This window comes from Argiope bruennichi, chromosome 9 (assembly GCF_947563725.1).
Source record: "Argiope bruennichi chromosome 9, qqArgBrue1.1, whole genome shotgun sequence".
Lineage (NCBI taxonomy): Eukaryota > Metazoa > Arthropoda > Arachnida > Araneae > Araneidae > Argiope > Argiope bruennichi.
Window position 1 is genome coordinate 17,290,769 of NC_079159.1, and position 262,738 is coordinate 17,553,506.

The 262,738-nt window shown below is 29.4% G+C and overlaps 4 protein-coding genes across 6 annotated transcripts; 1 reads left to right on the top strand and 3 right to left on the bottom strand.

Moving 5' to 3' along the window:
- Nucleotides 1–94,916: 94,916 nt before the first annotated feature.
- Nucleotides 94,917–170,735, top strand: LOC129984835 (runt-related transcription factor 3-like). 2 transcript variants are annotated; one of them, XM_056094801.1, is made up of 5 exons: nucleotides 94,917–95,283; nucleotides 135,703–135,816; nucleotides 158,723–158,890; nucleotides 165,835–166,020; nucleotides 167,594–170,735. In XM_056094801.1, exons 1-5 carry the CDS (start codon nucleotides 94,956–94,958, stop codon nucleotides 168,310–168,312), a joined length of 1,515 nt encoding a protein of 504 aa, XP_055950776.1. In that variant the 5' UTR covers nucleotides 94,917–94,955; the 3' UTR covers nucleotides 168,313–170,735. The 2 variants fall into 2 exon arrangements, with proteins under 2 accessions (XP_055950776.1, XP_055950777.1); XM_056094802.1 differs by having other exon boundaries at nucleotides 135,703–135,807.
- Nucleotides 150,633–153,720, bottom strand: LOC129984834 (unextended protein-like). Its single transcript, XM_056094800.1, has one exon. The coding sequence runs from the start codon at nucleotides 153,530–153,532 to the stop codon at nucleotides 151,052–151,054; it is 2,481 nt and encodes an 826-aa protein (XP_055950775.1). The 5' UTR covers nucleotides 153,533–153,720; the 3' UTR covers nucleotides 150,633–151,051.
- A 9,812-nt stretch (nucleotides 170,736–180,547) lies between the features above and the next one.
- LOC129985110 (brefeldin A-inhibited guanine nucleotide-exchange protein 3-like) lies at nucleotides 180,548–228,968 on the bottom strand. Of its 2 annotated transcripts, none has more exons than XM_056095022.1 (35): nucleotides 228,425–228,968; nucleotides 227,548–227,599; nucleotides 224,498–224,579; nucleotides 223,592–223,726; nucleotides 223,020–223,208; nucleotides 222,181–222,211; nucleotides 221,603–221,684; nucleotides 221,407–221,514; nucleotides 219,883–220,047; nucleotides 219,125–219,257; nucleotides 216,390–216,490; nucleotides 215,091–215,275; nucleotides 213,099–213,877; nucleotides 211,976–212,243; nucleotides 210,746–210,927; nucleotides 205,761–205,923; nucleotides 204,236–204,343; nucleotides 203,036–203,254; nucleotides 200,437–200,683; nucleotides 199,689–199,832; nucleotides 199,426–199,581; nucleotides 198,307–198,553; nucleotides 196,971–197,150; nucleotides 196,529–196,796; nucleotides 195,783–195,945; nucleotides 194,697–194,841; nucleotides 194,143–194,335; nucleotides 193,643–193,813; nucleotides 191,891–192,020; nucleotides 190,854–191,082; nucleotides 188,451–188,587; nucleotides 187,513–187,673; nucleotides 185,201–185,488; nucleotides 182,855–183,396; nucleotides 180,548–181,043 (listed from the first exon to the last, which is right to left on the bottom strand). In XM_056095022.1, the coding sequence occupies exons 1-35, from the start codon at nucleotides 228,507–228,509 to the stop codon at nucleotides 180,813–180,815; spliced, it is 6,699 nt and encodes a 2,232-aa protein (XP_055950997.1). In that variant the 5' UTR covers nucleotides 228,510–228,968; the 3' UTR covers nucleotides 180,548–180,812. The 2 variants fall into 2 exon arrangements, with proteins under 2 accessions (XP_055950997.1, XP_055950996.1); XM_056095021.1 differs by having other exon boundaries at nucleotides 204,236–204,391.
- A 5,836-nt stretch (nucleotides 228,969–234,804) lies between these two features.
- LOC129984420 (threonylcarbamoyl-AMP synthase-like) lies at nucleotides 234,805–242,960 on the bottom strand. The gene is made up of 5 exons (XM_056094296.1): nucleotides 242,782–242,960; nucleotides 240,386–240,569; nucleotides 237,462–237,696; nucleotides 235,876–236,012; nucleotides 234,805–234,942 (listed from the first exon to the last, which is right to left on the bottom strand). The coding sequence occupies exons 1-5, from the start codon at nucleotides 242,852–242,854 to the stop codon at nucleotides 234,885–234,887; spliced, it is 687 nt and encodes a 228-aa protein (XP_055950271.1). The 5' UTR covers nucleotides 242,855–242,960; the 3' UTR covers nucleotides 234,805–234,884.
- Nucleotides 242,961–262,738: the final 19,778 nt, after the last annotated feature.

Below are 262,738 nucleotides of genomic sequence, written 5' to 3' on the forward strand. Positions count from 1 at the left end.
GGAGAGGGGGGTGGGTCGCTATCACTGTGGAGGAAGGATGGGGGGAAATTAGATCACCTCCAGGAAGGGGAAGCGTATTGATCCGACCAGAAAAAGATGAGAGGCGGGGGGCTGAAAAAGCAGTGGCTGACCCCACCGAGGGGTGGAATCTGGATTATCTGAGCAGGTGATATTAATGATGTCTTTAAGGCCCGGAAGCGTGGGCTGTGTTCGTCGGGAGATACTAGCAGGTTTCATGGCTGGACCCTCAATGCTCTTATCTATGTGCCTCGGAGTCTCATGGCGGTTGTTATACACGTAAGCTCCGTCGACTATTACTATGGTCGCCCTAACAAGCGTAATTGGGCAAATTGTAATCACGGATTTAATAAGGATGTGTGTTATATGGCACTGGATTTGCGTGAGCAGAGGGAGAACTTTGACGCAGGTGGTGAAATTCGCTCAGAGGAACAAAGGACAAAAATTGCTGGTGGTAGTGTCACAACGAAGCAGCGATCAGAAATGAATTCAGTGATAACGCGGAGAGTTATAATTCGAACAGAAGCGTCAATATAAATTGAACTATGTTTTTCCTTACTAAAAGAATTATTAACTTCATTGCAAAATATACATAAAAAGTGAGTACCAATTCACATATCGACTACCTCGTTAAAAAGCTGTATTGATGATAAATCGTGCCGGCGTCCGGGTATAGGGGTAGCTTGTCTTCCCCGTGATCTGGGTGTTCTATGTTCGAGTCCCGGTTCGGGCATGGTTGTTCTTCATCTGTGGTCTATCTGTGAGGTGTGTGAATGTGCCCCCCTGTAAAAAGGGGTTGTGCAAGCGAATGTGTGAGTTTCATCTTCATATGAGCTGGAAGTCAGACGTCTGCCCTCGGGTGCTGAGGGGTCTTACCCTCAGAAATTACCCACACCCTTTCCGTGGTAAAGCGGACACGACATCATCATGATATATCGTAATTTTATTATTATTATTATTATTTATTTGAAGCTATATAGTTTCTTTAATACAATTTAAATGTGTAATTTCCCTTTGTGATTTAGCCCTCATATCCAGCCCTTTTATAAAAAAAAATCTCTTAAAAAGAGTGGATCATCTCACTTATGGTTAAAGATTTCTTAATTAGAAAATATTTTGATTAATAAGACAAAGACTCTAATTTTTAACTTGTTAACTGTTTCGACCTCTTCGGAAAATGCGTATCTAAATTGTCACAAACATACATATAAATATTAATTATATTATATAAATATAATAATGATTAAACAATTATTAAATAAATATAATAACTATCATTGAATGAACTTGTCATAACGCAAAATGATGAAATTTTTCCACGAGGAGTGTATTCGCCATAAATAGTTAGCTAGTTAATGTAGTGTTCTGCGTGTATTCATAAATGCAATTAAGAGATACTTTCCTATTTAGCAATTCCTTTCTTGGGTTTTAATTTTTTAAATTTTTTATTATTACTTTTATTTTATTTATTTATTTATTTATTTACTTTTAGTTTCTCGTTTACAATGAGAAAGCATTTAAACTTTCAGAAATTCGGATCTTATTGCCTTTCTATGCTTCAGGAATCCAATATGTTGGAAAAATATACTTTTGAATTATGTATGAGTGCCCATCTATCCGTCCGTCTGTGCGAATGGTCAAAATAGAACATGTAAATTTAATTAAACATATAAATAAATTAATTCGATGCGTGTAAATATTTTGGGAATCAAATAGATAGAGAATACCAGAACAGTCAAACGGGTATCCTTCAGTTAATCAATTTTTCAACTTTAGCAAGATAAAATAATTTCAGATTTGGGAAAACCATTGTGGCAACGACAAAAGAAATAAGGTATAGAAACAGTAACATAGCACTAAAAGAAAATAATTAATTCTGACACTAAATTACAAAAATTAATACATAAATTAATTCCGACACTGGTCCAGCTCAGGTGTCGTCCTTGTCATCTAACTGCAATTCAAAATTACGAGGTTCGTCCCAAAATAGCCCTAGTGTTGCTTTACTACAGGGCATTAATATAACTAAACTAAACTAAACAGTTTGTGTGATCTTCCTGAAGTTGTCTTGCGCACTGTTTGATGAAGATATCATCATCCTTTCTTTCGCGCATAAAATTGAGTGAAAGCCACAAATGCTTGGGTTTTTATTTTCAGAATACCACATATGAGAATTTTGGGCTTCGAAGTATGGTAAAGGAAACGGAGTATGCATTTCGGATGCCTTTTTTTCCTACTGATTGAAACCCAAAATTTGATGTATAGCTACGGTCCGAATAACAAGATTCCATATCAAATTTCATTTATTTAAATGATTGAGTTTTTGAATCAACACGTTGCCTGTAGAAGTGCATACTGACAGAGGGTTAAGATCTTTTCAGATTTAATTCAAAATTCAATTAGGAACTACACTTTAAATGCTCAAACAGTGCACCAAATTTCATTTACGGAGCTTTTTAAGTTTTGTAGTTTTCAAGTTAAATGGATATTCGCACAGTTAGATAATATTCAGGATTTCATTCAAAAGTTGATAGAAACCTAAAAATTGGATTTAAAGGCAAGATAACACATTTCATTTACGATTTTTGAATTATCATATTGTCGGACATATAGACATAATTCTATAAAGTATAGTTCGGACTCGTTTGAAATGTAGTTTATATTGTAGTTTAATGTAGTTTGAAACTCGTTTGTAGTAGTTTTACTCGTAGTTAACTCGTTTGAAATGTAGTTTACAATTGAAATTAAAAGTGGGCAATGGATAACTGTATTTTCAACATACAATGTATTATATATTGGTTGTCAAGAAAGATGAGGAGTACTAGACTACTTTGACACCGATGCTATCTAATGTCTTTCTAACACTAAACACTTTCTAATGTCTTTCTAACACAAAACACTTTCTAATAAAAAAAGGTAAGGAATTTTCGTTAAGATTCGTCTTTGACGACCAACTGATTTGTCAAAGATGTTATTTACATTTAATTTCATTTGAATCCTGCAAATACTATTTCTTGTTCATGATTCCTCCGAACTGTCAAACATTAAAGATATGCTATTTTAATTATCACATGTTCTATCTATTGTGTACACGAATCTTTCTAATGGAAATCAATTCCATGACATCAAAATGCTATTAAAAATATAATTGTGTGATTCATCAGTCTTCGAAATTTAGAGGTATTGTAACTCCCCTTTTGAATTCATTTCGTAAATTACGCATATATTAAATAGAATTCCTCCCCTTTCGCTTTCAACAATTGAAGAAAATCGCATGATTAGATATTTAATAGGAAATTAAAAATGGCTTGAATTTCACGACGATAATGGTAGATATTAGGCAAAAAAAAGAAATTATAATTGACAAAATCAGGAAAAATGATATCATTTAAAAAACAACTGATATCAATTTTTAAAATGGTGTAAAATTCATTTTTGTGTAATATTTTTGGAAGTTATCGTGAAAATAACCAAAAATCAATTCAATTTTTAATTTATTAAAATTTTAAAACAATAATTCTACGTGTACATTTTATCGTTCTAAGTACATATATGCCAAATATAGTTGTTCCAAGTTAAACTGTCTGCCCTGTAGAACGCCAACACATGCATATTCATCTTTATTATTAGTAAAGATAGAGATTTTATCTTAGCCTGTGTTGTCGTCTAAGTCCTTGAGCAGTAAATAAAGCATTTTTGAAAATTTCACGAGCCCTTTATTGTTTGTTATATTTAAAGTAATGTTTTTTGTTATAATAAGTGAGATAGACATTCTGGAGAAAGTCTTTACTGATGAAAAATTGCATTCAAATGCTCCGTTCTAAGTATTTATTTCGAAAGATTTCCTGTACGGAAACAGCAGCATAAATTACAAAGAGCACCGACGCAAACAAGCTCTGAAATTTTCCCATAAACCAGAACGCTAACAAGACAGCAGGCCCTTTAATAATAATACTGCGCACTTCTCTCTTCATTTACAGAATGCAAGTTGGCATCATCGTTACGTTAAATCCTTATATAACGCCTAAAAATAATACTCTCCAGTAATTGGATAGCAATGGAGACGGAAACACCAATGATTACGTCGCAGCAGAAGGTTCGAATCTGTAACAGAAAAATAACGCTGAGCTTTTAACAAAAGCAAGAACGTTATCCTTTCAATTAAATTTAAGTATTGATAGACGTGAAAATCGGGAGAAGTCTCAAATAATTGGGGAAAGGGGGTATTACAATGCTGTGAAAACGTAATCCCTGCAATATTCACCAAGAATGGTTCAGGGTAAGAAGTTTCTCTAATCTTTTCTTGCGTTCCGACGAATAATAAATAATAAAAATGAAGAAATTCTGGAGACCGTTCCCCAGATGGTGAAAGGAATTGGTTATTATAAATTTGAGGAGCGTCTTTTGAGTTCTAAAATATTAAAGAACTGTTCTGTAGAGTGAAAATATAGCTTTTAGGAATTGAGAGGTTTTAAGCTTGAATCATATGTGACTCAACTTATTAAAATTGAATGTCTGAATTCTGTTCATGGAAATGAGCAGTGAAAATGTAAATAAATGCAATCGGAATGAAGTTGTATTTCTCGGAAATTTTCTTATGGGAACTTTATTTACATTTCCGATATTTATATTATTTCTAAAAAAAATATTTTTAAGAATGATAAATCAAGTTTATTTTAAATATTACGGCAAAGGCAAAGGAAATAATAGATACGAAGTGCAGATGGTAATTATGATGTACATTTTTTCTAACAGACTAAAGTGGCATTTATAAAAATGTGGATATTTGAGGCATTTTAATATTTAACTCGAACTAGCTGCATTCATTCACGAATTTTTACGATAATAATTTTAAATATTATTTTATAACAAGATTTATAATTGTTATCAATTAAGTTTATATATACGCGAAAATTTAAATATCTGGTTTTAAATTATTTTGCATGTTTTTTCTTAGTATCAAGCTATAAGTGCGATATATCTCAATACTGAAAATTATAAATCATAAAGTTTAGTTAAAAAAATTTATTATTTTTTAAGAACGCTAAATTAATTAATATCTTTTAAGAATGATAAACCAAGTTTAATTTCAAGAAAATGACAAAGGCAAGGAGACAATGCACACAAAGTGCAGATGGTAATTACGATGTAAATTTTCTTAACAGACTAAAGTGGCAGCATTTATTTGAAAAAAATATAGATATTTGAAGCATTAGTATTTAACTTGAACTAACTGCATTCATTCCTGAATTAGAATTCGACCGACAAATTCAGAGGGGTGATAGTAGGCATCAGGAGGATAACGAATCACCATACAACATGGGGTTCCAAACGACGTTTAGGGGGTGAAAATCGCAAAAATATAGAGAATCGGAGAACTGTTGGAAACTGTAAAAAATTAATAAAAAAAATAACAAATTCTGTTTCAACTACGATTTTTTTTTAAGTGAAAGAACATTCTTAAAAGTTTTTTGATGCTGATATCATGCGGATTGGATAATCTAGGGGGTCTTAAATGACTGAAAACGAAAAAGTAGTTTAGAACCCATATTTGCAAAAATATTAAAACTTGAAAATGTAAAAAATTCTATATTCTATAACTTGATATAAGCGTGTAGAGGGAGAACTGGAGAGTTTTTAAGATATTCAAGAAAAACTAAAATGGGAACCCGAAAACATCTCAGCTACATCAGTACCGATGTTGTTTCGCAGAGAGCGTTGTCAAATTCGAAAGACAGATTCAGAGCAAGGATAATAGGCCTTAAGTAGATGAAAAATCATCAGAAAACATAGGGTCGCAGGTAACGTTTATTCAGTGAAAATCACAAAAACTGACGTCGAAAAGACAATGAGTCTGACAAAGAGAACTGCCCTATGAATGCGAAGATTATAAACAAGGAAATCGAGAAGAAGCCTTCTCGTATGTAAATTTTTCATACGTTCGAGTGTTTCATAAGTTCATACTAAGAGACACCGACATTCGTTTTCATCGGAACCCAATAACAGATTTACGCTTCATTTCCTATCCCCTCCTCCTCCTTCAGTAAATATACTCATCTACAGTTGAAGTCAAATACTCTTTTTTTCTTTGGAGCAACAGAATATGTCCTCTTGTTTAAAATTTGTTTTAAAACAATTTATAATAAATATATTAAAAACAGTCTGTGTTTGATTGACAGATCGGGAATCAAAATGGTGGGGCAATGTTAGATATGAATGCATCTTTTGAAATTTCTACATGAAATTAATTATGAAAGCACTATGATTCACTGATCTATTGTATATATCTAACTGCAGGTAACCAATTTTTGACGGTAACTCAATTGACGGTTTGTCAATAACTTTTTGACTGCATAATTTCATGTAATAACGCAGACATTATATAATGAAAAGAAAAATCTTTTCTTTTTTTAATCTTACGCATGCGCACTTCGAAAGATTCTTCTTCTCTATGTTTATTTTCACACAAAAATATTCTTGTACAAGAAAAATGATAGAACTTGAACAATCAATATAAATGTTACGGTCAATGTGAATTATCGGTTATTATGAAATATTAACCGGTCATTATTAATAATAACCAAACCGTTTTGTATTAGTAATAACCAATTATTCACACTGACCGTAACATATACATTTTAAAAGCTGAATTACCATTACGCGAATTGCCAAATTTATAGGAGGATTTCTAGCTCAGGATTCGTCCTTCTCATCTGTTTGAAGTTCAAAATTTCGAGATCCGTTGGAAATAAGCTTAATACTGCTTCGAAATAAAGCGTAAATGTAATTAAAATTAAACGAAATTCAAAGTAATTTTTACACTATATCATTTGGTACCCAATATATATCCTTATTTTAATACATGTATCAGTGATAGATTTCATAAAAAGTTGGTATTCTATAGAAATCCAAACTACTCAAACCATCTTCCTCAAATTTTGCCGATAAATGCAGCTTTTAGTGAAGTTTTCGTTGAAATTTATTAAATAGTTCATCTTTAATTGTTAAAAACTATGTTTCCCTGCATAAAAAAGTTATTTTATCGTTGACTTTCTATTAAATGAACGAATGAAAGCATATATCTATCAACAATCCAAAAGATGAGAGAATTAATGGATGGGGATCAAGTCAATGGAGAAGGATATTCTGCAGGTCGTTTGCAGTGGATGTCTATACTATTCATAGCCTAAACACTGATTTCCAAACTTTTAATGATAAGTACAAATTTCCAAATGGTCGAGTGTTTTAAATGAAATTAAGAATTATATTTATGTAGCACCAGTCAATAAATATACTGCTGTAAGTCAACCAACTGACTCTCCGACCCGCCACGAAGGCACACGAATTTAAACACTAAGGCTGAATGACCGTACTGCCGCAACAGCAACACTGGCGGAAACTGTGGTTGAGTCCTACGGGCCATCACCGGCCACGGTACAACCCTCCCTGAAGGAAGTACGTCCCGTCATGGGAGGAGTCAGATCCCTCACCTATTTGTGTATCCTCCAGGGTGGCGAGATCCAACCACCATGCCGGAAGCCTCTCATCCTCATTTCGAGGTGCCCCCGGGGGGGATGTACTGCTGTAAACATTACAACATCTAATTTTTTAAATACACCCCAGGTTCTGTAAATCGTGATTAGCAAACTAACTTTGAACGCATTGTATTATATACAAAAAAATAACCTAATTATTTGCGATTAAAATTAATGAAGCAATGAAACTTTAAATATCGCTGTTTTAGACGGTATTAGATACCGAGGAAGCATTGCTAATCAGCATACGGCACTTCCTCGAGGCGGACATTGATTGACTCAAAAGAAGAAAATTTAACATTTGAAAATTCAATCAGATTTTTTGTTGTTGTTTTTGCTTTTTATAAATATTAGTATTCCAAGTAGGTTTTACTAAATATAATGGATAGGTTCAAAAACTGCATAAAAAGCTCGATTTTCATAATTTTTTATAAAAATATTTATTGACTCAAAAAATAAATAAATAATCTTTTACATCATTTCAAACATTTTCATTATTTTACTTCGAAGTAAACATATGTTTCTAATTGCATAAAAGTTAGCTGCGCCTACATTTAGAATGGACAGCGTATACATTAAAATTCATCAATATAACTCGCTGTACATTTGAGTTATGAGTTCACGCGCACACATTAACCCTTTCTAAGGCCATGGAAGTATGCTTCCCACCAAGTTTATCAATCTTTGAATGAAATTATGTTGATTGGCATAAGTTCTCACGAATTTTTCAATAAGACAATATCCTAAAAGCTTCAGTTTCTTATCTCACACAAAATGATGTGTCTTGATTTGTTACTTAATTATTAATTAACCAAATTAATTAATAAATCAAATTAAATTTATCTAATAAGCTAAACGAATTACTTCTATTAAAACGATTTCGATCCTAAAAATATTATAATATCGCATGACTAGAAAGAAATGGCCTTTTAAAGGGTTAAGTTATAAATTCACATGCGAAAGTACTAACAACTTCTGGTTTCTTCATCTAAAACTTGACACAAACTAAAAATCTGGTGTACAGCCCATTATTCCAAATGCCGCCTTTTTCTGTAATGGAATTCAAAACTATGCATAATTCAAAAAATTTATTTTTTAAACTTTGAAAAGATAAAACAAAAAAAAACTCTAACAAAGATTTAACAAAATTTTGACGTTATAACATTTTGTCTTGTAAACTTTGTAAAGAAAACAACAGTAATAGTTAACATTTTATTACTTATAAAAAATCGTTCAATAATCGTTTTCATTATAAAAGTAATCAAACTGGTTAAAGGTTTCTTAGTCTGCTTGCTTTTACTTTTACTTATAACATTTCAATACAATTTAAAGTCTTTACTAGAAGTGAATTAGCATTAAAAGCACTTAATCTTTTTAAAATACAATTAGTTTTTCAAATTTCTTACAATTCAATTTGAGTCTCCTTTGAAAATTGAATTTGTTTCCAGTTCACTTACAATGCAGTGTTTTCAACTGGAAAATAATGCCATCTAAACTACTTTTAAATGTGATTTTCTTTAATGAATAATTAGTATCGGTAAAAAAGCTACAAAAATAACTTTAGATTCGAAACAAAATAGACTTTTCGAATTTAACAAAGTAAGCAGTTTAAAGAAGTCATTTAAGGGGGGTTTTTTTAACATTTAACGTTAGAAATATTTTTTAAATTATTTTTTTAATTAAATCATAGTAATAAGTAATTTCTATAATAATCATCTTTGTATATTCTCTTGTATAAGTATACACTTGAAAAGCACTAAAATCATCAAAAATTATACATACGAGATTTTGATGAAACTCCACAACTGAAATTTTTTCTGAATCTGAAAAGAATATTTATTGAAATTACGTCTCAAAATGACTACAATTCAAAAAATGAAAAAAGATTTAAATTTTTTTTTTCAAATACTGTAACTTGATATTTTTGGATTAATTCACTCACCTTTATTTTGTTTTTAAAATTTATTTTAATTACAGCAACAATAAATGTATTCATAATAACTTAAAAATTGTATTTAATAGCCTCCTATCATGCGTTTATATAAATGCAGATAATAATAACAACGAAAAGTAATGTTATGAAATGTACTTAAAAATGTTTTGGAAAAATTATTAAAATTAGATAATAAGAAAATACATGGAAATAAAATTGTTGGCAATGAAAAACTAATTTTTTTAGTTTTGAAGGGATGTAAAAATAGTTTTGTTTAACATCACGATCAAAACTGTTGAAGAAAAACTTTAAAAATTTGATTAATTTTTAATTAAAAACTTGGAACAGATTAAAAAAACTCCGCCGCTAAGGACTACTATGCTAGAAATAACTAGTTGTAAAAATCTGTAACTCTAGTTTAGTTTAGTTACATTAACATCCCGTTTTAAAGCAGCACTAGGGTTATTTTGCGACGAACCTCACAATTTGGAACCACGGTAAGATGACGTGGACGACATCTCAGCTGGCAGCCCCTCTCCAAACTTTCACACCACACCAGTGGATATACGTTTGGCCCCGACGGATTTAAAGTGCCCCAGATCCGCTTACACGACGTGTCTTCGTTGGAATCGGATCTCGAACCTTAAGTCTTCCGGATCCGAAACAGAGACCTTACCACCTGGCGACCTCGACCTACAGCAGTTCTAGATACAACTGTAATTAATTATGCACAATTTTTCTTCATGTGTGTACCGAAAGCTTCTCATTCTCATACCTGAGGCCTCTCTCCAGTGGAACTCGTGCCTGCATTATAAGTAATATACTTTGGTGGAAATATTATACAATTTTAAAAAAAATACTGGCCCTACATTAGGCTATTCCTTCTCACTCCGGTTTGATTTGGTTTGGTTATATTAGCGTCCCGTTTGAAGCAACACTAGGGCTATTTTGGGGCGCATCTCGTCATTTTGAACCACGGTGAGATGACGAGGACGACACCGGAGCTGGCACCCCCCTCTCCACACACACCACACCAACGGGAGGACGTTTGGTCATGACGTATTTAACGTGCAACAGACCCCCTTACACGACGGTTTTTCGGTGGAATCGGGTCACGAACCTGAAACCCTCCGGTTCCGAAGCCGAGACCTTACCACCAGGCCACCGCGGCCCCCTTTTCACTTCGGTGTTACCCGCAAGATGAATGAGAATGTTAACTTTATGACCCGGAGAGAATTTCAGTGTCTTAAAATCCAGGGTCATTTTTTGTCTACGTAAGTAGAATTGAATCATACTTTCCATACTAGAGACTGTTCCCGAATGACTTTTCACCACTGGATTTCAGCTATGTGCCCCAAAACGTACGAGTCAGTGCTTTATCAAATTTGGCGAATTGTGGAGAGTCCGGGATTCTAACGTTAGTAGGAAAACAAATGATCGCAAGTCAATGTTAGTGGCCTTGGTTGCGGCGTTAACAGCAGACTTTGTTGGGTTTTTGAATCACAGTTTGCAATATCTATAAAGATAAATGTTTGTTTACGTGAATTTTTATTCAAATCTTATTTAATCAAATTTTTGTCCTATCATTGCAAAATTTTATGCATTTGCACTGTAAATTTTCCAAAGTGCTAAAGTTAATTGACATATTTCATTAAAAATTAATTTTCATGCAATATTTCCCGAAAATATTATCTCACAAAAAATGTTTCTTATACTATCTTAAATCTTGAAAAATTATCTGTTTGACTATATCAATTTCCTTTTCATATCAATTTTTCAACTTTAATATTCTTTAATTTAATTTAAAATGCAATTTTATAAGCAATTTTTTTATTTTATCATGTTAAATTAAAATTTATTTCATTATTCCATCGAAATCGTCCAATCTTGAGCTTTTGTTAATGCTAAAAATTAAGATTTTAAACAAATACTTTCTTTTGGGTATTAACTTCAATATATACAATTACTCAATATACAATTATACAATTAAACTTACAATTTTTCTTCCATTTTTATTTCTTTGTATATATTCTTTGTGCAATAATTTGTTCTGGGTAAATTCTATTGAACTGACATTTTTCATCCAAATCAAATAACAAGGTGAGGATTGAAATAATTGCATTACATACTAATAGTTTTATATTAATAGAAAACCAAAAGAGGCTGGTTTATTAAATTTAGAATTATTCTTATATAATTCTACTTATTTTGTGCAATAACACTTATTTCGCTATTAAACTGCGCTTTGATGCACCTCCACTAATCGGGCAATTGCATTCATTCAGCAGTCTAATTGGTGCAAAATCAAGTTCAATGACAGGATTATCTGTGGAACTCAAGTCAAAAGTCCTCTAATCCCATATCTTCATGAAATTTGAGGGTCTTCTGTATACAAATATCTGGATGCGAACACTCCCCATTTTTCAACAATACCATTAAAAACTCGAAGAAAGTCAGGAAAACTATTTCCAAAACCAATTCCTAACTCTTGACTGGGGCATGAACCGCTTCCTCCACATTCCCCGATATTTCGCCAAGCGCGTGAAAACCTACAAACTAACTTTCTCCAATCAAGAATTCTTCCGCCACTTTCAACCGATGCACAAAGAAAGCCAAAAAAGAAGAAAAAAGTGCTACAAGGAAGGAAGAAAAAAAAAAGTTGAGAGAGAGAGAAGGCACCTTCTCAATCCAGCGTAAACCTGAGATTCTACCATCAACTAAAACCAGCTTAAAAAGAGGGACTCCAAATGTTTATCCTTACTTTAACTTCTATAATAAATTCTCGTCACTCTCACAGAGTGGAGGCGAAAAAAAAAGTTGGCTTGGGAGGGTAGAAATTAGGAGGGGGGAGGGCGACTGTAGAATGGCATCAATAGCGCGCCTATTAGCAGCATTGATCCAAGGACCCGGTACGAGGAGCACTAACAAGAAGAATTAGAGAAGCTCTAGATATTTTCCGATGTTACTCAGCCAAGGGTGGTAATTTAAACTCGTATCAGAGTTTATCAAACAAGCCGGTCCCTTAGCTTTCTGCAGAGGGGCAGTGTAAGTGCTCGCTTCCTTATTTGCAGGGAGAGTGTGGAGAAGTCAAGTCCAGTTTGGCACAAGGTTGGGAAAATTCTCCCTTCAATTTTTCTCGCATATTTCTCTATAAAAAAGATTGCTTTCAGCGATTGATGCAAAATTATTTTGCCTTTGTGTTTTATCTGTTTCATATTTTTCAAATTCTGATTTATCAGTTTCACTGAGGGTGGGTACTTAAGACGTGGAGATGAGAAATTTCCGGTATGGTGGTTGGTTCTGACCACCCTGGTGGATAAATAAAAGACATGGAGTCAGCTATCCCCTTCCGATGATGGGACTTGATTCCTACGGATTGAGTTGTACTTTGGGCGGTGATGGCTCTTAGGACTCATTCTTAACCCCCCCCCCCGAACTGTCACAGCATCCGGTCATTCAGAATGATATGTGTGCCTTCAGTCGAATCGGCGTACCTATGTATAGTTACCATAAAACTTAAAATATGAGTAGACAGCAAAATGAATTTGTAACCAAAAGATATGTGTAAAGATAGTTACTTTTCGTCATAATCCCCATGAAACATTTGTCGTACTGGTAGGCCAAGTTTTCTATTTTCTTTTCGAAAAACGCTGTCATCAGTGATGTGAAATGAGCCATAACGTTTTTTTTTTTTTTTTTTTTTTTTTTTTGAAGCTTCTCATTAATCCAAATGTTCTTTGAGTTTTCTTTTAATGAAAGAATATGGAACAGGAATGTATAAATATTAATCTTCTGAAGTCCCACTTTTGGCATCCTAGTCGACCAGCTTGTTGCCTGAGAGTCCAGCATTCTCAGAACTTCAAGATTCGCAATTTGGAACCCCTTTGCCAATTCATAGAATAAGATCTTTTGAGACAAACTTGCTGTTTGCCTCCCTTCATAGAGAAAGAGACTTAGAGCCGAGTGATTTTCTTCGCTTCCCTGAACTGAAGAATTCGGAGACCAAAACTACCACACTGATTGGAAACTTTGAAGGAATATTAAGGGCCATCTCACAACACTGTTGGTAACTTTCCTCCAATTATGGACTGGAAAGAAATGTCCTACCAATGTGACAAATGCCTGAAACTTCAAGGCGATTACGTCAAACAGTAATCATATTTCTATATAACTTTTAGTAATAAATTCAGATAGTACTTCTAGATAGTATTTAGTAGTAATAAATTAATTAATTTCTCTGAACTGAAGAACTGATGGATCAAAGCTACCAGATTAATCGAGAATTTTGAAGGAATATTGATACCCTTCCCACATCATTGGTGGCAACGTTCATCCAGAAATGACTGGAAACATGGCATACCAATATGACAAATGAATAGATTTTCACAGCTATTATATCAAAAAGTAATCATATTGGCATCATAACTTTTGGTAATAAATTCATTTTGCTCTTTAATCTAGATTTCTTTATGCTCTGCTGGAACTGAAAAAAAAACTGGCCTTCTGTTAAGTAATTTCAATTTTTTTATGAAATAATTTTGGAAAATATCATTCTAAGATAAGTTTTTTTTTTCAGCTTCTTAAAGATTCAAAAATACTATCTAGTCAAAGATTCCAATTTCATTTTGCAGATATGTTTACTCTCTGATTAGCATAATTATTTAAAAGTCATTTTTATTTAAAACTACAATAATTTTCTGAGATATAAATAAACTAATTATTTTCGCTAACCATTCCGGTGACTATCTGTTAAATGATTGTACTTTGATTTTGACTTAATTAATTTTTTTTTCGACCCTCAAATTCTTAAAAAATACAATTTTACTTAAAATCATAATAACTGGCAGATAAATAATATAGTTTTTCATTCATGTGATAAGGTGTAATGTACATACAAGTAAATAAATAATTAAAATTGTATGAAATATGTTCCTATGGCTTTTCCTTTGTTACATAAATGTGATTTATGAAGTTCATCAAAAACTTTACGTAACTCTACAAATTTGCAATGAAACAGGGCATGCAAAAGTTCCTGTATCTTTTTATTAAGCTCTTCATTTACGATACTCATATACAGAAAATATATTTTTATTTAAGGAGAAGCAGGTGTGAAATTCGTCTCAACTAATAATAAAGTGGAGTTTGGTTTGGTTATATTAACGTCCCGTTTGAAGCAACACTAGGGCTATTTTGGGACGAACTTCGTAATTCAGAACCGCGGTCAGATGACGAGGACGACACCTGAGCTGGCACCCCCTCTCCACACCACACCACACCAGCGGGAGGACGTTTGGCATGACGGATTTAACATGCAACAGACCCCATTGCACGACGGTTCTTCGGTGGAATCGGGTCTCGAACCTGAAACCCTACGGCTCACAAGCTGAGACCTTACCACCAGGCCAATAATAAAGAGGAATGCCTGTGAGTGGGGTGTGTAAATATTTCTGTGTGTTAGCGTTAGACAGGAAAAACCGTTTAAATTACCAAATTTATACATATTTATTTTCGAAGGTAGAAATGGGCACCTCGGAGAATTTTGTAAAAATTTCAATTAATTAAGAAACAAGAGAAATTTCGGCTTTTCTCCGCGATGACTTCCAAAAATAAAACTCAAAAATTGTTTTTACATCGCCAAAAAAATGTCCAAGGTTTCTTTTGGTTTGGAAAATTATAAAATCAAAAATTACTGGACTATAAAAAAAAATTAAAAACAAACATTATATTTATGAAAGATTAATCATATAAATTAACATTTTTATAACATAGAAAGATTTTAACGTTTATCTGACAAAGCCCTATTTTTGTTTCCAACGAAATTATTAAAACAACAGAAATATTGAAATTTCTTCATTTTCTAAGAAATATCTTATTACACATCAGGAACTTGAAGACTTTTAAAAAATATTTTATTGATACATCTTCCGTGCTATATAGCTCCCGTATTAAGGCATAAATTATTTCATTGGTCTCTTATTTTTAGATATGCAAATAAAATGATTAAAATCTATTATAAAATTCGTGTCATGGAAAAATTCATTTTTATTGTAATAATAATTTAAAAGATTTTATTCATCTTTCATTTTCAGAGATGGATTCATGTAGTTAAAATTTATTACAGAATGTGTTTCACTAAACAATTGAGTATATTCATAAATATCAAACAAAAATATTTTAAATGTCCCAAATACATATATAGAAGAAATGAATGGCGGAATTTTTATACAGTATAAATTATCTTAAATATATTTTTACTACACATATAGTCAGTACTTGTTTATAGCATATAATATCATTTATCCTTTACTAAATTAAATATGTTCGGATCACATCAAGCAGTACAGCAGATAAAAATAACAAGGTGTAAATTCACATTATTTCAAACTTGGGAACGATAATCAAACAGTCAAAAACCTTCAAAACATTTACTGACGATTAATAAATCACATAAAGAAATGATGTTATAATGCATCACCTCATCCTTCTGTAATACCACATTAAAAACAACATATAATAATCAGCAATCCAAACAATCAAAGCTCTGAGCACAACAAACAGTACAACAGATAAAAATAACTAAGTGTAAATTGACATTATCTCAAACATGGAAAAGATAAACAAAAAGTCAAAAAATTTTCAAAGCGTTTACTGACGGTACTTAAATCGCATAAAGAAATGATGTTATAATGCATCACCCACATTAAAAACAACGTATAATAATTATCAACACAAACAATCAAAGCTCTGAGCACAGCAAACAGTACAGCAGATAAAAATAACTAAGTGTAAATTGACATTACCTCAAACATGGAAAAGATAAACAAAAAGTCAAAAAACCTTCAAAAAGTTTACTGAAGGTACTTAAATCGCATAAAGAAATGATGTTATAATGCCTCACCTACATTAAAAACAACGTATAATAATTATCAACCCAAACAATAAAAGCTCTGAGTACAGCAAACTGTACAGCAGATAAAAATAACTAAGTGTAAATTGACATTATCTCAAACATGGAAAAGATAAACAAAAAGTCAAAAAACCTTCAAAACGTTTACTGAAGGTACTTAAATCGCATAAAGAAATGATGTTATAATGCCTCACCTACATTAAAAACAACGTATAATAATTATCAACCCAAACAATCAAAGCTCTGAGTACAGCAAACAGTACAGCAGATAAAAATAACTAAGTGTAAATTGACATTATCTCAAACATGGAAAAGATAAACAAAAAGTCAAAAAACCTTCAAAACGTTTACTGAAGGTACTTAAATCGCATAAAGAAATGATGTTATAATGCCTCACCTACATTAAAAACAACGTATAATAATTATCAACCCAAACAATCAAAGCTCTGAGCACAACAAACAGTACAGTAGATAAAAATAACTAAGTGTAAATTGACATTACCTCAAACATGGAAAAGATAAACAAAAAGTCAAAAAACCTTCAAAACGTTTACTGAAGGTACTTAAATCGCATAAAGAAATGATGTTATAATGCCTCACCTACATTAAAAACAACGTATAATAATTATCAACCCAAACAATCAAAGCTCTGAGTACAGCAAACAGTACAGCAGATAAAAATAACTAAGTGTAAATTGACATTATCTCAAACATGGAAAAGATAAACAAAAAGTCAAAAAACCTTCAAAGCGTTTACTGACGCTTCTTAAATCGCATAAAGAAATGATGTTATAATGCATCACCCCATCCTTCTGTAATAACATATTAAAAACAACATATAATAATCAGCAATCGAAACAATCAAAGCTCTGAGCACAGCAAACAGTACAGGAGATAAAAATAACTAAGTGTAATTGACATTATCTCAAACATGGAAAAAATAAACAAAAAGTCAAAAAACCTTCAAAGCATTTACTGACGCTTCTTAAATCGCATAAAGAAATGATGTTATAATGCATCACCCCATCCTTCTGTAATAACACATTAAAAACAACATATAATAATCAGCAATCCAAACAATCAAAGCTCTGAGCGCAGCAAACAGTACAGCCGATAAAAATAACAAATTGTCAAACTTAGTAGAATGACATTATCTCAAATATGGAAAAAATAATCAAAAAGTCCAAAGTTGACGATTTTTAAATAGCGTAAAAGAAAAATGATTTTATGAGGTATCACTTCGTCCTTCTGTAATACCACATTAACAACATATAATAATCAACAACCCAAACAATCAAAGCTCTGAGCACAGCAAACAGTACAGCCGATAAAAATAACAAAGTGTCAATCTTAGTAGAATGACATTATCTCAAATATGGAAAAAATAATCAAAAAGTCCAAAGTTGGCGATTCTTAAATAGCGTAAAAGAAAAATGATTTTACGAGGTATCACTTCGTCCTTCTGTAATACCACATTAACAACAACATATAATAATCAACAACCCAAACAATCAAAGCTCTGAGCACAGCAAACAGTACAGCCGATAAAAATAACAAAGTGTCAATCTTAGTAGAATGACATTATCTCAAATATGGAAAAAATAATCAAAAAGTCCAAAGTTGGCGATTCTTAAATAGCGTAAAAGAAAAATGATTTTATGAGGTATCACTTCATCCTTCTGTAATACCACATTAACAACAACATATAATAATCAACAACCCAAACAATCAAAGCTCTGAGCACAGCAAACAGTACAGCCGATAAAAATAACAAAGTGTCAATCTTAGTAGAATGACATTATCTCAAATATGGAAAAAATAATCAAAAAGTCCAAAGTTGGCGATTCTTAAATAGCGTAAAAGAAAAATGATTTTATGAGGTATCACTTCATCCTTCTGTAATATCACATTAACAACAACATATAATAATCAACAACCCAAACAATCAAAGCTCTGAGCACAGCAAACAGTACAGCCGATAAAAATAACAAAGTGTCAATCTTAGTAGAATGACATTATCTCAAATATGGAAAAAATAATCAAAAAGTCCAAAGTTGGCGATTCTTAAATAGCGTAAAAGAAAAATGATTTTATGAGGTATCACTTCGTCCTTCTGTAATACCACATTAACAACATATAATAATCAACAACCCAAACAATCAAAGCTCTGAGCACAGCAAACAGTACAGCCGATAAAAATAACAAAGTGTCAATCTTAGTAGAATGACATTATCTCAAATATGGAAAAAATAATCAAAAAGTCCAAAGTTGGCGATTCTTAAATAGCGTAAAAGAAAAATGGTTTTATGAGGTATCACTTCATCCTTCTGTAATACCACATTAACAACAACATATAATAATCAACAACCCAAACAATCAAAGCTCTGAGCACAGCAAACAGTACAGCCGATAAAAATAACAAAGTGTCAATCTTAGTAGAATGACATTATCTCAAATATGGAAAAAATAATCAAAAAGTCCAAAGTTGGCGATTCTTAAATAGCGTAAAAGAAAAATGATTTTATGAGGTATCACTTCATCCTTCTGTAATACCACATTAACAACAACATATAATAATCAACAACCCAAACAATCAAAGCTCTGAGCACAGCAAACAGTACAGCCGATAAAAATAACAAAGTGTCAATCTTAGTAGAATGACATTATCTCAAATATGGAAAAAATAATCAAAAAGTCCAAAGTTGGCGATTCTTAAATAGCGTAAAAGAAAAATGATTTTATGAGGTATCACTTCATCCTTCTGTAATACCACATTAACAACAACATATAATAATCAACAACCCAAACAATCAAAGCTCTGAGCACAGCAAACAGTACAGCCGATAAAAATAACAAAGTGTCAATCTTAGTAGAATGACATTATCTCAAATATGGAAAAAATAATCAAAAAGTCCAAAGTTGGCGATTCTTAAATAGCGTAAAAGAAAAATGATTTTATGAGGTATCACTTCATCCTTCTGTAATACCACATTAACAACAACATATAATAATCAACAACCCAAACAATCAAAGCTCTGAGCACAGCAAACAGTACAGCCGATAAAAATAACAAAGTGTCAATCTTAGTAGAATGACATTATCTCAAATATGGAAAAAATAATCAAAAAGTCCAAAGTTGGCGATTCTTAAATAGCGTAAAAGAAAAATGATTTTATGAGGTATCACTTCGTCCTTCTGTAATACCACATTAACAACATATAATAATCAACAACCCAAACAATCAAAGCTCTGAGCACAGCAAACAGTACAGCCGATAAAAATAACAAAGTGTCAATCTTAGTAGAATGACATTATCTCAAATATGGAAAAAATAATCAAAAAGTCCAAAGTTGGCGATTCTTAAATAGCGTAAAAGAAAAATGATTTTATGAGGTATCACTTCATCCTTCTGTAATACCACATTAACAACAACATATAATAATCAACAACCCAAACAATCAAAGCTCTGAGCACAGCAAACAGTACAGCCGATAAAAATAACAAAGTGTCAATCTTAGTAGAATGACATTATCTCAAATATGGAAAAAATAATCAAAAAGTCCAAAGTTGGCGATTCTTAAATAGCGTAAAAGAAAAATGATTTTATGAGGTATCACTTCGTCCTTCTGTAATACCACATTAACAACATATAATAATCAACAACCCAAACAATCAAAGCTCTGAGCACAGCAAACAGTACAGCCGATAAAAATAACAAAGTGTCAATCTTAGTAGAATGACATTATCTCAAATATGGAAAAAATAATCAAAAAGTCCAAAGTTGGCGTTTCTTAAATAGCGTAAAAGAAAAATGATTTTATGAGGTATCACTTCATCCTTCTGTAATACCACATTAACAACAACATATAATAATCAACAACCCAAACAATCAAAGCTCTGAGCACAGCAAACAGTACAGCCGATAAAAATAACAAAGTGTCAATCTTAGTAGAATGACATTATCTCAAATATGGAAAAAATAATCAAAAAGTCCAAAGTTGGCGATTCTTAAATAGCGTAAAAGAAAAATGATTTTATGAGGTATCACTTCATCCTTCTGTAATACCACATTAACAACAACATATAATAATCAACAACCCAAACAATCAAAGCTCTGAGCACAGCAAACAGTACAGCCGATAAAAATAACAAAGTGTCAATCTTAGTAGAATGACATTATCTCAAATATGGAAAAAATAATCAAAAAGTCCAAAGTTGGCGATTCTTAAATAGCGTAAAAGAAAAATGATTTTATGAGGTATCACTTCATCCTTCTGTAATACCACATTAACAACAACATATAATAATCAACAACCCAAACAATCAAAGCTCTGAGCACAGCAAACAGTACAGCCGATAAAAATAACAAAGTGTCAATCTTAGTAGAATGACATTATCTCAAATATGGAAAAAATAATCAAAAAGTCCAAAGTTGGCGATTCTTAAATAGCGTAAAAGAAAAATGATTTTATGAGGTATCACTTCATCCTTCTGTAATACCACATTAACAACAACATATAATAATCAACAACCCAAACAATCAAAGCTCTGAGCACAGCAAACAGTACAGCCGATAAAAATAACAAAGTGTCAATCTTAGTAGAATGACATTATCTCAAATATGGAAAAAATAATCAAAAAGTCCAAAGTTGGCGATTCTTAAATAGCGTAAAAGAAAAATGATTTTATGAGGTATCACTTCGTCCTTCTGTAATACCACATTAACAACATATAATAATCAACAACCCAAACAATCAAAGCTCTGAGCACAGCAAACAGTACAGCCGATAAAAATAACAAAGTGTCAATCTTAGTAGAATGACATTATCTCAAATATGGAAAAAATAATCAAAAAGTCCAAAGTTGGCGATTCTTAAATAGCGTAAAAGAAAAATGATTTTATGAGGTATCACTTCATCCTTCTGTAATACCACATTAACAACAACATATAATAATCAACAACCCAAACAATCAAAGCTCTGAGCACAGCAAACAGTACAGCCGATAAAAATAACAAAGTGTCAATCTTAGTAGAATGACATTATCTCAAATATGGAAAAAATAATCAAAAAGTCCAAAGTTGGCGATTCTTAAATAGCGTAAAAGAAAAATGATTTTATGAGGTATCACTTCATCCTTCTGTAATACCACATTAACAACAACATATAATAATCAACAACCCAAACAATCAAAGCTCTGAGCACAGCAAACAGTACAGCCGATAAAAATAACAAAGTGTCAATCTTAGTAGAATGACATTATCTCAAATATGGAAAAAATAATCAAAAAGTCCAAAGTTGGCGATTCTTAAATAGCGTAAAAGAAAAATGATTTTATGAGGTATCACTTCATCCTTCTGTAATACCACATTAACAACAACATATAATAATCAACAACCCAAACAATCAAAGCTCTGAGCACAGCAAACAGTACAGCCGATAAAAATAACAAAGTGTCAATCTTAGTAGAATGACATTATCTCAAATATGGAAAAAATAATCAAAAAGTCCAAAGTTGGCGATTCTTAAATAGCGTAAAAGAAAAATGATTTTATGAGGTATCACTTCGTCCTTCTGTAATACCACATTAACAACATATAATAATCAACAACCCAAACAATCAAAGCTCTGAGCACAGCAAACAGTACAGCCGATAAAAATAACAAAGTGTCAATCTTAGAAGAATGACATTATCTCAAATATGGAAAAAATAATCAAAAAGTCCAAAGTTGGCGATTCTTAAATAGCGTAAAAGAAAAATGATTTTATGAGGTATCACTTCGTCCTTCTGTAATACCACATTAACAACAACATATAATAATCAACAACCCAAACAATCAAAGCTCTGAGCACAGCAAACAGTACAGCCGATAAAAATAACAAAGTGTCAATCTTAGTAGAATGACATTATCTCAAATATGGAAAAAATAATCAAAAAGTCCAAAGTTGGCGATTCTTAAATAGCGTAAAAGAAAAATGATTTTATGAGGTATCACTTCATCCTTCTGTAATACCACATTAACAACAACATATAATAATCAACAACCCAAACAATCAAAGCTCTGAGCACAGCAAACAGTACAGCCGATAAAAATAACAAAGTGTCAATCTTAGTAGAATGACATTATCTCAAATATGGAAAAAATAATCAAAAAGTCCAAAGTTGGCGATTCTTAAATAGCGTAAAAGAAAAATGATTTTATGAGGTATCACTTCGTCCTTCTGTAATACCACATTAACAACATATAATAATCAACAACCCAAACAATCAAAGCTCTGAGCACAGCAAACAGTACAGCCGATAAAAATAACAAAGTGTCAATCTTAGTAGAATGACATTATCTCAAATATGGAAAAAATAATCAAAAAGTCCAAAGTTGGCGATTCTTAAATAGCGTAAAAGAAAAATGATTTTATGAGGTATCACTTCGTCCTTCTGTAATACCACATTAACAACAACATATAATAATCACCAACCCAAACAATCAATGCTCTGAGCTCTCCTCTAAAACCGAATCAATCACCGCAAGCAAGGCGAATCCAATTAGAACAAAAAAAGAACTCAGATGATTTGAAGTGACTATCGTCTGACGTCTGGCACTTTTTATTCTTTTATTCTCATTTGGCTCATTTTTTTTTTTCCTGTACGTCTGTCTCTTCCTACCAGCTAGTTATTGCCTAGTGGTAGACCTGGGAGGTACACCTGTCTTCCGAAGACGATTCGAAAAAAAAAGAAAAAAGTTGGTGAAAGCCGCCAACTGCTCCAAAAGAATCGAGCTTAATACGTATCGGGTTGCTTTGTTAGCAGAAAGGCGAGAGCTCTGCTCATGCCAGTGACTGGTAAGGTGGAATTGGGAAGGGCCTACTTCGGCTTCTTGCTTCAGAAGCAGCTCTTCAGCGTCTTGCAGAGAGTAATTCGGAAAAGTAACTTGAAGTACAGAAAGATTCATATTGGATTTTTCTGGTATTCCGATACACTCTTGGAATTAGGAAACTTTTCCAAGAGACCTGGATTGGAGAACTTCCTTCGATGTAGATCAATTTGCACCGTTATTTTTGAGCTGGAAATCATCTGAGGAACTTTTTTTCGTTAACTTTAGATTCCTTGATGCAACAAGATATATTATTATATTCTTATACAAAAAAAATTTAAAAATAAAATTTATTGATAAGTTTATGTGCTAATGGCAAGTAAATAATCTTATATAAAATATCAGAATATATATGGATTATAACTTCTTTCTAGAGTTTGTTATATTACTAATTAAAAAATAAATTTATTAAAAAATAATTAATTTTATAATCTGTTTTATATAATGTGTGTATTAATTCTTTTATATAATGTGCGTAATATTATAATCTATGCTCTTTATAATCTAGTAGTTTTAAATTATTTTGTATATCTAATCAAAAGAATCAAAAATAATTTTAAAGAGTATGTCAAAAATAAACATTTTCAAATTAAGTTGAATTTTTGAAGATTTTTTAAAACTGAATTTTTAAAGTAATGCTTTCAAAAAATTCAGTTTTATGTTGAATGTTTCATATAAAAAACAAATGAAAATTATGGATTAAAATATATTTCCTGTAAATCTTATTTTTCAAAATAAACACTCCCATTTTATTTAGTATTAAAGGCCTTTTGAGCTGCTTCAATAGGAATATTGGTTTTATTTCATTTAAATTCAATCTTTTATGCATTACCAGATGCTCGTAATTCTCTAACAAAGTAATTTTAAATATCAAAATAGTATAAATATTAATGTCATGTTATTTAAATAACTTTTTCTGTTCTGTTATTGTGTGCAGGCTATTTAGTTCCAAGACATCACACCATAAAAAAGTAATTTACCAGATAATCTATCTTCTAAATTCAGGTCGTCTTCATTGGAGCTTTATTATCTTATTCTTCGTCTAAACTACAAAAATAATTGATTTAATTTTTTCTTAACTTTCAGAAGGAAAAAAATCACTTTACAAATTATTTAATGAAACTTGAAAACAGATTAAATTTTATTGCAACTATAAAATGCATTATTGAAAATTATATATTTAAAAAAAACAGAATTCAGAATGAAATTACATAGCTAGATTGTTATCATTAAAGACAGTTTCTGAATTTTAAAATAAGTAAAAATAATTTTCGTGGAATAATATTTTAGAAAATTTGTGTAGAAATATGTTATAGGGGCGTTAACTTTTTAATTTATTCAAATTTCAAAATCCTCTTCTCGTTGTACTTCCCATACTTAAAAATAGATTTATAGTTCTTGGTCAAAGAGTCTAATCTATAGATTTCCAACAAGCATACATTTTTCTTCATTACTAATAGATATTCTTCCAAGAAACAGATAAATTAAAAAGAATCTTTAGATTTATATTATTCTTTATTGTTTGTAGAAATAATTCCATGAAACGGTTAAACTGAAAACTAAAAAAATTAATCTATGTTTTGGTTTTCTATCTTGATTCCCCAAAAAGCAAAAAAAAGAACCAAAAGGATTTCGTGCTCTTAGTTCAAACATTATAATTTTATTATATTAAAAAGAATTCTATAGATATCGTCTGCACTTATATAACGTTATTTCAAATTCCCTTTTAAATAAATTTATGAATTCATAAAACCATATCAAAATGCTACAAAATTTGAAGCGTGATATTTGAGCGCAAAATTTGATCCATTATATTTAGAATAAAAGTATATGAGCAAGTCTTGAAAACTGAATAATGTTGAAAAATATATTTGCAAATTGTTTTGAACTAAAAGTTATATTATGAAAGCCGACTCCACAATTAAACTGACGTTTTGATATGAATGAGTGGTAGCAATCTGTTGCTTCAGATGTTGTATAGAAAACCTCAAAAAATTTATTTTAAATATTGCGAGGAAATGAAATTGATATTGATAAAAGTTTTTTTTTTAATTTCAAAGTAAAGTATAGTCTTCTTGCAGTAATACGTCATTTTGTTAAAGTGAAAAAAATGTAGAAACATGGATTAATTTTTAATTAATTAAAATTCTGTAAAACTCTTTCTTTTTGAACTTCTACTAACCAATAATTAACTAAGTCTCAAATTTTGTAACGTGAGATGGATTCTATACGTGAGATGGATGTTAAATTGACACGTCTCCTTATAGGACATACGCGCTTTACACAAAATTTTCCACAAACATCTCATATTTGGGGAAAATGCGCCTATGTGCAACAGCTGCCAAATTAATTTTACTATTCGGCATATCTTAATTGAATGCCCTGTCTTTAATTCATACCGTGCTCGTTTTTTTACCTTGTCTTCAACATTGCTGGACTTAGTGGGTGAAAGATACCACCCAAATATTTTTAAATTCTTAAGAGCTATTGGCTTTTTAACTTGTATATAGACTTTTTAATGATTCTTTTTGCTCTGAGCATTCCTTTTTGTGTATTTGTTCGTCTCATCATTATATCAAAATCTCATTATCAAAGTTTTTAAAATGTTAAAACTATTTTCACATCATTTTTTTTTTTGGAATTTTTCTTTATATGTCTGTGCTAATTAAATAAATGGGTGTTTATTAATAAATTTTATACTTTTACCATTTGATTGGCGCAGTATAGCCAAATATGGCTCTTGCGTCAGTAAAACACACAAAACTACAAACCCCAATTGAATATTTGAAAATAATTATTTATAGTTGTATTAATTATTTTATCTGTAACTATTAGTTATGTGTAATTTAATGTAATAAAATGTTAAAATGTTAAAACTATTTTCACATCATTTTTTTTGGAATTTTTCTTTATATGTCTGTGCTAATTAAATAAATGGGTGTTTTTTAATAAATTTTATACTTTTACCATTTGATTGGCGCAGTATAGCCAAATATGGCTCTTGCGTCAGTAAAACACACAAAACTACAAACCCCAATTGAATATTTTAAAATAATTATTTGTATTTATATTAATTATTTTATCTGTAACTATTAGTTATTTATAATTTAATGTAATAATAATCAGCTCGAATGCATGTCTTACCACCTTGCTCTGTTAGCATCTGCATCAAAGCATTTTGAAATCAAATAAGAAATTATATTTCAAATGAAAACTCGGGAAGTCCTTATTGCTTAACTTTCAGTCCCCAAAACACCGCCACCAGATAAAGATTAAACTCACACAGCGAGAAACCGACTTTCGTGTTCTCGAATATTTAACAATAATAACTTCAATATTGCAGAAAACTGTACGGAATGCCTGTCCCTTGAAAATTCAGCTCAAACCGAATCAAAACGTCTAGCAAATGACCATAATCTGAGACGATCCAACAAATACCGAGACAGAGAAATAAATTTTATATTCATCACAAGTGATTGCGGCTTAACGTTTCAAAGCCCAGAGAAATACGCAGTCATTAAAATTCGACCTTCCGCAGGTCCAGAATTTAAATATTTAATAAGCCTTGCATGCATTTCGCCGGTGCCACCGCTGCAACTGCGAATGAGACAGGGATGCTCAATATTTCGAAGCCCGAGCGTAGATGGATATATTTATACGGATTTTCCACTGCCCATCACCACAAAGCCCAAGCTCGTTACAAAACGAAGGGAGTGGTTCAACGAGAAACTGGCATAAGCTCGGCACTGTGTGAATTTGGAGATGAATTTTAGATGTGTAGGTGGTGAATTGTTTCTGATAGAATACCAGTTGTGATTGAGCTTCGTCACCTTGGCGTGGTTTTGTTCGTAGAGTTATTTGAGTATTTTGAACAATTGTAGCTGTATGCTTTTGGTACGTAATAAATGCTGCAATAATGCAAACTTTGATGAGAAATAATTGTTTATAAAAGTTCTTTTGAAACTGTAAAGGTCAGGATCCTTTAAAATCCACCAGTAATTACTTAACAGATTTGAAAATATGATCTCATTCCAGTAAGTGTAGACTTCATATAGCATCATCTCATCAACCAAACTATTAACTACAAAAGAAGCTCTTGTTTTTTCATTTAAATTATCAGAAATTAATAAACAGCTTCCAGATTAAAGTATAAACTCGTCTTTATGGATCTCATATAGCTTTAAAAAATCTAATCAACCAAACTGTCAGTTATAAATGAAGCTTTTTATTGGATCTGGATAACTCCAGGAACAAAACCAATATTTGTTGAGTTTAATTTTAATTAATTTTCTTTATAATCATAGTTTCCTCAAGAACATATTTTTAAACATCAAATTTCGAAAGATACTAAGCCTTTCTGTTTCAGTAGCCTTGTACCTGTTGTATTTGTCGTGTACATGACCTAGTGATGATGAAATTTGTTGTGGGATGATGAAAATTATCAGTTCTGCTTATCATTTAGAAATATGATCTCCTGTCTAATAAATTTAAATCTAATACAGCTTTGAATAATCTCAGGTGGTAAATTGTTTCTGCTAGAATACTAGTTGTGATTGAGATTCGTGACCTTAGCATGGTTTTGTTCGTAATCTGAATATTTTGAACTATTGTAGCTATATGCTTTTGGTGTGTAGCAAATGCTGCTATGAGTTAATATAATGGTTTGTAAAAAGTTCTTTTGAAAATGTAAAGGTGATGATGCTTCAAAAATTACTAGCAAATGGTTTACGTTTACCATATTTGGAAATATGATCTCTCATCTAATAATTTTATTCTAATACAGCTTAGAATCCTCTGAGGTGGCGAATTCTTTACGGTAGAATACTAGTTGTGATTGAGTTTTGTCACTTTAACGTGGTTTTGTTCGTAGAGTTATCCGAGTATTTCAAACAATTGTTGCTATCTGATTTTGGTGTGTAATAAATACTACAATGAAAAATAATGGTTTGTAAAAAATTCTTTTGAAAATGTAAAGGTCAGGATATTTCATGTATTGCCAGTTCTGTTTACCATATTTGAAAATATGATCTCCCTTCTAATAAGTTTAGGTCTAATACAGCTTAGAATCATCTCAGGTGGTGAATTGTTTCTGGTATTGTGATTGAGATTCGTCACCTTAGCGAGATTTTGTTCATGGAATTATTTGAGCATTTTGAATAAGTATAGCTATATGCTTTTGGTATGTAATAAATGCTGCTATGATAAATAATGATTTTTGAAAAATTCTTTGAAAAATGTGGAGATCAGAATCTTTCAAAAATCACCAGTAAAAAGTTTTTTTTTCTTACCAGATTTGAAAATAATATTTCATTCCAATAAGTTTAGGCATAATATAGCTTACCAAATATTAACTACAAAAGAAGAATTTTCATTTAAATTATCTTAAATTAATAAATAGCTTCCAGATTAAAATATAAAATATCGTTCTTATGGATTTCATATACCTTAAAAAATCTAATCAACCAACCGTCTTTATAAATGGTGTTCTTCATTAGCTTTGACGACTGCTGCGAATTCTTGGTAATCATAGTTTACTCAAAGCATATTTTTAAACATCAAATTCGGATAAGTAATAAAGCTGTGCTTTTTTAATAGTCTTGCACCTATTGTATTTGTTGTGTACATGATTTTTCATTAAAGGGTCAGGCCATATAACATAACACTTACATAAAAAGACATAAATCTTTAAGGAATATATATTCCTTTGGTCAGTCGCTTTCTTGTTTTTGGTGTAAAATATATACTTCATTCTGATACCAAAATGATTCAGCTCATTTTCTTAGTATTATACGAGTAGGTCCAACCACATGAAAAACAGAATGAAAAATAGATATAAAAATTTTAACATAATCTTACAGATGCAATATTTGAAATTTATAGGACTTGATTAAATGATTCCACAAAAAAATCATGAAATAAAACAAGGTAAAAGGTTCTTTGTAAGATTTCCAAAGCTCTTAAAAGAAATAAGAAACAAAATATTCAGTCATCAACTTGCAACAAGAAGTGCACACGATTTAAGACGAATGTAATTTAAATTTCATTTTCTGTACTAATAATATAGAAATGTGTGTGTGTGTGTGTGTGTGTGTGTGTGTGTGTGTGTGTGTGTGTGTGTGTGTGTGTGTGTGTGAGCGTGTGTGTGCGTATGCATGTGGGTGGATGGGGGGATGCGCCCGTAAAAATCACTGTTTGCTAAAACATGATTTTTACTCTAAAACCTATATCAATTTTTAGTTAATTAAAAATCTAATTAGAGTTTTCTGTAATGAACTTCAAAGTGCACATTCTGGAGAGTGTGCACTTTGAAATTCATTATGAAAAGTTTGGTAATTTTAAATCAAACGATGTGCCCTGTGGAGCGACAATAGGTACACACACATATAATAATCTTTCTTTTAATAGGCTAAAATATGAGATCTGTCATTACAGATTTCTCACAAATTGGAAACGCAAATCTAATCACTTGAAGTATAAATTACAAAATCTAATGATTCTTACGAAAATTTAATAAAACAATTTGATAGTGAAATAGCAAAAACGTCATAAGGTATTAATTTTGAATAATGGATACTAGCAACTTTTGACAATCATTTGGTTCTTCTAGAACAATGATAGTATTCAATTAAAGATCTAAGGCAAAACTTAATAATTCTCATAATTATCTAAAAGAATAATCTCATCATAATTATCTTATGAAATTATAAAAGATATTAAAGCTAAGTTATTTTAATTGTCTTAGACCTGTTATTTATATATATAGAATATCATCTCATAATTATATTTATGAAATTATAAAAGATATTAAAGCTAAATTATTTTAATTGTCTTAGACTTGTTATTAGTGTATATAAACCTGCTTAATGGAGTTGAATCCCATGAATCACAATATTATAAAAAAATTTAAGATTCTAGATAATATATCTTCAAATTTAGCATTATTCTTCACTATATTGTATTTGTACAGTTTTATTGTCCAAGTAAATTCGCATATTATAAGTTGAAACTTCCACCATATGCTTTTAATAACGGAGGAAAATCACATGATTAAATATTTGATAAAGTAATGAAAGTAGGATTTTTTTGTTTGTTTGTTTGCAATAACGAAATCATTGTTGAAAATTAGGCACAAAAAAAATATTTAATAAAATACCAAAATCTAGAAAAAATATATTCAACAATGAAATTGGTGAAGGATAATGGTTTCAATTTTAAAATAGTAAAAAATCATTTCACTATTCAATAATATTTTACTCAGTTATGGCTGTAAAACGCCAATGGCTCATTTAGTTTTTAATTAAAATTTTAAAAAATGCTCAGAGTTGAACTTTCTTATCCTTTAAAGTTTATCTGTGCTAAATATGGTATTTTTAGGCCTCTATCTGTCCTGTTATAGTCCTCTAGCTGTCTTGTTTCAATATGTCATTCATTCACAGGCGCGCGCACACACACTTCTTTATTATTAGTAGTGATAGAGATTTCTGATGAAATTTGTAAATATTCTAATGAAGATGTTTGGCAGTTAACTCCAATCAGTAATCAATTAACTGTGCTCAAATCTTTAAATTATTTTTAATCATATAAATATCATATTCAGGACTTTTCAAATTGACATAATGGTATGAAGTGTAATTTTTTTCAGTATTGTCAGTGAGTTGTACGAAGAAATCACAAAGAGAGTTTAATCAGATTTCTAAGTAGATCAGCATTTCACCATTTTTTTTCAAAGACAGATAGTTCAGATGTTTAGAAATCTTCTAAATCTAATAAAAATTAAGTAGTTTGTTAATGAAGCATTATCATGCTTTTTAAAAAAGAATTATTGTTTTCTCATTTACTGAAAAAAAGCGACGAATAATATTTTTTTTTCTTTGATTATTAATATCAAAAGATCAATTGAGATTTTTTGCCTCGATTATAAATTAGAGCTAAAAAAACTATTAATCTTCATAGTAGAATAACATGTTTTTCTATTTCTTTTATCAGTAATGAATTATTTCTATTATAATTTCTAAATCAAACAGATTTTGGTTAAGCTTTGGTAAATTTCCTATTAAGTTAGAGGTTCAATTAACAATGATTCCTGTTTGTTATTTCTGGTGTCAACAACCCTTCTCCTGAAAATCCTTGTAACATTTAATTAAGTGTCATTTAATATCCTTTGGCATAAACTTCTGACATAACATCCTCAGATAATACTAAATATAGGAATATTTTTGCAGCAATTACTTCATCTAACAAGAAATCCCATATATTATTTTTTGTCAGTATCTTTTTTTCAAAGAAAATATACCTTGTAGCAATAAATATCATGCATTAATACACATGACTGCATTTTTTCCAAACTTCTGTCAAAGCATAATCACCAGGTTACTAAAGATAAAAATAATTTTGTATTAATTGCCTCATTTAATAAGAAATCATATACACTGTTTCTTTTATCAATATTCCTTTTTTTAACGAAAACAAAACCTTGTAGCAATAAATAAGTGATCATTCAATTTTTACCAACTTCTGACATAAAACCTGGTAAGAAATTGGTTAGTTACTAAAGATTAGTATGGTTTCTAAATATAAATATTATATTAATGTACTATATTAATCAATTACATCTTAATATAGTGACATCTAGTTATTAAGTCTAGTTAATAATTCAGTTTTCTACATCTCTTTCTCAAAAGAAAAAAACAACTTGTGTCATTTAATAATGTGGTTAAGATTTATTACCAACTTCTGAATAGTGCCCTCAACTAATTAATAAATCTAACAATAATTTTGTACCAGTTACCAAGAAATGGATCAAAATTTTAATAAACCGAAAATCGATTATATACTATCACTTGGGAAGATAATAATTTTTAATAATTGAATCACAAAATAAAAACTAAATTCTTATAAGAACTTCTATTCGGTTGACATTTAATAACATTGGATTTGACATACATGTTTAAATAGAGTCACACTCAAAACTCTATCGCTACATTTGTAATTATATGGATAGATCCCCGGCTTTATTCAATTTCCAACAACGCTATAGCAATAGATAACAGTGAAGATAAATCATCCAGCTGACTTGCGCCACTAGCGCCAGCACCGCTTCTCTATTTACCCATGTGTCCGTTGGGAGAAGCCACCTCGCGATGGTGGTCAAAGCCTCTCGCTGACACTCTATTATAATATATGCAAAGGCCGAGTCTGTAGCTGAGGCGGTTTCTCAGTTCGCTTCAGTTTAATTAGACGATGGCATGCGGTCCTCCTGGGCTCTAACTAGCAGGGGCCCAAATTTCATGATCAATATGCAGCTAGAATGATCGGCTTCATTTGTGTCCCAATCAGCAAGGGAGGTGCCAGCAATCAAGAAACGCCGGACTGCCGGATACATACCGGATCTATATCTATATTGTCAGGGGATTTTAATACCCAACATCATATTTCTGCGAGGCTTATTGTCAGACGGTGGCGAGCCCCCGTGTTTACATTGTTGGTCGGTAAAGCGACTTTCAAAACCTCCACAGCGTCGGACCGGGCTGTTTAAAATCGGTCTTTTAAAGCGTCGATAAGCCAAGGATGTTTGAGCTCTTGTGGAGCGTTTAATGGAGCGAATTTAATGGCGACACCTCTTTGTTAAAAGTGCTGTTTGAGTTGGAGTCGGGTTGTTGACGGTTAAAACTGTGGGAATCGAGAAATTGTAGATTCCGGTGCCGTCTTTCAATTGATAATGCCTGTTTCAGATATTCGCTTTGGAACGAAGGGGCTCATATTTTAATTACAGTTCTGCTTCTATTGATTTCGAATCTTGTGCAATTTATAATTTAGCACGAATTTTTGAATATTCTTTAGAGACACATAACAATTTTGGGAAAAGATTTCATGTCTTTTTTTTTAAGTGAATTTATTTATCTTTATTTTTTTTTTTTCACTCCAAACCTGATTTTCAATTAGTTAAATAATTAGTATATATTTGACTGAAATGTTATATTTCAGCGTCATCTATCAATTGATAATGTCCATGTTTGGGTTTTCACTTTGTAATGAAAGGGGTCATATTTTAATTACAGTTGTGCTTCTATTGATTTCGAATCTTGTGAAATTTATAATTTAACACAAATTCTGAAGGTCTCTTTTAAGAGACAGAGTAACAATTTTTGGGAAAGATTTCATGTCTTTTTTTAATTGAATATATTTATCTTTATTTTTTCTGTCCAGGCCCGATTTTCAGTTAGTTAAATTATTAGTACATATATTTAATTGGAAAGGTCATTAGCGGCATCTGTCAGATGATAATGTTCATGTTTGGGTATTCACTTTGGAACGAAGGGGCTCATATTTTAATTAAAGCTGTGTTTCTATTGATTTCAAATCTTGTGAAATTTAGAATTTGATATAAATTTTCGAAGATTCGTAAGAGGCACATAACAATTTTGGAAATAGATTCTGTTTCCTTTTTAAGTGAATATATTTATACTTATTTCTTCCAATCTTGTATGGATTTTCAGTTGGTTAGATAATTAGAATATATTTAACTGTAATGTTATATATTCAGCAGCATCTGTCAGTTGATAATGTTCATGTTTGAGTATTCGCTTCGGAACGAAGGGAATCATATTTTACTGACACTTGCGCTGCTACTGGTTTTAGATTTTGTAAAATCTACAATTTAAATCAATTTTTGAAAATTTTTAACACTTTTAGGCAAGGATTCCTCGTCTCATCACGTGTATTTACTTATTTGATCTTACTTTTTTTCAATCTAGACTAGATTTTCAATTAGTTTGATAATTAATATATATTTAACTGAAATGGTATATTTCAATGGCATCTGTCAATTGATAATGTCTGTGCTTAGATGTTCATTTTGTACTAAGAGGCTCAAATTTTAATTACAGTTTCGCATTTATTGATTTCGGACCTTGTAAAATTTATAATTTAACACCAATATGTGGAGATTCTTAAGAGACACATAATAAATTTGGGCAAACATTCTGCATTTTATTACTGAGTTTATTCATTTATTTATCTATATTTTTTAAATATAATCCTTATTTTCAGTTATTTTGATAATTAGTATATATTTTTAACTGAAATGTTATATTTCAGAGGTATACGTCAATTGATAATGTCCATTTTGGATATTCGTTAGGAAAAATATTCATATTTAATATGCATGCATTCAGTTGATTTTATGTAGTTTTAAATCATGAAGAATATATTATTCTGGACGATACAGCACCTTTTTTAGGTCAGATATCCTCATTTATTCTCTGAAATTGATTATTTTTTTAACTTTATGCTATTTTTTCAATTCTGAATTTAAACAAATAATGTGATTAGAAAATACGCAACTGTAGCTGAAATTACAGATTTAAGTAGCGTCACTTTGGAAAGAAGTGTCTCATATTTTAATTACAGATATATCATATATATATTTCGTTTATTTATGGATTAAGTTCAATCCACATCTTAATACAAATTCTTAAATGTGCATAGGGAAAACATAACGATTTCGAATACAGACCACCTATAATGTGAGAATTATTTATAAATTTTATTTTAATTTCGCATGGGATTTGTGCTTTAGCTAATAAAGTACTAATAATATACATAATTAATGTATTTTAATGATAAATAAAGTTCTGAATATTAATTCTATGCATTATTTGATTCTGAAAAAATGTTTCATTGTTGACAAGATGAAGATTTAATACTTAAAATTTCAACTTTAATTTATAGAGTTATGGAAGAAGTAAATTATAATCTTAGGCAAATACTCTGCTTTTTTTCCCACAAATAGCTATTAAACCATTATTAATAATTAACATGTGTTTGGAAATTAGCAAAAGTACAACTTTATTTGAAAACAATAATCATATTGAATGATAATACTCATAATATCGTATATTGTTTAGAAATTCTAAGAGAGTTGGGTTTTAATGCTGTATTCATTTTTCAAATATGCTTTATAAGGCTTTATTCATTTTTCAAATATGCTTTATAAGGCTTTATTCATTTTTCAAATATGCTTTATAAGGCTTTATTCATTTTTCAAATATGCTTTATAAGACTTTATTCATTTTTCAAATATGCTTTATAATGCTTTATAAATTTTTCAAATATACTTTATAATGCTTTATTCATTTTTCAAATACGCTTTATTCATTTTTCAAATATGCTTTATTCATTTTTCAGATATTCTTTATTCATTTTTCAAATGTTTTAGGATGTAATTACTTTTGAAACCCATTTGGTATTCTGTGATTTAGTGTAGAAATTTTATGGTACATAAATTATTTAGAGCAAATATTCATTAATAAAGGTAATATTAATAAAAAAAACATTAATTATCAAATTAACAAAATTTATCTAATTATATATTTACCAATCAGTCATAAAGCATTTCACTGAATCTCTGCGTAAATAAATATGGTAATCATGGATAAAAAAATCAGTAAAATGTAAATATTAAATTACAAATTGAATCATTTTTTGGATCAGAACTGAGAAAAAAAAAAGTTTTTTTTTTTCACTGTTTTCAAAAACTTTCGATTCAAAAATTCAAATGTCCATGGATAAATCAATTACAACTGTATGCTAATCAGCACTCATAATTCATAAAACCATTCCATTCAATTTTATTTATATCATTGACAACAACTCAAAAAAATTTATCCCCATTCTTCTACGTTCCCAACAAGGCTTCGCAGCAAAAAAAAAACACCTTTTCAAAAAAGAAAAAAAAAATTCACGAAATATAACTCAATTATTCCGTAAGTTTCCTTCGAAATGTGCCATCTTCTATACAAATATCACCTGTTCCAAATGTCACTCGAGGTACTCCGCGAATGCATATTCAGTTAATTTCCACCAACTTGTTATGAATTCTTCAAGGCCTTTAACGTTGGAAAGACGTAAAGCCTGTCATTTACTTATAATGCAAAACTCATCGCTGGTCCATTGTTTGCAGTTCCCCTAAGAGGAGGGGGTTGGTGGATGGAAGAAGAAGAAAAAAACTTGCCATCCCCCGGCAATACCTTACCATTCAAGTTCTAAATATTTCGTTTTGACAAGCGAACACCCTTGGAGTGGTACATCTTCTTTTGGGTCTGTGTCTAATAAAGCGGGCTGCCGGAGTTGACAACCCTCCTCCTCGCTTGTTGCTGTAAGAGAGGCAATTCCACATGACCTGTCCAAAATGTCATTAATTCTTAAAGTGTGTCCCCGTTTTATCCTTTCTTCCAACCCCCTCTTTTGCAGGTTGTCAGGGAGAGAAACCGTTATTAATGGGGCATTGTGGCAACAACAAGCCCCGAGTTGTACTCTTTTCTACCGCTTGTTGAAGGTATCCGAGGTTAGGGTAGCGCAGAAAAGGATTTCGAAGACAAATGGAACAGTGTAATGACAATAAATAGGTTCCTTGAAATATAACACTATATGTCAAGATTATAGGAGCTGCTTTTTTTTATATATATATTTCAGCAGGCTGGGAAGTATTTTATCAGAATCTGCATTTTTTTAAAACTTAGATCATAATAATAGAAAATTACTACCTCGTACTTTCGAGCAACTAAAACATTTCATGGCTGTACTATTTAAATAATATTTAAGAACTGGTAACAGTAAGATATTGTATTGGGACAGTAACAAAAAAAACCATTGTAATAAAGAATACTGAAAATAAAACTGCTTAAAATTACTGCTTTATTAAAATTGCATAGAAATAAAAATGCTTAACGAAAGAAAATAATAATGGCACACACTTTTTACATCCTTATACAGTAACAAGCCGGATTGGTCTTCCCTAAATTTTCTCGCATAATATCTAATAAAGATCTTGCATGGCATAGGCGTAAAGTAGTTACGAACTATTAACCATTGGCGTAAATATATCATTTTCGCAGAATCTATCATATAATCCTTGACGAGTTTTTTGGTGCTTAATCCCTGGCATGCTGTTATAGTATCCGAAAATCAAATTTGTATTTTAGACATGTTTTTCCCAACCGATTGATACAAAAATCTAACCCAGAACTATAGTTGTAGTCACAAAATTCCATACTAAATTTGAAGATCGACGTACAGAAGTACAGATCGACAGATGGTCAATCCCTCAGTGGATTTGACTCAAAATTTGATAAGTGTCTTATAGATGTTAATTCTGTGCATCGAATTTTATATATACAACTCTCTTCGTTTTGTAATTATCATGTTAAATTATATTTGCTCGACAGACGGACTTCCTATGAACGGAGTTTGTTCAAAATTTGATAGAAATCTACAAATTTGATATAAAGGCCATATACCAAACTTCATCCATGTAGATCAAAGCATTTTTGAGTTATCTTTGTCACAAACAGACAAACAAACCGAGGGAAAATGCGTTTTTCGAACTCGTAGAGGTCTAAAAAGTCGAAATCTCGACGTTTTTTGACGTTTACTATACTTTCTCGGTATTACATTTACGAGAAAGTTAAAAATTGGAGAAAAGTGCACAGTAACAAAATGCAATAAATTAATTGGTAAAAATATTCTGCTGTTATAATAAATAAATATTTAACAAAACTGTATAGTAACAGAAACCTATATGTTGATAGTAAATAATTTATTGTCATAATTAATAAATATTATAATAGAAAATCATATTGTATTGTATTAATAATCTAATGTTCACTGCCTCAAAAACATTTCATCACAAGACTATATTACAATACACTGAATGATCAAACTAATCGTGCGTGACTCAATAGAAAATTTTACCCCGTTATAAATAATTATACACTTCTAACTAAAAAATTCTTTAAATAAAAGTACCAATTAATTAAATTAAATTATTAAGTTTTATGTTGTTTCAGTCAATATATGTACTGTTGAAAATCATACCAAAACTAATTTTTTTTATATATATATATTATCCTCAAGTCATATTAAACATACTGAAAAAAGTTGTTTTGGCATACTAATATTTTAAACAAGGAAAAATCCATTTTTCTACCTTCAAAACAAATTTAGTTATGAGCTTTGATTCTTATAATTTCTAAACAGTTATTTTAAAACATATCATGGCAATCCTGAGTTGTCTCCTAGAAATGCAAAAAGTTTAATAACTTCTAAAATCTATTTATCTTTTAAACAGTGACTGGAAAAACATTGTATATCGTATCAATTCTTAGAAATATTCAACAAATGTATTTTTTATATCTTTCGATCATCTTCTTCTTTATACAGTCTTAAAATCCTTGCATTTGTGTGCAGAATATACAGAGAAATCTGATACAAAAACATTATCATACTGAAATTTATAATATTTTATGATTTATTTATATATAAATTTCTGTAGACGACTCAGAATTATATCACGTGAATAAACGCAAACGATAATATTGAAAACGATTATTTTATTATATTTACTTTTTACTCTGTATAAAAGCATTGAAATTTTCTTTTCGATTATTTTTAACTTTATTATTATTTTCAACAATAAGATATTATTATCTTTAGAAATGGAACTACTTTTCAAAATTATATAGAATTCGATAATTTTTTCAGAGAGAACTAATGAGAATTTTATTAATTTTTACATATTCAGAGAGATAAATATTTAATTTAGTTAGAATAAAAAATATTATAATATTAATAACTATGCAATTGACAGAAAATATTAAATAATTATAATATTAATAACTATTGAAACCGAAAGGCTAACTTCAAATTTCCGCCAATAATTTTATCACGTGAAATGACTTACAGTCTTCCAAAGTGGCAACAGAAGCTCAAGGAAGTGTGAACCATGCCATTTTTCTCCAATCTCAGTTCCCCTCTGCTTGTCATAAGTCGAAGGTGTCTGGAATTATGAGATTTAATTATGAGACTGTTATGGGAAAGAACTTGTAAGAAAGTCTTTACTCTCTATTTGCAGCATTTTCATTTTGTTTGCTTTTATAAGTATTGTTAGTATATTTCAGAACTGAAATGAGAAGATTTTGAAATGCTTTTGATTCAGATTAATTTCTAACTTATTCTTTATACTGAAAAACTATGTATGAAATTGATATGTTTTATATTTATATCAGTTTTGAATATAATTTGTTGTAAATCACATTTATCTCTTCACCATAAGCACTAAATATTTAAATTCATCATCCATTCCATAGCATTTAGATTGACTACAACGAAAGAAAACATTTGTTTCTTGTGCTGATTTTACAAATATTTTGAAATTCTGCAATTCATTCTGAATAAATATGTTTTAAATGTAAAATAATAATAATTCTAATTGAAGGTCATTTTGTAATTTTTTTAAATCGATTCATTTTTCTGTTATTGCTTTATTGAATGTTTTTGTTGAGATAGTCAATAAAGCAATTACAATAAATGAGAGTTTTTATTACTGTATTTTTTGAGATACACAAAGTTTTTTTATTGATCGTAATTAAAAATTTCAATATTCTTGTAAAATACAACAAAGAAACAACGAATGAAAACGTTTACTCGCTGATTTTACGAAACATTTTGAAATATTGAAGTATGTTTGATTAAATATGTTTTAAGTGCGAAATAAGAATATCGACTTTGAAAGAATGCCATTTTGAAATTTTTTAATGCTGTGTCAATGTTACTTTCAGGGCAATTATAATTCATCTTACTGTTATTGCTTTATTGACTACTAGCCGCCTTTGGCGACCAGCCGGTTCACCAATCTTAATGTTCGTTTAAATTTTAATAATTAAATAGGTTGAACCGGAGTTTAACCCCCTTCTTCGCCAAGTTGCGATAACGCGCCAAAGCTGGCAATCTTTATTATGCACTATAATTGAACATCTGCTCCTTTGCTTTTGAACATTTCGCAAGGCCGTTGTTGGCGATTTTTAAAAATTGCGCAAAGCAGGGGGTTAACACCGGTCGTATCATTAAATATTTTACGCAATTCCAACTTTAATAGATTCTTCAGCAAAATATTTTAAAACTTCAAATTTTGATAGTCATAATATTATAAAGGCCTTCAGTCATAGCGTTATATGTATCTCTCTAATTTTCTGTTACCCCTCGTAGAAATTATGCTTTAAATTAAAGTGTAAATGATTAATCTGCAATTAATATAATAATATTTTTTACTGAAACAAAGCATTTTTTAAATAATATGATTACTGATAATAGAGTCACTGAGCGTTTAAACTTTATGGTCACTAAAGAATATCTTTCTTAATTTATGTAATATCTCAAGAATTTGTCAACAAAAATTTCTCGGATTCATCATGAACAGATCGATTTATTAACAATGTTTAATTTTAAATGCATCAAACACTAAGAAAATAAAACGAATCGTTTAAAATAATCGGTCTAAAACAGGTTTAAAAAAACTACTTAAAAAACGATGTACTTAAAACTATAAGCATATACAAAAATATATATAACTAACATAAATACAATTTAATTACAAAAGTACACAACTAACCTAAAAATAATTTAAATCATTGAAAACAGGTTAAAAAAAACTACTTAAAAAACGATGTACTTAAAACTATAAGCATATACAAAAAATGTATAACTAACATAAATACAATTTACTTACAAAAGCATGCAACTAACCTAAAAATAATTTAAATCATCCGTTGAAAGTGGTTGTCATGACAACAATCAGAACAATGCGCATGCGTGAATTTTCTTCGCCAGTTAGGTAACGAAAATGCGTGAATTTTTCTACGCCAGTTGGGGTAACGCTATGCAGATTATACATTTTTAATTTCTTTTATTCTGTGTTATTTTAATTCAAAAGTACTTCAGAATGAATTTGAAACATGGATTAATTAACAATGTTTAATTTTAAATCATAAAACTTTAAGAAAATAAACAGAATCGTTTGAAATAATCCGCCGAAAAAAGTTAACCCTAGCCTCATTACTGTTGGGAGAAAAAAAAACTGAAGTCTTACTCATTTGGCGGTGGGGAAAATGGAAGATTATTTTGGCGGAAAAGTTGGCGGTGGGGAAAATGGAAGATTTTTTTTGGCGGGAAAGTTAGTTTTTAATTAATAATTAAAATTTCAAAAGAAGGGACCCCATGTGCACATTCCCGACCTCTAAGGTATACATGTACCAAATTTGATAGCTGTATGTCAAATGACCTGGCCTGTAGAGCGCCAACACATACACACACACACACACACACACACACACACACACATTGAGCTTTATTATAAGTATAGATTATTACTGAAATAGACAATAAAACAAAAACAATAAACAACAGTCTTTATTACTGTTATTACTGAAATACACAAAAGTTTTACATTGATCGCATTGAATAACGTTAGTATAGTTTAATTATCTTGTAAAGTACAACAACGAAGGAAAACATTTGCTTCTCTTGATTATTTTACGAACTATTTTGAAATGTTGGAATTCAATCTGAATGTTTCAAGTGTGAAATAAAAATAATAACTCTAATAGAATGCTATTTCGTAATTTTTTAATACTATGTCAGCATTATTTTCAGAGCAATTATAATTCATTTTACTGTTATTGTTTTATTGACTGTTATTATTGAGATAACAGTCAATAAAGCAATAACAGAAAAATAAGTCTTTATTACTGAGATACACAAAAAAAATTTTATTGATCGTAATTAAAAACTGTAGTGTAATTTCAATAATCTTGTAAAATACAACAACGAATGAAAACGTTTGTTTTTCTTGCTTATTTTAAGAACTGTTTTGAAATGCTGTAATTCAATCCGAATAAATATGTTTTGACACTGAATTAAAATAATAAATCTAACAGAATGCCATTTTTGTAATTTTTTAATACTGCTTCAAAGTTCATTTCAGGGAAATTGTATTTCATTTTATTATTATTGCTTTATTGACTGTAGCTACTGAGATAACAGTTAATAAATCAATAGCAGTAAGTGACAATCCTAATTACTGTCATTATTGACACGTACAAAAGTTGTTTATTGATCGTAATTAAAAACTTTAATGTATTTCAATAATCTTGTAAAATACATCTTTTCAATAGCTTAATAATTTATAAATTTTTATCGTTTTTATCATAAAGTTGCAGGCTTGAATAGTATGAATCTTAAAATCAGGCACTTCTTGTTAATTTACTTATAAATCCACTGGGTATCCTACAACGAATGTGATGTCATATCCGAATCTATGACTACGGTAATTTATCTACCACATTCATTCAAATCATAGTATATCATCACTGAACGCTACTTTGGAAATTTTTATTATTTTTATCATCATCTCTGAGAAATAATTTGCATGTTAAGCGAAAATAATAATAATAATAAAAATAATAATAATTTCATCAAGGTGAAGATTAATTTTGAGAAATTATTTGTTTACCATTGATCGTGCACTTTTTTCTTCTACTCAAAATAAAAAATAATAATAATGTTAATGCTTTAATAAATATACTAGCACAAATCTTATTGTTAACTTTTATATACTATTTACTTCACAATATTCTAGTTATTCTATTATACATAATTTTTCGCTAGAATTTTTTAAATAATTATAAGTTAATCTGGATGAATTCTCATTAATAAACCTACAAAAAATGGATTGTTTCTAAAATTAAATAGAAACATATAATATTCTAAAATAATTTAAATTAACTACAATTTGAAGCTTCAATGTTTAAAATGATATAATAAACATAATTAATTGAATTGGACGAAAAAAATTGTGTTTAACTTTCGCTATTATTTAAAAAAATTGTGATTTGCACTATTAGAAATTTAAATTAAAATAAAAATCATTAAATAAAACCTAGAATTATTAAATTAGTTAGTCAAAAAAGGTGAAAATATTATGCAATTTTTGCTATAATTTGTTAAACATTGCACTTTCTGCAGTCAACATTTTATTACAATCACATTTACATTTACAAAAAGAACAAAACATATTAGCCTTATTCTTAAATGAAACATTCCCCTCTCATTAAATCCATCTAATTAGGAGAAAAATTCTAAAGCGTGTAGATTATTAAAAGCTCGCTTGCTTAGTCGAGGAAACACCATATTTTAAACACCACTGAAAATCAATTCCTCAAACCCATACTTATTGTTTGTATGCACATGCCGTTATAAGAGCCTCCAATGAAAGTTTGCCGCCGTTCTAATCGTTCTCTTAAAGTTAATTAGATTTCCGTTGAATGGGGATAGCTACTTAAGACTGGCTTGGGCGCCATTAAAAAATAAAATTAAATTAGAAAAGAAGTGAGAAAAAATTCAACTAAAAAAAAGTCCTCTTTCCACAGCCTTAAAGTCGAATGAAAGGAGTAAAAACCATTATCTATCCATCGTTCCACAGTAATTAGACCTTCTGCTAATAGATGATAAAACCCGGGTCTAGCAAAAATAAATTAACTAAAAGAAATCGCGTGGAGTGTTAAATACAGTGGCTTAATTTTTTCATCCGTCTGTTCTTAAAGATCTGTGTCGGGGATCTTTTTGTTTTGTTTTGGAATGAGTATTTTTTTATAACTGAAGTTAATTGCGGTAGAGAGTATTTAGTAGTCTGTAATTTATGCACTGGAAATCAGTGTTTTAATTTTTTTTTTTTTTTTTTGCAGATTTTTTTTTCGTCCTTTTGTTGAAAAAATCCTTTGGCCGATTGTTAATTTTTTTTCTTCTTCTTTTTTCTTTCTTTTTTTCCCCCATTTCTTACTATCTGCTTTTTAGTTACTGCACTGGGGTTTAAGTATTTAGTGAACAGGAGTAAAGTCGATTAATGCGACCCACAAATACAAAGTTAAAAAAATTATGAGAGAAAAAAGTTTTGGAGTGTGGAAAAAAAAAATATTTCTTTTTGTCTGAGACTTGAAAGATCTTTTTTATTATTAAAGTCTCGTAAAGAAAAATCTAAAAAAAGCTCAAGTTTTTAAAGTCGCCTGTTTATGACTTATACCTTGTCAACACATGATTGATTTAAGCACAAAAAATGAAAGATTTATTGCTAAGATTGGTAGCTAATGAACTGAAAAAGTGAAAGAGAGTCATATGACACTGTAACAAGATTTTGGGATTACAGCCTTTTATGATTTTTTTTAGCAAATGTTTTCGTCAGTTTCTTCAACCCTCAAGAGTTATGTTTTGTATTTTTTACTATCGAATTTTTGTATACCTTTCGTTTCAGATTTGTGCTATATGACTGATTCAATTAAGAATACGTGATATGTTGCTGATTATGCCTAAGTGTTGTATCGAATTATAGGATTTGTGAAGGATTTAATTTCATTCAACTTAGAGGCGATAATCAAGTCATAAATTTAATTAAAGATCTTTATATTTAAATGACCTAAAATAAAAAAAATATTTGTTTTCTCATATGTGCTTATTATCTAGAACATCACTTTTTTTTTTTTTCTTACACCTACGAAATGTTTGCATAGATAATATATGACTAATATAGTCATGGGCAAAATTGTTGATGGAAATGTTTGCATAGATAATATATGACTAATATAGTCATGGGCAAAATTGTTGATGGAAATGTTTGCATAGATAATATATGACTAATATAGTCATGGGCAAAATTGTTGATGGAAATGTTTGCATAGATAATATATGACTAATATAGTAATGGGCAAAATTGTTGATGGATCTTGACTTTTATTCCTCTCTAAAATGCAAAAATCATATTTTCATAATAAAACTTTTGTATTCATTGTTTGTTTTTTTCATGTTCATGTGCATGAATTCACATTAAGTGTTTAGAGTTAAATGGGTGAAATTTAGTATGTGTTCAAAATTGAAGATGGATTTCAAATTTTTAATTAATTATAGTGATGGAGAAAATGTTGATGAATATTAACTATTATACCTCTCTGAGATTGCAGAATCCCGTTTACAAACTCATATTTTTGTATTCGTTGTTTTGTTTCATGCTCATATTTATTAATTCATGGTAAGTGAAATACCCAAAGAGCTAGACGGGTGGAATTTGGTTTTAGTTCAAAATTGAAGAATGCTCTCAAATTTTTAATTAATTATGGTAATGGACAAAATGTTGATGGTTATTGACTTTTATGTCACTCTGAGATTGAAAAACCACAGTTTCAAAATCATGTTTATGTGTTCGTTATTTTGTCTCATGCCCATGTGCATCAATTCACATTCAGTAAAATTACCCGATGAGTCAGATGGGTGAAATTTGGAATTTGATCAAAATTGAAGATCGGTTTTTAATTTTTAATTAATCATAGCAATGGACAAAATGTTGATGGATATTGACTTTTATACCTCTCTGAGTTTGAAAAATCTCATTTTGAAAATCATGCTTTTGTCTATTTGTTGTTCTGTCTCATGCTCTTGTGTATGCATTTACAATAAGTGAAATTAACCAATGAGTTAGGTGGATGAAATTCAGTATGTGTTCAAAACTAAAGGTCGGTTTGAAATTTTGAACAAAATTCAGTCATAGAAATAGACGCTTATGCAAGAGAACGAAAGATTTTTTCTACTGTTAAATAAGCATAATTATAATTTGGTGGCAGAAGAAGGGAAGTGAAATGTAAAAAATAGCATCTCAGAAGAAAATATAAATCTATATTATTTCATGTGAAAAAGACATAATTCACATTTGAATTAGAATTTTCAGCATTCATTGAATAAACAATTTTGGCAAGTCACAAAAATTTCTTATTCTAAAAATAATTGTATTTTTAACTAAAACTTTCTTTGACTTTTTACTTCCTCGTAACCGAAGTATGCAGAAAATATTGATATTACAGGGAAAAAAAGTCGAACTTAATTTTGATATTTTGACGAATTTTCACTTTTAAGGTCTCAGTGAGTTCGAAAATCAAACTTTAGGTATTATGAGTCTGCCTGTGACTGCGCAAACACAAAAATGCTTTTAGCTAGACAGATGAAATTTGGTATATGAGCTTTAAGTCAAACGTGTAGACTTCTATCATATTTTAAACGAAATCCCTTCAAAAGAAGTTTGTCTTTATGGCTTTTCTAGAATTAGAGGACTACAAAATATAAAGAATAAAATAGATAACAGTTGGTACACAGGTTAGCAACAGAAATATAAATTCTTATCAAATTTTGAATCAAATGACTGTCGATCTATCGGACTGTATTTTCGCATGCCTATAAACACAATGGCTTGAAATCGGTGAATTTCTATGTGATCTAATAATTGCAACCTTAGTTTCAAATTTTGGCTTGGTCGGTCATAAAAAAGGCATTCTAAATACATATTCGCTAGATAAATTCAGAAAAAATTTTCGATCCACATCAAAAATCTATATTTCCTAACTATTCTTCGCTGTTGTCTTGCAAGACATTCGAAATCTTACTCAAAATCGGCAATTTTATCTGAGGAGGGGGGGGGGGGGGGTAAAATCTTTATTGGAGAGCAAACGAGAAAATTTCGGAGAGATAATTCACACTAATTTCTTTTTTTCCTACGTATATTCTGTTTCTACTGAATCACTTTTATTTACATGCGTCTTGCCTTTTCTGTTAAAAAAAAATCTATTTAAATTAAAAAGAAATATTAAAAGTTTTTCATTATTACAGAAATTTAAACTACCAAATAAATTTACTTTAAATTTTGTTCACAACTGCTACAAAACAGTTACAAAATTATACTAAATTTTTTGTGACAATTTATTAAACAACTATTTTTTTATTGACTGCAAATTATGTTACCATTTATCATGCTTAATACTGAGGAAACAAAATACAGATATGCAAGTTTGTTTAATAAACTAATTGTTAATGACTTAAACTAACTGTCTGTTTCATAAAATTGTATTCAAAATAATCAAAAAGTGAAAAAGAAAGATACTTTAATAAGATTTATTTTACTTTACTGATAAATACTTTTTAATTTGAAAATAATTCTAACGTTCCTTGTTTCTAAAAGAAATTTAAATTAAAAATGAAGATTTAAATTCTATATGGTTGCTTTTATATTCTAACCTCATGCACTTATTTATGTTGCTATTCATTTGGCAATCATCATATGTTGCTATTCATTTGGAAAGTTTTGAATTAACTCTTTAAAATTATCAACAACCTATGAAAAAAAAGTATCGATATTTATATCACGAAGCATGTAAAATACTACATATATATATGTAGCTTTCAACAATTGAATAAATATGCGATATCGCTACCTTTTTGTGTAAATGTTTGTTTCGCTATGAGCACTTCAAGTTATCTGAAAAATAGTGAATTGTAAAAGAAATTTTTATGAAGCTTTCGATGCAATTAGTTTAATAATTAATTTTCATTAGCAAAATAGGAAAAATATACATCATGGGGAACTCCGGGCATTTCTGTTACATTATATACGGTTCTTAAAATTTCTCTTATTTTCATGAGTGCTGTATTTATATAAATTAAAAATACAGCTTGCTGCGAATTGTACATCTTAAGTTTAGTTTGGCTATATTACACAAAAGCAAGAAACTAGTTCGAATTTTATTGCTATGATGTGAACCTTTGCTGAAATTTCTGCAATAAAAAAAAAAAAAAAAAACGCAAATTTTAGAAAGTGAAATTGCATGGCAATAAAATTAGCAACATTAAAAATGCAATTTTTGGGGGCTTTTGCAAACGGTTCAAAAATCATTCTTGTGCGGTAATATCATCTGAACTGATCGTGGAGGAATGCCTAAATTTCGAATCATTTTATTGCATTAAAATTTCAAAAAGTATCTTTAAAGTCCAGATTACTATTCTCCAAAGTATATTTGTATCTAATTTCCTAACTCGAGATCAAGTGTTCTGACCTATAGGGCGACAATATACACACACACAATCTCCTCGATTATTATTCGTGATAGAAGAGAAAAAAAAAGAGAGAGAAAGAGATGAAAAAAAAAAAAAGGACGAAGAAGAATTTACGTCAGCATCTATCAATATCTTCGCTGTTTGACTGTTACAAACGTTAGTTTAGTTATATTAACGTCAAGTTTTAAAGCAATACTACGGCTAGTTTGGGATGGATCTCGTAATTTTGTACCGTGGTCAGATGATGAGGGCGACACCTGAGCTGCCACCCCCTCTCCACACCAGTGGGAGGACGTTTGGCCCGGACGTTTAACGTGCACCAGACCCGCTTACACGATGGTTCTTCAGTGGAACCGGGTCTCGAACCTGAAAACCCTCCGGTTCCGAAGCCGAGACCTTACTACCAGGACCGAAATAGATTCTGCATCGTTGCTTATGGAATATTGTATTCTGCACTGAATGAAAGAAGCATATTGATTTCAAAAAAAGTTAAATCGCGATGTTCAGACGTAATCGGTATGAATCGACTGTTCATTATCTTTTAAGGTTAAAACTTTTAATTGACGTGACATAACAACATCTGTAGCATAACAAAATAAAATCTTATGAAGATCAGCATGAAACCATCTACTAATATCCCATTTGATAAATAAAGATACTACGCTTTCAAATGCTTGGATTACATTAAGAGACTACGAAATGACAGCCGGCGTCCTGGCATAGGGGTAGTGGATCTTCCCCATGATCTGGGTGTCCTGGGTTCAAGTCCCGGTTCGGGCTGTTCTTCATTTGTTCTATCTGTGAGATGTGTGAACGTGTCCCCCCCCCCTGTTAGAAGGGGTTGTGCGAGCGAATGTGATGCGTGAGTAGCTGAGACGTACTCTTGGCCCTAGTTGGCGCTACTAAAAAAACTAGAGACGCACCCTCGGCTTAAAATCGTTGACATTGTCAGCGAGCTTGTCCATGGTAAGGGTCATTAGAAGCAACAACGAAATGAACAGATTTCTAATATGGCTCATAGAAGCAGTCTGTACCTTAATGTTTTCAAAAAACTCACGAGAATAAGATTTTGTTTAAAACTCTCGGATGAGTCTCTGGTATAAGCTTAATATTAATATTAATTAAAAAAAATTTTTAAACAATTTTTTCTAATTAAAGTACTTTTAATAAGCGCCAATATATTTCTCTTTAATTCTACAAGCTTTTTACCTCTATTAACTTGTGATATCTTTGAATTAAGTAATGGTGGCTTTTATTGCTAAATATCATCCATCACCGATCGTTAAAAAAACCAGTGTAAGTTGTCTCCCCAGAACTTTCTCGCATACTCTAATAAACTTGTTTTGCCCGAGAACACCTTACATGATATTGGCTTACATTGGAAATATTAACTTTTGTCTTGAATTTAGCATTTTTACTGAATCTATGTGTCATTCTTGGCGAGTTATTTGGCAATTAATTTCTGGCATGCCTTATCAGATCCGAAAATAGAATCTTTGTTTTAGATAAGTTTTTCTCCACCGACTGAATAAAAAATGTGACACAAAATTTTACTTGTAGTCACAACATCCAAATTTGATATATCAGTGCGTTTTTGAATTATCGTGTTCACTTGTTTCTGAAAATACAGACCGACAGATGGTTAATGCATAGTTGAATTTAGCTCAAAATTTGACAGATGTCTACACTATTGATGTTAAACCTCAATATCAAATTTTATCTTTCTAGCTCTCATCGTTTTGTAATTATCGTGTTAACTTATATACAAGCAGACAAACAGACGAACTTCCTCTAACATATTGTACTAAAAATTTGATAGAAAATACCAAATTCAGTGCAAAGACCGTATAACAAATTTCAACCGTCTAACTCAAACAGTTTTTGAGTTATCATTGTCACAGACAGTCCGACGGACATTTTCCAAAAATACGTTTTTCGAACGAAGGGACATGGCGATTCTAAAACATGGAGTTTCGCCTAAATCTCGAGTTCGAATTTTCTGACGTTTATTATGCTGTAGTGAATTATGATGAGCGAGGACAGAACCTGCGACCTTGTAGTTCGCATCCCAGTAACATGACAACAATACAACAGCAATTGACCGCGGAGCGTAGCTGTTAACTGGATTATAAGCTTTCACCATAATGCTTCATCTGTACTACATATACGAGAAAGTAAAAAAGAGTTACTTTACTTTTATATGCTTCATACATATTACCAGTTTTATGAGATACCATAATACAAGTCTTTGAAACGTAGAGTATACATATACACATATTTAATAATAGCGTACAATTCGATAAGAGTTTAGAACATACAGATATTGTATTATTATATGGTAAAATGTTATAAATGCCCATGTCTTTATTCCTTCAGTATATATACATTAATATATTGATTAATTTTAATAAATGTAAGGAATCGAAATGGATTGAATTTTTAGTAAATTATCTTAAAAAGTCATTTATAAAAGCAATCTAAATCGAACGAGTCATTTTTTGGTCGGGAGTCAGCACTCAAAACCTATCGAATGGCTACATGACAGGGCGACATTAATGATTGGACTCCACCAAATTCTTCTGTAATTCCAACGTAATGACTTTTCTGAAACCCCATCAAAAAATGTATCGAAACTCCACCAGAAAAGGGCCAGTAATTGAGATTCGGTCTTCGAGTGTATTTCCGGTCCTAGAAAATCCCTCTCTTCGCAGGCGAGACGTTAATTTCCCTTTCAGTGTGAAACTACCTCATCAGGCAAAACTCTTCTCGCAAAACGATTCAAATCAAAACTCCTCATCAACTCCCTCTTTTCTTTTTTTTCATTTTACCTTTTTGCAACTTTTTTTTCCCCTCACTCTTGGCGCCTTAAACCTCAAATAGGCGCGTTAAGTGCTTAAGAGGCGCCTTACTTCGAAGAAGGGGGGAGGGCTCTTTTGTTTTTAATGACATTATTAACTCTTTCTTTCTACCCTCCCCTCCCTCCCACCAGTACGCCCTCGCCCTCTTGCAATCGGTACTTCCTTGAGCAATACCAGTTCTTCACTCTAAGATGACGCCAATCGAAAAATATCGCCAAACGCAGCGAATTTCGACACCAGAAGTTGAATGGCGGTTAAAAACTGCTTGAAAGAAATTAAATAATTGAGATTAGTTTTTTAAGTTTTACAACTTAAAAATGAAAGCTCTTTCATAAAGCAATGAACGATAGTAGTTATATTTAATACGATAATGCTTTTATTCTCGCACATTATTTCCATTGTTGTAATAGCGGATGGAGAGATTGTTGCGTACTTTGGATTTGGAGTAGTAAATTTGGCACTTAGTTATTTCTTAAGTAGTAGTTACTCACTATGAAAGATTTTTCAAACTTTAATTTGATTTTTAAATAATTGATAGCTAATAAAGCTTTTAATACTGCTCTATGACAAATACAGAAAACATATAATAGATAATAAATAACTTTTATATCACTTTAAAATACAAATATATATATATATATATATATATATATATTCTCAGTGATGCGAATTTAATTTTTATAGATTTTTTTCATTTAAATAAATTTTAAACGTAATTGGTGAAGTCAATGAGTATGGGGTTACATGGTAAATTAGGAAGTATGATAGTTTCTGTAAGTCAAAGTGATCTTTTGAGCAATCAGATATTCAAAGATGGAAGTCAAGATGTTGCCATGTACGGATGATAACACATGTGAGTATGGATACCAGACAACTCAATCAAATGCAAATGATGTGTGAATGTTGATGATAGATGATCAAATAGAGATAAATCATTCTTTCTCTTGACCTTGAAACAATCACTTGATATAGATATTCAAGTGTTAGCATATACTGATGATAAATATTGGCAACAAATAGCTTTATCAAATGAGGGTGATGTCTTCGAGATTTATAAAGTGGAGAAATTAGGTATCACTTGAAGTAGAAAGAAGGTGTTGCCACATATAGATGATAACACTTGTGAATATTGATATCAGATGGCTCTACCAAATGAGAATGTTGCGTGTTAAGGAATAATGGACGAACAATTGGAGATAAAGGATTTTTTTATTGGTTAAAGTGACCTTTAAACAATCAGGTAACATGTGAGGTAGAGATTTTCAGTGTTATTATATATAGATAATAAATATGGATACCAGATAGTTTTATTAATATAGATAATATGTTAGAGATTATGGATGAAAAAAACAGAGATGAGTAATTTTTATGATCATCAGTGAGACCTTATAGAAATTAGGCATAACCTGAGGTAGAAATGATGTCACCACAAATAAATGATAATGAACCTCCATTATCATCCATACAGTGAAAATAAATACCAGATAGCTCTATCAAGTAAAGACGCTATGTGATTGAAGATAATAAACGATCAATTGAAGAAAAATGATTTTTTTCTTGATAAAGTGACCGTGTAGTAATAAATTACATAAATACATTGTAGTAATAAATTACATAAATACATTGCAGTAATAAATTAAATAGATGTCACCACATATGGATGATAGCACTCTTAAATATAAATATCAAATAGTTTCTCAAATGGAAATAAGGAAATATAAAGCATTCTCCAGTTAAATTAAACTGATTTTTCTGGAAACCTGGATATACTTTTCCGATTCATTTTGAAGTTATTTTTATAACAAATTCGCCTGTTCTGTTTTTGGAGGAGATATGAAAGATAATTGAAATTTCTAGAGATATAACAATATTTTATATAATTAAGGCAAAATGGCAAATGATATCTTTTACGTATTTTACAATGTCAACATATGCATTTCTTATATGTGTGTGTGCCGTTATAAAAAAAGTAGAAACTGAATAGTTTGCATATTATTAACCGTTTAAAAGGCCATTTTTTTCTAGTCATATTATGTTAAAATATTTTTAGGCTTGAAATTGGAATAAGAAAAGGGATTCATTTAGCTTATTAGATAAATTTAATTTGATTAATTAATAATTAAGTAACAAATCAAGACACATCATTTTGTCTGAGATAAAGAACTGAAGCATCTAAGTTTCTGACTTACTAAAAAAATTTGTCAGAACTTATGCCAACCTACATAATTTCATACAAAGATTGGTAAATTTGGTGGAAAGCATACTTCCCACGGCTCTAGAAAGAGTTAACTGTAGGATATATCTTCAGTAGTAAGTCAGCCATCTAACTCTCCGACCCGCCACGAAGGCACACGGATTTAAACCATAAGAAACTGAATGACCGGACCGCCGCAACAGCAACATTGGCGGGAACTGTGGTTGAGTCCTAAGGGCCATCACCGAATACGGTACAACCCTCCCCAAAGGAAGTACGTCCCGTCATCGATGGGAGGAGTCAGATCCCCCACCTATTAGTGTACTCTTCAGGGTGGCGAGATCCAACCACCATGCCGGAAGTATCTCATCCTCATTTCGAGGTGCCCCCCGGGGGTTTATCTTCAGTAATATATAATATTCTACCTTAAATTGGGATGGTATTAGTTGGTTATTATAATGTCAACATCCGAGTTGAATTTTTAGCTGGAACTACAAATACAGTTCGCGATTGGTTATCTCTCTTTTTGTGTTCTGGTGCTTGGAAGATAGGGCAACTATCCAGCTGACCTAAATATCTTTTGATCGCACATCATAAATGTAAAGATCGTAATTGAATCAGTCTCCATATAGAACATTTATGTTATGTTTTGTCAACATAATGAAATCGTTATATTTGTAGATAATCTTAAGCATCACTAAAAAAAAATATTTTACTGCAACATTATTTATCTTAAAATCGTACTAAGAAAATAATTATCGAAAATCTTTTTTTAAAAAAAAAGTCTTGAGTAAAATATGCAAAAGACAATAGGAAGAAAATAATTATATGTTTATAGCTTGAGTTTTGATGAAAAGAAATTCAGAATAAAAATATCTTTTAATCCTTTAAACGATAAAAGTAAAAGAAGGACATATATAATAATTCCTAAAATATTTATATAGAATTCATTCTACAAAAGGTAACCTCATCAGATTTATCCCCGCCCTGCTTAAGTATCCGAGGGGAATAAAATGATCATCGCTGTCACAACACGACGGCGGGTCACACCCAGGCATCTTAGACTTGGAAACAAGACCACTTTACGAACTTTCTCATTCCTCTTCACAGTTCAGAGCAATTACAACGCCAGGGCTGTTATGTACCAGGACCTTGGAGATAGCCTTGATACCCAAGGCGGGTGCTCCTTTGAAACATCTCAATTTTACAACACGATGGCGGAAACTAATTTGGGGTCCTCGTGGCTTTAATAAAAAGTAATGCACTAATAGTTTTAATAAAATTATATTTAATCAGTTTTTCCCAATCCACTTTTTAAGCCAATGCGCAATCAACTTTTCGTCCTTAGCATTATTTATCCTTCCCCCCCCCCTTGCTCTAAAAAAGGCTTGTAAAATTCCCACCATACAGAAAAATTACATTCAATAATAACTTTTTTTAAAATTTTGCACAATTTCGTATGGATATTAAAATGAAAATTCCGATATGTTTAAAGGGCTCTTTATAACTATTATGAATTATTTTCGATGCTGTTGTTTTGAGAGATGCCATTATTCTATATTCACTGCTAAAACCAATATGTGAGGAGGGTAACTTTTGCTATAATATTTTATATTATTTTATATAAAAATATATAAAATAAATTGATTTTTGTAAATACATTTTTATAGTAATTTATTATCAATATGTTTTGAAGGTGAGAATTAAAATGATTGATATACTGATTTTACAAACAATAAATAAATAAATTGCAAAATGCATATGCTTAAAAAAGATTGAAAATAAAAACAAGAAAGGGAAATAACAAGAGATTTAAGAAAGCAGATAACCAGACTTAGTTATGCCAGAAATTATAATCGCTTGAATGTTTTTATTACAATAATTTCACTATTGAAATGTACACTAATACAATGTTATATCAAAATCTATCAAGGTGTTAAGGATTACACATAGAAAAACTTCCAACATAAGGCAGCCGAAATTTAGCAATCATATATTTATTCAGTATTCTTAACTTTTAAAAAGTTTTCTTTAAAAAAAAAAAAAACTTTTAATTTCGTTTCTACGTTCATTTTTTTAACGTTACTTTCATTCTTGAATATTTTATATTTTATTACTATTTTGATTTTTTTTAAATGTTATTTTCTAAAATTTTAAATTTTGATAAAATATTTGTACAAAAAAAACCTTCATAAACTAAATCTAACGCACAATTTTTTGTTCAAATTTATTACAATAATTTCTCAATAATATCTGCAATTCTTGAACTGAAGAATAAGTAATATGTTCGTTAAAAAAGATTTTACAATTGTTTTAATACTTTAAAATGTGAAATAAATCAAATTAAAAATTTTATTTTATTTTATTTTTTTAGTAAAATCCATTATTTAAGGAGGAGTAGATAGAACTTAGTTTAGAACTAGATAATATATTTCTTAAATTATCTGTGAGCCGTTGAATAAACCATTAGATAAACTTCTAAGAAGATTGTTTTATTATTATTATTATTTGATTTACACTTTTTTTAGATATAATGTAAATATACATTTACTTATTTGGAAGAAATATATATTTTATAAGATAATATATATTTCTTCCAATTTTGAAAACATTTTTGGTTTTTAAATTATATATTTGTGTTTCATGCGAGTTTTTTTTTCTATTCATTTTATGGAGAAATTCTTTCATTTCCATCTATTTTATAGAAATTTTATCAAGAAAGTATTTGTTCACATTTTTCAACGAATTCATCCGGTGCTTCGTCACGTATTTTAATTCAAATCTCCTTCTAGACGCTCTCTTTTACTTTGATATGCAGCTACGATCTTTAATTAGTCCTTAATGCCATCAAAACTCCGCCAAAGGTCTCGCGTCGCCAAAGCGGGCGATAAAACAGCCCGAACCCAGCGAATAGTTCAACCACAGCAGCCCAGTACTTACCATCCATCACCGTAGATAATTAGCATCCAAATGGCCTCTCCGCTTCACATTTTTCTCTCCCAACTTGATGACTATTTGAGGCTTCTAACATGCGCCCATTATTACACACAAGGTCTTAGTAGAAAAGCTTAAATTTCTCGCCTCTCCTACCCCAAATAAATTCTTCCCATTCCGCCCACCCCTCGCGCCACCTCCCTTTTTACCCGACTCCCAATTTTTATTTTTATTTCTCTCTCTCTCTCTTTCTCTCTATTCTCTCACTTTTTTTCTTTTATCTTTTTATTTTTATTCTCTCAATCTCTCTCAATGAATTCTTCTTTCAAATTTCCCTTGTAAAAGATCTCCTTTTTCGCTTTAAACGTTTCGTTGTTCATTTATACCGATCTCTATGATTAATAGACGGTGGAGATTGAGAAGTTAAAAGAGAGAACTCCTTAAAGATTAAAACATATGGCTTGCTCGAGACTTAACAAGTTTCCAAGATTTCATTTTGAGTGGTGGGTCCCCCTCTTTTCATTTTTTTCCCCTTCCAATCCTTCTCGGCGTTTTATTTACTTTTGTTTTCGTTTTCCCGTTTTCCGGCTGTCCCCCTTTTTCCGGCGAAAAGGATAAGCGATGCGTTATTGGGCTGACTTAATTAGGGGACAATAAGTCTTGAGGAATAGACAGCGTGCCCGGGCTACAATTAAAGACCCTCTAAGCGAAAGAAATGACTCTAGTTAATTTGGTTATTAGTCTCACACACGCCGTTTAAGTATAACTTTATTTTGCTTTGCCGTAGAGGAAATGCCGTTGTAAAAGAAGATACTTGAAAGTAATTTTCGCGTAGAATTTATTTGTATTAAATTTTTTTTCAGGTTTATGATTATATTTGACGAATCGATGTTGTGATTTTATCAAGCAAGAAGTGACTCTAGTTAATTTGGTTATTAGTCTCACACGTGCCGTTTAAATATAACTTTGTTTTTAACTTATATGTAGAAGAATAGCCTTTGTAAAAGAAGATACTTGAAAGTAATTTTCGCGTAGAATTTATTTGTATTAAATTTTTTTTCAGGTTTATGATTATATTTGACGAATCGATGTTGTGATTTTATCAAGCAAGAAATGACTCTAGTTAATTTGGTTATTAGTCTCACACGTGCCGTTTAAATATAACTTTGTTTTTAACTTATATGTAGAAGAATAGCCTTTGTAAAAGAAGATACTTGAAAGTAATTTTCGCGTAGAATTTATTTGTATTAAATTTTTTTTCAGGTTTATGATTATATTTGACGAATCGATGTTGTGATTTTATCAAGCAAGAAGTGACTCTAGTTAATTTGGTTATTAGTCTCACACGTGCCGTTTAAATATAACTTTGTTTTTAACTTATATGTAGAAGAATAGCCTTTGTAAAAGAAGATACTTGAAAGTAATTTTCGCGTAGAATTTATTTGTATTAAATTTTTTTTCAGGTTTATGATTATATTTGACGAATCGATGTTGTGATTTTATCAAGCAAGAAGTGACTCTAGTTAATTTGGTTATTAGTCTCACACGTGCCGTTTAAATATAACTTTGTTTTTAACTTATATGTAGAAGAATAGCCTTTGTAAAAGAAGATACTTGAAAGTAATTTTCGCGTAGAATTTATTTGTATTAAATTTTTTTTCAGGTTTATGATTATATTTGACGAATCGATGTTGTGATTTTATCAAGCAAGAAGTGACTCTAGTTAATTTGGTTATTAGTCTCACACGTGCCGTTTAAATATAACTTTGTTTTTAACTTATATGTAGAAGAATAGCCTTTGTAAAAGAAGATACTTGAAAGTAATTTTCGCGTAGAATTTATTTGTATTAAATTTTTTTTCAGGTTTATGATTATATTTGACGAATCGATGTTGTGATTTTATCAAGCAAGAAGTGACTCTAGTTAATTTGGTTATTAGTCTCACACGTGCCGTTTAAATATAACTTTGTTTTTAACTTATATGTAGAAGAATAGCCTTTGTAAAAGAAGATACTTGAAAGTAATTTTCGCGTAGAATTTATTTGTATTAAATTTTTTTTTAAGTTTATGATTATATTTGACAAATCGATGTTGTTATTTTGTCAAGCATTGAAACTGTTACAGTGAACGATAAGATGTGAAGGCTTTAGTCATACTTCTAGTTCACAAAATGCATAATCTTATAACTTTAAACGAGCAATTTGTATACATATGAGCCGCGGTGGTCTGGTGGTAAGGTCTCGGCTTCGGAACCGGAGGGTTTCAAGTTCGTCACCCGATTCCACCGAAGAACCGTCGTGTAAGGGGGTCTGTTGCACGTTAAATTCGTCATGACCAAACGTCCTTCCACTGGTGTGGCGTGGTGTGGAGAGAGGGGGTGCTAACTCAGGTGTCGTTCTCGTCATCTGACCACGGTTCAAAATGATGAGATCCGTCCCAAGATAGCCCTAGTGTTGATTTAAACGGGACGTTAATGTAACTTAACTCGTGTATATATGTAAATTTATCCCGGAAACGGCTCTAACGATTTGGATCAAGTTTTATATTTAGATAAGGATTTTCTTTTTTTAATTTATCTATATAGGTATATTTCTCAAAAAAATGCGATTTTACACAAAAGCACTTTTTTTATAACTAACTATTTGAGTCTTTTTCTATCTTCTCTCACGCTGACAATATCATATAGCCACATTTTGTAAATTTCCGGGGTACTTGCGTTATTGTCATAGGATGATAACTCACTGGTACTCAAAATTTTGTGAGATGGCGCTATAAGACATCCGAATACGAATATGTTAGGCTCATATACCATAACAGCAATGCAATTATTGTACTAAACAATTCGTTCTTGATTTTTTTTCCTTTAAATGATCAGTTCATATGTAAGTAAGATATAAAAATATTCATGTATAATCAGTATGTGATTCGTATCTAAATATTTATTCCGATAAAATATGACTTTACAAAAAAAAATATGTCGAGTGAAGCTTAGTTTTCCGAATACTATATATATATATATATATATATATATATATATATATATATATATATATATATATATATATATATATATATATATATATATATATATATATATATATATATATATATATATATATATATATATATATATATATATATATATATATATATGTATGTATGTATGTATGTAAGTATGTATGTAATGATATTTTAAACTCTTAATTTCAATTTAATTAATTTCCAAGCTTTTATCTTAATTTAGCCCATAGTAACTTCATTCTAAAATATTATCTTATTTCGTGATCCAATTCCACTGTCTCTACTTAATTAATTCAAGAGAAGCTTTGTTAAATTGCTGAATCAGCTAAAATCTAACTTTCCCACACTACGCGTGAAGAGATAACATACCGCTGATCAAGCAAATTCTTTTTTAAAATCTCCCTGTGTTTCCCCTACCTTGTCCACCAGTGTAATGAAAATCCCTATCGAAATCTCATAATACATTAGCACTGTAAAGAAGTATTTTCCTTATCAAAATCATAGGTTATATAAGACCAGGGATAAAATGTCCATGAGCTTTTTCCTCATTCCTTTCTGTGTCGTTCTGTGTGCTCGTCGCTTGTACATATGCTTGCTTCTTCAAAATGAAATAAAACGACGTCACGAAATTAAAAGTATCTTCACTGTCTTCAAACTGCATCATGCTTCACAACAAACAATGTTACACACACACACACACACACACACACACACACACACACACACACACACACACACACACACACATATATATATATATATATATATATATATATATATATATATATATATATATATATATATATATATATATATATATATATTAATGGACGCGGGAAGCATCAATATAGCTTGGCGTGATGCCTTTTTTGTAGAAGTTTGACCTGCTACTGGTATGTGCTTTCCCTTTTGTTTTAATGATTTTTTTTTGGTTTGTGAGTGATCTTTTATAGTTTGTGTTATGTTATTGCAATTTCGCTTAAATTGGGAATTATAATTTATTGTTTTATTTTTGTGAAAACTGGTTTTCACAGTTATAATTTATAATTTTATTTCTGTAAACACTCAATCTCAGGGGATTTTCGGGGGACGAGGGGTCAATATTCTTGGACGAAAGTCAGACCCTTCACAGAAAAAGTCCCCTGTCCCTGAGGATGAGCCTTGAGAAGGTCTTCAGGCCTGATTCTTTATAATAATAATTCATATAATAATATACTCATAAATATATATAATAATTATATATATATATATATATATATATATATATATATATATATATATATATATATATATATATATATATATATATATATATATATATATATATATATATATATATATATATATGTATGTATAGATAGATAGATATAGATATAGATATATTGTGGTTGTTTAATTTTTTGTTTGTTAGCTTGCTTTATTCACAAAGCACATTTATGCGTATAAACTATCTTTATTTTATAAATTAAAACGAGTAGTTGCACTTACAGTTTGAATTAATGGAGAGTGAATTTAAGAATAGAGAATTACGGAAGAAAATTTATTTGTAAAATAATAAATTGTATTTAAACTTTATTGAGTTTATAATTAAATTCAACAACTCAAAATTACAATTTTTGGTTACCATCATAGTTGCCAACAGTAGAAAAGCCGATATCAGAAGATTCTGCGCATATTACTAATTTATATAATCTAGGTGCTTTATAAGCATTGTTGTTGTTTCATATTTTACTTCTTATTTATTTTATAATGGAGAATTTGTTTTAGCAGAAACATATTTGCGTTTTGACACTCGTGAGTGTATGATTAAGTTCGATTGATAAGTGCTACAGTTTGGATTTTCTTGGGAACGGATGATACAAAATTAATAAACTTTCATTCAATATTATTTAAATTTATAAGTCAGTGCGATGGCAAAACGTTACGATTTTCGGTGGTATGGACAGACAACTACATAAAATTATGTAGAGAATCTCTGCTTAACTCTTATTAACGAAACTTGTTCTATGTACGTACATGTATCTTGTATTCAAATTTTCTGAAGTACATGGTATACTTTGATGAATAAAAAGAACTGTCCAATTCATTGCTGTGTAATATTTGTTAAGTATATTTTGTAACAATATATTTCATGGTTTTAGATACTAAATATGCCCAAACGCTTTACAACGGCGTTAAATACATATAATTTTGTGTGTCTGTATATGTTCTGCAGCTATGTAATTAATAATAATTTTTTAATGAATTAGAGGCAAGCTGAGCTTAAAATATTACCATGTTATATATCTTCAAACTAAAAATTCATTTTTTTTTTGCAATACTTTTTTAAAAAGTTATATATTGCTGATACCTTAATTTTACTTTAAATATATCTAAAATAATGCAAAACTAGCAAACTATTTTGTGCAATCAGTAAAGCAAATGAACATAAATGAATAAAAATTAATTTACAAAGTACGCAACAAATGTCTCATTAGATATATCATCTCATTACAAAAAGTATTTTCATAGTACGTGACCAATTTTATTACGTAGGTGTGAAAAATAATTTTTGTATACACATTTTGAATTTTTCATACATGTATGTAATATTTAATATAAAAGCAAATAAAACATTTTAATATAATTCAATGCATAAATTCCTTTTTTGCTTTGTTTGGAAAACATTTTTATTTTCTCGTATACCTAATATAGAGAAAATATAGTAATCGTCAAAAAATTCGAACTTGAAATCTCCCTCAGTAAGAAAAACACGTTTTCGGAAAATGTTTGTCTGTCTATGACAAAGATAACTCAAAAATGTTTTGAGCTAGACTGTTGAAATTTGGTCTTGGCATCAAATTTCCAGATTTCTATCAAATACTGAGTAAAATGTCTATCTATCCGGCTGTTCGAATATAAGTTAACACTATAACTACAAAACGAAGAGAGCTAGATAGATAAGATTAGGCGCACAGATTTAATACCTGTAATGTGACCAACAAAAATTCACCATTCATAATTTAAAGACGCATTTAGTATAAATATATCAAATTAGTCATGGTATTTTGTGATTACAAGTACAGTTTTGTTTCAAATCTTTTTCCCAAATGTGTCAGGAACACAAATTCGATTTTGGGATACTATTAACCGCATTCCAGAGATTAATTGCTAGAAACCATTCTAAAGGTGGAACTGTAGGTTCAATTAAAATACTAAATTCACACCAAAAGTTAATATTTCGTAACTTTTGTACGTCATTGTCATGCAAGGGGTTCTCTGGCATGACAAAAACAATCAAAGAATATGCGGAAAAGTTTTGGGAAGACCCCTCTCGCTGGTTTATTAACATCGTAAGTTTTTGAGTTATTCTCTATATGGGACATTTTTTATGCAGTCGTTATTTAACATTTAATTTTTTTTCATACTTGGTATCACAATATATTTTATATATTCATAAAGTTTCTAAATATTTTTTTTAATTATTTTCTTTTATGTGGTCTCTATCCACCGCTTAAAAATAGATTTGAGTGAAATAGAGGTTTTTATTTTATAACCAACAGATTTCATTCTTAACTGAAGTGCCTTGAAATTCTTTTATAACCTCTTCCTCTTCTTCAAACAATACAAAAAGCAACCCTTGTATTATTTAGAGGAGACATTCTCCTCTAGAATGTCCTCGCCATCCATTTGGCTAAGCCATCACCTGAAGGGATGATGGAAGGCCCATATGCCCTGGCAAATACCGAGCCGACCTTCACTATCGCACAATTAATTGTTTAATCCGTCGATTAAGCAACCCAAGACCGATTAATCCTGCCTATCAGATGGAGAGACAGCAGAGTCTGCTCCATCATCTATTCCGTAGGGTTTCCCGCTCTGTGGTGGTCGCGTATTCCATCCCGTCGTCAAATGTCATCTTAGAGTAATAGTGGTTGAATTTCGGCCTCCGCTGCATTCCAAATCCCTGAGTAGGGAAGACAGGAAAGGGAGCTCATGTTTAACAATATTAGGATCAACTCCTGCACAATAGGGCAGCGTTTCGAGTGAGTCTAAGGCTGAAAGGTTCTAGAGGCTTCGGATGGAGGGGTGTCTTAATGCAAAAATGGATTTGATGTGTCCTTGGGGTAGGGGTATTCCATTATTAGTTGATTATAAAATCTGTGATTAACTAAACTTGATATGAATTCCATCATTAGGATGGTGAACAGTAAGAGTTATATTAAAAATATTAGTAATATATTCAACCCCATGTTCTTTCATACGTGTATATTTATGATGCAGTATATAAAATCAAATTGTACATATGTCTTTTTGCATCTCTCACTCTCTCTTGTTGTGTGTGTGTTCTCTCTCTCTCTGTAAAGACATAGATAATAGTGGTGAGAGAGTATTTATGTGGGTCTTGTGCATGTCTCTCTCAATTTTTCTGTGAGTATATTTTTTATCTCTCTCTCTCTCTCTCTCTCTCTCTCTGTGTATGTGTGCGTTTATATGTTTGTGTATCTCTCCTTCAATGTGTATATGTATGTCTCTATCTTTCTGCATGTGTGTGTCTCCCTGTGTGTTTGTTAATTTCTCTTTCAATGAATTTGTGTATCTTTCTCTAACTTTCTATGTGTGTATGTGTATCTGAGCTCTTTCTCTTTCCTTTTCTATGTGTATGTGTCTGCTTGCCATTTTATTTGTATGAGTGTCTCTCTTTTTTCTCTCTATCTGAAGTATTCGTGTGTTTATCGGCTAGTGTCTTATGTATAGGTCGCTTTTTTCTCTCTAGGATGAGTATTTGTCTCTCGACCTGTGCGCCAGTGCATAGGCGAGCAGGCGAGCACGCGTCTCTCTCTCTCTCTCTCTCTCTCTCTCTCTCTCTCTCTCTCTCTCTCTCTCTCTGTGCGTGTGTGTGTGTGTGTGTGTGTGTGTGTGTGTGTGTGTGTGTGTGTGTGTGTGTGTGCGTGACAGATTAGGTTCGAATTTTTATAAGATTCAACATTTTAGTTATTAAAATAGTGTACTAAATTTTATCTATCTGATTCTTAACTTTTTATTGTTACACGAATTCAATAAATTCACTTTTATTCGAACAACCAGCCAGGCAGATTTCCTCTAAATGGCTTTCATTCAAAATCTGATAAAAATCAACAAAAATTTTGCTATTAATTCTATATGCCAAATTCCATCTGTTTAGATCAAAGAGTTTTTTATTATTATTATTATTTATCTTGTTCACAAATAGACAGACATCATGCCATAAATGTGTTTTTTGAACTTGAGAAGGTATAAAATGTGTAAATTCGTATTTTTGGCAGTTAAAATAGTCTCTCTAATATAATCGTTCTAGGAAAAGAACTGCAAAATTTCGTTTGCCATAAACTCATTTGCAAATTAGAATCGTGATAATAAAAATTTGTTGAGACTATACTTACCGAAATATCTTATCTTCTTTACCATCCGTCTTTATATACCATCCCATCTTTCTGTCTTTTAATAAGCTGAATTGCTCTTTCACACTTAAGCTTTATGAATAAATGCGAGAATACCGTGCCTCAAAACTCGGGTTAATTATTCGTGCACGAAATTGGAATGGAATCGTCCCTTTTATATGACTGGATGATCGTGAATTACCTTGCCCAGATTTCAGCAATGCGCTTTAGATTACCCTTAGATTTCAGGTATGTGCCGAAAACACCTGAGTCAGGACTTTGTTTAATGAGACAATTGGGGTGAATTCGGGATCACAGGGTTAAAGATTTCTGTGCAGGAATCGTATTCAATATAAAAAAAAAAAAAAAAAACTTAATTTAAAGTAAATTCTTTGCTTTCTGTTTAGAAAAGGATTTTCAGAAGGGAAACTATAAATAATGTTTAATACAAATGTAAACATTTAAATCGTTTTAATAAAGGATTTCCGAATTTTCGTGAACTTTTATTGTAACGAGAATCGGAGAACCAAGGATGTTTTTTTTTTCAATTTATATTCATTCTTTTGAATGAAATTCACAGCTACTTTTTAACTGCTATAAATTTTTTGAGCGGAAAATTTTCCTCGATTTAGAAAAAATTTTATTCGATATACAGAAAATGGTTTTTACTGGAAATCTAACTTTTCAAATTGATTCATCGAGACGCATAGAAGTTTAATATCTAAAATGTACTTTATAGCTGGTATAATTGTAAGTATTTTTTAAATAAAATAAAAACAGGGAAATCGAATCCTAAAACTTCAATATAGGGATATGAATTTCTTTTAATTTCTTTTAGAGATATTTGATTAAAAATATTAAAATTTTCGCTTCACTTCTATCAATATAACTCAATTAAAATAAATACAATTTTATATAAATGTAAAACAATCCTTTTATTTTATTTATTCAATAAATTTCACTTTTCCGCATTTGTCAATCCACGTAATTTAATATTTTTGATTTGGCGAACTGACTTTCACTTCTAAGGCACTTTTTTTATGAAACTTTTTGAAGCATTTAACCAAAAACTCTAAAATCTGCGCCTCACTTCCACAGATCCAATTCAACGAAAACGAATATCTTCCCAAATCATTTCCCCCAAATAATTTGAACCCTTTTTACTGTGTCCCTTCCATTACACAAGCGCCGTAAGATTTGAAGCAAAAAGAATAAAAGGGACAAGAAGAAGAAGAATCAAACCAACAACAACAGCAGCAGCAGCAAGTAAGTTGTGCCAAACAAGAACACATAAAAAGCCTTCATCTGAAAGACTTTTTATTTATTTTTGCCATCTGTTGTCGCCTTCCCCTTTTGATGTCGTAGAAGTTCGTGACAAACCACTACAAGAGCTTTGTCGGGAATGACGCGTGGCGTTTACTGCCCAAACTCCAGACCATCGTATTAAGGTCTTCCCAATAAGAAGAGGTGTTGGGACACCTTATTACAGCCGGACGTCGTAATTACTGCACTTCAGTGTTCCAGATCTCCGGTTGCGTCCCTCGCCCATCGCACATGTCTTAGGGAAGAACTTGTTAAGACCTCCTGTAAAATGCCTTTAGCTATCTGGCTCCAGATCTTGTTATTGAGATTCCCATTCTGGACCTGGTTAAAAGGAGTTAGCAATTTATGGTTTATTAGGAATATATTTGTTGATAATTCTATGAATGAAATTTAGTTTTATGAAGTTAAGGTAGGTGACTACGTTGAAAAATCGCTTTTTTTTTTTTTTAAAGGAAATATCGAATATTTATCATTCAGTTTTCTTATTTTCAAAGCAGTTTTCTTTATAAAACCACTTGAATTTTATTTTCCCATTATTTTATTTTATTATTATTATTTAATTAAATATTTTTAGTTTCTCAAAAATGGTCTTTATAAAATCATATGACTTTTGTTCTATGTTCCTACACAATGATTTTTTATTTGTTACACTGAACAGTTTTCTTTATGAAACCATTTTAATTTTGTTCTAAAGTCATATATATTATATTTTTATTGTATGTACTTAATTCCTAAAAAATTATTTTCATATAGCCCTTTGAATTTCGCTCTATGTCCTTATAAATTAATTTTTATTTCAATATTCTTAGTTTCTGAAAAAGTTTCTTTATAAAACCGTATAATTTTTGTTCTATGTTTAAACACAATAATTTTTAATTTCTATTGCTAAAAAGTTTTCTTTATGAAACCATTTGAATTTTATTCTAAAATCATCATCATACTCATTTTTATTAAATATTCTTTATTACTCATTTTTTTTTCATAAAACCCTTTGAATTTTCTTCTACGTTCATATATATTCATTTTTAATTCATTATTTTTAGTTTCTGAATTTTTTTTTATAAAAACGTATGAATTTTGTTCTATGTCCATACACAATAATTTTTTTATACAATGTTTTCAAACACTGAGCAGTTTTCTTTATGAAACCACTTAAATTCTTTTCTACGTTTATATATATTAATCTTTAGTTCAATATTCTTTATTACTGAAAAATTTTCTTTTAAAAGCCATTTGAATTTCCTTCTTCGTTCATATATTTATAGGTTCTGAAAAATGTTCTTTATAAAATCGTATAAATTTTTGTTCTATGTTCATGCGCAATAATTTTTCATTTATCATACTGAGTAGTTTCCTTTGTGAAACCACTTGAATTTTGTTCTATGCTCATACATATTAAATTTTTATTAAGTATTCTTAAATCCAGAGGAGTTTTTCCCCCCTTTGAATTTTGTTCTTTGTTCATTTATATTAATCTTTTATTCTACGAATATATATATCATATTTTTATTAAATATTCTTTATTTCTGAAAAATTTTCCTTCATAAAATTTTTTGAATTTTTTTTCTAAGCTCATATACATTAACTTTTTAATTCAATATTCTTAGTTTCTGAAAATGTATTTTTTCTAAAACCCTTAAATATTGCTCTATGTTCATACACAATAATTATTTATTCAATATTTTTTTATTACTGAATAGTTTTCCTTATGAAACCCTTTGAATTTTGTTCCATATTCATATATATTATATTTTTATTAAGTTTTCTTCCTTTCGGAAGAATTTCCTTTCAATCTAAATTATGTTATACGTTCATAAATATTTATCTTTAATTCAATATTTTTAGTTTCTAAAAAATTTTATTTTTAATACGGTAAGAAATTTATTCTATGTTCGTACACAATAATTTTTTTATTTATTACACTGAACAATTTTCTTCATAAAACCGCTTGAATTCTGTTCTATATTCATATATATTATATTTTAATTATGTATTCTTAATTCCTAAAGAGCTTTATTTTCCCTTTGAATTTTGTTTTGTGTTTATATATATTAATCTTTAATTCAATATTCTTAATTTCTAAATAGTTTTCTTTATAAAACCGCTGGAATTTTATTTTACGATCATATATATTATATTTTTATTAAAAAATCTTTATTCCTAAAAACTTTTCTTGATAAAACCTTTTGAATTTTGTTCTACATTCATATACATTAATTTTTAATTCAATATTTTTTGTTTTTGAAAAAAAGTCTTAGTAAAACTGTTTGAATTTTGTTCTATTTTCATGTAAAATTATTTTTTTATTATACTGAACAGTTTTCTTTATGAAACCACTTGAATTTTCTTATGTGTTCATATATATTACATTAAGTATTCTTAATTTCTGAAAAGTTTTCTTTCCCTTTGAATTTTGTTCTACATTCGTATATATTAATTTTTAATTTAATGTTCTTAGTTTCTAAATATTCTTTATAAAATCGTTTGGTATTTTGTTCTATACACAATAATTTTTTTTATTTAATATTCCTGATTTCTGGATAATTTTCTTTATAAATATATTTTGAATTTCGCTCAAAGTTCATATGCATTTATATATAATACTTGTTTCAATACATTCTTAATTCTTGGACGTTTTTTTGTTTGTTTTCTTCGCTTAGTGGAATGCAATGTTTGGATCCGGTCCTAAATTGTATTCAGCATCTTATTCTTTTTTTTAATTACAGAAATTAAAATCAGCCTGAATAAAAAACTCTCCTTCATACCGAATGTTTGAAGTCTGCAAATTAATTTTTTTTTCTTGGTTTTGAACTTTTGAATTGAGCTTGTATTAAGTATTCAAGCTACATGGTATTTTCCCCAGTCCGATTTTTTCAAAGTTTCGTACTTTTATTATTGTATTGTTTGTTTTGTTTGTATTTAAATGTTTCTATTTTTTCACTTTGTTTTTATTTTTGTATTTCTTTTGTGTTTTGCCGGGATTTTATATTATGATATTATTTTTTTTAAATTATCCTCCGATATTTTTAAAAACATTTTTGTCTTTTTCATAAAATTTTCTAATAAACTTTTGAGCATTTCCTTTTTCTTTCACTTGATAGCGAATTAATATCAAAATGGAAAAGCTGAGTCCCGATTAAGTTGCAGTTTATTATGATAGTTTATGGAAAATTATATGTTCTGTAAATTAAAAGATTAAAGATTTAATTGAGGAGTTATTTTGTCTTTCTTTCTTTTTTTTTTCACTTTTTATATTATTTCGTTTTGTAAATTGTATTTACTTTCATCTTTCAGTTTACCGATGTTCTGTTTGTTTGTTTGTTTGTGTGTGTGTGTGTGTGTGTGTGTGTGTGTGTGTGTGTGTGTGTGTGTGTGTGTGTGTGTGTGTGTGTGTGTGTGTGTGTGTGTGTGTGTGTGTGTGTGTGTGTGTGTGTGCGAAACTGATTGTGTTTGGTATACGCATTTGCATAATTTTGGGTTTTCAGTGTTCTTGCATTTCTGTCATATTTTGTAACACAAAAGAGTAGTCCAACCTTATGTAACCGATTTTTTTTTTATTTTACACAATTAAACTTTGACGCTAGTAGGCTACTGAAAACTAAGAAAAATTACCTCAGGGATTATGATTTATCATCCACTTCATGTTCACGACACTATTTACATATCCTTAAAGTTATAGTTACAGGGGGCATGGAATAGTATTAAGTGGTATGCTTCTTAGAGCAATACAGACCAAACTGTTTACCCTAAAGCTACCAAACTTGGTACATGTATAGTGTGGAGAGGGAAAATATACACCTTGGAGCTATTTTTTGAAATCTTCAATAAAAATTAGACAAAATTTTAAAGTTTTTTCTCTGTAAGTTCCGAAAATATTATAGTACAAAAAAAATTCTTATAATCTAAAATTTAAAAAAAAAACTATCATTTCAGTGATACCAATTTATTAACTGTATAAATATTTATTTGCTTTTAATCAGTTCTTTTTTTAAAAATATTTTAAGATTTTTTTATATAAACTTTTTAAATCTTTTTTTAAAAAATATTTTAAATATTTTTCAACAAAAATCAGAAGAATTCCGAACTAATGTTAAATGTTTTATAAACAATGATACAAAAAAAATTTAAAAATTCTGGAAGATACCAAAGTTGTTGATAAAAATCACTATTGTGATATTTTTATTTATTTATTTATTATTCTTTATTTTTTATTTATTTTCCGTTTTTCGAATTTATACCGTGTCCTTAACACAAATCATTATTGCCAAAGCAGATTTTGTGAAATCAAATGATACGTAAACTTGAATCTTTGAAGAATCTGTAAACTATTTAAATTCATATCTAAAATACTTTTAAGATGAACAAATAATGCCAAATTTTATATATTTTATGTTATTAATTATATTGCATTGCTAAAATGTAGCCATTTTTTTTATGAATTGTTCGGGGAACTGACGGGGAACAAGTAATATTCAAAAAGAAATTTTTTATGTCAATTCCTATTTAGGTCAACAAAAAAAAATTATTTTAGTTACTTTTTACTATTTATATATATCTTATATTATTTATGATATCTTATTATTTATATTATCTTATATATTAAAAAGAGAGATGCTTAGTAAAAGGAAAAAGCTGTGTAAGGCTTCTATGAATCCATAAACATTTGAAGTTAAAAATATCTTGTTGATGGACTCATTACGACCCAAGTTACATAAGCTCATAGTTAATCATTCGATTAAATATCTGATTAAAAAATAAAAACGTTTTGAATTTCATTGCCACAATAAAATATACTGTTAAAATTCATGTACTATGTTGAAATTTTTTAAAAAATTACATGGAAAATAATTGGCATTAAAGAGTTTATCTTAATTTCAAAACGCTCCCAAAATTATTTTTATGTGATAACATTTTCGAAGATTTCACAGAAAAACACCATAACCTCAATTAATCTTTTAATTAATTAAAATTACCAAAAATGGATCAAGGATGTACATTTTTACCTCCTAAAGTATATTTAAATCAAATTTGGCATTTTTAGGTAAAAAAAAAAAAAAAAAAAAAAAATGCTAACAAAAATTCTCTATTACTATAAAAATAGTAAACCAATCTCTCACGCATTTTATTTCATTTATTTATTCTTTAATCTCCATATTTTTGATAAACAATTTTTTTCTCTTTTTTTATCTCTAATAAAAGGAATTTAACTTAAACATTATCTGCTTCTACTCTTAAATATATTTCGTAATGCATCATTAAAATATAGAATTTCGAATCATTTTTTTTCTCACATTTACTCCCATATGAAATCAAAATTTAACTAAAATTAACCGATATAGATTAGTATTTATTTTTATCATAACTGCAAAAGAAAAAAAAATGTCAAAATGGAACATTAGAAAATGAGTGAAAATTTGAATTCTATCTTTACAAATGAATTCTGTTATTGTTCGTGTTTATAATGATGGAATTATGAAGTTCCATCTTTATAAACATGAAATTCAAAAAATGTTAAAGAAGTAAAGTTAAATCAGAGGTTCCCAAACTTTTTTTTCTCGTGGACCACTTTCAAAGTTTTACTATTTTCGGTAGACCCCCTGCTGCTACATTTCTACTGTATTCCCAAAATTCCTAAAAAATATCACCCTAAATTGGGGGTATTAAGAAGGAAAAAAAGTAGCACATTTTCTTGTGTCCTATTTATTAAAATAATACTTGTGGTTATACAAAATTATAAACATTTATTATTACAAACAATCAACAAAAAATCAACAATGAACTCTGAAATGTAAATCAACAATAAAAAATAGTCATACTTTTAATGAGACGGATGTACTTGATGAATTGACAGCAAATTATCAATATTTGGCTTCAGTTTTGTAAGAAGTAATCTCAAATCTCCCCGTTCTGTAATGTTCAATCTGCTCCTTTTTTTGTTAACAATTTGGTAACGGCACTAAAACTTCTTTCGACAAGATATAACGAGGGAAACGCTATCAAAAATTTTCGCTCAATTTCCCACAGCCCAGGATATTTTTCGGGGATTTCTGCCTGCAGCCAAAATGTTTGACAGCCTTTTTTTAAATTTACCTAGTGAATGATGCTACCTGCCTACGTTGATGGGTAAATCCAAGCCAAAATTTTTGTTTTTTATTATGAAAACCAGAAAATTTTTCGTGGACCCCCACTTGTGAACCCCCGTTTTCTTTTCACGTCTACGTGGACCCTCGTGTGGTCTGCTATAGAACCCTGGGGGTCCACCTGGACCACTTTGGGAACCTATGAGTTAAATATAAATTGGTAAAATGCTAAGTAAGAGAAGGTATTACTTCGTTACATAACGCAGTTTATTTTCTCACATCTTTTGCATTGCCCGATTCAAAATACAGAAATATGAGGGCTTCGCTTTTAAACATGATAGAGAGAATTTGTCACTTTCTCAAAATATAAAACACATAGGGTTGGTATCGATGGCAAGTAATTGAAACCATGAAATAATGAATCCCCATTGCATCATATTATGCATGTGTAGCGTATAAATTATGCATGCATCTCCATAAAGCAACAGCTGTCGTTTTCGCCATCTTACCATGGTATAAAATTACGTATTATGTTCCCAATAGTCTTCACGTAGCCTTCAAATGGAATTCCTTATCAAATTTCATCCAGTATTTTAGAATTACAACCATAAAAGATGTAAAGATATATTATCTACTATAGAGAGATAAGGATTAATCTATATTAGATACGACGACCAAAAGTTAAATAATAGATAGCATAGAAAAGTTAATAAATATTTTTTTATTTCTATGTGATTTTAAAATGTGATTAGAGTCAAAATAAACTTTTTACTTTGACTATTAAAAACATTAATGTTTCAGAGATCTTGACACTTTATTATTAATGTATTAATGCTTAAAATCAATTTGTGTGTGTGTGTGTGTGTGTGTGTGTGTGTGTGTGTGTGTGTGTGTGTGTGTGTGTGTGTGTGTGTGTGTCCGTGAGTGCGTGTGTGCGTGCGCGCTCGCGTGTGTATGTCTGTGTGTCCGTGCGTGCGTGTGCGTGTGCGTATGTGTGTGTCCGTGTGTGTGTGTGTGCGTGCGTGTGTGTGTGTATGTGAGTGAGTGTGTGTGCGAGTACAGGGTAGATCAGCAATAGGCATACACACATACAATACTCTTTATTTTAATAGAGATAAATATATAGCTTTCTGGCTAAAATATGAGATCTGTCCGTCTAAATCAATCAACTAAAAATCTAATCAATCAAACTATAAATTATTATTTATCCCCAATATCTGGTTGAATGGTTGCTTTCCTACAGAATTTTCAGGAAAGCTATTCCAAGCTTGTGGAATTTTTGGCTGAAAAACCGATATCTTATCCAACAACCAGCATGACTGCAAAGAAAAATTCTTTGCTGAGATGCATTGTGGTCTACCAATCATTAAACAAGGCACTGGTTAACAGCATCAGAAGATAGAACAACATAATAACTGGGATATGAGATTTTGGTAATAATACATTAAAGTCGAATTCTAAAGGCAGTCATAACTCATAATGCATATAAAACTATGAAAATCGTATTACTTGTAAATGATATCATATCTTTACTCGCTTGGTAGCTAAAAAGATATCCATGAGAAAATGCTATTTTTAAATTAAAAAACATTCATTAATAAAAGGGTAAGAATTAGATGCTGAATTACTTTTAAATTCATTAGGATAATTTTCAATACAATTTAACTCTGGCCTTATATTTTCAGTTTGAGTTTTTCAATTACTGTACTTTCGAGTCTATTAAATATCTATCACGAAAGCGAGCATGGCACATTTTAATTCTGGTTGATGTTGAATTCAACGATACAAGAATTGATAAAAGGGTGAGGAATTCCAATTTAAGGGTGTTGGTGGAGTTGCCAATCGTTTCATTTGATGTTTTCATTATCTCTAATTTTAGAATATTTCCATGGCATATTGTAGATCAAAAAGATTTCTGGATTTATGATTTTGAGTCAGATTTGGAATTTCACAATGCAAAGTAAATCGTATTGTAACTTTTTAATTTTTCATATGGGAAAAGAAATTATTATATTTGTCCAAAAATTGGAAATCGGGATTTTGATGGATAGCTTATGCTTTACACCTCTCTAATTGAATATAAATAATACAAAAATACATAATACAAAAATTCATAGTACAAAAATACATAATACAAAAATTCATAGTACAAAAATACATAATACAAAAATTCCTAGTACAAAAATACATAATACAAAAATTCATAGTACAAAATACATAATACAAAAATTCATAGTACAAAAATACATAATACAAAAATTCATAATACAAAAATACAATTTTTTTGTATTATGTCTCATTGTCGTTCTCTCTTCGGAAATGATAGATCAAAAATGCCACGAGCTATATTCATGAAATTTGACATACAGTTTTATGGTTAGAATTATCTATCAATATCAAATTTGGACCAAATTAATCACGGAGTTTCTTATTTGTCAATCTCTCGATTTGTGAATATATAGTTGTGATCATTCAAAAGTTAACAAGTTAGTTAGGAAAATTTTAATACCTAATTTTTACATCAAATTCATACAAACTTATGTCATTTTGAACTGAATTCATGAATGAGTTGATTGTTCGTAAATATGTGAAAAGTAAATTGAAAAGTATAATAGACTATATAAATAAAATTTATTATGTTGACATCACACCAAAATCGTAAACATTCATGGAATTTTAGATCCAATCGGCCAATGGAAAGATTTCTTAAGCGCACAATTGAATTTTTCAGAAAAATTATGAAATTAAACGCATTATGCTTTTGTAGAAAACCGAGGAGAATACTTTGCCTCTTTACATCATTCATTCCTTGATACATATCAAGATCATTTGTTAGCAAATGAAATGCACTCAAATGCTATATTAACATTTGAGGACATGGTTCACGAATTTTTCTCGCATACTCTCTCATAAATGTGTTATATTCCTTCCCTGTATAAAAAAAATGCGCAATTTGATTTGCAAAATGTCGTGAACATCAAGAGAGCTCACATTTTTATTTTCATGGTCTCGCTGATGAACGTTTCATGCTTTGTAACACAGTGAAGTCAGCCATCTGACTCTCCTACCCGCTACGAAGGTACACGGATTTAAACCATAAAAACTGAATGACCGGACCGCCGCAACAGCAACACTGTTTGGAACTGTGGTTGAGTCCTAAGGGCCATCGCCGGCCATGGTACAACCCTCTCCGAAGGGAGTACGTCCCTTCATCGATGGGAGGAGTCAGATCCCCCACCTATTTCTGTACCCTCCAGGGTGGCGAGATCCAACCACCATGCCGGAAACATCTCATCCTCATTCCGAGGTGCCCCCCGGGGGTTTTGTAGCACAGTGAAGAAAAACGAATATGCACTTTAAAACGTTGTGTGTGTGTGTGTGTTTTTTTCAATTGAAACCAAAATTTGAATTTTAAAAAACTTTCAGTTTTAGTAACAAGATCACATGTTAAATTTCATATACCTAAATCGTTATATTTTTTAGTCATCGCGTTTACATGAATGAGGGAACACAAACCGAAAGACAATCATTTCTACTGATTTAGTGGAAATTTCTATACAGATCATAATGATAAATCTATGTACCAAATTTTATCTGTCGATTTCTCTTTTGTAGTTATAATGTTCCCTTGTATTCAGACAGAGAAGCAAACAGACAAATTTGCTGTGTATGAATGTCGTTCAAAATAGCACAGAAATCTACAAATTTGACATAAAGGGTGCTTTCTAAATTTCATCCATCTAGATCAAAATATTTTTAAGTTATCGTGTTTATAGAAAGGCAGTCATAATTTTTTTAAAAAGAAATCTGTTTTTCGAAATCGCTTAGATCTGAAATTTGAAATTTCGTCAATATTTTCGGTTCAGATTTTTTGACGCTCTCTATACTTTCTTTTTGTATTCTGATGATGATTAGGTGTGTGTCAAAAGTGGTGTTACACCGATAAGGAGCTCATAATTATTTTTTTAAAAAAATAGAATTTGAACAGCATTTAAAGGACTAGCAATACAAAAAAAAAATCTTTCATACGCATGTGTATTAAATGCAAAGGAAGCTAAAGACAGCTAAAGAAAATAAATAAAAAAAGCAGAACAAAAAATAAAGGAGCAATCATAAAAAGAAAACGTGGTGTAGACACAGAAAAGCCTACATAATATTCCACACTAACAATACCATTTAAACAGAATTAGTAAATAACAAATTTTACCAAAGATGGACAATTTAAACTTAAAAAAACAGAAAAAGAAAGATAAGAATTTTAAAGAAAAGAGAAAGAATATTAATAATATAAGTTTCTTTTTGTGTATTTCTCACACGAGAAAATAACAGTATTTAAAAAAATGAAATGTTCTGCTCACGATAGGTAATATAATTTTTTGTTGTAGTTTTTCTTCATTCTCTAATTAATCTACGAATTCTTATAAGCTCGCATATGAAAAACTGGTTAAAACGCGTTTATTTCATTTTACAACAATTTTACACCATATTTGTTTTATCCAAAATCGCTATGAGCTGACACTCTTATTTTGAGCATTAATTCTGAGCCTCGCGTTTCTTCGAAATTCCAATGTATCTCTCTATATATAACGCTAACGTACGCGGCATAGAAATCAAGCGTATTACTAATTATCGAATGGCAACAGTCAAATATAAACAAAACATCAACAAATTTCAGACTGCTTCATTCATTGAACATTTTTACAGCTCTATTGATACAAATGCTCTGGAGCTGCAAGATATTATTAGATGTGTTCTGGGGATCGTTCGCAGTGTCATCAAAGAAGACATTCAATCAGAAGAAAGAATATATGAAAGAAAGCAAGAAATAGACTTAAAACAAAACTTTCAATCAAGCGAAAAAATAGGCTTAATGTTGTAAGTAATCAGATAAGTAATCGTAGTAATCACTAAGCACGTCAAAATCGTGTCAATAGTAAAAAAAAAAAAACTCTCTAAAAGTCTACAATTTTGGAAGTATTCTAGAAATGCTAAGAATTGGCTTTTAAAGTTGCAATAAAAAATTGCCACGATTATATTTGGCGAGAAATAGCAATTTGGCGCCCTTAGATTAATCTTAAGTCTAGCCGTAATCGTTATGATTTGTCTAGAAAATTGATCTTCATATCTTCCAAAAGAATTATCCTATAAAAATGTTTTTTGTATTAACTATAAAAAAAATACTTTTTTGTATATAAGTTTCATTTTTGTACAATTATTCATTTAATTTTAATATTTTTAATTCAATTTGATACATTATCTCAAACATTCTTTTAAAATGATATGATGGGTTTCAAACTTTCCATCAAAACATTCAAGCATGGGCTTTCGCCAATTATTCAATCCGTAGTAGGATTTTCACTTCCACTTTTATTTCGTAATACATACACTTTGTAATTTGCAGTAAACTGTTGTAATTGAATTCATGCGTTTAAGTCATATCAAATTACAAGGTGAAATGCTTTTTCAAAGATATGCATTTTATATTAATAACACCAGCCTGCAACAATTTCTTGTTTTAAAAGTAATAGTTGTTTTTTATGTATTTTCGCATGCTTATTTCAAAAATAATATCATTTTTTACGTATCACGAACAGTTTTTTTGAAAAGTAAATTTTTTAAATAAGTAAAATTACATGATTTTTTGAGATTTGGATAGGATAAATTAATAAAGTATGTATGTTTATTTGTTTAAATAAATTCTGAAAACCTCTTACTTCATTGAAATTAAATAATACATTTATATTGAATAAATACTTATAATTGTATTTAAAAAAAAACTTTTATTTTAAAATTCAAAACATTGATGGCAGTTGGATTTCACCGTGAAAAATGAAGTACCTGAAAAATTTAATAAAGCCGAATTAAATTACTTAATTCGTGATTTAGGTTTAACTAAAGAAAATGCAGAATTATTAGGCTTTCGGTTAAAAGAGAAAAATTTACTAACGATACATACGCCGTTTAGTTGGTACAGGAATCGAGAAAAGCAATTTTTATCATTTTTCAAATCTGATAACTTCTTGGTTTATTGTGCTGACATACCTGGTTTGTTACATGAATTAGAAGATAATATTCCTTATAATCCGAATGATTGGCGACTATTTATAGATTCCTCAAAGAGGAGTCTAAAAGCAATTTTATTTGCATAACGAATCTAAACTTGCATCAATTCCAGTTGCACATTCCGTTTTCATGAAAGAAACATATGAAAGTATGGAGATGCTTTTCACTAAAATAAAATACACTGAACACAAGTGGGCAATATGTGGTGACTTAAAGGTTATAGGTCTGCTTCTCGGGCAATAAAGTGGATTTACTAAATTTCCGTGCTTTATTTGTGAATGGGATAGCAGGGACAGAGAAAGTCATTGGATAAAAATGATATGGCCGAAGAGACAAGAATGGATTCCTGGTAAGAAGAATATTTTAAATGAATATTTAATAGATCCACAAAATATTTTATTGCCCCCACTTCACATAAAATTGGGACTCATAAAGCAGTTTGTGAAAGCTTTGGATAAAGGTGGAAAATGTTTTGAGTATCTTATATCGAAGTTCCCAAAATTGTCTAGCGCTAAAATTAAAGAAGGTGTATTTGATGGAACACAAATAAAGAAATTAGTTAAAGATTCCAATTTTAAACAATGTATGACAAATAGAGAGAAGCAGGCTTGGGTTGCATTTAAAGATGTCGTAGAAGGTTTTTTGGGAAATGAGAGAAAAGAAAATTACAAAGAACTTGTAACTGAGTTATTACGTACTTATCATCTTTTGGGGTGCAATATGAGCATTAAAATTCACTTCCTTCACTCACATTTGGAATACTTCCCAGACAATTTAGGAAAAATGAGTGACGAGCAAGGTGAAAGATTCCACCAGGATATAAAGGAGATGGAACGCAGATATCAAGGACGGTGGGATGTTAACATGATGGCCGATTACTGTTGGTCTTTAAAAAGAGACAGTGATGTGGACCATAAACGAAAAACCCGAAAAAGAAGCTTCTTGACTTCAAGAAAAACACAAAAGTTATCATAATATTGTAAATGAACTGCATTATTAGGTTCAGTTAATAGTAACTACAGTTGCAACTGTATGCATTATACTGCATTTTGTTAATTTTTTCATCGTCAGTTGTAAAAAATCCTTACGTGTTACTTTAGTTTGCATTTTGGAATGACATCGTCATTGCTGATATAAATCAAATAAAATTTTACAAACAAAAAATAACTTTTTTTTTTTTTTTTGCAGGCTGGTGTAATTAACAACCAAAAGGAACCAATAATCGAGGCTAACAAACTGGTCGCCAAAGGCAGCTAATTATTTTATAAAAAAATCTTTAAAATTCGCAAAGAATAAATTTCCGAAAACGTATACCTCCTATATACTATTTGCCAACAATTGCATTTTTTTCCCCATGAAACTCTTACAGCACTATACATCTGAAACTTGTACGTACCACCACTCCTACATCCAGCACTAAACCTTAACTTCACATTCTTTGATCCCAACCCATGTGGGAAAAAGAGGTTCCATCAGTGCAGCATCTGTGATCCAGCAGACACGGGGACTTTACTGCTGATTCGCATTGCGGAGAGACACCAAGTAGTAAAAGAGAGAGGCCCAGCTGGTCGGGTAGTTGGCCCAGAGGCCGTAAAAGCAAACGGCCTACCCTGCATCCTCACTTACGGCGCGGTTTTTACATCCCGGGATCGTAAGAGGCTGACGATTGGTTAGTTTAACGCGACACCCCTTGATAGGTTTATGGTATCATCCCAGAAAGGATGGGGTAATTTTATGTATCTTGTTTCCAACTGCCTTACTTAAGTTTGGTTAACGTTTATTGGAAGGAGAGGGGAGATTACTGCGAAGGGCTGCGGGCTTCATAACAGGGAAATATGGCAAGCTTGTTGATGTTTCGACTACTGTGGAGAAAGGGTGCAGCGGCCACTGGTTTATGACTTGTCGAGGCCAGGTCTTGAGATGAGTTCGCTTTTCGATTGATAGTGGTTACAGGAAATAAGGAAGCAGATGAAAGAAAAGAATAAACTTGAACTAAACTCTAACTGTAGTTGATTTATTTGATTTGTTATATGTGGATGTCTTTTTGCTTAGAGCCGGATTGAGCTCTCTAGAGGCCTTCGGTATATGTATATATATATATATATATATCAAAGGCCTCTAATATATAAACAACAAATATATATATATATATATATTTGATGACAGAGATTTATATTAATGTGGACCACAAAAGAATGATTGCATTTGTCTTTAAATTTTCTCTCTCTCTCTCTTTTTTCATGTTTTAGTCATTTTTCTTCCTTACTCAAGTTCACATTCGGTTTCTCACTTTTTTATTTTTTAAAATTTTTGTAGTCACAATTTTGTTTGTGTTTTCCCTTTCTCTTATTCTTTGAGCAGGGAACAAGATATTTTGTACATTGTTTTGTACAGGGTGATTGGTAAAATCCTTTTAAATTCAAAACAACTTCTTATATAGCCAGGGAAGTAACGTGTTCTTATAATAAAAAGAATATGCTGAATTTATTGAGAGAAGTTATTGCACCCCTAGCAGCGAAATAAGGAATTACAAAAGTAATTTTAAAAAATAAAAGAAAGTGACCAAAAAGTCCAGTTAGAAATATAATCATATATTTCTAACTGCTACTTTTATATATCATCACAGGAAAAATTTCAGGGAATTATCTATAAAACTGACGAAGATATTTGCAATTAAAATTGTGAAGTCACCGTGACTTAAAAAATGGTTAGTCCTAAATCGAAAAAAAATATTTTCCGTCCCTCCCCGACCCACTGATTACTTGTTTCAGATTATTAATAATAATAATAATAATTTTGTTGTTGTTTACTTTCTCCGTTACTTAAATTTCATTTTGCCGTTGCTTAACTTGGAAAGAACTGTATGATAATGCCGAAGAATATTTTTAAAATTCGAAAGAACCGTTTTTCAAGTCATGGAAAGTACATAAATTAATCACAAATATCTCAACTAATTTTATTGATAACTCTATAGAACTTTTCCCTGTGTTTTTATAGAGTATACATTTTACTAACTGGACTTTTTTGCCTATTTCCTTTATCTTAGATATTCCTTTTTGTAACTTTTTCATTTGGCCGTTAGGGGCGTTGTAACTTGTCTCAATAAATTCAGCATAATCACTTTACTAAAAGTACACGGTATTTCTACGGCTACACTTGACGCCTTTTTGAATTTAAAGGGCTTAAAACTTTACCGATCATTGTGTATATATATATATATATATAATAACTGCGCCACAATGGAACCCCAAAATCTAATATATATATGTAACATATTTTGATTGAAGTAGAATGCAGGTTCGAAACAGTGAAGAGACTTGGTATTTTTAATTTCGCTTTATTTTATTCCGAGTGGCAGGCATGATTATATACAAGAAAATGCAGCGCGGCACACACAGAAGTAAGAAAAGGGGGAAAAAAGACCAAACAGATGATCACCAGCCTTATTGATGATCACCAGACATTGGATTTCTAGCCAGGCGCCAATTCAATACACGTGTGACCTTTGACACCTTTTTAAGGGTAAAAGTATCACTCATTTAACACGTAGCACCTATGGCGCACCACCTTCACAAAGGGATCAATTTAACCGAAAGTGGAATTGGACCACGATACAAGAGAACACCCCAGAATAAAGTCACTATGGGCTAAACCAAGACAAAATCCTGGAAATCAATTAAATTGAAATTAGAATTAAAATATCATTACACACACACACACACACATATATAGATAGATAGAGAGAGAGAGAGAGAGAGAGAGAGAGAGAGAGAGAGATTGGTATATTAGATTTTGGGGGTCCAATGTGGCGCAGTTATTAGGAAGTTTCTTACTTTGCCTATTTGATAATCAGACCCTTTTTTGTCACTGTGTGATGGAAATGTGGTGTGATGGAAAATGGGTCATATATCATGAATTTGTGTGGTTGAATTCAATTTTCGATTCAGAGTTTTGAAAAGTTAATTACGGAATTCCTTCTTACTGTTGTTGATTTATTTGTTTAATATACTGTTTGATGTATGAAAAAAAAAACGCGTGGCATGCCTCCTGTTTTGATCCGAGATACTTATTTATTTTTACTTAATTTTGCAATTGAAAGTGTCTTAGAAAAGAAATTCTTATGTCTCTTATCCAAAATATCATAGCGTGGCAATAGTTTTAGGGTTGATTCGCCCTCGTCTGGTTTGATTGCATCAATCGTTGCACTCTTTGTATAATGCATCATGCAATTTGCATAAAAATACCACCCTTAAAACATAGCTATGTTAAAAAGACACCCAATGTTTCAAAATATGTTAAAGTCTTGATTAGAAATAAATTGAAAAATCTAATATTTAATTTTGCATAATCCCACGAAATGAGCATTTATGTTTTTAAGGCAGAACATTTGGCTTACAGCTACCAACTGTGTAATAAATAAACTTTGGCAAGCAGGAATATGCGCCTGGGAAATTTTCTTTTTATCCCACATAATTAAAAATTAAGTGAGAGATTTTAAAGTTTAGCCGCAATAAAATTGAAACATATTATTCTACGAAAAGCATTTCTACGCCATTTTGAAATTGAAAAATGGTCTTTGTAATTATACCAAGTTAATTTTCATGCGATTTTTATATGAATTTTGACAATATTTTAAAACATTTTTTAAATAATTTTTTTTTTTGAAATTTGTAAAATTTTGTATGATTATCATTCTTGAAACGAAATTCAAATTATTTGATTTTAAAATATTGAATAATTTTCCCCTATTATTAAAATTTAAAGGAGTAAGGTTATATTTATTACCCGCTCAGTTTACAAGAGGCATAAGAAAATAAAATTGCATTGCAGAGAAAAATAGAGTGAAATTCGAAGATAGATTTCCGGCAATTATATTTTAATGCTGCTATGATATCATGGAATTTGATTGAAATTCATTACAATTCCATTTGATTATGAAGTTCTAAATTATTCAGTTGAACTAAATAATATTTTTTTCACTATATCAGTTAAACCTCAAAATATTTTCTTGGAAAGTAACTAGTTTTCTATTAGACTTGCTTAAATTATATAGCATTTATTGCAAATAATTTAAAATTTTGTAAATTACAAATAATTGCAAATTTAAAATTAAAAGTTTACTTTTAATTTTTTAAATTAAAAGTAAACAAAACAGCTTATCGTTTTACTTTTTAAGAAAGAAAAATTACTTCCTAGTAACAAAATATTCGTCATTTTATATTTTTAACTATTCGCGTTTGCTGGTAGTTGCTTTGCCAGGATTAATGGCTGTAAAAAAAAATTCTTTTATATATTTTTTTATAACTTGCTCTTAAAGTTCTATTCAATTTTAAAATTTAAAATTTCATAGATATAATGCATGCCCTGCATTCTCCAAATTTTCTGTCCATATTTTTATATCCAATTATATCACAGGAAATAGCAGCAGTGATTAAAAATGGACGTTTTTAAAAAATTTTCGCCATCGCATAATTTTGAAGTTATAACTTATTCACCTATCTTAGTTAAATACAACAAAATTTCAAACATTTTATACTAAAGCCTACTCAACATAGGAAAATAAACCGAGTCATCATATCTTGATCAATTTCAAAAGAAAAATACCTATATGAAACACTTGCAAGAAGTATGAAAATGATTTGAAAATCACTTTAACATTGAGATATATAATTAATACGTTTAAAATTAATTCACTATTAAATACGCTTAAAATATATATTTTTAATTTTATTAAAATTCGACGAAAATGATATCAATTGAAAGTTTTTTTTTTTTTAATTTTAAGATGATATAAAAACGATTTTTCTGTCTGAAGTTATCAAAGAAAAACTCCAAAAATTTTGCTTTCATTTTAATTAATTAAAATTTCACAAAAAATTAAAGATTTGATTATCAACACCAGCCACCCAAAGTATGTGTCAAGCTTCAAAAAGCTGGCCAGTAAAGCTCCAACATACACAAGCAAATTTATCTTTATTGTAGTAGAAATAGAAATGTTGATACCATCTTTGCAATATCTACTCCTTTATTTTTTTTATTTATTTATTATTATTATTATTGTTTTCTAACGTCTCCTTTTCTGGAAAATAAATCTGGCAAATATGCGATTTTTTTTCTTTACTTTATCAGCCTTTTCTACAATCTTCTGAAGAGTCTATATTAATTAATTCAAAATATAAATTGCTCTGCTAATAGTTATATTTCTCTTTTTGTTAGGAGAAAAAAATTAATCATCTTAGCTTCACATCGCTGAAGTTTATTGATATTTGATGTAATTGTTTGAAAGCAATCAGCTTAAATACTTCTAATAAGGAATCATCAACAAACTTGTGACAATGTAATGTCAGGAATTTATTCATCTTCACGTCGATAGATATACATCGAAACAAATTTTCCATTCTGTTTCTTCACCATATAACTATTTATCTTTCTCAAGAAAAGCTCGCTAAGTAAGAAAATTTTTGACTTATCGTTTTTTACTTATTTATTTGATACTAGCCGCTTTTGGAAACCGATTGATCAACCGAGAATATTGGCTGTATTAAATATCCATTAAATCTCGCATGCATAACTTTATATTCTCTAATTCCCTTAACAAAGTATTTTTAAATAGCAAATTGTGACAGACATTGAAGGAGTGTTATTTTAATAACCTTACACCTGTTCTGTTTACTGTATACATGAACCATCTAAAAGGAGACATCTATGACATCACATGTCTAGGTAATCTATTTCAACCATAGTTGTCTTTTATGATAATGTAATTCAGGTTTTTCCGATTTCTGATGTGAGCTGGGCAGATAATTAGCAGAATTTATTATTTTTTGCTTTCAAAAGTAAAAGAAAATCACGTGATTATATATTTAAGGAAACAATGGAAACCGTTTAAATTTCAATTTAATAATGCAATTGATTATTGATAATTAAAATATTCCTTAAGAAATTGTCAAAATCCAGGGGAGAAATTTAATGGCACTTCAATTAATATTATTAAAAATACATTCAGTTAAAAAAAAATTTAAATGGTTTAAAAAATGAGTTTTGTACAGTAAAAATGCTGATTGTTATCAACTAATCTATTCAACCTTAGATTTATGATAATATAATTCTGATTTTTCAGATTCTTCATGTAAGCTGGACTGATAATTAGCAATATTTGTCTTCTTTAGCTTTCAACAGTAAAAGAAAATCATGTTATTAAATATTTGAAAACAACTTGAATTTCAACACAATAATAAAATCTATTATTGATAATTGTAAAAAAAAATTTAAAAATTGTCATAATCCAAGGGAAAATTTTAATGACACATCAATTAATGTTATTAAAAGGACAATTTTCTAAATATTAAAATGGTGTAAAAAATGAATCTCGTACAGTAAAAATTTTAGGAGTTATCGTGAAACAAAGCCAAAATCCGGCTTATTTTTATTTAATTAAAATCCTGAAATTTCAAAAAAATTAGCCTTCGGTTGGAAATTTTCTGAAATTCTATTCTCTGAAATATATTTATACTAAATTTGGTAGTTCTAGTTCAAGCAATTTGTCTTGTAGAGCGCCAATCTATACATAGTCAAATATTCTCCTTTTATTAGTAGTAAAGATTTTATTGCTACTGGACTTAGCGACTACTAAACTAGATAAAATCGTAAATGGAATAAATATGCGATATAACAATTTTAGTTTAAATTGAATTCGTAACAGATTTCGTTATATGTCGCAATATATTTTTTACAAATTGAAACATTAAAATAAATCCGTAATAAATAAAAGATTGCCTCCATTTCCAACCAAGTGTCCTCTTGTGAAGTATACTTAGCTGTACTGTTTGTTTGTTTGTTTCTTATGGCACTTGCCACTGACAAGCCCGCTGTTACGAAGACAGCGATTTAAGCCTGAGGGGAACGTCTCTTATTTTTTATAGCAGCGCCAACTAGGGCCAAGAGTACGACTTTGCCACTCACGCATCACTCATTCGCTTGCACAACCCCTTTTTACAGGAGGGCACATTCACACATCTCACAGATAGAACAACAGAAGAACAACCATGTCCAAACCGGGACTCGAACCCGGGACGCCCAGATCACGGGGAAGACGCGCTACCCCTATGCCAGGACGCCGGCAGCCGTACTGGTAATTTGAAAATATATTTCTTTATATATTGAAGATGACAACTGTCATTTAATGAAAATAGATTCCTAACTAATGTCACGTGATACAGATAAAAGACTGAAAGATATATTAATCCATCAAGAGAATATCTGTTCCTCACCTGGTATTGGTTGCAAGGAAATCCCATTGTGTGCGTTATCTTACAAGATGCTTTAAAATCAAGTCCCTGAAAACTGATATAACTTCAATAAATGTTTTGTAAAATTTTAGAGTAGATTTAAAATATTTATTGGTCGAAAAAATTATCCAAGTTAAAATGTCCTCTTTCAGTATTTCTTTTATAACAATAAAAAGAGGATATTTAATCCAATAAATCAAATCAATATTAAAAAAAATAAATGTCGAAATTCACTGATGATGTACTTCCTTATGATTTTACACATTTCTGATTGGAATACGAGTTATTTGTTTCTGCGCAACAATATAGAAAGGTTGATTCTGATCTTTTAGTTAATTCTTATAATGTTTGTAAAGCTCGAGTAAAATTACATCAAATATTTCAAACATCAACAAACATGAAATATTTTTAAACATTTTTTATTGTCCATAATATACTTGTTATATGTTAATTCATTCAGATAGAGTCCCCCCCCCTTACATGGTACAGAAACTATTCCAATAATTTTTTTATATATGTGTACTAAATATTGCAGATACTGTATCGCAAAATTAGTAAAATTTTATCTCCCTTGAGGAAAATTTTTTAATTCTACGTTACAAAGGATAAAGTGTTGATCCAGAAAAATGATTTCGTTTGTATATCGGATATTACAGATATTATGTTGCTAAATCAGTAAGATTATATTTCACCTGGGAAGAAGTCTTATTTTCCTTCACGGGTGGTACATATGTTGGTCCAGAAGATAATTCGGCCAGAGTAAAGTTTAAGGTACGGCGCCAAATTTCAATTTTTTCTTGGCGATAAATCGCCAAATATGGTAAACCCGGTGCTTGACCGGTGGCTATCTTATGGCAACCCTAAATTAGTATGTTCTGCAAGGGTCAGGGGTCTTTTCCACTTGTAACTCCGTTAGGGTCAGACGTTTGTTTTTTCTCCTCGAAAGGGTTAGTTTTTGAACACGTGCTTCTCGTGATGGGTGCTATAGCTAAAAAATTGCCTCGATTTCAAATCCAGAAACAATTCGATGACGATGCTGGTTTGTATGATCTTTCTTTTTTTTTTGGACTTACGAAAGGCTCCGAAACTGGATGTGATTAAATGGTGTATGAATGAGAAATTGATTGCTAATGAGTATGTGTGTTGTAAATGTGGGAAAAAGATGAATTTGGTTGAAAGGATTGATGCGAATGATGGATGGATTTGGGTTTGTCGTGATAGTATGCACTACATAAAAAGATCTGTGAGAAGATCTTTTTATGTAGAATTTGAATCGTTAAAAGGGTTAATTTTTTGTCTGTTTTATCATTTTTTATGTAAAAATTGCTTTATTTAGTCTTTTTAAGGATATTTTAATTATTCTGTGTCGGGGGGGTTGGGGGGGCTGGCCCCCCCATTAGAATCTTTAAAAGGGTTAATTTTTTGTCTGTTTTATCATTTTTTATGTAAAAATTGCTTTATTTAGTCTTTTTAAGAATATTTTAATTATTCTGTGTTGGGGGGGCTGGCCCCCCCATTAGATTCTTTAAAGGGTTAATTTTTTGTCTGTTTTATCATTTTTTATGTGAAAATTGCTTTATTTAGTCTTTTTAGGGATATTTTAATTATTCTGTGTCGGGGGGTTAGGGGGGGGGGCTGCCCCCCCATTAGAATCATTTTTTAAGTAAAAATAGCGCCATTTTGGAGCAATCTAAGATGGAGGACAATTGGCGAATTTTGTAGCATTTGGCGACATCTTGGCGCGGTTTGGCGAGGGTCCGTACCTTAAACTTTACTTTTACCGATAATTCCATTTGCTTACTGGGTGTTACCCATACCACACCCAATGAATCAGTTAAGATATATTTTCGCCTGTGTCCTGGCATAAGTGTAGTGCGTCCTCCCCGTGTTCTGGTCGTCCCGAGTTCGAGTCCCGATTGGTTGTTTTTCTTACGGGAGGTGTGTGAATGTGCTCCCCCCTTGTAAAAAGGGGTTGTGCAAGCGAATGTGAGGCATTAAGCTGCTAAGTTGTACTCTTGGCCCCAGTTGGCGCTAGTGAAAAAACAAGAGACGCTCACTCAGCTTAAATCGCTGACAGATATCTTCAGCGGGCTTGTAAAGTACCATAAGTCACAACACAACATATATATTTTCCTAGTGGAAGAAGTCTTGGTTTTCCCTTACATGTGGTAAATGTGCTGGTTAAGAAGAATTATTCCTTTGCATACTGCAAAATAAACGCCTAGTAAATCAGTTAATATATATTTACCCAGTGGAAAAAGTCAACTTTTGCTTACGGGTAGTATATATATTGGCCCAGAAGAATTATTTATTCTGCGTACTGGATGTTGCTGATACTATATTATTAAATCAGTAAGAATATATTTCAGAGGTATAAAAAGTCGTTTCACCAGTAGAAAATTTTCGTTTACGGAAGGTACATATGCTGGTTTAGAAGAATTATTCCCTTTTCATACTAGATTTTGCACATACCAAACCCAATCATTCCGTAAGATTATATTTCACTGGTGAAAAAAGTCTGGATTCTTCCTGACATGTGGTAGATATTCTGGACCAGAAGAATTATTATTCCTTTTGCATACTGCAAAGTAAATTCTCAGTAAATAGTTAAGATATACTTTTCATAGTGGAAGAAGTCTGGATTTTCTTACGGATAGTACATATACCGGCCTAGAAAAATTATTCATTTTGTGTATTGGATATTGCTGATATATATAACTAAATTAGTAAGTAAATTAGTATCACCAAATCACCAATAAAAGAAATCTTAATTTTCGTTTATGGATGGTACATGTGATGGTAATGTGATAATGGTAAATGCGCTGGTTAAGAAGAATTTTTCTCTTTGCATACTGGATGTTGCAAATACTGTACAACTAAATCCGTAAGATTATATTTCGATAGTAGAAGAAGTCATTTCCGTTTACGAATGGTAAATATGCTGGTTCAGAATTATTCCCTTTTCATACTGGATATTACATCCAGTAAATCTGTAAAGATATATTTTCTCAGTGGAAGAAGTCTTAACTGACGCTTACGGGTGGTATATATACTGGTCCAAAAGAATTATTCCCTCTGCATGTCTTGGATGTCGCTGATACTATACCACTAAATCAATAAAATTACACCGGCGAAAGAAGTCTTGAATTTTTTTCTTACCTGTGATAAAGATGTTTTTCCAGAAGAATCACTCCCTTTATGTACTTGATGTTGCAAGTGCTATACCTTTAAAAAAGTAAGATTATATTTCGCTAGTAGAAAAAATTTCGTTTACGTACGGTACATATGCTGGTTCAGAAAAATTGTTCCCTTTGCATACTGGATGTTGCAGATACAACATCCAGTAAATAAGTAAAATGTATTTTTCCAGTGGAAGAAGTCTTAAATTTAGCTTACGAATGGTACATATACTGTCCCAGAAGAATTATTCTCTCTGAGTACTGGATATTGCTGATACTATACCATTACATCAGCAAAATTATATTTCACTAGTAGAAAAATTTTAATTTTCGTTTACGGATAGTACATATGCTGGTTCAAAAGAATTATTCCCTTGGCATACTGGATGTTGCAGTAAATCATTTAAGGTATATTTTATATTAGTATAAAAGAATTATTCCCTTTACATACTGAATATTGTAAATGCGATATCATTAAATCAGTAAGATAATATTTCATTAGTAGAAGAAATCTTAATTTTCATTAACGGATGATACATATGCTGATTCATTGTTCCTTTTGCATATTGGATATTGCAGATACTATACCCAGTAAAACTGTTAAAATTTATTTTTCCAGTGGAAGAAATCTAACTTTCTGTACGAGTGGTACAGATACTCTACATTATGATACAGATTACATTATGTACAGATACTTTACATCTGCGCACTGGATGTTGCAGATATTATACCGTTAAATCAGTAAGATTATATTTCTCCGGATTCTGAAGATGTGCTAATCGTCATATGGCAGTTTTTATATCCCTACTTTAATGTATCAACTAATGTATGATGAATATATTTATTGATTAGTTGAAGAAGAAAAAATTATGCAACGCGTGTCAAAAGAGACCATAGATCTTTTCTTGCCACAATTTGAAACAAGTAAATATCGCTTTCCTGTTTCTTCGCCTGACTTCTGTTTTCAGGTGAGATTTTACAACTCCTTTGATCCCAAGACCAAACTGGTATCACGCAGAGTCGTTCATATATATTATAGAATATTAATTTCTCATTATTAAATATTGATTATCGCAATTAAACTAAGAAATAATAGTTTTCAAACGTTTCTTAGTGTACCAATATATTTAATGAAATAATTACTAATTTGAAATTAAATAAAAGTTGTGTCAAAAAAACTGACACTTCACTTTTCTTAGCCAAATGAATCTAATCTAGCTTCTTTCCCATAGTCAAAATAAAGAATAATTTATAACAATAAACCGATATTTATTCAAACTTTAGTATAAATTATAGCTTAATATAGCTTTCGCATGTTCGTGAAAAGTATATATATTCAATACTCTATCTAAAACAGATATAGGAAAAATGCAATTTAAAAAATAACAATGTAAAACATTTTTAAATTCTTCATTGTATAAATTAATTATTCAAAAATACTTCTATTAATTTGAAGAAATAGAAACAAATCCCCTATATTTATCACTTAGAAAACTGCACCGATATAGCTTTAAAATTTAATCAATACTTCGGAAGAAAGAGGGTGAGATGCTGAATTCTTTAGGATAAAGTTATATAGAAATCCTTCATTTTCGAGAAAAGTAAATTTCAAAATCTCAAATGAGAATCCTTTTTTTCGAAAAAAAATTATAAACAAGAAAATGGGAAGAAACGAAACGTTTTACGAAGCAATTTCGTCCCCTTCTGCGTCTAGAGCAACATCCCTACGAACTAACTCATCCATGACCGAAATCGAGCGCATCCAAAAAGGCGTTCTTTTCGCGCGCCAAGCCATCCCACGCGTGAAAACCGCCTTCTTTCCGCGGGAGGGCTTACGCGGAGGCCGCCGCGGAACAACTTTTCGGTGGCCCGCCCAACAGCACGGCCGACGGGCGGGGATACGGCCGTCACGTGGTGTCACGTGTCCGGCGCCGCATCTTCCACCACAACCACACCTGTGCTGGAGAGACGAGTTGCCGTATTTGGCTTTTATTCGCCCTTTCCTGAAATTTTAAGTACGAGTCCGGTTTCAATGTGTTACTATAAAGTTTTTTTCTCCTCCAGTTTTGATAGAAAAGAGATTCTCAAAAGCTAAATTCATGTTGTTGTTTTTTGGGGGGGTAAGAAACCATTTTTTTATGTTTAAAAATGAATTCTGTCTATTGATGAAAAAAATTGTTCAAAGATATTGGAGTTCAGGCATAAATTGAAAATTTTGCAAAAACTTTTCTAAAATGTTTTTTTTTCTCAAGTTTTTTATTTTCTATTTTGATTGAATACATCTTATCTGTAGCACAATATTTCATTGAATATTATAAATTCAACAATGAGTCTCCATATATGTTTTCAAAAATTGATCGCTTTGAACTGTTAATATTTTAAAAGTTATAAGTGATTAAAATTATTAATTCAGAACAAAGAAGAATACTTATTGGTTTAACGAAATGTTCATAAATTAATGTTAAAATACTTATTTTAGACGTTTTTGAAAAATTCAGCAATAAGCCGCATCAGAAATTTTTAGTGATTTAAAAGGAAGGAAAACATGACGAAACGACATTAATCATTTCCTTATCTTAAGTCTTTTATTGTAAAAATTATTTTTAAAAACAGATAAAAAAATACACATAGAATTAATGAATATTTAAAATTATTCATTTATTTCAAATTAATTAATAAAATACACCCAAATTAATCAATTTAAAAATTTTCATTCACTTTTCCTTGATAACTAGCACATGTTTTTATCGAGGCCACATCAAACCTGCCCACCCGAAATTAAATGCAAATGCATATTAGACAAATTATATGAGCTGCAAAGAATTAACACATAAATTATTGCTCCGTAATAGCTGAATATAATTTATCTAAGAGAAAAATGATATATCTTAACGACGTTGGCCTTATATAGTAGATTAAAATGATGAAATTTAGTTCATTTTCACCACAGTCGGAAAATCAGTCATGTAAAATCATCAGTCATCAGTACAATCGAAGAAACAGTCTTATTGACATCAGTTGTCCAATCCATCAATCCAAGAACAATTTGTTCAAAATTTATTTTGAAATTATATATGTTAACATCCTTTATCTTAACATTTTAATTGCTGATGTCCTTTGACTTGGTAATTTCTTTATCACCGTAAATTATTTTTCTAATTAAAAATTAGAAAAATAATTTCTAGCTAAAAAAACTTTCTAATTAAAAATAGAAAATTAAAAATTTCTAGCTAAACGAAATGTTTGCAGATCAATCCAAAAACGCTTGCAACGTTACGAATTCTGCATATAAGTACCGCTGTAATAACGTGCACTATTGAAAGGATATGGAAAAGAGTGAAAAAAATAATGCACCATTTTTAAGAATTTTAAATATGAGTCGGTGTGTAACTTCACAGTTTTTTATTGTTTAAAAAATTGTTCTTACACCCTGTGCATTCATTGTAATCTAACACATTACATTAATATTAGATAAATATAAACAAAATTATATTTAATTCTAAAACTTTAAAGGTATGCTTATTATTATTATTATTATATATATATATATATATATATATATATATATATATATATATATATAAAAGGTATGCTTTATATAAATATATAATATTTTTTTAATAAATAATATATATAAATTTATATATATATAAAAGGTCTGCTTTATATTTAATATTTTAAAAGAATTTTTCCCCAGGTTAATTTTTTAAAAATCACAACGCTATGCACACTTAAAAGAACTATGTTAATAATCCACAAATTTGTTTACTATAAAATAATTCAAAATTTTGATTTTGATTTTTTTGATTTTTGATTATTTATTTATTTATTTTCATTTCGATCTGTGTTATTAAATTCATTTTAAATCATACTTACTGATAATTTCCTGATTTGATTTATTTCATTGTTTTACAGTTTCAAAAGAATCAAATTTTATAATTCTTTCTCTTTTTTTTATGTTTCAGAGGGCGATAAAGAAAAACTCAAAATAACGACCAAACGCTCAAATAATCTTTGTTCGATTTTTAAGGCAGAAAAAAGATCATCATTTCAGAATCCAAACTTTTACCGTAACAGACGTTTTTAAAAAATCTGGGCATTTCTATTCTTAACTTTTTAATTTTTAGTAGTTTAGGTAAATAAAAAAAATAGTGATTCACCTACCATTTGGTTAATAAACCAATATCTATCAAAAAACAGACTACTTTGAAGTTACTTTAGGATTATTCATAGACTGTTCTGTAATTCTGAATTTCATCCATATGATATAGAAGACCCCTAAAACGACTTTTCTCAATAAAAGTTCACACCAGGAGAGAATAGAATTTCGGTGAAAACTGGTTTCGAACTCACCTCAAAATTATCAGATAGTCGTAATTGCTATGAGCGTAGAGTATAAGATGACTTAACAACCATATCATCGTGGCTTAAGTAGAGAATAAAAATAAAATAATCAACCTGTTCTAATATAAATATAAGTCAATTGAAATAAAAAAAAATTGATAAAAGGATAAAAAAAATGGCTATTTAACACAAATTTCAAAAAAAAAGTAATTTTAAAAAGCACAGTCAATATGGCATGGTAAATCGCATATGTATATGGCCTACAATTGAGAAATGGACATAGTCTATTTTAAAGGGGAAATCATTCATACGATTTTCTCACTTTTGTCCTGAGATTTAAATAAACTAAACTAATTGCTTTGAAAGAAAAGGTGTATTTTGATTAATCTTATCTTAAATAATTTAATTTCAGCTTCTAATAGAGTTTATTTCTTGAACTGCAGTTCTCAAATTTCTGCTAATGTTCAAGAACTTTTACAGTTCATTTTTAAGTCAGATTCTTAATACAAAAGAATTTTTAAAAAAATCTATGGAATAATTTTTTTCTTCAAAACATTCTATTAAAATTAATAAAATAATAATAATAATATTATTTTTGTTAATAACTTTCAATTGATTAACTTTCTCATAGTTTGTCTAATTAATTTTATTAATTTTTCCTGACGTAATTGTGCAACCACCAGTATAAAAAATTTTTGCCCTGTAGGAAAACACAAAAATTTCTTTCGAAAAAAAACTCGGTAAATTATTTTATGAAAATTAAATCGAATTAGATCAAGTTTTTTTCTTCCCATTTTTTTTTTTTAATTTTTGAGGAATTAAGGTTTTTCCCCCATTTTTTTCCATATTTTAACGAATCAAATTTTTTCTTTCCATTTTTTTTTAAATTTTAAATAAAGATAAAAATAAACATTAAAAAATAAATAAATATAATTATGTTTTAGATATTTTTCCTGCTCTTACTTACATCAATAAATCATCAATAATTTTTTTTTTTTTTTCAATAATCTGACAAACGAAAAGTAAATCTTCCTTCTACCTGAAACAACAGCAGCACCCTTCCCAAAGCCGAAACCTAAAATCTCCCCCACTTGGCGACCTGAGCACTAAAAAAACCCACCCCAAACAACCCATTCCGGCAACCCTTCGCGCAACAAGCCTCAATTGGCTGGCTCGGGCGGACAGAGAGCGGCACCAGCTACGGCAAGGGGCGCCGACGCGATCGGCCGCTAAAAGGCCACCCTTCTCCCGCATGCATGTGCCGACGCGTGTCGCCGCGATGACCGAGTTCGTGGACCGGGGACTCTGCGAAGTGCTCGGCGAGCACCCGGGGGAGCTGGTGCGGACCGCCGCTCCCAACATCCTCTGCACCGTACTGCCCGCCCACTGGAGGTCCAACAAGACCCTGCCGGTCGCTTTCAAAGTGGTCATCCTGGGAGAGGTGGTAGATGGGACTGCAGTGACCATCAGGGCCGGGAATGACGAGAATTATTGCGGCGAAATGCGGAATTCGACGGCCGTCGTCAAGAATCAGATTGCAAAGTTCAACGATCTCAGATTCGTAGGGAGAAGTGGAAGAGGTGAGTCAAAACAAAGTATCTTTTTTAAGTATTTGTTGAAATGTGCGCGCTTCTAATCCATTGCTGCCTTTTGTTTACCATGATACTTTTTTTAAATAAGTGGCTAGATGGAAATGGTGTTTATTTGCATACACTTAAATAATCATCCGTTTAAATTACGGTTTTCGTACATTAAATTTCGAATTTTTCATCATAGACATAAAGTTTTTAATCGCTTTCCGAGTAGAATGATTAATTAATTTAAATCAATTACTATCAAGAAATAAAACACTCAATGCCTGTGAAAACTTTTTAATATTCTTGACTGTTTTAAAAAACACAGCTGCTTTTATAAAATAATTCGCATCTTGATCAGGATGATCATGATTTATGATCAGGAAATAGAACACTCAATGCCCGTGAAAAGTTTTTAATACACCTTATTGTTTAAAAAACACAGCTGTTTTTATAGAATAATTCGCATCATGATCAGGAAGATCATGATTTATGATCAGGAAATAGAACACTCAATGAAAAGTTTTTAATGCACTTTATTGTTTAAAAAGCATAGCTGCTTTTATGGAATAATTCGCATATTTTTCTTTTGTCGATATATTCTCGTTCTATGACAGATGTCTCATAAATTATGTATCGGTTTAAAATCTGCTTTCAGCTATAAATAATTTTGCAATGGAACTTTCTTTATGTTTTGTTAATGCAATTTTATCCCTGATAATTCTTTGAAGTAGGTTATTTTATATCTCTGTCAGCAAATTTCTATTGAATATCCTTATGAAAAACGCAGTTTTAGCAAATCTTCCTATAAAACCTTACAAAAATCAAAACTAAATAAATTGTCTTAATCATTTAAAAAAATTTAAAGATTTGAACTGCTAAACCGAAACATCATAATATGATAATGCTTTTGACTTCATTCGTCTATCATTATTTTATTTTTGAAATTTTCTTAATTATGTAGCAGCCATAAAGCGCGCATACAAAAAAAAAAAAAAAAAGTGAATCTTTTATTATCCCAATGCGTGCGAGACAGTTTCATCAGTCTGAATTTGACAAGAAGCGTACGTAAAACTTACAATGTGCTAAAATAGTTTGACTGTTTTGTCAGATGAAACTTTTTTACTAATAAATCAATTTTATCTTTGAATAAAAATGCAAAAACTCTTATATTTTTTATACAAATTGCTATTTAATGTATCATTTCCTTATTTTCAAAGTTTTCGACAGTTTAATATTTACTATTCAAAGAAATTAAGGAAATGTAGGATTTTCCCCTATATATAAAAAGAAAATAAATAAAAAAACAACTTAACCTTTGATTGCTTAATTTTTTAAAATTACTATTTAAATGCGATATTTGCAAATAAGTTCAAATATTTTTCAATGAAAGGGAAATGATACTATATGGTACACGATAATAATATGATATAATAAAAATCTGTAATCGTAAAAATAAAACACTAAACTGCGAAAAACGTGGAATGCAACAAGCAAATGGACTGATTGCCAACCCGCGGAAATCGAGGGATACGCAGCTGTAAGGTTAAGAGTAATATTTATATCTTAATGTCATTGTATAATTCTCAGAAATATTAAGTTATATTTAAATGCTGAAGGTATATAATTTCACCCACCCCCCGTTTAAGTAGTACTAAGTATTACGAATTCTTGTATTGATTCAATTCTTGCTCATTAGCGATTCAGTTATCCTCCAACTTGCCACATTGTCTCAACAGGAAATATAATTTGACATCGATGCTTTCAAATTCATATAATAAAATTCCTTTTCTGCTATTAAAAGATCGTGAATTCGAAAAGTGATTCTGTGAAATATCACTGAAATGTATCTCCTTAAATTTATATATCTTTGAATTTGATGAAAAGGCTTTGAAATTCCTTTTCTGCTATTAAAAGATCGTGAATTCGAAAAGTGATTCTGTGAAAGATCGCTGAAATGAATTCGAAAAGTGATTCTGTGAAAGATCACTGAAATGTATCTCCTTAAATTTATATATCTTTGAATTTGGTGAAAAGGTTTTGAAATTCCCTTTCTACTATCAAAGGATCGTGAATTCGAAAAGTGATTCTGTGAAAGATCACTGAAATGTATCTCCTTAAATTTATATATCTTTGAATTTGGTGAAAAGGTTTTGAAATTCCTTTTCTGCTATTAAAAGATCGTGAATTCGAAAAGTGATTCTGTGAAAGATCACTGAAATGTATCTCCTTAAATTTATATATCTTTGAATTTGGTGAAAAGGCTTTGAAATTCCTTTTCTGCTATTAAAAGATCGTGAATTCGAAAAGTGATTCTGTGAAATATAACTGAAATGTATCTCCTTAAATTTATATATCTTTGAATTTGATGAAAAGGCTTTGAAATTCCTTTTCTGCTATTAAAAGATCGTGAATTCGAAAAGTGATTCTGTGAAAGATCACTGAAATGTATCTCCTTAAATTTATATATCTTTGAATTTGGTGAAAAGGTTTTGAAATTCCTTTTCTGCTATTAAAAGATCGTGAATTCGAAAGGTGATTCTGTGAAAGATCACTGAAATGTATCTCCTTAAATTTATATAACTTTGAATTTAGTCAAAAGGCTTTGAAATACGGAATAACATTAAAAAATTCGTGGTTTTGAATCTAGTATATAAAATACAGGATATTTAAGAGATAGCTAAATGTTTACAAATGACAAATCTAATTAAAGGAGCTTTAGCTTATAGGGTAAGATTCCAGAATTCACTGCAATATGTTTCAATCTCCTCTTTATCTTCGTTCCTTTGTAAGACATCATTGTGGAATATAAATTGAAACTACCGAGGGTGGTTTTCCCAAAACTTTCACGCATACTTTCCAAAAAAGGTTTTACCCCTTACCTCCCCCGCATCGGCGAATAATAATTAAGAAATTGAGATCTTTGGTATGAATCTAACGGTTTTACTGAATTTAACGTGCTAATATATTTTTTGTTCATTTGATCATTTGAGACCAAAATTGAACATCAAATTACAATTGTAGCCACAAGATCATATACCGAATTTCATTAAGTCATTATGTTTATAAGTTATAGCATTTACAAGCATGCGAAAGGGCAGAGTGATGAAGTTTAACCCTTTAACAGATTAGATTCAAAATTTTAAAAGAATCTATATTTTAGATGCTAAACATATGTACCAACTTTTATCTGTTTACTTCTTTAAGTTTCATAATTATCAAGATCAATTATCACTTAAATAGATAGATTTCATCTAATTGGATTTCTTTCAGAGTATGTTAGATATCTTCAATTTTAGGTTTAAATCCATATACCAAATTTCACTGGTCTAGCTCAAAACGTTTTTGGGTTATCATGTTCACAGACAAAGCGATCGAGAGGCACAATTCCAAAAAATGTATTTCCTGCATTCGAGACGTCTGAAACTTGGAGATGACATCAAAATCTCGTGTTCGAATTTTTTTCGACGATTTCAGTATTTTTACTATACTTTGTAAACGAAAAAATGAAAATGATATCAAAACTAATCATCAAGAATCTGAAAATAAATATTTCAATAATTTGTCTGGAGAAATTTGAATCAGCTATCCCCGAAAAAGACATTTTTAGTATTTCTTGTTTAATATGTAAAACACTTACCTGCATTCTATTCATCCAAGTTCTACGTGCATTGATTTTTGAAATCTTGAAGAAATTCTATGGTGTGTGATTTCCTTAGATAGTGCCTAACCTGTGTAGGATTTTGTCATTCACAATAAGCCTTATTGCATTTCGTTTTCATATTCTACTTTAAATCCCTCTAGAAATGAATCGTTACTTTTCACGGAGCTTTCATCAAATCTTCCAGCTGTGAAAATGATGGACTGGAAATCAATTGCAGCCACACGGATTTAACTAAAGAATAAGACTTTTTATTAAAGTTTTAAAATACGAATTATTTGGAGTTGCCACCGACATTTTATTTATTACTTCTGAAATAACCAATAGGCAAACCATTGATGGCAACTCTAACTTTAATAATTAATTCTATTTAACCCTTTAAAGGGCCATTTTTTTCTAGTCATATTATGTTAAAATATTTTTAGACGAAATTAGAATAATAAAAGGGATTTATTTAGCTTATTAGATAAATTTAATTTGATTAATTAATTAATTTGGTTAATTAATAATGAAGTAACAAATCAAGACACATCATTTTGTGTGAGATAAAGAACTGAAGCATCTAAGTTTCTGATTTACTAAAAAAATTTGTCAGAACTTATGCCAACCTACATAATTTCATACAAAGATTGATAAATTTGGTGGGAAACATATTTCCCACGGCCCTAGAAAGGGTTAATGTATCCACATATAATTAAATTTTAAAAAAATAATACTTCCTTTATATAATATGTAAAACTAAAATTTTCTAAAATTACTACGACATTCGCTTTGAGGAATTAACCAAATGCTTACAGGCGGTACAGATGTACCGGTAGTTTTTTACCCCTTGTAGACCATCTGTTATATGTAGATGCTGTATTATTAGCTCCTTTCGCATAGCTGTGGTGCGAAATCTAATCATTTTGAAAATTATCTTGCTTCTCTTCTCTGTTATATTTCAAAAGTTAGGAATAAAAGAGCCAAGTAGGAATTAGGGAAGTTAAAATGATGCCAAATCATTTCTTTCAGAAATTTGAAAAGGAGAAAATACTTTTCTTTTTCTTTACAAACATCTTAACGTTAACCAGAGAGATTGCCCTCCCCCAAAAGTTTCTAGCATACTCTCTAATAAATTTTTCACTCCAGAGGACGCCTTACATGGCATTGGCATACAGTTGTAACAAATTTTAGCTTTTGGCGTGAATTTAGTATTTTTACTGAATCTATGGTGTAATCCTTGGCGAGTTATTTGGCGATTAATCCCTGACATGCGGTTAATAGTATCCGAAAATCAAATATGAGTTTTAGATACATTTTTCCCCAACCGATTGAAAAAAAAAATTGTAGAACTGCAAATAATTAGTCATAAAATCCCATACCAAATTCCATATTTTTAAGATACTGCGATTTTGAATTTTCACGCTTAGTTATTTCTGAAAGTACAGACCGACAGACAGTCAGCTCTTCGTTGGATGTGATTCAAAATTTTATAGGTGTCTACTCTACAGATGTTGAATATGTGACCGAATTTTATCTATCTAGCTCTCTTCGTTTTCTAATTACGCTCTTAACTTATATTCGGACAGCCGGATTCAAAAATTGTAAAACCGAAAAGTGAATTGTAAAAAAATTCTGAAGATTGCCAATATTGTTATATTAAATAATTAGACTCTGGCAATAATAAGAATTTAAAGAATGTCCCAAAATTGACGCAAGATTTGAATTTGCCACCATTCGCGCAGTAAAGTGTTGGCAACCCTAGTAAAAAAACCATTTAACAGCTGATAGTTTAAGGTTAATAAAAATGCAGCACTACACGATAGAACAACGGAATGACGTAGGATTTGAATTTTTTTTTTAAATTGTTATATTTTTATTCAGTTATAAAGTACACAGCATAGGGTTATGTATGAATAGCACATAGGGTAAATGGACTCTCCGTCTTTTCTGGCACATGCGCACTCTGTCGAAATTTTCTATGGTCATTTGACATAAATGTGGCTGAATGGCATTGATGCAGCTTGGAATTTCTCCTTTAAGTGCAAGCGTGATTATGGGCTTGTTGGCATAGACATTTGACTTCAAATAAACATATAAATAGAAATCCAATGGTGTTAAATCACACAATCTTGGGAGCTAATTCTCAAATTTTCGAACTGTTGCCCGTCAGACTTTTATTATTTTTGGAATATTATCCAACACTGAAAACACGTTGTTCTATCGTGTACGCTCCATTTTTATTAACATTAACCTATTAGCTGTCAAATTGGTTTTTTATTAAGGTTGCCAACACTTTACTGCACGAATGGTGGCAAGCTCAAATCTTGTGTTCATTTTGGGACACTTTTCACATTTATGTTTATTAATTTCTTTCGAAACTTCAATTTATATTAATTTCATGTAACAGTCATTCTAATTGTTATAAATTTTTGAAACAACCTGTGCTATCATCAAAGTTTCAATTCATTTTTTAACATATTTCATTTATATTTTGAGACTGGGTGTTAATATTCTTCATCAACCCAAACTCAGAAAGGTTCCTTTAAATCACTGAACCAAAACTTTTAAAATTATTTTAATTTTAAAAGCCAGCGGGTACTATTTAAATGCGAAATTAAATAACTGTCCCAAAAAAATGGTCGCACCAACTGATCCGAATCATCCTTTCTTATAACAAGCTGTGACGCCTTGAGCCAGACAGTTGGTGTGTTAAGTTCTACAAAGGAAGCCGCCGCCGATTATTATAAAAGTCATACGTCACATTTTTGACAGGTTGTTCCACTTTTACCTTATTCTTAAAAGTATGGAATACCTTTTTTTGAACGAAGTGCCAAAAACCTTTACGTTAGAAAATTATTTTCTCCTGTCTTAATTGTTTTCTCCTCAATTTGTGAAAATAACAGAGAATTGCTGTGAAGGAAGTGATTAAAAGTGGTTTTCTTAAAGCTCTATTTTTTTTTTTTCGACTGAAGAATATTAAGAAAAGGACGTCAGAAGGCAAAATTTCACCTTATATCTAAATCCATCCCATACTTCCGATTCCATCGACCGCAAATTATAAATCCAATAGATTTCTAAAAATTGATCTTTTCAACTATGTTGTTCCCTTTCCTTGCACAAGCACGTAAAATGAAAATCGGCCATTTGAGTACCCCGTACTCGAATATCTCTTAACATATTTCAATTTTATTCTATTCTACATATGTTAAATCCAGTCTGCATTTAAAATGGCAGAGCTAGAGGAACTTTAAAGAGGCAAATAAACTTAAAACAATTAAACACCTAATCGACTATTGGCCTTGTTTGCCTAGTAGAAATCTTGACACAATTTTTATTAGATTAAGAATTGGCCTCTTAAAGCTCATGCATAAGCATTTGCTGTTGGGGGAACCCACAACCCGATGTACAGTATGCCAATGTCCTATGGCGATTCTTCATAATTTAATAGAATGTCCACAATTTAATAAACAATGCCTTCCCCCCTACATCAAATTAAAAGGCATTCTTCATAAAGCTCCCCATCCCCATCTCTTTTACCTTTTTTTTTAAATGATTGGCTTTCACTTTTTGATCTGATTCTTGAATAACTTTTAGATTGTATTTTACCATGCGCCATATTTTACTGGTTGACAAATCCTGGAAAATGACGAAATTTAGAAAAAAAATAATTTAATAAGATTAACTCTCACCATATGTTTAGGGCAGTTTAATCATAAATGGTTCTTTCGCCAATAAACTCCATCAATTCTGTTCGATTGTATTCTCTTAACATATTTTCTGCCATTGTTTGTAAATCGAAATTTCTGAAAGTTTTTACTTTTTCGCATGCTAAATATTCAAAGTATTTAATCATCAAAAACTTCAGAGGAGATTTTGACGAATCTGGGAGTTTCAGACCTCCCTGGGTCCGAAGCAGCAGGTTTGAAGTACTGTCTGTCTGTCAGTACGGTAACTCAAAAATGAAAGAATGGATGAAATTTGCCGTATGGTCTCTACACCAAATAAGTAGATTTTTGTTTAATTTTGAACGAAATCTATCAAGTGGAAGTCTAGCTGTTTGAATATGCATAATAACTACAAAACTAAGGGAGGTAGATAAAAAATTTTGCACAGATTTAACATCTAATGTGTAACGGATGATTTAAACAATCTGACATCTAATACGTAGATTTAACATCTAATGTGTAACAGATGATTTAAACAATCTGACATCTAATACGTAGATTTAACATCTAATGTGTAACAGATGATTTAAACAATCTAACATCTAATACGTAGATTTAACATCGAATGTGTAACAGATGATTTAAACAATCTAACATCTAATACGTAGATTTAACATCTAATGTGTAACAGATGATTTAAACAATCTAAGTGTAGATTTCACATCTAATGTGTAACAGAGGATTTAAACAATCTAAGTGTAGATTTAACATCTAATGTGTAACAGAGGATTTAAACAATCTAAGTGTAGATTTAACATCTAATGCGTAACAAATGATTTAAACAATCTAAGTGTAGATTTAACATCTAATGTGTAACAGATGATTTAAACAATCTAAGTGTAGATTTAACATCTAATGTGTAACAAATGATTTAAACAATCTAAGTGTAGATTTAACATCTAATGTGTAATAGAGGATTTAAACAATATAACATCTAATGTGTAACAGATGATTTAAACAATCTAACATCTAATGTGTAGATTTAACATCTAATGTGTAACAGATGATTTAAACAATCTGACATCTAATGTGTAGATTTAACATCGAATGTGTAACAGATGATTTAAACAATCTAACATCTAATGTGTAGATTTAACATCGAATGTGTAACAGATGATTTAAACAATCTAACATCTAATGTGTAGATTTAACATCGAATGTGTAACAGATGATTTAAACAATCTGACATCTAATGTGTAGATTTAACATCGAATGTGTAACAGATGATTTAAACAATCTAACATCTAATGTGTAGATTTAACATCGAATGTGTAACAGATGATTTAAACAATCTAACATCTAATGTGTAGATTTAACATCTAATGTGTAACAGATGATTTAAACAATCTAAGTGTAGATTTTACATCTAATGTGTAACAAATGATTTAAACAATCTAACATCTAATATGTAGATTTAACATCTAATGTGTAACAGATGATTTAAACAATCTAAGTGTAGATTTTACATCTAATGTGTAACAGATGATTTAAACAATCTAAGTGTAGATTTAACATCTAATGTGTAACAAATGATTTAAACAATCTAAGTGTAGATTTAACATCTAATGTGTAATAGATGATTTAAACAATATAACATCTAATGTGTAACAGATGATTTAAACAATCTAACATCTAATGTGTAGATTTAACATCTAATGTGTAACAGATGATTTAAACAATCTAACATCTAATGTGTAGATTTAACATCTAATGTGTAACAGATGATTTAAACAATCTAACATCTAATGTGTAGATTTAACAACTGATGTGTAACAGATGATTTAAACACTCTAACATCTAATGTGTAGATTTAACAACTGATGTGTAACAGATGATTTAAACACTCTAACATCTAATGTGTAGATTTAACATCGAATGTGTAGATCAGTACCAATTTGTAACCAAACTGATCATCGGCCAGACTGTTTTTCCATGCACATGCAAACGCAATAACTGAAAAACTCGATGACTGTAATCTAAGAAGTTTAGTATGTGATTTCCTGAATACAATTATAGTTCGGTGTCGAATTTTGACTTTAATCGGATGAGAAAAAAAGAGGCCCAAAATACACATTCAGTTCTCTAGCACTTTTTATTAAGCGCATCTTCGCAATTTACCAGCCAAAAAAAATCGCCAAAAAATCATGCGCTAATAAACTTATTCGTAATTATTATTTTCCAATAGTAAGCAATTTATAATATGCAAGTATATTTATCAGAGAATATGAAAAAAAGGCTCGGAGGAACTGCTGTCCTGGTTTATCCTCTATCTTGTACCAGGAGATTAAAATATCACTCGGAACAATTTTAATAAAAATAAAAATTATTTTTATTCGCTTTCATCAAAGTTAAGCACATAATACTATTTTACGCACGTCGATTATCTTCTGGAATCAGATCTTAAATCCACAACTGCCCAATCACGTGACCAAACTCTACCGTAAGGCCTTCAACGTCAGAGAATTACGAACAATAAAAGTCAAACATATAGAAGATGGTTATGGATTTTTAACAGCTAAGAAGTTGAAAGTTTCAAAACATTTTCATACAGAATTTGTTCATTATGGTGAAGCATTTTTTTTTATAATTTGAACCTTTGTTTAGTTTATAATGAAAGAGTTATAAAAGAGTTAAGAATTAAGGAATCTTAGTAATTAAGGAGCTATCAAAATTTCAGCGCAGTACCACTTTTTCTTTCAAGTTGGACTCATTTATAAACTTTTCCGAGATTTCCACCATCTTTGTAACATATTTCTTGACCATCTTTTGGGGTTCTATGGATTGTAATTCAATAAGTTATGCAGAAATTCATCGTAAGTCGTGTCTTAAGTACTATTGAAATAAGTAAATATCTTAAAAGAAATCTATCTAAAATCCAGTGCTAACTCAACAACTCTTTTCAACGGATTCTACCTTCAAACATACGCACGTTATAATTGCCATGAGAGATGAAATCGATCTTTTGAGTACCTCTTAACTGGGTGTCTCTTAATGTATTCTCATATGTCTAAATCAGAGTTTCTTATTTTTTTTATAAATTCACGACTTTATTTTAAGAGATGAGAACCTTTCGCGATCCCATTTACATTAAAAAAAATAAACTTTATTTTAAAAAAAATTGGAAAGTTAATAAAACTTCTCTCACATGACAAGTTTATTAGAGAATATGCGAGTAAGTTTTATGGAGACCGCTCCCACTGGTTTCCTCTTGCGATAGGATTTGAATTACAAGATTTTAATTCAGTGATACGATTTTAACGTGTTTTACCAATGGAAGATGAGAGACTTAGATGACCTGAAATAAGTGAGGAAAATGTCTCGTAAGAAATGAGAAGGAATTTAGTAACGCCTTTTTAACAATTATTTAGAAAAACATTAACGAACGCATTTGTAGTAGTATTATTAGAACAATATTCAATAGTTCTTTCGGTATCTTTTTTAGTCATCTTATCTCTTTTCGTTGAAAAATTTCTATCTCTTGTCTTTACGCGAAAATGTTTTTCCTACCTAAGTTATAGTAAAACTATCTTATATATATATATATATATATATATATATATATATATATATATATATATATATATATATATAAATTGATAATTGTTAGTATTAAATAAAAGTTTTCTTTGATCCCTGTTATTTAGTATAGGGTGCGGCAAAAAAAAAAAAAAAAAAAAAAAACCTTCGGACAAAGTTATTACATTATAGAATAGAAGTCAATTAATTTCTTTTTAATTTTTGTTCTCTTCTTTTTGTCTACCACTTCAATTATAATATATTTTATAATGTATCATTTAGTTTACATATTGTTTTTTTTTTTGGCTTTTTTACAATGCCAAGCAAAAGATATGCTATTTTAGAGTTGTTTAAGCAAGGAAAGCGACAGTATGCTCGACAGTTCATTTGCTTAATATGCCGTGGCAAACAATGTCTGAAGCTATCTATCATTTCAAAGAGCTTGGCAATGATGGTCAAAGTCCAGGAAGTGAACAAAAACATAACACTTTGAATAACCGTAAGGTTATCAAAAAGCGAGTTCAGTAAAATTCGAGGGTTTCCATGAGTAAGATCACTTGTGAACTGGGAATAAGGGACCGGTAGGAATATCAGAGCAAAGAATGGCAAAAACCGACATTAGACTAAAGCCTTACAATTTCCAAAAAAGTTCAGCTTCTCACTGAGAGAGATTTCTTTGCACTAATGAGAAGCTCTTTAACGTCCAAAAGGTCATAGCCCGTAGAACTGCAGAATCTAGTCTGTAGACTCTCCAAGCATTTCAGCAATTGTCGAACATCGCAAAAATCAAAGCCGGTCATGGTCTGGGACGGAATTTGCGCAAACGGAAAAACATCTGTAGTTCTTGTGGATGAGGGCGTTAAAATAAATCAAAAAGTGTACCAACAAGACATTCTTGAAGCCGTTGTATTTCCGTGGGCCAAAACGCACTTCGGCAATGTAAAGTGGGAGTTTCAACAAGACTCCGCACCAGCTCACAAGGCTGAAAAGACAGAAGAGTGGTGCAAGACGCATTTTTCTGACGTGGTATCATCTCGAGAATGGGCACAATGCCCGCCGAATCTCAATCTCCTGATTGCAGTGTATGGTCCATTTTGGAATCAGGGGCTTGCACTAAACGACATAGAAGTTTGGACTCTAAAGCAATGGCTTCGGTGGGATAGGCCCATTGCTGAAAAGTTCAATAAGCGTTTGCTCCTCTGCATCGCTGCAAAAGGTGGACACTTTGAAACAAATTACATTTATTTATTATGAAAAGTCTACTCTTATTATTATTTGTTATATTTTATTAATTTATTTATTTTTAATTAAGTTATATTAAAAATTGTTTGTCCGGCTTTTTCTGCCGCACCCTGTATATTTAAATACAATGTTTTAAGGTAAAATTAATTTCTTAAATTTGTTTATTTATTACTGAGAAATATTGACAAAAGCATTTGTTGTTAACTAATCCCATTTTGGAATTGGGATTTACAGTTTAAAAAGTTTTGTGCTAAATTATGAGTTCAAAAGAATCTTCACTGTTGCAAGAAAATAAAATTCAAAACCTCTCGAAATCTCTAAAAACTTTGTTTTTCCCATCTTGATTTAAAATTTAAACAAAAAGCTTTGAAGCTAGAGTTTTTTTTTGTTTTTTGTATTTATATTAATTGAGGTTTTGTATTTAGGTTAAAAGAAAGTCAATATTTTTTCCTTATTGATATAAAAATACGAAATCTCAAACCTCTAGAAACTGTTGTTCTAAAGGTTTATTTGTTTTTATACTCGTAGAGGATTTGAATTTAAAGCTTAAGAAAAACCATTATTATTATTTTTTATTTATTTATTTGCTAATTTTTTTTTTAATTTATGAAAATTTTGCTCTAGAGTCTTTCTTTATTTTTACTAATTGAGGTTTCGTATTTATGTTAGAAGAAATTCAATTCTTTCCCTTCCAGGATATAAAAATACAAAACCTCTGGAAATTCTAATTCATGAGGTTTTATTGTATTTGTACTCCAAAAGGCGTAATACTGAGAGAGAAATGTTAAAATATTTCCTTTCCCGATATATCATTTCAGACTTCATCACAAACCAGGGCGAGTGGTCTCCTTAAAACTTTCTTGCACACTCTATAATAAACTGGTCATGCCAGAGAACGCCTTTCATGACATTGGCGTACGATAGTTACGAAATATCAGCTTTTCACTTCAGCATTTTTACAAAATCTATCCTGTGATCCTTGATGAATTATTTGATGATAAACTGTAGTTAGTTTATCTCAATCTTTGACTAATATCTACATTATATATGTTAAATCCGTTGTTGTTGTTGTTTCTTATGGCATTTGCCACGGAAAAGCCCACTGTTCGAAGACAGCCGATTTAAGCCTAAGGGAGAGATCCTCTTGTTTTTATAGTAGAGCTATCTTGGGCCAAGAGTACGACTTGACTACTCACGCATCACTCATTCGCTTGCACAACCCCTTTTTACAGGAGAGCACATTCATCTCACAGATAGAACAGGGAGAACAACCATGCCCAAACCGGGACTCGACCCCGGGGAAGACGCGCTACCCCTATGCCAGGACGCCGGCATGTTAAATCCGTGTTCCGAATCTTATCTATCTAGATCTCTTCGTTTTGTAGTTATCGTATTAACTTATATTCGAACAGCATGACAGAAAGACTTCCTCTAAACAGATTTTACATAAAATATGAAATAAATCTGTAAATTTAATATAAAGACCGTATAGCAAATTTCAGCCGTCTAGTTTAAAGCGTGTTATACGAGAAAGTAAAAAGTGCGATTAGTTTTTGTACATCTTATGTGGTAATCAGTATCTTAAACGTCTTTGTAAAAATCCTTTTATATTTCACCGATGTTTTGTAATTATTGAGTCACATAAAGACATAAACGTTTCTTTTAGAATAATTTTATTGTTGTTGCAGAGATGATGACCGTATTTGAAATAAAGCTGCCTAATTTAAATTACGCAAACCATTGGATATTATCTTAGAAATACGACATTCATATATTCCTATCCTCCATTATTTTAACATTCTGTGTATTTTAGAGGTTATTTGAAAGGGTTATGAGAAAACTTCGGCCCCTCAGATCTCGTTCAGAGCGCAACAACTCTCTTATTGGTAAAAGTTTGACAGTTCATGACAGTAAAATCTTCGACCGGAGTAAAGAAAATACGATTGCTCTTTAAATTATAGATTACAATGAACAATGGAAATAACTGATTTCAATCCTGCCTCTCTTCTTTTTTTTCTTTCTTAAATTTTTGCTCTGAAATGTTGCTGACTTAACTGATGAAAGGTCGAAGTCTTTTTTTTCACACCGAAATTTCTTCCAGATTTCGAACGAGTTGATGTCTGCGGTTTTGAAGAGGTCAATTCGAGGTTAAGGAAATCAAGATATCAAAAATCATTTATTCTGGAAAATTCACTCTGCAGAAGTGGCAATAGAAAAATACAGTCATTTTTAAGAAATGAGTGTGCTGGTATACTCATTTCAAACAAAAAAATTGGATCATTTGAATTGAAAAATCTCGTTATATCTGCTGCAGACAAATTATTTTCTTCTTTTACTTAGATGTCCTAATGAATGCTAAGTCTTATTATGTGAATTTCAAAGTTATTTTTTTAGCATGATCATATTGTCATAACTATAGCATTCTTTATGAAAATTTTCAAAGCATCCTATAGGATAGATGTTGGATATTAAACTAACCAATTTGATTTGCATTTATTTTTTTTAGTTAGTCGTTAAGAAAAGTTTTTTTAAATTTAATTTGGATTCTTGATTAAATATTAATCATTTTTTTTCTTGAAACTTTGGAGCAAATTACTGCATTAAAGAAATTTTATTATACTTGAAAAATAAAAAATAAATATATAAAATCAGATTCTTGATGACATTGGTTTCATTTCAGTGCAATTTTTTTCTCTAATTTTTATAATAATTTTATATTTTTATAATTTTTGATTTGCAAATTTCACGAAGAAAAGTTTTTAAAAAATTAATTGATTTCTTAATTAAAAATTAATCAAATTTTTAAATTTTTCCCCTTAAGATTTTGGAGCAAATTATTGCGTGAAATCAATTTTATAAGACTTTAAACTTTTTTTAAAAAAACCTGGATTATTTCCACGCAATTGTTTCTTTAATTTTAGGATTTTTTTCAAAATATTTTAACTACATTTTACAGCATTGCTTTTCATTGTTCGAATAATTGTGTTTATACCCATGTTGATTGCGAAGATATTGAATACATTTTGTATGTATATTATCTTTAAGAGTAAAGAGTCTTATATTAAGAGTAAATTTTTTAAAAATTATTTCAAAATATCATAACTGAATCAATCCTACAATGTCATAAATACTGAGTCTACACTAAATAAATACTATGTCTTGAACTAGTTGCCCAAATTTCTTTTATTTTATTTTATTTTATTTATTTATTTTTGAACTTAACCCAAAAAGAGGAAAAGAGATTTTTCGGCTATAAAAATCATCTTTGTTCTCAAATTTGGAAACCCAATTTTAGAAATTTGTATTTTCAAAATAGAAATAAACTTTAATAAATGTACAAACTAAAAGTTTATTAAGCGGTTTTGTACAGCAATGTGCTACATTAGCGGTTTATTTTGCAAGTAATTACATTATGTTATCATATACAAAAGTGATCCCGAATTCATGATAACTGAGTTATTGTAGGATACTATAACAATCAGTTATCGCATAGGAATAAATGGCTGCAAGTGAAGTCTTTAGGAGATGTGTTGTCCTTGTCGGCATCCTTTGCGATGGATATATAAACAGGAAAATACTCTTATTGAGACTTTCTTTCTATATATTAGAAGATAACATATGATGCAATTTTTCATCGTCCGTACTGTTGATGAAGAAGCAGGAACGTCTCTTCCCACATTTAAACCCCTGGAAAGTAAGATTTTATTATTATTATTTTTTTTTTTCATTTTAAACTTTTTTCTGTAAGGCTAATGATACCATAAGATATTTCTTTCGATTTAAATTATAGGTAGATAAGGCATATTGCTTTTCTTGACCTATTGTATCGTTGATAAAGAAATTAAAAAGTGCCTCTTCCCCTGCAAATCATTCAAAAATAGGACAAGTTACCCCTTTTCGACCTCTTATGCGGGTGATGAAGCGACAAAAAATGCCCTTGACACTTCAAATCATTAAAAGATAAGACATATTGGCTATCACGATCACCTGAATGGTTGATGAAGAAATAGTGCCACCTTTCCTTCAAATCATTGAAAGATGCGACATATTGCCCTCCTGAACGATTCATCAAGTGGCAATAAAATCTGCTCCGCTCTTTCAAATATTTAAAAGGTTAACTAGTTACCCTTTTCGACTTCCTGTAAGGTTAATGAAGAGATTAAAAAAAAAAAATGTGCGCCTGTCCTTTCAAATCATTCAGGGATAAGATATGTTGCCCTTCTCGAACTCCTGAATGGTTGATGAAGAAATAGAAAATCTTCACTTCAAATCATTGAAAAATGTGACATATTGCCCCGGTGTATGCTTAATCCATTTATAACAGGGCAAAAAAAATCCCTCGTTGTTTAAAACCATTAAAAAATACGAGAAGTTGTTTTTTTCGACTTTCTGTACGTTGATGAAAAGACAAGAGATTATCCCTTGCACTTCAAATCAATAAAATATATGTCATGTTGTCTTTTTCGACCTCCTGTTCGGTGAACGAAGATATGGGAAAACGCTCTTTCCCATCTTCAAAATAAATGAAAAATTAGACCTGTCGTCTTGTTTGACCCCATTCTATGGCCTAATATCATTTACTTTCACACTAAAAAATTATCTACTTTTCATAGACAAAAAAGACAAGAAAGTAAAACTGCCACCAAAATGATTAATGAGCCCACAAATTAACTACGTGAAAGGCTTAGAATTGTACTCGTCAACGGTACGATAGTCATATCAACTACATGAAAGGATTAGAATTGTAGTCGTTCTGCGGAATAACAGTCATATCAAATGCAAGCAAGGATTAGAATTTCAGTCATTCAGAGGTACAACAGCCATGCCAATGCCACGAAAGGATTAAAATTGTAGTCGTTCAGCGGTACAATAATCATATCAACTGTATGAAAGGATTAGAATTGTAATCGTTCAATGGTACAATAGTCATTCCAATTACATGAAAGGGTTAGAATTGTAGTCGCTCAATGGTACATAACCATACAAACTGCATGGAAGGATTAGAATTGTAATCGTTCAATGGTACAATAGTCATTCCAATTACATGAAAGGGTTAGAATTGTAGTCGCTCAATGGTACATAACCATACAAACTGCATGGAAGGATTAGAAATGTAGTCGTTTAATGGTACAATAACCATACAAACTGCATGAAAGGATTAGAAATGTAGTCGTGCAGCAATGCAACAATCATACCAACTACACGAAAAGTTTAGAACTGTAGTCGTTCAGTGATACAATAGTCGTGCTAACTGCATGAAAATATTAGAATTATAATCGTTCAATGGTACATTAGTACTAACCAAAAATAGGGGGAGGGGGGATTTACCGGTTCATCATCTGTACACCCTTTAAACACAGATGCTTATATTTTAATGAAATGGATTTTGTATTATGATATATTATTAGGGAAGTATATAATTTAAATCATTATTATATTAAATACCGGTTCATTATTTAAATCCTGAAGTTTTTTCAAAAAAAAAAAAAACATGTCCCCATGTCAAATACGCGCGAAACTCTTTTAACACGAGGAAAATACGCCTCAGAAATGCGAATCTCTCCTATCGGTCACCGAATCAAGAAGGGAAGGAAGTCAAGGCCACGAACTGCGAATCCAGACTAATTCTGGTTACATAAGACGAAAAAACGTATCACCTGTGTCGATGCACGAGTCGCGACTAAACGGTTCGGCCATCTTTTCAATTTCCCGCGAAACCGAAACCTCATGTTTGTGGTCACGGAACTGCGCAGTTTGCGGTGAGTCTTTTCTTTTGTTTCCTCCCATCTCACCGCAGAAACCGCAGAGCGATTGTCAGAAGGCCTGGGCGTTCACTGAAAATACCGAATTACCATAAACACAGACTCGTTAACCACTGTCATTTCCGTTGCACTGTGAGAAAGCGCGCAGATTGAGAAGGCTGGGGCTTCTGAAGGAGCGGTTCGGTTTTTCTCGCAAGACGCTGCGTCTTGCGACGGAGGTATGCGAGGGGTAGTGCTCTCGGGTCTTCCTTTTGGGATCGATGTTTCAGCTCTCACCTTCTTAATTGTCATCTTCACTGTTCAACACGTCCATTGCTATGAATCATGCCTGTGATTTAAACCCCTATCTATAAGATGCTTACTTCTTTGGTTTTTTGGCTCAAGAGCCATAGATATGGCCATGCTGCGCCAGACTAGGTAAAATTCTTTCAAGTTAAAATTTCGAAATTCATTAGCGTAGGAAACAATGTAGTATAAAAAAAACACCAGTAGATAATGTTAAAAAAAAGAAAGGATGCCAGACTAAATATGTGAATAAAAACCAATTGATTTTAAGAAGGGTAAGAGGTTATCATGTGGAGTTTTTCCAAATAAAGTAGATAAAACAATATTATTAGTTTAAAAAAATGAAAACGCTGTATATAAAAATGTAGGGATTCAGAAGGTATATGTTGTACGGACGTAGCGCAGTTGCACCGAGAACGCATTGTCTTACTACTTTACTATCTCTTAATTGTAGTAGAGAAGAGAGTATTTAATTAGAGGGAAGGTGTGAATCACAGGCGATTCACGCGGTGAACAACGAAATAAAACAAGGAGATTTAACATGTTCATTGCCCAGCTGAAAATTGGAATTTTGTTTGATGAGAACTGGCATCACGCGATTTCGCATTATTGGCAATTAACGTGTTTCGAGTTATCATATTATTACTTTATCCTGTATTAGTCGCCTCAGGCTATCAGTTAGTTCGCTGCGAATATTTTTTATGTTTATTTTTATATAAATCGTTTGGACATAACTTCAAATCCATGATTCTGCCAAATTATTTGATATTAAAGCCGTATAATTTTAGTTGTCTTGTTTATTTTGTGTATTGGATATATGAACCGTTTTGATGGAGACAGTCCCATAACATCAAAGCGTTATTAAAAATGTAAATATCTGATTCATCTATCTTATAAATTTGGCATTCTTAAAAAAACCGTCTTGTAAATTATACAAATATTAACCAGATTCCTTCTTCCTTGGCTTTTAACAATGGAAAAAGATCACGTAATCATATAGTTGATGAAACCATGAAAACGGTTCTGAATTCTAAGATAACAAAGTAGTCTATTGCTGTAAATTTGGCAAAAAAAAAAAAAAAAAAATGAAATTTAGCAAAAGTTTGCAGTTGCTTTAATTAAAAAGACAATTTTATAAAATTTTGAAATAGTATAAAATTTATTTTTGTATAATTATATTTCCGTATCTTGTCACTAAGAAATACCAAAATTTAATTTAATTTTTAATTATATAATTCCTAATTAAAATTTCAAAAAAATCGCTCCTAGGTGCACATTCTAACCTTTCGAAGTATATATGTATCAAGTTTGATACTTATAAGACAAATGATCTGGCTTGTAAAGCGCCAACACATACACAATCATTTTTATTAGTAATATAGATATAAATTATTTGTTGTAGCAGTTGCATTACTCTTATCTTTTCTTTTGGATACTAGATGGCGATACCTGATTAGACCATCCCATATGTCATCCCATAGTGCATTGCGATTGTGATTAGAATGAGATGTGATGCTAAACTGTGAAGCCGCGCGCGTGAATGTCTTGTCTTTGTGTTTGTGCTTGTTTAGTGTGTGAATGTGATTATTAAAAGAGATGTTCCTAAAAACATTCGTCCTGTTGCTTCCTGCATGGATCATAATAATCTACATACCACCACGATGCATAATTAATTACTCTATATTATGTTCCGTCGCGAAACAAGGGAAGGTATACAAAAAAAAACAGCACTACAATTGTAAAAAAATTCAACCTTCGACCTAGTGACAAATCACCCGATTTAGAGCTCTTTGAATCAGAAAAACTATTGGTATGTATGTTTGTAAACAAAATAATGAAAAGAATGATTATTGAAATTTCATATGTGAGCTTTAAACCAAAATGTTTTAAAAACGTTCCTGTTTCAAATTTGGAATGAATTCCATCAAAATAAATTTTCTATGAGTGAAAATTCGTGTGTATGATTGAACACTGTAGTTCAATCAGCAGTAGTGGTCTCTCCGAAACTTTCCCGCTTACTCCCTGTCCGTTAAAGCCAAATTTTTGCAAAAAGAAAACAAAATGCAATCTTTGAGAAAGATCGTGAATTTCACGACTGCTGAGATTTTTATTTTCAGAGTCCCACGCATAAGCACTTTGTACTTTATAGGATACTGGAAACAAATCAAGTATATATTTTAGACACTTCCTTTCGGCCGACAAATTAAAAATTTCACTCAGAATTACAAATTTAGTAAAAGGATTTAATTTCATTTATCTAAGTGGTTGCATTTTGGGGTTATCGCACTTTCATGCACGGTAATGTACCGAAAAACAAACTGCCAAATTCAACTTGATGCGGAACTACGCTTTAGAGGCCAAAACTGTGTATCAAATTTTGCCCATCCAGCTTTATATGTTTGATACTTATCGTGCTCATTTGTACTACAATCATAGACAATTATCAAATTATGAAGTAAAATTTATGGATTAATTGGCTGTTAATCTGTCTGTCCGCATTTATGTGGCCATAATAACTCAAAAACGTAATGAGCAGGATGAGTGAATTTTAGTGTATGTTCTCCCAAGATGTCTTTGCTCCCAAGTTGTTGGTTTTTTTCTGTATAAAATAGAAATGATGTGACTGGAAAAAGGAATTCGCTGTTTACATTATTTACCTTTTTTCAATTTGCAACGCGCAAGCCTTAAAGACCTTCTATGAAATGCACTTTATTTTATATTTTCCATCCATTATAGCTGCATTTTTGAAATTTTGGAAAACAATATTTCTTGAGAAATAATCGCGTAGATTTAATAGACAAAGGCGCCATTCATAAGAAATTGCTCTGTAAACGTCACTCATCATCATACTGTTTTGGAAAACATTTTGATTCTTATTCTTTTCTGTTTCTGTTCTGTACTTTCAAGCATTTCATTTCCTCGTTTTGTGGTTTGTTGCCTTTTCTTGAATAAAATGACAACAAAACCATTTTTAAAAAAGACCTTGTGGTTTCAGACTCTTTGAATACAGCTGGAAGTTTTAATTTTAAATAAAGTATTCAATGATTAAATTTACTGAAAATTATGACGTACGGCAAATGGAATTGAAACTTATATACCGGAAGAAATTTCCACAATTAGTTGGGAAACTAAAAAACCGCCAGCCGAATAATCTGGTGGAAAATACTTTCTGTTACTTGGGAAATGTGTACTCTGATCCAGAAGCTAGGTATTCGTGTTTGAACTATCTAAAATGTTGAATTACTTTCATTCTCTCAAACAAGTTTGTGTTGTGGATCAAACAATTTATTTTATCAAATTTCCATATCATTCTGATAAAACAGAGATAGTATTGTCCTTTTCCTCAAAAGTGAGAATATATTGCTTCTAATCTATAATATTGTTTTTCTACGCAGCTGATTTCATGGTAAAAAAGAGAGGTTTGCAAATATTTTAATAGATGTTGAACGGATGCTAAGTCATCGGTTCCAACATTTGCGACAAACTTGGCGATCATTTAGCGAATAAACTGGAAATGCAAGAAATTTGGACTCTCTCAATTAGGAGCCGAGATTCCTAAGTTCTTCTAAAAAATTTTATATCCCGTTTGGAAAACAAACGTGAGAGGCTAAAACTAATCGATCAAGCGAATTGTTTCGTCGCAATATTCAAAAAATCAGTAAAAAATCATAAAAATCAAAAAGTCAATCAATATTTACCAATAAGAAATGAATAATTTTAATAAAATTATAAAGGGTGATCCGAGCAGTTTTAGGAATCAAATCACACAGACCAGTTTTAGGATCAAATCATACAGATTTGAAGGAACGCTAGCTGTTGTGTAGCAAATCGTGGACATCCTACAAGAATGTGCAAAACAGACATAGAACACTTGCACTTTGAACATACGAGTGCAAGTTAGCCTAGGAGCAGATGTTGGTGATTGTTCCAAGTATGACCAATTCTCAAACGTGTTAAGATTATGTCTAATTTTCTGCTTGGTTGTGAGGGCCAGAAATCTATTTTGGGCCTAATCTTATGAAATTTATTTTGTATCTGTGCATCCCAGTCATTTTGCCACCAGATATTGGGCCTGATTATATGAAGTTTATTTTGTATCTGTGCATCCCAATCATTCTGCCACCAGATATTGAGCCTGATTATAGGAAGTTTATTTTGTATATGTGCATCCCAATTATTTTACCACCAGAAATTGGACCTGGTTCTATGAATTTTATTTTGTATCTGCGCATTCCAATCATTTTGCCACCAGAAATTAGGCCTGATTGTATGAAGTTTATTTTGTATCTGTGAATCTCAGTTATTTTGCCACTTGAAATTGGGCCTGACTGTACGAAATTTTATTTTGTATCTGTAATCCCAATCATTTTGCCACCGGAAATTGGCCTGGTTGTATGAATTTTATTTCGTATCTGCGCATCCCAATCACTCTGCCACCAGAAATTGGGTCTGATTATCTGAAGTTTATTTTGTATCTATGCATCCCAATCATTCTGCCACCAGAAATTGGGCGTAATTGTATGAAATTTATTTTTTATCTGTGAATCCCAATCATTCTTCCACCAGAAATTGGACCTGATTATATGAAGTTTATTTTGTATCTGCGCATCCCAATCATTTTGATACCAGAATTATAATATCTGAGTTATATGCTTCTTTTAGATTCATTATATGGGTGCACATAAAGGTAATTTCCATAAAGATTTCTCTCAAATGCGCGACCATTTGAAATTATTCTGTCTTTCTAGCACTGTTGCGGACAGTAGCGATGACCATTGAAAAGGAGCACCTGAGAGAAAATCAATATCCCCCTTAATGGAAGATGAGAAGTAATGACTCACGAGCGAGCTTTTCTGACTTGCTAGTCAATATTCGTCTTATACATTGATAAATTTGGAAGAATCTTAAAACTTAGAAACGAAAAACAGGATGGCTCACCGAAAGATTTTCATTCTTTCTATCTGTCTAAAACTTAGTAGGAAAGAATATTACCAATAAGTATATAGGAAAGTTGAAAACCATTTAATAAACTACGATACTCTATATTCATATTACTTTGCATTTCAGTACAAATTTCTAAACCTCGGTCCTATTATTTCGGGATTGTTTGCGCTTTATTCCTTTGTCTTGTAAATATTGACCAGCATTTCTAAAACGTTTGCTAAGGATCCATTACTTGTCACTGATAATAAATCAAATATACTTACCTCAGCTATATTTTCCTAATAATATTTTTTTTAATTTAATAATCCTTATACTATCTGTAAATTGCAAATTATTTGATGAAAAAAGTCGTACAAAATACGCTTTTATAGATGATAAATAAGTTGGGAACTAGGTGTTACTTAAAAACAAGTTTTGTTTTTCAAAATTTTGTAAAGATTTTTCATTTATTAAAAGTTAGCAGAGCTTTTAATATCAACATAGAAATATTTTACGTTCGCAATTATTAATATGCTACCAAATAAAACTAGTTTTACGCTATTTAAATTTAAAAAATAATAGTTTTTAGTAATATCAATTATATTTTAATTATACCAAATATATAAGATTGAGATATTTTCATTGAATATTATAGTTTGAATGAAATGGTGGCCAATTTGTGGACACTTTCGGAAATTTTGGTTTTCTAAGTTTGTATGCTTATAAAAAATGTAACGTTTCACAAAATGCAATCTCTTACATATCATTTTAAAGAGAATTTAATGCTGATTTCAATACAAAAAGAAAAATTCAAATATTTGCAATACAAAAAAAATGAGTGGCAATAATTATCGACATACCTTAGATGCTGATGACTGCAGCGAGTTATCAGTACTTAGTAGGGTAGCCTTTATTTTTTATTACAGCTTCAATTTGATATTTCATTGAACTGACTAGAATTTTAAGCTCTTCCTTTGTTATTACAGGATGTCAGAAAACAATTATAGCCTCAATTAATTCTCTTTTATTTGACAAACGCTTCATATGTATAACAGTTTTCAAATGGTGCCGTAAGTTCTCAATAATTTTGAAGTCATGACTGTTTCCTGGCCATGATAACAATTCAATGCTCTTTGTACTGAAGCACTCTTTCGATATTTTTGCTATGTAGCAAGGAGCTGAATTCGGATAAAAAATAAATCTTGCGTTGTTGGGAAATAGACAACTGATAGGAGGTGTAAATTCTGACTCTAGAATAGTATCAATGTATTTTCTTGCATTTAGTGCCCCGTCGATAACATGAAGGAGACCAATATCGTCTACTGACATGCATGACCAAATCATAACACTAACTGAATTCTTCATAGTTCTTCGCCTATTCGATGTGCTACCTATTTTCACCATCACTACCGAATAATAATATGTTTGTTTCGTCACTCCGTATAACTAGTAATTACTAATCATCTGCTCAATTAATGCGTTCTTTTGACCACTGTAATCTTTTTATACGCTGCTTAAATTGAGATAAGGATTTTTTTCGGTCAATTCTACCTCTTAATCCAACATCTAATAATTTTCTCCTGATTGTTCTTGAACTGATATAAATACCAGCATCATTCAATTAACTTCTGATAGCCGCTGATGACATTCTTCTATCTTGGAGACATGGCCTTTATATTTTTCTGTCATCAACAGATGTGGTTCGCCTTTTCCAACCATTTCGTGCTTTGCTTTTTATTGAATTTGTCTCCTAATAGCGTAAACCAAATTTTCGGATTCCAGATGTAGTCACTGAACCACCCACCTGTCTTGCAATTTCAGCATAGGAAAGACCACATTCATGTATCACAATAATCTTAGTTCTCTTTCTAGGAGCTCAATATATTCTTTCATTTGATGTCATTGATTCTTAACTAAAATATTAGAAATATTTACAAAAACTTCAACTGTGTATTAAAAAATTTAACAAAACTTCTAACTTGCAATTTAATTACATAAAAAACAGTCACACTTTTATAGAAAAAGCACAATAATGACTTGTTCCAACACGATGTCAGTTTCTATTAACAGTTAATAACATTTGATTGGTTCCCTGAACAAGAACAGAGATTTTCCAGGAAAGTTAGAAATTACAATCCTCTTCATCACTTTGTTTGTTATTCAGATTAAAGTAAGAATAACTTTTTTTATATTGCAAATATTTGAATTTTACTTTTTGTATTTAAATCAGCATTGAATTCTCTTTAAAAAGATATGTAAGAACTTACATTTTGTGAAATGCAACATTTTCTATAAGCATAAAAGTTACAAAACATAACGATTTTCAAAAGTGTCCACAATTTTAGCCACCATTGTACGCTTAAAATGGATGTAATACATATCGATTTCATAAGACTGTCTTTCTTTAGAGTGTATTACGCGTATACTACGCTTATGCATAAATTTCTATTTTGATATCGTTCTACTTTTGGTGTGATACTAAAAACACACAGGATACTGAATAGAATCATAATGTGGTATTAAAAGTTACTTTGTTCTTTGATCTATCTTTCTCTCCTAAGAGGCTTAGAAACGCATTCGCCAGTCAATGCACGCCAAGTTATCACTAGGTATGGTTTACACTATGTACAAATGTATAAAATAATAAGAAAAATCAACAAATTGATGTTATACTTCATACTTCAAAAGCATAGACACTTTTTATTATTACTTTCTGAATCTTGAAATTAATCTGTCCAAATTTTTCTTTGAAGTAACGAAAGAATATCAGACTCGTTCAAATTAAAATTGAAATTACTCAGCATTACATTATTAGTCTTTCATTTAGGTATCTTTACATATATTACATTCCCATCCGTTCTAAATTTTTCCTTTTCACTAAATTTTCCTGTTCGTCAACACGCACACACACTTATTTCTTTATCAGCACACTTCCATCCGCACAACACACTGGAGTATTCCACATCAAAGTGGAAAAAAAGATTTTTTTAAAAAAAATCACATTCCATACAAAAAAATAAAAGAAAACTTGCAGCGATGAGGATGTTCAAAGAGGATACGCTTTAAATAAAATTCAAAGGAAAGAGAGAGAGAGAGAGAGAATAAAAAAAGAAAAAGAAACGAAAAAGTTGATGAAGACTTCTTGTGAACCAAGCGAAAAAAAAAAAGGATAAAAAAGAAAAAAACTGCTCCAGATAAAAAAAAAAATTGAATAAAACAAGAAATCTTACCGAATGGTTGAAACAGAGAGAGACAAAGGGTATAAAAGGAGTGTAGAAAAAGAATCAGGGAGGAGGGATCGAATCGAGGGGTGGGGAAGGTGACCAAAAGCGGTTTCTCTGGCTGTGACGGAATGTTGGCACCACTGATCCATGATCGCGATCTGTCACATTAGTTTGGTTAGCGATTTTTACCAACTTTTAGAAAACGGTGGAACGAAAAGTATGGGGGGAGCAGGGTAGGGAGGTACAAGTGGAAAAAAAGGGAATGGAAAAACGGGGGGTGAAAAAAGGAAATTCTGACGCATTAGGGTAGGACCTTTTGATGTGTGACCATGCATGCAAAAGCAGGATCTGTGGCTGGAAAATACGCTTCATTGCCCTGTATTCGCCCTCTCATCTCTCTTGCACCACTCATTCCTCTTAATTTTTTTATTTATTTATTTTTATCTATCGTCTTCCCTTTTTTTATTTGTCTCCCTTTTTTGCCCTCCCCCCGTCTCCCTTTCTTCAAATCCTTTTCCATATTATCTTTCTGTCTTCAGGAGACTGGTCATGGATGCATTCGCAGCTAACCGCTTTCCTTTTTCTCTATTCCATCGATAGAAGGTTCTTTCTTTTTCTTCCATTCTACACCCCCTTTGGTGCTTTTGTGACTCAAAATCTCATCTTGGTACCTCCGCCCCCCCTAAAGGTCTGAAAAACCTTAGGTTTTTAACGCTTTTAACTCTTTCGGCGTGAAATCAAAATAAATGATGAGTATCTGGCCACTGCATGTCTTTCCAAAGCCCAACCTTTTCAAGATTTTTTTTTCTATCTCTCTGGTACAAACTTGGTGATTGCAAAGTTTGCCAAACAATTGGAATATGTTTTTCTTTTTACTTCTTTTATCATCATTTGTACTTCAAAAGGTTTCTTTCTTTATTTATTTTTTAGATAAGGTATGTTTTAGATGATATTTATAGTTTTTGTTCAAGCATTCGGAACGTTTTTTTGGAAGACAAAAGGATAGCCTAGGTCTACATTCAGCAAGACACCAATGCTTGTTGAATAAATGTCAATCCTTTCTGAGACTTGAATGCTTTTATTTCTTCCTACACATGAGCCAGGGGGAATATACTTTTAAATGGATTCAATATTTGTAATCAAGACTTGGTATAATATGAGAAACAAAGTTCTTGGCTCATAATATATAGATATATTGTTAAATAGCTTTCTTAATTGCATTCATCGCAAACATCTGGTCACTGTATGTTTTTCCGAAATAAAGTCTTTTAGGGTTCCTTCTTTTTATTTATCTTTGAGAAAAAGGTAATGATGAAAAGTGTATGTATTGAGGAAATATTCTTAATTTCTCTTCTTTTAATATCGTGTTCTTTTTAAAAACATATCTTAGTGGAATATTTATAGAATTTTTTTTTATTCAATCATTTATTAAGAAAGTAAAAATTAAGAAACAGGAATAAAATGGGGTTGTTTTCCGTAAAATAGTCAGATAAAAAGAGTTTGCGGCAAATACATTGTTGTTCCTTATTTCATACATTTTTGTTCCGCTGGTCCTAGCTGCTTTTGACGACCAGCTGATATATCGAGAATGCCCATTTTGTTTAATTTAATTTAAATCTCTTGCGCATAACTTGGTCTCATGATTCTTTCAGCAAAAGAACGGGTTGACCTAATGAAATGATTCCCAGGTCATTATATTTCCATGCCATTATATGTCTAGGTAATCTATTTGTACTGTAATTTGACTTCGTGGTTCCTCCAGTAAGCAGCTCAGATAATTAGATGAATCTTCCTTTTTTTCTTTATCTTTCAACAATTTAAAGAAAATTACACTGTTAAATACCACTCAAGAAATGTTTTTGAAAAATTTGTCAAAATTCTGGGGGAAAATTGCATTGCAGTAAATTTGATATTCTAGTGGGACGGTCTTATTTCTCAATATAGTTAATATGATGTGCTTTTTAAACATAAATCAAATTTATTTCCCAAACGAAAGATATCGAGTTGCGAGTTAAATGATTGCATAATAATCCAGTTTTTCATTAAGTTCAATTTTTGGATATGCAATTCGGCTTAGAAAAGTTTTAAAATTCAAATAATCTGAAAAATTAATTAAAAGTAAATTAGAGTGATTTATGAATAATCTTTTCTTATATACATGTGGTAAATTAACTCCGCTAGAGGGCGCTCTGCATTCTTCCGGTGATAGCTAGCAGTCAGAGGGCACAGTTAAGAGTTCACGAGAGGAGAGACAGATGTCAGTCAAGAAGGGTACAACCGAAAATCAAAGACATGATCCTCTGAAAAAGGCCGAAACTGGAGTTCTTGCGTAGAAGAATTCATCTGCAAATGACCAATGTACCACGCGTAAGTGGGAAACATCCTTTGAACAACATCAACTGTCCATCTTCATGTAACATAAATTCCTTCTTCATCATTGAATTATCACTTGCAAAAATCCTTTGTTAATCAAGAAATAAAACGATTAAGCTCATCCAAGTGGGTTGATGCATCAAAACCCATCCCACCCACATATATTTGTATTAAGTGTTCGGCATAGTTATTAGTCCTTGGTTTAACAGATTCGGCACAGATATACTTAAGAAAATAAGAATATTCCCTTTGAAGCGACTTTAAAAATAAATTTTAATTAGTTAAAAATAAAAAGGAAGGGTACATATTTCCCACAATTATTTCCGAAAATATTACAGAACAAATTCTTTATAATTTAAAACGGTTGCGAATAGTCTCTTCGAAACTTTCTCACCCACTCTCAAATAAAAGTTTTGTCCCTCTTTTATTCATATGAAATTGTGGATTTTGGAATTGTAGGTAAGGCCGAGGATTGTGGAATTGTAGGTAAGACGGAGAATACTCTGGAGGACATTAACAAGCAATAGTTATGAAATATAATTTCTTAATGTGAATTTATCATTTTATATATATATATATATATATATATATATATACTAGCCGCATTTGGCGACCTGCCGGTTCGCTAATTTTAATGCTAGTTAAAATTTTAATAATTAAATATTTTATGTAACTCCTATTTTAATAGCTTCATCAAAATATTTTAAAACTTCAAATTTTGATAGTCATATAATTTACTCATAATATTATAAACGCCTTCAGTCATAACGTATCTCTCAAATTTTATGTCAGCTCCCGTAGAATTTATGCTTAAATTAAAATGGAAATGATTAAACTTCAGTTAATATAATAATATCTTTTACTAAAACAAAGCATTTTTTTTTTGTATAATATGATTACTGAAAACAGAGTCACTGAGCCTTTAAACTTTATGGGCACTAAAGAATATCTTTCTTAATTTATGTAATATCTCAAGAATTTTTCAACAAAAGTTTTTCAGATTCATCATGAGCAGATCGATTAACTAACAATGTTTAATTTTAAATGCATCAAACACTAAGAAAATAAACAGAATCGTTTAAAATAATCGGTTGAAAACAGGTTAAAAAACTACTTAAGAAAACGATGTAAAAACTATAAGCATGCAAAATATGTATAACTAACATAAATACAATTTAATTACAAAAGCATGCAACTAACCTAAAAATAATTTAAATCAAATCCGAATCCGTTGAAAATAGTTGTCAACAATCAGAAAACAATGAGCGTGCGTGAATTTTCAATGCCAGTTATGGTAATGCAAATGTGTGAATTTTCTACGCCAGTTGGGGTAATGCTATGCAGATTAGAATTTTTAATTTCCTTTATTCTGTTTTATTTTAATTCAAAAGTACTTCAGAATGAATATGAAAGATCGATTCATTAACAATGTTTAATTTTAAATGCATCAAACATTAAGAAAATAAAGATAATCATTTGAAATAATCGGTCGAAAACATGTTAAGCCTAACCTCATTAGCGTGGGGGAAAAAAAACTGACACCTTACTCAGTTGGCGTTAGGAAATGAAGATTTTTTTGGTGGGGAAGTTTGTTTTTAATTAATAATTAAAATTCTAATTAAAAATTCAAAAAAAGGGACCTTAGGTGCACATTCCCGACCTCCAAGGTATACACGTACCAAATTTGGTAGCTGTAAGTCAAACGGTCTGGCCTGTAGAGCGCCAACACACACATTGAGCTTTATATAAGTATAGATATATATAATAATAATATTTTAAACCAAATTAATTTCCAAAACTTTACCTTAATTTAGCCCATAGTAATTTTATTCTCTTATTTCCTGATCTCATTCCACTTTTAATTCAACTGAAGCTGTGTAAAAATTACTGCGCGCCATCAGTTGCCCTTGCCAAGGTGAACACGAGTATTCAATTGACACGTGGCTGGAAATCCCATGTTATATAAGACTAGTGATCATTTGTTTCGTCCCTTCCTTACTTCTTCTTTTGTTGTGCGCTGTGGCGGACGTGCCTTGTCCGCGTCTCTACTTGTAAATAAATTGCTTTCCCGGGATGCATTAAAATGAATTTTAAAATGTAAAATGTCTCTTCTATGTCTTCGAACCTGCACCTTTCATTATATATATATATATATATATATATATATATATATATATATATATATATATATATATATATATATATATATATATATATATATATATATATATATATATATATATATATATATATATATATATATATATATATATATATATATATATATATATATATATATATATATATATATATATATATAATGCATTGTTTTGTTTTGTTTCATTTCTGTAAAAAATAGTGTATCTCTTAGGCCTTAATTTAAGGGGATTTTCGGTTCACAAGGGGTTAATCCTGTTAGACTAAAGTCAGATTCCTCATAGAAAAGTCTCTTATTTTGAATTCCTGCGTGAGGGTGACCCTTGAGAAAGTCTTCAGGTCAGATTCTTATTTTATTTGGTTTAATTTTGATTCAATTTTTTCATTTTAACTTGGTTTTTATTACTTATTAATCTATATATATAAATACATTGTGTGTGTGTGTGTGTGTGTGTGTGTGTGTGTGTGTGTGTGTGTGTGTGTGTGTGTGTGTGTGTGTGTGTGTGTGTGTGTGTGTGTGTGTGTGTGTGTGTGTGTGTGTAATTTTTTTTAAACTTGCTTCTTTAATTTTTCAAACTGGCAAACAAAGTTTTGGAGCTCGACCGATTTAAATTGGTTAATGACTTAAATTTATTAAGATAATTTGTAAGAATTCAGAGAATGAATAATTTGGAATTCAAGTTGTAACTTTAGTTGGCGATAAATCGCCAAATGTGACAACCTTCTGCATTATTTTCTAATATCCCTAAGAGCGAAAAATGGATAATGATAAATGCCAATTTGTTGCCTACGCATTTTGAGGCTTCAACAATTTGTTGCCTACGCATTTTGAGGCTTCAACAATTTGTTGCCTACGCATTTTCAGACTTCAAAAACTTCAAACCAAAACAATAGTAAATGTAATAAGTAAAGGTATAAAGGTAAAATAATTTTTAATAATAAAAAACATAACATAATTTTTGATTAATTACATTTAATTGAATAAATGCAATTCCGTGACAATTCATTAATTATCATGGAACTTTCACTAAAACTTTCACGATATTTGTGATCAAAATTTGAAGATTTTCCCTTTCATTTATCTATATTTTACAATGGTTTTCGCTTTGCAGTTTACAAAGTTTTCGAATTTCAAACACAACTGATTTTGAATAATAAAATTGAATTCACATTTAATATTATGATAAAACGAAACTTTACAGATTCGTTTCAACTGCATCCAGTAATACAGCAATCCACTTTTCTTACAACTGAATCGATACTTTTTTTTTCTCTCTTTTTTCCCTTCATTTTAAATTCTTTTTCGGTCTGGTTCTTCATTCGGGAACCCTCCCCTCCTTTTCTGCGCTGTTAACTGAAAGTGTAAATGCTAAAAGCCTGTAATAGTAGTTTTTTAGCTTTCATCTACAAACAATGGTTCACATTTTCACAGACTTCTTTTTCATAAAAAAAAAAGTATCCTAAAAAATTATCACAAATGCGTGAAAATGATAAAAGCAATACAAGAAGTGAAAAAACGAGGGATCGTTTGTGCATTGATTTCATTCGTTTTTATAGGCTCAATAGAAATGATTTTTTATTAGATGGAGATGATCTTTTGACATGCTTATTTTTACGCTGAACATTCAAATATTTATTGAAAAAAAAATTGAAGTATTTTTCCCCATCAATAACCTAAACCTGATGTGAAATTAGTGATTCTAGTAATTATTCTATTGATAATCAAAAACTAAAATAAGAATTATGTAAGAGTTTTAATTCTAGCCATTTTTTTTATTGATAACATAAAATTAAAGTAAGAATTATGTTAGATTTTGAATGAATACCCACACACATATAAGGGTCTTTAGTTTAGTAATAATTTGTGTGATTTTTTAAAAATGTTTATTAAATTTGTTTTTAAATTAAAATCATTATCCCCCAATTATATTTCTCTATTTTAAAGTCACGGCAATTGAATTTTTATGATATTCGGTTCATATTGTTGTGAAATACGCATATGAAAATTTGAAAAACAATATTTTTTTTTTAAATACTCTAATTATTGAAGCATTCGAAACTGAGTAAATATAATTCATTCACCATAATAACAAAATTCAAATTCCCTTGTTTTACACAGTTATAATTATTTTCTATCAGCTATTGTTATCCTCATTCCCTGTTCAAATATTTGAACTTAAATTCTTATCCATCGATAATTGCTTAAGTATTAATTTTTCCAATTAAGATTATTTTTATCATAATTATTTATGAAAATCATGCATTGATATATCGATAATTGTATCAAAAATTAATTTCCTAATTAACAATCTCATCACTCACGTAGATTATATTCTTATTAATCAATACTGCAATAAGTTAGAAAATATTTATTATATCCTAATCTTTTTTTTTTTTTTTTTGCATATGATTGAAAATTAAGTTTTTTTACGCATTATTTTTATTGTTGCATTGCTTATTTTAACTACTCATTCTCGAACATTTTGCCCTTTTTCTTGCATTCAAATAATGAACTTTGGCCTCAAGTTCATATATATCTTTATTATATGTTTCAAGCATATTATCATGTATAGGAAAATTCAAAACAATTGTATCAATTACAAAAGGCTATAATTCCATTATAAACTGCTATAGGAAAAAAGGTGCAGAATACGATACAGAAAGAACTGTGAATTTCTCCTTTACATGCTTAATAATTGATTCAGCCCAACAAGATTCTGTGATTTGAAAAATGCCACTTTTTTTTAAAGTAAATCAATCACTCTAATCAGAAAAATAGCATTTGTTTTTTTCATCATTCACAAATTTTTCACAAATCAAAAAAGAAAGAAAAAAAAGCGTGATTTTAATAAAATCATTATAGCCTATTATCGAATAAAATACATTTATGTTAGTATTTAAAATTCATTTCTGAGTAAAATGGCAATAGGAAATGCATTTTCTTGATACAGAAAATTATTGTTATTATTTTTAGGATATAGAATATTTTTAAAAAAATTGTCTTACATTATAATTGAGAAGTTCTTGCTTCAATTCCTGTAGCTCATACAAAAATTTTTTTAAATATCATATAAAAATCTTGATTATTTCCCCGATTAAAATAAATTAAATATATTTTAAATGAAAAATTTATGATGAATTAAAAATGTTTACCATGTTATCAGTTCAAAAAATGGCTGCACAAAAAGGCCCTATTTCTTATGTGAATGGAATAGTAAGTTAAAAATAGCAAATTGGCAGCACGAGTCTAAAAAGATTTTTTATTCATTAATTGCATGAAAAATTTGATAATAAGACAATAAAAAATGCTAAATTAGACGTGCTAGTTAAATTCAAATACTGTAAATTATATTCTTGATGAATACAGAAAGAATGACTTTTAAGGAAAAATTAAATTCAGGATCAAAGAATGCGATTGAACAAAGTGCAGGCAAAGTATATCTTCTTTCCGTTCTTCTTTTCCATCTTCTTTCCAAAAAAACTTGAGTTGATGAGAAAATTTATTAAAACTTTGAATTAAAATGGTAATTGCTTTTGATATTTAATTGATATTTTAAACATTTATCGGATGGTAAAAGCAAAAGTGTGTCCGACATTTCAATATAAAATGATTAAAGAAGGTTAAAAGAAAATTAGGAAATAAATTAAACTAATCTTTTTAAAAAAAGCTTGAATTAGCTTGAACGACGCCGTTAAGAAATGTTTAGGCAATTATAAGGATCCTAATTATAAACGATATAAAAAATTAAAGAACTAAATTACAATAAAATCCTAAAATGACACTTTTTGTACTCTCAAATTAAGTATTTTGAAACTCCCCCTGTAAGAAAAAGGTGGGGAAATTTCACCAAGGTGTTAAATGCATGGTAAAATGATATCAAGGGTATTGGAATGTGAATATGATGACAGATTATTATTGTTGTTTAAAAACAGACTTTGAACCGGTTTCAAAATCTAAAGGACATAAGCATTTCGCTAAAGGAAAAAGTAAAATAAGTTTGAGTTCTTGAATAACTTTCCTAGTTGTCCCGACGGGACAACCATTTGCCATTGTCTTGTTGCAGTCACTTGGTTTTCCTAAAGTAGGCGTGACCTTCTATTGCCCGCAATAGTTGGCTTCGTGTGAACCCACCTTAAGATTTGAGAGATTTTGCTTAGTTTCATTTGAAATAAAACTCTAACAAAAAACTCCAACAAGTAGTAATTCTTAGCTAAAGAGCGGAAAGGTCCACAAGTTTTTGAAAAATTCTTATTAAGCCTCAGAATAGGATACTGTACTTCCTAAGATTCTCATTCCTAGCTATTCATATTCCTATTAGGTCTTCCCATACCGCCTCTAATTAGGATGGGGTTGAAATGTTATTATTCCACATCTATGTTAGATTATTCCTTAACTCTTAATACATTTTTCATGTGTTTCTTCAGAAAGTTATGTTCTCCCGCGTCAAACAAAATATTTTATCATGTGAGCACATGGTATTGTTTTGGTTTGAAGTTTTTGAAGCCTCAAAATGCGTAGGCAACAAATTGGCAATTCATCGCTTTTGAGGCATCCATTTTCGCTTTTAGGGTTATTAGAAAATAATGCAGAAGGTTATGACATTTGGCGATTTATCGCCAATTAAAGTTACAACTTGATTTCCAAATTATTCATTCTCTGAAATATTCATTCTTCTTACGAGTTGTTTTAATTAATTTAAGTCATTAACCAGTTTCATCCGGTTTGAAACACTCACGAGACTATCAGATTACGCATGCGTCAATATTTAGAAAAACGATGGATTTTTTTTTTTTTTTCACCTTAAAATCGGTCGAGCTTCAAAACTTTGTTTGCCAGCTAGAAAAGTAGAAAATGAAAGTTTAAAAAATTATATATATATATATATATATATATATATAGAGAGAGAGAGAGAGAGAGAGAGAGAGAGGGCGGGAGGAATAGAGACCGATAGAAAAGTCTCGTGATTGTTTCAAACCGGTTTAAAATGGTTAATGATTTAAATTAATTAAGACAAATAATGGCTTAAAAAATAATAATGTTCTCACATGATAACTTAAAATTTGCAATCGTAGATTTCATTTTTTTTCTTATTAATTTTATGAGAAATTTGATAACAAGGTAATAAAAATGAGAAGTTAGATGTGCTAATTCCGTTCGAAAATTGCAAAATCATTTTTTTATATAAATCTTGTATTGTTATGATATCAAAGATTGCATAATTACATTCATTTGAAATCAAATTTCCAACTTTCTTAATGCTACTAATACACATGAATCTTAAAAGATCACTATTGCAAGACTTCTTCCATTAAACTCATGGGAAGATATTAAGTGGCTTTTGACTCTGCTCCACCAATCACCCGTCTTTAATCACGAGAAATTGCCCCCGAATGGCTTTCGAACCAACTCTTTAAACAAATCGCCGTTTGAGGATGTCTGCTGTCTCTAGCGCGCTTTCACTACTATTTGTGTCCGAAATTTCCCCTCTTTCAAGATTCGCTCTTTGTTGTGTATCTTTTGTTTGGAACTTTCGCCTGGGGGGTTTCTGGTGAGATAATTTCTCAGCCTTCTCACCTTTTTTTTCTGTCTAATTTTATTAGGGATTGAATAAATCCTTTTTCTTCATTTGCAACGAAGGGGAAATTTGATGATTCGATTAACTAAAATATACTAGGTTGTGTCGAAGAAAGTCTTCAGAGAGGAGGAGGGGGGGGGGAATTAGGTAACCGAAATGTGTATATTTCATACAACAGATTCAGATTGAATGAAATTTTTAATGAAAAATTTTGTTTTATTTTGAACTAAGGTAAAGAAGTTCAATTATTATATTTAAAAATACAAAACTTCATTTCTATCCTTCCACTTTTATTCCCAGCAACATCGAGACACCCCGATTTACGGAAAACCGTACTACAAACTGCATCATTTGATTCAACTCTTTTACACCAAACCAGATAAATTTCTCCAGAAATAATTTTTTTTTTCTTCTTGACGTCCAACAACAGCATGTCTCAAACAGTAAGCTACAGCGATCTTACCGTGAAAATTCGAAACCTAGCCAGCCACTGTAGGGCAAGAAAAGTGAACGTATTCATGGGCAGGGAACTTCGTAAGGTCTCTAAACAGATGACTTAAGGTTCGAGGGGATTACGAATACGTTGTTTACTCTCTGAGAAGCTTATCTTTTCTTTTCCGTTACGATTCTTTGAAAGAAAAACGTTCGCGCACTGTTCCCATGTTTTGGCAAAAGTCGGGAGCGTTAGGTTATTATGGAAGGGTTTTTTTCTTCTTTCTTTTCTTGCTTTCTTTTAGGTTGTTGGCTGTCTTATTATCAGAGGGCTGAGCCGCAAACGGGACAGTAATTTCCCTATACATAGGAATGGAAGTAGGTTTATTTGTTAAAAACTCTTGAGGTGCTTTTTTTTTGGTCGGAAAATGAATTAGTTCAAAGGATTTTTTTTTTTCAAATAAAGAAAAATTGAATACCTGGTAATTTTCGTACAATTTGGTGTATTCGATTACCTGCATAGGAATAGAAGTAGGTTTATTTGTTAAAAACTCTTGAGGTGATATTTTTTATGGAAAAATGAATTAGCTCAACGGAATTTTTTTTTTTCAAATAAAGAAAAATTGAATACCTGGTAATTTTCGTACAATTTGGTGTATTCGATTACCTGCATAGGAATAGAAGTAGGTTTATTTGTTAAAAACTCTTGAGGTGATATTTTTTATGGAAAAATGAATTAGCTCAACGGAATTTTTTTTTTTTTTCAAATAAAGAAAAATTGAATACCTGGTAATTTTCGTACAATTTGGTGTATTCGATTACCTGCATAGGAATAGAAGTAGATTTATTTGTTAAAAACTCTTGAGGTGATATTTTTTATGGAAAAATGAATTAGTTCAACGGAATTTTTTTTTTTCAAATAAAGAAAAATTGAATACCTGGTAATTTTCGTACAATTTGGTGCATTCGATTACCTGCATAGGAATAGAAGTAGGTTTATTTGTTAAAAACTCTTGAGGTGATATTTTTTATGGAAAAATGAATTAGTTCAACGGAATTTTTTTTTTCAAATAAAGAAAAATTGAATACCTGGTAATTTTCGTACAAATTGGCCTATTCGATTACCTACATAGGAATATATGTAAGTTGGCAATTTTGGGACAATTTGGTCTATTCGAATGCCTAAGAAAAAAGTTTTGTTTTTGTTCTTACTTCTGTCAATATTTCTTACAATAGTATAGACACAAATAAATAATAGTTCGGGAATTCGTTCAAAATATTGTTACAGTTATTACAGTGGTTGATTTATCAATTTTGTTGTGGTTTTATGGTGTAAATTTTTGGCTAATGCTCTTCTCAACTAATTGATAGAAGCTTTGTATAAAAGCTACTTTTAAAAATATCATAAAAATTAGGATTTTGTTTATTCGTTGTGATATATGTTCTTTCTCTTGTGTAAAATATCAGATTTGCATTTTATAAATATTAAATAATATTAAATATTACTATTTACAAGAAATCCTGAAAAAAAAACCTATCTTAATTTTTGGAAATGATTTATAATATTTTTGAATTTATCAACGTTGCATCAATTTTTGAATTCTTAAATTTGTATTTTTGAATGTATTTTCAATTTTTGGTTTGGTTTTTGGCTTTGAAATTTACATTTCAATATTATAGTTATTTGTGAAAGCGTATACCAATCCCTATTCATGTTTCTTGCACGCATTTATGATATTTAAACTTTAACTCGCTAACTTGTTATTATAAAAAGAAAAATTTATCAAAACCCTCGGGTTCGATTGTTTTTCTTTATGTATTTAATATGTTTTGTGTTGATATAAATTATAAACCTGAAAAGAAGTCGAAGTAATTTCCTTTTTTAATTTCAATCATTGAATTGATTCTTTAAAAATCTCATTATTACTTTTGGTATGAACTAAAAAGCACGCCTGGTAGATGATTTTTCAGCCAAAATACTTCATTTGTCTTATTGTAAACATCATGGGAACTATAAGATTTATAATAAAACCAAACAGTGTACCTGTATATTATAAAATTGTAGTTATTAGCGTAAGATAGGGTTGGCATGGTACAGGTGGACAACACCAAAAATGGAGAAGATTGAAGAAAATTTAAAAGCAAAAGAATATTTTTATTACTTTCTGTGTTCAACCAATTTTTACATTTCATTACAAGACATTGAAAACATCAGTTATATTCAGGCATCACCTAACAAAAACTACTACTCCAATAGTATTCCATTATTATAAATATTCTTTAATGAATTCCCAACAATGTTGAACTACGTTTATCTCGCTAGTTAATTAAGATGATTGTGAGTCCTAAAGAATTTCCGGTCTCGAAAATGTTTGGATTTTATTTCAGTCAATATTTTTGACCACATATTTTAGTGTATTTTCTTATGTGAAGAGTGCAAAAATGTGCAGACGGAAACCCTCACGATTTTTTTTCTTCAATATTTTATTGCGTTTATCATAACACAAAGTTTGTAATCCAATTGCTAGGACAGCTTTTTAACCCTTAACTGGGGAGGTGCGGTCTACGAGACCGCATTTCATTTACACTCAAATTAAATTTTCTAACAAATGTATTAGTATGAAAAACTGCCAATATATTTTGAAGATATTTTTCTTGATATGTAGATATGTTTTAGAAATTTTTCAAAATAAATTATCATTGAAAAAGTAAATGCGTTGGAACATACATTTTCTTCTCAAATTACTTACAAATTACAATAAATAATATTCTTGAAAAAACATTTTACTTTTTACTTTTTAAATCATATTTATTTTTTGCAGTATATGAAGGTACATAGAAGACAATATAATGTAAAATTCAACAATTATATGAAAAATAAAAAGAAATTGAGAATGGGTAAAATTGGCCCTTTTTTTATCGGCTTGTGTGACTTTCATGGCTCGGTTTTCTAGGGCATTTTAAACATACAGGTTAAGAACTAGCATAAAAATCAACCTATAAATTCTGTATGTATATATCTTGGTATATTAATATATTTTATAAATTTTTCGAAATACATTATCACTAGAAAAATTAATTATGTTTAAACATACATATCAGAATCAGTTGAATGTGAACTTCCATCGAAAAACTCTTCTGTACAATTATCCTTATCACTAAAATCATTTTATGCTTCATTTAAAAGTGTCTGGAACGCTGCTTCATAATAGGATTAGTAAATTGGATGATATTTCGGGGCCCAAGTTTTAGCGTCATCTGCTAAGCCTTGTTTATCACTTGGACACTAACTGGGAGGTGCGGTCTTAGAGACCGCACCCAAAGAAATAACTGAATTATTTTAAAAAGCATCCGCTGAAATCGGTTGAAAAAGTGCACGTGTATTGAAGGTCATAAAACAGAAAGCTACAGAGTCAATCCATTCAATTGAGCTAAAAATAGAATAGGGGTGACCGAAAATCCATCGCTAGCGGTCTCACAGACCGCACATCCCCAGTTAAGGGTTAATTTCAACATGAAACAAATTTTCGTTATTAAAATTAATATTTTGCTATTTCTTTTTTACAGGAAAGAGCTTCACGTTGGTCATTACTGTGAGCTCCAATCCACCTCAAGTTGCCACATACAACAAAGCAATTAAAATCACAGTGGATGGACCAAGAGAACCTAGAAGTAAGAGCTGTAAGTTTTTATTCCCATTTACGAAATTTTAGTACAAAATAAATCTGTAGTTGGCCAATCTCTAATATCGCCAAATCTTTGCTTTCAAAAGAGCATCCTTTGATGAATTTGAGAAAATATAGTTTTCAATCAAAGTTATTTTAATATTTAATTCACTTTATTCAGTGGCACTGTAATTGCCAAGGCTCTAGGTTAGCACTGTATACAAAATTACAGGCGACCACGTCATTAATCTTTGTTGTAGTATTAATATCGACATGTTTATAGACTATAGGATTTCTTCATGATTGAACAATTTTCCATTTGTAATTTGTAATCACTTTCATGGTAAAGAAAATAGTTTTAAAGATAGCTTGATGAACCGAGCCAATGACCTCTGGCCTTGGCAACCATTTGGCGGTTTTGGGCATAAAATCGAAGTTTCCAGAAACTGTAAGAACTTTGATGACAGATCTATTAGGATTGAATTTTCTGTGATTTTTCTAGGAGCTTTTTTAAACTGTTATAAAAAATTAAAAAATCGAGTAGTTGAGCGAAGTCCCTCTTCTGCGAGTTCTATCAGAAAGTTTTGTGCTGTTACGTTTGTTTATTAATTATTTATTGAAAGTGCTGTTTTGTATACGTTTCGTCTGTGTTTTTCTCCGCATGTTCGTGTTTTCATAGAAAATAAAGCGCTATTATTTCTTACTGTTGAACTCTGTTCATCGTACGTCCATCGGATAGATTTTGAATTTTTTTCCTTTATAATATAGATTAACATTATACAAAATATCGATTATTATTGTCTAAATCAAAGTTCTGTCCACCATTAGATGCCTTAAGACTACACAAGAGAATATTTAACTGCCATCTATTATACACCAAATAACTTTTCATTGAATGTAAATTGCTAACTTCTGTTTTAATTATTAATTTTCCTCCAAAGTTGAAATAAATATTCATGAGAAGTTCTTTGTTATCGTTTTGTCATTAATTTATAACTGTTATTAAAGTAATCATGGTTATGTCTCTGACGCGATGAAACATTTCCATGACTGCATATCTTAAGCTATGTTTTTAACACTTTTTAACATGATGATAGATTGATCGGTTATCTGTATACTTAAAAATCAACACATACATTTAAAAATCATGCAAAACATTTTTAGAGCTGATTTTGACTTAGAGAATGCGGCGGGTAGTTACTTTTTGGAGGGTAAATATTCACTAAGTAAGGGGCTTCTCAATTTTTTAAATTTAATTTTAAATTAAAAATTACACAATTTTTTTAAAAAAATTCTCAATAAATTGAGAGCAAAGTATTGCATAAAAATTAATTTTTACATTACATTAAAATTCCAAATTAAATTTTCATTGACATCAATTTTATTTCCATACAATTTTTGTCTTTAATTTTAATAAATTAAAAAAACATTTTTAGAATGTTTCACTTTAATATTTTTCATTGTTTCAATAATTGCGATTACACACAGGTGGTGGTACAATGATATTAAATTCATTTTTTGCTAAACCTGATCATTTCTAAATGTCTTCATAAAAATAAATTTTAACAATTAAATAAAGTCCTAAATCTTAATCCTTCTTCGAGATTTTGGGCAAGATATTCGAATTTCCTTTTCTGTTTTTTAATAAATCAGCCCGGATATTAATATATGGGGAATAAGAATTCACAGTTTAGATATTTATTTTCAACTATCGGAATATTTTACAAACTTTCCCTGCCAGAAAACTCAATTTCTAAATTCATAAGTCATGAATATTAAGTAGAACTACGAAACTGGAGCATTTTTAATAACTAAATCAGAATATAGCCGAAAAACTTTTTAAATGATTGCTTCTCTACCTTGACAACATGAATCCAACGAAAACAAAACTCGCATTTAGTCACATTTTGTTGTGTTTTCGCTCTGCTGCCAAAACGCCCTTCTATAATTGAACGCAATGAATATTTGATGCGTATTCCCCAATGAACAAAACTCTGACTCTTTCCCCTTTTTTGTTTTTTATATGTCGGTTGGTATATTCATCTGGTGTGTATCTGACAACCGTTGAGGACAATTTGGCCAATCCGTGACCGATAGACCAACCTCCGCGCATATATATTCAATGAGTTTCATTGCAGTGTTTTGGTGAAGTATCTCTTTTCAACACGCGATTCGTTTTGTTTTCCCTGATCCAAAAATTGCAAAAATAAAGGTAAAGTGCATCCATATTGATAGTCGGAAACTAAAACTTATTGAGAAAGAGAAGAAAAGAAAAGGTCAAATAAAATAAAAGCGGTGTAAACAACAATAATAATAATTTCCATAATCGTTAACAAATCGACAGTACAGTAAAAAAATATTTAAATTATAATTACACATTATCTGTCTGTAATTAAATTTTATTTATATGAGCCGAATTATGTTTTAATAAGCACTAAATGACATTCTTCGTAAGACATTTTTTTTTTTTTTTTTTTTTTTTTACTTTCTTGTATATGTAGTGTAGAGAAAATACAGTAATCGTCAAAAAATTCGAATTCAAAATTTTGACGAATCTCCGAGTTTTAGACCACCCTGAGTTCCAAAAACATATTTTTGGAAAATGTCTGTGACTAAGGTAACTCAAAAGCTATTTGAACTAGAAGTTTGAAATTTGATATATATTCTTTACATCACATTTGCAGATTTCTATCAAATTTTGAGCAAAATCTATCCAGAGGAAATCTGTCTGTCCGGTTGTTCGAATATAAGTTAACACAATAATTACAAAACTAAGAGAGCTAGATGGATAAAATTTGGCACACATATTTAACATTTATAATGCAGACACCTCCCGAATTTTGCACCAAATCCAAGGAGAGCTTCACTGTCTGTATGTATGTACTTTCAGAAAAATATAAACGCTGTAACTCAAAAACGCAGTGACTTAAACATATCAAATTTGGTATTATTTTAAACATATAAAATTAAAAGTGCAGTTTCGTGTCAAATTTTTGTTTTAATTGGTGGTTAAAAACATGTCTAAACCACGAATTCCCTTTTTGGATATTATTAAAGGATGTAAGCTGTTAATCGCCAAAAAACTCGGCAAGGATGACACGATAGATTCTGTACAAATGCTAAATTCATGCCAAAAGTTAATATTTCGTAACTATTATACGCCAATTCCATGTAAAGAGTTCTCTGGAATGACAAGTTTATTGGAGAGTATACTAGAAAGTTTTGGGCAGATCACTCCCCCTGGTTTCGAATCTCCAAATGACTTTATAAAAAATATAACAGCAGGAAATAAATTGAGTTAACTGCCAAATATTTTGTAAGAACATTGTTACGTTTCAATATAATCATCCTGAAGATTCAAGCATTTGTCGGCTTCCTGGCCTAGAGGCAGTGAGTCTTCCCCGTGATATGGGCGTCCCGGGTTCGAGTCCTGGTTCGGGCTTCGGGCATGGTTGTTATGTGTTTGTGTCTCTGAGGTGTGTAACCCCCCCCCCCCCTGTAAATAGGCATTGTGCGAGCGAGTGTGTGAGTGTCATCTTCAAATGAGCTAGAAGTCAGACTTCTGCCCTCGGGTGCTTAGGGGTCTATACCTTCAGAGGCTACTGCACCCCCATTCCGTTGTAAAGTGGACACAACATCATCATCATTCAAGCATTTAGCATATAGGCAGACCAAGTTCTCGCTACCTTATTTGACATCATGATATGAGATGGACCTTAACTTCTCTTTGAACTTTCTCATTAATCTGGAATTTCTTTGAAGGAAAGAATATAGAAAAGAAATATCTAAACATTCATTCCACAAAGTCTTAAATTTGGTTTACTTGTCGGCCTGTTCGTTACCAGGTATCACAGTACCTTCCTTTTCTTTCGAACGACTTGACAGTTTTGTTAAACAAAATCTTCTATAGGGGCAGTCTTGCGAACTTACCTTCCACCTTAGTGGAGAATGCGGCTAGAGCCGAGTGATATTCATCTCTTCTTTGAGTAGAAGAGCTGGCTAGGATGCTGAAGACATAGCTCCAGACCAATAAGGAACTTCAAAGGAATGTTAAAGCTATCTCACATCGATGGTAGCAACTGTTTTCAAAGAGAGGATAGGAAATATATTTCACTGAAATGACAGGTGCTTGCATCCTTACAGAGATTTCGTCAAAAAGTGACAATGATTATACATATCGTTTGGTAATAAATTCATCTTGTTCTCTAGTATCGTCGGTTTTAAAGGTCCATTGGAGCTTGGGGGGAAAACGACAAAATATTAAATTTCATATTAAAAACGAAAATTATAACTTTTTGAATTTTATAATCCAATTAAATAAGTAGTATATCATTAATTACCAATGTGGTCCCTCGGTCCTTGAGATATATTATCATTTTGGGTAATTACTGGCTATAATTTGGAAATATAAAACTTTGTGTGCATGTAGTTTGCATACTATATTACATAATTTTGTAATACAGTCTGTAAACTGCTTGATAGAACTTACTGTACAATTCTACAAATATAATAAATATTTGTTTTTATTAACTTATAATACAATTCACAAATTTATATTTATTACATGCGGATTGGTATTCCACAAACAATTATAAAACAAATGCTTCCTTTTCTCACATTAAATCGAACATTATTTTTATCCTCGTGAGAATACTTTTTTTGTTTTTCTACATTTTTATGATCTGAGCATGAAATATGATAAAAAAATAGGAAATTGAAGAAAAAAAACAAATCATGCAAAATAATTTCCTTACAAGATTTATTTTGAACCATATTTAAATATTCTTTCTTGTTTTCTCATAGAAGCCTACCATCACGGTATTTTTTTTTTTTAAATTCTAGAGATCAGATAAATAGGAAAAGGTTCGAGGAATACTGGATTCTTAACCAGTACTCCAGTACGCCACCAATAATGCTCTGTTAAACAAGTAACTCAAAAGGCAAATTTAGTTACCGTCATATATCCATTCAATTTGTAATTTACATGTTTCAAAAACTGACTGCTGAAGTTTTAAATGAAATTGTGTCGCCATTTAAATTAAATTATAATTTAAAAGAAATTTTTAATGATTTTTTTTAAACATTTTCTAATAATCTGATCATTTTTATACTATTAGAAATGTATTGTGACAAATTTGTTGCAAGGTCACAAGGTTATTTCACAAACGTCCATTAGTCTCTACAGAAAATGGACGTTGGTTTGAATTAATTTAATTAACGATTAACGTTCACGATCCTCTTGAATTTATAAATCAGCTTTCGAGTTTGTAATTATAATAGAATATATTATATAGAATAGTTTTCAAGTAATCTGGCTGTACAAATGCGAATGTGAAAATATTTGAGTTCTGGCTGAATTTCAACATTCTAGTAATCTTTTATTGCAAATTTAGTAAATATTGTATTACTTTAAATCCCAAAATTCGTTGTAAGAAAGAGTACAAAATTCAACAAAAAGCAAATGGCGTCAGTGCGATTAATATCTGTATGAAATTCGAAACTCAAATAGTAAATCTATTCATTTATTCAAAAAGCAATTTTACCATCATTCATCCAATCAATTTTTTATTATATGTTTCAGAAAATGACAGTGAAGTCCTGAATAAAATTGTGTTATCATCTAAATTAAAACATAAGGAATTAAAAAAAAATTAACATTTTCTAGTAATCTGATCATTTTTATGCTGTTAGAAATATAGAGCGATAATTTGTTGCGAGGTAACTTTACGTCACAAATGTCTATAAGTCTCTATGGAAAATGGGCATTGGTTGAAATTGATTTAATTCATAGATTAACGTGTCTCTTTGGATTTTCAAATCAGCTTCCGAGTGCCGTAATTGTAAACCACTAGCAAACGATTAGAATAGTTCTGGAGTAATCCGGGCGAAGATTTTTGAATTTCGGCCAGATTCAACGTTCTAATAATCTTTTATTGCAAATTTAGAATTTATTGTAAATTTTGTATTACTTTAAATTCCAAAACTCGTTGTAAGAAAGAGAACAAAACTCTAAAAATAAAATCAAATAGCGCCAATTCGATTAATGTCTGTATAGAACTCGAAACTCAAATAGTAAGAGACTGCTGCAAACTTAGAACTTTCATGAGTGCAAAAAGATCTCGCTACCACAACAACACATCACTCATATTGGCAAAAATCGCCGTTCAACCCTCCCTTCCTTGACGGTACGTTTTTCAATCCCAACCGATGAGTTTTTTTGCATCTATGTTAGCTTTCCCCCTCCACCGTTCGGTCGCAAGCTGTTATCGTTCCCACGGTGACAGGTCCCCAAGAGGATACCTTCCGCGATCGTTCTATTATTTTCCCTTTGTTCGTGCCGACAAACCCATTCCTAGGGCAGCGTGCACAGCAGTAGGCGGGCTTGGCCTTTGCCAGACAATGACATAAATGCCCGGGAGCTTCGTCCGACTCTTCTGAATAAGTTAGTAGATTGATATGATTTTTTATTGTCTGTTTTCTGTTCGGAGAGGGGTGGTATTAATATGTCCGAACAGGTGCGCTTAAAATCCAGCGAAATAAAATATAAATTAGGTTTAGCTTAATGAAAGAGTTGGTTAAATGGTTCTGTTATGATGGATAGCAGTCGCGTGCGATTTTTGGAATAAATTTTATTATATGGTTGTTTTAAAATACGGATAATCGTAAGATGGTGATAAAATTCTAGAATTTAAGGAATTGCCTTTTGATTTAGAATAAAATATTTTGTTAGATTATGATGACCAGATGTAGGATGGATCAAATATGGATAATCGTAAAATGGTGATAAGATTTTAGAATTTAAAGAATTGTCTTTAGACTGAGAATAAAATATGTGGTTAGTTTACTGTGACTAGACTTCAGATGGACCAGACATACATATTCGTAAGATGGTGATAAAATTCTAGAATTTAAGGAATTGCCTTTTGATTTAGAATAAAATATTTTGTTAGATTATGATGACCAGATTTAGGATGGATCAGATATGGATAATCGTAAAATGGTGATAAGATTTTAGAATTTAAAGAATTGTCTTTTGACTGAGAATAAAATATGTGGTTAGTTTACGGTGACTAGACTTCAGATGGACCAGACATAGATATTCGTAAGATTTGATAAAATTCTAGAATTTAAAGAATTGTCTTTTGACTTAGAATAAAATATGTGGCTAGTTTATGGTGACTAGACTTCAGATAGACCAGACATAGATAATCGTAAGATGGTGATAAGATTCTAGAATTTAAGGAATTGCCTTTTGACGAAGAATTAAATATGTGGTTATTTTACGGTGACGGTGGTTAGTTTACGGTCAGATAGACCATACATGGATAATCATAAGATGGTGATAAGATTCTAGAATTTAAGGAATTGTCTTTTGACTTAGAATAAAATATGTGGTTAGTTTACGGTGACTAGACTTCTGATGGACCAGAATCATAATAAATCCTTATAATCATAAGATGATGATAAGATTTTAGAATTTAAGGAACTAACTTTTGATTTAGAATAAAATAAGTGGTTAGATTACGGTGACCAGATTTCGGATGGACCAGACGGATAATCGTAAGATGATGATAAAATTTTAGTAATGAATTTTGACTTCGAATAAAATATGTAACGGTGTCCAGACTTCAGAGATATCAAACATGGATAATAATAAGATGGTGATAATAATTTAGAATTTAAGGAATCATTTTTCGACATAGAATAAAATATGTGATTAGATTATAGTGATCAAGCTTGTCGGGTAGTTCCGAATTCCGATTGTTCGTCTACATTTAACCCGAATTGTTCTAAATTTTATTTATAAGCTGATATCGGATATAAAAATTAAAAATGCGATTTTTTTTTTTTTTTTTTTTTTTTTGAATAGATAAAAAGAACAATTTTACGCCTGAAACTTCTGCAATAAGAGTAAAGTGATTAGACATTTCAATATAGATTTTCGATTTTTTTATCTTGAATTGAAAGATTATTTGGGTTTGAGTAAAATGTCCAGAATTGTAGATAAAAAATAAAATTAAGCCTTTTTTTCAAGATTAAATATTCTTTATAGGTTGACCTAGACTCATATTTGAAGATGTAATTGGTAAAAAAGAAAAGAAAAAAGGATTTACTTGGAAGCAAAAGAAATGTTTTTTTTTTTAAGAAGATAGAAAAAAAATGAGAAAAAATTAGCTGAAAACGTAAATTAAAATTTCGTTAGTTTAAAATTAAACTTAAGAGAAAAAATCCTCGAATATTTGATTAGCTCTTAGTTTTTCACAAGTTTTTTTATTTGACTTCCAACTTTAATTAGGAAAGTTAAATATCTCTAAATTTAATTGAAGAAAAAAAGCAACGTTATCTTTTAAATATTCTTTTATTTATTTATTTGTTTCTTTATCTACTCTTTATTATGCTAATATCTTAACAATATGTTGTGGCTTCGGACACAGTTTGTTTTCTTTGTCTAATGTTATTTTTTTTAAAATATTACAAAAAATTACCCGAAAAATATCTTTATATTTTTTTTTTTAAAAATTAAAAAATTTAAAAAAATGGGCATTTAGATGGAGAAATGTTTCGTATTTATTAAAAAAGCCTCAATTTTTTTTCCATTTGAAAATTTTTAGAATAATTAAAAACACAAATTAATCGCGCACGACGCATCCTGTTGGTAATGGATTTTTATCAAATTCTATGAAAAGTTGATAAATCGGTTGTCTCAATAGCTTCTGTCATTCAATTTAATTATCAGCCCAAAAGTCACGTCATTCATGGATTACAAATTTAAATTTGATAAACAATTTGTATCATTGAAACAGCATAGAAACAAGAACTGCAATATCAATAACTTCAAATCATTCAGTATTTATTATTTTTTTTAATTGAAACTTCACCTACTGAATTAAAAAAAAAAAAAATGGAAATACATATGGCTTTTTTGTAATCATTTTTTAAAGTAAAGGGTTAATTTTTGGTTACATTGCATTGTTGTAAGGAAACTTCGGAGCTATTAACAATTATCTGAGCCCATTTGATAGAAGAATTGAAAACTTTTATACATTTTGTTTCCTCTTGAATTTATCTAGATTTTTACAAGCGTTCGATTTCTAGTGAGTGGCAAAGGAAAAATCATTCTAATAATGTTTGAAATTTTTTAGTTGTTACCATACACAGAGTACTATTAAAAACCAGAGGGAGAGGTCTTCTCGAAACTTTCTTGTATACTCTCCAAAACGGTCTACCCCCTATAAAAGTGTGGACCTTAGGTGATGACTTGAATGTCTTGGATGATATTAATGAACTATAGTGCGAAATGTGTCGCTAGCTTCATAAGCCAGTTAACAGTCCCTGGACAGAGGTGATCACTTTTGTCTAGTGGTTATGTCACGCGGCTATGGAGCTTAGCGTTGCAGGTTCGATCTTCGCTCAGGCAATTGCCGCAGAAATATAGATCTTTAGCAAAAATCTAGCATTCTTACTGAATCTATTCTGAGAATATGTATTTAGAGTCACTTTCTATCTAACGATTAGCACCGAACTAAAATTTTAGTAAAAGTTAATATATCAAATTTTGTTGATTAAAGTTGTTGAGTTTATGAATTAATGTGTTTACATTCTTACGAAAGTACAGACCGACAAAGGGCCAACTCTTCGATAGACTTGGTTCAAAATTCGATAAAAATCGATAGTTTAGATGCTAAACCAGTGTGCCGAATTTTATATATTTAACTATTTGCGTTTTGTAGTTATGTAGTTCACTGGCGTTTACATTCTTAGCATTTTTTAATTATCATATTTCTAGAATAGACAAATATAATTAAAATAATATGTTTTTCGAACTCGGAAAACTTTAAAACTTGGAGATTCGTCAAAATCTTGAATCCGAATTTGTTGTCCATTATAATTCTTTCTAAGTACTTCGTATACGAGAAAATAAAGATAATGCGTTTGAATGTTTTGCTTAAAAAGCGACGTCCTTAGAACACTTTATAAAAATATCCAATCATTCCTTATTTGAAATTTTATCCTTTTAATTTTATTTTAATGTCTCACAGGTTTCTGGAAATTTTTGTTAATTTTTTAACTTTAAAATATAATTTTTAAAAGCATCTGTGGAAATTAAACAAGTTTTTATTGCTTAAATTAAAGCTTCTATGCGATAATAATCATAAAATATAATTACAAAAATTTATTTTAATGACATTCTCAAAATAGTCTCTGAACATACCATAAAAAGTATTTTGTATATTTGAAGACTTTTATTATATTTTTATCTAAAGCAATTTCTCTTGTTTAATTTCTTATCTAAAGCAATTTCTAAAGTTTAATTTCTCTTGCTAGCTTAGATATAATTCTCTTCATGTAACTCTCGCTTGAAATTACAAGGTACGTCCCAAAGTAGCTTTCGTGTTGCTTAAAAATGAAATACAAAAATAATTAAACTATGCGCAAAGAAATAAAAAATATATGCCGCGTATACAGAGAGTTTTGGGGCATTCAACTAAACTATTTAATATCACGATCTTATTTTTTTTAAACCTCTATTGATTTAATAGATCAAAACATGACTGACATGAATCGGAGGAAAAAGATTATAAACTCAACCCTCCGATTTGCATTCGTAACCAATATGATCAAAAACGGTAGACAAAAGTATGGTGATTTCCTCGTCATCTTCCAGAGATGTAAACTATCCTCATCCCTCCATAAATTTCATTGGAGTCAAAGAGATTCCATTGTTATTTTTTTTTTTTTGTCTTTTATAAACAACATTGGAATTTATTTTGGATACACAATACATTCTGAAAATACATAATACTAAATATACTAAATGTTATAATAATAAATGTTGGAAAGATATTATGAGAAAAACCTAAACAATCTCTTGATGAATACTTACTTCGTTTATATATCATGGGATGGCACTTATGTTAATAAATAAAAATGAAGAATACAATATTGATTGCAATGCAAAATATGCAGAAATTAACTAATGCGACATATATTTTTTCAATCTCGGAGATGTGGAGTCAATGGCATCATAAATAGGAAAGAAAACTTTGAAAAAGAATAACTCGGTTATATGAATGTGTTCAAACTTGGACTTCTGCCAACGTACTGCTAAAAGTATTACTTGAAGGTACTGAGAATTGTGTTCAAGGAAAAAAAAAAAAAAAAGAGAGAGAGATAGTCAAGTCAGAGCTATTGAACAGCGCGAAGTCGTTATAACTCCCGTCTCCAGTTACGGTTAAAGTACCCGATCCAACTAAACGCTCTCGCCAACAAAAAATGCTAATTTCAAATTTATCATGAGCCTTTTGACTAATCTAGAGTAAAGTGGTATTACAGTGGTATTTTGTTCGAAACAGATTTTTATATGTTGGAACTATCCATAGATGAAAACGATATATAAATACACAAATTGAATCCGTCCAATAAAGTTAAAGAGAAAATGATTATGCATATAAATGAAGACAACTATTATTAAATGTATTAAATAGAATCATTATATCGTGTATCTGATCCATTTATGTCTAGTACTTTTTATTCTTTCTGTTTAAAGATAAACTCATTTATACTTAGAAATGAGGCTATAAATAAAGAATCCATAGAGAAATACATAAATTAGTATTTCGAATTACAGTTATAAATAAATGTTTCTTCTCATTTTGGAAACTCATAAATATACCTCTCGGTAACCTATTAATAATGTGGAAAACTTGTTTTTGATCTTTCCCCATTTTTGCTTCTCAGTCGTGGTACAAACATTTTCTTTGAAATCGGTTTTTAATTTCAATAATGTAAAATGTTTTTAATTGTGACACAGAAAAACAAATATTTTTATGAGAAACTTTGAGGTGATTCTTCATTTAACTTAAATACATACATATCTGAATTGTTTCCAGCTGAAATCTTGGAAAATAAATTTTTTAGAAGTTACCAGTTATTTATTCTCATATTTCTTTGTGGATTTTTTTTTATGTTTGACCTTGTCAATTTGTAGAAAGTCATGAATTGTTTTGGTGCCAACTGGGGAGAAAAATATTCAATTGTTGTTGTCGTAGTAGTGTAACTGCATGATGCTAATTTTGGCGAGTAGAAAAAAAATCATTTTGGTTCACGCACGAAGTTCGTTAGAGCAGAGTCTTGTTATTTGAGATGGATGCAATCGTCAAATAAAACAGCGGGTTAAAGCTTTAAAATAATATCCTTTTGGATATGCATTTTGGTACGAGCTGCTAAGAAAATACTCCTTTTTTTTTATTGTTACGAACTTTTTACACATAAAAAGAATTACTAAATTTTGATTATTTATTAATAGAAACGAAATTTTATTTTTTATATATTTATGTCAAGTATTAACTTGAGCTTTTTTGTTTTTGCTATTAAATACCATATATTTGAATCTTTGATTTCGTCAAACCGAACTTCTAATGTTTATTTGTCACGAGATCTATAAGGACCAATATTGTAAACAAAAACTGTTGCCAGACATTAAAAATAGAACTGAGAATTTAAGAAAAGTTAAATAGGGATTAAAAACATAAATTATTCGTGAAAATTGTTGAATAAATAAAAAAATCACTAATAAATTTATATTCGACAAAGTAGCTATTGAAAATTAAAGCACATTTTATTCATAGGTGATTGCAATATTATTTCTAAAAGTAGACATTAAAAGATAAACAATAATAAATCGCAATGCTATCTAAATATATTATGCAAAAAATTAATTAATTAAAACTCCATATTATTATTTATATCGTAACTGTTAAAATAATCAGCAATCACCACTGATATATAAATAAACAGAAAATGGTTTAGTTTTGTTATATTAACGTCCCGTTTTAAAGCAACACTAGGGCTATTTTAAAACGGACCTCGTGATTTTGAGCCCCCGGTCAGATGACAAGGACATCGCTAATCCGGCTAATTCGTAGCTAATTCGGAATGGAAAGTTATTTTCGTTTTTTCTATGGCTTCTTTAAATTTTTTCATGTACATGAGTACAAAATTTTTGTGTGGAACTTAGGTTCTTCCTAAGTTCATTTTGGATTTTCAAGAATTTAGTTGAACCAATAAAAAAATGCTGTTTAGTTTATCTTCTAATAAAGTCATATATCAACAGCAATTCTGAAAAAAAGTCATTATTAAATTAAATTTAAATAAATAAAATATTAAATAAACTAGTTATAATAAACTTTCCATACTTTTGCACAAATTTTTCTCATCACGGACAATTATAAAGTGTTTCAAGTTACACTCAAGCTTTATTGGCATTACATATTAAAACTGAACTAAAATACCAGTACTTAAAGTATACAAAATTAACTCTTTTTTTTGTCCGAGATAATATATATTACATATTTAATTATGCATATTTTAATTAAAAATTGAACAGAACATGCCGAGTTTCTTGAGTTTCTACATCGTACAATTAAAAATCCAAAGCCAGACTCCGTTGCCACTTGCTAGTGAGAATTTCAGAAATTTTATGTCTTCTATTTTTATTGCATGATATAATGACCGGTAGAAATTGTATAAGTCGATACAAGTTAGATTATTCGTATGAAATAAAAATCTCTTCATTTGGAATATTTATTTCTGGTATTTAAAGTTAATTTTTTTTAAATATGTCTATAACTTTTATATACATTTGACCAAATATTTATTTGGATGCAGTCATGCAAATGTTGTCATCTTGAAATGCCATTGATTAGGATGGAATGATTGATTCATTTAAATGTTAAATAAAGCCCATTTTAATTGCTGTATTATCGCTTTTAAATGAATAAAAGAGCGCCAACGAAATGTAAAGAAAGTTTTCAATTTACTTCTGATTTTCTGACGCAGTTTCTTATTGCCAAATTTAAATCAATTAGGAAAATGAAAAATAATGAAATATTTAATTTTAAATTTCGAAAGGAAGGGATTTGAATTATCTGTATTTAAGAAAAAAATATTGATTTTGCTAAAAACAGCATTTTACCCTTAAACATTAAATAAAATAAAAAATATTAAATTCACCGAAAAAATAATTAAAACATCACATTTTGTAAAGCAATTGAATGTATATCAATGTAAATTACACTAAAGATGGTATGCGAAATACATAACAATGTCGTTGATCGATAGTTGAGATTATTTCTCAACCACTTGTAATTGTGGTAAAAATTATAAGTTTTTTAAATCAACATTTTATATATGACAGTTGCCAAGTAATAAAAGTAAATAATTATTAAAAGCAAATTTTTACATTTATTATACATCTATTGCTTTGAAGAACTAAAAAACACGCAAGTAGAAAATGAAATTATTTGAATCTAAATAATTTCAGTAAACTAATTCTAGTGTACATATTTATTAATAACAACAATATACATATATATGTATGTATATGAATATGAGTATCAGGAAATTTCATGGAAATTTGTACTTCATTCTATTGCTACTTTAAATTGAAAATAAAAGCTTTTCATTCAAATTACAGTTATAATAGATACACCAATAAATGCATTGATTTTTGTTGCATAGATTTACTTTTGATTTCATGAGTTTTGTATTTGCAATATATTTATAAAAGTTCCAAAGCAGTTCAGATAAAAGTGTTCTTACTGATCGGATTTTATATATTAATATAGAATAAATTATATTTCAGAATTAAATATAAATATAACAAGAACAGTAAAAAGAAATTGCTTAAAATTTAATTTAAGTATGTTTTTAACGTTATTCAAAGTTTATAAGCTCTTAAAGTACTTAAACATTTCTTATTTAAATGTAGGTAATAATGAAATGTAAGTTACCGTGAGCAAACAAACATAAACATTATCACAGATTTGGTCAGATTCTTATGAGCAAAACTTATTGTAAATATATAAACGATAAATATATATATTTATATGATGATAATGGCACTAATTTAACAGTTTGCTAAATAAATTCTTACATTTACACAACAATTTACAAAACAACACTTATTTCATGAACACATTAGGACGACCGTTTTATATTTCATAATGCTTGATTATGAAATAAAACATCGAATATGGCATTTCTATTTCACTAGTTCTAAAGAACACACTTATTGCATGATATTTTGCAGTTTTTGGAGATTCTTTGGCCAAATATGTAGATCTATTTAAAGAAAAATATCTCAACAGAAATTCACAGGAATATATTTATCACACCATTCGGAATTTATGAGAACTACCCCTATACCTAACATTTGATTGACAGTATGCAATTTTGATACACATTACTCATTAGACAGATAAGTCTTCAGAAGTATCTTTTGAATTGGAACATTGTGAATTCCGACCTGACTCCGCTTTCGAAACTTCCCTAGAATCCGAATCCTGTTTTTGTTGTCTTTCTAATAAAGTAGCCGTTACAGCTGAGCGATATATAGCGAAATGCACTTTCATATAAACAGTTTCACCAGTTGCCACAACAGTATAATCAGGGATAAAAACTCTGTAAGGAGCACTCTCAGTACTGCTGCTAGAACCTTGCAGATCTTGTTCACTTGTATTCATGGTGATAACAGGTAATCCAAATGTTGCAAAAGGGCCAGCTTCGAACACTAAATTCTCTTTGCTCACTGTAACTAAGCAGCGACCTTCCAAGATAAGAATGAAATAATCTGCAGCTTTTCCAGCTTGAAACAGAATATTCGAAGGCTCATATCCCTCTTTTCCCACTTTGGATTTTAGAAACACATCTTGTGCCATGAGCTTCTTCAAAACACTTTCAGAGATGTATTGACTTTTGAAAGGATCAACTGAAGTTGAAAGATATTGATATGTCGCCAATGCTAGTTGAGGCGATATGGTGGTAAGTTTTTTGTCTCCGACGCCAAGCCTGGCGAAATCCGAAAAGTCTTGTCTGATTTGGGATTCTTTGCGTACGTGCTTTCTTCTGTTATCAGTAAGGACATCCGTTTCGTCAATAATCTCAGATTGTATGATTTCTTCAATCACATCTTCCAGGGTCACAATACCCAACAGCTCGTAAAATGGATCGCCGTCCTCTTCGTTGTTGACACGTCTAACAAGCGACAAGTGTGACCTCCCTTTCTTGAATTCATTCAGCATGACATCTAGAGTCGTATCTTCGAAAACAAAGTTCACTGGATGGTTGTAGAATTCACATAAAGTCCTCAGAGGCGTCTGAGTATCTGGATCAACGAATGCCAAATCTTTTATATTTAAGAGGGCCACAACATTGCTTCTGTCACCATCATACACAGGAATTCTGGAATAACCTTGCTTAATTATTTCGGATACGGTTTCAAAATCCAGGACTGAAGTGATAGGAACCATAAAGACATCGTTAATTTTTGTCATCACGTCAGCAACAGTCTTTTTAGTCAATTCTAGGGCACCTGATATGATGTCAACTTCTTCATTCTGCAAATCATTATCATCCTTTGTCAAGCGGATAAATTCCATTAATCGCTTTCTGTTATAAACAGTTCGAATCTCTGCTCCAAGCACAAAATCTAAAACTCTGCTGATAGGATATGAAAGAGGAAATGTCAGGATCATAAAGAGTTTCGTCACCCACAGTGTCTTAGCGCCTATTGCCAATCCATGGCGAGAACAAATTGCTTGTGGTATGATCTCACCGAAGATAACGATTCCAAATGTAGACAAAATAACAGCAATCATACCAGAAGTTAAATCATCGAGCAGGATTGTCAAGGTATTATTGACCAACACATTACCAAGAAGCAATGAACAAAGCAAGTAATTACTTCTTTTTCTCACAGGGTATATTTTCCTGGCATGTCTCTTTTCAGATTCAGTTCCACACTTTTCCAGAACCCGGAGTTCGGTACATTCCAGAGCCATAAGTCCAAGATTCAAACCACTAAACAGTCCTGATAATATGAGAAGAAAGAAAATGATAATCGACTGCAATTCTATTGGAAGGAATCGTCCAACAGATTTCAGTGACAGCCACGGTTCATTTCCTTGGTGAATCCATTGCGAAATCGTCTCTTTGGCATTCTTAAAGCACATATAATACAAATCACCATTAGTAGAAATGGGAAGCGAGAGGTCAATTTCTATTATTCTGTCTGACAGAACATCACTGGAAGATAGAGAAATTATTTTAATTAACGGCAAGTCATCGCACCTACTTCCTCTTGATTTTCCTATGGTGGTAAATGCAATTTCGGTTTCGTTCGAAAATTCCAATCCAAATAAGAGCATTCTCACTTTGGTGTTTGCTGGAAGTTCGATTATACCATCATCAGAAATGGAAGCACGATCATTGCTGACGCGAATGCCTATGAGAGCCGGACGTTTTTTACACGAGCTCACGACAACGTTCTCTTCCTCCTTCGAGATACGATCTTTTCTCGGTTTATGACGAATGCACACTTGATGAGGAGTATCAGATCCGTATAACGATTCATCGAAATTTATATCGATATTAGATCCACTAATATTGTAGTACAAATTTGCTTGAGTGGTTTTGAAATCATTATAACTCGTACCGAAGTGATTGCTCTCGGTATCCAGATCAATAAACACATGAAATTCAGGGTCAATATTCTGTAAGTTCACTGAGTACTTTTTAAAATCGTTTTCTGCCAGTCGATTCGAAATAACAGATTCGATTGTAGATAAGCTTCCAAAATTGGTATCTCCATTCACCATTATTTCATGAGAAAAGGATATAATTGGTAGCAAATTTAGAATTGAATATAAACACAGCGCTAAACGATGGCACATGTCAAAGCACACGATCAATAGGAGAGGAGAATTCTTCACTCAGCGCAGGAGAGTCGACTTCAAATCATCGATTTTTTTCGAATGTCAGGGTTTATCACAGATTTGTTTCTGATGAGAAGATGAGCAAATGTTTCTTTCTTAAAGCAGCAGTGTAAAGATATTTTAGGAGAGCAAGCAATAGCGTGATGCCTACGTTAAATTCTGCTGTTACAATGAAAGGCCAAAGATTCGATTTAGAAATCACTGCCGATAGATGGCACTACTATGCAGGCTTTGCGAGCGGATGCAGAGAGGAAGAGAAAAAAGGGAGGGGAGAAAGGTTCGATTTCTGAGGCGATGAAAAACGCTCTTATCAAAATCGTCCCATTCATCAAGTTTGTTGCTACACTTTCGCTTATTTATAAATATTTTTCTGTATGAGAGGGAAAAAGGTTCTTTTCAATTTGGCTGAGTTTTAAAAGCTCATTTTCTATATATATATAAGCTTATATTCTATATTTTTTTTAATTATTAATCCTTAATAAATCCTATTAATGTCAATGTGCGATACTATTCAAAAAATAGCGAAAGCTTATTTAACACAGATTTTAACATAACATTTTAAAATTAATTGCATTTATAATGCTACTTACTATTAAGTGTCAAACAATATTGGAATATTTATTTTTCTAACCAAAAGAATTATAGTTTAGATAAAGTAATTGGCCGAACAGCATTTGTATTCATATTGCCTGTGTTCTTATTGGTTACTATAAAAACTAATACGAATTAGATTATTCGATGGATCTTTATTTTATATTATTTCCAGATAATAGTTAAACTTCTGCACCTATTTTTTTTAATTCTTTTTTATTAATGTTTAGTTATTTTTCCCATAATGTTATATTTTTAAAGAAAGTAATTAATGGTGTTCATGAAATAATATGAAATTTTAATTACTTTTTATGAACTTTTTGAAGTTTTGTATTGACACTTCTTTAACTTAAATTTAAAGAAAATAATAAAAGCTTTAAATATTTCAGAATTGAAATTTGAATGTTAAAACACTTAAATGTACCTACAATTTCAAACTTTTTTTTATTTGATTAAAATTTAGAAGAAAATGGCCAACGCATGAAAAATTTGCATTTGCCATTTAATTATAATTACTTGGGTGAAAACTCCGTTAAATAATAAATGAAAAAAAATTGTTATAAATTCAAATTTATTCTATTTTGTGCCGATTCGCAAAGCAATATTTAAAGCTACATTTAAAAATATTTTTCATTGAATTCGAATCATAACTTGCATAATAATTTCATCTTAACATAATCTCAAGTCTATTTATAAGTTATAATTATATTTTTGAATAAAAATGTATACTTAATTTTTAATTAACAACTTAATTCTTCTCTAAATGATGACCACATAAAAATAAATAGGATTTCACAAAATATCTTATATTCTTCAAAATATGCCATACTTGAAAGAAATTTCCTGATGAAAAGATTTATCTTGAATAATTAATAAATTTCGTTGGCATTCCTCTTAATAAAATTTAATACTATGTTCATAGTTGCATTTGAGCACATTATTATTATTATTTGCAAATAAATATGTAAATTTATCGTTTGCTACATTGCAAATGAAATAAATTTTTTGAAAGAAACAAACCAAACGATAAATTAATATATTTATTGTTCTTTCATGAATAGAGTTTGTGTTCTTTAATTGATAAAGGAAATTCTTGTGATGTATGCTTGGTCAAAGTTTGCAACGTAAAAAATATTTCTTTTTGAGTATTTTATACAATCATAGTAATTCAAAAAATATATCGGATACCAAAAAAAAAAAGATAAAACTTAGTGGAAAAATAAACTTGCCAAGTTTTCTTTGTAAGATTCAACAAACAGTAACCAAAAAAAAGAGACAAAAAAATTTAGAAAAAAGAAATTCGACGAATAAAACGATTCTAACAAACATAGGGATAAAAAAAAAAAAAAAAAAAAAAAAAAAAAAAAAACGTCTGAAATAAAATTGATTGCATTTTCCAGACGAGGATATGGGACACCTGTGGCGTAGCAATTACTGGTGGCTAATTTCGTGTCTTGTTCCACTATTAAATGTGAGCCGCCTACTTTGTAGTGTCGAAGAATTTCCTTGATTTCGAACATTCTCCGCTTCTCTCTTTTGATTAGCTTTTGCGACCGACATCCTATTAACAAGATTTCTTCTTTTTATTTTATAGTTTTCTGTACGCAAAATAAACAAATAAAAGAAATTCATTCAAAAGTCTGGCTTTTTTCTTTAATCTAAAGTGAATATTCTATTTATATTACATAAATTTGCTATTATTAATTTTTTTAAACTTTGGTGGAACGCGAATCATTAAATGCCTTAGCTATGACGTTAGTGAGAAGTTATAACTTAGTTAAATTAAAATATTTTACTTAAATATTTGAATGACAAAAGTTTTTTGATAAGTTTCAATTTTCGCATTCCCTATCTTACAAATGTTAGCTTTCAGTTCTTTCTTTCTTTTTTTATTTTTTGTTTCCTCATTTGTTTGTTTAAATATAGAAAACTATAAGAAAAGATTGGAAAGAATCAACTCTTGCTTTGTTTTAATGATCGTTTGGCCTAATAAGAAGTAATAAAATAAAAATCTCTTTAGGAAAAGGTGAATTTTTACCTCCAAGAAAGAATTAAATTTCTGTACCTTTAAATTATAAAATACTCAAAGGAAAATGTAAGATCTTCCTGAATCAGAATAGATAGTAGAATAGAATACGTTAATCTACAATTTTATTTTAAATTTGAATTAAATTCGCATTAAAATCAAATTTTCTTAAATATCTATGACATCAATATATTGTATTTTATAAAGATTCCATCATAAAAAATTTCATCTCCTAAAAAAAAAAAGATATGTAAAAATGATTAAAATTCAATATTTTTACATTTCTGTATGTATTAAAGTTTGTCAGAAATTTTCTGAATAATCTGAACTCAGAAATTCTCTATATCTTCCATTTAAAATTTAAAGATATACAACTTTCGGAAATTAAATATTTGTTACATTAAATTTTTAGCTACCGTTTCATTTTTTAGATATATTATTATATTTTTATTTTCAATTTCATATATACGATGTACACAAAAAAAAATTATTATTATAATTAATATAATAGTCGTTCTCGAGATAGATCGAACACCCAATTTTGGTACATCTGTGTGTATGTGAATATATATATATATATATATATATATATATATATATATATATATATATATATATATAACTAAATAAATAAATATATAAATTTCTAATGTATATATATATATATATATATATATATATATATATATATATATATATATATATATATAACTAAATAAATAAATATATAAATTTCTAATGTATATATATATATATATATATATATATATATATATATATATATATATATATATATATATATATATATATATATATATATATATATATATATATATATATATATATATATATATATATATATATATATATATATATATATATATATATATATATGTTAGAAAAGAGTATTTTTCAAGAACATGTTCTAAATTGCACTATGAAACTGTAATTGCACCATAAAAGAATAAAATGTCGTACAAAGATTCTTTTAGTCTTTTAGCATATATATTGGCACTCGTACCAAAGAAAAAAATATATAATAATTTGTCTTGGCGCAACTAATCGTTGCCATAGTTAGAAATAAATTTTAAGGAATCGAAATAAAAAAATTAATTCATTTATGAAACTGATATTAGTGAACATATAACTTTTTTATGTGCTTTAAAATACTTTAAGAACCTGTTATCGTTTTAATTTATTTTCTAAACACTCATACATTAAAATTATTAAAAATAAATTTAATAAATAGTTCCAAATCTTATGGGGATATAGTTTGAGATAATTGCAGAGAATTTAGATTGGTGTCCATTAGGAACGTTTGATGACAAAACACAAAGATAAATTTTTTAAATTCCATTTCATTAGTGATAAAAATTTTTGAAGTATCTATAATAGAAAATCAAAGGAAGCAAATTCTCGGATTTAAAATGCATTAAAATGTTTTTAATATCTAAATAACAATCAATTACAATATTAAATTTCTTTTTGGTTCTACTCAAAATTTTCCTATTAGTAAACTATCATGGATACAAACAATATGAAGAGTCCGAAAGTTTTTGATTATGCCATTCTTTAACCTTTGGTGAATGATTATGGTATACACAGATCTTTCAAAATTTTATCATTGTCTTAATATCAAAAAAGTTTGCGTTCGATGCATTGAATGAACTTTCTGATTAGTTAAAAATTCCTATCTTAACCCTTTCTAAGGCCATGGGAAGTATGCTTCCCACAAAATTTATCAATCTTTGTATGAAATTATGTAGGTTGGCATCAGTTCTGACAAATTTTTTAGAAAGACAGAAACTTAAATGCTTCAGTCCTTTATCTCACACAAAATGATGTGTCTTGGTTTGTCACTTAATTATTAATTAACCAAATTAATTAATGAATCAAATTAAATTTATCTAATAAGCTAAATGAATCCCTTTTCTTATTCTAATTTCAAGCCTAAAAATATTTTAACATAATATGACTAGAAAAAAATGGCCCTTTAAAAGGTTAAACCTACCAATGGAAAATTCATATAATTGAAAAGCTTTGATAGGTGACATTCATATCAAATGAATGTAGCCACTTAAAAGAATCAAGCATAACTAAAAAAATTTTATATAAATAAATATATAATGAAAATAATCATTTTTCTTCTTAATTATCAGTCATGCATTTTTGTTATGTTTCTAAAACTCAAAAGACCAAACTATGGGCAGCGAACAATTCAAGTTGAATCCTTTGCATGATAAATTAAAACCAATGCATGTTTTCAGTTGGTAGCATCAATCAATTTCAATATTTTAAACTTTGAGATATAATAATTAGTTATTAATCAAAATATTTTCCAATTATTTTTATTTCAAGAATTTATTTTTATTTATTTTTTTTCCAATTATTTTATTATATTTATTTTTTTTCAATTATTTTTTTTCATTTTATTCATTTTATGTTTTTATTTATGCCAATCTAATCTTTAAAAAAATGACACATAAAAACCAAATAATTACAGAAATAAATCTTTTTATTTTCTCTTATAGGGCAACATCACCATCATCTCCGGGCTTTTGCCACTGCTTTTGGTCAACGGTCGCCCTTTTTCGACCCTCGCCTGGTGGACCCTCTGAGGGAGTGGGAACGATTTCGGAGGAAAACGGCAGAACAGTGGGCTCTGGATCTCCCTAGAAGAATTGGAGCCACACCTTCTGGTAAGTGAAAAAATTTACTTACATACCTCCATCACTTTTACCAAATCAGAAAATAATATTAAATACTGAAATCATATTAAAATACTGAGAGTCGCAGTGTTTGGATGTTGAGCCGGTGAGTTCCGTCCGGTGGCGGGAGGTTCAAAGGGACCTCTTTCTGGTGAAGTGCTTACGTTTTGAAAGGATCTTGTCGACTCAATAGTTATCCTCGTCGTCTTGCTTAGATCAAACTGCATAAAAAAGAGGAAGGGAAACCATAGGTACAGAATCGCTGATGCTCGAATCCATGGGGACACACCAACCAGCTTGGGATAAAGTATTTCCTTTCATGATAAATTATTCGACCCACCAGAGTTGAACCATATATTTAAATTTATTATTCCTAAATATAAACCTCATACATTCTCATTAAACTGATCTAAATTGTAGTTGATTCCTAGAAGTCAGATTTTCGTAACAACACGAAACGTAACTGAGAGCAGGAAAAGGTTCTTACGGTCTGATTTGTCACCATAATCATAATTCTCAACAAGTATACTTGTTGACTGTTCAATCAAATTTGTCGTGTAGATCTTTGGATCTTTTTTTATTTACGATTTATTTTTATGTAGGTGAGGAAACTTCCGTGTGTGTGGGGGGGGTGTCTATCTATGTGTGTGACTATTTGTCTGTATGGAGGGTCTGTGTGTGTCTATTTGTCTGTATGGAGGGTCTGTGTGTGTGTGTGTCTGTCTGTATGTTTGAGGGTCTCTGTGTGTGTGTGTGTTTGTGTGTGTGTGTGTGTGTATTTGTCTGTCTCTCTCTTTCTCTGTGTGTATGTTTGTCTGTCTGTCTCTCTCTCTTTCTCTGTGTGTATGTTTGTCTGTCTGTCTCTCTCTCTCTCTCTCTCTCTCTCTGTGTGTGTGTGTGTGTGCGTGTTTGTCTGTCTGTCTCTCTTTCTCTCTGTGTGTATGTTTGTCTGTCTCTCTCACACACTCACTCTCTCTGTCCCCTAAATGATTTTCTTCCAACGATGCTGAAGTGGTTACTCAGTAAGCAGTTTTGCAGTGAGCTGTAAATGTTCATGAACTACATATTTCCTTTTAAAAGATTTCATTTGAAGTTTGATAAAAAGAAAAACTACGAATTTGATATAAATATGACATAAATTTTCGCAAAAGAATCTATAGTCGACGGTTCTACAGTTACGGAATCGTTTATCTCATTACTTTTTTTAGGTCTCAAAATCTCGAATTTGAATTTTTTAGCGATTACGGTACTTTTTTTAGCATACTTCATACACGAGAAATATTGCCTGATATATTTGCAATATTGCTCAGTATTTTGAATGCCTGGAAATACCGTGAAGATACCTTAACAATATTGTTGGGTATTTTGTGCTGATTGTATTAACTGCTAGATATATTTTCCAGTCTTTTAAATTGAGAAGCAAATTAAAATTCTGTAAAATTGAAAGCAATCGTTTTCTTACATTTTTATGTCTCGCGTTCATTTCTATCTTCGTGTACATTTATGATAGAAAGTTTATGATTCCAGCTTTTAGTACTGCCATTGGAAGTACTTATTGATTGTTTAAAAACACACAATCAGTTTCTATAAACCAAATCCATTCTACTCAATCTAATCTCTTTATTGATCAGGAAAACCAAACCCCAACAAAACAAACTTAAATAAAGAATTCATCGTTGACTCTGTTATTTCCATTTGTTTCTATTCTCTCTTTTTCTGGATCATGAAACTAAGAAGAAAATCTGTAAGATTAAGAAATATCATCGTTCTGCATTTTTATGGCTTTCAATTTCATCATCAACACTGGAGACAATTTTCGATTGCAGTAACAAAATCATCAGATCAAATTTACCCTGTGTCATCTTTTTAATTATCTTACAAATCAAATCTCTACAAAACGGAAGTTAAACTGGAACCATCTCTGACGTCGTTGATTCGTCAATTATTTCTTATTTTTTCTTTTCATAAACATCTCAAACAGAAGCATCATCCATTTGAATTTTATTCCTATCACCAAAGACAATTTGCCGTTGTTCGGTACGATGATAGTTCCAAAAATTCTGAATTCTCAAACTCAGCAAAACGAAAGATTTAAATACGCCTTGAAATTCATACTTTTTCATATTTATAACAAATCTTTCAGACAAATTGAACAAAATTAAATGCACATTCTCTAACGATTTTTGTGTTTCCCAAATGCTTCCTTTCTCCCTCTTTGGTTTTGAGTGCATTTATGACAAAAACATCATCAATTTGATTCTTATCTTCATCATCATCACCATCATCATCATTGAAGACAATTTATGGCTATTCTTTCCAACGCCAACTCCCAACACTCTGCGCGTCTGAATTCCATAAAACAAAAGAGTTAAATCCATCCATCCAATCTACTGCACTTGGCGACTTCATTAAATTTATCCTAAACTCCACTAATTGTCCCATCATTACTATTTTTTTCCACGCACGTCAAACGATAAATATCGATTAAAATTAGGGAAAAAAAGTGGCAGCAGCAAGTCGACCATCACATGCGACTAATCGAGGCGAGAAGGCGAAGAAAGTTGTGGTTCGTGGGACCACAGCGGTGCTTTATCCTACTTAAAGGGCAGCCCCAGATAAAAATGACATGCCCCATACATCACGTGTGCCTAGGGGTCGACAACCACCCCCAAAGCTCAGGTCATTAGGAAATGAGGGCCTTTAAATCTCATTTCAGCTGTAATTAAGTTAAGTGATCGATAGTTTCAAATCGTATTGAAGCAATGAGACTTTACTTACTTTAAAGGGGGTTCGCTTTTAGTCTTCATCAATTTACATTTGCGTTCTCTTTTTGTTTCGTGCTGTTCGCTGATTTTCTTGCGACTTAATATGTATTAGCCTTATCTTTAGGGTTAGTTATTTTTTTTTCTGCCTCTTCCAACGTGCAAATGAATAGTTTTTAGTCTGATGAGTATCTCTCCATTTATTTTTGCGTGGAAGTGGCGGTGATTAAAAAAGGGGCGGCGGATTTGAAAACTGAGATAAGATGGGATTTAAGAAGGGCTTGGAAGGATTACTACCGAAATGTTACTTGTGGTGATAAGAAAAAAAATTGGTATTTTGTGGAAGATGAAACGTTTGAACGGTTTTTGCAAGCAGAAAGTCGAAGCATCAAGTTAAAAAAGAAATTCAAAGACTCAACTTGGTTTATCCAAAAGTTACTTAAACAGTGACTTAATTCAGAGAGAGAGAGAGCAATTCTTCAATTTTGTTTCCTTGTTTTTTTCTTACAAGTTCTTGAATGTATATGTATCTTTACATCTTTAACAAAAATCTGATTTTGACTTAAATTCTTTATGAAGCTATATGGTAACCACACGTCAAAAAACAAACAAAAAAAATTAAAAATTCAATACGTAAACAAGCGACTTGTGTCATTTCAGACACCAACAGCCTAATCACTATCCTTTTTACTATGAATATTCAACTAAGTTTGTGGTGTACGCTTTAATTTTGAAACGGTTCCTTATCATTTATGTAAACATTTATTATACTTAATAAAAGTTTTTTTTTTTTGAACAAATGATTTTTTTTTCATAACTTTCTTTCGAAAAAGACGTATACTTTTCATCTCAAGATAAAAAAAATCTTTTCACCGATATCTCTATAGATTATTTTTCTAAAAAAATAGATCGAATGCTTAAAAGTTTTCGGAACCTCTACTTTAAACTATGTATTATTAATCTTTTTATAAAATGAAGACTGTAGGTAGATGCGATTCCAAAATATCTTGCAAGTCTTAAATTGGCCATTTTAATATATACATTGATTTAAAAAAATCATTTTAAGAGTTAACCTGTTAATTTTTTATTATTATTATATCGAGAATATGTGAACTTGCCACATCAAAATATCTTGTTCTGTATTGCACAATACATTTCACTAAGCATAACGATTGCAACTGACATTATCCTTTTAACCATATCCTATTAGTCACAGTTAATGACTCGGAATATTATTTTAATAGATTCTTAGCTCCAAATTCTCCATTCACAGTATACCGAAATTAATAATTCAATAGTTTGAAATCAGGTCGAATAATAATTGTAATAGTTATTACTAGAAACGAACTAGATTTTAATCTAAATCCTCCCCACGGGTGCTTGTGAGCCAGACGAAAGCTCATTGGCCCAAGTTGTCCAGGGGGACTTGTTTACTGTTTTCGAACTTTTGAAACCCCTTCAAAAGTTCGGCATCACGATACGGGAGGAAGGATGACTGATTTCATGACGCTCACGTCCGGTCACGTGAACCTCTCAGTGCCGGAAACGATGAGGGTAGTGCTGCCATGGCAACGGGTGGATTCGGTGCTTTTGAAGTCCAGAATCAACTTGATGACCCTTTGTCAATAAATTTCAGTTTTGGTGTGACGAATTGAGGGGTACACTCTAGGGATTCCAACTTCCTTATTGATCTTTCAATAAAGTGGATTAGTATCTTCCCTTGCGCCACTGAAGTGCTCCCCTTACGGAATGGTTATTGATTTTTAGTAAATTTTCAAATTTGTTTTTAAAAAATATCATTGTCTTCCTTAATTCGTTTTCTAAGAAATATCTTTTGTTTAATTGAAGATTAAAATTTATTTAAAGAGGATAGTAGTAATTTTAATATTTTAGACCTAACTTTCACAAATTATTTTAATGCGCCTCTCGTTCTATTATTTATTCTAATGTTTGCGTTGATTGCGAGGAATTTAATTATTTGAAACAGATCATATGAAAATACCTTTTGTGCTACTTAAATGCATTTATCACTTTAAAGAGTGGCGTTTTACAGACTCAAATAGTCCCCCGGGGGGGGCACCTCGAAATGAGGATGAGATGCTTTCGGCATGGTGGTTGGATCTCGCCACCCTGGGGGGTACACTAATAGGTGGGGGATCTGGCTCCTCCCATCGATGACGGGACGTACTTCCTTCGGGGAGGATTGTACCGTGGCCGGTGACGCCCTTAGGACTCAACCGCAGTTCCCGCCAATGTTGCTGTTGCGGCGGTCCGATCATTCAGTTTTATGGTTTAAATCCGTGGGCCTTCGGGCGAGTCGGAGAGTTAGATGGTTGACTTACAGACTCATATATAAAGTGGGAATATTTAGCAACTGTCAAAAAACTCTACATTGATGTTTCAATAAACTTCCATTTTTAGATCTCCTAGACTGAAAAAAAAAAAAAAAAAAAAAAAAAAAACATATTTGTAATTACGTTTTTCTGTCGGGCAGTCAGTCCGCCGCTTTTGTGACCGCTATAACTCAGACAGACAATGAATTAATCAAATTAAATCTGATATGCGGTTTTGACATCCGAATCTTTGGTCTATACAAAAATTTGCTCTAGATCCATGAAAGGAGTCTATATATCTGTGCGTATAAACACAATATTTCAAAATCAGACTTCAAAAATTAAAATCCAACATTTATCAACTTTTTCTTGCAAATATATGTGATGAATTCTTGACATTTTTCTTCTCTCTTTTAATTAAAATCAGACGAAACAAAGCCTAAAGTCTAGAACTCGCCTTAGAATCCACGAAGTGCATTTGGAAACAATATTAATTTGCCTTGGTTTTGAGTAAACTTGACTTAAGAATATTCTTGTGTGTTTCACTTTTTCAAATTTAGAGTGATTCAACCCCTTCTAGGACCATCGAAAATGCATTTATCACCAAATTCATTAATCTTCGTTTGCAATTATGTAGGTTGGCATAAGTTCTGACTATTTTTCAATAAAACAAAAACATAGATGGTTGAGTTTCTTTTCTCATACAAAACTATGTGTCTTAACTTGTTTCGTAGTTATTAATCAATCAATTGCTAAATTAGTAGGTTAATTAATAAATTAAATTAAATTTATCTAATGAGCTAAATTAATCATTTTTCTTAATTTTGTCTCAATTCTAAAAATACTTTAATATACCATTACTAGAAAAAAATGGCCTATTAAAGGGTTAAAAAGTACGAAAAGGAAAAATAATACGGGAGGAAAACTTTTTAGACATATTTGTTTTTATAGTGTTGAATAAAAGATATCAACTTTTTTTTACTTTTTAATTTTAAGTGTAATCTCTCCAAACAGAATTTTGACTTATTTTTGTTAATGATGCAAAAATAAATTTGAATATGGGAAAAAAAAGAATCTAAAAGCTTATTCTAACCTTGGCCCAAAATCAGAGTGTATACATTAATTCTTCCAAACTTGATCGGAGCAATTTTTTAAAGACTCTTAAGAGATTTTAGCTAAGAAAGAAAAATGTAGCTTTCTTAAATTCTTAACAATTTTTAGCCTCTTGTTTAAGTGACTAGGCATTCCTTACTTCTGTTACGCCACTAAACTGAGCCAAGAGTAGATCGAACTCATTCTGAAATGGGATCAAAATGGGAATAATTGGTCCAATTGGTTAAAGGCCGCCTCTAATAATATCCTCTATCATTGCATACAAATCAAGCTTTGTTTGAGCAGATATAGATTCCGGACCCGTATGCATCATGTGATTAAATATGTACTGATGCAAAATTGTAAGTCATCTGCATTTAAAAAAAAAACAATTTATGAACGGAAAATAGATTCTCTAAGTCTGTAAATTATTGGAAGATATCTCTGACATAGAGATGAAAAGCTTTCGGTATGATGGTTGGCTTTCACCACCTTGGTTGGTACAGAAATGGCGTGGAGTCAGCTACCTGTACTACGATAGCAAGATGTATTTCCTACGGAAGGGGGTTGTCCTGAAGCCGGTGATGGCACCTCAGTTCCCGTCAATGCTATCTCAGCGCTCAGTCATTCAGATTTTTCCGTGGGCCTTCGGATGAATCGGAGTAACTGTCTATGGTATAATAGAAAAATGAAATTCATGTAATCTTGTTATGAAATATAAATGTCTAATCATGTATTTGTTTTTCAGATCTGTCGCAGACCTTCAATTTTGCGGCTGGTGATCATCCTCACTGGCTAACATATAACGCTCATTATTCACCTTACTTCACTTCAGCTGCTTTCCGTGGAGCCGGATTTGCCGGATACACCATAGACAGCGCCTTCACTGCAACCACTGCGTCCAGTCAAGATGCACACCTTTCCACTCTGACAGGTAAATCAAAGTATCTGTGAAAGATCCTTATAGAAATGTTATAAATGGATGTGCCGTGATATCTTTTTATATTAAATTGTACTTTAATATAAATAAATTTTAATATTTTCTTGTTATTTATAACAAAAAAAAAAACTCGATGACTCAATTTATTTAAATACGCAACTAAAATGAATAAAATGCATTGTACGAAATACATTTGTGTGAAATATGAAACAGTTGCCATAATCATCTAAATTCTGAATTTATGTAATGAACTTTCAACATCGTAGATACTTTAAATTATTTGAATTGGTGAGGCAAGAAAGTTGCTTACAGAAATTTCTCATTCCTCAGTTAATCCACAAAATGGCCAAAAAAGGAACACAAATCAACACAGAAATTTTATTTTCCTATTCCCACAAATTGCCCAACAGGATTATTACGAAAGTTTCACGATATAATGGGCATTCAGAATATCGGACAAAATGGAGATACCATACCATTTCCTGTTTTAATAGGACTTAAATAATTTATTTACAAACGGAAACATATAGTTAGAATTATGGCAATAAACAACAGATTTCTGTATTGTAAAGTTCGTTGGTTTTCCTTCCTTCTTTATCGGTGGAAACCTAACCTAACCTAACCTAAAAATCATCATTTTTAGGTTTAAAAAATCGTCTTTTATTTTTTATTTAAATTTTTTAACAATATTTTGGTGTTAACGACCGTGGGTATTCGAGTGTCTATTGTACTTCGCTCACTTAATCGCTAATTAATTTAACTGACTATTTGACATAGAAACCTCGGTACAATTCTTATCTGATTAAGAATTAGCAATACTCGAGTCAGGCATAAACATTTGCTTTAGAAAACTGCTCGTCGATCCATAGTAAATCAACACCTGATGTTGGTTCTCCATGTTCTAATAGAATATCCATATTTTAATAATCAACTCATTTGCTGCTTTCGTTTTCTATGTAATACTCTAAAGACATCCTTCAAAAAGTTTCCCATTTTCATCTCCCCCCCCAAAAAAAAATGATTATACGGTCTGATTTTTAAAGTCATAATTTTCCTGCAGTTAAAGTTTTTTTTTTTTTTCAAAGTGTGCAAGTTGCCTGGCCATAACGTATGATTTAATTTTTGAACAAGTTTTTAAACCAAACCTTATGTTTAATGCAGTTGAATCAAAAATGGTTATATGCCAGTGGACTTCACCAAATCAAATGAAATCAAACCATTTACTTATTATTAATTTTGATACTGTGCTATAAGGTTAAATTCATGACAAAAACATACGATAACAAATTTGATCCAGAATACATTTTTAGATAATCTGCATATTTTAAACGTTATTCTTGCTCCTATTTGAAACCTGGAAAATAAATATAATATCATAAATATATTATTTTATTAATTATATTTCTATCACTTTGCTGATTTTGATTTTGCTCCTGCAGAAGGATTATATCAATCGCAATGAGTGATCTGTTCTTTTTTCTATAATATTTTTTCAGTTCAAAAGTAGATATAAAAAAAACCATCTATCAATTTTATTTTATTTCTAAACGAAATGCATATCTTTCAGATCCCAATACATCTCCAGACTCTACACCAACCAATGGCACGAGCCAACTTCACCCATCTTCAGCATTCACGTTCAAGCCCTTCCTCGACAACTTAAGTCAAGCTAAGAGTGAGCTATCAGCGTGCCGACCGCTAAACAGCAGTCCATCTTCAGCTACTTCAGCGGCCACTTCAGAATCCAACCAAGGTCCTCTATCTGTCGAAACTGGAAAAATCCCAGTCTCCAACACATCTCTGTCAGTACCACGGACTAACATTCCAGTTCTACCAGGTGCTTCAACTTCAACAATATCAGTCAACCACGCTAGTTATCTGTTGGCTTCTCAGAGCTACTATGGCAGCAATGGCACGGCTGGGGGACCAGGTATGTACTTAGGACCAAGCATGGTACCTCCGTCTCTGCTGTACCCACAGCTGTACCAGCAAAGCCATCTACATCCATCCATTCATCTTCTTGGAAACGATGCCAGAAACTCGTATGACTTGGCAGCCGCGATGGCGGCTCAGCATGAAGAGGCTCAGCAGATAAGCAATACAGAATTGCTCAACAAAGAACTGCAATCGCCGTCTTCTGACGAGCCTCGCTCAGATGGCAGTGGCACGAATGGGCATGAATCACTGCCGAATGCGCGTGAAAGACTCGATGCCCTGCGTTTGAATGCATTGCCATCTCAACGGACAGCACAGAATGAAGTTGCGACAGTTTGGAGGCCTTACTGATATACACTTAATAAATTCTTAACGCGCGTTTACCCGGTGACTCATGCAGTGATTGTAAATCTTCTTTTTATCATCTGCTCAAATGTACCATCCTCATTATGGAATAGATAAAAGTAAAGCATTTCTGTTCGAAGCATTGGTGAGGATAAAAAATTTAACATTCTTATGAATGCCTTATTCCGGTGTTATGCATTTCAAAACATGGCAAAACGAATATTTCAGAAAAATCCTAAAATTAATGATAATGGAAATGGGGAATGATCTCTAATGTAAGTATATTTGAAAGATAATCGAATAATTATCCGGATCATAATTGATACACATTGGACATTTGATAGTGAATATAAAGTTATATTCTTATTGTATTGCATTCTTTTACCATTTATTAATTGTAAATGTAAAAGAGTGCAGTAAATGCTGATAATTCCTAAACACTCAATATCCATTTAAGCATAGTGAGATGGAAAAAAAAATGATATTTTTTATCGGATATTCCTTTCAATCTTATTTGAAATAGTTTTTCCCATTCCTGACATGCATATTAATAAGATCTGGCATTTTAAAGACCACTCACCTTTTCTCTACAATGCTTTGAACAGGCATGTTTTTATTCGAACCATATTTACATGTATATGAAACATTCCATGAAAAAAAATGCCAGCTACTTATTTTAATTAAGAAGTGCGGCATAATTGATTTCGGATACTGATTATTTTTATTTTCTATTCGGTTTATTTATAGAGTAAATCAGATTTAAAAATTGTAATCAATGTTCGGATCAAAATCTTGTAGATTTGGTTTTATTAGCAGAGAAGGTATCATTTTCATCTTAAGTAAAATATATCGAACTATAAAATAAGAGGAAAACTGATGTAATTAAACTCCGCGTTGTCTTACTTATTCTGTGACGTCACGATTTTTCTTCTTTCAAAGCTCGCAGTGAACTGGGCAAAAGTATTAACCGTACACCACTTGAACATTGATTGATTTTACAAAAATAACAACGAATTATTTCAATTTAATACATGTGCTTTGATTTTATAACTTGAACATTTTTAATTATAAACTTTTAGCTTTCAACAAAATCTATTTCCTTCTTAACGTTTCTATTGAGTTCAATAGGTTAATCATTAAAGATTAATGCATCCAGACATTGAAACATTATCCATCCATATTCAGCATACGACCTGTATATATCTGACTCAAGAAATAAATAGAAAAAGTAACGGTCCAAATCTTTACTTATTTACGGATATAGCTTACCGACTGTTAAATGACCTAAAATCATGAGTATTAATTCAAATTTTGTTCATTAAATATTTCGAAATTATTATGCTTAGACTTAAAATGCTACAATAAGTTAAACATGTGGGATATATGAGAATTTTATGATTAAAAACTATCATAAATTAAAAAGCCCAATTAAAGGCAACTATTCTAAAATTCTTGAAAAATTTCAATAAATTTTTCAAAATTTCTAACAATAATAAATAGTTTTCTTTCCTCCTTATTAAAAAGCAGCAAATCTCTCTTCCAAAATTAAATCAAAAAAATAATTTTCTTTTTTAAGAAAAATAAATAAATTAGATTTTAAATTTCATATTCTTATGTGAAGATTCGAAGAACTTACTCTACATGGTATTCCGTAGTTTACAAGCGTTGACATTCTCGACATCAAAATGTTTTTTTTTTTTTTTGAGACATGGAAAAAGAATTATTGAAATATAAAAATTCCTTTTATATACAGCTTTAATATGAACAGTTGTATGTAAATATTCGGAAATTTTCCAAAATCCGAATTTTTTTTTTCTCAAATTTAGTGCCAGTTTTCAGAATATTATTTGTAAAACGTTTTTAAATTTTTTTAAAAAGTTGTTAGCATAATCTTTACTCTGCCACTGAAAATTACTTTCTAAACTAGCAATGAAACAAAGCCTAGGCAGATCAGTTTTAAAGAAATATCGATTGCAAACAATGCCACTATGATAATTAAAAGTTATGTAAGATTAAAACCAATATGCAAACTGTAAAGTTCATTTTAACAAAGACATAATGTTTACTCTAGTGAATATTTGGTATATTAAAAGTAAATAATAAAAGGGAAGGTAAATTTAAAAATTAATTGTATTTTTGCATAATTTAAAATTTTTTATACCTAAAAGAACGCTAAAATTTATTTCACGCTAAATTTAAAATGAGTATGGTACATTTTTTTTTTCCTACGAAATGTAAAATTCCGGATATGAAATTATGTAAATATTGTACGAGAGCTAACATATATGTATATGTTTGAAACAAACCCAATGGAGAAATAAGTACTTCTGAGAAATAGTAATTATAATAAAATCAATATTTCTCTTATACGTACTTGCATATAAATATATACATTTTTTTTTTAATTCAGAAAAGATTGAAAAATTATATCATCCCTCTAAGAAATATACGAAAAGAAAAATTTTCAAAAACCACAACATTTTAATGGATAATTAATTTTTTTCATGCAATTGTTTACATTTTTGTAAAAAAAATTATCAAAATTTTAAGCTAGATTCTAATTAATCGTTTTTACTCATATCGTTTCTAGTTTGCTTACAAAAAGAGTTAAATTTAGAAACTAAGTATAAAAGTTTTTTTTTTTATATTTACATATTTTAATGAAAACTTTTTTTTTATTAAAAAATAAATTTTCTTTTTAAAAAATAAAAATTTGGAAATATTCAAAAGTGTTTACTTTTAAATCATTTTTTCTCCTTTTTTTAAAAAACGCTGAAGATATTAGGCTTAAAAATTAATTATAATTTAAATTATTTCTTTTTACTATTTAATAAAAAAATCTTTATTTATTTAAAATATTCAGGAAAAGTAATATCTAAACAGAATCTTTTAAGTTACTATCCTATTAATAAAGTATATATTAAAATAACAAATCTAATAATACAGTTAATTTGCAACATAATTAAACAAATCTTTCAATGAATATTCAAAGATAAAAAATATAATTTGGGACATCAAATGTTCATTCTATCATGTTGAAAACTACCTGTAAAAAATATTTCTGAAAACTCCAGCTGAAATCGGATTGAGATTTTATGCTTTTATTAATTTTACGAAACAACAATAAACAATAAAAAAAATCGTCTGCCAGATTCAGTATTAAGATTCGAAAACAAAATCGATGCAGTTCAAATTTCTTTTGGAAGATGATAAACTTTGAGATTAATACATTCATCATCAATTACGTTAAAATAATTTATTAACTGCTAATGAGAAATTGAAGACAAAATATGATAAAATTAATATGATTATATCTCTAAAGAAAATTCGAAGAATTTTTCGAATCTATATTTGTTTAATATTTATCTTTGTTTTGAGTTTATTTATTTTATATTATAATATAAGTGCAATAATTTTTGTCTGGTATATGCAAAGAAAACCAAAGATATTAAAACTTTTTATTGTATAAATAAATGTGTATGCACTTGTATATTTCATTGCTTAGATATCTACTGTAAAATATACATACTTTATTGAAGATTTTAATTGTAAATGTTCTTAAATTTTTTGTTCTTCATGCATAAAGTTATTTATAAAATATTTGAAAACTTGAAATGTGTCTTTATTTCTAAACTGAAGAGTATTTTTTCAACATTAAAAAATTTATTTCTATAGACAAATATAAAAATCCTTACTCTCCAATCTTCACACAGTTCTAAACTGAAGAGTATTTTTTCAACATTAAAAAATTTATTTCTATAGACAAATATAAAAATCCTTACTCTCCAATCTTCACACAGTTAAAATCAGTTAATAGAATGAACTGTATTTTCTTGGCAAGCAAACTAAATCCATTATATGTTTTGCTAAACTTACTTTCTCATGTAGGAAGTATAGAGAAAATACAGCAATCGTCAAAAGATTAGAAAAGATTCGAAAGCGATTCGTCAAAAGATTAGAATTCGAGATTAGATCTCCCTGAGTTCGAAAAACACATTTTTTTGGAAAATGTCTGTCTGCGACAAAGATAACTTAAAAACGTTTTGACCTAGAAAGTTGAAATTTGATATACGGTCTTTAAGCCAAATTTGCAGATGAATAAAATCTATTCAATGGTAGCCTGTCTGTCCGGCTGTTCGAATATAAGTTAACACGATAACTGCAAAACGAAGAGAGCTACATAGATACGATTCGGTACTCAGATTTAACATCTATAGCGTAGAGACTCAAATTTTCAACCAAACCCAAAAGTGAATTGACTGTCTGTCGGTCTGTACTTTCAGAAACAGGTAAACCCGATCATTCAAAAACGCAGTGACTTAAATATATCAAATTAAGTGCGGGATTTTGTGACTACCAGTGCAGTTTTGTATCAAATCTTTGTGTCAGTCGATTAAGAAAAACTTGTCTAAAGCGCAAATTCGATTTTCGGATACTATTAACCGCATGCCAAGAATTAAAAGAAAAAAAAATTACCAAGGATGATACGATAGATTTAGTATAAACGATAAATTCACGCCAAAGTTTAATATTTCGTAACCATTGTACGTCACTACTATGCAATGAGCTCTTTGGCATAACAAGCTTTTATAGAGTATGCGAGAAAGTTTTCGGGAGACCTCTCTCGCTGGTTGAAAATACATTTTGACTGTTTAAGGATGGACTTAGTAAATTTAATTTAAGCTGAGATGAAAACAACACATTAACCTATATCCAAACCCCACTTCCACAAACATCGAAGTGAAGGCATTAATTAATCTCATGATACTATATCTAGCGTGCACCAGGCCTATATACACGACAGATTTTCAACATCATGTCTCGATCCTCCATTCCTAAAGAATGTTTTCATTCTTCTTGTATTATTTTAAAAGCTATCCTTCATAAAGTGCTTTATCCTCATTTTTACTTTTAAAAAATATCTTACCTGAATATTGTTCTTTTTTATGTTTAGAAAATTCTATAGTTATTTTATTTAATGCAGATTAACAAATTGACTATTTGTAACATAGAACATGGCTATATAATCAAAAATGTTTTTTGCGACAGCAAATGCCCTATCAAATCAAACCAATTCGAAATTCTATCATTAATTTATCACTATCCGTTAACTATCCAAAAAAAAAAATTGACTAATACATAGCAACATGGGAAGAGAGACTATAGGGACCTAACCACTTAGGACAATGGTCAAAGAAGAATATGGATCCGACAGACTTAATGCTGTCACTTCTTTTTCCTTTTCTGAACATGAATATATCCTTGATTACAGATTGTCAACTAATAACAAGAATTTGTTGGAGCCATATAATCATTCTATGAATGAAGCGACTGCCTTAGTCTAAATTAGGAAGGCGATGAAACATGCTGCGACCTCCTGGCACTAGTTAATTCTATCACCAAAATAATCCTATCGTATTAAAATCAAAAGCAATTACTAAACTTAGTAACAGCCAATTAGTAATATGAGTGTTAACCATATAAATCAAATTTCTTACACAATTTTTCATACAGCTATTTATAAAACTCATTCGTTATTTTTATCGAAACCTTCGTTACAACGCTTTTTTAACAGCTCGTCGAATTTCCAGAGCTTTTTAATGACGAGCTAAAAAGCTAAGTGATAAAAAAAAAAGAAGAAATAATTAATAGATGGAATTTCTGTTCCATTTTTAGCTCAAAATTTTAAAAGGCAATGAAATTTAAGGATTCCATCGGTATTGCAATTTAAAATTGAATGAATTACGAAAAATGATATCAAATTCATATATACACTTAGATATATCGAAATTAAAAGAAGAGCCCAATATATGCTTCATAAAAACATTGATCGATTTCAGCTTACCCTTTCATACGAAAAAAATAGATTATTTAATGTTACTTAGTTCCATCAATCTTTTTTTAATCAGCTTTGGTTCTCAACAATTTTTTTTTGTCCAAAATGAAAAAGAAAAAAAACTCATCAAATTATTTCATACTGGCCTGAACTATTAGTATCCTGTCATACTCGGAAGAAAATAGTTTTCTGATGGATTGAAACAAGTAATTATATATATATATATACTGAACCAATTATATATAGCTGAGTTTGTGTTTCATATCACACTTCGCGTATCTCTAAAAATGATTACTAAATTCAATTCTGTCACGATAAATTTCAGTGACACAAATGCGAAAGGCAGACATTCGCTAACAATATCACAGAAAAAAGTAAACATTTACCATACCATTAAGTGAATGTGCGTCAATACATTTGTGGTTTCTTCCTTTAACTGACTTCTTGCATGCGCTGAAGTCCATACTTTTGAAGCCATCGATTGCAAAGATCATTTTCATGTAATGTCACATTAAATTATGGAACAGAATATAAAAATTAGACCATTAAAACAAGATGGCTTATGGCACGTCATAGATAACAGAACATATGTAAATTCGATTCAGCTTATATATATTTTATAAGATCCCGAAGATTTTAATGAAAGAACTTAAAATATTATAAAAACTTCTATAACATGAATGAAATAAATACACATTTGTACTTTCTCGTATGCGAATTCTACAAAGAGAAAGTAATGCAATTACCAAAGAATTCGAACTCGAAAGATTTGAAGGGAATCTTTACGTTTTAGAACTCTCCTAGTGTTAAAAAGGCATTTTTGGAATCATGTCTATTTATTTGTGAACGTGATGATTCAAAAGCACTTTAAACTAAATGGATGAAATTTGGTATATGGCCTTTTTGTAGATTTCTATCAAAATCAAACCAAATTTGTAGTTTTCTATCAAATTTTGAAAGAAATCCATTAGAAAAACAGTCTTTCTGCTCGGCTGTCCGGATATAAATTAACATAATAACTACAAAATGAAGAAAAATAGATGGATGAAATTTGGTGCACAGATTTAACATCTGAAATGTAGATATGTATCAGATTTGAAACCAAATCCGTTCAAGGAGTTGGCCGCCTGTCGGTCTGCACATTCGCAAGCATATTTATATATATATATGAGAAATTTGAAAAACGGAATGACTTAATTATATGCCATTTCGTATGCGATTTTATGACAGCAGTTACAGCTTATCATCATCGAATCTGAATTTAGATACAGTTGATTGCTTTTGTAATATAATTACTTAGCAAATGATTTTGCAGCTTTTAATTAGTTCCTATTGGTTACAAAGGATTCGTTAAAAACAATGTTATAGATGAAATTTTCTTCCAATTTTTTTACCTCAGAAATATATTAACATTAAGTTCAATTTTGCTGATTGTGATATTCTTATTGCCTTCACCTCACTCCAGCCGCATTTCTGGATAGGTGTAATCTCGGGGGAGGTTGGGAGTTGCTCTGGAACATCTTTGGGTTCTCCCGTAAAATGTCAAAAATGCTATTTAATAATAATTAGCTTCTGACAAACTAATAGCACATGTATCCAAAAAATTGATAAACACCAAAAATATAATTTTATTTTACAATTTGGCTTACATCACACATGCTTGAACTGAAAAATCTTGATTCGAAGGGGTAAAATGACTAGAATATTACTATAAAATTCAAAATAAAATACAATTGTTTAAAATAAGATATAACTATAATAGACATAAATGCAATATGAATTCAAACCCTCAAAATAGCATTCTATATGATATGGAATCCATCTATCTAAATGAAGCTCTTTCTTCATCATCACTAAAAAACATTTCAATACATTCGTTATAGCACTTTTTTTCACATTCAATACAAATGATTCTAAATAAAGCAAAGTTATATCAGAGATATTACAAAAATCAAGTGACTAGATTATATTTTTTAAAAAATCGTAAAAATTCAAAGAACAATTTTTAAAAATCTCACATTTATAATACAAATTCAATTAACATTAAATAAAATAAGATAAGAAAACAAGGAATTAATTATATAAAAACAAAATGGCACACACTTGACTCCACAATCAGTTCGAAAATTTCATATATGTCAACATGATTTAGTTTCACAATTTTAAGGCTTGACAATTCCAAACATTGTGTCTGGGAAATTTTCATTCAAGAACATGAATTTTCTTTGATAGAATTCTAATGACACCACAATTTAAAATATCGCTAATTAAAAAAAAAAACTATCTAAATTAAATACGAGGCAATTAAAACAGAATATGACAAAGATTTCCTTTTTTGGTGGAACCAATGTATTCCAAGGTTATCCAAAAATTATCTACATTTTTGACATAACTCTTCTTGCATTGTGCACACTGATTTCTGACCTCGGTGTTTTCTTGTTGTACTGTTATGATAATACTATAACAGTTCGAAAGAATCAAAATTATAAAAGTTTGATCCTAAATTCGCCATTCTTATTCTCTTTTACATGAAGAAATGAGAAAGTATTGTAATTGTCAAAAAATTCGAACTCAAAATTTTAACGAATCCCCACGTTTTAGATGAAAAACACAATTTTTGAAAAATGTCCATCTCTTTGTCTGTGACCACGATAACTTAAAAACGTTTTGAGCTGATCCGGATGAAATCCAGTACATGGTCTTTACGCAAAATTTACAGATTTCTACCACATTTTGAGTAGACTCTGTTCAGTCCGTCTGTCCGAATATACATTAACACGATAACTACAAAACTAAGGGAGCTACATAGATAAAATAGTATATAAATTTATCAATAAGCTAGGGCCCTGTCAAATGATGAGCCAAATCCAACACACTGTCTGTAAGTCTGTCGTTTCAGAAGCGTGTAAACGCGATAATTCAAACGCGCAATGACTTAAATATATCAAATTAAGTACGGGATTTTGTGACTACAAGTGTAGCTTTGAATCAAATGTTTGACCCGATCGTTAGAGAAAAACGTGTCTTAAACACAAATTTGATTTTCGTATACTATTAGCATGCCAAAAAAACTCGCCAAGGATCACATGATAGATTCAGCAAAGATGCTGATTCGCGCCAAAGGTTAATATTTCATAACTATTGTGCGCCAGTGCCATTGACATCCAAAAGTTTTCTGGGATGACAGTCTTATCAGAGAGTATATGAGAAAGTTTTAGAAAAACCATTCCTGATTGTGGAGTCTCTCCCCCACCCCCTTTTCTCCTTTTGTTACAGATATATCTATTAGAAGTTTGCCTCAAAGAGAAATGATGAGCAAAGATTCAATTCCTCTTCAGAAATTTATTGTCAGTTATTGTTGGGTTCATGTAACTCATTCTATATATCAAGGGTATCGCACTAGCTTGCTGAATTTTGTCTTCTGTAGCAGAGATAGATGGCTGTTTTGCATCCTCTTTGTGCATTACATTTATTTTGACCACTTTTAAACTTCTCGATCCTCCAAAACACAGTTTTACATAATCATTCATTCCCCCCCCCCTCCACCACCCCATTTTGCAATGACAGTATACGAAAAATTCTTGCATATTTGATATTCCAAATCCTTTGAACAGATGACTCTGATCTCTGCTCTTTAATGCAAACTTCTAATGAAGCAACAATGCTATATCTGCAACAGAGAGATGAAAAATGGAGGAATTCGGATTAAACATTCATAGCATTAACATCATGGTACAACAGTAAAATAAGCAATGATAGAAATTGGTGTGTTCTATATCAGAAAAGTTGTAATGAAAGTGCAGATAATTTTTGATTTACAGAACTTGATAAAATAAGTCCAGCCTGGAATTTGAATTTTTTTTTTATATATATAAATCAAAATTATTTTAAACCATAAAAAAAACTGCTACCATAGTTTAAAATAAAAATTACATTGGCAGAACTAGTTTTTCATAAATTTAACAAAATTTCTTATACCTAAAATCAGATTCATATATTTAATCTGATTCATGTAAAGTAAAAATCCACTATAAGAAGTTTTAAAAACATGCCTTCAGGCTTGTATGAATTTAATAACAGAAAACAATACCTTTAAAAGAATGAAAATGATATATAACAAAACTGCTAGAAATTGAACCCAGAATTAATAATAAATGGCTTAATATTTTCTAAACCTTATAAATAACTCAAATAATTTTTTAATCCAACCATTATTTCAAATGCGATCAATATTTCAAGTTACGATGCTTTGAGAGACTGTAATAACAAATTTCCTCTTTTTTGACGCCTACCTAATTAATAGAATTGGTTGTATCAACTATGCAACTTTTAATTCAGCAAACATTTTTTTATATGTCAATCTAAAGAAGAATTTGATAATGTATAAAACTTGCTAAATAGAAATTTTTAAAAAATAGAAATAAGCATTTTATACTTTTCAGACTCTAATTAAAATGTATTACATCAAGATACCCAATGACAAGTCTAATTATAACTGGAATTTCTTTAAATCATTGAACTTTGAAAATTGTCAGAGGTGAAATAGGTTAATAAAACTATTGTACACAATTAAAATAATTTCATATTTGGCACAAGTCAGCAAAGTGAATTAATATTATTGCTAAATGGTTTCACAAACTTTCATGTAGATTATTACAGATATGAATTATTAATAATTGTAACTATTACATTTAAAATTATTACCTGAAAGTATAGAAGCCTTAATGAAAAAAAATTTTCAAATGCATCAAAAGTTAATGTGCAAAAATTAATAAAAACTAAACAGCATTACAAGAAAAATGTTACTCTTTTAAATTGAGAATTATACCAAATATAGGAAAAGATAATAATAAAAATCAATAAATGTCAATAAAAAAATATACACCCCATCTATAAGGTAAAAAACAAATTCTAGTACAAATTTCTTTTTATCATTAAAAACATTAATTTGTTATGATGGCACATGAAAACAAAAAAAATATTACACAGTGCAAATTTCACATTATGTTATGTGTAAGCATTTTTTAAAAAAAGGATAGGAATTATAACAAATTAATATTTAATATATTAAAAAAAGATCGATATTTGGTATTATTTAATATATTGTATACAAACTAAAAAATTTTTGATTAAATCTTTTAAAAATAAAGAAATAAATGATTAAGTACTAAAATAAAGAAATAAACTGGCCAATCACTGAAGACTTTTAGCTTGAAAATTCTTTTCCCTTGGATTTTTGAAGTATTCAACATCTAAAGAAGTATGCCAGCAATTAAAAATCAAATCATAACCTACTTTATATATAAAACAAAATAATAATTAAAAAACATTCATCTGGCTGCCACAAGAACTCCTCTGAAACTATAAAAGTAGCAATATGAAATCTGTGTATGTAATTCTGGCGTCCATTTTTTAGTCGTGTCATTCTAAATTTTCTAAAATTAATAATACAGCAAAATATTTAATTAAATAATAAAATTAAGGGAAAATATGGCATTTCTGCTTAGTTTTTCGCTAATAATTTCAGAAATTATAATCATTAAAAAAGATTTACATATGATTTCAATAATAGCAAACAATTATATTTACGATGATATTAGTTTTAGTTCTATATAATGTTTTATCAAATTTTCATGCAATCATAATCTATGTATAAAATAATTCAAGATTGCAATGTTTCATTTGTACCAAAGGAGAAAAAGAAAAAAAAAATCCCAACTAACACAGGGGAAACATTTGTACTCAAAATTCTTTCTTCTACTTCTAGCAAGTATAATAGTTTTATAACAATCAATTGCACTTCATAGAGAGCAGAGAAAAAAAAAACCGAAAAATATAAAGCAGATTATCAGAATTAATTCCTATTTTTTTATTGTGTCTTAGGTTTTGAATTAAAATTTTAATGTTTTCCATTATATTTTTGAAGTGTGGTGAAGTACGATGAAGTAATATTTGTATTTCCTGTCTTTACAAATAGAGATTAAAAATATTGCACTAAGTCGTAAATTTGTGACAAAAAAAATTAATAGTGAGCAAAGAAAGAGTTTGAATCTATCTCAAGCAGAGTCAGGTAATAAAGCTAGTATAAGTAAGCAAAAAGTAAAAAAAAAAAAAAAAAAAAAAAAAAAAAGCAACTATTAATTAGTATATCCTAAATTCTAATTAAACTAGTGAAAATACTGCAATTCTAACTTTCAGATCTTTAATTTAAAAATAGCAACCACCAGTCCATAATATAAAAGAACTACATTTAAAATTTCATATTCGAGTTTTCATTTCATATATTTTTTTTGTGTGTATTCAGCAAGAAAAAATTGAATAATCTATACATAATACAATATTATTTTTTTAAAAATTATTGTAAAAACCTACAGAAATGACTAATATTGTAAAATACATGGCCCATCAAAATAACACTTTTGAAAGATAATACAAATTTAACTACGAAATACATACAGAATAATTTGCACATAATTTTTTTCATATATATTTGTACTTATAATAAAATATCATTTAGTGTAACATACAAATCTATATTAGATGATAATCTAAAGGAAACATCAAGAATATTTAATTTTCAAAAACTTTCTCTCAATCAAGCAATTTTTCAATTTGATGATGAATTCCAGGTATCCAGTTTATGAACACTTAAATGACTTAAGAGAAAATTTTACTTCACTGTTCTCGGGTCTACATAAAAATCACAGCACATAGCTAATCTTTGTAACCATTCTGATAATGCAATTCTAAGTTCACCATCAGTTGTGTAAGCCACCAAGAATTGCACACCAGGAAAGAAAACTGGTAGAAATGCTTTAAAATGGTCATCCGGGAGGGATTGGTGCAAGTCCAAAAAAGACTGTATAAGTTGCTTGAATACTTGTAGCTGTGCTTCACCATCCTGAAAGAAAAAAATAAATCTTTTGTGCCAAAACTGATAACATTTTAACATTTGCAAAATCATTTAACCAGTAAATATAAATGTGTTTGTAAATATATATATGTAACAAATTTTTAACATTAGCGTGGCCGACCAGAAGCAACTTTAGAGATTTTAAAACATATTTATCTCACAACGGGAGGCAGAATTTGCATTTAAAGAATAAGTGGCAAGAAATATGTTAGTCTACATCACGAACAAGAACAAAAAGAACACGAATAAAAGAACAAAAATTGGCAAAATTTTTCCTTCACTAATCTCTACTAAGAGATTTTGATACAGATTTGTTTTTATACATGTCATTTTAGGATAGGGAAAATTAGGTTTCTTTAAAAGAATGTGCTAAACATTAAAGATTTTTTATCCCTTCACTCTGAGCATGAGACCCTGTTGAATTTACAGTTTTCTAGAGCGCATATAGCATTAATTAAATAAAAAGGTAGGAATTGGATCAGGAAATAGGAGAACATTTTAGAATGAAGTTAATATGAGCTAAATTACAATGAAAATTTGGAAAATAATTGAATTAGATTAAGAGATATTATATATATCATATGCTTGTATATTTATTTGTGTAACAACTATTATTTGCAACTTTATTTACACAGTGGAAGCAGAATCAAATTTCTAACGTACTTTTATATCACTAAGACAATAAGTACATACAGTAAAATTTATCTCCAAACCTACTAATTAACAAAAGCCATTAACAGCTCAAACTGGCGGTATTGCAAAAGCTATGCTTGTTTCAGTACACTAATTAAAACAGCCCCAAATCCGGTCCTAATGTAAACTTATAATATTCAAATACAGTTTAATTTTAAACTAGTATCTGATATTTTATATCCTGAGATTCTATCCTTAAAGATGAAGTTAGTTTAATATCATGGGATTTTTTTGCTTGGTGCAACATAGCCATATATGGCCCTTGTGCCAATAAACATAACACAACCAACCAACCTTTCTACAGATCTATGATGCAAAGAAACATGCATCATTTGTTCATTTGAGATTCAGTTTACTATATAGGTTTCTACACATGGTCAATTTGCATTATCACTGACTAATGAACACTATTATAGTAAAATCGCAAATATTACTTTACAACTGCCAATATATCAGTTAAGGTGGTTTTGAATAAAATATAAAAATATTTCTTTATATTTTTTTTTTATCTCTGTATGCATAGATCTGGAACCATCAAAAAATTAGAAAAGAACAACAATTTAATATGTAATCTGCTAATCTTTAAGAAGATTTACATAATACGAACTTAGTTTCATATATCTTAATGTTTCCATCTCATGATGCTTTAAATAAATTCAAAAAGAATTATAAGTGAATTCATTCCGTCAAAATTCTTTTTTACAATTTTTGTCACAAAATAGTTATGGAATCTTATCTGGTCTGAGAAACCTTATTTTAAGTAATAAAAGTAAGCAAATGCTTGTTATAAAATGTTGATATTAAAATACTGACTGAAGTAATTTTTTTAATTTCTGAAGAATAGTTTTAAAATCTTTAAATTTAAAATTCACATTCTTGTCTTCAGCGCTTTTTCATTCTTTACATTACTTTTTATTGATCTCCTTAGATTACATTTAAATGATAATTAATATAAATTATTTCAACCAATTTATGTTTTCACCCAATTTCACACTACTCTTCTGTTCCTTTAAAAAAAAATGTAAATTTAGGGAAATACTCTAAATTAATCATTTTAAAGTTATTTTTAAAAAATAGAATCTTGTTAAAATACTCAAAATATTTACCTTCATTATGGAATTCCTTCTCTGATTAATAATATCTTCTGGCACTAAATCATCAGATGACTTTTGCTTGCTGCTAGAACTCAATTTCTTTGACACCCTTTCAGTCAGTTTAGAAGGCATCGAATGCTGATTTTTACGCTTCTTGTATTCAGAAATGAGTGAATTGATGGTGTTTTCTGTAGCTAAAGTATATATTTTATCTTTTGAATCTTCATTTTTCACATTAGGTAAATCCTCAGAATCTGAACTATCATAACATGGTTGTGATGATGACATTTCTAAGCTGCTCTCGTTTTGATGATTTTGCGATTCATTCTGTTTTGAAGGAAATAAGAAATCATTCATGTCATCAGCTGGAGCTGCTAGAAAGAAAATAGGCTGATCGCTCATTCGGTCAACTATATTAGGTAGGCCCTGTTTATCAATGGTATGCTCAGTGTATGTTTCACAGATGTCCTTGAACTTGTTTCGGAGCATTAAAAATTCATCAATATTTGAGTTGGCGGATGTAGATTCATTCCCGGATTTTTCCTCAAGATTTTCTAAAAATAATAATTGAAAAAAAATCAGTACATGCAAGACAAACTTCTTTAAAATAACTCACATATTCATTATAAGAATGCTCAAATAAACATTTATATGAATTCTAAATTAATATGTTTCTTGTCTGTCTGAAGATCATAATTTGAAATATTTTAAATAAACACTGGACCTTAAACTTTTTTAATATTCAAAATATTAACCCCACTCTAATTTTAACATTTCTTTTACGAAATTTAAGATCTTACAGACAATAAAAATATAACAATTCAGAATTATTGAAAAAACAATTTAATGAAAAATTCACAAAAAATAGCATAGTCTAAATGCAATACATGAAGCAAAGTAAAAAAATTATATTTAATTTGTTATCCATATTATGCATTCACATATATTCTACCATTTATGTTATGTGGTTGTATTGAATTGCCATTCTCCCAAATCAATAGGATTGGAGGTTGAGAGTCCTTTAAACTCAAGAACTCTACGAAACTTCTTGCACAATTTTGAAACTAAGCATGCTAATAATAAATTATTTTAAACGATAAATTTTTAAGTATTAATTCAAGAATAACATTTTCAAATAAATTATAAATTTTCATTAAAAGCAGGAATGATTTCATTGAAAAATTCAAATTCTGAAACAAGCATCAAAAGGTCATAAGAAATTTAAAGTTTTAATGACAGATATAATTACAAAGCACAGAACAGATAATTTTATCCAGTATGATTTGATCCCTAAATTAAATACGTGATTCAAAAGCTTGAGTGAAACTTGTCCGAAAAATAATTTTAAAAATATTAAAAACGTCTTTCATTACATTGAAATACAAAGAAAAAAAAACACAAGATTCTATAATTTTTATTTCACCTTCTATTTTATGTAAATCTAAAGTATAGAGCATCAAAAAAAAAAAAAAAAAATAGCACAAAGATTTGTTGCACAGCGTTTTTTCTTGTATGAATTTTAGGAATGTATAAACAAATATGATGGAAATATCTTTTACTTTCAATCAAAATCTGTGTACCATTCTTTTGCAACAAAGGCTCTTAATCATATTTCTACAATGTTGAACAAGAATACATGATTCATATTGCTGATGCTCAACATTTTATTGTTCTGTTGTTTAGAAGCAAAATAATAATGTAAGCTATCAATTTATTGTTTCTGGCTTATTTTCAATATTCAAAGGATCTTTATTTTATAGAGTAGTTTTTAACGTCAAAAACAAACAGCATCATCAGTTAAATTAATATTTCAAATGGAATAAAGGCTATATTTATATTTAAAAACTGGTCACAAAAAAGGATGATACCACAATTGATAACCCCAAACTTCCCTTATCCATCCGCAGAAGAAAATTAAGCCTAGCTAAGTTACACTATTACTGTAGAATTATGCCTGAAAGCAATAATCTTTTGTGTGCCAAAGTCAAAACTGAAAAATAAAGTTACACCAGTGATGGGCCGAAGAAGGGAAAAAACATTGTCTCAATAGACTAAAATCACCAAAATTGTATATAATTTAATATTAGGCATTATTTGATTTGACCCACTTAATTGTAATTATAAAACATTGAAATAGAATTTAATTTTGATTAAATAATTATTAAAGATGCACAATAATATACAAGACTATCAAGGTACCAAAAATATTCCAAATACATTGTTTGATTGAACTTAATAGAATTCTATTGCCTAATAAGTTGAATACATTTTGTAAGAAATTTTTTTTAATGGAGCAGTAAAACAAAAAAAATGTCAACATTAAGCAAGAAAATTAAAAGGAAAATTAACATCACTTACTTTTTGGTGATTCTGGTGAATCCTTCCCTTCATTCAATAAATTATTCTTTACAAATTCTAAACTTAAATCTGCAGATGACATACACAATTCAAATATCGTAACCATATGGATAGTCCAACTAACACCAGCCTGTTTATATAAATTAGCAGCAACGTTTGTTTGTGCTACTTTCTGGATGAGAAATTTCAGACCAGGCCTCACATCAAACTCGCAGGCTGTTTTGTAAGATTCCTCAAGGCATTTAAATAATATGCATAGTTGTTTGTTTGATAATCTTGAAAGAAATCCTATATATAAATGAAATTGAAACAGGTTAAAACTATTTATTTGATATATCTAAATCTTAAATTTGATATAAAAATAATACTAAATGATCAAAAAAATTCATAATGTATGCATAAAATATCTAGTATTGAACAAATTTATTAATTTCTTTTTGATGCTGAAACCAATCCATATTAATAATTATAACTTAAAACAATAATTTCAAACTGTTACAAAATAATAACCTAAAAAATTACTTAATAGTGAAGTTTACAAAATTCTATTTCCAAAAATTTATAATTTCTAAATATATTTTTGCTAATTTCATAAAAAAAATTATAAAAACAAAATATGAATACATATAACACTATTACACAAATGCAGAAAAACTGGCGTTTTAATGCAACAAATCATATGAAAAACATAGTAAATAATACAACTCTTGGTATTATCATTGAGTAAATTTCTACAGTTATATTACGTTTGAAATGAAGGAAACTATAAATAAAAAAAGTAATATTCTCATTTAAAAAATAATCCCCTTATTTAGCGGCAACAGTATATTTTTGTCCAATATATTAAAATATATACTAAATTATATATTGCAAATAACAAAAGGAAAAAGCATTTAATAAATAAATATATGTGACAAATGTCTATCATTTGAAAATAAAAAGATTTCATGAAATAATCATTCACAAGTAATAAATGAACATCATTCGTCATTGGTAAGTTATCATTTAAACATGAAAAACACAATAAATGATGGGATTTTTAAAAGCATCTTCATAAGAATGCATTATTTTTCAAGGACACAAAAATTATGAAAAACTGAATCTTTCCTATCCCTCCCCCCTTTATATAATCTATACTTATATATAAAGCTCAATGTGTGTGTGCGTGTGTGTTGAGTTGGAACTCTACAGAAAAGACCATTTGACCTCAAGCTACCAAATTTGGTATGTGTATACCTTGGAGGTCGGGAATGTGCACCTGGGGTCTCTTTTTTTGAAATTTTAATTATTAATTAAAAACTAACTTTCCCGCCAAAAAAATCCTTTCATTTTCCCCACCGCCAAATGAGTAAGGCTTCAGTTTTTTTTCCCAACAGCTAGGGCTAACATTTTTCGGTCGATTATTTCAAACAATTCTGTTTATTTTCTTAATGTTTTATGCATTTAAAATTAAACATTGTTAATTAATCGATATTTCAGATTCATTCTGAAGTACTTTTGAATTAAAATAAAACAGATTAAAGGAAATTAAAAATTTCTAATCTACATAGCGTTATCCCTACTGGCGAAGAAAAATTCACGCATTTGCGTTAATGTAACTGGCATTGAAAATTCACGCATGCGCATTGTATTCTGATTGTTTACATTTCAACAGAAGCGGACTCGATTTAAATTATTTTTAGGTTAGTTGTATGCTTTTGTAATTAAATTGTATTTAATGTTAGTTTAAGTTCATCGTTTTTTAAGTAATTTTTTAACCTGTTTTCGACTGATTATTTTAAAAGATTCTGTTTATTTTCTTAGTGTTTGATGCATTTAAAATTAAACATTGTTAATTAATATAGCTGCTCAAGATGAATCTGAAAAAATTTTGTTGACAAATTCTTGAGATATTACATAAATTAAGAAAGATATTCTTTAGTGCCCATAAGGTTTAAATACTCAGTGACTCTGTTTTCAGTAATCATATTACAAAAAAAAAAAACTTTGTTTCAGTAAAAAATATTATATTAATTGCAGATTAATCATTTCCACTTTAATTTAAAGCATAAATTCTACGGGAGCTAACAGAAATTAGCTAGGAGAAACGTTATGACTGAAGGCCTTTATAATATTCTGAGTGAATTGAAATTTGAAGTTTTAAAATATCTTAATGAAAAAGCTATTAAAGTAGGAATTACATAAAATAGTTAATTATTAAAATTTTAACGAGCATTAAGATTGGCGAACCGGCTGGTCGCCAAAGGCGGCTAGTTATGAAATAAAACAAAAATGTATTAATTTGCATTTTCAAATAGATAACCACATCTCACCTGGCTTCTTATTTCCATTTGAAGATGTTGAATTTTCTGAGGGTAACAATGTCATAAGAGTAGGAAGCATATATTTGGTCCCTTGAAGAAGTATGGAGCCCAGTGTTTGAAGAAGAATTTGGTGTGATAACAAACTTACTACAAGACTTCGAAATGGAACTCTGTAATAAAAAATTATAAATACAATAATAAAAATTTTCTATTTTCTTTGATATAATGATTTAAAACAACAATAAAAAGCAATGTACCTAATATGAATAATTTTTATCAAAAAAGAATCAATGTTCCATTACTTCAATATAGTGATAATAATAATAATAAAGGGGAGGAACTAGTTTATTGTCACTAAAAAAATGAATGAAAAACCCTAAAAAATGCAAAAGAAATGCAACTAAACCAGATTTTACTTATAAAAAGCAAAACTGTGATTATTCTTCTGTTAAAATTAATAAATTTCTATACATGATTTGAAATATTTATATGTGTATGATAAAACCCATAAGTATAGAATTATTTGAAAAGAATTCTTTAAAATTTTAAAAATGAAATTTAGTTCCTTAAAATTGCATAATTTGAATGTTTTCCAGAGAACAGAGAAACAATTTTTTAATTAAAATATAGGTTTCATTATTTTTTATATAATTTTATGAATTAAAGAATTTGCTAAATTAAAAATTTCAAGAATAAGTTTCATATTTAATGTGAATATCACAATAATGAATCTAAATACAATTCTTTATTTGATTTGATTGTTTTAAAAAAATATCAATTAAAATATTCCTGGCATTTTTCAATAATTTCAAAATAAATATTTGACCCTTTCAAAGATCTGGAGTTCTTTAAGTATCACTGTTTTAACAATATCAGAGAATAATAAATAGGAAATAAATAAATAAATATAATAAAAAATAAATAATCTTTTTAACATTCTAACTAACCGAAGAACTGATGTATCCGGATCATCTGGACCATGGTTTGGAGGAAAAAGTAAAAATGTAAAAGATCTTTCATCATCTTCCATACATGTAGATTTCAAGATAAGATTATTTTCTTGCTGACAATCAAGAAGAAAAACCTGTTTTTGGATAGAAAAAAAAAATGTCAACTATCATAAAAAGAATACTATTTACTTATATTTTTTTTCTTTCGATTTTTAAAAAAGCATGTTTGTTTAATTAGAATTTAATATCAAACTAAAGAATATGAAATTAGAAATACAATTTTTTTGGGGGATTCTGGAAATAAAAATTTTAATAATATGAGTTAAAATTAGGAATCATCAGAACTTTGAATATAACTACTGAAATTCAATGAGCATGTATAATGATAAAATAAAATCAATACCATATTTAAATACAAATTAAATAATAATAACAGTAAAAGTAAGTTAATGTTTTTTTTTATCATGTGGGAAAGTGATATTGTTTGGTTAGGTGATTTTGAATAATTGAAGGCAATGAATAATTAAAGCTCGAAATCACGTAGGCAAAGAATAAAGCATAAATGGCATTATTCATCACCATCTTTTAATCGTATTTATATATTTTTTCCTGCTTTTACCAGTATTGCCTTATTATTACATATGCTTCTTTAACAGCAGATGTGTTTTTAAAAAGTTCACATAGAACTATGACATCATAGCTGTTATTTTCATGGAATGTAATTTTTTTTGGAGGAAATTAAATAATTTAATTTTTATAATATGTTCAAAAAAACTTCACTCATGTTTAATAACAGTTTTGATAAAGGTATTTTCGCTTTTTCCCCAATGGGGAATATCACTTAATTCATTCTTAATTAAGAAACATTGAAGGATTTAACTCCTGTTCTAAAATTAATCCATTATAAAACTGTTTTATGATCTCAGAAATTAGAAAATAGCAGTTTGTGTTTACAAAAATATTGTTTTCATAAAAATTCTATATAAATTAATATGTTAAAAATTTATTGGTAAATAGTTTATTATTTGGAAATCGCATTGCGATGGAAACGCTCGTTATTCAGTTTCCAAATGTGGCATTTATTTTTGTGAGAACATGATGTTTTGGTTGGGGGGGGGGGGGGTTGAAGCTCAAAATCCCATAGGCAATGAATAAAGCATAAATAGCAATTTTCATTTTCAATTTTTTTCTTTGCTGGCAAAAAAGTTTGAGCTCTTGTCAATCTTGAAAGAAAAAAAAAAAGCATCATTTTTTAAAAAAGTTGATGCATGCGCATTAATATAATCACATGATCAAAAACAGAAATCACATAACTCATATTCTAACATAACTTGAAATTTGCGATAACAGATTTCAATTTTTTTGCTTTGTTATTTTATTGTTTTTATTTATTTATTTGTAAATGAATGGATTTAGACCACTGAGTATTCAAAAGAACATTCTTTGAAAATAAACGCTGATATGCTCCTCAGAGAAAAGTTAATAATAGACATTATCTTATTTTAGGAGTGAATAGAATATTTCAATATATTTGACAGTAAAAGATTAGTAATTTATAGTAAAACAGTCTTTATTCCTGGCTATGCAAGTAAATGTTTAAAAATTTTCATTAGAACAAATAAAACTGAAAATAATGGTTTGCACAAATCTAGAGAAAATGCACATTGAATAGTAATGGGAATTCCCCCCCCCTCAAACTGTGTGTAATAAGCATATTTACTTAATTTATTTACTTTTATACTTGATTTTTTTAAAATATACATGCTGTAATCTCTAAGCTAATGGAGTATATCTAAACCATTTTTCCTAATTCAAAAGCAACCATGTGTCTGATGGATTGGTATTTAATTTTTAGTTCCTTCATGAAAATTAGTGAGCCACTAATCAGTCAATGAATTAATATTTGATGTAAGACTGTTCTCCAACAAATAATCTCAGTTGATGGGACACAAATATCACTTGTACTTCTGTGATAATTGTCTAAGGATGTGTACAGCATGTTATTGGGGATCTTGTAACAAAAATATTTCAAAATGTGTGGCATATCTTTTCAACACAAGTGGTTAATTCTAACACGAATCTTGACTTAACAAAGAGTCCCTTGATATGTGGTTTATTTTTCTTACTATAATTTCCATACAGTCATTTTTTTTCTCGGATCACACATTATGACAACAGATCGAGAGTCTGCAAAAATTTGATCTCTTCCTAAGTTGTCTTTATCTCGCCAATAGCTTTGAATAATATCAAGCACCCAAGCAAACAAATCTATAAATCAATGCATTTTAAAATCATTACATTTCTTTATTTCTTTTATAAATATTAATGTAGGACAACAGAAATTATTTTAAATAACAAGCAGACAATTTTTTTTTCCTATTTCTATTTAATTATACTTACTTGATGAGCAAGTTGTCTTAATCTTTCAGATTCTTGTACAGTACAATCTCTTCTAGCAGCAACCTTCACTTCTCCTATATCACCATAAAAGTTATCTGATTCTATATGGAAGCAGACCATTAATTGCTTCACACTATATAAACTAACTCGGCATGCTCTTCTCAAATTGCAACAAACAATTTCCCACATTTCATCAGTCAGGCATTCTCCAGCTGTCACGACTGTATGTCTAAAAATGTATACATTAAAAACTATTTCATCTTTTAAATAATGTAACATATGCATCATAATATAACACAATACATCTATAAAAATTATTACACTTAAATATAAGTGGTTAAATTTAAAAAGCATGCATTATTTCAGAGATATGCATTTCATTTTATTCTAATTGTATAGAACTTTCATATTTTACATAGTGTTATGCATTATAATTGTGAATATAAATAAGATTATAATTGAAATTAAGCTAAATATGTTTCAAATCATCACAAAAAATATTTGATTGGTGACAACGTGAATAATAATGAATAACTATAAAGCAATTTTGCAGAACTAAAAAATTTCATTAAAAATGAAGAATAAAAGAATAATTTAGATATTTTTAAAAAAGAATTCTACTTTCATAGGAAAATTAAGTCATTTAACCAATTGTTAATGATGCTGATATGCTTATTTCTTCAAAAAGGTGAGAGTGAAATTTGGGCTTATTGTGGTAAACACTGTATATGTTCACTTCTATCCATTACTCTTAAACTGAAATATTAAACCAAAAGGGTAAAAAGATCCAAAAAATTTTCACTGAAAAATATATCTATTATAACTTAATGCAAATACCTTTTACAGAATTATTTTTTTAAAAAAATATTTATCCTTTATAAGTATGTGATTACTTTCATAAAAAATATTTGACATTTCAAAAATATATTTATTGAACATAATATTAAAAATTTCAATAATGAAATTAAAAGTCTAAAATTTTACTTAAAAATACATGAACGTATTTTATAAGAATGTAAGTAAAATTTAAGAGTTACCTTATACATGCACATCCAAGGCGGGATATGATTTCCATAGGCTGTGCAACACATTCTGTTAGCACCAAAAACAACTGTTCTAACATCAAATTGACACCAATCCCTCTGGACAGTTTGGAAGGTGAAGTATCTAAAGACAAAAAAAATATGATGAATTAAAAAAATATATATTACGTCATTTTCATAAATGGCAATACTTTCTTGGTATAAAGAGTTTAATTTGGTGTATCATCAAATTAGCAATGCAACAGAATCGTTGATGAAAGGGGCGGAAAGTAGTGAAGGTCTTCTTTAATTCTTTCATTATAAAAAACTGAATACGAGCCAAAAAATATGCACATGCAAAAAATTATCACTCTCATATCTTCAAAAACCATGCCTGGAATTCCTTTTATCTTTTAGATGGAGAAATGTTGGGATAAAATAGTATTTAAGTGGAACTTTCAATTTAGATTTTGATTTAGATATGGTTTCAATGAATGTAAATGTTTAATATATATATTTCTTATATTTATACACTTATTATAGACTACTTTTGAACAGATAATAGAATGGACGATTGAAAGAGCATTTAACTTTTCATCATTAGAATAATTTCAAAAGTTTTATTCATATTTAGATATTAAGAGGATTTATTTATTAATACTTTTAAATAAGAAATAGTTTATATCAGATATTAAATAAAAATACAATATTCAAAAATATTTAATTTCAAATGTTACATTTTTAAAAATAACCTATAAAAATTACTAAAAAGTATTCATGGAAGTTCTTTTTTTATTAATTCTGAAAATTTTTTGATATGTTATTTAAAAATATAAAACAAACAAGTAATATATAAAACAAAAATTTTTCCTACTTAGGTCAACAAATTTTTTTTATTTTAGTTACTTTTTATTAAATAATTACAAAATTGGTTACAAACTTGGTGACCAAAAAGAAATTACTGGACAAATTCAATTAATTAATTAATATTTGAAAAAAACTGTATTAACATCAAGTGTCATCCACTACAAGTTTTAAAAAAATGTATTGTTGTCCAAGAAACTTTTAGCAGAGTTAGTTCACAATGAATTGTCATAAAGGTGGCTCAGTTACGAGATCAGGTTTTTTTTTTAAGTAATTTATTAATCACAAAATAAAACATAGTCCAAACTATTCTTTGAAAGAAAAACAATAAGTTAAAAATATACTTTTCTAATATATTTTGTTAATGCAAAAACAACTCTGATCTCTCATGTGAGTCTCCTTTTTTCACAATTGCAACCTTTATGCATATTCCTTTCACTTGAATCATTGCCAATCGCAGATGATGAAACATGTGCAGATCAGGCTGATCTGCACATGATCACCCAAGATCATGGCAAGGAAAATTGAGAAGAAAAAAAAGAAGAAGAAGAAGAAGAAGAAAACACACAGAGAAACTATGCACCTTGGATCCAAAATTAAGTTTCATCTTAAATTTTACAAAAATATCCAACAATGTTTCATTATATTATAAAAGAAAATCGTATAAATCATTTACTCTGCTTTTGTTCATTTCAGATAATAATATCTACTTAACTATAAAGCCCTATGAGCTAATATATAATCCTACATAAAAATTTGCAGGTAAGCACCTCATCAAATATTAAATGTTTAAGCCGTATAAAAAAAATTCCTTACTATAACAAAAATATGCATGTTGTTTCTTCACAAATATACATTCATCAGCTATTAAATGTAACATACACAACATAAATATACAAATACCTGAAACATATTGAATGTAATCTACAACCAAATCTGTAGCTAAACCACAGCACTGTTTAAAATTTGTAGCAAAATTATCCCAGACTTGATAAAATTTGGTGGTTCTTCTTAGCCAATTCTGAAGCATAGGTAAAAGAAGGTGATTCACACAATAAATTCCAAATTCAGGACCTGAAATAAGCATATCGATAATATTAGCAAAATTTCATTTTAAAATTTTGTATTAAATATCCCTTAAAATATAATAAATAAAACTTATTTCTCTCTATAAAAATTCGTTGAAATAATATTATAAATATATAACAAAATAATACTATATCATTCAGTTAGCATCTCACTACTTATAATATAAAAACCATTATTGCTTATTCATTTCATAGAAATAATGCTATTACTCATTGGAGAACCAAAACCAGTGAAGGGAGAAAAAGAAATTGAGGAAGAATCTTTAATTAATTACTCAGATTATTTTTATTTCCACTATAAACAAAAAAAATTACCAGGGACCTCTTTAAGATTTCTTAGCATATTGAAGAGTGCTTCCATGGTTGCTGATTGATACTGTTTTGGGCATGTAGCTAAAGTGCCAGCTAATCCTTCCAGGAGTAAAAACCAAACATGAATTATTCCTGTATGTTTTTCAAGGCTTTGAAGTGTAACAGAAACATCATCGATTCTTGAAATATTATTTATCTGAAAATAAGATTAAAATTCTTTTTTAACAACATAATAACATATTTTATAAATATGTGTTCAAAGTAATAATTAAAAATATTACAAAAAGATTTAACTTCATAAAAAACAAATGTTCACTTCTAAGAAATTGATTTTGATCTTGCAATACAAATGAATGCAATTGTTAAATTAAAAGAAGGTCAGATGCTGGATATTTTAACTATTTTATTGAAATCTTCCAAGTCTGCAATGACAGATATTATAACAAAAATCCACTACAAGCTTTTTTTTTTTTTTTGCTGAAGAAATTTTTCCAAATTCATTCATTTTTCCCTTTATCAGTACTTAATTAATAGTCAATAAATAACTAAACTCTTACATCTTTTATCTCTTCAATATCTTCAATTCTTAAAGAAGACATTCTTCCAGAGTCACTAGAAACTGAATCAGGGTCTTCAAAATAAACTATCTGAATTCCTGGTATGACAGGATCAACAAGATCAGGAACAGAATACACTTGAATCCTATAAGAAGAAAGATTATCTCTCCAGTATATAAATAATAATCAAATTCTAAAAGACCCCAATCAGTATCAATTAGTTCAGTCATCAATTCATTTAAATAGAAAACTGACAACTGTATGATGAAACAGAGTTCAGATTTTTTTTTTATTTCCTGTTTTTATCATATTATAATCAAGTCATCTAGCATAAAACAATAAATTTTTAAAGAAAAACTATAGCTACTAGACCATGTTTTAAATCCTATTATGATTATTTGCAATAATTTACTATAGTTGTGTGAAAATTTTCCTGATTAACAACATAAAATATAAATACACAATGCCCTTTTATTTCCTTTATATAAGTATTTATTAAATATTTACCTTTTTAAAAATCACAAAATAGTTTAAAATGTGATATATTCAAAATTTTCATATATTAACTCTCTAATTGCGTGATTCTTTAAAATTTCTATTTAGATGCAATGTTTACAAATAAGTTCAAATATTTTTCAAATAAAGTGAACTGATACTATATGTTACACAATAATAATATAATATAATAAAAATCTATAATCGTAAAAATAAACACTAAATTGCGAAAACACTGGATGCAACAAAAAAATCGACTGATTGCCAACCCACGGAAATCATGAGATACGCAGCTGGAAAATAAAATTTAAGTAACAAATGCCATCTTTTAAATAAATTTATAAGAAACAAACAATATTTTTTAAAACGCTTTTTAATATGAAAGAATTTCTGTATTTATAAGTTAGATAACAGAAAGCTTATAATTATCAATTCCTTTTATTTCAAGTTAGAATTCTGAAGACTTCTAATAAAAATGAAAACATTTTGAAGAGCAAAAATACATATATCATCTTACTGAAAAGAAAACTGTAATTTACAAAAAGCTTTAAAATTCTGTAGACATGATTAAGCAGAAAAAATACAGCTTACCTATGAGCAGAGTTAAACACAGGACATGTAGGTATCTTGTACATAGTAGACAAAATATCAAAACACTTTTCTAGATATTTCAAAGCTGCTAAGCACATGTCTAGAGGCACTCTTGGTTTGTCCACAGAATCACAGGAGATATCAGATATGTCTTGAAGTTCAGCTATGAGGATATTATAATAAATTAATTCATGAATATAATTGGAATTTTTTTACATGGATAACATCTGATGAAGAAATCAATAAATTTATTATTATTACCAATATTTCATTAAATCCTCTTTTTATATTAAAAATGAACACTTTTTTTTTAAAGGACGTGCAGATTGTACTTCAATTTTCATAAACAGATGCTTGCTTATTAATTTATAACAAATACAAACAAATAAAACATTTACATGGCTTTAAATATTAATGACTTAATTTAATAATGCACAAACATTATATATTTTTTAATAAATTTTAAAACTTTTCTTTCAAAGTTTCTCTTAAATGAACAATATTTATTGTTATATAATTTAAATTCCAAACAAAAGAAATTTTTATTTTAAAAAATGAAAAAAAGACAAAATTCATTTTGCTGAAAATCAAAATAAAAAATTGAAAATATTTTTGTTTTAATAAAATCAAATTCTTTATCAAAAACACATATTTTTTTCCTTTTTTTGGGGGGAAAAACCTTAAAAAACGGTATTTTATGTTATATGCTTTTATCATTTAAAATAACAAGACAAAACATTACATACTAGGGCCTTTAACATGCTTCAGAAGACATAGAAGACAATCTACAGCTGCATAAGCAAATACAAAAACATTGTCTGTAGAGAGAAATGCTTCAAAAACATCAAGGACAACCCTCAAGTGATGCAAATGCTCTCGCTCCATATCAGTTTCAGCATAATGATTAGATATACTTGGTACTTGAACAGTTCGTAATGCTCCAAATAAAGGTCTCCAACCAGAATGAATTTCAGCAGTACAACCCTCAACAAATTCACATATTGAACTAACTATCTGTAGAAAAAAAAGTAAATATTATTTTACAATATTTATTTTTAAAGAATTTCATAAATGCAGTATTTTAAAATTTTGATACCAAAAATAATTTCAAAAAGATATTAAAATGGAAAGAAAGAAAAAAAATTAGAACTTTAATAAGATAGCAATAGTTAAAAGAAAATCACTTACCTGTTCTTGAACATCTATATCGCATAGTTCTAAACACAGGAGATTTTCAAATGGTTTAAAAAGTGCTTCATTAAAATGAAAATGTGGAAGCTCTGAATTTGATGATAGAAGTGCACTAACAATATCGTGAATTGTTGATACACCTTTCTTGGCTATTAGACTGTCTTTATGGCAGGCTGCCTTTAGAAACATAAAACACTCATGTCAGTTTAACTAACAAGCTATATTTTCATAAAAAACAAAATTCTTATTTCAATCACTTCAACCCAATACTTATCTTTTTATATCATATTTATAGGATTTTTTTTTTTTTCAAAAATAGTATCTTGAATTTTATTAACCAAAATAATCATATAATAAGCAATAAAATAAATGTTTCAATAAAAAATAAAAATGGTTTTACAATGAAATTTACATTTTATATTAGAATGAAGAATAATACAACATTAATTCGCTTTTATATTCCTGTCATTAAAGTTTTTTTTGTCATTTATAACACTTTTGATCCTGGCAGACATCTTTAATATTTTATATATATATATAATAAAACTTTTAGTAAATAAGCAGGAAAGGGTTTAACTTGAAATCACAACTTGATTTTTTTTTTTCATGGTGAATCAAAATGTTTATTTGTGGTTGCTTTGAAACAAAAAAAAAGTTTATTAAAATCATGTCCAGGAACTGATATTCTCCCCACAGCTAATCCAAAAACAAGAAAAAAAGTGTGTAAGAAGGCCATCAGAGCTAATATAGTTTCAATAGGGGAATTTGTCAATAGTTAGATGTCTAACATTTATTGAGCAACATAATTTTCATATGAATGTGAATGTTGACCCTGAATGTTGTTAAATTAAAATTAGACCCCGAGTAGCATGGGAAATCAGAACCCAACCTATTCTCTGCAACTCAGAAATTAAAGCAGTTTAAATTAAAGGAGTTAGGAAATAATTAATTTTAAAATTGTAGATAAATTGAATTGTTTACATATATATATTGATTATATTGTTAATTACAAACAATTGATTTTACATTATATGCATGCTAATACCCGATCACAAATCTTAAATATGACAATAAAAATAATATATTTGCTAACTTTGACAACAAATGATCACAACTGACATTACATTTTTGCTATTAAAGTTAAAACAAACTGTTCCTCAATGACAAGCATTAAACTGTATTTACAATACTGATACATGAATTAAAATTTCAAATTTTTATTGGAATGAAAATCAATTGTTTAATAAAAAATAATTATTCATACATATAAATTATTGGTAGATGACAATGAAAGTTCAGCAAATGACATTAATAAGTGATTTTAAATACAAACCTCAACAAAATGTGGAGCAACAACACTCCATGCCTTCATGACATGTATCAGTGGTCTTCCTCCTCTAGCACATCGCAACATGACATCACCCAAATGATAAAGAAGCAAGTTGGTACCATGACTATTGGTACATGAAAATCGAGTGTAACTCTGTGTAAAGAGTTGTGTCTGACTGGCAGCACATAACTCAACCAGGAAAGTTATTAAGGCATGGAGATTCAATCTACTGGCAGCTTCTTCAAATAACCTATTTTAAGGATTACAAAGGTTATGCCTCAGAAATATATTTCAATACAAAATGCATATAATTATGCATAAAAATATCAAGGATATTAAAAATTAATAATTAAATTGTATATAACCAATTTTTAAGTAATTATTATTTGTTTTATAAAAAAGTATGGACTGTAACTGACTGGATTGAAACTGTATTTCAGTTTGAAAAATCCTCCAATATTTAATGACGATAGATTTTACTAAAATGTACAAATTGAGAATGTTCTAAAAAATTCTCTGATCTTTAGCTAAAAAAATCAGCTGTAAAGATATCAAGCTTTGAAAATATCATATTTTGCCTTTATTTTAACATTTCGTTAGTTGTGCCTTATCTGACAGATACACAATTACTTCCTTTTTCAATAAGTAGATGCTGTATCAGAGAAAAATTTTTTATTTTTATTAATATTATCTCCTTAAAGGGTTTTTTTTTTTTTTTTTTTTTGAAAAAAAACTTGTTGCATTTTTTGTTGGGTCTACTTTAAATTGTGTTTATATGCCTATGTTATTTTATTACTATGCTATATTATTTACTAATGTTAGCAATATATACAAATACAGAGCAACCCCATGTGTTTGGCAAAAAAAAAAATGAATAATAGAATGTTAAAAGCGATTCTTCACAGTCCAACTTAAGGAATTTCAAATTGCATAGAAAGGAAGAAAAAGATATATTTAGTCAGGAAAAGTATTATGTAAAAAATATATTTAAAAGTACGTATTTAAAAGTAAAAGTCAGAAAAGTATTATTATTATTAAGTATTAAAAGTATAATTACAGTAAGCAAGTAATTTTGATACTGTAATAAAGAATTAAAAAAAAAAGGAGTAATAATTACTTTACCTGTCTAGTTGCTGAGAAAGAACTTCAATAGAATTTAGTAGTTGATGATCCTTAATTACATCAGACGTGTTTGCAAAGTTATGATTTTCTTTTATAATTTCTTTGATTTCAAGTTTTGGAGGAACGGTGGAACCAGGCATTGATAAATATTCATAACTAACAAAAAATAATGTAAGAAATTAGACTTATATATATGAGAAATATCATGACTTGAGATTTTAGCACTTTCTCTTTAGTTCTGATAAAGGTATAACACTTCATACCTATCAGAATCCAATGACGTCAGGTGGGATTCACTATAGGTAGATTGATTTTGAGTATGATGAGCAGAGCGAGAAGTAACAGATTGAGTATTACCATGCCCGCTGAAATACATATTTTCTAGTTGCAAAACAAACAAGCAGCATCTATAATTAAAAAGTTTGCTATTATCTTACTAAGTATGCTTATTTACATAATATATATATGAGGAATTTCTAAAAAAATATCAATATTTTTCATTTCAAGCAAGTCAAAATACATTCTTATATTAACTATATATATTATTTACATATGTATGTAAAGTATATAATTTTTTATTAATTTTTGAAAATTGTTAACACTTCTTATAACCTATATCACTAAGCTACATCATCATCACTTATATTCACAAAAATATGCCAAGAAGTATAATTATTTAAAAGCAATCATAACAAACCATGTCATTAAAAAATATTTATAAATTAAATATAGAAAATTTTTTGAAATCAAAATAATAAAAATTTATATATTTTTTTTCTAATTTATATCTTTTCTTTATCAAAAAATTCTGGTAAGTTAACATTTAAAATTTTCATTATCTGCTGAAACAATAAAATAATAAATGATAAGAAAATTTTTGGATTAAAAAAGTGATTAGATAGATAGCCAATAATAAAATGATAGTCACTGCATTTAAACTATATATAATCAATAAATTATAAATGCCTCTTTTCTTCAACTATATTTAAGGAAAACTAGTATATTACTTACTGAAAAACATATTTCCAACAATCTGGACTGTGACTACCTAATTCAAGACCTTTGCTCAATATAACATCCATACTTAAGATCTGTGAAGCATGCAAACGTAAAGCCTTGCTACGTCCAGAAAGTAGAGATTTCTTGAAATTTCGATTTTCAAACTTAGCAGGTATTTGTGGGAAGATGGCATCCTCAGAGAGAGGACATGATGCTCCAGCAAGCTGGGCAAATACAGCACTGCAGCAAGATTGGAGACCTTTGAGAAAATACATATAAACTATTTTCAAAACTTCACTTTTACACAAGGCATAAAATTCATATTAAACTCTGAATTTAAAAAAAAATGAATAAACAACTGAATGAAACTAAACAAATGCAACTATATTAAATATGTAGTTGCAGTACAGAAGGCAATTATTTAGAAAACCATTTCTTTAAAGGCAATATTCCGTAGCTAAATTGTTTGTTACAATTCATTTATTTAGTTAAAACTTCACAATAATTCCATTCATACATACTTAAGACTACTTTATTTCGTAAAGGGAATAAAAAATTACTGCTTTATTTCATAAATATAATAATAATTTATATTTATTTATAAAAAATTATAAATAAACAAGATTTTGGAATGAATATGAAGACATACAGCTTAAATCAGAAATTACTATTTTTAACTTTGAAATAAAAAACGGCAATGCAATAGATCAGAAATTGTTGTTCCAGAATTTTGAATCAGTTTACAAAGTTGATCAAGTTGAGAATGTGAAAAAATATAGTAACTACATTTTGGGAGGTCCTGATAAATAATAATAATGAGATTCAGACATCTAGTTCATAATATCATAACATGATAATGTTTTAGGCTTGATTTGTCCTCATCTAATTTTATTTCTCAATTTATTCATTATTATACAGCAACAATAATGTTAATAAAAACAAATGTACTTAATATCTTAGTAAAATATATAATTATACATGCAGTAATTAACGCAATGAAAAGTATTGTTGTGAAACATACTTGAGAATATTCTTAAAAAATTTTTTTATATAAAATTCATATGGAAATAAAACTGGAATCTCTAAAAAACGTATTTTTCAAACCTTAAAGTGGTGGGAAAACTAGTAATTAAAAAATAAAACTGGTTATAAAACTAATTCAAAATTTAGTTAAAATTATAAAAAATACTCTCTAAATAGACACATAAAAAATAGCAATGTACAATATTTGGTAATTCTATGGCCAATAGTTTACCACATAGAGCATTTTGAATTATTTTTTTCCTTGTTTAAGCTGTGTGAAGCAATTTAAAAATAATATGCAAGTCTTAAAACAGTATTGTATTAAAATATTCATAACATAAACATATTTTCTTTGGTTTCTATGATTGTTATAATAACTAACATTCTGCTCTTTTATAGGCCCTATAATATTAGCATTTTTTCAAGTAAAAAGATGTGAAAAGCTGTTATAAAAATTCAGAAATAAATTATGCAGCTTACAAAAAGGTTATGTATACAACTATCATAATTTTACTTCAGAAATTCTTTATGGATGTATAAATGATCACACTTCTCAATTTCAATTTTTTTCAGTTACTTGTTCATTTTCATCTGTTCAGAAGGTAAGAAAGTTGCAGTTTATAGTAATCTTTCAAGCTAACTACTGTCATCAGCTCATCTCTCCAGTCGTAACAGATGACAGTAAAAAGCAACTATACAAATTTTACACATAGCATCAATTCATCCTAAATGTCTTATGCAAGATATTCATAATTTCGATTATTTATCGTTTACACATAAAAATCCTTCATAAAAGTATTAATTATCTAATTTGCTAGTTAGTAAGTCAATCACTATAACAAACAGTGTAATGGTCTCTCCAAAACTATCTCGCATACTCTCTAATCAAGGTAAACTTGGGTCTTAGATGCATTTTTTTACCCAACCAATTGAAAACAAAATTTGACTACAAGAACTACAATTGAAATTTTAAAAAATCAAGTATCAGATTTGATAAATTGAAGTCATTGCTTTTTTTTCCTCCCTCATTTACATGTTTCTGAAAGTTAAGATTGACAGACATTAAACCTGTATTTGGATTTGGCTCAAAATTTAATAAACATCTACAATATGAATGCTCAATCTATGTACCAAATTTTATCCATCTAGCTCTCAATGTTTTGTAGTTATCATGTTAACTTATATTCAAACAAATGGTCAGACTCTCTGTGATGGAATTTTGATCAAAATTTGATCATCAGGCCATATATAGAATTTCATGTATTCATGCTTGAAGTATTTTTGAGTTATCATGTTTACAAACAGACAGACTGACACATTCACTCACTCACTGACAGACAGACATAATCTATAATGTGTTTCTTGAACTTAAGGAGACATAAAATGTAGAGATTTGTCAAAATCCGTAGTTTTAATTTTTTGACGATTACAATATTTTCTCTAGATTTCATATACAAGAAAGTAAAAAAGAAACTGGATTAATATTTTAATGATGTTCTAATACAATTTTTACCAGAATAAAGCACATAAAAAATAAAGATATTCAACACACTATGAATATAATATTTCTTGCACATATGTTAATTACCTAAATTATTGCAAAGTTTGGCAGCTCTTTGTAATCCATCCAAACTTTCTGCAATAGCATCTTTTGTTTTCCTATGCTCTTCTTTTGCCCCTTCTGTTCCCAGTAAAAATCCAACAGTACTTGATATACCACATGAATTTGTTCCATTAAGTAAAACTGATAAAACTTCCAGAACTGTATCCCAGCAACATGTTAAAATTCTACGACTGAACTTTCTGCCTGTTCAAATAAATGAATACAATTAGAATACTTTATTAAAAAAAAACAATACAAGTAATCAAAAAAGCAAAGCCTAATAAAAAAAATAAGAGGATAAATTTCAAAAAGCATATAAATTCTGATCCTATAATTTTATGACTTGCATACAGTAGAACTTCACTTAATGAATATAATTCATTCCCGATTCTTACTCATAATGCAAAACATTCCCAAAGAGGAAGAATAAAATTCTTAAGTCATGCCTATTTAACAATTTTTTTCTTAATTATAATTTTAAAATTTGAAACCTTTTTCAATTCCTAATTAATGCACCTTAATTTACAAGTTCCTTTTTTTTTTTTTCAATATTTACAAAAGTTAATGTGATGAACACAATTTTTATTATTCTAGAAATACCAAATAACTTTCAAATCTCGCATAATTCTAATTACTCTTATGAACTCTTCATAAATATATTATTAATACCCTTTGTTTACTAATATATATACATCTCATAACACAGCAAATGTTTCAGAAAATAAAATTAATTAGTCAAGTTAAAACTTAAAAAAAAAGAGAAATAATTTTTTTAATTACATATGGACAACATCACTCAAAAATTGCAGAAAATATTTATATGTTTGGATAATAACTCTTAAGATGGAAAATCATTGCTTGAAATGCAAAAACAATTTTTAAAAAAAGATTAATAAACATTTTCAAAAATAATATATGTATATTGAAATGCCATTTTCATTAAAAAATATTTTAATTGCATTTTTTTCCTGCTAAGACAAAAAAAAAAATATTTATAAAAATTAATGAAATTTTAAAATTAATAAATCTATATCTAAGGAAAATAGTTGCTTGCAAATCTATATATAAAAAAGCAAACTTAATTTATTTTTAAAGAAATAAACATTGCATATTTTTTTACCATTTCCCCATGGTTTTTAAGAAAATGTATGCTCTTAAACAAACTAGCTATTTTTTTATACTTACCAGCTTCAATATTAGGAGAGCTCTGATTATTAATAACAGCTTTCTCCAGTCGACGAAAATCTGCTAATTGTTGAGCACCAGGTAAGGAATTTCCTAAGCCATCTACATCTGAAAGATTGTTATGTTGACACCAATCATCAATACCAAGGAGTAAACCTATCATGCAAGCAAAAGAAAACAAAAAGACAAAGCAAACTAAGCAAAAGAAAAATCAAAATGCCATCACAAGCAAATAAAACAAAAAAAATAGAAGATAATAAAAATAAATAAAAAAATTTGATTCATGCTTAAAATGAAAATTAAACAATAAAATTAAAAATAAATTGTTGCATGCATGCATAAGTCATAGCAAAATGCAACAAGAATTGAATATGGAAAAATGCATCAACTTTGCCACTAAAAAAAATTATTACTAAGATATTAACTCGAACAGCAAGAAAAATTTAAGCATACATATGATTAGATAAAACAATTTTAGTTCCTTCAAAAAAAAAAAAAAATGTACCTATACATGCTTTTTCATGCATAAGATTCAGTAAAACAAGCAACAATTATAAAGGCACTAAATAAATATAATATTTCAGCATAAATTACAATACTTTATAAGCCTCTGAAAATTTATAAACATTTACAATAATTTCATAAAATAAATCAAAAATGTTTTTAATATTAATAAATTCTTTGTACAATTTAATTCTTTCAGAAGGAAAATTTAAATATAATTTAGATATAATTTAAATATGATTTATAACATCTAAAATCTTCAAACTGCAAATTTTGATAAGAAAATTCTAATTAAAAATAATCTTCCATAAATTTTGTCTTTTTCAACATAATTAATTAACAGAAATGAAAAAGAATGTAAACAGTTATCTTAATGAAAGTTAAAATTTATCCATTTAATTTTTTTTTTATTATGAAAACATAAAAATAAAAAAGAATACAAATTAAGGAAAGTAATGAAAATAATATTTCTATTTGTCTTAAATTTGTTATCTGTAATTTTTTAAAGGTAATTGCTTTAAATAAATGTTGTCCAAATAAAATATGATATAAATTCTCATTTTAATAAACAGTAAATTGCTTTTACATCTCTTCGGAATTGACGATTGCAATTTTGACATGAACATAAATAATTATAATATAATACTACATAATTAGTAACAGAGTAGTGAAATTTAGCATGCATTTGGATATATCAAATATATATTTTTTTCAACAAAATTATAGAATCTTCTTGGTATAAAATAACAGAGATGAACAAAGCAGCTGTTTTAGAGATTTCTACTGCATCATTGAAACCGAAGAATTTAAAGAATAAAATATATAGCACTTTAAAAATTCTGTTATTGCACACAAATTTTGATCTTTGAAAATAAATTTTTATACTAATATCTAATTCCTGGAGAGAATAAAAGAAAACAAATATATTAATATAGAATTAATAGTTACTAAGATAATTCTACTCTATTAATATTCTTATAGACATTTAAAAAAAAAAATAAGGCAATCATAAGGCAAGTACCAGATAATAAATTGATAAGAGCATAGTTTTCAAGTGAATTAGGCTTATAGCCAGCTTCTTCTAACAAATTTATTGCCAAAATTTGCTGATATAACTCAGCAAGCCAAGTAGCTGACAGATACACAAGAACACCACTTCCATGAACTTCTTCAATAAATTGTTGCTGCAATCAAACAAACAAAAAAGATTTCATATGAGTTTTAACTAAATTAGTGATAATAAACATTGCAAATAATCTTATGACATATTTAATTTAATTATGAAATCCTTTTTTTCCTTCATTAGCATAATTAATAAAAAAAAAGAACTTTCACCAGGGCTGCTTCTTAAATCTGGAAAAAAAAAATCTCTGCTTTTCTTGTACATATATTCAAGATACAAGGAAATGCTCCTATAGTACTCACATGCCAGTTGTAATGCAATATGATTTTAAGAAGTGGAAAAAGCAATTAACATTCACATAAAATAATTTAAAATTATTTGAAATAATAGCATATTAAAAGAAGGTTTATATTTATATACAAAAAAAAAATTCCCTTTATTTATTATCCAGAATTTAGCAAACCAAAATTTATATAATAAGGGAGGGGGGGGGATATATTACTTCTCATGCTCCTTAACTGTAAGACACACAAAATTAAGGACTCAAGTGAAATAAAATACAAAACAATTTTGTTATTATGATACAAATCATTTAATGATTACTCAATAAAAAAACATTACAAAGCAAGATTACTTTTTTATTTATTAATTTTTGTTAAATTATGTATTTGGGCATACATTTCTGCAACTTTTGCAGATTTTTTTCAGTCATCAATTTCATAGAGATCATCCTTAACAAATTATGTACGATATTTTTGTACGGTCTGGCGTACACTTTTTTTAGCAATTTCACTTTCAGAGAACATGTGTGAAAATATTTCCGACATCTTTGCATCATTAAAGGATTAATGTGAAGCAACAAGTTTTAAAGCCTATCAATATTCAGCTTTAAATTCTCGTTCTTAAACTAAAAAAGTTTGAAATCGGGCGGACATTCAATTTGACGTTTTCAGATTTGACATGTCATCTTTTCCTGCATTCCTTTTATCCAATCTTAATTATGACTCTTTGGAACTGGCAGGCAAGTCTTGCATGTTTTCCTTTTTTGGCAAGACTAGTAAGTGCCTGTTTTCCCATATTACTTATAGGGCCGGCCATCCGGGAGGGTGCGGCGGATGCTATGCACCGGAGCCCGCGAATGAGGGGCCCCCACCGTGATCAAGAATTAAAATAGCGTTTACACATACTGAAAGTATACAAATTTGTTTACACGTGGCTGGCTGAGTGTCAAATGACGCCGTTATTAAGCAACGATTACAGTGAATTTATAAAAAAGGGGAAAAGTTCATTTATGAATAAGGAAATCCCCTTCAGACATGTTAAAACAGAGCAGCGAAACTTCTGTGCATAAGAGGCGCCAAGAAGTTGAGGATGAAGCTGGTTCAAATGGACTTGTAAATCATCAGCTATCTACTTTTTTCTACATTATATAATATTTTTATGTGTGCATCTGTGTATGTTTGTTTCTATTAAGTCAAATAAAAAGTAAAACGAAGATAAATTAAACGATCAACACCTCAATTTTACAGTATATATTATAGTCCAATACAAGTATGGAAAATAATATTAATATAAGGTAAGCAAATTTACAGTCACTTGCCTCACCTACTATGTATTATAGTGTATTATAGTATACCATATAGTAATTTGATAATTCTTTCTATAAACTGCTTAATACTGTTAGATATAACCATGTCCATGCCAAGGAAATATCCCTCTGGGTGTCAAAAAAGAAAAAATCTAAACTGCAAGAAGTCACAAGTAGATCTGTTTTCTTGACTAGGAAGTAATTCTGGCAATGAAATTGCTTCGACTTCAGAAGTTGCAATTCAAAATTCAAGTGGGAAAGAAAGTTCCGCGCAAAATACACAGTTTTGCAATTAAATATTGAAACGGCGAAATTTGTTGAAGAACCATGTGTTTACAAAAATATGACCGAATCAGAAAATAATGATGAAAATGACAATAACAAATATGATCAATAGAATATAAATGATCCTGGATTATGGCCAAGTATCATAACCGATAAATTTAGAATGTTTTGTGTTAAAATCGGACTTGTACAATACCAAGGAGTTTCTGCTAAAAATGTGGAAGGTAGGTCATTTTCCACTACATACTACTTTTAAAAAAGGCCAATTAGTGAAAAACAACTTCGCAGCTAGTTAATTTATTCAAAAACACGAGACTCTGTATTTTGTTTTTATTGTGTATCTACTGTTTTCCAAAAGATGAGGAAATGATTATAAGTAGCTATAGTAAATGGAGAAAGCTGTAAATTGTAATTCAAGATCATGAGCTTTCTAGTTGTCATTTTAATTTGTTAAGTGCTTGGAAATAATTACTAAAATGACTAAATTTGCATTTGATTATTGATAAAACAATCAAGAAAATCGCATGACACAAATTATTATTTCAAAGAATTGTAGATGTGATTCTATTTTTAGCGTGTAATAATCTTCCATTTCGTGGAACTACAGTACAAAGCATTCATGTACTGTAGTATTCTAATGAATTGTACTCCTGATATTTCCCCTAAGGAACACACTTCAATCATTATTATGTATGTAAATTTGAAAGAGAAAAAAACTATAAATGAGTCATTTATAGGGAGGGTTCAGTGAAGTAACTGATGTGATGGGAGGATTAGCAAAATCTATATTGGAAAGATTAAGTGAGCATGATTTAGATGTTATGAATTGTAAACGGCAAGCATACGACAATAATAGCAACATGAAATAAAAATATAAAGGTGTGCAATCTAGAAAACTTTCTCAAAATCTGTATGCAATTTATGTGCCTTGCCTATCACATTCCTTTAATTTATTAATTTGTGATGCCGCTTCTGGCAGTATATATTGTAAAAAAAAATTGGGGGATATTGCAACACTTATATTGCTTATTTTCTATATCTACAAAAAGATGGGAAATTCTACAAAAGCATTTAAATATTAATTTTAAATCATTATGTGACACTCACTGGGAAGTCAAAATAGATTTAGTTCAAGCAGTGTATACACAGTTTGAACAAACTTGTAATGTCCTAGAAAAATTTAAGTAACAATAATACAGCAGTATCAAAAGCTAAAAGTTTATTGGATGTAATCCAAGTAATGCCATTTATTTTATGCTTAATAGTATGGTTTGCAATATTGTCCAAAATTAACACTATCAATAAACTATTTCAAGCAAAGATAATTGTTCTTGACTCGACTTTCAATTTAGTCAATAAAATTAAAACTGAAATCCAAACTTTAAGAACAAAATTCAACACATGTATAGACGAAGCAAAAGAACTAACACGTAATTTGAACATTTCAAAACATTTCCCAGAAAAACGAATTCGAAAAAGGAAAAGATTATATCCCGAATTAGCAGAAGATAAAGTTTAAAAAAAACGGTAGAGGAATTTAGGTGTTACTTTTTTAACACTGTAATAGATACTGTTATCTTATATTTGGTAATATAAGATAGCTACCAAATATTATTTCTGATTTCAAATTAATCATATACATAAAAACTTTAGAAAAACACAAATTAGAGAAATCTTCCAAAAACTTTGTGAAGTTTTATAAAAAAGATGTAGCGAAAATCTAATCTGGGAAATTTGTTTGCTACAGTATTTGATTTTGAATGAAAGAGATGTAAATAATGCACAAGATGTATTGCAATACATTCTAAATAATAATTATAATGATTTATTATTTCTAAATGTATTAACTGTGTTACAACTTTTTTTTAACATTGCCAGTTACTATAGCAAATGTTGAGAGCTCTTTCAGCAAAGTAAAATTAATAAAGAATTATTTTCAGTCAAAATTGTGTTCAGAATGTTTAAATATACTTGCTATATTGAATGTCATTAAAAAAAATGGAAAAAAATTGTAATTTTTCTGAGGTAATTAATGTATTAGCAAAACAAAATCATGCATTAAATAGACATGCAAATAATATATGTTCAGGTTTGTGTGTATGTGTATATATATATATTGCTTCACAAAAAAAATTAGGGCCCCAAGTGGCTTTTTCACCCAGAACCCTTTATAGAGAAGGCCGGCCCTGATTACTTAGCCTTATTAACTTCTTATAAAATGAGCAGTATGCAAGAAAGGGATTTTGCAGAACTTCTTGAATCCAACCAGCAAAATCAGGTTTGATTTTTTTTTAATCCTTCTAGAAAATGGATTTTGAGCAGCTCATGCTATAATAAAAATTCTCTAATATAAAAAAGTTCAAACCATTCAATAAATTCAAGTATGGTAGATTAAACACCACCACGCTGCTTCCGCAGATTGAATGTTCCCGGCTGAGAAACGTATTCTGTTCTTTCGCAGAATTATATAAATCTCGAGCATTTCATTAGCTGCAATTCGGGAATCTCAAGAAAAAAGAGCAACTGTCTAGCAAATCGGAACTAAACTGATATATACAGTAAAAAGAGGGAGAGAATAGAAAAGATTCGATTTCTCACATTACACAATCACGAATGGTATAGTTTCTTTTTTGGAAGCGATGACTACGATCTTGTATTCTTGCAATCTTTAGAGATTGGCATAGTTTGGATGGGGGGGGGGGAATCAAGAATTAAAATTCTCTGTTACTATGGGAATTTTCAAATTTCCCTGCATTTTCCAGGTTTTTTTAGACGATTTTTAAATTCTGTTTTCCCAGTTCTCCCAGAGGTGTGGTAAACCTGAAGCAAATAATAAATATTTAAATAAAACAACAACAAAAAATCGTTTTAACATTTTTTGATGATAACAGTTATTTAAAAATTTTAACCCTAATATTTTAGTATAAAATACCTTTGTTTATAATTTTAGATTAAATTTCTCAATTAAATACAATAAATTAACCTAAAAAAACAATAGCATAAGACTTACTTCAGTCAAAGGTACTTGACCAGAGAACTCCTTATAATAGTCATTGCGGATGAGTTTAAGATTTAATAAAAGTGCAGAATACAATGCCAAATAGATGCCATCAGCATTTAATATTGTTATGTGAGAAGAAAATTCTTTTTCATCAGAACTGTCTTTAATAGATTGTTGTGACTGCCACAAACCTAAAATAAATAGATAAATTTAAGTAAACTTAATTTAAATTAAATTATAATCTACTGGTATTCTTAAAAAGAAAAAAAAAGGGCGACAATAATTCATTCTCCATTTTATATGAGTAGAAGGGAAATTCATGATGTTATACTTTCTAGAATATCTCAGGAGAAACAAAATCAAAAGAGCCATTTTTATTATTATTATTATTATTATTTGAGCAGATATAGGTACATCCATTTTCTCTCATATGTTCCAAATTAATGTTGTGATAGTTTCATGTTATTAAAAATGTGATATTTAAACACAGGTAAATTCATAAGGCAAACTAATTTTTAAAAAGATGTTTCAAAACTATGGTCCAACATGGAGACAAATAGCACAAAATCCTTTTCTTGGAATTAAAATTGATTAAATTACTTCTTAAAACTATTTCTAAGAAAGAAGAGCTAATGCCAAGAAGTTGCATTAAAATTAATTTTAAAACATTTTACAGTTTTAAAAAAGATAAAATTGTGGCTTCACTCGAAACTTGCGTATATTCATAGAGAGAAACTGGCAAATTCTAAATAAGCATGTTTTATTAAAAAATAACTGATAAAATATATAACGATTTATGTTGTAATTATAGAAGAAAAAAAAGGAGGCCTCTTCAAAAACAATAGTTTTTAATTAGTAATTGAGGAAGAAGAGGCAAAGATTCATGTGAATAGGATGGAAAAGATTGAGATCACAAAAACTTTCAAAAAACCCTTTTCTTTTATATTCTTTGTATTTTTATAAGAAAAAACCTGTTTAGATTATTATGAATTAAAATGAATTCAGTTCACCAAATAATTATTTTTTAATAGAATTTTTTTAAGTTGCCCTTAATTATATAAAACAAAAAGTAATAGCAAAAGTTTTCTGGCCAAATAGAATCAATATTATTATCATTATTTTGCAAATTTTTAAAGAAGTTCTATTCCATATTAAAAGAAAATTAAACATATTGCTTAAAACATTATCAATGCAATTTTACTCTAAATGTAAAAACTAAGTTTAAAAAAAAAATAATACCTTCACAGTATTTGGATGAAAATTCTTGGAGCGCTTGATCGGCTTCAATGGAACTGCGTATAGCAAGAAGATCTGGCAGAAAAGACTGCAAAACATTAACAAAATTACGAGCATTCTGGCGTTCTTGTTGAGCAAATTCCAATCTAGCAAGGCATAATCTTTCTATTCTTTCTCTTTCTTCCTTGCCGGCATCTTCATGACCTAATAAAGTTCGTGGAATTTTTTTTAATCTGTCATCCTCATCAAGAAGATCTTCCATGGGATTATCCTGAAATATTACAAAAGAAATAAATATATGATATTCTCAGGATTAAATAGTTATAGATATTCTCAAGCAAAAATAGCATAAATTAGAGATGATTAATGACAAAGCTTTGTTTTATGTAAAAAGACCTTTCTTTTTTTCAATTTTCCAAATGTGGGGCTAAAATTTAAGTTGAAACCATAAAGCATACATTGCATGCCTTATTAATCGTAATGAGCTCTGAATTGTGAGCACAGATAAATTTATAGACTTAATAATTCCTAATGCTTATTAATCTTCCTAAAAAAAAAGGAGGCATCTAATTTTAGCAATAATTTTTTAGAGTTGAGATGTATACTTTTGTGGAAAGATATAATAAAACAATCTATTTTATAAATTTCAACAAATAATGTTCATAGAATAGAATAATGTCTATAAATTGCAAGTGACATGCAAAATGAAAATATCATTTCTCTACAGGACAAATTGTTGGATCCAGAGTTATTAAATTATGAGCATTATGCACTTGTGTGAAGTTTTTTCAACATCTCAATAATCAAAGATGCAAAGGGGGATAAAGTAGCAAAAGATGGGCAAAGGGGATATAGATGCCACGAGCATCAGTCTTGAAGGGTACTATAAGGACATTTTTTTGTTTTGCTTTGATTTAGGAAGGCATGAAAGTAAAGTACTACTGCATCAGGTGTCAATTACCCTAACTGTGCAAAAACATGGTGAAGAACTTATTATGTCAGTTATTACCAGTAATGGGCTACTTACAATTTTCAAAGAATTATCAAATTGAATGTGACTAATAATAAAAAAAATAATTGAAAATTTGATGATGTGCTTCAGAAAGGATTTTTAAAATATACTTACAAAAGATGCATCAAAATCATCACTCAGATCGTCACTTGAACTAGATGACACATAATTAAGTGCTTCTTCTGCACTTTCTGTTACAGGAGATGTAATGTCTTGTAGCTGGTGGGAATCTGTAGAAGAATCTTTATTGGGAATGTCCAGTTGGAGGTCAAATTTGCTGTTAATATCATCATCATTTTCTGATGCCAAATGTAATTTTTTTGACGAACTTCCTTCATAGCCATTTTCTTTTAAAACAGTTTCAGGTTTACAAGATTTGTCTGAGGTATTCTCTTGCATGCCCTCCTTATCATATTGCATCGAGTTTTCATAATTATCATCCAGGACATTATCCGATTTTTCAACAGATTCAGCACCATTTGAACTATGTTTCATTTCAGAAATAATGGCTTCATGATTTTCCATATCATAATCTTCACTAATAATTATTTCAGGTGTACCTAGTTCATTTGTAGCTAACTGATTCTCCCTTGAAACAAAATCTACTTGTAAATCCATATCAGATTCTGGGGTTGTTTCCCTATCAGAATTTGCTACTTCCATATTTTCAGAATTACTCTCCTTAGCAGGTTCTGGAGCATTTTCTTCAACAGATAAGTTTTCAGATTCAGGAATAGCAACTTCATCACTAATTTTTTCTAAAGTTGATTCATCAGCAATATCTCTTTTTTGTGATTCTGATTCCTTTAATTTACCTCGCAGAAGGTCTTTTTTTTCCTTGGCAAGAATTAATGATCTTAGTTTGGTTTTCAGCCATCTCTCAGATTTTGCTCCTAAAAAGGTTGATTGTAAAAATTAAGAATAACATAATAAACAAAACACTTCATCTAATCAGTAACATTCACCAATTTCATTTACTTATGATTATTATATTAATTGATATGATTTGAAATTCATTTTTCATGTTAATTACTAACCATACTATTCATATGCAATAAAGCCTTTTAAACTATTGGTTCACAGCAATAAAGTTTTTCAATGCGAGTAAAGAAAATTAAATTGCTAATCCCCAATTTAATTTAAAGCATAGTTTCCGGATAAAATCCATTTCAATCATATTTAAAAAAAACACCAACATTTAAATAACCACTAAGCAAAAGTAACTCAGTTTAGCTAAATTCAGTTTTTCAGTAGAAAATATTTTATAAATATAAATTAAAGGATATTTTTAAAAAATAGTAAATATAAACAAAATTAAGATTACTTTAGAATACCATAAGTTAAATTTTAAAAAAAATGCTTTAAAATGACAATATCGTCTTCAAAATCTGGATATCAGGTAATAAATACCAATGAAATTCCTTAGGAGTTTGAGAAGGTATATTAAACTTGTTAGATAAAACAAAAAAAGAAGGAAGGAAATATCAATTGATTTAGTCACAAAAGTGAAATGCAACTTGTTTTTAAAGAAGAGGTTAGATACAAACAAATTAAATAGGAAATAAACTAATAAGAAAACTTAATAAGAAAAAAACATTCATAGGAAAACAGAATTTTTAATACTTCATTTTATATATTCTTAAGCTGCATCGACAATAAAGCTGCAAAATATTATTTAGAAAAGTAGCAACTGAAATAACTTGAATTAAATTTTTAACTAATAGTTTAAATAATTTAATTCATTAATAATTAAATTTATTTTTTTTAATTCAAAAATTTAAATTTGTGAATTAAATTTTTTAAACACTGATATATGCATAATTTTAATAATTATTAATTTCAGTCATTCATTTTTGTATGTTACAAAATTATTTACACTTTAATTTTCAAGTAAGAAATCATGCAATGAATATTTAAAGACAAAAGAATAAAAAAGACATCAGGAAAAATAAAAAAATAAAAACATTACTGCAAATTTAAGTATAATCAAATAATTCATGTAAATTTACCTAAGCAAATACAACTAAACAAAATGTCTCAAAATTTAAATGGACAGTAGAAACTGGAATAATAGAATTATAAATTATTTTGTAATAAAATATTCACCCTTATAATCAGCACTTTCAAGAGTTCTGAACTGGGAATTGATACAAGCAACAAGTTCCTCCTTTATTTTATTTCCACAACTAATATCTTCTAAACTTTTCAGAAGGGCCAAGGTACAACTGACACTGGCATAGCATACACTATTGTTACTACTATGGCAGCATTCTCCAAGAGAATCAATTGCACTGTGAAGGAAAGTTTAAAAAATAGCTTAAATAGCAATATTTCTGTGCAAAATTTTTAATGGAGTAAGAAAAAAATATGATATAAAATACATCATTTCAATGCACTTTTAAAACTAAAATTTATAAACAAAATTTTACTAAGACCAAACAAAAATTGACTAATATTCTGACATACAAAATATCCTTATAGAATAGCAACAAAAGAGCTTATTATAAATGCAATTAAAAATTAATCAGCTAAAAGAGAATAAAATCAAACACATTAAATAGTCTCTAACAGAAGAAAAAGATAAATAATATCAAACAAAAATTATCAATAAAATTGAATTAATATAGACTACTAAACTATCATTTTAACAGACAAAAGCAAATTACAATATTATGATCAAAATAAAAATAATATTTATTTTTTCATCATAGAATTTAGTAATAAGAATTAAAATAGAATAGTAAAATATAGATGAAATCTTAAATAAATTTCATTTCAGTTTAACATCACTTTGTTAGCATAAAATAACATTACATACAGCCTTTATATTAAATTTCAGTAACAATAGAAGACATCAAATAAGGCAATAGCTATAGAATGACAAAGATTAACATAGATTACTACGGGATATTGAGTAAGTATGCTTGATCAATAGTGAAGAGTAACTGTTTAAAACACTAGAATGATTCATACAAAAGGAGCATTAAAAAAATTTTCATATTGTATATTAACAATGAATTTGAGATGATTAATAGGATAAAACACAATCAAGCATTAATTTTATTTTATTTTTGCATCCAGTACATCCACATTCTTACACAAGACAAAAGGTTATATTGCAGGACACACTAAAATGGCATGCACTTAAGTATTATGCCAATTAACTTCATTAATTATATCAATGGTAAAAGCAACTTATAAAAAATGAAATATTTTTTATGTCTAGCTTAGGATAATATATTTTTTTTAAGTAATGAATCACTATATATTAAATTTAAAAAGAAAAAATTGTCTTAGTTTTCCTTTTTCCAATTAAATTAAAAAATAAATTTCAATGCATTTGAAATAATGAAATTTTTATTTTATTAAGTAATGCAATAAACATATCATTCATAGTTTACCCACATTTTTATAAGATCTAAATCCAATGATATCCAGTCTTTGTCACTGGTTGCATGTAATGGCGGAGCAGCTAATTGAAGAAGTAATTCAGGCTTTGAAAACAACTATATAAGGAATTTGTTAGTCAGTTAGTATAGAGAAAGACAAATAAAAAAAATTAGTAAAAGATTGGATACTTTCAAATTAGTTCCATAAATTAAATGTAATAGGTAAAGTTACTGAGAAAGTGAACCCACTTTATTAATAACAGCTAAGAGTGGACAAGGAAGGAAAATAAGTTAAATGCATATTATATACTACTACTAAAGCCCAAAATTCCTAGAACTGATATAACATCACTCTTATGTCAAATCAAAAGATCTTATGTCAAATAGTTTATTCCCTGTCTCACCTTGCTTCCATTTTATTGCTATTATTATATGTCACATTTTGTAATTTATACTAGTGGCAAAATTTCTAACATCATCTGTTTATTTAATAAAAAATATAACCAAATGTAGAAAGGCTCTATGTTTTTGAACTGTTAATAGATGTATATTAGGCTTCTATATATAATCTTTGGCATTTCAAGCAATGACATTGAGAAAACCAAGACAGATACAAGTAGAAAATGTCTTGTGTTAATTTTATTGTTAGTCAAGATTACAAGTAATTACAAACAGAAGATATAGCAATTATCAACTATCAGTCTATCAGTAGTAGAAGCATTATCATTGCAGAAATTTTCTTCCATCCTTGAAATTAGAAAATGTCTTTCAAACAACAACCAAAAATTATATTTATACTGCACACCATGAAAAACATATACTTAAGCAGTTGCTGGCTGAAACCTATGAGAACAGGTAAATCAAAAACATCAGCATGCAATTGATAAAATTAAACTTCCCTGCAGATCAACGGAACTCATAGTAAAGTGAAAATGATGCTTCAGATGGGTATGATTTTTTTATCAAAATATATTCATTATAAATGCAATCCACAAAGTAAAACTATAAACAGAGAATTATAATAAGAAATTCCATGATCTCTAAAACACTATTAGCATACATTCATAAAAATATCAAGAAACAAATCAATTTCACTACAAGAAAATCATCCACATGCAAGGATTACTAATCATTAAAAACTGCCTTCCCTCAAAAATTACAACTTCTGAGTACCTATTATGTCCACCCACCTTGCACCAGTCAATTTTTACATACTTTTTAAACTAACAAAAATGTTGAAGAGCTTATTGAAATAGTCAAAAAAAAAGCTAAAGACACTTTCAGGCATTGGGTCGAAATAATACTTTTCAATAGTATTACTTGAAAAATAATTTTCAAATGTCTGGATAAGAGTAGGAATATAGAAGCGAATCTATTTGAAGACAACATTTGTGTAAAAACTTAAATTTGTAAAATTTTAATTTAATGTTTTTAAATTCAACTTTTACTATAATTTTATGGCTCTAATAATATTATATCATGAGAATAAATAAAAATGTTAGAAGCTCTAAAAAGGTAAATGATGAAGTAAATTGAAAATGAAACATAAATTATGATGCATTTTTAAAGGATCAAGTAATATTAAAATATAGGTTGCTTGCATAAAAAAGTTTAAATATATGAAATAAATGAATTATTTAAAGTTCATAAATAATATAAAAATAAAATATACAAATGAAGAAAGGATAGAAAAAACAAGTTACCAAAAAAAAAATAGAACAGTTGTTTGTTTGTTTGTTTATCGCCAAAAATATAATATAAAACAAAGATTCAAAAATTTTTAAATCATATCCAGTTTATAATATTTATTGCAATTCTTTTTAAGACTGTATTCACTAATTTTTAATTGCTACTAATAGTGATAAATAAATTTATTAAAGCCATTAGAACTGAAATTCTTATGGGTTTTATAATGTCATTACAACTATGTAATTAAATGTTTCAAATTGTTTGTCATTACATTTTAAAAAGTGAATTGAAAATATTTTTAATCATTATAATCACATATTTATTAACATTAACAGCATCATTTAACATTTACAATTAGCTCAATTTTTATTAATAATTAAGGTGCTTTAAATTCAGTGGATGCGAAAATAGTGTTGGAGAAATTAAAGGGTGAAAGAAAAATAATTAGCACTTTTTAAAAAAAATAACTTAATGCATTACCATTGCATAAATAATTTATCATCCTTACCATAAAAATTAATGAGCATAAAGATAAAAAAAAAATAATTTAATTTAACTCTAGAAATAAAGAAAAAGATAAAAGATAAATATTTTTAAAAAAATTTCATTCAAGGGTATCTTTTAACTCAAGGCACCAGGCATATATTTTACTGTAACTTACCTTTAATAGACCTGTAATTGCTAAATATAATAACTAAAAGATTTATTTAAAAAAAGTATACACAAACATCAGTAAAGTGTACACAAACACCACAGAAATTTAGTACATATCACATAAGATTGTTTAGATTAGAAGATAGATAAGAAAATTAGACATAAAAAGATTCTAAGTTAAAAAGGAAACAATATTTATGAGCTCTGCTAAGAAACTTTAATCTGCTGTTTATTTTATTGGAATTTATTTTATCAAAAATTATTACACAGCTTTATATTTAATAAAACTTGCAATATTTAAGTAAACATTAAATGAAGAATTTTAAAGAATAGAATTTTTTTAAAAATCATCACAGTGAAACCATTAGTACACAAATCAATATGTAAAATAACAGCTTCCTTTTTTACCTCTTTAACAGCTTTTAATGCTTCAAGCCTGTGTTGAACTGGAGGATATAAAAGCATTCGATGAAACAGAGATTCTAAAACTGGACGCAATGACCCAACACTGCCAGTCAAACGAACTAATTCAATAGCAATGCTAAAAGAGTGATAAAAAAAAAATACATATTTTTACAAAATGTCATTCTTTATATAATTATAATACTGAATTCCTTATAAATAAGATATCAATATTCCATTTACAAAAAATTTTTAAAAAATAAAATAGAAAAAGGAAGAAGTATATTCTGAAACTGTAAAATAATCTTAAAACGAGCAAAGATAAAAATGTCATACATTGAAGAGTATAGAAACACAAAAGAAATTCATATTAAAAATTCCTTGATTTTTTATGTAATAAAATAAGAAAATATATAAAGATCAATCAAAATAATTAGTTGTTCTGAACAAATCAATAGACAATTTTGTAGAAATAATGCAAAGTAAAACTCATGGTCATTTGCAAAGAATAAATTAACAGAAAAGGGAAATAGAATCATTTTATCTATTAAAATTTTCCTATAATCAAATTCTTATAAAATCTAAATAAATCAATGAACTACAGCCAAAAAATTATACAATAAACTATGTAAATCAATCAAAAATAAGCATTCTAAATTTAACATTTTTCAAAATAAAGAAACTTTTCTCATAAGCAAAATTTTACAATTTCTTTAAGCCTTAAAAGGAAATTTCAATAATAAGTATTTTCAATAGCTAACTACCTGTAAATTGTTTTTGCATTAACACCCTGTAAAGAAGGAGCTGCAGCTAAACATCCTGATCCTCTTCCAATTTCATTCATTTCAGAGTTTTGATGAGAAGAAACAATGTTTTTATCAGTTTTAGGAGAACCCAATAAAGTAACTAACAGTGGGGAAAGTTGTTGCCTAGGAAAAATAATTTTATGAATTAATACAAGCACAACAATAAAATTTCGAAAATTAAAATGAGCAAAAATATTTTTAATGCGATTATATTGTATTATATTTCATCGCTAAGGAACTATTACATTTAGACAGCACAATATTTATAACGCAAACCAAAACAAAGTTTTAACAAGACTGTAGGGAAGCAGTTCTAAAGGTTTTCAGTTATCTTGATAGGTTGCTCAACAACACTTTAATACATAATGAAAAATTAAATTGTATCTTCACAGTAATTATAACCTTTAATTCATGCACGGGCATAAATACACACCACAATGCTCACCATGAAGAGATGCATTGAATGCATGGTTATGTAAACTTTTAAAGTCTGAGATTATTCTTTCCCAGTTATGCTGATACTAATGGATGGCGGCACTTCAAAAAAGTGGAAGACCAAATTTCAAATAAAACTGACAAGTAAAACTATAACAATTTTCTAGAAGAAATTATTTCTCATCACAATCAGATAAACTCTGAGATGAAAAGAGTGATTGTGAAAGAAATTGAAAAAGTTTATTTCTGGTTGTAATGAGGAGATATTTGAAACTAAATGCAACTTCTGTCTTCGAACACAAATTATGTAAATGTTTGAAATTTTATAACCATAGTCTTTTAACTTTAATCAATTCTTCAATTATGCTAATTATTAATTCATACAGTTGTGTCAGTGGTGGGATATAGGAGTAGGGATGTATTTAAATTTAAACCAAAGATGTCAATTATATTTGTAGCATATATAGCAAATTATCAAAAAATAAAAAGGTATAATAGTTATGTTCTTTAAATAAAATTCCAATCTTATACAAAAAATTTTAAATATCCAATCCAAAAATTGTACAAATAAGAATTTATAGGGAACAAGCAAGGAGGGAGAGACATTTTACTCTTGACTTGAAATATATTTATGCAGTTATAACTAATTATCAATATAAGAATGAATAGTCAAAGCAAAAATTTGAATGCAGCCAAATAAATATCAATGATATATTTGAAATATAGTCCTCCTATCTTAATATAGAAAGTTACTAATTAACAAATCAACTAGTGAAGTAGAACAGTGATTTAAAGTATAGATTTCCAAGGCAAAGAAAATGTTAAGTATGACAATTTTTCGGCTTTTGATCTGTTGCTAAATTCCATACTACCAAACACCCGTAAATGGTTTCGAATGTTAATGTTTAATGCTGTTTTACCCCAAATCTTAATTTAATATAAATAAAAAGCAAATATATTTGAAAATTATGATTTAAACTGAATTCAGAAATATAAATAATAATAATATCGAAATAATTAAATATAACTTAACATATTCAAACTTACCATACAAAATTGATAAACTGAGAACTTTCAAACACATCAATTTTGATATTTTGCAGTATTGATAAAATGCATTGCAGCAGTAAAGAATAATCACCTTTGGTGTGATTTCTGAAAGGCAATACATACATATCAAAATAATGTAAGTTTTAAATACATACATATCAAAATAATGTTATTTTATTATAATAATACATACTGATTAATATCTTTCAATTTTTCACAAGTGAAATGCAAAACAGGATAAAGTTCTTCAACAACACTTTCAACCAAATTGAAACCTGCAAGTGAATACATTAGGGATGAGAAAAATCTAATTAAACAAGCAGACTATTAATTAACATTATAAAATTACACTTACATTCATATTTGAACAAATGAGACTACAAATGAAGAAATAATAAAAATGTTTTCATAATGTGTTTATTTTAAATTCTAAAATCTCATTAAAAAAAATTACAATGATTTAAAAAGCATATCATGATTTAAAATGAAGCAAAAAAAATGTAATTTAGTACATTGAATACTTCAAGAATTTTTTAATATGTTGAGCAAAAAGGAAATATAGTGTGGAAAAATTATGATGAAAATTAGAAATGATTTAATTAAATATCAAGAATTTCTTAAGCGCATGGGTCGTACAGGATGCAGAATGTGGGGAAAATTATGATATAAAAACAAATACTGTCTGAAGGACATACACTAATTATTTATAAAAAATTCCACTGTATTTAAGAATCTAAATAATAAATTCAAAATGAAGAAAAATACTCTTACCACCTTCTTCATCAGACTCATCACTCTGATCCTGGAAGAAGAACAATAATTCAATACATGTATGATATACAATTAAATACAATAAAAAAAATCTTGGTTTTGTCATTTTAAAGCATAAACATCTGCTTTAAATAATAAATGTATGAGGCAAAAATAATTTAAAATGAAACTCCAATTTACTCCAAAATTAACAAGTGCAATTCAGAATAAAGACAATTTCTCCTTTCACTCCATACTCTTTTCTGATAGAAAGAATTTAAATACAAGTTAATCACCTATACATGTTTATATAATTAGATATTAAACAATTATATAGTTCATTCAAATATTGGCATGTCTTTAATTATGAATTTCCACTGCACTTGTAAAAACTTGCTTAAAAAATGTGGCCAGTTTCCATTGAAAATTCTCTGCAAGATAACTTACTCTTAAATATTAAAGCTAAGTTAGACCTTTTTGTATTAGTACAATCTAAGTGCTCTAGGTTACTTTGACACCGAATGTTACATTTTTAATTCACCAAGAGTATTTCATTCATAGATTTTGCAAGCAATACTATACTAAATGAATTAAATAATGGACGATAAATTAAAAATAATTATCAAACTTATTTCAGCCCATTTTCTGAATGAACAAATTAGATTTTAAAATGTTTTACCATATTAATAAATAAATAAATTTAAAAATATAATTAAATAATGTAATTAATAATAAAACAAAGCAATGTTTGATTTGTTTATAAATGCAACAATGATTATGCTCAACTCAAGTAATCAGGATTGAACAAAGAGAGCTATATAAGAAAAGCATTAAAAACCAACAAAGAAATGCCTCACTACCTCAATTCCAGCATCTGTCTCCTGTAGCATGATACAAAATGAAGTTAATGTCTGATTTATAGTTGCTTGAGCAGCAGTTTTCACTCCTTGAGCATGATTGACATAAGCATCATAACACAGAGAAATCAGCATTATTATTGATCGAGATGAAAGACTTTGTCCATATGTACTAGTCATATTCAGAAGTATCTATGAGATATATAAAAGAATATCAAAGAACAATATTTTGCAACAACATTCAAAATTTCAAACAATTCAAAAATAGAACAATTCTTAGACATTTTTTTATCAAAAAAAAAAAGAAAGAAAAAGATACTTTTAGTTAGAACTTATGAGCACTTAAAATTATAAATAAAAAATTACATAAAAATAATTTAAAAGTTGCTCATAAAACCAACATACAATTAATTTCATTATTTTTAAAATAAACCCACATAAAAATATGATTATTTCATTAATTATTAGTATACCCTCCTAAAAAATTAAACAAGTTTTCTTTTCCAATAAAGAAAAGTAAATAAATATTACAACTAACATTTCACATGGTAAAATATTTATCAACATAAATTCACCTTCAATATTTCCAGAAGTACATCATCTGACTGACTGTTAAAAGATTCGACAGCAACTAATAATTGCATAGGAAACCAATTTTCTTCTTTTTCATTTTCAAAAACAGATTGAAAGCTTTTATCCCATATCATCCTCTAAAAAAAAAGAAGGATCAGAAGAATGAGTAATTCTATGAAATTACTAATGTAATATTAATATGGTGAAATATTACATTTTGAATATTAACTTAGAAAATGATAAGTCTCTCATCACTTAACTTTCCTAATCCATATTAATTGTTTTTATAATATAAACATAAAATTTAGTATTCTGGAAGGCTGTTTTCTTCCTTTAATTTTTAATAAAAAGAAAATAAAAATTCTTAATGTGTAAAACTGTCATCTAAGTAACTTATCTTTAAATTATTAATCATACATCAATTGAAACATTTATTACATTCTATTATAAAGAAACCAGTGAAATATTTTTAATATTAAAACTCCCAAACAGTCCATCTTTGCTGTAAAATGTTTGTAAGCCTTATTCATTCATACAAACTTTCTTTATTATTTATCCTTCAAAATGAAATCGCGTATTGATTTTTAATTAAAATTTATTTTATCAGACACACAACTACAAATACTAAATGAAAAATATGAATTTTGCTACACAAAATAATTTGTATATGCAATGCCTATTAAAACCACTAACTGAATAGCCTCGAATTTCAATGAAATCATGAACTGGTTGAATAGCAACTTCTAAACACACACACAAAAAAAAAATTTAGGCACTATCTTGTGATAATACTACAAAATAGGTTCAAATACTTAATTGTTTTTCAAACAAATTTTTCGCTTCCTTTTTAATTTTTTAACTCTAATCTAACAACTCATAAATTAAAGCAATCTCAAAAAATAATTTACCTGAAAACCATTTAAAGCATGAGAAACAAGTTTTCCATGCTTTGATTCCAGAGCCAAACGAAGTGTCTCTAGAATTTTGCATCTGCAATCAAAACATAAAGGCATTAAATGTGCAAAAATACTTATATATTTAGTTTTAAAATGATTGGCCTTTAAATACTATATTATTAACAGAATGAAGCATTTTAAAAGTAAATATAATTTAAAATTGGGAAAACATTACTGATCAATAATAGTATGTTTTAATGCTTTGTACTAAAACTTAATTAATAACTTAATTTCACAACTAAAAAGAAATAAAGAAATTTAAATTATTATAATAGAAATAAAAGAAAACTTCTAAAAATTATCAGAGATATTTCATTTTCTCTGAATTATTTTAAAAGATTTCAGTTTATGAAGGAGAAATTTTAATTTCTCTCCCTCTCTCTATATATATAATTTTAAACAGATGATGCAAGGCTATTCATTTTCAAACTGTATACAGTATTACATATAAACAATACAATATTACAAATTCATTAAATCTGTTATCAAGTAGATATATGCAAGTTTGATAGTCAAAAACTCACAGAAAAGCACATGCTAAGCTTTAATGATTAAGGAAATTGAAATTTTAATTATAATGAAAAAATATTTTTAATTTTGCACTTTTCCCACCTTTTATACTTCATTTTCCATATTGCATCAGATGGAGGAAAAAAAAAAAGGAAAGAAGAAGATTAATACTTAAATATTTCTGTTCTTAAAAGGGCTTTCAAGATTAAAAACACTTTCTGTATTTAAAAAAAAATGAAAAAATCTTATTTTATCGATCTATTCTTAATTAACTACCTATTAATAAATCTCTTTTCACACTTTGTCAATCTCGCCCCACCCCCTCTTTTCTTAAAGGATAAAACAACATTTAAGAAATATATACAATAAAGCATTAGAAAACAGAACAATGTTTTTGATTCTTCCATTTAAAGAATTTTTTTATATCAATACACAATCATTTAAGATAACCAGCTGGTTCGATGGGAGATACTGGTCATATTTAAAACATCTATATAGAATTTCATGTCCATTATTTCATCAAATTGTCAGATGTAAAGTATGCATTGTTGTGTTTTAAAAAATGTCAGTAGTTAAAGTGTTTGTAATAAAATAATTTTCCGTGTGTTCTTTTCATTGTACATATAAATTTTTCTAATGGATACTAATTTCATGACATTATAACGCTATTATGTTGCATTTACCTTTAAATTTATTTAGCAAAATCCTAACTTCAATTCATTATTTATCCTGTAAACCACATAGATACTAAAAATACTTCTTTAGCTGTTAACAATGAAATAAAATCGTGCACTCAAATATTTGACAAAACAATGAAAATGTTTTCAATCTCATTTGCAAAAAAAAAAATATTGTAGCAAAACATGACTAAAAATATGTTTAAAAGTCAATTAAATCTAAGATAAAAAAATTTTACATCAATTAAATTTGCAGGATTAAAATCATAATTTTTTAGACTTTAAAATCATTTTTACAGGAATATTTTTAAAAGTTATAGGCAAAATCTAGCTTATTTTTTAATTAATTAAAATTTTAAAAAAGTACTCTGCAGTGCACATTCCCAGCCTCCAAAGTATATCTGGGTAATACAGTATAGTAAATTTCGTAGCTGGAAATCAATCAGTTTAATAAGTGGAGTGTTAACACATATATGTATACATTCATCTTTCTTATCAATAGATCCTTCAGTAAATCTTTCTTTAATAGATATTAGTAGATTTTGATTCTTTTCATTTGAGAATTTTTTTAATAAATTTGCACAGTAATTGTCCTTTATTATTTTAAGAAGCAACTAGAGGATTAATATATCACTATCAGTATATATTAGTTAAAATTTCATTATGAAAAGAATTTTTTTGAAAACTGACAATCCTGGTTTAATAAAAGTTTCAAAATAATATCTTGACTATATGATATACAAGGTGCCATTCAGTTTCGGTCCTTTAATCAAATCATTTGTATTCTTTGAAATAATATGAAGAGCAAATATATTTTAACTCAAATAAGCAATATCTTCTTAATTAATAAATGAAAATTTATATCCTTCTAGTATCAGTACTTAAAGAATGAGAGATATGAATAATTTTATCTATTCTAGTATATATTTATAAGCAACTTCACTCACAATCACGCAGAATACTCATCATAATGACCCGAAGTTAATGAGACTTATTTGAAAACTTATATCTAAATTTTATTATTAGTTTTTTTATAAACATAACAGATTTTATATAACAATGGCAGCTGCCCCCCCCCCTTTTTGCTTGCATCTGCATATTTACTCATAAATTTGTAGAAGCAAAAGAACAAGTTTCTTATTGTTGCTCAATAAAAGAGGAACGGAACTGGAATTAGAAGTTGAGTTTTAAAAGCCTAATCTGACAATGATGCACCAAATATATGATAAATTATGTTGAAAAATTATTAAACATTCAATAAGAGAGAGGAAGGGCAGAAGACTTCTTTTTTATTACAGTTCAATAATAATAATTAGGTAACGTACAATTTCATGACATCAGGGATTCTTTTATTTAGAAACCATATTGCAATAAACCATTCTTAAAAATATAAGGAAGGAATTCAATTCTTGCATACTACATTATGTTATTTCTAAAACTATCATACTTGCTCAAAATTCACATATATAAATAATTAATATCAGTAAAAGGCATTTCTAATTCTTTATAAGTTTAATGAAACTCTTGTATTGTCTATTTATAGAAAATAAAATACTAAATAATCAAAAAATTAATTATAAATAAAACTCATAATCTTTCAAAGTAATCATATGTTTATCAATACAGAATTTATAACAAAATTTTTCTGATAAAAGAATAATTATAAATACAGAAGTACAAAACACATATACATGATACATTAAAGTACATGATAAGAATAAATTTTTACTGTATTTTTAAATTCCATTATTACTTTACTTTTTGTTAACATATGAAATTAATTCAATTTTATAAATATATAGACATAAATTTTACCTTATTTCAAAAGGTGGTGATCGCATTAAACCATGTTGATTAGCTAAAAGTTCTGAAAAGATATATAATGATATAACAATGTAATAATCCCTCATTTTCAATCATTGATCCTGAAAATTATATAATCCATAAGTATAAAAATTATACAAAATAATAAATAATTTATTTTTAAAAAAAGGAAATTTAATTAAAATTATTTAGGTCTCAAGTCAAATATGAATTTAAAACTTCAATGAAAAAAATTATAGGATATAATTACAACATTCACAGTAATTTTTCTTTATTTTATTCACAGATAATTATTTTATTTAAATATATTTAAGTTACAATGTTCTTCAAGAATTTCAGAATTTATTTCTCACTGAAAAAGTAATTATAGATATTATAAATCAAGACACAAATTGCAATTTCTATTCGAAAAATTAATCTTATCAAAACAATAAATATCATTTATCTACAAAAAACTATCCAATATTTTAAAAATTTCAAGTACATAATTTTTTTTTTTTTTTTTTTTGAAAGAGGACAGTAAAAAAGAACATTTAATGATATACAGTGCAGAAAACATTCAAACACTATGCAGTTGCTTTAAAGATTAATATTTAGCATTTAAATGCAGAGAAAATTTTGAAAATAAATGTAAATATACATAATATAGATTAGGCTGTATACTGTATAGATTAGGCTGTATATAATTACATATTTAAAATTCTCTAAATGCATTGATTCTAATTATTTATAAATAAAGAAAAACACTCATAAATCCATCTTTCTCAAAGAAAAATATTTATATTTAAAAAAATCTAATTAAAACATAAAAAATGGCACATGAATATGTCCGAAATTTTAAAAACAATGTATTAATTCACGATATTACCTTGTGACTCAAGACATGATTGTTTTATATTTGCATGTTTTGTAGCCGATGCATCTTTCATAATTTTAGCTAATATGTCTTCCATTTTCCTTTGAATCAATTATTGTTCAACGCTTTAATAGATAAAAATGAACTTTTCAACTAAAATTGAAGACATGCATTTATTAATGCATTGAAATAACATGATCTTCAATACATGACAATAGCAATGCTTCGCAAAATTTTTTAATTGTCAGTCGATCGAAAGTAAAATGAATGATTGATTCACAGTTTATACCATGGCATCCAGATATTTATAAAACATAGGCATTCCCATCCAAAAAAACAACATTTTTAGTACGATATCGAAACCATATGGTATATTTTCTAGAACAAATTACTTTGAAATCGCAACTTTTGGAACGACTTTAAATTTCATTTGCAATCAAGTAAACGTTTCACGAAAAAAAACACGTCAACGACTCAAAAATCTCTCGTTTTTTTCTTGATACTTTACTGAACCGGCAACGTAATTTGACAACTTCCTTTTCCTTTGGATAGGTTTGTTTATTTTGTAAGCAAATGCTTTTATGCTTATTTTTTCTTTTGTCGCACGTTAGAGTAGAGTTGAGAAGAAAGGGAATATTCTGTCTTTCATTTTTTTTTTTCTTTTTCTTTTTTGTACATTACCATAAATATAAGTAAAATTAATATAAATATAATAAAGAAGTAAATCAGTAATTTCTAAAGAAATTGTATTCTCAAATTGAGCGTAGGAGTTCAAAATTTATTTTTTGCTTGAAAGACTTCTCTTTGAAATTAAATTTTCTCTTATCTCATCACAGAAGCATTTATGAATGTCATTTTGGCATTTCTATATCTCTAACAAAAAATACTTCTATTAAAAAAAATTAAAAATTAAAAGCTAAATTTAATTTTGGTTCTGATATGGTGGAGGAAAGTTCGCATTAAATCAGTAGAAACTGTACATTTGAAACCGTTACAGTCTCTATAGGTTGTCTTGCAACTTCGACACATTTTTCCACATACAAAATTGATTCCCAAATTAAATTTAGTACTACAGCTTCAAACTCGACTAATTACCCAACAAGGAAAAAGAAATAAATTTGAAGTTCCCACTTGACGTATACCAATATAAATTAAGTTCATTACATTTTAAGTAAGCTGGTTCTAAGAGACAGAACTCCAAGTGAAAAATGCGATTAGTAGAAAAGAAAAGACGGTCATAATTTAAGCGTTATTTGAACATAAAAGTTGATCCGAATTCTATAATGATCCTTAAAAGCAAAACAGCCATTCATAAATATGTACAATTTAGAGCTTAACAACTTTTAAACAAGATCTTCTTAGGTCTCAAAAATCGAAGCATGTTATGACTCCATATATTTATAATTTAGAAATAACCATTGCGTAACTATAAACTTTTATAATGAAGAAAGATTGTAAAATATTTTGGGTAAATCGAAAGCAGTTGGTAAGGTATTCTTTATTATTTCTTCAAAAATCGATGTCTTGATAACAATTTGGAAGGTCGAAACAAGGAAAGGAAAAGGGACTGTTTATTTCGAATTACGAAATAAATAAATTGTATTCTTATATAAAAAAGTTCTACAAAAAATTTCATGCTATAAGCAATCAGTAAAAGGTTTGCCAACTTCTTTCTTGTATAGATCGTTATTTAGTTAATGTGATACTTTAAAAAAATCACATTAACTAAATAATGATGTATATAGACAAGTTTTAAGCAATGCTTGATTACAAGAAAAATTTTAATTTATGAATTTCACAGGAATTTTTTTTTATGTATTAAAGTTTTAACATACTTCAAATAGTGATAATTTCCGGAATTTCATTTCACAAATTTGCTTGTTTCTATATTATATGGAGCTTTAAAAAATCTCTTAAAAATTCAAATTTAAAACTATTTCGTAACATACCGAATTATTTCGGCAGGAAAAAAAATTGATATATTTGAAAAAAATGTTTATCAATATTTTGAAAGCTTAGAATAACTCTGAATGGTTAGTATTCACAGATCACTTCATTTTTTTTTAAATTTTTTTTTCTTTCCAGTAGTTTACAACGAAGCATTCATCCTAAACTTTTTAAAATTATTATAAGGGAATTAAAGAAAATTACGCGTTCTCTTGATGATATGATAGAAAATTTGAAATAATAGTTTTAAATCAGAAAATCATTTTAAAAATCTACAAGACATTTTTTTAAAAATAAATACTTAAAAATAAAAAAAAAATCAACTTAAAATTTCGAATAGAGACATAGTCGAAAGAATGTATTTTCTTTGAAACTCATTTTGGGGGATGATAAATTCCAGAATTTCCTTTAACATATTTTTTTAAAAAAATATTTATTGAGCATTGAAATTTTTGAGAACATAACGAAATCATTTTTTAAAAAATCTAAATTTTTATTATTTTATAAATTAACAAACAAAGTAATCAACTGCAAAACTTAAAATAGTATTTTACAAGAAGAAAATTGTTTAAAAAAAAATCAACGAACAAACTTTTTCACGCTTAAAAAAAAAGCAAAAAAAAAATAAATTAATTTTAATACTCAAAATGAAAAAGAAAGGCAATCTCTGTTGAAAAACCGCAAATCAATTACTGAAAGCAGTCCGCTGACAATTTATTACTTCGAATAACGGGATGTAAAAAAAAAAAACAAGAAGGGAAAGTCCAAGTTGCGTCTCGTGCAGTTAAGAAAATGTTTGATGTTAATAAGAGAATCACTAGAAAGCTGCTTTGATGTTACAGCGCTTAAGACGAGATAAATTCAAAATAACCCAAAATGGGTTTGATTTTCATATACACGGAACAAACTATACATTTAAGAAACATATAAAATTAATACATGTATGTAGATTTGATTTACAGTAGACTCCCGATTATCCGCGCTTGCCTCACAAAGGTTTTTTTTTTTTCTTTCTTTTCTTTTTTTGTACAAGTGTAAAGCAAAGCAAATAAAAATGTTCACAAAACTGAGCGAAACGTTAAATTTGCTGACATCGTGCTTATTTATGGCAAAAATATCCCAGGCCTTCTCGGAACCTTCCCCTCTGATGAGTAATATGTATTACATATGTATTAATTTTTCTGTGTATCCTTGACGCCTCTCGTAAGTACAAAGCACTTTTCTGTTTTCATGAACAAAATGAATTTTAGGTTAGTTTTGAGTGATATACTAAAATATTAAGCGTTAGTTAAACATTTCCTGCTGTTCATTTTACGTTTTATTGTACATAAAACGATTTTTCAAAGTTGGAATGATTGTTTTCTCTTTTGCTATACCCCTTTTTAGCTCTTTTCGGGTTATCCGCGATTTTTGTCATCCGCGGCGGCCGCGCCACCCAATTCCGCGGATAATCGGGAGTGTACTGCATATCCTAAATTTTATACCTACAGGATATGAACCAAAGACCTTTCGCTTGAATGATTCAAACTGTACTTAAGACCTGCAGTAGTAGGAAGATTAATTTGTTATTTTTTATAAATATCCCACCAACAATTGGCCTTTAAAGAGCATTTGATCCAGGGTCATACCAACACTTTTTGCTTTCTCCTATACAAAGTACAGAAAACGTATTATAACCGTTAAAAAATTTGAACTTGAGATTTTGAGGAATTACTACGTTTTAGATCTTCCCGAGTTCAAACACACATTCTTGGCATTATGTATATTTGTCTGTGACGAAGATAACTTTTAAAACCTCTTTGAGCTAAAGTGATAAAATTTGGTGTAATTTTGATTCTTATCAAAGTTTGAGCTTATTTACTGAAAAGAAGTCTGCTTGTTCGAATATAAGTTAATATGATAATTGCAAAACGATGAAAGCTAGATGGATAAAATTTGGTGCACAGTTATTTAACATCTAAAGTGTAGATACCTATCAAATTTGGAAGCAATTCCATCAAGACTGAACTTTTTTCGATCTGCACTTTCACAAGTATGTAAATGCGACTGTTCAAAAATATGATGATTTAAATATATGAAATAAGGTATATGATTTTGTGACTATAATGACAGTCCTGAGCCAACTTTTGATTTCAATACGTTATAAGCAACTTTTATTTCAATACGTTATAAATTCGATTTTCGGGTACCTATTGCTAAATACCAGGAAAAAATCGTCAAGATTATCCCTGGCATTTAATATTTCGGAAGTACTCTCGCCAGTATCATGCAAAGCATTTGCGGCCTTACAAAATGCCCACAATTTTATGGAGGGAGGGAGTAATACCTTTATTAAGGAGTATGCCAAAATGTTTTTGAGAAAATCTCTATTGCTGATTATGAAAGATTTTTTACTTATCCGTAAATTTTAATCAACCACAAAGTGCCTTTTATTGAACTTTATCAAATCGAATTCTTAAACTTCATCAATAATCACAGTGCTGTGCTCTTGATGGCTAATTTCAACATGCTCTTATTTGTAATTTATTTACAGCTGTGACACGTTTAATTTCTTGTGTACAATATTTTTTTATCAATAAATCATAATTTTCCTGGAATATATCATTTTTATTAAATCTATTGACAAAATTATAAAATTTGTTAATACACATTAAAAAAAAAAGAAAATGTCCATGAAGACAGTATCTCTGTTGTGAAACAGAGTGGATGAAGGAATGACGAAAACATAACTTATGAGAGAGGGATCGCAAATTCCCCTCGGTATGACCTTCCATTGACATATTGTGGTTTTATTTTTAAGAATCTTCTGGATCACAACAAAACGGTTTATGAAGAATATGGATGATATTTTTGGAAGTGTGTTGATTGAGAACGACAGAAAATAGATTTCGTATAAAGCAATCAATACTTTCCACTGAAATTTACTTCCCATGTTAACTGAGGCTATAAAAAGTGGTGTTACAAGGAGAGAGCATGGTTTGGAAAATTGAGTTTTTGATGAGATTTAATATAATACCTTTAGGATACTCATTCAATAAAATATTAAAACCCAATAACCAACCAATTTAGAGAAAATGTCCCTCAACCTTTCAGTATAGCTTATATATTAATGTGTCACTGTATCACAATAAGCAAGGTCCTTGCTTAGCAGCACCTTACCAACCGTGCTGTTTGCTCAATCAATTTTCCAACTTGTGCCCTCATCATGGTAGATATGTAAATTTTTTGATATCCCACCCTTCAATATGACTGAAAATTCATTCTAAATTTTCAAATATGCTGGATCAAATTCTTGCAAGGAATTGTTTTATATCTTTATGTTGGGCATTTATAGGCAGTTTGTTATCAATCCAAGTAAGGAAATTATGAAAATTTGTCATCGCATAGAAAGTGTAATGAGTAACAATGATTACACTTACATGATTTAACAATTTTCTTTCAGCAAGATTGGTAATGGATTCCAATATTAAATTGGATTGGATTAATATGAATTGGTAAAATTTTAAAATAAATATAACATGTAACTTGGTCTTAAAGGTTTTTTTTTTCTTCTTTTTTTTTTCAGTAAGATATTTTTAAATTTGAAATTATGAGAGACATACGATTCAAACTTTGTAGCCTTGTGCCATTCCTCTTACTATGCATTTTTTTTCAGCTCGAAAAAAGCTTCTAAACTTCATAAAAAGAAGTGGATACATTTTAACATAATTTCTAATTAAACCTAAATAATATATAATTTGGTATTTTTTTTGTGTGTTAATAGTATTCTAAACATAGATTTAAACCTTTTACAAATTCTTCCTAGATTTAAGTAAATATATTGTGTCCAAAGAAGAGAATTTCATTTTTCACAGTATTACTTTCCTGAAATCTGCTTTGCCAATAATCATTTGGGTTAAGAGCAGGATAGTCATTCTGATCATAAAACAAAAACTAAATATATGTGCAATTTTAAAAGCAGCTTCTATCAACAATTTTGATCTTTCAGATTTTTTTTTTGTATTATTATTTATGATACATTTAATATTCGTTCAGAATTTTTACAATTCATATTGAAAAATATGCTTAAAATATTTTTTTTAAAAATTAATTAAATATAGAAATATATTTATACAGTAAAAACATTGTTAGCATGGAAAAGGTAATTTTTTTTTTTTTTTCAATTTTAAGATGAAAATCATTTTTGTATTGTAATATCTTTGGATGTTATTGCAGAAAAATGTCAAAATTTCATTTAATTTTCAATTAAATAAATACTCAATGCTGTCACTCCCAGTAAGCAAGTTGGAATTTCTCTGTACAAATCATTTTACAGAGTTAAGATCAGCAATTCAGCTAGTAATTAACAAGTAATAAAATTTGTATGAATTTTTTACATTGATCACTAAGAGAAATATGAAATGAGCAGACAAAACTTTAACCATTTTAATTTATTCTAACACAATAGCAAATATAAATATAAAAATTTTTATGATATGTACAAATGAATACATAAAGCATACAAATATCTAATTATAACCATATATCACCGAAGTTCTTTCAATCCATGTTTTAAAAGAATCTTTTCAGTATTTTCACGAGAACTGAAAAACAAAATAATATATTAAGATCAAAAATGCAATAATATTTTGGTATTTGTGCATTAATAACATGCCATTAGTGAAGATAATCAAATTTTAGTTATGACTAAAAAAAAAAAAAAATCTAAAAAAGTCAGAGTAGATAATTTTTTCCTATAAGATTAGTTTCTATTTTACATGTAAAAGAAGCAAACAAAGACAAATTAGTCACCAATACAATGATAATGACTCAAAAATCCAATAATAAATGTCACATCTGTAAAATAAGTTTTTAAGAAAATATCATGAGACATCATGAGTGCATCCTTCAACAATCAGATAAATTATCTCAAACATGTATAAATATCATAAGAATCTTTCAGAAATAAGATTAACATGAATGCTGACATGATTTATGATGTGACCGATACATAATATGACAGTGTACTTACATTAAAAAAAATTTTTACACAAAGTGTGTACTTATTACTTAGTATTTTTTTTTACAAATTACTTATTTTTTTAAATTTTATACACAAATTAATCTTTCCTTTTTTATCTTTAAAGTTATGAAACAATCCCCTATAAAGGACAATGTAGGTAAAATATCCACATTGTACTTAAACTGGCCAAAAAGAATTAAGCATAATTATAAGAGAACAAATTGTGTGAAAAAAAAAAAACATGAATTTTCTTCCATTTAATACCTAAATATAATTTATTACTTGCATTTAACAAATAATATAAATTATTAAATGTCCTAACATATCTACCAACCATTTATCACAAATAAATCTTAAATTTTAAGCTACAGATACCAAATATTTTTTGGAGGGGGGGGGCAAAAATGAGAAATCCCACTATAATACTTGTATAAAATTGAATATTTATTGTTTTTTTCACTAAATACCTAGAAGATAGAACAATTATGGGTCTATAAATGAAAAAAGTTCTTACCATCCATTTCTTACAATTGTGTAAAAACCTTGTTTGGATAAATCTACAACCGTTGATCCAAGTCTGTTAGGATCACATTGACCAAGTACACCACCATCAATTATTAAATCAAGGTCCGGCCACAACTCTTTAAATTCCTAAACAAAAGAAAAAAAATTGAAATTTATTTTTAATAAGAGAAGATAATAACAGAAGGCAGATAATAAAAGAAGATTTTTAAAATAAATTTAAGAGCACTAAGCATCAAAATAAAAATCTATATTCTATATATTAGTAGATTCTTCATTTTAAAAAAACTTTTGCTCAGCATATTTTCTGTGATAAAATGTAGTTTTTCAATGTTGATTTACATGATATTAATATCTCCTGTCTTTGGTAATCATATTTATATTATTTGAATTGTGTAGACCAATTCTGATAAAGAATATCTTCTTAAAATAAAAGAAAGTATATTATTTTAAATAATGGATGCATAATAATGAAAGAACTTTCCTATTAGTTATGCTGGCAAAGTAGCGATGGAATAGGCTGCTTAGTTAGAAGTTCCAACTTTAATTTTGTTATATCTTTAGAAATACAAGCAGAGAAGAAAGAAAATACTTGATACATATCAAGGGGCACATCCAAGAGCTCTCATATGAAATAAAAAGTGATGAAGTTTGTTGAGTTACTTGTTTTATCACAAAGAAAATGAAATAATGTTTTTGAGATATCAGTTAAAAATTTAGGTTGATAATTTTGATGACCTTCTAAGTTCTAAGTGTTATTAACTTTCTTATATGTAAAAACTTTTTCTACTTGCTTTACTCTTTCACCAAACAATTATAAGTTTATGTTAACAATAGAAAATTATAAATACCTTAAGTACTAAAAGTAAACTTAAATGGTTTAAAATTTACTTAATCTGCTACCATTACTTTTTAGTCAATTACTAAAACTTACTATCAAGTAGCACTAGTTACATTTAAGTAAAAGTGTTGCAACTATTGATACTATATTATTATGCTCCTTCTGGAGAGCACTTCAGATATAAGGATTAGAAATTCCAACATGGTGGTTGGTTCTTGCTGCCTTGGTAGGTACAAAAATGATATGGGGTTTATTTATCTCTACCAATGATGGGAAGTGCCTTTTCAAGAGGAATTGTACCATGACCAATGTCAACTATTAGAATTTGACTATAATTCTATATTGCTACCGTTTCTAGTCACTCAGATTTATCTGAGTGTCCCAGAGTGAATCGGAGTAGTTGATTGTGTTATATTTTTAACTTCGATGAACCCTAATTTTCTTTCTACAGATCTGATTCAAGATTCCAATAGTTTTAAAACTTCTTCAGACTACATACATCATTTTGCAACAAATTATGAATAATTTAATTCAGCATTGTTTTTTTAAAATCTATGAAGGACATATATACAAACAATCTTATATTTACGGACTAGTTTTCACTAATTTTATAAATGAATGAAATTTAGAAATAAAAAAAAAATGACTAAAATGATTAATTTTAAATTGAATCGATACAATTAATAAAGAAAATTATTTATTTAAACATTCAGAAGAAGAATATTTTCTGCTATTACCTCTATTGAAAGTGTACTTCTTGTTGAACTAATATTTGCACTAGTTAAAGCCAGTGGTTCATCACATGCAGCAGCTACACTTTGAATAATTTTAGAATTGGGAATCCTTATTCCAATAGTAGAAGTATGAGGATTAAAATTTGGATTAAGAGCTGGTTTTCTCTCCATGATCAGTGTTACTGGTCCAGGCAACAAATCAGTCAATATAGATTTTGGGAATACTACTTTTCCCCATCTAAAAGAATTATAATAATTTAATAAAAGACAATTCAATGACTACCTCAAATAAAATTACAGTATTATAAAATTAATAATCTGAAGGTCAATAATTATATTTTTAAAAACTTACATTTTTATACTCTCTAAAAATAATCATGATATTACATTTAAATATACTTATGAAAAATTTAGCAGAATTTTACAAAAGTAGCAACTTTCAAAATCTGATAGCAATGCAGCAACAGTATATTAACGTCCAATTAATAGAAACTTCAAATAGCTATGCTAGAATGGATTGTGTAAATTTTCAAATATGATTAGGTGACAATTTAAAGAGAAAAAAGTGTTTATTCTTTCAACTTTTAAATCAAATTAACAAAACCAGGCTGCATACTTCATAGAATCATGTTTTGAATCAACAATCCTTCAGTCCCAAAGCTAAAACCAACATATTTAGTAATAATTGTTAGTACTAAGTTTTAATATGTAAGTAACATAGCTAAGAATTTTTTCTACTTTATTTTTTCTAATTTATATGAGTAATGTCTCAATGGAAACCCAAATTCACTAAAGTTCTTTAAATAACATTTTAAAGAATTTTAAAATTTGTGCATCTAAAAACATTATTAAAATGATACTTTTGGGTTATAATTGGTGCTAATAACTAAATTTTCAACTTTAAATGTCAGCATTCCAGATGTTCTGTTTTCTTGCTTGTTACATATCACTATAAAATAAAAACATTTTAAAGATATTATGTATGAGTATTGAATTATATAATTATGTTTAGAACACAAGTTACAGCATTTACTGATATACTAGCCGGCTTTGGTGATTAGATCTTACACCAAGATTGATTGTTGAAAAAAAATGTCAATGATATTTTTTATATAAAACTTGGTCTAACTGTATACCTCAGTCAAGTATTTTTAAACTTCACATTTCGATAGACATTTAAGTCATACTATTTAAAACAGTCTTACATCCTTCAATTCATGGTGTTATGAATTGATCTAATTTTCTGTCCCATTGAATAATCTGAACTTTGTTTTAAAAAAGGAAATGAATAAATTTAAACTAATCAAATAATCTTCTTGCTGAAATGAGCATATTCATACATTATATAGATATTTGTTTCATTTGTCATTGAAATGTTGTGTAAGCAATTAACAACAAGTTTATAATTTATGTAATATTTCAGGGAGTTTTGTTCATTGATTCAATAAGAAAATTTTAAATATTCCAATAAAAAAAAACACCTTGAAGCTAAATGGATGGCAACATATTTTTAAACATCGGATTATATTGCAGGAGGAAGCAGCAGTATTTAAGAACAGAAAAAGCTATAAAAATCATCATCATTCCTTAAACTAAAGCAATAATAATTATTTAAAAACTATAAAACTATTTTTGAAAGCAAATCTACTGAAAATGAGAAGAAAAAAAATTAGACAAACATTCATACTTTATCAAAAATGAAAGAAAAAATTGAGTGAAGAAATCTAAGATGAAATATTGGTAGCAACAAAAAGTATTTTAGCAACATACACTTGTCATAATTAAAAATTTATTAAAATTAGTGAAATAATTATAGGACAACTAAATTGTATGAATAAAAGGTTAATTTTAAAAAATTTAAGATGTAAAAAACTTTCTTTGTGTCATAATATTTTCAAAAGTTATTGTGGCAAAATTTTAAAATTTTACCAAGGTCTTTCTTAATAAAAACATATAACAAAGTAATCAGCAAAAAGTTCAAATTCAGTAACTTGAAATATAATGGTCAGGTCCATACAGTGACAACAGACATGCATGCATACATTTTCCTTTTATTATTAATAGGGAAATAGCTTTTATTATTTATAACACCATAATCAGCATAGTTCTAGTTTTAAATGGATTTTCTCCTTCCTGAAGATTTAACATTAAAAATTACTGTTCATCAACAGATTCTGAGATGACCACATTTCGATGACTCCATCTCATTAAGAGGCAAGACACGGAATGATGAGTGCATTTCCAATATTCCCTTTGACCTTGGATTTCCACTATTAGATACTAGTAAATGTAAACATTTCCTCCTTTCACCCCTATTTTGACAAATTAAACCCATCCTAATGTATGTACAAAAGCATGGAGGGTTTTACAATCCGTTGCTGAACAGTATATAAAATTGCAGATACATTTTAATTTGAAATACAAACATGAAAAAATTATGAATTACTGTGCAATATTTCTCAATTTCTTTAATGTAATATATATATATATATATATATATATATATATATATATATATATATATATATATATATATATATACATAAACTTTGAAAGACAAATTAAACCAGATTACAAATATAGAAACAAAAAAAAAAACAAAAAACAAAAAAAAAACATTAAAGGAAAGATGTTTTTACAATTATTTACATATGGAATAACCAAGATCATACAAAAAACATTAAAAAAATGAATAAAATAATATTATTAATTTTATTTCAATATTTTTAAAATTTAATAATCTAAATTCCATACATTGAAAAAGGCTGCAAGACAACTGAAATCTATATAAATTATTGCACTAATTTTTGCAACATATAAGATTGTTTGGTTAATGCTAATCATGCTACAATGTTATATACCACAATGCAAAGACATTGAATGAAAAAATTAACATAATATAGTATTATGATGTTTGATATACTTACTTTGGAATGTCATCAATACTGCCAACACAAATTGCAACAAATTTTTTCCCATTATCTCTTCTTTTGATTTTGCACATTGCATTAACTGCTTCAGTATTCTGAGCCAAAGCAGCTACACCATAAATAGTGTCAGTTGGTAAGGCAATCACTTTACCACTTTTCAGTGCATTAGTTGCAAGAGAAACTGAAATAATGACAATAGCAAATGAAACAATTATTTTCTCATCATATAAGTAATTTCAAAAATTATAAAGCATTCTATAGTAAAACATATCGAGAATATTCAGCAGATATGCTTTTGAAGTTCCAATAATATTAATACTCTAATGTGTATTTAAAATGCTTAAAAGATTTAGTACATAAAAATTTAAATACTACTATATATCAACAGAAATTTCATCAGACATATTACATTAATTTTTTAAGTTTTATTTATATAGCATGCACATTTCAAATGAATAGTTCCTTTAGGTAATTGTTAATATTTACAGCCTTTAGTTTACTTAGTGATCAGTCTATACAAAGCTCTATTTCACACAAGATGTAAAGATGGTTACTTTATCATTTCATTTGTTGCCAATTTATTGAGAGCAATGTTTGGCTATTTAAAGTAGGGAATGTCAATATTAATAAGTGTCTTTTTTATAATTTTATGTTTTATTTGATTATCTCAACAATGAATTTGGATGTTTTTCAAAATAAGAGTACAATGCTATAAAGCATGAATAATGGCAATGACTTCTGAGGAATTATTTCTAAAGTTAGAATTGTTAAAGATACAAAGCAACCAGGAAAAAAAAAAAGAAGAAAAAAAAAAAGCTCTAAAAGTAAAATGAAACAACAACAACAAAAAAAGTGGGGGGGGGGGGTACATGAATATGCTTCATTCCAATTATAGAAAAAAGACATATATTCTAAATTTGGTTGCTAGCATTATCTATTCCCAAAATTTGAACAATTTATGTACAGTGGTTTTCGAGATATTACAGTTCTTTATTGGGACACTTACTACTATCACTACGTATAGATTGATAGGATGTATAAAAATAACATTTTGAACCTTTTGTGGCAATATAAATAAAATTGCAACAGATTTTAAGATGATGCGCAAAAAATTTCTGGTAAATTGCAAGGACTATGTTATAGTTGTCACAAATTTTAAAACATGATGATGGTAAAGTTTTAAGTCACTCTTCTGAATTTTTATCCCTTATTCCAGAGTTTCAATTTGATAATTTAAAGTTATTTAGTATTTAATCATTAAAATTTATTTTTTTAAATAAATTTGATAGAATTCAACAAAAATCTTCAATAACTCAATATTAAAAAAAAAATATTTGATAATATATATTATTTTTGCGTGTTGGTATATTTTCAAATAATCTACTTGGATATAGCAAATTGATTTCAAATATTACTACAATTTTAGATATATATATATGCAAAATCTCTGCCACTAGTGATCATAGACAACTTTAGTTATAAAAAAAAGTTATTAATGAATTGTCTTTGGTAATGATTTTTGAGCAGGGAATAATTGCTAGCATATAATTAATAAATATGTAATTTTGTTAAGTGAAGGCAAATTTAAAATAAATAATAATTTGATTTTTACCAAACTGAATGCATATTTTTTAACAGAAATTTATCATATTATACATACATCATGACACACTATAATTACTGGATATGTATGGTTTATTTTGATTTAACATAGTAATTTCCTTCATAATAAATAATGGAAAGTTGGACTTTGACATCCAATAAAATCTGTAACAGCATAAATATCCCATATGTTCTCTTTTAATAAAAAAGTTTTACACATTTGATAAATATGAGTAATCAAAAATTACTCTTTTAGTTCTAGATATATTCTGATCAATAAGATACTTCCGTATATTTATAACTTTATAAAATGTCCAATTTATTTGTAATCCTATAAAATCAAACTTTTGCATTTTGCACCTAACTAACTGCAATAAAAAAATCCATCAATTAGATTTAAATCACTAATTTTCCTCTTTTCACAAGTAAGCATAAAAATATTTAACATCCATATCTGTAATTGCATAGAAAACCCTTTTCATCTTAATATAGCATGAAATTCTCGTAAAACTTATTTCTAAATTCAGAGCTTATAACAATCTAAATGTTTTCACCAATTTTTTTCTTTTTTTTTTTAGGAAATTCATTTATGAAATATAAATCTGAAGTTTCGTCAGATTTCATTTAACAAGTTACAAAAAACAGAATCTGAAGTGCATATCAATAAATATCTAAATGTATATTACATATAATAAGAGAAAACGTATTATTTACTACAAGATTTTAACACAAATAAACGATTCTAAGTGTTAAACTAACAAATAATAAAAAATATTGAAAAAAACACAAACCAGTTTCTTCAAAAGAATATCCATTACACATATATTTTATAATTTTCCCCATTTCTCGTCTAACAGAAAACATAATCAAAATCTTGAAACATTAAATTGCATGTTATATATAAATTCTACAGAACAAGTCAAATATTTCAGAATGAAACACGCGTGTAACACCGGGGTGACCAACAACAAAAAATGATGCAATTTAAAATTTGCTTCAGTTCAGTTACAAGATGCGTTAAATGTAATTGTGGCTATATAGATAGTGCAATAAATTAATTGGAAAATTGTACGTTAAATTTAAAACCAGAGTAGATTTATTACCTATTATTGATATTTAATCTGAAAGGAAAGATTCAAAGACAAGCCTTAAACTAGAAAAAGATTTAGATAAAATCGGCAAATATGAGAGCTATAGTTCTTTTCATTTACATTGTTCAACAAATATTATGTATTAATAAAAGATAAGTTTTATCCATTTTACTTTTGCAAATTTCAGGCAAATGTAGATTTTTTATTCACCGTTTACCACGTTTCAAATACCAAAGCTGTAAAACACAGCCCATTCTTTTCAATGACAGCATTTATGTCTGCATTAACTTTGAGACTTAAAGACTAGACAAGATTCTTAGACATAAAGTTTCTCTTTAGGTGGTGTTTTTACATATGAATTTATTTTTAGGTGTATTGTTCTAACTAATCATCAAATAAAATGCAACAACTACCTAGTTCAGTGATTCTCGAACTATGAGGATGAAATAAATTCACTTAATTTAGTTAATATCTAGATTTGAAGCTGTGCAAGGAAACAGATGGCTCAATTTTGAGTTGTTGTCAGATGATGAGGATGAATGACATTTGATTACAATTCTTTCAGTTATACTTTCACCAAACTTCCGTACCATACTAAGATCTCATCATCGATGGGTTTAATGTGCATCAAATTCAAATACATGTCAGTTTTCTATGAAACCTTTCAGTTCCCAAGTTGCGATTCCACCATGATACCAGTGCAGCCTAAGAAATCTTTTGAAAGAACAAAATGATAGAAACTATTAATCTTATCAATATTATGATGCCAATATAATTTTTTTCAAAATATTATTCTAGTTTTTTTGTAGACAAAATTGATTGCCTCTAACATTTTGTATGCTTGGATGAAAGAATTTAGTTGCTTTAAAAAAAATGGAAAATTGTAAAACTTTGTGAAATTTAAGTTTATTAATTTTAAAACTTATCGACAGAAACTTAAAACTTTCCAGAGTGCATTTACTTCATTAAATGAAATATTATCTTATCATTATCTAGTCGTTAAAAGTCGCCGTCAATTTTATATTTATCTCTTTGTTAATATCATTATATGAAAGTTTGGCACTTTAAGAGGAATCGATTGCATATTAAAGTAGTTTAATTTAAATATAAGAACAAAAACTTTATCAAATCTTAAAAAAAATCACTAATATGGAATTTTAAACAAGATGAAATTTTGAAATGTTAGATTATTTTTGATTTACACTAATACACTATTATGATACAGAACAATATCTGAAGGGAATTTTTTATTCACTCGTCCATTAATCTGACAACCAATTTCATTACGAAATTAACCATCGGCTTGTTATCAGATGTGAAAAATCTCTCCTGACAACAAATTCCAAAGGCTTTCAAATTTCCTCAATGACATTGGATCAGAGGAACCGGCAATAGATGTGGGATATAGAAATCTGCAGACAAGTTCTAAATATTTCTAGTGCAATACACAATTCATCATTTGAGTTGGCAGATTCAGTGAAAATATTCTCTTCATGCAGAAAGTCCATCCCCGAGATGCGCTGGTGGTAAAGGGAAAAGAGTTTGGTATAAAATGCATCTCAGAGCATTCGGATGATGCGGAAATGTTTATATTCGTAAAGGTGATTCTCCTGAATGATGTTGCAAGTCGCAATCTTTCTACAGCCTCATGTCAATGCGCCTTTGGCTGTTGGAGGCTATTCTCTTTTTGGGTTCGTGTAATACAAAGAAGCAGCCAACTCGTATGGTTAAATAATTTTAAGTGTGGCACCTCTGGTGATGGAACTGCTAGGAATTAAACGGAACCTTTCATCTTGCCGATGTTTCACCTAAGTTAACAAAAGGTATTTGCTTTGGAAGCGATTAACAGTATCTCTGCATCTGAAATGAATAAAGCACTTCGAAAATAGAGTCAGTTTTACTCCGGCATTACATCTCTTTGTACTGTACGCATCATAAATACCTTATTTTTTATATAAAAATTTTTGCGATGTTGACCGATATTTTGAATGCCTTAAATATTGCGAAGATGATCCATACATGATTCTACGATCCTCTGTGCTATTAACGTGCTATTAAGCCCTTAGAATTCTACAATATTGTGATAATTTTCGTGAGCAAACATTATGATCTCTATTCATCAAGTTGATAATGCCTTATTCGATTTCCATTTTTAAATATAAAAACATGCTAAACTGTTGTGAGGCTATACGTTCAACATTCCTCTATAACTTACATCAAATTTCAGTCTGTATTTCAAATCTGTATTATAAATATTTATTTCATAATACATGTCCAAGATAAATACTGATTTGTGAAATTCTTGTAGGGTTTTTATTTTCATAGTATATGTTATAGGTAAATATCGATTTTGAAATTTCAAATAAGCAGCGTCATATGTTATATCAAAGTAATATATGTGAGAAACATGCAAAAGAAATTAATGGTACTTTAATCCTTTCATTCCTAAGATCAGGTATCTCAGAATAATGGAAAATCTGAGTTTATCTTCCGAAAATAAGAAAAATTCCTCATTCCCTTTTATATCCGTAACGACAACTCGGCTTCTTAAGACATTGATATACAAAATAGATCTCCGTTTAGCTGATAGTTATTAAAGAAATGTAGGCTAGAACATCCTTTGAATGTTCTTAGAAAATCTCCCCTACCTCAAACCCATTTGAGTGAGCATTTCTAATGAACAAAGTATGTGCCATGGGTTATGTTTGCGAAATAGAGAGGAGATTTAACAGTAACATCCAGGCGGCTTGGGCGGTCTCCGTGTATGCACTGAAAAGGCGTTTGTGGGCCATCCGTATTCATAGAGTTAATAGATATGGGAATAATCCTGCTGATTGTAAGATTCCGAATGCCTATCACCAATAAAAATCCTTCTCATATTATAATTTGTTAAAACCGTGTTTAGTGAAACAAATTTCTGCACTACAAAACCATCTTCTTATCTATATTAAAATCTTAAAAAATTGGCTCTAAAAATTTTTTGGAAACCATTGGAAATTTTCAAATATATGCAAAATAATCAGTTTTCTCTCTCTTTTTTTGTATAAGAATGAAAAGTTTAATATTTTTTTTTCTTGAATCAGTTGTTTTGGGCGTTATCAATCTGGGCCGTCTATCAATTACCAAGAAGAGTTCTACTTCCTGTTTGAGCACTGTCACGATCAGCGCCATCTGTCAATTACCAAGAAAAGTTCTACTTCCTGTTTTTGGAGAGAAACAAGAGAACGATCGCTGAGAGCGAGAAATGACAGACGGATACGAAATGATAAAATTTATATCAGCTGAATAATAATATTTAACATTTTTAAATTAAAACTTGTTGTGTGCAATAGTAATAAATTATTGATTTGAACTAAAAAATATTTGGATTGTTGACTGAGTAGTCTTACTCATACTTTATAGTATATGTGGTGCTATTGCAATAACAGTAACAATAAATTTTACAAGTCCGATTTTTGCGAATGTTGTTAAAGACACACACACACGCACAAAAATTAAATCAATATTATGAAATTTCATAGTACGATATTGTTTCAAGCTTGAAGCATCTGTTTTTATTTTATTTTACAACTTTTCTCCTAATTATATTGTAGCAACAGCGGGCACATAAAACATGTGTTTAAAATAGCCGTAACACATGTGAATATTAATCCAGTGACTAAAATAATGAAAAATATTGCGGCTGTAATGTCTTGATCTAGACTGATCAAATAACGAAGCAGAATTTCCAGACAATTCTTTATTTTACAGCCCTATATATACAAAAGAACAACTAGTTCTAATCTTGGTTAAACAAATAGTTATTTACACCTGTAGTAGGAGACACAACAGTCGAAGTCGAAGGTTTATCTTGAAACTCAATTCTCCATCAATACGGAGAAACAACACCACAGGGAACTAACATGTTGTTAGTCAACACGACCACTCCAGGGATAGTCCTCGGACTCCGAATTCGTGGGCGTAGTCCAACAGTCTGCCTGCCATTCGTTTCTTCTCTTCTCCCTAAAAAAAAAATCTCCGCACTTTATTTCGGCGACAATCTCCGTCTCTTAATTTACATTTTTCATTTGAGCTCTCTTTCGGCCATTCGGGGTTCAGCAATATGCTCCCTCAGCGGCGCCAGTCGGTCGTGGGAAGGTCCTTTTAGTAATGCACCTTTCATAACTGACTATTCTGGAACACGGAGTTATCATAGTCCTTTCACAATGAAAAACATCTAGCATCCAGATATTTGGACACCCCTTTCTCTTTGAAGGTATTATCAATATCTCTTGGACGAGGAATTCCCACATGTGGTCTTTCACTGTAGGCGCTAATGAACAGATGCGAAATCACCCAGGTGAAAAGATCCACCCTCTGGCTATCTCGAGGAGTTTAGTATTTAACAGCGACGACACAGCTGGCTGTAAATGTCTTATCAATACTGGGAAATGGGGAATGTTACATTGCAAATTCTATTCAATGAAGACTGTAAAAATTCATTCAAATTAGAACGAAAAAAACTGCGGGGTAAAAAAATTGGTATCACTGAACATCTTTTTTCTTCTTCTTCATTCCGAATTTAAAAAATAGCTTAAAAGTGATTTATATACAATAATGCAGTTTGAATTATTGAGAGAAAAATTTAAATTTTGATTAATTTTTTAAAGAAAAATGTGACTTAAAGTCAGAAAAATTCTCCCTAAGTGAGCTCCTACAACCCAAAAATAACTACGTGCCAAATTAAGTAACTCCACTTTCAACCGTCTGTCCAGCAAAGAGTTAGAAAAGATATTATAACTTAATTTAATATGGCAGTATTAAAAAAAGTCATATGTTATTAATTGCGTCAATTGAATTGAACCAGCGGAAAAGGCCTTCTCGAACTATCTCACACACTCTTTAATAAATATACTTGTATCCTTTTAATTGTATGCCATTGGCGAACAATAGTAACGAAGGAGTTTATTAGAGTGCGGTCCCTGCGATGAATGACTGGGATGCACTTAATACACAAGTATAAGAAAACCGAATGTGCAGCTTGAAAACCTTTTTTCCTTGATCAGTCAGTACCAAAACTTGACACAGAAATAAAACTGTGGTCACAAAATCATATGCTAAGTTTGATATTTTCCAAACTTTTCGCTTTTGAGTTATCGCATTTACATGCTAATGAAAGTAAAGACTGACAGACGGCCAACCTCTTGACAGATTTGGTTCCAAATTTGTACTTAATTACATTTTAGGTGTTAAATCTGTGTGTCAGAATTTATCCATCAAGCTCTCTTACTTTTGTAGTTATAGTACATATTCGGACAGCTGGACAGTTCTATGACAATGAATGGATTTCTCCTCCCCTTCTATCTCCAGAATGGATTTCATTCAAAAGTTAATTGAGGTTAACAAATTTAGAGTAGAAACTATACTCCGAATTTCATCTGTTTCTCAAAGTGTTTTAGAGTAATCGTGTTCACAGTCCGATTACATAATTCCAAACAGCGGGATTGGTTTCTCTAGAACTTTCTCGCATACATTCTGATAAGCTTGTCATGGTTTGGTTTGGTTTGGTTATATTAACGTCCCGTTTGAAGCAACACTAGGGCTATTTTGGGACGGACCTCGTAATTTTGAACCACGGTCAGATGACGAGGACGACATCTGAGCTGGCACCCCCCTCTCCACACCAACGGGAGGACGTTTGGCATGACGGATTTAACGTGCAACAGACCCCCTTACACGACGGTTCTTCGGTGGAATCGGGTCACGAACCTGAAACCCTCCGGTTCCGAAGTCGAGACTTTACCACCGGGCCACCGTGGCCCTCAAGCTTGTCATGCCAGAGATCGACTTACATGGCATTGGTGTACAATAATCAGGAAATATTAACTTTATGTAAATTTAGCATTTTTCCTGAATACTTGGCGAGTTAATTGATGATTAATTCATGACATGCATTGAAAATATTCAAAACTCGAATTTGCGTTTTAGACATGTTTTTCCCAGCCGATTGAAGCAAAATTTTGACACAAAGCTACACGCAGTCACGAAATCTCATATTATAATTGATATATTTAAGTCATGTTAAGATTGTGAATAATCGCGTTTACAAGTTTCTGAAAGTAAAGACCAACAGACAATGTTAAACAGACCTGTAGGTGGATTTGGCTCAAAAAATGGACAGCTGTCAACTGTATAGATGTTATGTTTGTGTACCAAATTTAATTTATCTAGCTCTATTCGTTTTGTAATTATCGTGTTAACTGATATTCGAACAGACGGACTTCTTCTGAATATATTTTTCCAAAAATTTGACAGAAATCTGCAAATTTGGTGTAAAGAGCGTATACCAGATTTCAACTGTCTATTTCAAATCGTTTTTGAGTTAACTTTGCCGGACAGATGGACATTTTCTAAAAATGAGTTTTGTGAATTCAGGGAGGTCTAAAACGGGGAGATTCATCGAAATTTCGAGTCGGATTTTTTTTAGATGATTTTTAAGTTTTCTCTATACTACGTATAGGAGAAAACAAAAAGAACAAAAAAGAAGCTTTCGGATTCAAAAAGGTTTAAATCATCAAAATCTTCTGCTCGAATTTTTTTGACGATTATAATACTTCCCATCTGTATATTTCGTGACGAGAAAGTGAAAAGTCAAATGTATTAACTCCGTTAAAGTTGTTGGCATTCACCAACTTTTGGCGATCTTTTTTTCTCTCACAGACCGAAACCTCACGTTGATTGTCTGCTTATTTGTTTTTCATCAAGTTTGATGAACTCACCTTGGCGAATCTTCCTTGGCGTCCAGTCGGAGCTGCAGCAACCCTGCCCGAAGCAGCTGTGGGCGGGAGCGGAGCCTCGCAAAGGGGGAGGTTCCGCGAGCTATCGCAAGACTAGCGTCCGGGCTCTAATTATATACGTATCTCAGGTCCTTCTTCCATGATATCCACTTGTACTCAGTCATCTTCTTTGAAGAGACGATGAAATAGAAAAGAAAGGAGAAGATGGAGCGAGGTTGCAAAAAAAAGAGAACAAGAGGAGGATGGTACGCCCATCCATGGCGGGGTGGGAAATTTTCTCTTCATGTGTTTTGTCATGCACGAGTTGCTTCACTAAAAATTTCCTTCCACTCATGTAGAGAAAAAGCAGTTTCGCTGGAAAAAAAATAAACGGAGAAAAAAAATGTTAATAAATAAATGAAAAAAGTGGTGGAATAAAAAAAGAAAGGGAGAGAGGAGAGCTAACGTCGTGTCAATAATTATTTAGGGTCTAATTTTCGTAAGGGGAGGGGATTTTGTGACCGGATTCGGGCGTTAACCCAGTTGAAGTGGATCTTTTTTTTTTTTTTTTTGTTCGAGGCTAAATTTCCGGCGAGCGCTCAATACAGAGAAAGTTCGTAGCAATGAAATGCGAGACACCTTTTCGAATTTTGCGGTTCATTGAAAATTGATCAATAGTTTGGTTACATTTCTAATAGCGACAGAGAGATGATTTTAACGCACTCTTATTTTTGTAAACTAAGTCTACTTCTAAAGATAAGAGTACCAAAATTTCCAATTCGTTTTATGAAATATTTTTAAAAAAATTAGCGTGATCTTTACTGACTATTATTTGTGTCGTTACAAGCAATGATAAGTGCTGGATTAAACTCCTTAGACAGTGCAATTTCCTGGGCTCCCTTACTTTTTGGACCAGAATACTTTGCAATTTAACTTATATGTTCATTTTTTTCTCGGAGGAAGCTTTCAAAATCAAATATTTTATATTGATTTCAATTTTATCTTTATTTTATCAAATATTGTGGTAAACTGAAAAAAAATTAAAGCATTTGATTACAAGTTACAATAATTAAAATCAATTTTATTATCTCACATTTTAAAAGATTAAATTTAAAAGTAATATTTAACAAAATAATTAAAAAAATCGCAATATTTTTTTAAAACATTCCAAATGTTATAATTCAAGGTTTGTAGCCCCAGTCTCTTCCCTAAAAGACATTACGCTGTAAGAAAGAGGGGGGGGGGAAGTATAGTAAAAAAATTAGAATAACGTTCTTAATTTTATTTGGTGCATGATTATAGTTTAAATAAATTCAAACACACGGCTTGCTTTGATAATGCAAAATGAAAGCACAAATTCAGTATTCTGGAAGTATTGCAAAAAAACTCCTTCAAATTTTGAAGGTTCCAAAGAAAAGTTGTTGGCCCCCTAGGCATTTGCCCAGTGCCTTTGAAGGAATGCCATACAAGTTGAGAATGTTGTCGAGGTCTCAAATGGAGAGAAAAAGTATTGTTCTGATAACCATTTAAATGGAAATATCTAAGAGCTTGTTGAATTAATCTATGTGCCTCTATGTGCAATAGTCAAAAACTTATAAACAATCAAACATATGGGTAATAGTCAAAAACGCCCGGACCTGAAGGCCACACTTTTTTAGAATGTTATCTGTCATGATCTCTTAAAATCCTTTTTCTACATTCTTAAAGATGCAGTGATTTAGAAGCAGAGTTTTGTGTATGCTATTTGAGGATGGCTGTTCGAGATATGATTCGTTTAAAGATTTTCTCTTATTTTGGCTTGTTGTACATTGTATTCATTGAAATAAAACGTAATCAAGCGCTTGTGTTGTGGAGGCTTGAAAAGGAATTGCTGACTCATGTTTCGCTCTCCATTTTGGTTGCGATATCCTCTCCTAATGCCTCTTCTGTATCTTCGAGATGTCCTTACGCTGATGTGTTGCAGAAGTTAGGAGAAGTGATGTCATCTCAGTTGTTGTCCTCGTCGTCTGAAAGCAGTTCATAATTATGATGGCCGTCGCAAAATAGTCCTAGTGTTGCCTTAAGCAATCAAGATCTTAATAAGACTTAACTAAATTAAATTAAGCTAAATTGTACTTGTATCTCACTATATTGTACTTTGTTCTTACATTTTGATATTGCATTCATTTTATTCGCATCTATAGAATTATCACGAATTATATCCTATTGTAGGAGAGATTGCTTAAGTTTACATCGTTACCAAATGAGAAAATGGCATTCGAGAAGGCACCCTACTCTCTGTACTTTGCCTTACTAATCTGCGAGTGTCTGACCCTCAGCAGCACATTTGATAAATATTCCTCTATACATAGTGGACTTTTAAACCTTAGTTCTTCAAATTCGTTATCCTCCAATCACATATACAATATTCTACCGACCAAGTAATATTTCGTAACTATTGTCCGGCAATGTTATGCAAAATGCTTTCTGGGATAACACCTTTGCTTGAGAGTATATGCGAAAGTGTTGGGAAGATCTCTTCCGCTGATTTAAGAATTGTAAATAAACAAATTACTTTTTCCTCTTGATGATCCGATCTCCGAAAATCACAGTATTTTCAGAATCTTTGCCTGAAATTGAGAAATCCTTTGATTACAGATATCAACATGACAATGAAATTTCTTTTATTGCCAAACTTTCGAAGTTGCCAAAAACTGTTTTCTTAAATTGTTGAAAAATGCTCGTCTACTTTTATTCTGACTTCAAGATTTGATTCATTAGCAACTTTTACTCTCGTGGAAGAATCAACAGGAAATCGTCTGAGGAAATGGCACAAATGCTTTAGGTCTAATTATTCAAACCTTTTACTTATAGGAAATCTATGAGATAGGCTATGCATTAAAAATACTAGTTTCATTGCGACTTCAAATAAACATATTATATATATATATATATATATATATATATATATATATATATATATATATATATATATATATATATATATATATATATATATATAGTTACTTCCAATTGGCTTCCCTTTACATTAACAGAAAGAAACCATAGAAATGAGTATCTTTGCAATATTCCACCCGCAACAACTGTTCAGATAAATATTTAAAAGATTAAACTGGAATAGAAAAAACCATGGTATATAATTGTAATACAGTTATTCTATGTTGTAGATATATTTCTTGGTACATTTGCCAAATTTTCCTTCAATGATATTTTGTAATTTAAGATAAATCTCATTTATTAATTATTTCAATTAATAATAAAGGTGAATGTATGTATTTGTCTATGTGTATTCTGAGTGCTGGCATTCTACAAGCCAGACAGTTTTACCAAACGCGATAATTATAAACTTTGGAGAGTTGGAATATGTACTCCAAAGCTACTTTTTCTTTGAAATTTTAGTTAAAATTTAAATTAATTTAAATTAAAAGGTATTTTAACGGTATTTTCTAATCGAATATCTTTCTAAAATTAAACGATATTTTCTATGATAATTTCCGAAAATATTTATTACTGCACAAAAGTGATTCTTACATCCTCTTACAATAAAAAAAATGATTTTTCTAATGATGCCAATGTTTTTGCTATATAATTTTTTTATATTCTTAATCAATTTTTAAGAAATTATTTTAAGTGTATTTTGTAACAATATATGCATTTGATTGTTGAAGTGAAAGTCAAATATTTTTCATTGTTGCTTCTAATATTCCATCCTGAATATTTAGCCTGTTATGGTTAGTTTGTTGTTAATAATTGTATATCTTAGAAATGTATTTGGTCCGATATTTGATACAGATTTACAATTCTAGCTATAAATCAGTATACTAAATTTCATCCATTTAGCTTACTGAAATGTTTAATTTTTGGCCTGGTATTGATACAAACAAACAGATAGATTTTCATCTTTGAATTTATTCAAATTTTAATGGAAAACTCCAATAGGCAGATCACGTACCAAATTTCATTCCTCTAGCTCATTCCTATTTTTAACTATAATATTTATTTAGATCTGGAACGCGAATTTCTTGACATTCACAATATTTTTTATACGAGAAAGTAAATAAATTTATTTCAGAAATTTCTGATTTTATTTTTTATAAAAGACCAGCCATTATTCTTTAAATATTTAGTGACTTCTTGTAAATAATTTAATTATGTGCAATCATTGCACTATTTTCTTATAAAACCTTTTTTAAATGGATGTTTATCATATGTTTCCCGAAGATTCTAATGATCAATAAAAAATAATTCTAAAGACCAGAATAAAATATTGGAATTATTTATTTATTTTAGTCTCATTAAATCTATGATTCCGTAACCAGATTGTTCTGAACACAAGGTGTTGTATTTAAAGAGAAATAATTGCTTATGACGAATCTCATTACAAGACAATGTCGTGGTTGGCGTCTATATTTTGAAAGGGAAATAATATGTGTAATTTTTATAGTAATAATTATTTTAATTTTGTTTTTCTGTTCTTTCAAGATATTATTAGATAAAATTAATTAAGAAAATTAAGAAAGGAATAGATTCTGGTTGATTCTTTTGGTGTATTACGAATAATTGTCTACTTAACGTCCTTATTTATAGCCTTGAATAATTGTTCGAGAACAAATTTTTAATATTGTTAGGAAATATTTTATATAGTTGACCAGCCTGATGATAAATAAATAAGAGTTTACACTTTTTTAAAGAATTTTGAATCTGTACTTGAAAGATTTATTTTAAAAATTGTTATCATGTGAGAACATGATGCTATTTTGGTTTGAGGTTTTTGAAGCCATAAAATGCACGGGCAGAAAATTCGCGATTGATTGCATTTTAGGCATCAATTTTTCGCTTTTAGAGTTATTAGAAAATGATAAAGAAGCTTGTCACATTTGGCGATTTATCGACAACTAAAAGTTACAACTTGGCGTGAATGTCCACCATATACCCGATTCTCCTGCCTGGCCAATAAAAGGCAGAAAAAAACAGAATTTTGTTCCCAGATAAAGTTTTGGAGCTCGAACGATTTTGAAATGGAGAAGGGGTGGAGCCCCATCGTTTTAAATATCGACGCATGCTTAATCTAATAGTCACGTGATTGTTTAAAACCGTTTAAAACTCGCTTTTCACGAAAAAAATTCTGTCCTCTAGAAAAAAAAAATTGAGTTTGATTGATAATAGCTTGAATAAAACTTATTAAATAAAAATAAAACAGCAGAAATATTTATTGGCAACATTATGTAAAAATGATCCGCCTCTATGGTTCCGCTCTCTATGGTTGCTTTTAGATGCAATATTTTCTTATTTTTCCTAAGGAGTAAAAGGAATTTGAAAATAAGAATATAAAATTGAAATCGGCTATCACAAATTTCAAGTTATCATGTGAGAACATTATTATTTTTACAAAAGCGATGGTTTTTTTTATCTCCAAATTTTCTGAGATTCAAAACTTTTTTTGCCAACTAGAAAATGAAAGTTTATATATATATATATATATATATATATATATATATATATATATATATATATATATATATATATATATATATATATATATAGCTCTTCTCGCTGTTTCGTGTTGATTCCCGTTTTCTTCTTTGTGCTTCTTCGGTTGATAACTTCTTATGACCCATATCCTTAATTTCCCCCTTACTTTGAGGATTGAAAAACCCCAAACCAAAACAACATCATGTTCCCATATGATAAAAATAATTTAAATTATAAGGAGTCTATCTTTGCCTTCTAGCCTGCAGAGAGTATTTTTTCCCCATTGTTGTTCATTAAGATATTATGATGCGGCTTATTTTTGCATGTTTAATACGTTTCAAAATAAGGCATACTTTTAATAAAATTTTCGAAATTTTTTAATCATTCAATTAAAATTTAATTTCAAAATCAAGTAATGAGGAAAATTTTTTTAAATGCGCCATTTTATAATTTTTTTTTAATTTTCTTTGCTAAAATTGTATGTACAAAGATAGTGGAAGAAAATGAGTGAAATGCGTAGCAGTGGGAATGGAAGCACATAACGCTTCTAAAATGGTATGGGTTAGATATCCTTCAAAATCTGAAGTTAACTAAATAATTTTCTGGGGAAGCCGCGAAGACATAGTTACATAAAATGTTTAAGTGAAATGTATAGCAATCATTGATCCCAGCGAACCAACCGGATGTCAAAGGTGGATAGTAAAAAAGATGAAATTAAGGAAAATGTAGTTGGTATTGATTTAAATACCTCAAATGAAAAATTAGAAAGAAGGAAGAATTAAAAGATTGCAACCATATCCATTGTTGGGAAAAACTAATTATCAAATAAGAGGGATTTACTGAGCTTTAAGAAGACGTACGATCTGCTCTAGAAGGCTCGCGTGATGTACGACGATTTCCCACTCTTTCGACGAGAGCATTTGATGAGCTGAGTGCCCAGAGAGCTTCAAGCCTCGTGGTGAGCTATTTTAAATTCTGGAAAGGAGCTTGGGGAATGTAGAAGGCATTTGGCCATCTCACGAATATATCCAACACATACTGTATTGGATTTAGATAAGGAGATTCAGAAGGCCACTTCGTGAGTTGAATATTTTGACTTCGAAAGAAGTCTTGACAAGTATCTCACGGTAACGGAGACCTTATTGTCATTGAATACGAGTTCAGAACAGACATTATTTTAATGTTCGGTACGAAGAACAATACAGTTTTCAGAGAAATTTGTCTATAAGGAGTGTGCTTATATGGAAACAAGAAGGTTTGTCTATAAGGATCGAAGTCTATAAGGAGACCTTTGTAGATAAAAGGAAGCTAACTACATTTTTTATTATTATTTGTACTTTTATGGTTCTGTAGTAATAATAATGTGATATTTTAATACATGACACTTTATACGTCTTGTTCGCAACTTCGTATTCTTCTTATTATTAAACCAAATTTAGATTTTTGAACATTTTCCCATAAGGAACGTCAACGCATTAACAATTTGATTATAAATAGTTATGTTAAAAGATATAACACTTCTGTTTGATGTTATTCATAATTTTGATATTATGGTGATTATTTATGATTCATAAGTATCTTAAGTATGTCTTAGATGTAGATTTCAAAATGAACGAGTTCACCGTTGTATCAATGTTTCAAACAATTTCGTTTAAATGCATTTGGAAAACTTGTCATTTCCTAATATATATAGGAATGCAATAGAAATGCAATTCATCATCACCTAAGATATATATATAGCAATAAAATTACAAACATTTTCATCTTCAGTTCGGATGTACTTCCCGGGGGGCACCTCGAAAAGAGGATGAGATGCTTCTGGTATGGTGGTTGGATCTCGCCACCTTGGAGGGTACACAAAAAGGTGGGGGATCTGGCTCCTCCCATCGATGACGGGACGCACTTCCTTCAGGAAGGGTTGTACCGTGGCCGGTGAGTGCCCTTTGGACTCAACCGCTGTTGCTGTAGCGGCGGTCCGGTCATTCAGTTTTCTTTATCCATGTGCCTTCGGGCGGGGCGGAGAGTCAGTGATATGACTTATCCATTATCGCTAGGTGGGGTGGCTCTTCGGCGGCCCATCAAGTTTCTCGCATGGCCTCTGGCTAGGTCGGGATATCGCGCAGTATTATTCATTATCATCACCTCATGTGCATCCATTGAAATGAAAGTTACCATCCATTATCCAGCAGTAAAAACGAGTATCCATTATCTTAGAAGTAAAAAAGAGTAGCCATTATAACAGAAGCAAAAGTGGTATAAATTATCATACATCTCAATTATAACGTCTGTTATTTTTTTATAACAGACGCAGAATTTTGTCGGGTATGATTTTAGATTTTAAGTTTTATGAAGCTAAACCTGAAGTTGACTACATCGAGTCAGAAAAAAAATGTTAAAGGAACAGCTAGCTATTTTCGGTGATCAGTTATTCGCCCACTAAATTCATAAAATAAATTTAATAAAGTCAGCTAAATTTGATGAATTTCTTTTTACAACACCGATTGGAAAAAATGTTTTTTTTTTTTTTTGTATTTTGTATTTTTAGGCGATAATTATAAAGCCTCCTGATTAGTTCTTTATACGTACAAAGAGAAAAAATTAAATGAGGAATAAAATTGGTGAAATCAATCCAATAATTGAATCTAAAGATTGCGTTCAGTTCTTACTTTTGCGATCTCTCTAAAAATTTACTGCGAAAGAGGGCAGACGTCCTCTACGTGTCTAAATACCATGAATCCTCAAATGAATTAAAAGCTGATGAAATCTGTGCAGTTGATGGTATTGAAGCACTCTGTTGTGGTCTTTTTACTTTCTTGTATACGAAGCATAGAGAAAATATAGTAATCGGCAAAAAATTCGAACTCGTGATTTTCACACATCTCCACGTTTTGGAACTTTTTGAGTTCAAAAAACATATTTTTGGAAAAATGCTCGTCTCAATATAGCTCAAAAATGTTTTGAGCTAGACAGTTGAAATTTGGTATACGGTCTTTACAGCAAATTAGCAGATTTATGTCAAATTTTGAATAAAATCTATTCCGAGGAAGTCCGTGTGTCCGGTTTTCGAATAATTAATCATAAAAAAATACCCTCGCCAAGGATGACACAATACATTTAGTAAAAATATGTATAAAAAGTTAAAAGAAAATGAAATCTACGACCACAAATTTCAAGTTATCATGTGAGAACATTATTATTTTTAAGTTATTATTCGTCTTAATTAATTTAAGTCATTAACCATTTTAAACCGGTTTGAAACAATCACGAGACTTCTCTATCTCCTCTCTCTCTATATATATAATGATAATTTTTTAAAACTTCATTTCCAATTTTTCAAACTAGCAAACAAAGTTTTGGAGCTCGACCAATTCTGAGATGAAAAAAAAAAACCCATCGTTTTTGTAAATATCGACACATGCGTAATCTGCTAGTCTCTTGATTGTTTTAAACCGGTTAAAACTGGTTAATGGCTTAAATTAATTAAAACAATTCGTAAGAATTCAGTGAATAAATAATTTGGAAATCAAGTTGTAACTTAAGTTGGCGATAAATCACCAAATGTGACAACCCTCTGCATGATTTTCTAATAACCCTAAAAGCGAAAAATGGATGCCTCAAAAGAGATAAATCGCCAATTTGTTGCATACGCATTTTGAGGCTTCAAAAACCTCAAACCAAAACAACATCATGTCCTTTGCAAGATAAAAAATGCTACTTCCACGCCAAAAGTTAATATTTCGTAATTTTTGTATGCCAATGCCATGTCATGGCAAGTTTTTTGAAGAAATTTTGGAGAGACCACGCCCGCTGGTTTTCCTGGCTTTCTCCTTTTTAAAAACGCACAAGCTTTCAAAACTGTATAAATAATCATAATTTTATCAATCAAAAATGATTTATGTTATTTATGGTTTAATCCTATTTAATTTTTTTAAGTATAATGTTTTTACTTCAAATCGTAATCCTTCGATTTAATGGCAGAACATATTGCAAAAAGATTGTAACAATATGATCAATCAAACCAAACCAATCAGCATTCTTCTATTTGAAAGGCGTTTCTCTACTAATAAAAATGTTTTTTTTTAAAGCAGGTTTCTATATGTTTATAAAAGTTTTTTTTTAATTTTTATTTATTTATTTTTTATTAAACTTAGTTGTTCCGACTTTGAGATTTGATTCATTGAGTTTTCGTTATAGGACAATATTCCATGGTATTAAGTGTGTCGGTTATTCAGAAGTTCCCATATTCGTCATGCCTGATGCTTTGATATATACAACATGTTATGAACTAAAGTTACCAACATCCCTTTAATCCATCATTATTTCTATAAAAAAATTGAATTCTGCATTCATTTTTATTTAATTTATAATCATCGAACCGTATCCTTAAGGCTTATAAAAAGCTTCATTTATTTTTAAATTCTAAAGGTGTTTATTTGTGATTTAAAAGTATCATAACTTCGACATTCTTTTGTGTAATTTATTTCAACAGTAGAATAAATATCGTCTGCGAGATTATTAATTCATGCTGAAATTTAAAAATGTATTTAAATGCATTGATTGATGATTTTATCACCATAAATTTCATCTTTAAAAATCGGCATCTTTTCCAAAACATATGTTTTTTTTCCTTCCTACAATTTCGGCATTTGTTTATGGACTTCGTCGTGAGCAATGATGAATGCTTCGGAATCCAATGATTGATTGCATATGTTTGATTTCACACCGATTGCTATTCTCCGCACATGTTTCTTCTAATGTTTTGCTTAGCTATTGAATTTTTCGTTGTACATTCTCAATCTGCTCGATAAAGGATATTCTTTTCATACATCTTAAAGATTCATTGTTTTAGTTCGTTTTTTTTTTCTCTAAAAGCGGAAATACTAGTTTCTTCTAAAATAACACAATAGTCAACAATAATAGACGAACTATAGTCAATAACAATAGTTCGCCTATTGTTTTTATTTAGGTTTTCGGATTTGCAAAATATTGCCTTATTGGAACACTTTCCGCCATTTTCTAAGAACGTATACAGGATTTCTGTAGTGGAGGGGAAAGGTTGATGAATCGCTGTTACCAACCTTCGAACTTCTATCCTCTGAAAAGATTCTTCCGTGATTTCTTCTGAAATCGAGATAGATTTCTTGACTGATTCGATAATGATTTCTTGATTCCAGATTTTCAGATCTGCATAGAATTGGTTTATTGAGATAATTTCCACCATTTTCCGATAACATATGCTGATTTCTGCAGTAGAGGAGGAAGGATTGATGAATCGCTGTTAACAATCTTTCAAATTCTATATTCTCAAAAGATCTTTCTTGGTTTCTTCTGAAATCAAGATTGATTTCTAGACTGATTCAAGAATGATTTCTTTGATTCCTTCTTTTCCTATGAAAGATTTGAAAAAACAGCCTTTGAAAAGTTGTGCTTTCTTCAATAACTACAATTATTCATTTTCGTCTTAAATTTAAATTAATTATGTTTGTTTGGTATCAGTTTTATCAAAAGGGCCCAGAACTGACCATTCCTAAAGGACCGATTTTTCATAGGTCGTACAGAAAATAAATTCTGGAAAGAGACAGAATAAATGATCACCCGACGGATATTATTGGAGTTTGACTGAGATATCTTATTTCACATTTTGTATAATTTTGACTTTATTCATTTGAACTACCATTTATTCCACTCTGCGAAATCTTTTTTTCTTAAATCTTTTTTTTAAAATTTTGATTAGTAATTTAATTAATTGAAAATATAACCTGAATTTTATCGTTTTACCATAACTTCCGAAAATATTAGTGTGTAAAAATATATTTTATACTGTCACAAAATTTTAAAAATTGATTTTTTTAACACTTGAGCTACCAAGACCGTAATTTTGACGGTTTTCAAATTTCATGCTTAAAAATTTTGATATAATTTATGTACAGTTCTAGAATTTTATGACGACTTTTAATGAAATATAAGAAGAATTACACATAACCATTCAATTTCCACTCAGCCATTTTAATTTCCATAATCAGTATGACCTATACCTAGTAAACTAAAATGATGACTTTAGCAATTTCAAAGTTTATAATATTTTCTGGATCACCAATGCATAGACGGGCATAAATATTTACATTCATTTATACGTCGCTTTCAAACATTTCCTGGAAATGTTTGAATTACATTTTTCATATGAAATTAAATTGATTGATCCGAAGTGTTCGGCAGCCATTATAATGGGATCTATTTTATTCCGATTATGATTCAGTTCAGAACTGCAAGCTGTAACTGGGTATCCTAGAAATACAAATACAAATTGTTTTTCTTGGTTTTTAAGAACTAATAAATATTAATTATTAAAAACCAAGCTGACCAGTCCTTAAAGGAATGGTTTTTAACAGGAAAGTGACAGAATAAATGACCACCCGGAGGATGGCCATTTATTCTGTCTTTAATTTCTATTAAACCATTTAATATTAAATATGGTTTTTGTTAAATTTTATTTACATAAATTAAGCCAAAAGTTACAATGGAAGCCGTGGTTATTAAAAACCCGATTGATGGGTGTGGTAAAACAAGGTATATATTTAAGATCAGTAGTTTTCATGATAATAATATTAATTAAATAGTCAGCGAATTTTAGCTGAAATGTAACAATTTGTTTAAGAATTTTATTGCCCAATTTTCAACAATAGAATAGACTATTGCCATGAAATTCACACCGTTTTCACTGTTTCATGAAATTATTAGTCAAGTGATTTCCTTCCATTGCTGAAAGCTAAAGAAGGTTTCTGTGTAGTTTACAAGACAAGTTAGTGGGGGTGGTCTCCCGAAAAGTTCCTCGCATACTGAAATGTTATCTTAGAGAATACATTGCATGGCATTGGCTTACAATATTAAGAAAAATTAACCTTTGACGTGAATTTAGCATTTACTGAATCTATCATGTCATCCGCCTGGTTGAGTTTTTTGGCGATTAATCCCTAGTATGCAGTTAATAGTATTCCGAAAATCGAATTTATGTTTTAGATGAGTTTTTACCAACCGAAAACAAAATTAGGCATTCACAAAATCCCGTAAGAAAATTAATATACTTAAGTGCATCGATCTGTGTCTCTTCTCTTGATAGTTATCATAATAGATTGTATTCGAACAGCCGGACAAACAAATTTCCTTTGAATGGATTTTGCTCAAAATGGATGGAAGTCTACAAGTTTGGTGTAAAGATAGTAAACCAAATTTTATCCATCCAGTCCAAAGAGTTTTTCAGTTATTTTGTCACAGACAAACATTTTCTAAAAATGTGTTTTTCAAACTCAAGGAGGTCTGAAACATGAAGATTCATCTAAACTCATATTTTTTTTATTTTCTCGTATACATAGCATGCGGGAAAGTATAGTAATCGTAAAAAAATTCGAACTCGAGATTTTGACGAATCTCCA

Coding starts and splice junctions, on each gene's coding strand:
- LOC129984420 (XM_056094296.1), bottom strand. CDS start 242,854: ATGTTTTCTGTTAGACGAGAAATGGGGAAAATTATAAAATATATGTGT. Junction 240,570..242,781: donor ATATTCTTTTGAAGAAACTG/GTTTGTGTTTTT, acceptor TCATTATTTCAG/TTTCTCTTGCAACTAATGCA. Junction 236,013..237,461: donor GAAGTACACTTTCAATAGAG/GTAATAGCAGAA, acceptor TCTTTTGTTTAG/GAATTTAAAGAGTTGTGGCC.
- LOC129984834 (XM_056094800.1), bottom strand. CDS start 153,532: ATGTGCCATCGTTTAGCGCTGTGTTTATATTCAATTCTAAATTTGCTA.
- LOC129984835 (XM_056094801.1), top strand. CDS start 94,956: ATGCATGTGCCGACGCGTGTCGCCGCGATGACCGAGTTCGTGGACCGG. Junction 158,891..165,834: donor AATTGGAGCCACACCTTCTG/GTAAGTGAAAAA, acceptor TTTGTTTTTCAG/ATCTGTCGCAGACCTTCAAT. Junction 166,021..167,593: donor ACACCTTTCCACTCTGACAG/GTAAATCAAAGT, acceptor CATATCTTTCAG/ATCCCAATACATCTCCAGAC.
- LOC129985110 (XM_056095021.1), bottom strand. CDS start 228,509: ATGGAAGACATATTAGCTAAAATTATGAAAGATGCATCGGCTACAAAA. Junction 221,515..221,602: donor AAATTGAAAGATATTAATCA/GTATGTATTATT, acceptor ATTGCCTTTCAG/AAATCACACCAAAGGTGATT. Junction 199,582..199,688: donor ACGTCATTGGATTCTGATAG/GTATGAAGTGTT, acceptor ATTTTTTGTTAG/TTATGAATATTTATCAATGC.